At 45.2% G+C, this 208,000-nt stretch overlaps 3 protein-coding genes and 1 non-coding gene across 14 annotated transcripts; 3 read left to right on the top strand and 1 right to left on the bottom strand.

Annotated features, from left to right (window-relative positions):
• Nucleotides 1–9,375: 9,375 nt before the first annotated feature.
• On the top strand, nt 9,376–14,798 carry LDHD (lactate dehydrogenase D). 3 transcript variants are annotated; one of them, XM_045890732.3, is made up of 11 exons: nt 9,383–9,513; nt 10,253–10,365; nt 10,595–10,736; nt 10,953–11,094; nt 11,220–11,379; nt 11,646–11,845; nt 11,938–12,066; nt 12,152–12,279; nt 12,837–12,927; nt 13,015–13,126; nt 13,201–14,798. In XM_045890732.3, the coding sequence occupies exons 1-11, from the start codon at nt 9,391–9,393 to the stop codon at nt 13,364–13,366; spliced, it is 1,506 nt and encodes a 501-aa protein (XP_045746688.1). In that variant the 5' UTR covers nt 9,383–9,390; the 3' UTR covers nt 13,367–14,798. The 3 variants fall into 3 exon arrangements, with proteins under 3 accessions (XP_054367233.1, XP_045746688.1, XP_045746689.1); XM_045890733.3 differs by having other exon boundaries at nt 9,387–9,513; nt 9,863–10,365; XM_054511258.2 differs by lacking the exon at nt 13,201–14,798 and having other exon boundaries at nt 9,376–9,513; nt 12,138–12,279; nt 13,015–13,127.
• A 1,357-nt stretch (nt 14,799–16,155) lies between these two features.
• ZNRF1 (zinc and ring finger 1) lies at nt 16,156–114,258 on the bottom strand. Of its 4 annotated transcripts, none has more exons than XM_045890739.3 (5): nt 113,218–114,258; nt 30,272–30,367; nt 20,119–20,224; nt 18,841–18,932; nt 16,156–16,592 (listed from the first exon to the last, which is right to left on the bottom strand). In XM_045890739.3, the coding sequence occupies exons 1-4, from the start codon at nt 113,639–113,641 to the stop codon at nt 18,875–18,877; spliced, it is 684 nt and encodes a 227-aa protein (XP_045746695.1). In that variant the 5' UTR covers nt 113,642–114,258; the 3' UTR covers nt 16,156–16,592; nt 18,841–18,874. The 4 variants fall into 4 exon arrangements, with proteins under 4 accessions (XP_045746695.1, XP_045746693.1, XP_045746694.1 ...); XM_045890737.3 differs by lacking the exon at nt 16,156–16,592 and adding an exon at nt 16,665–17,967; XM_045890738.3 differs by lacking the exon at nt 16,156–16,592 and adding an exon at nt 16,666–17,946.
• An 8,136-nt stretch (nt 114,259–122,394) lies between these two features.
• WDR59 (WD repeat domain 59) lies at nt 122,395–207,093 on the top strand. 6 transcript variants are annotated; one of them, XM_054511259.2, is made up of 27 exons: nt 122,395–122,555; nt 138,716–138,765; nt 143,621–143,756; nt 147,398–147,483; nt 148,586–148,666; nt 151,203–151,240; nt 154,752–154,840; nt 157,761–157,877; nt 162,252–162,329; nt 164,099–164,255; nt 168,156–168,235; nt 169,458–169,590; nt 169,727–169,851; nt 172,496–172,660; nt 175,681–175,776; nt 175,909–176,065; nt 176,543–176,612; nt 181,958–182,111; nt 185,761–185,817; nt 191,264–191,397; nt 192,774–192,855; nt 195,746–195,858; nt 197,390–197,540; nt 197,622–197,694; nt 199,423–199,549; nt 199,704–199,846; nt 206,191–207,093. In XM_054511259.2, exons 1-27 carry the CDS (start codon nt 122,502–122,504, stop codon nt 206,484–206,486), a joined length of 3,042 nt encoding a protein of 1,013 aa, XP_054367234.1. In that variant the 5' UTR covers nt 122,395–122,501; the 3' UTR covers nt 206,487–207,093. The 6 variants fall into 6 exon arrangements, with proteins under 6 accessions (XP_054367234.1, XP_045746699.1, XP_045746696.1 ...); XM_045890743.3 differs by having other exon boundaries at nt 122,396–122,555; nt 206,251–207,093; XM_064581305.1 differs by having other exon boundaries at nt 122,423–122,555; nt 143,665–143,756.
• TRNAK-UUU (transfer RNA lysine (anticodon UUU)) lies at nt 151,611–151,701 on the top strand. Its single transcript is given in 2 exon segments — nt 151,611–151,647; nt 151,655–151,701. It is a non-coding gene; the product is annotated as a tRNA-Lys (tRNA).
• Nucleotides 207,094–208,000: the final 907 nt, after the last annotated feature.

Consider the following 208,000-nt stretch of genomic DNA (forward strand, 5'->3'; position numbering starts at 1 on the left):
TCGACCTCCTGGATTTCCTGCGAGTATCCTGGGGACCCCAGGAGTCTGCAGACTACATTTGCAGCACAAACTTTGTGTGCCATTATCACACCTAAAAAAAAATTAACATCGTTTCCTTAGTGGTATTCAAATATCCAGTTGGTGTTCATATTTCCAAATTCTTTTTTTTTTAAAGATTTTATTTATTCATTTGAGAGAGAGTGAGAAAGAGAGAGAGCGAGCACATAAGTAGGGGGTGAGGATCAGAGGGAGAAGGAGGCTCCCCGCTGAGTGGGGAGCCCTATTCGGGACTTGATCCCAGGACCCCAGGATCATGTTCTGAGCCAAAGGCAGACACTTAACCAACTGAGCCACCCAGGCGCCCTCGTATTTCCAACTTCTTTTCAGAAACATCATATATTTCTTCAAGTTTTTATAACTCAAGATCCAAATGAGTCCACACCCTGTGGTCGATGTCTTTTAATACGGAGGTTCTCCATCCATATCTTTTTTTCTTTGCCATTTACATGTTGAAAACACAGTGTTGGGGCGCCTGGGTGGCTCAGTTGGTTAAGCGACTGCCTTCGGCTCAGGTCATGATCCTGGAGTCCCTGGATAGAGTCCCACATCAGGCTCCCTGCTCGGCAGGGAGCCTGCTTCTCCCTCTGACCCTCCCCCCTTTCATGTGTTCTCTCTCTCTCATTCTCTCTGTCTCAAATAAATAAATAAAATCTTAAAAAAAAAAAAAGAAAACAGAAAACACAGTGTTGTTTCTCCTGAAGAATTTCCACATTTGGATTTTCCTGATCATGTTAAATTTTAATTATCAACTTTCTGTTCCCTCATCTGGACTCCGAACCTGAGAAGGTCAATATTTAGGAAGAATTTTTGGCTATATATTAATAGCGATTCCCTACTCCTTGCCAGGTCTAAAAATGATTCTTTTTCTAAAGTACTGAGCAACAGGGTCGGTGACGGGTGTCTTTATTTTCTACCCCTTGATTCAGCATTCCCGCCATCAAGGTTTATCAAGCGCCTGTGAAGACACAGCTGTGTGCCACGCACAAAGCTCCCTCCCCCGTGAGCTGACATTCCTGTTGGGGGACAGGCAATACAGAAAAAGTACAATATGCGGCGTGGGGCGCCTGGGTGGCTCAGTCGGTTAAGCGACTGCCTTCGGCTCAGGTCATGATCCCGGAGTCCTGGGATCGAGTCCCACATCGGGCTCCCGGCTCAGCAGGGAGCCTGCTTCTCCCTCTGACCCTCTCCCCTCTCATGCTGTTTCTCTGTCTCTCTCTCTTTCTCTCAAATAAATAAATAAAATAAAAAAAAATATGCGGCGTGTCAGGTGGAGTTCACCACGGAGGAGCACCTGTCAGGAGTGCTGTGGTGGGGTGCATTTGGGCACAGGGTGGCCGGAAAAGGCTTTACTGAGAAAGTGCAGTTTGAGCCAAGACTCTGCAATCAGGTACGAGGCTCCATAATCATAATTCCAAGACTCTACCATCAGACCCCTACTGGCAGATGCCCTTGGTTATTCCCAGTGTTTGACAACACCACTCCATTGGGTTTCCCTTCCTCCCAGCAAGTCGACCTGCCTCCCTCTTTCATACTTGAGATGATGGGAGGGAGTGAGACCTGATCACAGCTTTTCCTTCCTTGTCTGGGGGCTCTGAGAAGTGGCCTTCCATCTCTTTTTCTCCCGGTAAAATTACAAAGTAGGAAGCTCGCAAAAAAATTCTCCCAAATCCGAGGAAAGTGAATACCTCATGCTTTTGTTCCTTCGTTTTAAACATAAATTAAACATAAACGGAACAGCTTGAACCTTGCAAAATGCAGTTATCTTCCTGAGCGTCGGACAAGTCTTTCTCCCTGATGAGTGAAGGATTCTCACATGGCCAATGACTTAGAAAGATTATATCTAAGGATCCCCTGGGTATACAGGGGACTGTTTCATTTCTCTCTGCCTTTCCAGGACTGTGCTTGTGATAGATGAGGAATGAAAGAATGACAGGAGCAGGATCTTACGATGCTTAAAATGCAGCCATGACCGGGATCATCCAATTTTGTAGTCCTGGCCACCTGAGGGTACCAGGTCCTTCCTATGCAGCCCGCATCTTGCTACCAGCACCACCCAGCTTTTCAGAGGCAACCACCTGGGGAATGAGTGGTACCCATGCCAGAGGAGGGAGCTGCCCCTTCAGTCTGTTTCTCCTGCTGGCCAGATCTTGGCTCGGCAAAAAGGTCATAGTCATTCTGTGTTATGCGCAACTAATGAATTATTGAACTCGACATGGGAAACTAATGATGTACTATACATTGGCTAATTGAATTTAAAACAGTAAAAATAGGGCGCCTGGGTGGCTCAGTTGGTTAAGTGACTGCCTTTAGCTCAGGTCATGATCCCGGAGTCCCGGGATCGAGTCCCACATTGGGCTCCCTGCTCGGCGGGGAGTCTGCTTCTCCCTCTAACCCTACCCCCTCTTGCGCTCTCTCTCTCACTCTTTCTCTTAAATAAATAAATAAATAAAATCTTTAAAAAAATGTTTAAAACAGTAAAAATAAAAAATAAAATGAAGAATAGTTTGTAAAGTGAAAAAACAAAGTCATAGTCATTCTGAATAAGTTTTAGTACTGGATGCATTATTTTTATAGAGGATTTAGAGATAATTTCTTTTTTTTTTTAAGATTTTTATGTATTTATTTGACAGAGAGAGAGACAGCGAGAGAGGGAACACAAGCAGGGGGAGTGGGAGAGGGAGAAGCAGGCTTCCCGCGGAGCAGGGAGCCCGATGCGGGGCTCGATTCCAGGACTCTGGGATCATGACCTGAGCCGAAGGCAGATGCCTAATGACTGAGCCACCCAGGCGCCTCTCTCCCAAATAAATCTTAAAAAATAAAAAATAAAAAAGACATGGGTATGAGTACTATTGGACCAAGTATTATTACAAAATTAAGCAGTTGAATCAAAGATTCCCATTTTTCATGAGTAGATCCAGAAACAGAATGGATCAGGGTGTCTATTGGTCCAAATACCTCTGTTTACAAATGGAAAGAGTAAAGCTCGGACTTCCTGGCCTCCAGAACTATGAGAAGCACATGTTGTTGTTAATGGTCTCAGCAGCTCTAGTGGATTAAGGGATAGGCCCTTCTTGGCTGTGACGGTTTCTCTGACTTTCCTTGTTTTTGATGACGTTGACAGTTCTGAGGAGTTCTAGTCCGTATTTTGTAGGATGCTCCTCTATTGGCATTTGTTTGGTGTTTTCCTCCTGACTAGACAGGAGTTATGGGTTCTGGGGAGGAAAGCTAAAGGACCATTTTCATCATATCATGTTAAGGGTACTATATCAGTTTCCTAGGGCTGTCCTAACAAAGTACCAGAGACTGGCTTAAAGCTATAAAATAAATTTGTTCTTTCCTGGTTCTGCAGCCTGGAAGTCTGAAATCAAGACGTTGGCAAGGCCATGCCACATCTGAATCCTACGGGAAAATCCTTCTTTGCTTCTCTCTAGCTTCCAGTGCTTTCCCTAGCTTCCTTGGCTCCTGCGGCAGCATGTCAGTCCCTGCCTCCTTTGTCACACGACATTTTCAGCTCATCCCTATGTCTCTTCTCCTCTTCTTACAAGGACACCAATCATATTGGATTAAGGGCCAACCCTACTCCAGAATCACCCCATCTTAACTAATTACATCTGCAATGACCCAATTTCCAAATAGAGTCAAATTCTGAGGTCTTGGGAAGGACATGAATTTTGGGAGGATACTCTCGAACCCAGTACCAGTACATGCTATCAACACGACTTATGACTGTTGGTGTTGACCTTGGCCAACTAGTGTTTGTCAGATCTCTCCACTGCAAAGTGACTCTTTTCCTTTCCCTTTTCCATACTGTACCCTTTGGAAGGAAGTCACTATGAACAGCCCACATTTTGGGAGTGGGAAATTATGCTCCCTATCTTTAGGGTTGAGTATCTATGTAACTTATTTGGAATTCTCCTGCATGGGGAACTTGTCTCTTCTCCCCATTTATTAATTTATTCAATCAATCCAGTATATATGTATGGTTGTATCTGAACTGTTAATTCATGCCCCTGTGGTACTGCCTAGAGCATAGTACTTATGGGCATTTTCTTTTGCCTTTAGTCTTACACACGCCATTCCTAAAGTTACTTAGGTCAGCTCTTCTTTCCCCCGCCCTCTTCAGTGAGGTTGCTTCATACATTTAGAAAGCTACAGTTAGATTCTCTTGTCATAGCCTGTATTATTTCCTGGGATCTTCCAACCCCCTAAATGATTTTTTAAAAATTTGCCGTAAGGTTCACTCTTGGTGTTGTAAAGTCCTATAGGTTTTGAACACTGCATAAGGTCATATGTCCACCATTACCGTATCATACAGAATAGTTTTACCACCCTAAAAATCCCTTGTAGTTCATGTATTCATCCCCTGCAGCTCAAATCCCTGGCAACAACTGGTCTTTTTATTGCCTCCCTAGTTTTATCTTTTCCAGAATGTCACATGGTCGGAATCATATAGCATGTGGCTTTTTCAGACTGATTTCTTTTACTTGGCACTCTGCATTTTTGATTCCATGTCTTTTTGTGATTTTTTGGAGCTGACAAGTATTCCCTTGTTTTAATGGACTATGGTTGGCTTACCCATTCACCTTTGGATGGACATCTTGGTTGTTTCTGGTTTTTGGAGATTATGAATAAAGCTGCTGTAAACATTCATGTGCAGACTTCTGTAGAGACATACGTTTTCAACTCAATTGGGTAAGTACTTAGGAACATGACTGCTAGATCATATGGTAAGACTATGTTTAGCTTTGTAAGAAACTGTCAAACTGTCTTCCAAAGTGACTGTGCCATTTTGCATTCCTTCTAAAAGTGAATGAGAATTCTTGTTGCTCTGTGTCCTTGTCAGCGTTTGATGTCAGTTTTTAAAAATTTTTCATCATTCTAATAGGTGCATAGTGGCATCTTGTTTTAACTTGTAATTTTGTGATGACAGGTGATATTGAGCATCTTTTCATATGCTTATTTTCCATCTGTAAGTTTTCTTTGGTGAAGTGTCTGTTCAGATCTTTTGCGCATTTTTTAAATATATATATATATATTTTTTAATTTTATTTATTTATTTGAGACAGAGAGAATGAGAGACAGAGAGCATGAGAGGGAGGAGGGTCAGAGGGAGAAGCAGACTCCCTGCTGAGCAGGGAGCCCGATGCGGGACTCGATCCCGGGACTCCAGGATCATGACCTGAGCCGAAGGCAGTCGCTTAACCAACTGAGCCACCCAGGCGCCCCAGATCTTTTGCGCATTTTTTAATCACGCTTTTTGTTTTCTTATTGTTGAGTTTAGGAGCACATCTAACACGCAAATCTTGAGTTCTAAATACTATTCTCCACTAAAAGGAGCCAGAAGTCCTTGGAAAAGTGGTTGGTTACTGGGTCTGAGCAGGGGAAAGACAAGATGAGCCTGGAGCATCTTATAGTACTAGAAAGTAAGACAGTGCTCAAAAAAAGCTGTGGGCTTGTCTAAAGGGTAGAGAAACCCATATGACAGAGGCCTCCAAGTGGCCAAAGCGAGAACTGACTGAGCCACAAAATAATAACAGTATTAGATTATAACCTATGGAATAAAATAAATATCCACGAATTCATATTGGTAATAAATAAATAATTGAATAAGTAAATAAATAAATAAGGCAGAAGGGATGGCTCTTCCTTAGAGAATGATTCTAATTAAATAATATAGAAGGAAAAAATAATATAGAAGGAATAAGAGAAGTAGAAAATCACCATTAGAACAATACCACAAAAACAGCTAGTGTAGGCAAGATCCACCAGTAGATGCTAAAAATAGCGGGTGAAAGTGAGAGGAAACAGGATATTGGCACAGTCTTCAAGTATCTACCCCAATATATTTGTTAATTAAAAAGAGAAAAATAGTAACTTCACAGTGCAGAAACCCCACAGACATAACCTCAACCAAGTGATCAAAGTAAACGTCACTGCTAATAAGACATATTGACATCTTAAACCACAGATACGATATATTGAGAAGGGTACATCGCTTCTGTGGTATTCTTGCCCCAAACGGATGACCTCAATCTACTCATGAGAAAACATCAGACAATCCAAACTGAAGAACATTCAGTAAAGTAACTGACCAGTACTCCTCAAAATGTCAAGGTCAGAAAGACAAGGAAAGACTAAGGAATTGTCACAGACTGTAGGAGACAAAGGAGCCAAGACAACTAAATGCAGAATGAGATGATGGATTAGATCCTGGACCAAACAGCTCCCCCACCGCCCCCCAAAAACAAGAGGACATTAGTGGGAGAGCTGGCGAAATCAAATTTGCACCAATTCTCTAACTATATCAATGAATATTTTACTAGTTCTTAGTTCTGACAACTGTACTGTGGTTATATATAATGTAAACACTAGTGAAAAGCAAGTTAAGGGTATCTAAGAAATCCCTGTTCTATTTTTGCAATCATTTTGGAAGTCTAACATTATTTCAAAATAAAAAGTTGGAAGTCATTTTGATACTCACCTTTTATCTGTTAGTTATATAAAAATATCTTCCTCTTCTTGCACTACAGTTGAGTAGATGCATGTCCAAACTAGCACCTCCGTTTTACCTCCCAAAGGCCATTCCACCATTGCCCTGTAAGGTCAGTGGCCTCTGACCTGACCAAAAAAAAAAAAAAAAAAAAGAGTGGGTTGTTCGGTCTTAGGTGATGTTATGTGGTATACCATGTTGGTGGATCAGATACTCTGGGAACCTGCAGACAGTAGGGCTGGCTGAGGCTATGGAGGCAGGAGAGGCAAACCCAGACGCACAATATGTGTTATGTTGATTTCAGCCCGCATAAATTGCTCCCCTTTCAGAAAGGAGGAAGTCCAAGACAACTGACTTGTGACCAAGAGGCTGGCTGGTCTCCTTGAGGAATGGTACTAGGTGGGAGATTCAGTGTTGCAGCAGGGTGAACACCCAGCAGGGGCAGTAGCCAGATCAGCCGTGGTGAGTGGGTTCCATGCTAGTGGATTCATTTTTTGCCTCTATCCCTACTACCACGTGCCAGCGTTAGAGTGGTCACTGACCACTGATATCATTGGCCAGTGATAACCGGCAGAAGCATGCTATCTGCTTCGTTTGGTCTTCCGTGGCAGAGGCTCGCTGGTGGGCGTTAACAATGCAATGCCCGTGCTCCAGAGATCCCACTTTGTGCTTACTCCTAGAGATCCATCTACATGCCTCTTCTCCAAACCTCTTGGACCCTGATTTTCCAATCTTTCTCCTTCAAGCCATTCACTGTTGCCCACGAGCCTATACTTATTGTTCTATCGGGCCATTTTTCTTTTTACGAGAGGGGATGATCAGGTGCGTGACCTGGAGCTCTGCCGACTGGAGGGACTTCAGTTACCCCTAAGTGGAGCTACCGTGCAGTGATAGTCCATTGTTAGCTTACACCCTCATACTGAGCCAACCCATTCATGAATCGGGCTTGAACTCTTCCTTCTTCTATCAGCTGGTAATAAGAGCTCCCTGTTATGGCCATATAGGTGTGAACTGAGGGAAAGGTGCTGGTCAGGCAATGGTGGGTGACCTGGGGATCTAAGCCACCTACCTGTGCAGCTTACTTTGCCCTCTGGCCCTGCTTGTGCCCAATTTTGTCTATTTCTCTTTTGTCTAGTGCTGGGTTGTTTTGGACCCATCTGCCTTTATGACTCGGTGAGTCTGATAGAACGTTCACAGCTCATGATGGCCACCTCCGGCCATGTGGGCACTTGATGTCTTGTGGTCACATTCACCATCATAACCAGGACCTAGTAGTGGGCCAGGGGTACTTTTTTGAATGGTGTATAGTCTCTGTTGCAAATGTCATGACCCTGCTCCCAAACCTTAGAGATCTATATTGGGGTTCTTCTTTTAGGGTTTGCCACAAACTCTCCCTGGCGTCTCTCCTCCGATCATAGGTACCTCCAGGACCATTAGCTACGTGTGGCTAATGGAAGCACAGATACAGAACACTTCCGTAAGTAACAGAAAGTTGTACTGGACAGTGCCACATCTTGATCTAACAATTTACGTGAAATACAGAGACTAGAGGAAGATATTAAACAATACCACATGGATGCAATCATCCACAGAATGTGGAAAATTCTGCAAAACAAGCTATCCAGTTTCTTTTATTTATTTATTTTTAAAGATTTTCTTTATTTATCTGACATAGAGAGAACACAAGCAGGGGGAGCTGCAGGCAGAGGGAGAAGCAGGCTCCCTGCCGACAGGCTCCCTGCCGAGCAAGGAGCCCGATGTGGGGCTCGATTCCAGGATCCTGGGATCATGACCTGAACTGAAGGCAGAAACTTAACCGACTGAGCCACCCACGAGTCCCATGCGACCCAGTTTAACAAATAAATGGCATGGGAAAAAAGTGAGGGGAGAGGGAAACCACTAGAGATGAAAAGAGATTTATGAGACATGTTAACCAAATGCATTGTGTGGACTTTCACGGGATCTTGATTTGAACTAACCAACTGTAAAAGAGATGTTTTTTGAGACAAGCCAGTTAAGCAACACACAGAGAGTGGAAATGTGAATTCATTCATAGGTGGCTGGGGAGAAGGACCCAAGTAGGAGTTTGTATTCGTGATTCAATTGAGAAGAAAAACAAAGCTGGGAACAGCTTTATCTTGGTAATGTTAGCAGCATGCTTCTCCAAATTTGCTGTGGAAGGAAAACGGAGCTTGGAAGAGCTTCAAGAGCGGCAGCCCCATCACTGCAGGATGGTTCTGAAATTCACCCAGCGGGAGGGTGGAGATGAAAGAACAGCCGGCTTTTCCTTTACTTAGCTGGTGAACTATAACGCACACTTAGCTCTCCTCTTCCAGGGAGCCTTCCGGGCTTGCCTCACTGCCCTACTCCATCCCATCCCCGAAGTTGGCTCCATGCACTTCCCTCCTCACAGTCCTGCTCTCGGTCTCCTCTAACTGTGACACAAGCTGAGAGTGGCAGGGTAAGAGAGACAAAGGGTGTGCGCCAAGGCCCCGAGATGAGCTGGAGCTAAGGCGATACAGGAACCCAAAGAGAAACTGGAACTCAGATGCCAAAGAGGAGATTGGAAAGAAGTGGGGTTGATGGAGAGGGGAGCAGGGACCGGCAGGACGTTTAAGTCCATGGCAAGGAGCCTGTCTTTGTTTGAAAGACCAAGGGAAGCCACCGCAGAGCGTTAAGCCCCAAAGAAGCTGCTCTCCTGTTTCCCTTTGTGTTAGGTAAGCCTCACCTCTCCGTTGGGAGAACTGACACAAGCCTGCTGCCGTGCCTGACTCAGCAGGGTCTGGCAGGGCCACCTTAAGGCCGCGCCACCTTAAGCAGCCCCACCCCCTGCACAGCCGATGGGCTGGTGCGGCCACCTGGCCACCCGCCTCAGTGCGCACCCCGCTATGGCCGGTCTGCTCCGCGCTGCCGCGACCTGGGGGCTGTTCCCCTGGAGGGGCTACTGCTCCAGGGGGACGCAGGTAGGTGGGGGGAGGGGAAGCCCGCTGGAGGGTGGGCGGCCAGATGCCAAGTTTCCGCCAGGCTCTGCGCTGCACCAGCACCCTGTGACCTTGAGCAGAGGATCGCTGGGCTCACTCTGCCAAGCGTGGGTGTTGAGTGAGATGGGCCGAGGCCCCCCCAGCTGCCACAAATGGGACTATAAATGGGGTGTAAAATCAAAAGTGTACGGGCTCCAGGGCGCCCTCTTTGGGGCTCCCAAATATGCAGACACATTTTAAGAAACAATGCCTGGGAGGTAAGAATGTGGGAGGCGGCGCCCCTATGTGGACTGGCCGTGAGGCTTTCCATTCCCATTCTTTCTTTATCAAGCTCGGCGTTTCTCGGTGTGCCTGGGGCCGTGTTGGAGGACGGGCAGAGATAAGTAACCCTTCTGAGCCACTTAGGCAGGGCTGGCTACGTTATGGAACCCTGCGATGTTCCTTTCTGTAGAGTGAATCTGGCTCCTATCTTTACCCAGGTGGTGTTTTTTCCCACGTGAAACATTGACCTCGATGGTTCTGTTTGGAAAGGGGCATCTTTGTAGAGTGGGTTTGCTTCCAGTGGGCCCGCTGGCAAGGCCTAGCGGTGCTGGCCCTCGGGGTGGTGTCAGTGGGGCGTGGGGAGGCCAGAAGTGCCGGCAGCCCCTCCCCCACCCCAGGACCTGCCACCGGAGCCCCAGGTGCCTCTGGGCGACTCTGGCAGTGTGTTTCTTCTCTGCAGGGTGAGCTCAGCAAAGGCTTTGTGGAGGCTCTGAAGGCAGTTGTGGGGAGCCCGCACATGTCGACTGCTGCCGCCGACTGTGAGCAGCATGGGCACGATGAGTCCATGCACAGGTGTGGGGGCCCCTCCCCTACCAGAGCCCTGGGCTGGGAGTAAGAGCCCTGGGCTGTCTTCTCCCCCACCCATCCGTTTTAGGGGGGCTCTGGCCTTCTCTGCCTCTCCTCCACACCCATCCCTCTCCCACCGTGTAGCCTCAGGCCCTGTGATACCTTGGGGCTCCTTGGGAATGAACAGGACCAGTGGGTACCATGCTCCCAGAAACTGCTAAGGGTCTGGTTCTAGGTGCCAACCCCCAGGCGCCGTGGTGTGGCCCCAGAATGTGGAACAGGTCAGCCGGCTGGCAGCCCTGTGCTACAGCCAAGGAGTGCCCATCATCCCGTTTGGCACTGGCACTGGGCTTGAGGGTGGAGTCTGTGCCGTGCAGGTAGGCGGCCTCCCCCTGCCCCCGCCCTGCCTGGGCTCTGGCCCCCTCCCGCTTGTCACACTAGTGGCTGCCTCCACCCCGCCTTACCTGCCATGGGGGGCGGGGGGCGGGCTCCGGACTGGCTGCCAGGTCAGCCTGGAGAGGAGATCCTATGGAAGGTGGCCTGGCTCTGGGAAGACGCGGGTCCCTCAGCTCCTTGGCACCCCTTCCTGCCAGGGTGGTGTCTGTATCAACCTGACCCACATGGACCGAATCCTGAAGCTGAATCCGGAGGACTTCTCTGTGGTGGTGGAGCCAGGCGTCACCCGCAAAACTCTCAACACCTACCTGCGGGACAGTGGCCTCTGGTTTCCTGTGGGTAGGCTGGAACTTGAGGCCCTTCCCTGGGGCCCTGCAGGCTCCCAGGTGGCAGGGCTGTTTCTGGGGCGCGAGGGGACCCCTCCATCCCCGGGTACTTGCCCCAGGCCGCACTCTGCCCTGCAGACCCAGGCGCAGACGCCTCGCTCTGCGGCATGGTGGCCACGGCGGCCTCCGGCACCAATGCTTTGCGCTATGGCACGATGCGGGACAACGTGCTCAACCTGGAGGTGGTGCTGCCTGGCGGCCGGCTGCTTCATACCGCAGGCCCCGGCCGGCACTTCCGGTGAGCACCCTCTCCCCACGGAAATGGGGGCCTCCTGGATTGGTGGACCAGGCTAATGAGTCTGCTCTGGTCTGAGACTCAGTTCTTCCTGCGCCAGGCCAGTTGGGGCTGTGCAAGGAACAGCTGTCGTGATGGCAGGCTGGGCCGACGCCCCCACCTGGCAGGGGCCTGGGGGACGGAGCTGGGCTTCCGGCTCAGGCTTGCGGCCAGAAACCCATCATCTCATGGCTGGGCACTCACCTACCTTATGTGTCCCCGGCATCCAGGAAGAGTGCAGCTGGCTACAACCTCACAGGGCTCTTTGTGGGCTCTGAGGGGACACTAGGACTCATCACAGCTGCCACCCTGCGCCTGCACCCTGCCCCTGAGGCCACGGTGGCCGCCACCTGTGCATTTCCCAGTGTCCAGGCAGCCATGGACACCACTGTTCACATCCTCCAGGCTGCAGTGCCCCTGGCCCGCATCGGTGAGCTGGGGACTGGGCAGTCCAGGTGGGCTCCCCGGAAGAGGCCCCCTTTGAAGTCGGCCTCCCCTCACCTGCCCTCTCCTTGGCCCCAGAGTTTCTGGATGAAGTCATGATGGATGCCTGCAACAGGCACAGCCGGCTGACCTGCTCTGTGGCGCCCACACTCTTCCTCGAGTTCCACGGATCTGAGCGGGCACTGGCCGAGCAGATAGAGCGGGCAGGTGTGCTGGGGTGCTGTGGGGTGGGGGGGCACAGGCTGGCCCTGAGTAAGGTCCCGTGTGACACCCCCCAGCCCCCCCCTTGCAGAGGAGATCAGCCAGCACAACGGAGCCTCCCACTTCTTCTGGGCCAAGGAGGCCGAGGAGCGCAGCCGGCTCTGGGCAGCGCGGCACAACGCCTGGTACGCCACTCTGGCCCTGCGGCCGGGCTGCAAGGTGAGTTGGGCTGGGGTGGTGGCGGCACCCCCAGCCCGCCACCCTGTTGTCCTGAGCAGTACGCTGAGACCCACCATGGGCAGCACTGCCCCTACCCAGCTATTTCTCAGACACTGTCTAGCGGGGAAAGTAGTTGTCTGCCAAACCCTCGGGAGGGAGCCCCCGCCTGGGCACAGGGACAGCGCAGGTGCTCTTAGGGTTTGTGAGGCTGGCTGGAGAGAGATGATGAAGCGGAAGGGGTCAGCCAACAGGAAGGGGACACTGGGCTCCAGGCAGCACGTGCGAAGGCTTGGCCTCGTGGGCCGCTCGGGGCCCTGCACGGAGCCGGGCGGGGAGCAAGGTGAGAGCTGGGGAAGCCTCCGCAGGCAGGGCAGGGCACTCACTCTGGCCATTTGTCCAGCTGTCCAGGGGAAACAGGCCTAGAGAAAAGCAGCTAGTTTTTGTGGGTGAGGCCCAGCCTCCTCTGACCTGTTCTTAACCTTGACCACAAGGACCTCTTAACATCCGGGGCGGCGGGGGGTAAGGGGGGAGAACCTCACAAACCTGCCCCCAACTAGGGCTATTCCACCGACGTGTGTGTGCCCATCTCCCGGCTGCCGGAGATCCTGGTGCAGACCAAGGAGGACCTGAAGGCCTCGGGACTCACAGGTCGGCATGCCCGCTGCTGGAGCTCCATGCGGGAGGGAAGGGGGATGGGCTGGGCTGGGGCAGCATCTCTGTCTTCTGGGCCCCCAGGCACCATTGTTGGACACGTGGGCGATGGCAATTTCCACTGCATCCTGCTGGTGGACCCAGAGGACGCCGAGGAGTTGCGCAGGGTCAAGGCCTTTGGAGAACATCTGGGCAGGTAAGAGCAAAACCCTTGGCTGGTGGGGAGGGGCGGAGGAGCACCCTGCTGAGGATCTCTTCACTGCCTCCCAGGCGGGCACTGGCGCTCCACGGGACGTGTACTGGGGAACACGGCATTGGGCTGGGCAAGCGGCAGCTGCTACAGGAGGAGGTGGGCGCCGTGGGCATAGAGATCATGCGGCAGCTGAAGGCCATGCTGGATCCCCGAGGCCTCATGAACCCAGGCAAGGTGCTGTGAGGGGCTCCAAGCCCTTGGCCCACAAGCCCCCAGACAGTGGAACCTCCTGTTCTGGAACCTTCCTTCTTGTCACAGAACAGTTCTGTCTTGGCCCAGACCTGCAGGGGTCCTTGCCTGCCTTCCCCTTGGTCAGGGCCTCCCTGCTGCCGGGGACCAGGGGCAAGGCCTCAGGGACTGAGCTCTCTTAGCCCTACTCCACTTGTCTGGTGACAGGAACACGCTTTCCTGGTGTAGGTGTCCTTGGACTCCTGAAATAAACCAGAACCCCATTTGCAGCAGTCTGGAGATGAGCAGACAGTGCCTGTGAATGGCCTCCTGTGCCTGCCCTCCCTACCTCCTTCAGGTTCTCTGACCTTTGTCCTTGTCCCTCGTCCCTTCTCCCCTGCCTGTCCTCTGACTTCCTGCAGCCTGGGAGGGGATAGTGCTTAGGCTACTGAAAGTCACTTCCAGGGACCCAGGTCCCTGTCCCATCTGCTGGTGAGAAGACCAGTGCCTGAGGACGACATCCATGGCCCATGGCCGATATCCCTCATGACAGACCACATGTTCTCCAAGTGGCTGTTGCCAATCAGTGGAAATGGAAGTGAAATTTTTCTCCTTGTATTATATTGCTCCATGCTGTGATGTATCAGATTACTAGCTTTTCCCCTCCAAGTCAGGATCTGCCCTCCCCTGGGCCTCCCCGGGCCTTAGGATCCCTGGCCAGACCGCTTGGTCCGTGAACTTGTCAGTTATTCCCAAGCCCACGAGAGGGCGCCCAACACCAGAGCATCCGCGCTGGGCAGTGGCACCCAGGACTCACCTCTGTCCAGGGCCTACAGCTCCCTGCCCTGGGTCCCCCCCCCACTTCCCCAAGGTTGGGGTGGGGGAGGCTTGGTGTCCTGGAAGCCAGTCTCTAAACTCCGCCCCAGGAGCCCATCATGTGGGCCCATCTCCCTTGGCCCCTGAGCAAAGGTGCTGGGTGAGCAAAGCAGGGAGGCCAGTTGGACCCTCCCATCTCCCCTTACCCCCACAAGCCACCTCTCCCCATCAGCTGTCCAAGCCCTGGGCAGAGGCTGCCCTTCTGGGACTCCTCAGCCCAACTTGGTTCTTGGAAGCCACTCTTAACGCTGGACTCAGCCCAGTTTGCTTCTCTGCGACGTTTCTACCCTGGGGCCACGAGCAGTCGCTGGGCCAAGGGGTCACCGGCTCTCCCCAAGCAACCCTGCTCCACGAACAATCTAAGCATCAGCCGCGCGTGTCTGGACATACGGCTCCCTGGCCGCACCCCCCACCTCCACCCGACTGCCTCGCCCCTGAGCTCAGGGGAGAAGTCTGCAATGGAGGTTTCTCCCCTTACTGGGGACGGCTCTTCTTTGATGAGCTGAAAGAACAAGCACACTGTTCACTGAAATACCAGCCCCTGAAGACTCAAGTGACTATTTTTGCCTTATTTGCTTTGTGTGTGTACTTTCTGGGGAACCATCTGGAATTGAGTTACACATTTCTTGACACCATTTACCTACAGAATTCAGCATCTATCTCCTAAGCATAAGGACCTTCTAAAAACCTCAACACTGTTAAATGGCTGCTAGATGAACGGTCTTAGTGAGGTGCTTCTGCCCGCAAAGCCCCCCAAAGCGTGCTGGGCCCTTAGTGGAGGGAAGCCACAAAGCGTGCAGAAGCCCCCTCGCAGTTCCTGCTGATTCCCTCCCCTCCTGGAAAGACAGAGCTTGGGAGAGCTGCCTGGATGGAGCATGAATGACAGACCAGTCCCACCTGGGGAGCCTGCACCAGCTCATTCCACCCCGACCAGAGGACTAGTGGCAACCCGGGGGGATTCAGAGAACACCACAGCCAGCAGAGGGCTGCCATGCGCTGGGTGCGAGTGCAAGTCGCTGGGGGTGGGGACAGGGACCAGCCTGGCATGGGCTCCAGCCTGCCCCACCGGGTCATGACCACTTGGCTCACCCAGGGTGCTGCCAAGGCCGCAGGGCCTAAGCCACCAAGGTGGTCACAGAAGCCTTCGCCTGCAGGCCCAGGGGTCAGGCAAGGAGATCTCCAGGGCCAGCTTTGCTAGAGGAATTAAATTTAGAACAGGGAGACACAGTTGCCAGGCAGAAGCAGGAGGTGCTGTGAATAGAACAGTGCTCTTTGCGGTGACAGAACTACCAGGGAGCCTGCTATGCATGTGCCAGAGGCTTCCGGGCAGATTCTCTGACCCTCATGGTGACCTCTGAGCTGTGCGACTCTGTCCCCCGACTCACATGCAATTGAATCTGAAGTTCAGAAGAGCAAAGTCGTCTCCCCAGGATCATTCTGCCCAACAGAGGAGCTCACATGCAGACAGTTTAGAGCTCATGCTCTTGCCACCCTGGGGATGATTGGTCCCCGGGGGGGGGTGCTCCCTCATCCCGGGGCAGGGGTCTGACGCTAAGGCCCAGGCTCAGACCCAAATTCTTCGTTAGCATTTCTCTGAACATGCTGAGCGTGCCTGTGCCTTGGTTCACACCTGCCCACTGGCCTGCACTGCCCTTGCAGAGAGTGGGTGCTTCGGGAGGCGCATGACACTAGAGGACTGCAGAGACAGGGCCTGGGGAGGCAGAGCCCACAGAGGCAAGGGCACTCGAGGGCCTGGGGAGGGGTGTGGGCACAGAAGCCTGGAGGCATCTCCCTCCAGAGCCTTCCTCCGCAGCTTCTGCGGAGGGAGGCTCTGGAATGCCGCTCCAGGAGCCCCTCTGGCACGGGGACAGGCCGGGCATGCGTCCCTACCCCCTGCTCTGAGCTTCCCGCCCAGCTTGAGGTGTGCCAACTCTTGTGAGCCCGGAGTGGCTGCTTCTAGTTCAAGGGCTCTGAGCTGGCTCAGCCCCAAAGCAGGGCCTCTTTCTGGGCCTCAATGAAGCATGCCCATGAGTCAGCACTGAGACGCAGACTGAGCAACAGGCAGGGCAGGATGGGATGTGGGATGGGGAGCTGAGGATGAAGGCGGGGACTGGGCCGATACCTGGAAGAATCCACATCCTTGCAGCCTCCACTGGCCGCAAGATCTTTTGCCCCCGCAGATCTTTCCTGAAGAGTTCTGTCACAACCACTCCACAGGTGATGGCAGATGGACTCCATGATGCTTGGGAGGGCCAGGAACCCTGAAGGACTCGGGTCTGACCTGCCAGGTTCACTCTGCCCAGGCATGACTGCTCTGAGGACCACTTCACACTCCCGTAGTGCCAAGTAGCAGCCTGGAGGAAGGCTAAGGAGGTAGGTGAGGGAGTGGGGGATAGGCCTTCAAGCCCCACTTCTTGATTGTTTAATAATACCTCATTAAATTAGTCACACAGTGCACCTTTTATTAGACATTTTAATACCATATCAAAACACCTTGACTAATGAAGAAAGCTTTTCCCCCAAGCTTTGAACATTTTTTTAAACATTTTATAAGGTTTTTTTTTTTTGTATTTTAATATATAAATACAGAAACCTATCTTGCATGGGCTGATGCCACGTGTGAACATCAATGGCTAAAATGTTCTCAAACAGAGTGCCTGAAAACAGGGATAACTGTACATATTCCTTTAATAAGTCTTTTGTCTAAGTTTTCTGGAAAAAAAAAATCCACAAGGGTCTAAGAAAAATGTTCAGGCATTTTTGCAGGACACTTGTGATTGTTAATTCCTCTGAACTGACCAGAACCAGGAGCGAAGGAGGGAGAGGAAAAGGGAATGGAGAGGAGAAGATCCTGGATGGGTTGTTTTTTTGGCAATGAAGTTACATATCAGGGTCCCAAGGGGAGAAAAGTGCAAAACCAAGCCAGAATAATGGAGGAAACAAACAAACAACCACAACCCCCCAAAAAACAAAAACAAAAACAAAAGCCACCACCCAAGGCAGAGTGGTTGGTGATAGAGGGCCGACAGGGGGGCGCTGGGCACAGGAGACCGTGCGCGGCCCCATTCGTCTCTGTCACTGAGGGGGTTCTAGCCGGGCGGCAGACAGCAATCTGTAAACATCACGAGGGAAAACACCAGTCGACACTAGACTTTTTTTTTTATAATTTTTTTTTTTTTTTTTTGTAAACACTTTAGACAGACCCACAACGCCTTTCAAAGGTGTAAAAGAAAATGCCCTTTCCCTCCTGGGATGAGGGGTGAGGGGAAGGATAGCAGTTGATTCTTCTCTCAAACTCGCTCTCATCCAATTTGGTGTCCTCAGGGAGAAAGGGAGAACCATTCTCTGGAAGTCAGTGCAGAAGGGGTGCCCTGTTCCCACTGGTGTCCCCAGCTCAGCTCTGCCCGTGTCCGATGCCTCCTCTCAGGAACGGGGGCTGGCTGTCCCTGTGTGGACCGGAACACGTAAGTCGCGCTCTGGCGGCCAAGGCCGGCCACGTGCATCCCGCCGAGGCTGGCCGGGCGTCTGTGGTTCCGCTCTGGGGCCCGAAGCCAAACGTCCCGCCGGGGTTGGGACTCCTGCTCCGGCGTTGGCCCAGTCCCTCTGCCTCACTCTCACCCTTGCTTTTTCTTCTCCCCGTGTCCTCAGTTTTTGAGGGGAAGGTAAAAAGAGCAAATGTCCCTGATTTGTCTGACATCATCAGCTGTTCTGAGAGTTTACTTGGAATAAATAAAATAAACCTAATGAAGAACAAAGGAAAACAAAACAAACAAAAACAAGAGAGCGAGAGCAAGAGAGAAAAGAGGCCCCAAAACCTTTGGATGTGAGATGAGGTGGAGTCAGGGTTTTGGTTTCTCTGGCGGGTTTTGTTGGTTTGCCAGAAAAAAGAAAGTGCCGGACCAGAACTCGCAGGGACAGGTAGGACGGGGGACAGGATAGGATGGTCAGCAGAGGTCTGTTGGGGAAGGCTGTGCCGGCCTGCTGCAGAGATTCATCTGGAAGTGGGCTGTGTGTGTGTGTGTGTGTCAGCGTGAGAGGCAGGTGGCCTGCAGGCGGGAAGAACCAGCAGTGACATGATCACGGGTGAGCACCACAGAGGACAGTGTACCGTCCCCCAGGCTGTCGTGTTTAATAAGTGGGATGTCCATATGGGGACAGGGAGTGAGGTTGTCCCCCTGGCCCCAAAGAAGCAGAGACCCAGAGAGACAGGACTCGCCCTCGCCACCCCTCAAGCACGAGGCGGAGCGGGGCGCAAACCCAGGGTCTGGTCCTAGAGCTCACACTGCTGCTTCTCCCAGCCGGCACATTCCACAGGATCTTTCTGAACCTTCTTCAGGGAGACTCACTTTAGATGTCTGGAATACCCTGGTCTTTTCCCAATGAATCTAATTCTACTGAGCAGGTTCTCCTTCATTACCTTGTGAGTTCATATTTCCTATCCTTCCCGGAGAATCATACCAGCCCCTGCCCCCCCGCCCCCCATAGAATCACTAACTATAAGATGCTCCCCTCTTCATGGGGTGTGCAAGGGCAACCGAATTCCCTACCCTCCAGGCCCCAGAGTGACTTGACCCCAGGCCTTGAGCCTGGAGCATCCCCAACCACGGGCTCACCTTTGAGAGGAGTCAGCAAGCGAGCCCAGCAGGGTCAGTCTGCGGGATGTTCTGGACAAGATCTGTTCACTTCAAACCACGAATCTATGCAGCTGAGGCAGGGAGGTGGCAAGGGGAGACAGGTTACCGCTGACCAGGCTGTTCCTTAGGGGGCATTCTCCAAGGGTCAGGCTTCTGAGCAGAGGTTTGCTAAATCTCGCTCATGAGGACCTCAGGGGAAAACACCAGACACCCACTTTTTGAAGCAGGAAGAAGGGAGAACACCAAGACTGATCTCAGCTCAGCCTGAGGCATCAGCCCAGCATGGTGGGTATAGGATTGGGTGGATCTGGGAGCTGCAGGAAGTGGGGAGTATGGCCCTCTATGTGGCTTGGTGGGTTGTGGTCGGCATGGAGCCTTTCCTGGAGAAGGTGGAAAGGGAGGGCCGGACAGGAGGCTGACAGTGAAACCCTGGTCTCCAGTGTTTGTAGAAAGGACCATCTGAACCAGACAGGGAACAGAGATTGCCCCAAGACAGCTTTCTGATTTGGAAGCCAACATCTGGGTATCTTCAAACACAGGAAGCAGGTAGATAATTTGCATAATTTCCCCCCAGAGCCAAACATTTCCATCTTCTGGTTCTGAGTGGTGCCTCCCTGGGACCCTGGAGCACTGTGTGCTGGGCCCAGGCCAAGGCCCCCTCCCCTGGGGCCGACCTCGAGCCTCTCGGGCACCAGCCACATCTGCGTGCCAGGCACTACAACCACCTCGTGGCCAGTAGCCCTGTGCGGCGGGCTGTGAAAAAGCCTGTGTGTCAGAAGCAGCTCTGGGACTCAAGGAGCCAAGAGCAGATGGCGCACAGAGTGTCCTCCCATCTTGGGTAAGGAGGTGTCTTCTTTCTAGCTGGAAACAAGAGCGAGGCTCGTACTGGAGCCCGAGGACGACTCTCAGCCCTGTTAATTCCAGCAGCTTTTAGCGCCGTGGCCACACAGAGGGGCCCGTGGAGGAAGAAAAGGCTCAAGGAGATGCATGCAGAACCAACCTTCAGGTGGGATCCTAAGTGCGTCCAACCTGTGGGGCTCCACAGGTCTGTCAGCCCTCGCCATCCAGGCTGCCAAACCAGAGACCTGCTCTGCCTCCACCTCACTTAGAGCCCTCGGTGGGAGGGCAGGTCATCCCACAACCAGTGGGGACCGAATGGCTAGTGATGAGGGTCCCCCCTTCTCTCCCCCAGCTGCAGGGAAGGAACCCTCTGGGATCTCAGATGGGGATGCCCTGGCCCTGGTGGCCCTTCCGTACCTTTTGTGATAAATGCACAGGCAGGGCAGCCTGGCTATCGTGTCCCCCTGAAGCAACTCCTCCAGGCAGATCACACACTCACCCGCGTCTTTCGTCAGCACGTCATCTGCAAAGGGGGCACGGAGGAGAGTGGGAGAGGGTCAGTCACCAGCAGACAGGTGGCACAAAGCCGGCACAGGTCTAGGAACTTGGTTGGGACTGCTTGGGTCACCTGAAGTGGGCAAGGCTGTGTGGGCGACACAGGAGACCAAGGGTACCCTGACCTGAGACAAGACATGCACAGCGCACATCAATTATCTGAAGACAGAGTGGGATGAATTACCAAAGAAGCGGCCAGGGGATGGAGGGTGAAATGGGCTCGGGAGGGGATAGGCCTGTAGCAGAGGCCAGCTGCCTCCCTGAGCAGACCGTCCCCAAATCATACACGGCCCAGGTGCACGGAGTTCTGGTTTGGCAAAGCACGGTGAAGGGGAGCGAGGCCGGAACTCCAGTGGCTGCTCGGGCGAGCATGTGCGCAACAGCCAACAGGTGGCAACAACCCCAGTGCCCGCAGCCGAGAACTGGATTAACAAACGGGTTCTCGGGTGCCTGGGTGGCTCAGTTGGTTAAGCGACTGCCTTCGGCTCAGGTCATGATCCTGGAGTCCCAGGATCGAGTCCCACGTCGGGCTCCCTGCTCAGCAGGGGGTCTGCCTCTCTCTCTGACCCTCCCCCCTCTCATGCTCTCTATCTCATTCTCTCTCTCAAATAAATAAATAAAATCTTAAAAAAAAAAAAAACCAAAAACAAACGGGATCTCTCCCTACAACGGAGTGTCACTCAGCTGTGGGAAAGGGGCGGAGCGCCGATGTGGGCCTGCAGTGTGGATGGACCTGGAGAACATCAGGCGAAGTGAAGGAAGCCAGACACAAAAAGTCACCTATCCAACGACTCCTTTCTGTGAAATGCACAGCATAGGCCAATCTGGACAAGAAGTAGGCCCCGGGGCTGGGGGCAGGAGGGATGGGCGGGGGGGAGTGTTTTATGGGTAAGGGGTTTTCTTCTTCCCCTTTTCCGGTGGTAAGAACACTTAGGAGGAGATCCACCCTTTTGACAGATTTTTAAGTGTGCAGAACAGTATTATCAGTTGCAGGCAGAATGCTGGGCGCCAGGTCTCCAGAACTTACTCTTCTGGCATGACTGAAACTCTACACCCCTCGAATGGCAACTCCCCATTTCCCCATCCCCTCGGCCCCTGGTGACTACCATTCTACCCTCTGGCTCTTTGAGATGGACTCTATTTTAGATAAAAGTACAGTCATGGGGGGGTTTTCTTTTGAAAACTGTAACTAGACGGAGATGGTGGTAGCACAGCATTGGGAAGATCCTAAATGCTACTATGACTCAATTTAAAAAAGAAGAAAAAAAGGTCCCCCACAAAAAAAGGAATGGAAGGAAGCTACTGCACACCACAGGCTCCTTGCACAGCCACAGCCGGAAAAGCCTGAGAAAAATAGGCAGAGCACCGTGGCTGGGGAAGCAGCCCCTTATTAAGTTTCTATGACATTCTGGTGCTGGCAACTCCGTAAAGAAGCCACGGTCTCAGGATTGAAGTCATAGTCTCCCAGGGGAGGCGGACAAGAAAACGGAAATGAACAGCAAACCACTTTCTAGGAAGCCTTATGATGCATACAAGTCCAGGTATGAGGGTATGGCTGATGCCCTGTCAGGGTGGGGACTGTTCAGGGAAGGACATTTCAGGCAACGGGAACAGTATCTGTGCACTGGGAACAGCAGGAAGTTTGCTATGGCGTGTGCAGAGAGCCGTGGGGCCACAATGGGGTAGGGGGGGTGAGACAGACACCCCCAGGACGAACTCGTGTTCTGCTGTGCCCGGGCTTCATCTGGTTCACTGCGAGGCTCTGGAGGTGCAACCCGATCGCAGCTGGTCTCTGCTGACTACTGGAGAATGGGCTGGCAGAGCTCAGAGACGGGAAGCTCGCTCTGGACGCTGATGCAGCAGCGCTGGAGGGAAGGACTCAGGGCCTGCACTAGCCATGAGGGCAAGGAGGGAGGGATGGCACGCACTGACCAGGGCAGCTGGGCAAGCGGCAGGTACTCGTCACTAGGACAGGGGACCCGGGAAGAGGAGGACAGGCAGAAGTGAGTTCAGAGTTGGGTGGGAGATGCTGACCAGGCGTCTCCACTGGGACACGCTAATGGAAACCTCCAGGAGTCCACTGGAGTCTGGATCTGGGGTTGAGAAGAGAGACGTGGGTGATGGGTGTAGATGTGGGATAGAGATTCACTGAAATCCAAGAGGGCAGAAGACAGAACACAAGGTTAACTCTAACATCTGAAAGGCAAGTGCAAGGGGTGAAGGAAGCCAAGGTTACTCAGAAGTTCCCAAACCACAGGAGAAATACCAAGAGGGTGGGGTTATGGATGTGAAGAAAGGCGAGCTGGAAGCAGGATCAGTTCCTCACTTGTCCTCGAGCACTGCCAGTGATGCCTACTGGATTGTGTGTGTGTGTGTGCGCATGCGTGCGCGTGTGTGTGTTCAACCGAGCCTCACAACTTCATGAGCGACGGGGCATATGTGCTGGTCCCATTTTGCCAAGGAGGATACTGAAGCCCGAGAAGTCAAGCACCTTGCCTAAGTTGGGGCTTTGCGAGTGGTAGTGCAGGGCCTGGAACCCTTCACATGGTGCCCCCTCCCTTGCTGTTTCTGGGTGCTCTCTGATTACTCTGGTGGGAAGGGAAACATCTGGGGCCCAGAAAAACAAGGATTCTTCATGGCCTAGAGGGCCAAAGTGCCTCAAAGCTCCCTACCATGAACCCTGAGGAAAAAGCCTAAGATAGGACCAGTTCAGGACTGACGTCCCTGTGCACAGAAGTCACTCTCAGCTGCCTGACCGCAACCACCTGGGGTCATTTCCTGCCAACATCAGGCTAATCCACAGGCCCACCCGAAAGGTGACAAGAACAGAAAAACCAGATGGCACACCATCAGTCTGCCCTTGGAGTGTCACCTCAGACTCCAAATGTGGCACGTGGTGGATCAGTAAAAGGGCGCGATCCCATTTCCTGAAGCACTGGATGCCCTCCATATTGAAATATATGTGTGCATCTGTATGTTCGTGTAAGCACAGAAAACATCTGGGAGGATCTACACCTCAATGGTGGAGGAAAGGAGGACTAGAAGCAAAATGTTTTTATGTATTTTTACATTTATTTGCCCGTGCATTACCTTTAGAATTAAAAACCCCAAGAAGGAAGTGTACTGGTGTTTTCATGTGGCTCTGAAATGCATCGACAGGTGGATTTGGTGGACAGAGCTGTGTGAGCAGGTGCAGGAAAACGTAGACTCTGGATGGTGGGGATTTGGGTGCTCACGGTGAAACACTCAAACTTTGCTATATGTCTGACACTTTCATAATAAAACACTGGAGGAAAAATCTCCAAAAAAGATGGGAGGAGAAAACCGGTCTGGCTTTGAGAAGGCAGAGCCATCCTGTAGACATTCCTGGGCAATGACTTCTGCCCTCTCTGCCTCAGGCATCTCATTGGTAAAGTGAGTTTGGGCCCTGGCTCCTGTTCATGGAGCCCTCCCCACACTTATGGATGAGTTCCTATCCTTGCGGTGCAGTAAGGTTACAGATCCAAGTCAGTATCCCCTGCATTCCCCCCTCCCCCACTGACTGGCACCCCAGCAGGGAGGCTGAGGGGCAGGTTAGAATTCCCTGGGTCCCAAACAGCTTCCTGTTCCTTTTTCTAACCAAGGACTCGGGCTTGAGCACAAGAAGGTCAGATGCATTTTCTTCTGAACAATCAATTACCAGCACACAACACTTCGCGAAGCATGTGCCTCACCAGCCAGCCTGGGGCTGCAGCCTGGGCGGCAAGAAACTGTGGGCTGCCCCACCCGGCTGGGGAGCACATTTCCCTGGGGCCTGGAGTGGCGAGGATAGGGAGGAGTGAGGGGCTGGGAACCTGACAGTGTGGGGAGGCCAGCGGTATTCACACCCAGCACGGTGCCCAGGGAGCGGCATTCTTCTCAGAGGGGAAAGTGGGAGCTACACAGATCCGGCCCCAGGCCTGAGTGGGCTGAGTAAAACTTCCTGTCCCAATCCCTGGAGTTCTGCAATCAGCAGCCCCCAGATGTCCCTGGGAGCTCAGCAGGCGGGTGGAAATGGCTGAAACTGATGCCCGGCTACCAACTGGTTCCTGTGGGATTTCCAAGGCATTTCCATACTCGTCCTGCAGGAGGCTGCTGCCCGCTGTCGGGGACCCTGGGCCTGGCACAAATTGAGGCCACCTGGTAGACGGACACAAATGTCCCTTGGTATCCCCAGGTACCCATGGGAGGGGGCCTTAACCGATGCCGGTTGAGGAGAACACAGAAACGAAGCTGTGCTTTCTGCCTTTTTCTTACTGGCTCCTAACCACCACCACCACCCGGCCCGGCCCTGCCAAGCTTCCTGATGCCCTGTGCAAAGCCAAGGTCACTGCCCAAGGGGGAGTTCAGAAGTGTTTGGTCTGGCTGGGGGTGGTGCTAAATGATGCCAATGCCTATCCCTCAACTAGACTAGGGAGCCAAACCAGAGGCAAAACTCTCCGGCGCCACAGCGGGAGGGGTGATGCTGGGGTGGGGCGGGGGTGGGGCAGGGGTGGGAGGTGACTGCATACTTCTGCTCCCTCCCTGAGATATAGGGGGAGCACTCTAACAGCTGCTTTTGTCAAAGAAAGATCTAGGAGGAGGAGAGAAAGGAGGCTTCACTTCTTTGGGGCGAGCTATATACAAGGATGCCACAGAAACATCTCAGTGAATGTGAAAGATCTTTCAGGGGAGGTCTCTGGATCAGCTCATGTAGCTGGTAAGTGGCCATGGCTCCCAAGACGAGGTCCTTCCACTTGGCCACCTTACCTCCTTTCCTTAAAGGACCAGGCGACAGGGTCTCTTCCCTGGAAGAGGAAAGCTGGAAAACACCACCCATCCCAGTCTCAGATCTTTCTCTTCTTTTTTTTTTTTTTTAAAGATTTTATTTATTTATTCATGAGAGAGAGAGAGAGAGAAGCAGAGGCAGAGGGAGAAGCAGGCTCCCCGCGGAGCAGGGAGCCCGATGCGGGACTCGATCCCAGGACCCTGGGATCATGACCTGAGCTGAAGGCAGACGCCTAACCGACTGAGCCACCCAGGCGTCCCAGATCTTTCTCTTCTTGTGGAACTACTGTGCATGTGCGGCCCAAGAAGGGTGCAGGAGCCTAGACTGAGGGAGCCGCATTCTGCCCTCCTAGTGCCGCCGTGAGGCTGAGCTGCCCCATGGGGAGCCCCGGCTCCCACATTCCCCAGGGGACCCCCAGAGCTGCTGGTGTCATGGAGCGGGCAGGGAGGCCCAGACAGCTACAGATCCATTTCTGCCAGCACCGGCACCCTGGGGGGAAGGCTGAAGTTGGTGCAGCTCGGAGCCGGCAGCTGAGAGCAGGACCAGACATAATGCATTGCCCCCGGTGCCCAACGACAGTCGAGGCCCTGGTGGGAAGGAAGGTAGGAGCCGGAGGGAGAACCCCAAGTCTGACACAGACCCCGGCTCCACCTCCTGGCCTCAGTGCCGGCCCCGGGGCAGTAGAACCTGGTCCTGCAGCCTCCTTGGCAGATGCAGAGCTGCCAGGCCGTCTCCTGGGGGTTCAGGGGGGGCTGTGCCATCAACGCCAGGTCTCACCAGCTCCCCTCTTGGGAAATCTCCAGGAGCAGGGGTAACGGAGCGCAGAGACTTCCTGTACCAGTGGTGGCATCCCCAGCCCAACACCCCAGATTGTGGGGCGTGTTCCAATTGTTTTGGCGGGTTGGCTGCAATGATGGAAGCCCAGAGGGGTCAGCCAATAAAGTTCAGGCCTGGAGGGCTTCATCTTTACTGAGGCTCCCCATGGTGACACCACTCAGTCCCTTCTCTTGTAGCCACCTGATTCTGGTGTCCCCGCTGTGGCGAGCCTCTGTGGGTCTCCTGCCTGCTGACTCCTCACTCACCCTGCAGCCCTCCGGTCAGCAGCCGCCGGAGCTCCCTCCAGCCCTCCCTCCTGGAGGAGGGGTCCCAGGGCAGACACCTCTGAGTCTGGCACCGCTATAGCACCTAACAATAGCCCCTGGCAGGGCCCCACTGGGTTGGGCACAGTCCTCCGCCAGGACGTGGTTCCTCCAGGCTTAAGAAAAGGCAGGTCCATCGCAACCACAGGGTCTCAGCAGGAATGCAGGCCAAACAGGCACCATTTACACAAGTCTGCTGGCTCGGGGTAAACTAGCGGAGGTATTCCTGCTTTTCGGGGGGGGGTCAGATTCCCTTTCCTTTAAAGAAACTTTGTGTGACATGCAGCATTTTCAGAGCCCTGAAGTTGGGGGCAATGACTTTAGGCAGAGAGGAGGAGAGAAGGTAGTTAGGACCTAAGAAGCAGGGCATGGGTGAGCACTCCAGAAGAGAGCTGAGCATCTCCTGAAGCCGTTTCGATAGCCACCAAGTTCTCCTCAGTACTGCTGGCAAAGGAACCCGAAACACTCCAGAATCCACCGGGACCACGGACCCCTGGCTGCTCTTGGAATCAAGGCCCCCTAAACTTTCCATGGACAGCTGGCCATCAATCATGCCCCCCCAGGGTATTAGGACTCTCTTCTGTTCACAGCAAAATCAGGTCCTCCAGCCCATCTCAAGGCTCATTCTGCAGGCTGAGCAATGTGAAGGTCAAAATTGGACTGCATATTGTTGAGGGCGAGCTCTCTGGTCTCAGAACTACAAACAGATGTTGGGAAGGGAGAGAACTAAAGGCCCATTCAAGCTCACTGCATTTACCCACAAAAGTGGGACCCACCAACTCCTCCCTCATCTCCTAGGGGTCCTGAGTTCAGAGCCGCTGTGGAGGAGAAGGAAGGATGGAACATTCAGTGCTCTGGGGTCAGGCACCCTCCCTGCACCCTCAGCCTGGGGTGGCTACTCACAAGCCTTGCGAGCCAGGTGCTTGCCTTGGGAGTTCCAGTTCCTGCTCTTCACATTTCTCTTGAGCACTGGGTGGACCAGTTAAACTAGTCTTGCCTTTTCTAAGTTGGTTTTTTTTTTTTTTTAAATCTGGCAGGCCGCTACTGGAGGCTTTCCAACCCACAGCTCAGGCCAACCCTCATAATAAGAAAAATACTACTTTCTATCTGCCTCATTTAGGAGGTTTCTACTTTTTTTCCTTTGGCGGTTAACTAAATTTCATCTTATATAACCACTGTAAATTTTCTAGAAATTTCCCCAATTAGCACCAGCAATTACAGAAAATGTGTGTATATGTGTGTGTAGATGAGAAATCTCCAGGGGAGTGACCACGAGTTCTGGTGAATCTTCATAAGAAAATAGCACTTTGCTCTCTATCCACTAAGAAAGACCCATCTTGCCCACTTTCCAGAAGATTCTGGGAGCTCCACACTCTACAGATTCTTTAAGTCTCCTCACATTTCTTTTACATAGAAAAGATAAAGTGAAGGTGGGGAGGATGGGATGATGAGGAATCATGGGTAAAGTATGTTATTGGCAAAACCAAAATAAACACCCAGAGGTCCTGACTTGGGAGGCCTATGGCCCCTGAAAGCCCTGTCCTTTACGTGAATTAGAACAGGCCCTAGACCAGCTCTGGAGACTTCCACTCCACATATACACCCCAGGTGGCAAACGCCTTCTCTTATCTGGAAGGTTCAGACGTCTTCAGTGAACACAGAGCCTGGCTCCCGGGAGCCCAGCCATGAAGGCGTAAGTGTCCAGAGAGAGAGGCCAGCCATCATTTCTGAAGCATCTACATGGCCTTAAGTCAAATCCCACCAACAAGACCGGCTGCAACATGCCTCTCCCTTGCCTCTGCCGGGAAGGACTGGCTTTTGCAAAAGAGGACCTTGAGTTTAAAGCCTCTAGTTTACAAACACACACACACACACACACACACCCTGAAGAAGTGGCTTTCAATGAGAGGAGGAGGGGAAAATGGGGCCAGAATGGGAAAAGCTGCAGTTCTGTCTCAGGCTGGTTGGCCAACTTTCTCTTCCTCTAAGGGGACTCTGACTCTGAGGGTGACTTCTGTGGGCGGCCACGCCGGCTCTCCCGTGGAAGTGAAGGGGACGGGCAGAGGAGGCCCTGCCCTGTGGCTGTGGGCACGGAGGAGAGCTCCGGGCAGCACCTGGCACGTACAGGCCCTCACCTTCCCTGTTCTCTGAATGGGGCGTGCGGGTACCTCTCACCCAGGTGGCCCAAGAGCACTCTGTCCTCCACAGCTGCCCTTGCAGAGTTCTCCCTGATGATGTCAAGAGCCCAGTCCTCTCGGGTGGAGCCCACTCTGAGGCTGCTTTGTGTTCTTATGACAGCGAGGCAGTGTCTACACAGAGCTCTCCCCAGCCACCCACAGGACAAAAAGCGGTCTTCATGAGGGCTGTGCACATGTGGAGAATAAGTGAACACAGTTTCTGAGGCCACGGTTGGGGAGGGCTGTGGGCCACGGGAGAAGACTCGTGTCCCTCCATGGTCCCAGGCAGAGACGAGGAGCAGCAAGAACAAAGTGGAGCTGGCGCATCCTTTAAGGAACGTACACTGACAAGTCTGACAGGAAGCCCAGAGCTCACATGACAATGTTTCAGAAAAGCGGGAGCAGCGGTGTCCAGGGACAGGGAGTGGCTGTCCACAGGGTAGAAGAGGGGCTTCCTGGGCACCAGGTGGGAAATAAAGGGGAAGGAACGCTGGGGGCGGGGACAGGGCCATAACTTGCCCTGCAGCTGGTGCTCCGACCCAAGCAAACAGCACCAGACTGAGTGTAGCCCTGCCCCACGCACACATACAGAATCGGCTGAGCAAGTAAGTAAGAGAAAAAGGAATAGCAGGGTGTGTTTTTAGGAGAAGGAGTAGATCAGATTTGTCAGATGTACTTTGCAGGAACAATCTGGAATCATCAGGCCTCCCTAGGCTAATGCTGTGTGGAGGCAGGCGTGCATCTGGGTCTGAGGAGGCAGGAGGCCAAGGACAGCTCTGGAAGGAGAGTCTACCCGGGGAAACTTTCATCGTCAGGATGGGGCTCAAGTGATCCCAGGCTCACCTCCTAGCCAGTCCACAGACTGAGAAACCACAGAATTCGTCCCGAGCACTGCTATGACTTCAACCCCAGAAGGCAGCCTAGTGATGGGGTTGGGACATGCCCCCTCAGACCCAGTGCCTGTTCTTGTAGAAGATGCATTCCTCCAGTGAACATGGTCTGAAGACCAGATTAAGCACGTTAACAGTGGAAGACCAGAGAGCTGCGGGCAGCCCAAGGCGCCCAGCACTGAAGAGACCTCAGTCCACTCTGGAAAATGACGAGAGGAGACCCACGGATGGGCTCACATCTTTGAGGGTGACTGTCTCGATCAAAGCCAGCTCTAACTTCCTGAGCACTGACCATGTGCCAGGCTCTGTATTGAAGGGTTTGAGGTGTAAGTGTCTTACATTATTCTGACAGAAATCCTAAGAGCCAGGTTACTGACAGTCCCGTTTCACGGACCAGAACACCAAGGCTCTGCTAAGCTGAGCAGCTTGTCTAAGACTGTATGGTCAGTAAGTGATGGAGGCGGACTTTGAATTCAGATCTTTCCCCACAGCATACCAGGCAGATGTCGACACTTCCTTCATCCACAGAGGTGCCGTGTTTCACGGGATGGCCTGGCCTGGTAATTCTACCCCCGGTGCACTCCCTGCTCAGCTCTGAGGCAGCCTCCAAGGTAGGAAGCAGTGTGGCCTTGGTGGACTGACTAGGCGGCAGGTCAGCATTTTTAGTCCCTGAAGGGCGTCCAGTTACCGAACTTATTCTGCTATGCACACCAGCGGCACCGATGCCCCCTCCCCGAGGAGGTGGCATTCCCCCCAGGCCCTCCACTGGCAGCTGTGTAAATGTGCAAAGGCCTAACTGAGCAACCGGAGAAACTGGCCAGTGCCGTCGGCCTGACCGCTGGCCGGGCCTTCCTTCCTGTTCTACTCTGCTTCCTCCCCAGCTTCTGCACCAAGACCCCCGGAACAGTTGATTCCTCGACACTGTGCAGGCATTCCTGCTGGAACGCGGGGCGCCAATGCTGCCCAGAGCCACGTGAACTTGGGAAGACCCTCACTCGGAGGTTCCCCCGGCCAAACCCTTACCGTTGTAGGAGAGGCGAGGTTTGCTCAGACACATTATAAAGTGCATTTCCATCTCATCAGAAGCCACAGACTTGGAACAAATGGGGCACTTGAAACCTGAAAGAGAGGAAAACAGTATGAAATGCTTCCTCCAAACCAAGCACACCCACAACCAACACAGAGGCCCTTAGATAGCTATGGCCATGTGGGGTCAGAGTCAACGTGGAGAATTCCAATCTAGATACACCCTAGACCTGATCTTTCCTTCATTAATTCTGTTATTTTATCACAGCCTCCCAACTCCCACTGGCCCGCCAGGGCTGTCCCTGCCACAGGCATCTCGGCGAAGCTTATCAGAAGGCACGGGCAGCTGGTTTGATTTTATTTTCCTTTAGACCCTTTCCCAGGGGGGTCTAGTGGGCAGCAGGGATAAGCAGGAATGCAATCAAGGCAAACACATCATCAGTCTTTGAGTAACAAAGCATTTAATACCCTTCCTCCTCACAGCCCTCAAACCACTTGGCTGGGCCACCTGTGGCAGGAAGCCTGACAGCGGTCAGGTCAGCACCTCCATCCCTCCCCCGGCCTCCGGGAACCAGGTAGCACCTCCATCCCTCACCCAGGGCACCTGGCCTCCCTGGGGCTCAGGCAGCTGTCCTCTGAGAGTGTGGAGCAGCAGGGTGGCCCTCCGGGAGCACTCCCAGATGCCACGCGCGCCTTGGCCGTATGCCACGGAGAGTAACAGCTGTTGCACAACGCCTGGCGAACACAGGGTGGGGTGACCCTGCTGTTCCACCACCAGGGGAGTCTGGACTGTTTGTACATCTGAGCAGTTTCATCAGAACTGTACCCCTACTGGAGATTTCCACTGAGAATCTTCTGAGCTGAACTCCATTAAGCAAACCCAGTCCCCTGACTTATTTATAAACAACTTTTTAAAGATAAACGATTTCCAATTTCCCCCATTTTATTTTTATTGAAATTATTTTCAAATGATCGACTCTGTTCCATTCTACCAAAAGGATCTAATACCACTGGAAAGTTATTACTTATTTGTCCACATCTAATTTCACACGTTGCAGCTTCTCCCTTTTGTGACTGTAATTCTTACCCACCCAGCCTGGACTTCCTAGGTCCAGTACAGCACATCTAAATCTTGTTGTGAAAATCTGACTCTCCCGGTAACTTTTCAGTCTAAGTGTTCCACGCGCAGTTTCACTGGATGCTGGTAATATCTGTCGGCAACACTTCCTATTACACAGACAAAAGCCGGAGGGCTCGTATTGACTGTTCGCTGCTCCCGGACGGAGGAGGACGTCAGACCTTTCTTCCCAAGGCCTTGCTCATTCTGTATGGAAAGCCCTGGACTTTGACAGCTGTGGGTGCAGACAGGAAGCAAGCCAGCTCCTGTGTTCCCATGTAGGGCACAAGGACTTTGCTTAAAGTCTTCTCCAAACCCTCCTCTTTTCAGTGACAATGAACTATAGGACCAGACAGAAAATCCAGGGTCCAGTTAACTAAGGACAAAGTGGACCTCGGACTCCGTGGCACAGTCCCCATTTCCCCGACCCCTTTCCTCAAAAATCAAGAGCATCCTGTGTCTCAGCTAAAAAGTCTTGCAAGTGCTATCAATCCAAGGATTCTGGCCAAGCTTAGAGCAAGGGCTGTACTTTCTGATCTCTGGGTGGTTATGAATCCATTAATAACAAAACCAGAAGACTGAAAAGAAACATTGGTAGGGGGAGGGTCCATCCCCAGTTTTCTGGCAAAACCCGATCTCAGATGTGCCAGGCTGATCTTTTCTAACCCAGTTTAGAAATCTACAGACACAGTGTGACACACGTGGTGGACAGGTGAGTAATGAACTTGAGTCTTGTACAACGAGGATGTCTCCACATCCACCCTAGGTCCCTCTGAAGCCTTGGTTCTGCCCTCATGCCCAGGCCCTGCAGATAAACCAATATTAAGGAATATTTTCTTTAGAGATTCCTTTACCGTTTTTTTCTGACTCAAAAGGCCAAGGTTTTATGTTACCTTAAATGACTACAGGACATTTCTAGTTTAAAAACTTGTTACGTTAGCACCCTGTCTGCAGGCTGAGGGCTCAGAGCTGAGGGTGTGCCAGGGTGGACACACTCTGGACTAGCTCCTCTGACACCGGGCCCCAATACAGTCGCTGGGAGGTGCTGAAGTGAACTGTTACTACTGATAAAAGGCCTTACGCTTCACGTTACTCACTTTCCTGATAACTTAGAACAGATTCGTGGTTATCACTATAATAGCATCAATCACCCCTGCATCCCAACATGACTCCTTGAATGCAGGACAGGGAGTCAAGTTATAGCTAAGGTACTGGGAAGTAGGCCACCCAATGAGAAGGTCTACAAGGAAATGTCACTGGACATTTATGTCCTACAAAAAACAAACCAAGGTGAGATTCCCAGGTTTAGGCCAGTGCCCTCATTGTAAAGAGAAAGAGGCCTTGAAGAAGACTCGGGCTCAAACTCTTGAGGGGGTGGGGCTGAGACCGGTCGGATTTCTTAGCTGGCCATCTCAAGTCCTTTCTAACGGGAAGAAGGAGCCGACTACCCTTGTGATATTGTGATTTACAATAAGAACTATGTATTTGGTCTTCGTTCTGTTCCTGGCACAGAGTTCCTAACACCCTGGGAATTTCCTAACATAATAAGACCAGTAGTATTTGGTCTTTTGTCACTGGCTCCTGAAATAGCTCCAGAGCCATAGGGTGAAAGGAATGTCTTGTTACTCATAACGAGTCCCTTTCAACCACACCAAAATTTATGTTAATGAGGTCACTTTGGGAAAGTTCCTTGGTAAACTAAGGATGGGGGCTAGTTGCAAGGGGAACCAACCAGCTGATTAGAGGGTCCGAACTTTTGGTCCTACCCCTCAACCTCTGGGGAGGGGTGGGGGCTAGAGATGGAGTTCAATCACCAATGGCCACTGATTTCATCAATAATGCCTATGTAATAAAGTCTCCATAAAAACCCCAGAGGATGGGGCTCAGAGAGCTTCCAGGGCAGTGAACACATGAAAATTCAGGGAGGGTGGCGCCCCACGACAGGGCACAGGGGCTCCATGCCCTGTCCCCATACCTTGCCCTCTGCATCTCTTCCATCTGGCTGTTCCTGAGCTATATCCTTATATAATAAATTGGTAATCAAGTAAGTAAAATGTTTTCCTGAGTCCTGTGAGGTGCTCCAGCAAATTAAACGAACCCGAGAAGGGGGTCATGGGAACGTCTGATTAAGAGCCAGTCAGGCAGAAGTGAAGGTGACAACCTGTACTTGTGACTGCGGTCTGAAGTGGGGGGCAGTCGTGGGGGACGGAGCCCTTAACCTGTGCGGTCTGATGCTATCTCCAAGTAGACAGTGTTGAAATTGGGTTAACTGCTTGGTGGTGCTGGGAAAACATTTCAGAACAGGGTTTTAAGAAGAGGTGGGCTGGGAAACATTACACCGGGAGAGGAAGCACCATTGTGGTAGGAAGAGACCTACATTTTAGCGAAAGCAGGGTTAGTGCCACTTGCATGACCTTCCTCTGGAATGGGGGGCGGGGTTAAGGATCAAAAAATAATTCAGGGTCTATTACGTGAGTGGGAAATGACAAGATGACCTGGGTTTTCCAGCTTCGAGATGTGGTTAAGTACTCTACACTCCCCGGACCTCCGTTTTCTCATCGGGAAAAAGACGACTTTGCCTCTCTCTTGCAAGGATCAGATGAGGTAAGAAACCTGAAAGCGCCCAAGAAGCTAATCAAATGTATCATCAAGCCCGGCAGCCCTGAAAGAGGAGGAAGGAAGAGGAGGGCTGGGGAAGGATTTGGGGGGGCCGGGAGGTGGGGGCTGGTGGAGCAGCAGGGCAGAGAGGCCGCAGGTCATGCAAAGTGTGCCGGGTGGGGGAGGGGTGGCCATCTCTGCTTGTCCCATCTGTTTCCTCTGAAATTCTGGAGCACCGTGCATGGCACTTTCCATACTGCCCGTGTGGAATGAGGCTCCCTGTTCAGCCTCTTGCATGTGATGACAGACAACAGCTTGCGTGCATTGAGTTGTTACTGTAAGTGAGCAGCCAATGGGCCGTATGTGTCTGCATTTACGAGATTACGGAGTGGGTACTACTGTTAACTGTGTGTGTGCCCTGCTTGCCAAGCTGGGTGACAGGTGGGCTGGTCTAAGGAGGAGGTGACGTATGACAAAAGGAACATAAACACTACACAGACGCTGGGTATTAGTAAATAATAACTTCAAATCCTCCACACTGTCCCAGCAATTTCTTCTGAAGCACTGTGGGCCTGGATAATCTCATAAAGAGAAACAATCGGGGAATTTTTTTTTTTCCTGGGCACTGTGTTAACATGGAAGGACTGAGCTGTGCTTTCTACTTGGCACCAAGCCTGTAGCTCTGGTTGTTAAGGTGCCGAGTTTGCAAATTACCTTTTAAATGGAAAATAAAGGACATGAGGTAAGAGGGCTGGAAAGACAAGGAGAGCTAAGGGGAAAAAACTAATGTCCCCACCTTCTTTCCTGAAAGGTCATCCGACATCAAGATGGATGCCAGCACTCTACTACCCCAATCTTTTCTTGCAAATGTCCAGTCACACGATTCAGCATCAACAGCCCTACGGAATGATAAATACTGTGATCTTTATGAGCTATCTGAAGGTGAAAACAGCTAGGAAATTTTGATACCATTTGGGAAAAAAGTTTAGGCCAAATTAAAATCAGCCCTGTGGACAAAGACAAAGGTTCACAAAGTCACCCAGTGGACGAGACTGAGTCAAATTTCAGAAGAGCCCTTCATCAGCACTCAGGAAGTGTGTGGAAGACATGCTTTGCCTTCCTTCATGAGAGAGCTACAGGTGGAGCCTTTGGGACAGACTCTCCCTGCCTGCACCTGAGACCCACCGCACCCTGGGAGCTGGGAGGCGGACAGCACGTGTTGGGGCTTTAATAGGGGCCACTGACAGAGTGAAGGGCCGGCTAGCTCTGGATTGCTGGCCAAGTCTGACAGTGGTTCCTCTCCCACCGGGCTGTGACAGAAGCAAGGAAGTTACAGGGTTCCTGGTCCTTTGCTGCCAACCTCTCAAAATGAGGAAGGGATGAATGACAGGGCACCAAGGGGAATCTGTCTGTAATGCCCTGATTCTGCCCCGGATGGGCTCTCCCAAGCAAACGCTGCTACAGGATTCCTCTACCCCAATCTAGAGGCGCCCTTCTAATGGGGACCTTACTTCTGCTCTTTCTCGTCATCAAAGCAGCTCAAAATTATACAGCCAGAACAGCCCACGGGAGTGTGATCAGCCAGAGCCCAGCTGCTGCTTCCTGTCTTTCAACAGCGGATTGCATAAATGGGGGAATCCTCAGCTGGGCTACAAACCAGAGCTCCTGGGAGAAGACAAACCCACACTCGCCACCCAGAGCAGGGCCTTGACCCCTGTAACCGCAAGGTCAGGGTAAGCCCACCGGTAGGTGAACCAACAGAGACCCGGGAATGCACACAGTCATGTACGGTAAGCATCTTCCTGCACCCGGGTCCTTCCAGGACAGGGCAACTGCCTCAAGTTATGATCCTCCAGGCCTCCACAACATTTATCTTGTGATGTAAATCAGTTTTTCTCATTTGCCAGAACTGCAACCTTCTCCTTTAAGACCTGATTTCTTGGGGCGGGACGTGTGCTCTGCATGTTGCCCCAGTTCCCTCCCTGACCCTCCCTCCTATGCTGATGCGCTATTTTAACGCTGCCCCAGTTCTGCCTGTCTCTGGGATCACCTAAAGGGAGAAGAATCTAAAGAAGCAACCAAGGAAAAGGAAGCCAGGCCACCCAGGCAGGACCTCCTGTCCCAGGGAAGAGGGGCTGATGTAGATTCCCCTCACCCAGGGGGGCTCAGAGAGCACCACCCTCAACACCATGTCTCTACTGTTCAGTTCCTAGTTTCCAGCCTGGATCTTTCCCTCTCACATCCTGTGGTGCATGTCTGTGAAATGAGATTTGATTAAATGAATTTGGTAAAATGGGATTTTTTATAAAGATTTTACTTATTTGAGAGAGAGAGAGAGAAAGAACACGCATAAGTAAGGGGAGCAGCAGAGGGTGAAGGAGAAGCAGACTTAATAATGCAGGGCTCAATCCCAGGACCCTGGGATCACGACCTGAGCTGAAGACAGAGGCTTAACCTACTAAGCCACCCGAGCACCCCTGTAAAATGGGATTTATTACAAAAGAAAGATCAAGGGGGACGCCTGGGTGGCTCAGTCGGTTAAGCGTCTGCCTTCGGCGCAGGTCATGATCCCAGGGTCCTGGGATCGAGTCCCGCATCGGGCTCCCTGCTCCGCGGGGAGCCTGCTTCTCCCTCTGCCTCTGTCTCTCTCTCTGCCTCTGTCTCTCTCTCTCTGTCTCTCATGAATAAATAAAGAAAATCTTAAAAAAAAAAAAAAAGATCAAGGGGTAACAAGGGACTTTCTTTGACATTTCTATACTGCTGGAGATGAGTCCCAAGCGCAGAGGCTGTGGATATCCCATTCTTCACACACACTTTCCCGCCCAACCCCTGAGAAATAACTGGAAACCAAAGCACAATTTATGAGTTGTTAAGGCACCCTTGCCTAGAGAACTTTCTGGACTAGGAAAAGGCCCAGCAGTTCTGACTTGCTTCTTTCAACACCTCTCTTCTGGACTCAGCTTCAGCAGTTCCATTCCAGGGACTGAGGCTCACCTGTTGCCTCAGGAGCCAAGAAAATTCTCGTAAGTGGGTATTAGGAGACAGCCACACTGACACCTAAAATCAGTTTAAAGTGTGTGTGTGTGTTTATTTTAACATGTCTGTTGTGATGGTTAACTCTATGTGTCAACTTGCTGGGTCATGGGGTACCCAAATATTTCGTTAAACGTTATTTCTAGGTGTGTTTGTGAGGGTGTTCCTCAATGAAATTTAACATTTGAACTGGTAGAAAAAATAAAGCAGATTGCCTTCCCCAATGTTGGTGGGCATTGTCCAATCCACTGGAAATGCTGGACAGAATAAAAGATGGAGAAAAGGAGGTTTTGAGCTGTCTGCCTCGCTGATCTGGGGCACTGGTCTTCTGTCGTCAGACCAGGACGTACAGTATTGGTTCTCCTGGTTCTCAGGCCTTCAGACTCAAACTGGAACCAACTCCAGAAGGCGTTCCTGGATCTTGAGCTTGCAGATGACAGATCATGGAATTTCTTAGTTTCCATAACTGCATGAGCCAATTCCTTACAATAAATCACTTTCTCTTTCCCTCTCTCCTTCCCCCCCTGCACTGGCTCTGTTTCTCTGGAGAACCCCAATACATCTATTTATTAAATTGCCAAACAATAAAGTTTAAAAGACTGGCAACATCAAATGTTGGTGAGGATGTAGGGCAACTGGAACTCTCAGGCATTGCTGGCAGGAGCCATTTTGAGAAACGGTCTGGTAGTTCTTTATAAAACAAAACATATACCTGGCCTGACCTAAGCAACTCCTCATTTACATAATTACCCAAAAGAAATGAAGACCTATGTCTACAAATAGATGTTTGTAAGAATTTTCATCACAGCTTTAGTCATAACAAGCAAAAACTGGAAATAACTCAACTGTCCATCAAAGGAACGGGTACATTAACTGCAGCATGATGGAATACAATGCAACACTACTCAGCAATAAAAATCAATGACTACAGATACATGCAACCACATGGATGGATATTAAAAACATGCTGAGGAAGGACAAAAAGGAGCACACATTATGATTCTAAATGTATGAAGCTTTACAACAGGGAAAACTCTGTAGTGGAAAAAATCAGAACAGTGCCCGTCTCTAACAGTTAAGAGTTGGGGCAGAAATGAACTGAAAAGGGGATGAGAGACCTTTTGGGGGTGATGAAATGCCTATATCATGAAGAGGGTTTGGGTTACACATATGTGTGTACATGTCAAAATTCAGTGAATATACACTTAAGATTTGAGATTTCAGTGTTTATAAATTTTACCTTAACCGGAAAAAAAACTAAGCAAATATTGAACTGTAGTTAATGATATACATGCTGAAGCATGTGGAGCAACGTGTACTGACGTGTGCATTGAAAAGAGACGCATCAAAAAATGATGCATAAGTCAAATTTCTTTCCACTTTCCTGTACGTTTGAAATTTTCATCATAAATCACCAAAAAAAGTATCAAGCAGTGAGGGGGCTGTGTGTGTGTGTGTGTGTGCATACACTAATTTAGCTACAGTGGTCAGGGAAGGCCCCTCCGATGGGGATAGAGGTGCCAGAGAATTTGGTGTTAGGACAGTGAGGGTCAAGCTCACAAGCACAGTAAGTACCAGTGGTGACAGGTGACAGTGGGGACATGCTCTCTTACAAATTTCAATTATAAATTGCAAGATTGTATAGTTTCAGGTCTTGTACTAAAGTCTTTAATCCACTTTGAGTTGATTTTTGTGTATGGTGTAAGATAGGGACCCAGTTTCATTCTTTTGCATGTGGCTAACCAATTTTCCTAACGCTACTGAACAGACTATCCTTTCTCCATTGTGTAGTCTCAGTGCCTTTGTAAAAAATTAATTGACCATATATGCATGGGTTTATTTTTGGCTTCTATTCTGTTCCACTGGTCTATGCATCTGTTTTTATGCCAATACCATACTGTTTTGATTACAATAGCTTACTAACATAGCTTGAAATCAGGTAGCGTGATACCTCCAGCTTTATCCTTCTTTCTCAAGATTGCTTTGGCTATTCAGGATCTTTTGTGATTCCATACACATTTTAGGATTGTTTTTCCTATTTTTGTGAAAAATCCTACTAGAATTTTGATATGGATTGTACTGAATGTGTAGATCACATTTTAACAGTATAAATTCTTCCAATCCATGAATATGGAATATTTTTATTTATTTGTGTCTTCTTCAATTTCTTTCATCAATGTCTTATAGCTTTCAGTGTACAAATCTTTCACCTCCTTGGTTAAATTTATTCCTAAGTATTTGTTTTTGTTGCTACTATAAATGGAATAGTTTTCTTTGTTTCTTTTTTTTTTTTAAGAGTTTATTTATTTATTTGACAGAGGGAGAGAGACAGCAAGAGAGGGAACACAAGCAGGGGGAGTGTGAAAGGGAGGAGAAGCAGGCTTCCCGCTGAGCAGGGAGCTCAGGACCCTGGGATCATGACCTGAGCCGAAGGCAGACGCTTAATGACTGAGCCACCCAGGTGCCCCTGGAATAGTTTTCTTAATTTCTTTTTCAGATACGTCATTGACTACTGAATTTATTTATTAGGTAAAACAATTTTTTGGTGGAGGCTTTAGGGTTTTCTATACAATATTATGTCATCTGATACTTTGCTTTTTCATTTCCAATTTGGATGACTTTTCTTTTTCTTGCCTAATTCCCCTGGCTAAGACTTCTAATACCATGTTGAATAAAAGTCTGAGTATAGGATCGTTGTTTTCCTTTTTTTCCTCAATGGTCTACAGATAAAATTCTACCATATTCTAGCTTTTTGGTGTTGCAAATAGAAAATTTGATTCTAGTGTGGTTCTTTTTCCTTTGTAAATAATATATTCCTTCAGACTGAAAACTTGAAAGATTTTTCCTTTCATCCTTAGAGTTCAGATATTTTACCAGGATATGCTTAGATGTTTCTTAGTTATTCCCCTAGTGGTAAGTCATGAGTGCCCTTGACCAAGTATTTCTAGTGTTCCTCCTTCTAGCTATACATTATAGTAGGATTGCACTTGCTTACTCCCTTTGTGATTTGCAATGGCTAGTGAAATGTGAGTAGAAGTAATGTATGCACTGCCAAGCAGACTTTAAGCATTAGCTCATGATTCACCACAGACCTGCACTGCTGCCTACCACCTCAGGTTCCTAAGTAACAATGAGCAGACCACCACTCCACACCGCCCAACCATGACCTGTATGGGATACTGCAGTGTGGGGGAAAAATGAATTTGTTGAGTTTAAACTACTGAGCTTGTGGGAGTATTTGTTATTTCATTCTCAATCTAGTTCTAGCCTGTCCTGACCAATACACTCTTCCTCTGCCTTCTTCTCCTTCTATTATTCCTATTACTTGTATGTCAAATGTCTTATATATTTTCCAGGTCTCTTATCTTCAATCTCCACCTTCATAACTTCTATGTCTTAGCATTTTCTCGGGAGCTCAGCCTTTCTAACTCCTGGGCCATGGCTTCCTGCCCCACTGCTTGGCTCAAAGAGGTAAATAGCTGGCATTGTAAGTCAAAAAGATGAGACATGCATTCCAGCCACTATTTTCCCAGAATCCTTTCTGTCTGGATATTCATATTCTGCTTTTTCAATATATATATTTCCTTGCATCAGCAACAATCCACATACTTATCATTCTCAATGTCTATGTATTCTATAGTGATAATATATTGTGCTTGGCTTTTTTCTTCTGTGGGTGTTGGGACCATAAAGATTCTCTCAGTAGTGATCTCCATTCTCTACTCCAAGCGCAGTGTATTACAGCCCCAACGTATTTTTGCTGTTTCTGGATTCTAGGCTGACTGGTTTGGAGGAAAGAAAATCTTATCAGGAGTCTGAAGAACCAGGCTCTCCCTAGCACTAGCCAGGTGTCCTTCTGTAAGCAACTTAGAAATATTTCTACAGTGCCCAGTATTGTTCTAAAGCCCAACCAAAGATAGATGCGCAAGTGTTCTGTGCAGAGAAAGAGACATGTGGAATGTGGGGTGGCCATTTTACGAGGCTGCACTCAGTATAGCTCAAATATACTGAGGCAAACTGTTAGATCTCCCTATTTCATTTCTTCGCCTGTTCTTCAGGCAAAGCAAAAAAAATGAGCTGATCCTACATATTTTGTGGACCCTAAGATGCCATCAATTTAAAGAGACACCATTAAAAACCTTCAAGAGTGGAAAAAAAAACCCCTGCCAATTATAACTTTAAGATGTGATTCTATGATACATCCTGATTTTTGAGTGGTTAAATTGTGAAATATATGTGCCTTAGAATCAGTGAATATATGAGAAATACATATACGGATATTCAAAGAAATACATAGACCAAATCCCACCATATACCCAATGCATTTATTTATTCCTGTTCATTTACTGCAAATGAGAACAGGCTCAATGAAGACATCTACAGAGGGAACAAAGATCTGCAGGGTGTGCACATGGATAGGTGCCTGATGACATCAAACCCACCCTGCTGCTACAGCAACTCTAGGCAGGCGGAGCCCTATGGCAGCATTCCAGCCAAGTGAAGAAGAGGAAAGGCATTTGCCAGAACAGGAGCTATGACTACTAATCAGTTCTGTTTCCTTTGACATTGTAACTCATTTCTTCCAGAGAGAGGCCCTAGAAGGACTGTTGAGGAGGGGGTGATGGGGAGAGGGGGAGGTGGGGACATGATGGTCTGATTACTGAAGACTGAGCAAGTATGAATATGGAAAAGATAAAAGCCTCAGAGTGAGGGTGCCTGGGTGGCTCAGTTGGTTAAGCCACTGCCTTTGGCTCAGGTCATGATCCTGGAATCCCGGGATCGAGTCCCACATCGGGCTCCCTGCTCAGCGGGGAGTCTGCTTCTCCCTCTGACCCTCCCCCTTCTCATGCTCTCTATCTCATTCTCTCTCTCAAATAAATAAATAAAATCTTAAAAAAAACACAATACCTTTAAAAAAAAAAAGCCTCAGAGTGAGTGTGATCAAGTCCCCAACTAGTGGCCAGGGAAGATGAATGTCAAATATAATCCCTTGTCACCTGGCTAGCATGCTTAGGCAAGTTTAGGGCCATCCAATCATGATTCAAAAAGTGTATATATGGGGCGCCTGGGTGGCTCAGTTGGTTAAGCGACTGCCTTCGGCTCAGGTCATGATCCTGGAGTCCTTGGATCGAGTCCCGCATCGGGCTCCCTGCTCCTTGGGAGCCTGCTTCTCCCTCTGCCTCTCTCTCTCTCTCTGTCTCTCATGAATAAATAAATAAAATTAAAAAAAAACAAAAAAGAAAAGAAAAAAGTGTATATATGGACTCCAGATGAACATTTGGCTTTTATTTTAGAGATGTCTTATTTGAAGGATAGACCATCTATTACAAAAATAATAGTATCTAAGGAGTCAAGCTAGAATTTCTTTAAATTCTTAGATATTAGTGATCACCAAAAGCTAGGCAACGGGACAGACTGGTCTGGCCAGGAAATGCCAGTTATTTAGCTGAATACCATGCTTTCCTCTCAATGGCTGCCCCACCTTCATTCCAATCCTTAACACACCACACGCCTATGGCCCTTGGACCCAATACCCATAGCCACTGCTGAATGGGCTTTCCGGTGTTTGGGCAATGCCAGACAACACTCTTAGGAGTGGGCAGAAATCCTCAGCCTTTTCTTCATAGATTCAACAGCAAACAATGGGGCCCCGGAACACGTGACCTCAAAAAAGACAAAGGGAACAATAAAATCTGGTCTCTAGGCAAAAAAGGGCAGTTATCACCTGCAGAGGATTTGTGGACTGATTAGCACTAGAAGGGAGCCTCACTTTTTCCAATTCCAGAGGGGGACACTGTCTGAGTAGGACACCAGCCATGCAGGTCTAGCTTTATTCACGGCAGGTGCCAGCAGCCAGGACTGTGCTTAGAACCACCCTGTTGCTGGCCTGTTTCTCCACTGCATATACTCTTTTTCAAATCCTGGAGTCTTGATTGATTTATTTAAAAAAAAAAAAAATCAACCTTTAACGAACTTTGCTTTTTTTAATGAAGTTTTTGGAGGTGGAATTAGAGGCAAAAAGGAGAGTTACAGAAAGGAAAGGACAAAGAAAGAAAGTTTCACACAAAATCTATATAGGATCAATAGTTTATTTCTGAGTTCCTGAAGGCATTGTCTACCCCAGTGTCCATATGGCTGATAGGAATTTCACTGACAAGAAGGAAAATACTTGAACATACTACTATATCATGTTCAACCAGAATCTGACTCACCAGGCAAATGGACATGACACTCACATCTAAGTGACGGCTCATACTAAGAAACACCATTTGCCTGGCACTATTGATGTGGACAGCCCTGGCCTTCATGTCACTGGAGGTCTGCTGGAAAGCTCCTTGAGGCTCTCAATGTAATCTCAGGATGCAGCCCATGTGCTGCTGTGTATTCACTTCCTAACAACTATCAGCTCCAGCTTGGGCCCTGGCACGCAGCAATACTGCAGGCTGAGCTTGGCTACTTGGCAGAATGAATGCCGGCTGGCTTCTTGCCTGGGTCTAGACCTGGCCCCTTCCCAGGAGGGCATCCTCTGCTCAGCTGTACCTCCAACACAGAAGTAGATGGAAGCAGGAACTCAGAGGACACAGTCCTGTAGGCCACAACTGTGCTTTGAAATGGAATCTAAAGAGGAAGAAGCCAGAAGAATAGAATGGGGTTGTTTTTGAAAGCCTAACAGCAGTAGAACAATCAATCTTATCAAAGGGAGCTCTAAGGGTAAGAGAAGGCCTTCAAGCCTCAGTCCTTGCTTTTTTTGTCATCCACAGCCGTGAGTACCACAGAGGAGATGGAAAGACCCTAGAGAGTTAGGAGGTACTGACCAACGGATGAGTTAAAAGGATTCCCCAGAGACCCTCCAGACACAAAGCATGAGCTAGAAGGATCGTCAATTCTAAGCTCCCTAAAATAGTGTATGACCACTATCAAGACACATAAAGTGTGCTAATGTACTGGGTTTCTTCATCTCTGGTTCAGATTGCTTTCAGGCTGGTAGACAAAAATGGGATACGGAGAGAGCCTAGCAAGAGGAAAGACACGCCAACGTGGCAGCAGGAACAAGGCAATAACTCACAAATCCTTATTCACAGTACTAGTTCCATGGTGAAGAAAGTCAGGGGTCTCCTAATGATAAGTAACCTGGCTGGCTGGCAAGCAAAAAACCTGTGATATGATGTAACATGTAAAATCAACTGTATGTCAGTGGATAAAATATTAAGCCAGTAAGCTGACCCTGTATTGCACCCCATACACGTTTATGAAATGGGAAGACCACATAAAATGGGACTTCCTTCTCCATGTTGACATTTTTGCCTTGATGACTACTTTTGCATAGATTTTGACATCTCCTCATTTCGAGTCAGCACATCAACTTCCCAAAATATTGGCATCAGGTACCTAAATATTGATAAATATCACTTAATGAAATCTGTGGAAGATAACAGAATCAAAAACACAAGCAACCAAACAAAATAGAACAACATGGGTCTGGACTCAGAATTCCGGCATTTGAGTCACCAGTTATGTGGCCAAGGCCAAGGCACCTAGCCTCCTTGAACTCCCATTTTTTTTGGTTTGTAAAATAGGAATAATTTTGCCAGCCTAGCCATTCAATGAAAACATATGTGTAAAAAGCTATACAAACGTGTGACAGGCAGAATAAAGGTTCCTCAAAGTTGTCCACATCCTAATCCCAAACACCGTGAATGTCACCTTACATGACAAAAAGGGATAAATTAAGGATTTTAGAATGGGAGATCATCCCAGACTATCCAGGGGGGCCCAATATAATCACAAGGCTCCTTACAAGGGAACAAGAGAGACAGGAGAGTCAGGAGAGCAGATGTCAGAGACAGATGTGAAGATGCTACACTGTGGGCTTTGAGGAATGGAAGAGGCCATGAGTCAAGAAAAGCAGGAGCCTCTAGAAGCTGGAAAAGGCGAGGGAATGGGTTCTCCTCTAGAACCTCCCGAAGAAACGCAATTCTGCCAATGCCTTGATTTTAGCCCAGTCAGACCATTTCAGACTTTAACCTCCAAAAATGTAAGAGAGTAAATTTATGTTGTCAAATTTGTGGTAAGTTTTTATAGCAGTAATAGGAAACGAATGCAGATTGTTATGGGAGACATGATTATTCTTCTAAAGGATCAAATCTTAAAGGGGGGAGGTAGGGGGGTTCCCTGACTCTACTAAAAATTAATGGACCATGATATCCTCTCTTGGGGCACCACTGACAATTGCACAACTATTTGCCACACTCAAGTAGGATGAGCAACCAAATGAGTCAGCCTGTCTGTCCATTCATTTTTATTCTAGTTATTAAGTGGTAAGGAAACATGGCAAAGCATTGAATATAATTTCTACCCTCAAGGAACTGATGATCTATTAGGGAAGAAGAGAGGTGACAGGGCCACAGAGCTCTTACTCTTTTCATGATTTTTCTAGCCTTCAGTGGGACCGTCTACTGAGCATACCTGACATGTGGCTTCTTGACCAGAACACTTCTAGGATGGACATCACATGATCCATCAACCTCCTGAAATAATATGGCGGGTTCTGTGGCACGGATGTTTTTTTCTGGGGAATGGATCCACACACTTAGATTGTCAAAAGGGTTTGGGTTTATAACCCAGAAGTTAATAACCATTTGGATAATAAAAGATTACAGACAGAAGGTTATGTGGTATTTTGGGATATTTTGAAAACAGTGCAAACACTTGTGACTTACCTTTAAGTGTAGAGAATAGGGACCATCAAGAGAAAAAAGAAAATGGAACCAGGCCCTCCAGGGCTCCGTACTTCATGATCAGGGTCCTTTAACATTGACTAAAGCATACCAGAGGGCCATTTACAAGTTCCAACAAACACAATTTCCCTCTCTACTGAGTCCACATACATGTGCTCATCCCCAGCCTATATGACACTCTCTCAGTGCCACCCACACCTCCAGCAACTGCCCCATTTACAACGAGGAGCACCTGCGAAGAGTTATGTACAATGTCTTTCTTCACACTGCCTCTTCTTCCGTTCACTCTTGAACTACTCCAATCCCCAAAATTGCCATTACCAAGGACCTCCACATGATGGTATCCTAAAGTCAATTCCCCAACCATCAGCAGCATTTGAATAGGGTGGCCCTCCTCTACCTGCCCCCACCACGTTGTTATACTTGATTTTTGGTCCCCTATCGTGCCCTTTCCTCTGACATCTGCTAGTTCCTTCTCACTTCCTTGGACAACCCCTCTAACAGCCACCAATCTCAATCCACCCTCCCTAGCCCAGTGTGCTTTATATTCTTCTTAGCATTCACCACCGCTGCACCTGCTATCTGTCACACCCATTTCAATATAAGCTCCTTGAAGGCAGAGTCTTTTACTGCTGTGTTCCCAGATCATGGCATATGATAGGCTCTTGAAACTATCTGTTGAATGAATGAGTATCACACTTCATGGAACTGTGTGAAAAAGACCCAGCTGTACAACTAGAAAGAGATAACAAATTAAGGGTACGTCAGACTGTGTTTGCGTCCATTCCCAGCAGGGGCTACCTTCTACCATTCAAGGCTCCACCAACTGCCAGACCACAGTGAGAGTTAAGTAGGATGGTGCAGTGTGTACGAGACAGAATGTTAGTTAAAAACCCACTGCGGGGCGCCTGGGTGGCTCAGTTGGTTGAGCGACTGCCTTCGGCTCAGGTCATGATCCTGGAGTCTCGGGATCGAGTCCCGCATCGGGCTCCCTGCTCAGCGGGGAGTCTGCTTCTCCCTCTCCCGCTCCCCCCTCTTGTGCTCTTTCTCTCTCTCAAATAAATAAATAAAATCTTAAAAAAAACCCCACTGCGGTCACGCTGCTTCCTGCCCAGCTCATGGTTCTGACCTAGGGTGTAGATCGTAATCACATGTACGAGTACAGAGTTGCAGGCACCCTGCTACAGCAGCACTATCGTGCGGAGCGGATGTGAAGGGCTCTGCGTGGGTTGCCACCTGGGCAGGCCTTGAAGGTCCTGGGGGCAGGAAAGAGGTCAGCCCTGCCCCCATGCTAAACCCAGTCATGTTGAGTTAGAATCCTCTCTGGTGTCTCATTCCTCCTAGCAGCAAGAATAGGCAGGACCTCTTTGCCTACTTGTCCCCCCATGGAAGTGCCTAGAGGTGGTGGAAGAACAGCACCAGGGACCTTTCTGCCCCAGGCAGAAACTGCCTGGGGACCCAATGGCCGGTTCCCGAATGGTGGGGACTTCTGAACACTTCAGCAGTCTAATAGATATATTTCCTTAAAAAACAACAACAACAACAACAAACTTTCTATTATGGAAATTTTCAGACAAACAAAAAAGAGAATAGAATGAGCTCCCAGGTACTCATCATCCAGCTTCAACAATGATCAACTCAGGGTCAATTCTGTCTCATTTTCTCTTGGGATGTCCATGTCTTGGTTTGCCTGGACAATCTCGGTTTAAGGTTGTCCTGGTGTAATTTTTTAAAAAGATTTATTTATTTATTTATTTGAGAGAGAGAGAGCGAGCACGTGTGTGCACATGAGTGGTGGGGAGGGGCAGAGGGAGAATGACCCATGAGATCACGATCGGAGCAGAAATCAAGAGTTGAATGCTTAACTGACTGAGCCACCCAGGTGTCCCTGTCCTGATGCATTTAAGAGCCCCCTCTTTCAGTCTCAAACATGCCTGGAACTGGACAAGGAATTATATGGTCACCTGACCTCTACCCCAACCCACTCCCCTCTGTGCCCAGGTAGTTTGAAACAAATTCCAGATGTAAGTCCATCTATAAATAATTCACAATGTGGTAACAAATATTTTAATACAGATCAACACCCGTTAGACACTGTTTGTTCTCTTTCAACACTCCTCTTGGGGGCTTTCATGTCTCATAACAGGAGAGCCAAGGGAGAGTCGGAATTGCCCCTGGGCAGGCTCTGTGCTAGGTGCTTGCATGAGGGGCCCCACACCCACCCTGTGGGCTGATGGCGTGACCCCAGCTCATGGATGGGGCTACCAAGCACATGGAGAAGCCAGCTACGTCCTCTGCTTGCCTGACTCTCTCTCTCCGCTTGTAGTACACCAAGCTGCCTCCATATAGGAGGTCTAGAAACAGGCATGGACAACAGGATAACAGAACAGACCTCGGCAGTTGTGGCCTATTTTACACATGGACACAAAAGGAGCAGTGTGATTTTGAACAACTCAAAGTGAAGAAGCTCAAACTTCAAACTGACCCACAGGAGAATAAAACCCCAACCTTTGTCTCTGGATGGTATCACTGCAAGATTCCAGAGCCAGGCTAAATGCTGGGCAGTCTAAGCAGCCTACCTTCCTAGTACCTAGGAGAGACTAGGGAGAGAAACCAGACACAATCGATTATCTCTTTTGAGTCCTCAGAAGATAGGATCCTAGGAACGTAGTTCACAGGTTTACCCCACGTCTGGGTAGGTTTCCCAGAGGTCAAAGAGAAGACAGCACAGGATATTCACTCCAGCACCGAGGCGAGTGGCGGTGAGCTCCAGGCAGCCCAGATGATATATGCATGAGTACCGTGTCGAGCATGTACACTATGAAGCATTATGCAACAGGCATCAGCGATGGACTGAATTTTCACACAGGATAGATATGAACACAGTGCTGAGTAAAAAAAAAAAAAGGAAAGAAAAGAAACAAAGGATCTATAGTACCAAGCCATTTACTTAAGTGAAAAAACATATGCACACGATTAGCTAAACTCCAAATGCAAAAACATAAATAAACACTATACATATGCACACAGAGCAACAATTCATAATACATTCCGGTAAGAGAATACACATCAAACACATCTGCATGGGTGGCTGTGGAGTGGAATGGAGAATAGGAATAAAAGGGAGTAAATCAACGTACAAATGAGTAAAACCAAGTGAACGGCCTTGCCCAGACCCATGATAAAATGCCACAAACCGAGAAACAATATTAACTCAACCCTCTGCACCAGAGGGAGCCAGGGGAAAAAAAAAAAGAAAAAAAAAAAAGCACGCTATTAACAGAAGCCAGAAAACAATCAATACTTGTGAAAACCTGCCTGGCCTCCATTTTTCTAACACTTTCTTTCACCCGAGTAGCTAACTAGTTGACAAATGGCCCAGGATGGGGGGACGGGAGAGCAGGGGGACTGACAGAGGATGCCTCGTTCGTTCTTGCTGCTTGCATGTGGGAAGGGTATGACAAATAGCAGCACCTGGTTTTCATCCCTGTAGCCCCTGCATTTCAGAGGTGAAGGTAGGTGGGGGGGTTCAAACAGAGTCCCATCCACTGCAATGCCTCCACTCACAGTGTGGACCTGGATTTAACTGATGGTCCCAGAGGCACCTGTTTCCGGCTGGGTGACTCATGTCACAGCTCTGGTTACATTTCTTACCAGCAAAAGGAGGGGTTTGATGGGACGATCTTAAACCCACAACTGCACCTTGCTCTAATACTTAGTGCTTGTGCGAACATGTGTGTGTCCCACAACATAATTAATCCAATGTATTAAAGTGTTAATGCTCCATTTTGTGTATACACAATGGGTGGACACTGAAGGCTGAATCCATTTTCTCCATTTTACTGAGGGTTGCTAAGTGCCAGGCACTGATTGGCAGACAAGGCAGAAAGAGCACCTTCATGGAGCTTCAACTCTGAAGGGGCATACATACAGGTACACAGCTTCAACTCTGAAGGGGCATACATACAGGTACACAGCAAGTGGACTACCTCATGATCACTACGATGATGGGGACAGGACAAGGTGCCAAGTGGAACTGGGAGTGGAGCGCTCACAGAGATCTGGGGCTGGGGGCTGATGGCAGTGATGTGAGAAAAGCTTCCAGTAATTAGGAATGGCTAAGCTGAGACTGAAGGATAAGCGGATGGCAGCCAGGCAGGGAGGGTGGGAGAGCAGAAGGGAGCAAGGAAGGAAAGGGAGAAGAGGGTTCTCCTTCTAAGTAGATGGAACAGCATGTGCAAAGACACAGGAGTGCAGGGGCGCCTGGGTGGTTCAGTTGGTTAAGCGACTGCCTTCGGCTCAGGTCATGATCCTGGAGTCCCAGGATCAAGTCCCGCATCGGGCTCCCTGCTCGGCGGGGAGTCTGCTTCTCCCTCTGACCCTCCTCCCTCTCATGCTCTCTGTCTCTCATTCTCTCTCAAATAAATAAATAAAATCTTAAAAAAAAAAAAAAAAAAGACACAGGAGTGCAAAGTTTATGATTCTATCTACTTCAAGTACAATCATAAGACAAATACAGGCTGTTACCAGTCAGGAGAGCTGCATGGGGCAGTGACTAGAAGGGCCATGAGAGGGGTCTCCTGGGATGCTGCTTACAGAGAGTTGTTCAGTTTGTGAAAATTCATCAAGATGCACACTTAATAGAAGCACTTTTCTGTATGTACATGAAACTGTAATTTTAAAAAAGTTTCCTTTTTTAAAATGTTGACAGGTAGAATGGCAAAAAAAAAGGAAGCTAAAGAGGGAAGAACGGATCAGATCTGATAGGGCCTTGTAAGGCACACTGAGGACTTAGGTGCATCATTCCAGAAATATTACAAACCATCCAGCAATTCTGACATGGACTACATTTTAGAAACACCACTCTGGTCACAGTGCAGTAAACAGATTGGGTTGGTCTGAAAGCCTGCAGAGCAATTAGGGGGTTGCTGCAGTCATTCAGGCCAAAAGTGGGGTGAATGGAGAAAAACAGGTGTGGGCCAGGCTACTCCACTGCCCTGCCAACCCCTGGTAAACACTAAGGCCCCCTACGCCACTAGGGCCTCTGGATTGGTTGCCCAATGAGCCATCTGGCAGACTCAGAATCCAGGAAGGACATCTGGCTGATGCAACCCTGAACAATTATTTATCTTGATTACTAAAATTTTTTTGGCATCCTCTTATACATTGTGCCCAACATTGACAGAGAAGTATTTGGATTAAAAAGATCCTGAAGGGGTTCATATTCTGGGTTTTTTTAATCGTAGAAGTCAGAGGAGTGGGTGCAGAAGTAGTTAACAATAATGTTCAGGTTTCTGGCTTCAGAAAGTGGGTAAACAGTGGTTTTTATGGACATATGAATCCTAGGAGGAGGATGGGTGATGGGAAGGAGGTGGGGATGAAGATGATGGGCAGTTCTGAACAGGGGTCTGAGGAATCTGAGAGACATTCGAGTGGAGATAGCTGGCGTACGTGGGGTGGGGAGCTGAGGCCCAGAGGGAAGATCTGGATGGGGGATGTGCATGAGGGTAGAAACAGTTTAAAATAGGGGAGGAAAAAAAAAAAAAGGCCATGGGAACAGAAAAGCCCACTCCAGGAGAACATATAAGGATCCCAGCCTGGGCCCTGAGGGAAAATAACATTAAAAGGATCACACTTAAACATGAGGGCAAATATCGTGGATACTGGACACAGAAGGACACAGCTAGGAATAATATTTACAGTGCATACCCTGAGATCCAAACAAAACCAAACAAAACAAAAAACCAGATGAAGTTCCCAAACTGTAGATATCTATCTGCAAAGCAACTCTTCTTACTTTCCTTTTGTTCTTGTGTTTGTTAGCTGGAAAGCAGTGTTACTACAAGACTACCGCTCAATTTTGGCTAACTTAGATCCTGAAAATGATCTGTGCCCCTCTCTGGCCAACAAGTAGCAGAAAGTACCCTTTCTCTCACTTTCTTCAGTCCCACTCATTTGGCTTGATTCCATCCGTTTGCTGAATGAAACTGGGGAGGCCGGAGCAGACCCTCTCATTTTTGAGTACATCCCCAATGACCTGGTGAGGTGGCTTCAGGCCCATTTTGCAGAAGAGGAGAACGGCTCACACAAGTAAGGAAATGGACACGGGCTGGGGGGGGCTTTGGGGGGGGGGGGAACGATGAGGGAAGTGTGTTCTCCAGCCCTGGCCACCAGGGCCAGATTTTACACTTGGATTAGGGAGATGATATTCCGTGCCCCAGAGGGAGGCAGGAAGGCTGGCTGGAGACGCGGAAGCTTGCTGTACAGACTCCAGACCCCAGAAGCAGCCTTGGGCTTGCTCACGGTCCCAGCTGGTATCGGAGGTCTTTGCACATGCCGGGGGCACTCTGTCTCCAGAGGCCACACTCCAAAACCAGATCACTGGGTCTTTAACTTTTTGGACTGCCTGATGTTTGAGCTTGGCTTTAAAAGGCACAACCAACCAACTGGACAATCCGTGAAAAAGGAACAGTGGGTACAGATGAGCGCTCAGCTCTGCCTCCCGAGAAAGGGGTTTGCCGCACCCACACAGCTGTCCCACGGCCTGCTCCCCACGCAGATGGAGACTTCCGGCCTGGCAAGGGACCTTCCCAGGGGATGGTGTGATGCTTGGGGACTCCCCCCGCAATCACTTGAGCATATTCTAAAGTGTTCACTAATTGTAACTGCTATCTTATTCCAGTTCAAGGCTTTCCCAGGGCACTGCACTCTTGAGGAACGCCAACATTTGGCTGTGAACTTTTTTTTTTTTAAAGATTTTATTTATTTATTTGAGAGAGAGCACATGAGAGGGGGGAGGGTCAGGAGGGTCAGAGGGAGAAGCAGACTCCCCGCCGAACAGGGAGCCCAATGCGGGACTCGATCCAGAGACTCCAGGACCATGACCTGAGCCGAAGGCAGTCGCCCAACCAACTGAGCCACCCAGGCGCCCCATTTGGCTGTGAACTTTGAGGCCTGTCTGTTGTGACACCCTTCTTCCCCAGTGTAAATCAATAGATTCTTATTTGTAAAATATATTTCTGGACTAAAATATTTATATGTTGATTTTTTTTCTTCTTCTTCTATCATGCCATCTATAGTATTTTGAAATCTGTTGTGGGTTTTTTTTTTTTTTCCCCATTTTAAAATACATTTTTTGGGACGCCTGGGTGGCTCAGTTGGTTGGGCGTCTGCCTTCAGCTCAGGTCATGATCCCAGGATCCTGGAATCGAGCCCCATGTCAGGCGCCTTGCTCTCTCTCTGATAAATAAATAAAATCTTTAAAAAGAAATGATTATATTGCACCCTATTGTACAGAGATACAATTTCTTTAGCTGATTTCCTACAGACAGACATTAGGTTGTCTCCAGTTCTTCAGTATCAGAAACAACACTGCATCTTGACAGCACCTGAGTATCTTGGGCACTTGTCCAGTTTCATCCTTTGGGTAAATTTCACAAAGTAAAACTGCTTAGTTAAGATGCAAATGCTTTACAACAACTTCTACCAACTACGAAAGGGTACGAGGTTAAAAGTAAGAGCAGAGGGCGCCTGGGTGGCTCAGTTGGTTAAGCGACTGCCTTCGGCTCAGGTCGTGATCCTGGAGTCCCAGGATCGAGTCCCACCATCGGGCTCCCTGCTCGGCAGGGAGCCTGCTTCTCCCTCTGACCCTCCCCCCTCTCATGTACTCGCTCTGTCTCATTCTCTCTCTCTCAAATAAATAAAATCTTTAAAAAAAAAAAAAAAGTAAGAGCAGAAAGTCCCCAGTTCAATTCCCCAGAGGTAATTATTATAATTTTTTTTAAAGATTTTATTTATTTATTTGACAGAGAGAGACACAGCGAGAGAGGGAACACAAGCAGGGGGAGTGGAAGAGGGAGAAGCAGGCTTCCCACTGAGCAGGAAGCCCAATATGCTGGGCTTGATCCCAGGACCCTGGGATCATGACCTGAGCTGAAGGCAGACGCTTAACCTGAGCCACCCAGGTGCCCCCCCAGAGGTAATTTTTTTTTTTAATTTTTAAATTTTTTTTAATAATGTTCTTTTTAAAAATTTATTTATTTGAGAGAGAGAGAATGAGAGAGAGAGAGCACAAGAGGGGGGAGGGTCAGAGGGAGAAGCAGACTCCCCGCCGAGCAGGGAGCCCAATGTGGGACTCGATCCCGGGACTCCAGGACCATGACCTGAGCTGAAGGCAGTCGCTTAACCAACTGAGCCACCCAGGCGCCCAAGAGGTAATTATTGATAACAGTATCTTTCTTGTCCTATAAGGACACAGCCCTCTTACTATCTCCTCCTTTGCTAGTGCCCCTTCCTAGGATTCTAGGTTTCCCTCTTTCTTGGTTTGCTCCCTCATTAGGATGGAACACATCCGTCAGCAGTTTCCCGGGAAAGGGCAAGGTTTGAGACTTCACAAATGACTTAATTCTAACCTCACACGTCTACGGGTGGGGGGCTGGCTGGCTGACGGCTTCACTGCGAGATGTCGGAGACGTCAGACTCTTCGCCGATTTTTGTTTTTGCCCTCTGGCTGCAAGGGCTAATTTAACACACTCCACAGTTCATGGCACTGTGGCCTGAGAGTGAGGCCTTTCTTGTGTGTCCTTTCATTCCCAAGAGTCATTCCATTCTCCTCCCTGCACAACTTCCTCTTCCGGAAGCAACCATGTAAGTGTACTTCACGTGCATCCTCTGGTTTACAGTGGATGCTTGCAAAATGCGGATTGTCATTTTGGGAACGTGGCTGTTTTACTTTTTTGCTCTTTATTGAATCATTCCTATCGGCAAATAAATATGCTGGTATTTCTCCAATTTTGGAAAAATGCCTTCTCTTGACTCAGCTCCCCCCAACAGCTATCTCCCCATCTCTCTGCATCACTTTGCATCAAAACTCCCCCAAAAGTTGTCCATACCAGTTAATGCCTCTCTTCCCTTTCACCCTAAGCCCACTTCCATGAGACTTTTGCCTTCACCACTCTACCAAAAGGACACATCGAAGGTACCGCTGGCCCCATGCTGCCAAACCTGAGTCCACTCTCAGTCCTTGTCTACTTCGGGCTCTCCTAGGAGCACAGATCAGGTCATCAGTCCTCCTCTTTTTTTTTTTAAAGATTTTATTTATTTGTTTGACAGAGAGACAGAGAGAGAGGGAACACAAGCAGGGGGAGCGGCAGGCAGAGGGAGTGTGAGAGGGAGAAGCAGGCTCCCCGCCAAGCAGGGAGCCCGATGTGGGGCTCGATCCCAGGACCCTAGGATCATGACCTGAGCCGAAGGCAGCTGCTTAACCAACTGAGCCACCCAGGCGCCACAGTCCTCCTCTTTGACCCACTTTCTTCACCTGGCTTCCACACGGCACTCTTCGGTTTTCCTCACCCCACCACTTGCTCCTTCTGTCTCCTTTTTTGTTTTCTTTCTCCTCTTCCTCCCAACCACTTAATAATGGTCGATGTCCCAAGCCTCAGTCCTGACCCTCTACTATTCTCTTTCTACATCCTCTCCCTTCTGAGTATTGAGGCTTAAATACTATCTGTGTTTCTGCCTTATTTGTGCTTGAAAAAGTTCTTCCTTGCTCCTGTGACACAAAGACATTCTACACTTTTTCCTACTTTTTTTTTTTAAAATAATCCCCTATCTGCAAACCTCGGGGCTTGGGAGTTTTGGAATTCAGGCTGTTCCAGACTTAAGAAAGGTGACAATACCTTTGTTAACATCTAGGAAAGCACCACATAATCATACACATGAATGGTTTTGAAGTGACCCACTCTAGAAGTAATTGATCCAGGCAAGAATCATCAATAGGTATTAAAACCGTTAAATTTTATCATGAGAATGATAAAGTCATTTGGTTGCCAGAGAACAGGGTATGTGCAAGTCACAACAAATCACCCTGTTAGTAGCTTGCTCACTGCCTAGGGAAAAAGCGCACCTTTACAAGGGGCGGAGCTGACAGTTACCATCTTACCAAATGATCAAACTTAACAGAACTATAATGGTGGAAAAACCTGACATTCGCTACGTATCTCCTTACATGATACAATAGGAAGTATGTAGCTGAAACACGTACACTCTTCCCCAAAATGTCTAAACTGAAACTAATCAAGCCTTTAAACCCAGCTTCCAGTTGTAGACATTCCAGGGATAGTATAGAGAACGGGTTAAATGACAGCGTAAGTTAACAATTAGACAAACCCAGAATGAGGGACGTTCTGTGAGTCCGTTGGTTCTGGTCTTTACAAGATGTCAGTATTACACATCCCCACATGCACACACGGAGTTCTGGATCAAGAGAAATTCAAGAAACAGACCAATCGGGCGCCTGCGTGGCTCAGTTGGTTAAGCGACTGCCTTCGGCTCAGGTCATGATCCTGGAGTCCCGGGATCGAGTCCCGCATCGGGCTCTCTGCTCGGCAGGGAGTCTGCTTCTCCCTCTGATCCTCCCCCCTCTCATGTTCTCTATCTCATTCTCTCTCTCGCAAATAAATAAAATCTTAAAAAAAAAAAAAAAAAAGAAACAGACCAATCACCAAACGCAATGTACAACCCTTGACTAAATCTTAGTTCAATAAAGACATCTAAAAAATACATTTTTGGTCTGAGACCAAATATCCCTCAATTAGAATCCAAGGACTGAGCAGAGAGGGAGCTCGGTTAGGACCAGGGATGTGGCAGTTCCCCCACATGCTGTAGCAGGAGGAAGCCCCCTCCAGAAGGAATCGATGGCCCCATGTCTCAGAGTCTGTTTCTGCAGTCTATCTTGCATCATACTTCTTGTGTATGTTTGCATCTCTCACACTAGATTATTCATGAGGACAGGGAGGTCTTATTGATTGACTGATTGATTGAAGGGGGTGGGGGAGAGGAAGAGGGAGAGAGAGAATCTGAAGCAGGCTCCATGCCCAGTGTGGAGCCCAACGCAGAGCTCAGTCTCATGACCCTGAGCCGAAATCAAGAGCTGGACTGAGCCAGCTATTTCTATTTTCCATCGTGACTTCTAATGTTCACTACACATTGTTCAACGAACAAAAAACAAATAATATTCCAATGCTCAATAAACACTTATTGAGTGGGGAAAACATTTTGGGGATAAATGGGAAAAGTCTGTATATGGGTTGGATACTGATATAATGGAATTGCTGTTAATTTTTTCAAGATTTTATTTATCTATTCGACAGAGAGAGAGTGCGCGCGTGCATGCACAAGCAGGGGGAGCAGCAGGCAGAGGGAGAGGGAGAAGCAGGCTCTCTGCTGAGCAAGGAGCCTGATGCGGGGCTCGATCCCTGGACCCTGGGATCATGACCTGAGCCAAAGGCAGATGCTTAACCAACTGAGCCACCCAGGCGCCCCAACTGCTGTTAATTTTTTAAAGTGTGACAATTATACTGGGATTCTGCAGGAAAATGTCCTTCCTCTTGGGAAATACCTATATGTAGCAGTATATACAGATAAAGTGTCACAATGTTTGCAACTTATTTAAAATGGTTTAGGGGCGCCTGGGTGGCTCAGTCGTTAAGCGTCTGCCTTCGGCTCAGGTCATGATCTCAGAGTCCTGGGATCGAGCCCCGCATCAGGCTCCCTACTCGGCAGGAAGCCTGCTTATCTCTCTCCCACTCCCCCTGCTTGTGTTCCCTCTCTCACTGTGCCTCTCTCCCTGTTAAATAAATAAAATCTTTAAAAAAAATAAAAAAATAAAATGGTTTAGAAAAAAACATATACATATGTTATATAGATAAAGGAAATACAGCAAAAATGGTAAGTGCTGAGTTCAGGTAGTGGATATGTGGGTGCCCACTGGGGTATCATTTTAACTTTTCTGAATGTTTGGAAATTTTTATAATAACAGTTTCTTTAAAAACTGCAGTGAGGGGCGCGACTGGGTGGCTCCGTCAGTTAAGCATCTGACTTCGGCTCAAGTTATGATCTCAGGGTCCTGGGATCAAGCCCTGTGTTGGACTCCCCACTCAGCAGGGCGAATGCTTGTCCCTTTGCCCCTCGCCCAGCTCGTGCTCCCCATAAGGGAGCTGCTTAACACGACCAGCCCTGCAATGGGCAAGGCTGCCCCAGAGGCTCCAGCTGCTGGAGCATCCGGCACCTCTTAGCTGGACGACCGTGCTGGAAAGAGCAGTGAAGGGCCTCCCCCTGGCTTTCTTCTCATTTCTGCTTCCCGCTCCTCCCTTTCCAGCTCTGACTGCCTGCATTTATCTCGTGTAATACTATAATTACCAAAGCAATGGGATTGGTATAGTTTCTCACTCCCTGAAAGCACATTCCCCTTTTCCTTATTTGAAGGCACAAGAGCTCCTGAGGAAGGAACGCAGGAACGTGGCCCATCTCTCACATAAGGTAAGGGGAGAACCACCCTCGAAGCCCCCGGGGGATAAGCAGCTTTGTCAGTCCGATTTAACTGAACACTGCATTCCCACACCACCGGGTGTGAATCGAGCGTCCCAGCTGCTGGTGTTCATGGTGTCCTTTGCTGGGCCCTTTGAGGGACACAGGATGGCACATGTGAGGTCAGGGAGGACACACAGTGAGCCAAGGGCAGGGCTGGGCAGTAAGTCCTTCTGAAAAGCCCCTTCGGCTCTCATCAACGCAAGACACGCCGGTGCCACGTATTGCAAGGACAGCCAAGAGTAGCCAGAAAAAAAAAATCTCCATTCTCTTGCCACAGCAACTCTGAATCCGCTGCTCATTTAGCTTCTCCATCCACCCAGCACAGTGGCAAGAGAAGGAAGAGGAGGCAAAAGTGAGACCAGCAGCCCACGTTTTCAGAGCCACTTGGATGGGCCCGGCCCAGGTTCTGGGTGGCTCGTTTGCATCGCTGTATGTAATCTCTCGAACTTCCGTGCTCGCCACTGTTATCATTCCTACTTTACAGGTGAGGGGGAGGCGGCACAGGGACTGAAGGTCAGACAGCTGTGAGTGATCAGAGGGGCGAGCACAGCCCAGGCAGACAGACCTCAGGACAATATGAAGAACCAGATGGGGGAATGTGGTGGGGAGGGAAGGAGGGAGGGATAGAACCAACCAACCCAAACTGACTTGTTATGCCTTTTTGATCAAGCACAGAGCAACAGATTTTTGGGTTAAAATCTGGCCCTTATCTCAAAGATTAGCTAATGCAAGACTCAAGGTAGGGGAGATGTTTTCAGGAGTAATATCTCTATCCTCCTCTGGGTGATCTAGAAATATACAGGAAGAGTGGTAAGAATAATGGGGCATGGACCCCTGTGTTGTAACAAAAATCGTAAGCTGGGAGACAACCCCCACTCCTTCTCTAGTCCCACCTGGCTCATGAGGGAGGCAGACACATGCAGGGAGGTCACAGCCAACTCAAAAGGCCACTTATCCCCCACATTTATTCCTGAGGACATAGTGGTGATGGCTTTGTGCCTGGAGTTTTCTCCCTTCTCATGTTGATTCTGGTAAGAACAGTCTCTCCCTTACACATGAGCTGAGTGGCAGGGGGACCACGTGCTCGAGGGCACTCCCCGCCCTGACAGCTGCAGGACCGCAGAGCTCACAAAGTCACTTCACAAACTCCATCATCCATTCCCAAAACCAGCACTGCATTTATCTTCACTCGTTTATTAATTCACACGCTTTCAAAAAGAAATAAAAATCTTTGGGCTAAAATTTGAAACATACAAATGAATGCCACCATGTATTTTTTCAAAGCTACATAACGTGAACACCAATCCAAGGCAAATGCTGAAGCCAGTGGGGGGCAGGGGGAGGGTCAGAGATGAAGGGGATAAGGCAAAATCAAACCAGATGGAGCCTGGCTATCCACACCCACCCCAATCTGCTGGGGAGATCTAGGCTGCAATCTAGCCCTGGCCTCCAGGAATGCACAGGCTGAAGGCATTCTTCCCTACCTCCCGGAAGGCGCTCTAAGTGTCCAGCTTGCTACTGGGTGTCGGGTGGGAAGGTGTGGGGCAGTAGAAAAAAGACTAAACGGGAGCTAAAAGTATGAGTGTTCTTATCAAGGGTCTGTCTCTAACCTGGACAGATCTTAGCATTTCTAAGTCTCCGTTTTTTCACCTGTAAAGAGGAGACTGGCTTAGGTCTCTGAGATTCCTAATTCGAAGGCTTATGGATTTAAAGTTAGGGATCACGGGGCGCCTGGGTGGCTCAGTTGGTTAAGCGACTGCCTTCGGCTCAGGTCATGATCCTGGAGTCCCGGGATCGAGTCCCGCATCGGGCTCCCTGCTCGGCAGGGAGTCTGCTTCTCCCTCTGACCCTCCCCCCTCTCATGTGCTCTCTCTCATTCTCTCTCTCTCAAATAAATAAACAAAATCTTTAAAATAAATAAATAAATAAATAAATAAACTTAGGGATCACTGTGGTTTTTTTCCTCCCCTACCGAGGGTCCCCTTCAGTTCAGGGTGAACAAAAGGACTTGGGAAGCCTCACACATGATAAATATTCTAAAATATTTTCTTTCTTTTTCTTTTTTTTTTTAAAGATTGTATTTATTTGAGAGAGCGAGCACGAGCGAGCACACAAGTGGAGAGGGGAAGGGCAGAGAGAGGGAGGTGCAGACTCCCCGCTGAGCAGGGAACCTGATATGGGGCTCCATCCCAAGGCCCCCGGGATCATGACCTGAGCTGAGCCACCGAGGCACCCCCTATGTATTTTCAGAATTAATAGCTCTGGTTTTGTTTTGTTTTTTTCCTTAAAGCCTCTATGAGAGAAGGCAAGGGGATACCTGTTATTCCCACACTGACTGGGAAGCTCAAGACTTCAGCCGAAGCCTCTCCTGGACCGCCCCCGGGCGGCACCCCAGCCCACCGCCACTAAGCTTCCGTCACGTACAGTGGCCTGAAGGAGAGACACTCTCACAAGGCGATTAAAGACAGAGGGGAGCAGCAGTGCCCCTCACCCTGCCACAGGTGCCACGAGGCGGCTGAACGGGTGGCCCCAGTTCCCGGGTGGCCCTGCTCCACACCGTGCCAGGCACGTGGCCGGCCAAGCGAGCTCAGGAGCACGTGGCCACAGCTGCCGTGGAAAGGTAAGGCAGTCCATACCTGCCTGTACTCTCTCTTCCGCAACCCGTTCTGGCAAATCATCCGTCTCACCTCAGCAGCTCTGAGCCTCGGCAGAAGGTCCAAGCATTGACCTTGAGCCACTGCGGGTAGAAACCCCTCCAGCTCTTCAGAGAGGCCTCGAGAGGTTTTATGGAGGGAGTAGTATTTCCCGCGTGACTAAGAAATACGGATTCTGGAGAGACGTGTGGCGTCTGCCTCTGATACCCTAACCGCCCAGGGTGGCGCTTCCCGGGGCTTCCGAGGGAACAACCGCACCGCACTACCTTCCTCCGAGGCGTTCCGGAACAAGTACGGTTCTAAGCATGTTATTAGAAATGAGATAACAGGTGTGTCAAAGCAAGTTCTTTCAACTGTCTCCATTCTTTTGAAGTCATTGAACAGCCATTTGCTTAGATCCTTCGAAGCAGCGTAACAGCGAGAACACTGATACTTTGTCAAGTCAAAAGTATAACCTGATTTTAAGTTTCTTTCACAGATTAACTGGAGGGAAATACAATATAAACCAGCGTCCTCCACTTTGTCAGTAGCCAGGCTCTTGGGCACAGGAACCTCTCACAGAACTAGTGGGTTTAGGCCAATTTTCATTAAAAGGCCTCAGCCAGGTCAGAAGCTGTAACAAGGCTGGTTCCTCTAATTAACGCTTTAAACCAAGAGGGTGGCAAAATGATGAATTCTGCTAGGAAAATTGGCGGAGCCAAAGTTATACTGGGGCACAGGGACCAGCTGAGAAGTGCCATACTTCTCATGTCTTCTTCCCTTGGTCACTTCTGACTAAGCCATCATTAAACCTGCCAGTCAGAATACCAGAGCTCCATTACAGGGTCTGGATTTATCGTGTCCCCTGAAGGGAAGGCACCGCTAGGCATTACTGAGATCCTCTTGCCTCATTTTCTTAGCTTCCTCCTCCTGCAGTGAAGAGATGTCAGGACCCTCATAGCATAGAGGAGAGATGAAGAGATGACCTCAGAAGTCTTCCCCCAAAGCGAGGGTGCAGCCAAGGTTAAAATCCAGGTTTCTGGACTCCTAAACTCTCCTTTGAGGCTGGTGTGCTGGGGTGGGCTTCGTGGCTCTGGGATTTATCTCCCCAGTCCTGCCACAGGCCAGGTAGGACCACCCAAGTTAGAAAACTGCCCATCACCTTGGTTTAGCAATGGCAAGCCCATGGGTTTTCCACGATTCAAAGGGGATCCTCACATCCTGGACTGCACCAAATAATCACACCAGGATGTCTGGTTATATAACTTTTCCCCAACTCTCTATCTGCTCCTCTAGACTTGGAAAGTGTAAAGGAGTGGAGGGAGAAATGGGGGGGCAGAAAAGATACAGGAACATAAACAATACGACTTCCAAGGGTCAAATAAAACAAAAAGCTGGCCTGAAAGAGGAGAGCAGTCAAATCTATCAGCCTAACACCTTTAGTCCACTTTTTTTTTTTTTTTTGAGAGAGAGAGACAGACAGAGACATTGTGAGTGCACAGGTGCGAGTGGGGAAGGGGCAGACGGAGAGGGAAAAAATCCTAAGCAGGCTCCACGCCCAGCACGGAGCCGAGGCGGGCTGTATTTGAGGACCCCGAGATCATGACCTGAGCCGAAATCAAGAGCTGGACACTCAACGGACTGAGACCCCCGGGCCCCCGGTCCACTTTTAAATTGATTTATACAACTTCCAATCCTTACAGGTAGAGTAAAACACTCAAACTGCTGGCTCTAAATCCTTCTCTACTCACATCTAAAAGCAGAAGGATCAGATAAGACCTAAGAACAAACTTGAAGAGACTGGAGAGTCTTTTGATGGCAGAGACCGGTTCCTAGGCCAGCTAAATCGTTTCACCACAAACCCTCACAGTATCAGAGATTTATCATGTTTGATCTTATTACGCTGTTCTTTTTTTTTTAATTCCACAGATATTTGCTGCCAAGCCTGAAACGGGAAGGGTACCTGCAAGGTGTTTATGATGAGTCCTGTAATCTAATCTGGAAACAGTTCTGATAGCAGGCTCTTCCTGTAGCAGGCAGGTCTGCGACATTTTGAGGGCCTCCTTCACAGCTCCCAAATGCTCATGCAGCTGGACATCAAGGCCACTATCTAGTCATTTATATTCAAATATGAAAAGCCTAGCAAGCAGCAGTCCCTGGGACAGCAGCAGCTGAGAACCAGAACAAGAAAAAACCAAAGTGGTCAAAAACTCTTAACTAAGGTGTGCAGAAAGCCTAGTGCATCTTCTGGCTGGTGAGATTCAATTTATTGAAAGGAGAAGAGGAAAGGGACCGTGTGGAATAATTCTACTGCACCCAAAGCTGCAGCAGAGCCCAGGATAAGTGCTGGCTTCTTTTAAGCTCTTATCAAGTTACCAAACTCAATCCAAACCCGTCTTTTCAAAGCAGTGTGATGGGATTTGCCGCATACTTTCTGCCCAAGTACGCCATGAAGGGTTGGGATCCCTACCGTCCAGGAGAGCTCCAATTCCCCGCCAAGCTGCCCCCATCTGTAACTACTTCTCCCACTCTTTCGTGAGGCCTTGGGCACTTTTCTTCCCTTTAGTTCCTGCTGCCTGCAGGGGCGCTGAGCCAGCAGGTATGGGGAAATCGTCCTTGGACTGAGAGCCAAAAAGGAAAAAGCTGCACACCCCTGATGAACACAGCCCACCTAATGGAACAGCCCCCAGCTCTCGTCGTATCTGTCCACTCCTGCGGAGAGGGAAAAGCAAAGGAGGAAGGCCAGATATCAGAGTACTGATAGGACCAGAGGAGCAGAGTAGAGGTTCTTTCCTCTCAGACCTCAAATTTGTTCAGGGGATTTACAGCGTACTGGTCCCTACCCTTCCTAGGCACACCTCACTGGGAAAACAGCAGTTCCTGAGGCAGACCTCCAGAACGCCCAACACCGACTTCCTGGCAAAGCAGATGCTGATGACCATCCTGAGGCCAGGGATGATGAATTCCCTGTTGCTTTATGAAGTCTGCATTCTCTCCCGTAAAGTTGTTTCCACTCCTATGTCCTAAGACCTCTGACTTCGGAACTAGAACTAGAAGGTTCAAAAGTGACAGAGACACAGAGAAAGCCCAAGAAAGAACAGCAGGAATCTGGTCAGCCTGCTGCCCTGACCTGGCCCACCTCATGGCTAAGGGAAGGCTCTTTAGTCTCAGGGCTGAAGGAGCTCGTCTTTCAATCCAGGACCAAATTAATTCATTTAAAAAATTCTCCAGGTGTTGATTGAACCTGGTGATTCCTGCTGAGCAAACAAGAAAGCAAAGCTCTGTCGCCATCTATATTTGTACTGGAATAACCTCACTAAATCCGTTTTGATCAGAAATCTGCTTGGCATGAATAAGCACAAAACAAGCATTTGAGTTACACAGGAGTCAAAGGAGCAGGGAAATGGAGGAGGACGCTGGCAGGGTGGAGGCTTTCAAAGAAGCCCTGTAGCCATCAGATTCTGAATAAGGGAAAACCCCAGGAGAGCTTGAACAAACATGAAAGAAAATACAACAGCACGACTCTGTAAGGAGAAATGCCATCAGAATAAAAAATCCTAAATCTTAAATTCCACCAATCCAAAAAACTGAACGGGAAGATGCCATAGGACCGAAGGCATCGGGGTTTGAGGAAAAGTCTCCTGAGAAAATGGACAAATTAACACAGAATCAGGGTCTCGCAGCCAAGCGTCACCTTCACCACCTTGCTTGAGCAAGCTCAGTCCACGGATGCTCACCTCCCCTTCAAAGATTAAACACTTCACACACTCACTGGAGTGTCATTCTAAAAACATGCCCGCTGGGAAATTTTACCTCTGAACAAATGGAAGGACATCAAACGATTCTCAAAACATAAGCCAGATAACACTCTGACTCATTTTCACTTTGGTTATCTATAAGAAATGAAGGATGTCCATACACTGCAATCCTGTTGGCCTTTCTTTTTCTTTTTTAAGATTTTATTTATTTTATTTATTTGAGAGAGAGAGTGCACAAGTTGGGGGGAGGTGCAGAGGGAGAAGGAGACTCCCTGCTGAGCAGGGAGCCTGATGGGGGGCTCGATCCCAGGACCCTGAGATCATGACCTGAGCCGAAGGCAGCTGCTTAACCAACTGAGCCACCCAAGTGCCCTTGGGTCTTACCTTTCTGGCAATAAAATGGCCAGAGGCACAGAACTGCTGAGTTTTCTAGTTGCTTCTCAAGGGGATTCCCACAGTGAGTGGCTGAACCTGCTGGTATTAAAAGTCTCTTCTATGAGTTAAGTCCATGGTGGTTTGTTCTCCTGCACACGACATGTGAACTTCAAGATCTTCAAGTCTTGGTACAAGTACACAGTTCCCATTCTTGTTAGGGCACCAGTGTCAGATTTACTATTTAACCAAAAAAGGTAAACACCAACATGACACAGAACTATATACACCTGACTCTCTGTTCTGGCCATGACCACTAGAACTTAGAGGAGCATGACTGTCTTTGAAAAAAGATGGACTTCTCAGCCCAATACCTTATTTTATGGGGCCTCTGGCCAGAGCTGCCTGATGGGAATGTGAACCAAAATGGCCACTGGGATCTGTGGAAAGAGATGATCCTTTCAGTCAAGTTCCTTAAGCTCTGACCTCTGAAGAGGAAGATTCCAATTCATCTTATGGATCCTTATATTTCAAACAGACATAAAATAGAGGCTTCTAAAGTGATAATAAGCAAGGGGACCTATAGAAATAATCATCAGCTTTAAGAGCTAAAATGATTGCAGTCCTCAGAATTTTCCCTACTAGCAAAGAGTCCCGATTACATATAAATATAACCTGCCGGCTCAGCAAAGGAATGGATCTAAATTCTGAGCAGCTCAGGGACAGCTCTGGGTCATTGACTAGCTAATGTCTGTATTGAGGAAACACCGGAGCAGGAACATTAGTTGCTTTCTTTAGAGCTTTTGGTGCAAGAGACACCCTCTTGGTCCTTCAAGGTCACGTCCAGTTAGAGACAAGGCTGACCTTCCCAGGAAAGCTCATTTCAATTGGAAAGGCAGTAATTACCCCCCATAAGACTGCATGTTTACGCTGCTTTTCCTTTTGTAAAATCAATCTTTGGTCTCCAAGTTCACTCAACGAGGTCAATCGGCATTCTGCATTTGTATGCGTTTCCAGCAGAAGTGACATTCCACAGGCTGGCAAGAAGGGGTTTCTTGCTCTAGAGGGCAGTTGGCATGTCCACAGAATCTCTGGCTTTGTGCGCAGAGGAAAAGACCTCTCTCCCAGAGGGACAAGTGGTGCCCATCACCAAGCCCGCAGCCTTTCCAAGAAGACCCCAGTGTCTGAGGATAGAACACGACCTATTCCTGGGCCAGCAGCACAGAAACTGTGGGGGACCAAGTTCTTCCCAACAAGACACACCAGGACCTGACATCAGGACCCTGGATCTGCACAAGAAGGGTGAAATGCTAAATCATAAGCAGGGGACTGGAAAAGTAGGAGCGTGAACAAAGGAGGTGTGCTTCTCAATCCTAGTTAGCTAGCTGCTGCCACTTTATTTAAACCAGAGAAATAGTTCCTTTAGAAAACAATAACATGGGAGCAAGGGGAAAAGTCCAAACGATGTTCCCACACTTCTCGGTTCTCTCCTGCATCGATGCAGCACAGGACGATGCCTGGCCCTGCTTGTCGAGAGAGGAAAGCCATCCCTCTATAAAGGAAAGAGAATGTTGGCCCACCCACTCTGCCTGTGACAAAGGCCTTCTTTCTGCATTTGCTCTGGGAAACTGATAAGATCACAGGAACAGGTTCATCCAGACACCCTGCTCCTTTAATTACTGCTTTAAAACAAGAGAGCTACACAGGAGAACAGACCAGGAAGAGAGTCAGATCCTCTTGTTTGGACCTGACCAGTATGAAAGGCCAGGTGTGAGAGACAAGGAGAGGCTGAGATCGTCCAACTGATGGGGCCAGTGAAAGCCAAGGCACCATCACCAGGGAGCAGGCCTCACGCTCTAGGAGAGGGGATGCTCCACATGAACAGGTAAGGCCAATGCCCCGGGTGGAACTGGTCTCAGGAGAGAAATCACGAAGTGATACGGTAATGCCATCAAAGCACTTAGAAGGATGAGGTGGTCAGGGACACGCAGAGCACTGGTATCACTGATTGTTAAGTTATTAAATCACTTCTTAAAGTAAAAAGCAATGATTCTAGGCCCTTAATTAGACATGGCCTGACTCAAGAGACCAAAGTCAAGACTGAAAAACCAGAATGTGGCCCAAGAAGCCCACAGTGATCTCCTTCATGGCTGTTCCCATCCCCGGTCCCCACCTCCCCCCACTCTTCCCTTTCACCTGGGCCTGATGGGGAATTCTGCCCAGGATCTGAGACCATGAGTCTGTGCCTAGCTTGTCCTTGGACTGTAAGAGCTCAGCAAGGTAGGCAGAACAGCTAGGGGCTCTAGAACACAAAAAGCGTAAAGATGTCATGCCGTTCAAACACAAACAACGGGTGGATTATTTTCCACGTGGGCTTCTGCCACTTCCAGGGGAACCACAAAACCAGAGGAAATTAAGGGGGCCTTGCCGGGGAGGCGGGGGGAATACAAAGTGAACTGTCAACAAGGAGGGAAGAAATAATTTAAAATGGAAGCAAACCTATAAACCTAAGGAAGAGACACACAGTTCATTCAACGAGAAGCCAAGTTTTGACCTGAGCTTGGGAATATGCTGACCACCAAAGGGAATATAACAGAAGAATCTGAGCCACCAGCATGAGCCAAACAGGCCAACAGCCCCTACAGCAAAGGGAGCCTAAATAGGGAGCCCAGGAGCCCCAGACCGACCAGAAATACCCTACAGGTTCTTTCCTGAAGTCTAGATTTTCTTGATAAAGTGACGTGCCATACCAAAGCACAAACTGCAAAGACATAATCTGAGTTTATGAGGAAAACTATTTAGATGAGTCAAATTTGGCTATTTAATACGCGAATCGTGTTTTGCAGCAGGAGACACACCCATGACGGGGATTACAGATGCAAAGAGAAGAAAATCTCTGGGCTCACAAGTAGCCTTTGATAGCTACAGACACTGGGCGCTGTAGTTTTGATCTTGTCGGCTGGAGCCTGCAAGTTGGAGAATATAAGTCTTTTCTGACCCTCTGTTCCCACTTTACGTGTATATTTAGATAATTGGTGTTTAACATTAGTATTCTAACCACCCACCTGAACTAATTTTATAAGGTAGGGTGGGAAGTGAGATAAAATCCCCTAGATTTCCTCTGGGATCTATAAATAGGCTTCAGGAAGGCAGGCGGCCTACCTAGCCAGGACTTTAAGAAAGAGTCCATTTCCTCGGGAGGTTCCTCCTTTGCTTCCAGTTACCGACGCCTTATGGAGCCAAGTCACAGGATGTCTAGCTAGCCTCGGGAATACACACGTCATATCCCCAATGGCAGCAAGCGAAAATGCTTCTCACATCTGCAGGCTCAGATTCTCCTTATTTTCACATGGGTTACCAGCTCTGTTTTAATTCTCTAAGCTCATGCTGCAAAGGAGCGGAATCACAGAGATCATGCAGAGATTCGGTGAAACACATCAAAACAATTAAGATGGCTTGGTGAAAGACTGAACTGATGAACAATTTCTGATAAAGCAAACATAGGGAAATGTTGATTGTAGAGTTTAGGTGGTGGTCTCATGGGTGTCTGTTGCATAATTCTCTCATTTTCCTGTCTCTGGCACACCTGTTTGCTTGAGGATGGAGGCAGCTTTGTCCGAGTAAGGATGTCACTCACCCCTGAGATCAGAAGACTTACCCTCACTTTAAGCCAGTCTTCTGGCCTGAAGGAGGTCTATCAAATCACCAGAGGCTCTTTAGATGGGATGTGTTAGAATCAGTCTTACCAAAATTAGAGACCTTTTACAAATAACTCATGTTTGGGATGTAAGTCTACTGACCCACAGTCTGAGGTTGGTAGGATGATGTACTTTTTCTATCTTGACAGGCGTCCGAGCTGTGCTTGTATATGCACTTGTCAAAACTCAACGAACATATACTTAAAACGTATGCCTTTCATTGGATATAAACTTTATATCAAGAGAAACTATAGGGCGCCTGGGTGGCTCAGTTGGTTGAGCGACTGCCTTCGGCTCAGGTCATGATCCTGGAGTCCCAGGATCGAGTCCCGCATCGGGCTTCCTGCTCAGCAGGGAGTCTGCTTCTCCCTCTGACCCTCCCCCCCCCATGTGCTCTCTCTCTCTCTCTCTCAAATGGATAGAATCTTAAAAAAAAAAAAAGAGAAACTATAAACAAGTATTGAATACCAATTAATGGTATGCATGTCAAAATATTCAGAAGGAAGTACATGGATATCTGCAATTAACTCCGGAATGCGTCAAAACCATCAGACTGATGGATGGACAGAAGAGTGGACAGATGAGTAGGCATGCGATGACAAAACAAGCAGAGTAAAAGATATATTTGAGGGGGACAGTGGTAGTATGGCTAAAGTAAAGTTCCTCAGGTGGCTTAAATAAACTATGGTCTGTCCATACCATGGAATACACTTAACCCCCAAACAAAAACCAACAAGCCACTGATATGCACAACGACACAGAAAGGGAATTACACTAAGTGAAAAAAGCTAATTCTGAAGGTTACATAGTATGATACCATTTACACAGCATAAACAAAACAATGAAATTATGGAGGTGGAGGACAGATCCGGGCTGCCAGGGGGTAGGAATTGGGGGGGGGGGGTGACTATGAAGGACAGATCCGGGCTGCCAGGGGGTAGGAATGGGGGGGGCGGCGTGTGACTATGAAGGACAGATCCGGGCTGCCAGGGGGTAGGAATGGGGGGGGCGGCGTGTGACTATGAAGGACAGATCCGGGCTGCCAGGGGGTAGGAATGGGGGGCGGGGGGGGCGTGTGACTATGAAGGAAAGCACTAGGGCTCTCTGCTGCCATGGGCCACTCTGTCTCTTCACTGTGCTGGTGGACACTCGAGCCCACACACGTGATAAAACTGCACAAACTACACAGCACACAAACTGGGTGCCTGTCCCATCGGCGACATCTGAGTGAGGTCTGTGGACTGTACCATGGGTGCCTACGTCGATTTCCTCATTTTGGTATTATTCCATCAGTTATGGAAGCTGTACCACCGGGGAAAAGTGCATAAAGGTACAAGGGACCACTCTGTATTATTTTAACAACTTCCTGAGAATCTGTAATTATTTCAAAGTAGAAAGTTAAACAAAAGTTCTTCAGACAATTCTGAAACATTTCCCTAGTTAAGAGCTACCTACTGTCCTCTAACCACTTACTGTAGAGAAGGAAAACCAAAGTCCAAAGAGGTTTCTCAATCACAGGAAACTTTATCTTCTAATTCCAAAACCAAAGGACAGTTAATCAATTACCAAAAAGGTTAATTAATATTTCTGAGCCATTTGTGACCTAAGACCTCCTCCCTTCCTCCTTGGGATAGGAATCTTGGCATCACATGAAATATTAGATCAATAGATAATTTAGGTCAAGTGGGCCGCAAGGAGGAAAAAAAAACAGATGTTTTCTATAGTTACATGGAGGTAGCTGTGAATTTGCAAACTGAATATTATAGAGAAAGTTTTTGTTGTTGTTTTTTTTTTAAACTGAATGCTTCACACCCACCTTACCCAAGCCTAGGTTTGTCAAAATGGGGTTCTCTCAGCTTTGAGAGCTCCTAAACCATCATTTGCTGGTAAATTTCACGAGACACAGGAGGGAACATGCTTTAGACACAGCTGTTTCCATCTGTTGTTGAAAATAAGATCCTGTCTAAAAAAAGAAAATGTTAAAAAGTCTTAAATCCTTCAAACTACAACCTCAGCAGGGGAGTGAACCACGATTCTTTTCATCTTATAAAATGTAGTAACTTTGCTGGGGCTTGATCACGCTGAAAAGCAAACCGTTGTCAGAACATTCAAATGCTGATTTACTGACACCCTTAAGGACTGAAAGATTAAGCAGAAACAAGGCCCTTGCGGTTTGCACAACCCGTCAGCTCCACAACTTCACCACCCTCCCTACCACATTCCCGTGCCCCATCCCTTCTCCAACCCCCCCAGTCATTTAAAAAATAAGAATTTGCAAGATCTTCGTAATCGGGGTTAATAATTTGGGAGCTAAGATTCCTGGACTTGTTAGACGGGGAGAAAGACGACCACTTTGGACACTTGCTGAAAGTCTGCAGAAGAGTAAACCTGAGCCTTAAAAAATCTTTGAAGTGCCAAGTCTCAATTCTGAAAATGAAAGTCAGGGGAACTTCTAGTTACAGTAATAGGACGGCCTACATAACCAGAAAACCCTACTGCTGCAAGTACCTTAGACAACTAGAGAACAAAAGAAAAGGACTGGAAATCCCCAAGGCCCAGAAACTGAGAGAGAACCGAAAAGAAAGTGAGACTGGAGAAAGGCTGGTCTATCCAGACTGAGAGGACAGAAAAGTCTTCCCTGAGACCTGTGACCACGGGCCTGCACCTCTTGCACCCTGCTTATGATGAGCTGGATGTTAAAAATTACAAAACAAAGGAGTGGGCAGGAATCTGAAAATAGTCCAGTCTGACAGGCCCTGTAAAATAACTATATTTGAAAATTAAAGACATAAAGACGGATTTAAAATTCCAAAGAGTAAGATACTATGGAAGGAAGGAAGGGAGGGAAGAAGGGAAGGAGGAAAGAAAAGGCAGACAAGAAAAAGGACCTTTTGGGGACAAATGGAAACTTGAGTAAGGACGTTAATATTAGATATAATTAGCTTATATTTAGGAGTAAATGTCATGGTGTCTACGACTTACTTTTAAATGGTACAGAAAAAAATATATATATGAGAGACATAGAGGGAAGAGAACTTCAAATATGGCAAAACGTTAAGTGGTCGAATCTAGGTGAGGGGGATATAAGTGTTCATTGTCCTAATCCTTCAAGTTTTCTGTAGGATTGAAATTTTTCAAAGTAAGATGAAGAAAAGAAAAAACATATCTTGTACAACTATAAACAGAAAAACCTGTGTTTGTATCAAGGCAATTAAATATGGTAATGAGAGTGGGGATTAAAAAAGAAGGATGAAAACACTGGAAGCACTTAATGATATATTAGGATTCCAATCCGAGTAACTTAGAGAAATAAGAAAGTCCCCGGGAGTTCATTCGAGGCAGAATTAGTTCATTTATTTCAGGGAATCTAGATTTCATACTACTTAAAACAGAGCGGATAATAGTAAGCATTTGTATTGGATCATCTAAGGAAATGTAATTGCTTCACCAAAAGACCTTCACCAAAAGATCTAAGAGTAATAGTTTCATTCTATATTCAGTAGTCATGAATCCTGACTATTAACTTAACAAGCATAAAGCCTTTTAAGTTAATATCAAAGTGATCTTTAGAAAGAAACAATAAAAGGGGATAAAAAATAATTCCTCTATGATTAAAAATAGTTTGTGGGACACAACAAAGCAGAACCTAAGGGCGATTTAAAATGCATTCACTTGAGAGGCAAATCTATACAAAGAGGAAGTACACTGCCCAGCACCAGGAGACTTGGGGAAAAATGGGAGATATCTAGAGAGCGTGGAGTTTCTTTTTGGGGTAATGAGAATGTTCTAAAATTGATGCTGGTGATGGTTACGCAACTCTGAATACACTAACAACCACTGAACAGTGCACCTTGAAAGGGTGAATTGTATGTAAATATATCTCAATAAAGATGTGAAAAAGGCACATACTAGAAAATAAACACAATGGGAAATCATAAGGTAGAGTGTCCAACTCAAAAACCTAGGAAAGGACTAGAGAGCATACTCACAGGGAGCGGAAGGGAGGACAACTGGGCCATAAGAGGTTCCTCATAGCAACCAGCAGAAAATGACCATGGTGATCAGGAGGAAAAAAAGTTAATTAAAAGGATGGTAGCAGAGTACCAGGCCTGGAACCTAAGCTGCTAGTGACAAAGCCAAACATCACACCACAGAACTGGACTGATGAGGAGCCTTCCTCCTAAGAGGGGGCCACTTGAGGAAACCACCACCTTCACGTCCACCCCCCACCATGCCATTTATCTGCTAGAACCGGACTCTGTCAGCATGCTGCTTCCACCGCCTCAAGTTGTTCTTTCCATATTAGCCTTTGGATGGATCCTAGGTCACGTCTCCAAACCCTGCTGTAAGGAAGGCCAGGTATTTATGTTTTCTGACTCTAACTTGCAAAGGGAGCCCTCATGGGATTGGAAAGTCTCCAACATCCATTCCTGAGAGCAAACAAGATACAGAAAGGAATTTCTTTAACCTAGTGAAAGGTATCCACAAACCCACAGCGACAATCCCTTTCAGCAATGAAACTTTAAGAACATTCTCTTTAAAGTCCCTCTGTAGTCAGAAACAAATCAAGGATGCCCACCATCACTACTTGAATTCAGGGGTGTATCAGGCAGCTGAGCCAGCATGGTGTTATGGGCTGAACTCTGTCCCCTCAAAATTCCTACCTTGAAATCTTTATCCCCAGTAACCCAGAATGTGACTGTATTTGGAGACGGGGCTGTTAAAGAAATAATTAGGGTTAAATGAGGTCACTACAGCAGGCCCTAATCCACTATGACCATATCCTAATGAAGCAGTGGAGATTAGGACACACACAGAGGATGATCACGTGAAAACATGGGAGATGGCCATCTACAAGCCACAGAGGGAGGTTCAGAAGAAATCAACCCTGCTGACATTATGATCTTGGACTTCTAGCCTCTAGAACTGTGAGTAAATAAATTCCTGTTGTTTAAGTCACTCAGTCTGTGGTACCTTGTTACGGCAGCTCTAGCAAACTAGCACAATAAGAAAAAGAGAGGAGAGATATAAGGACTAGAAAGGAAGAAACACAAGTGTGATATGTATTAGGAAAGGCAGGAGGATCTGCCAGGACAAATGGCCAGAACGAATATAAGTTCAGTAAAGCTGCTAGACAGAGATCCACACAAACAAAAAAATCAATGGCACCCCTCCCTATATACCAACAACAATTAGAAAACAATTAGAAAATTAAGTGCATTAATTAACTGTCCCTCACTGTGCATATAGATAAATAAGTTGAAATATATTTATCCAGATATCAAGGGAACACTAAACAGCAGTTAAGATAAATGCGCTTGGGGCGCCTGGGTGGCTCGGTCGTTGGGCGTCTCTGCCTTCGGCTCGGGTCATGATCCCAGGGTCCTGGGATCGAGCCCCACATTGGGCTCCCTGCTCAGCAGGAAGCCTGCTTCTCCCTCTCCCACTCCCCCTGCTTGTGTTCCCTCTCTCGCTGTGTCTCTCTCTGTCAAATAAATAAATAAAATCTTAAAAAAAAAAAAGATAAATGGGCTGGATCTATATGGATACATCACAAAACCTTACTCTGAATTAAAAAGGACAAAAAAGCAAGTTACAAAGATACAATAGTCTATTCATTTTTAAAACACACAAAATCATGGGGATTCATATAAGCGGTACAAGTACAGATAAATTCACAGAAATGATTAAAAAAATACAAACATTTCATCTTGGCGATAGGCACACGGATGTCTGCCACTTTTTCTCTACTCTCCTATATACTTGAAATGTTGAATTTTTGTGGTAAAAATAAAAAACTCTGAGATCTAGATAAATGCAAACATTAAATTCTAAAGGGCTCATGATGTTTTAAAAAGTCCCACAACATTGCATGCCTTTTCAGAAGACAATAAACTCACTCCTATAACTACCAGTACCCCAGCAGGAAGGTAAAACTAGCAAAGAAACTGTTTTGATATCCAAGATGCTTATTTTTAAGTCAGGGTAAAAACCAAGCCCTTTTCAAGGCTTGTATGATCTCCTATAATCTGAAAGACGTCAGGGGTCAATATACCACACTCTACACCTGGGCTCATCAAGGAGAAGACTCGGCTGAGGGTAAAAGAGCAAAGCAGGCTTACAGGCACCAGGTGCAATATGGTTCACGTTCAAAGTCAAGGCCATAATAGGGCTCTCTCTCAGACAAAACCAGTGACTGATAATGTCATGGAATCTTTATTGCTAGGTTAAAAAGAAAATCTTAGATCCGGTAAAATTTGCACTGACCCCACCTTTGCTTATTAGTAGTAACCTTCCTTCCCTAATCATCCATCCCTTCTCTACGCTTAGGATAATGACTCAAACTTCTACTCCCCAGACTTTTACGAGGGGCAAAAAAGTCAAAAATACCTAACGACAACAACAACAACAACAAGTGTAATGCAAAGGGCAGGAAGAGTTCATCCATTTAATTTTAGGTCACTTACCAGGTTTTTCTTGAGTCCTGGCCAGGGTTATTTTGATACTGGCATGGGGAAAGTGGTCTGCATGGGTGTGGGTTAGATTAAAAACAAACAAACTCTCACACCAAGGGCTCAACGGATCCATAAGACCACCAGACAAGCACCACCCATAGATCCAACCAGGACACCTGCCTGGAGATTCTGCTAAACACGGCTTCCCACAGTACAGAAAGGGACAGGGGAGGCGGCTAACAGCATCACTATTTCAAATCCTCTGCCACCTCCTTTTTCTGGTGGAAGTATTAAGCAATGTTAGAGAAAAGAATCCCACTTTTAATAATATATTAAGTAACAGATGAGGTGCTTAAAATATTATGTTACTCCCTTTATAAGCATGTCACTCATGGTTCATTTGTTAAATATACAGCCCTTTTTCCAAGGGAAAACAGAATGCCCATCAAGCAACAATAATTAAAAATATATCCTAGAGCCTTGTAAAATCAGAGATAGCAAAGTGAGTCAGCGGACAAGGAGGTCTGGAAGTCAAGCACGCTATCTGTTCTATAGTTAGCGAGACTAAACCACCACAAGAGAATTCCTTTAAAAAAAAAAAAAAAGATTTTATTTATTTATTTGACAGAGAGAGCAGGAACACAAGCAGGGGGAGGGGAAGAGGGAGAAGCAGGCTTCCCGATGAGCAGGGAGCCCGAGGTGGGGCTCGATCTAAGGACTCGAGGATCATGACCTGAGCAGAAGGCAGACGCTTAACCGACTGAGCCACCCAGGCACCCCCACGAGAGATTTCCAAGAATTAAATTCTGAAAGACAAGATCATGGTTTTAAAACATGAAGCAAAGGTAGCTAGCTCCTAGTTCACAGAGGTTCCTTGGAAAACCCTGAGATCTTCCCAATCTCTGATATTGCTGCTTCCTTACACTACACACTGTCTCTTTGACCAGACTATAAGCTCCATGAGGGCAAAAACCAGGGTTTATCCATTTCTTTTTATCTATTAGGACCTAAAATGATAGCCTGAATATATCAAACACTCAATAAATATTAGGTGGGTTTCAGTGATTCTGACACAAAAGGCCTGGTGAAGGAGAAGGAAGAATATATAGTTTTTGGAAGGCAGCCTGTTCAAAAGAAATGCCCATTTAAAATGTTAAAAGATGAACAGCCAACCTTTTCAAGAAAGAGACAAAATGTTCCTCTAAGTACAATTGAGGAAGGAAAGCACCAGAGCTTCCTCTTGCAAGCTTCTGAAAAGATAAAAGCATGTCTGGTTTGAGTGATAATGTGTTACAGGCTTAGGCAAGAACAGGGGAAAAAAATCTGATAAAAGCAATCAGCCAAGACTCTGCCTGTAACTCAATGGAAAGGGAGCCATGCTTGGCCAGGCTGCTTTAAGACTTACTGGTATCAAGATGGCTTTTAAATAAGGAAGGCTCAAGCAGAAGAGAGAAGATAAATGCTTCATCCTCAACTTGTTTTTTTACTGCAGATGCTCTCTCGCTCCTATTATGTATTTATGGAGTGCCAACTATTGGTGAGACTCCGAGGGGAAGGGTGCCCCCGTCACCCCCCGTCACCCTATCACTGCTGCTCTGGAGTTGGCCTTGGCCTGTGTTCTCACTGTTAAACGTAACCTGCCTAGCCTGGAGAAATGCCATGACAGCAAGTGTCTCTCAGGAACCGTTTATTATAACCTCTCAAAGAGCAGTGAGTCAGCTTCAGCTACTCTCTGAGAAGTCTCAGACGCCTGAATGAAAACTATCAAGGTTTAAAAAGGGATAACCATTTTGTAGAGATTGACAAGCTGATCCTAAAATTCAGATGGAAATACAAACAGCCTGCTATGGCCGAAACGATTTTGAAAAATAACAAAGTTGGGAAAACATACCAGATTTCAAAACTTACTGTAAAACTAAGTAACGAAGATAGTGATAGACATATAAGTCAATGGAACAGAACCAAGTCCAGAAATAATCCTTTAAGGCCAGTTGGTTTTGCCAAGGAAATTCAGTGGGGAAAGGATGGTCTTTTCAACAAATGGTATCAAGACAACTTCTTGTACTGATGTTAAAATAAAAAAGAAAAGAAAAAAAAAAAAGAACTTACACCCCTACCTCACACCATACCCCAAAATTAACTCAAAATGGAACACAGACATATATAAGGGCTAAAATTATAAAACTTGTAGATATAAACATAGGAGAAAATCTTTGTGACCTTGGACAAGGCACAGATTTTTAAATATATGAAAAGCATGATTAAGAAAAGAAAAACCAAACTTAATCAAAATTAAAAGTGTTTTCTCTTCAAAAGACAACCATTTAAGAAAATGAAAAGACAAGCCACACATTGGGAGAGAATATTTGCAAGTCACATATCTGAGAAAAGACTTGAATCCAGGAGTGCCTGGGTGGCTCAGTCGTTAAGTGTCTGCCTTTGGCTCAGGTCATGATCCCAGCATCCTGAGATTGAGCCCCGCATCGGGCTCCCTGCTCAGCAGGGAGCCTGCTTCTCCCTCTCCCACTCCCCCTGCTTGTGTTCCCTCTCTTGCTGTGTCTCTCTCTGTCAAATAAATAAATAAAATCTTAAAAAAAAAAAAAAGACTTGAATCCAGAATACATAAGGAACTCTTATAACTCAATAAGACAACAAACAATCCAACAAAAAACAATCAAGCAAAGATTTGAAGACATTTCACCAAAGAAGATAGATGAATTGCTAACGAACACATGAAAAGCAGCTCAACATCATCATTTATTAGGGAAATACAAATTAAAACCACAAATGGATACCACTACATACCTGCTAGATTGCCTATAATTCATAAGACTGACAGTACCAGGTGTTAGGAGGATGTGACAAAACTGGAACCCTCACTAACTGCTGAAATATACAGCCACTATGAAAACATTTGTCAGTTTCTTAAAAGGTTAAACACAGGCCTACCAGATGGAAATACATGACCACACAAAAACCTGTATGTGAATATTCACAGCAGCATCATTCATAACTGCCTCAAACTAAAACAATCCAAATGTCTTATCGCCTGGTGAATGGATAGACAAAACGTGGTAAATTCGTACAACAGAATACCAGTTAGCAATAAAAAGGAACAACATGTTCAACGTGGATGAAAGTAGTGAAGGAAGGCAAATGCAAAAGACTACATATTATTTATTTATAAGAAATCTCCAGAAAACATAAATCTAGAGATGGCAGAATAAGTGGCTATTTGGGACTGGAGGTGGGAGCAGGGACTGACCACAAACAGATATAATGGAACTTTTGGGGGGAGATGGAAGTGTTACAAAATTGGATTTCAGTGATAGTTATACAACTCTGTATGTTTACTAAAAAATCACTGAATTGTACACTTACAAGAGATGAATTTTATGGTATGTAAACTACAAGTCAATTTAAAAAATCACCACCAACCAACCACCTGTATTATCTTGAGGGTCCCTAACTGCAGGTTCCTACACTGGGAAAATCTTTTGGGATACCTTCTAGTAGAAATGGAACTTTCAGGCAGAGGGCGGAGAAATCGATTTCTCTGCAAGAGTGGTTCTCCAACTTTAGCACATGTAAGAATCACTTGGAAACACAGACCCCTCAGATATCCCTCCACCCCAGATAGGTCTGGGGTGGGGCTCATTAATCTGCATTTCTAAAAAGCTCCAGAACACACAGGAAAAATACAGCTTCCAAAGTCCCCCCAGAGATTACATCAGACCTGGGAATCTATACCTCTTATAGGACAGAATCTTATGACTGATCAATCTCATGGTTTAGTACTCCATGAGCTACAACACTTTTAAGATTTTATTTATTTGAAATAGAGGGAACACAAGGGGGGCGCGGGGGGGGGCACGGAGAGGGAGAAGCAGGCTCCCCGCCGAGCAGGAAGCCAGATGTGGGGCTCGAGGCCAGGACCCTGGGACTATATGACCTGAGCCGAAGGGAGATGCTTAACAACTGAGTCACCCAGGCGCCCCGAGCTACAACACTCTTGTGTAAAATCTGTGTGTTCCTGTGTTGAAAGTGACAAAGAAAATGTCCTGTAGTTTATATATTTGTGTGTTTGTTTATTTATTTATTGGGAGGGTCATGTGGGCAAGGTGGGGCGGGGTATGGCTGAGGTGGAGAGAGAATCCCAAGCAGGCTTCACGCTGAGCACGGAGCCTAACACCACAGGGCCTGATGGGTGGCGCTTGATCTCACAACCCTGAGATCATGACCTGAGCTGAAATCAAGAGTCGGAGGCCCAACTGACTGAGCCACCCAGGCGCCCCAAAAATGTCCTATATTTTAAATGGTTCAAAGTCAGAAGGGTTCTGCCTTAGGCCTTTCTAAATGAAGTCGTTTGCACAGAAGTAAATTACATTTATTCAAGGTATTCTAAATATGCTTCCATATTTAAAAAAATGTTTTCTCCTTTAAAACTGTTTAGGTCATTTTTCAAGTTGAATCTAATTTTAAATCTGTGCAAGTGCAAGATCACATGTTCTTCTGAATTCTTAACAGGGATGTGTAGCTGTTTGATCTGTAAGAGCACAGTTCTGACAGGCACTAATAGCACTCGGTAGCAGCAGTGCCAATGGTTCAGTCCCAGTTTCCTACAAACCTCCTGGCGTCTAATGCTGTGCTCTCACAGAAGTCACGGACACAGAAGACCTCGCTCTTACCAGGAATTCACCATACTTTCCAACTATTATAAAAACAATAGTACTCGACATCAGTGTATGCGGGAACAGACGGGGGAAATTTTTATAGAAGTAGGACTGTGTCCTAGAAAAAAATGTAACAGCACCTAAATTATTTTCAATTTCTCTTATCAGTATGGCTCAAAGGAGTAGGAGTAATCTCACACACTGCAATGCCATGTTGCATGAGCCAGAAAGAGCCAGACGGAGGACCTCAATGTGAAATGTGCTTGGAGGAGTACACACGCAGGACTTCCCTAATAGCACCTCACTGTTTCATCAGATTCTGACTGAATTGGCCTGGGGTGGGGCTCAAGCACTCCAGGGACAGGATTCTCTCCTAGATTGTGTTCCTAAAGATAGTCCGACAATACTGTCCGGCCAACCCGCAGGCTCCTCCTCAGTCACCCCTCCCCACCCCTCTCATTATCACAGGGCTAGCCCAGATTCTTGTTTGGGCCCACAGGATGAGGAGAAGGCGACGTCTGAGGCCGGCCCTGATCGAACTGCATCTCTGCCTTCACCGCTTGGAGTGCTCCCTCTTGGAACCCAGCTGCCATGTACGAAAATCCCAGTTAGCCAAGGGGAGGAGATGTCCTTGCCTCCTAGCCATGCCCACCAAGGTGCCAGCCATGTGTGAGTGAAACCATCTTAGATGTTCTACCTCCTGTCGTTCTCTCGACTCCTACAACCTCACGAGAGGCCCCTGCTGTGCCATGCAGAGAAGAACCGCCCGGCTGAGCCCTGCCTGAATTCCCAAGTCACAGAATTGTGAGCAAATATAAAATGGCTGTGGTCTTAAGCCTTAAGTTTGGGAGTTGGTTTTGCTACCTAACAACAGACGACAAAAAGGTTTCAAGCCTGCTCTAGAACATTCTTCTAGGTAAATGATATGCAAATTGTAGTTTACAGGTATGGACTTCATCTCTATACCTCAGGGGTAGGAGGAGCCTGAATCTAGCTGGGGGTGGGGGTGGGGAAGAATATAAATATTCACAAGCCAGACCTGATCTGCTTCCTTATCACAGAAGTTTTCCATGTCTGCCAGCAAAAGATTTTATTGCTTTCCAAATTTTATATTAAAAAAGCAAGTTACATGAATATTTTATATCCTTTCTAAAGGCCAAATGAAACATGGCTCTACCATTACACACCAACCTATCAATGTGGTTCCATTCTTACGAGTTTGCTGAACAGGAGGAAGGAGAGATCCTGAAGATGTGGATTTCAACAGGATCATCCATTCTGCCCTTCTCTCTACAGACCAGAACCTTGTGTCAATTTTATAATAGGAAAGAAGTTTAAACATAACCACATTTAAAATACCACCCGTGACAAAGGCTGCAAAAGATGATGCTGGAGTCAGGCAGATTCAAATTCTGGCTCTGTCATTTTCCATCTGTAAGATGGGAGGCCTGGCCCTGAACAAGCACTCAAGAAATGTCAAGTTTATGTCTCCCTTTTCTCTTCTCTCCCAAATCAATGCAACTGAACCTATAAAGTGTTACATGGCCCTAGGATTTTCTTGAATGTACTCTAAGTAAATACAATAAAGAAACTAAATCACATTGGCTCAGTTAATAGTGCCCAAGGGAATTAAAAATATGTCCGTACACATAAACATATACCATCCAGGTACACAAACCTTATACCTCCCAAGTACCATCCAGGTATTACTATAGCTTTTAAGTGTTTAAAACCTCAACATCTGAGAAAGAAAATGAATGAAGCTGCTTCTACATTTCCGGACAGGTTGTCCGAAGTTCTTTGGATGAGAGTGCAGATAACTTAGCTGCCAAAGAACAAGCCGTGCTTGTCTAGAGATGGATCCTTAAAAGGAGAACTGCGGAGATGAGCTCTAAGCCCAAAGCAGCTATGCGAGTCTTAATGATCTCAACTCACAACTGAGAGCTGGCTAGTGAACTACAGCGTTGGGAATTAACAAGTCCTTGAGTCTATTTCTTGAGAGAGAGGAAGGCCTTGGTTGAAACAGGGCAAACAGTCTTAGCATTCAGAAGGATGTTGGCAGGTAGAGGAGCTTAGCTCTGCTAGGATTTAGGAGACTGATGGTTCTCAATGGAACCCTTCTTGATTCTTACATAAGGTAGTAAGCAGAATCTCCGTCTTTAGCTGGCATTGAACTGATAAGGGCAGCCATCCAATCACAGAACCAAAAAAAAAAAAAAGAGAGAGACTACATTTGCTTTTCAGGTCTCAACTTTACATGATTTGCTCAATATCTTATGTATGCTAAATGAACTGTGAAATCTGAATTTCCTAAATGTAGGGCCTACTCATTCACTCTCCTCTCAGGTACAGGCACTGAACTTGCAGCACTAGTAAAGGGCTTAGAGATTTTCTGGGGCAGGCAAAAAACAGAACACTGCTGCAAAGTTCTCACCCTGTACATGAAGTGATAAAACACTAATCAAAGGTATGCTGTGATAAGTTAAAGATGTATATTATAAAACCTAGAGCAACCACTAATAAAACAAGCCAAGGAGGTAAAAAGCTAATAAGCCCATAGTGGAAATAAAATGGAATAATACAAAATTCTCTTAGTCCAAATGAAGTCAGGAAAAAAAGAAAGAAAGAGCAAAGAGAAAGATAGAAAACAATAAGCAAGCTGGTAAACTTAAACCCAATCATACTGATAACTGCATTAAATGCAAACATTTCAGTTAAAAGGCAAAGATAGTCTGGATAAACAAAAGCAACACAAAATTATATGCTTTCTCTAAGAAATCCATTTCAAAAAGGAAGATACAGATAGGTTAAAAGTAAAAAGATTGAAAAGATAATCATGCAAACACTAATCAAAAGAAAGCTGGACTAGCTACAATTATTGCTGAAAATTTTAACACTTTTCTCTGTGACTGATAAAACAAGTAGACAGAAAATCAGTATGGGGCGCCTGGGTGGCGGTTAGGCAGTAGACTTTTGGTTTCAGCTCAGGGTTCTGGGATGGAGCCCTACGACGAGCCACACAACAGGACTCTCCACTCAGAGGGAAATCGGCTTGAGATTCTCTCTCTCCCTCTCCCTCTGCTCCTTCTCCAGCTCACATGCAAGCACACACACCCTCTCAAATAAAAATAAATCTTTTTTAAAAAAGAAAGAAAATCAGGGCGCCTGGGTGGCTCAGTTGGTTAAGCGACTGCCTTCGGCTGAGGTCATGATCCTGGAGTCCCTGGATCGAGTCCCGCATCGGGCTCCCTGCTCGGCAGGGAGTCTGCTTCTCCCTCTGACCCTCCTCCCTCTCATGTGCTCTCTCTCATTCTCTCTCTCTCTCAAATAAATAAATAAATAAATAAATAAAAAGAAAGAAAATCAGCATAATTCCAGACGACTTGAAAAACACTATCAACCAAATTGACCTGACATTGATAGAAAATCCACCCCAAAGCAGCAGAAAATACTTTCTTCTCAAATTCATGTGGAACATCAACAAACAAGTCACCCAGGCGCCCAGAGTCATTATAATCAATGGCGTTGAATTTTGTCAAATGCTTGTTATATATCTAGTGAGATGATCATAGAATTTGCCTTCTTTATCTGTTAATATGATGAAAAACAATTTACTTCAGTTCAAATTTATTTCAATTTGTTAAAATTTTAAGGATTTCTGCTTTTATGTTTATGCATATTTTTTCCATACACTATTTTTGTCTTGTTTTGGTATCAATAATGTTGGCCTCATGCAACAAGTTGGGAAGTGCTTCTTTTCTATTTTCTAGAACATGTTGTAGAGTATTTTTCTTTCTTAAATGTTTAATAGAGTTCACCAGTAAAGCCTTCTGAGCCTGGAGTTTTCTTAGTAGGTACAGAGCTATTCGGGTTATTTATTTCTTATCAAGTAAGCTTTAGTAATTTGTCTTTTTAATGTAATTTGTCCATTTCATCTAAGTTGTTGAATTTAGCAATAATTTATTATTATCTTTATGCTTATTATTATTAGCAAAAAGTTGTTTGCTGTGTTGTTGTTGTTTTCATTTTAACAACCATAAGGATGTTTAGGGATAACTCATCTTTCACTCCCGACACTGGTAATTTGTGTCTTCTCTTTTTTCTGATTAGTCTGGCTAGAGATTTATCAATTTTATTAATTGTTTCAGTGAACCAGGTTTTGGTTTCATTGATTCCATTAACCTATTTTTTTCTGTCTTCCATTTTGTTGATTTCTGCTTTTGATTTCATCTTTCAGTTTAATTTGCTCTTCTTTTTTTAGCTCCTAAAGATTGAAGTTTAGATAATTGATTTTAGAACTTTCTTCTTTTCTCACATAAGCATGTAAATCTGTAGATTTCCCTGCAAACACTGTTTTATCTACCTTTTTTTTCTATTATGTATTCCATAAATTTTGATACATTGTGGTTTTATTTTCACTCATTTCAATGTATTTTCTAATTTTTTCTGATTTTTTTTCTATGACTCATAGATTATTAGAAGTGTCTCATTTAGGGGCGCCTGGGTGGCTCAGTCGTTAAGTGTCTTCCTTTGGCTCAGGTCATGATCCCAGGGTCCTGGGATCAAGCCCTGCATCGGGCTCCCTGCTCGGCTGGAAGCCTGCTTCTCCCTCTCCCACTTCCTGCTTGTGTTCCCTCTCTTGCTGTGTCTCTCTGTGAAATAAATAAATAAAATCTTTAAAAAAAAAGTGTCTTATTTAATTGCAAATATTTGAGGGTTTTCCAGGTATCTTTCTGTTGTGATTAGAAAACATATTTTGTATGACTTGAATCCTCTTTAAGTTTCTAGTAAGTTTTTATTTTAATTCCAGTATTGTTAACATACAGTGTTAGATTAGTTTCAGGTGTACAATACAGTGATTTAACAATTCTATACATTACTCAGTGCTCTTCACAGTAAGTGTACTCTTAGTCTCCATCCCTTATTTCCCCCATCTCCCCACCACCTCCTCTTTGATAACCATGAGTCTGTTGTCTATAGTTAAGAGTCTGTTTCTTAGTTTCTCTCTCTTTTTTTCCCTTTGCTTGTTTCTTTTGTTTCTCAAATTCCACATATGAGTAAAATCATGTGGTATTTGTCTTTCTCTGACTTATTTTGCATAGCATTATATTCTCTAACTCCATCCATGTCGTTGCAAATGAATCCTCTTAAATGATCCCAGGGTCCTGGGATCGAGCCCCGCATCAGGCTCCCTGCTCGGCGGGAAGCCCGCTTCTCCCTCTCCCACTCCCCGCTTGTGTTCCCTCTCTCGCTGTGTCTCTGTCAAATAAATAAAATATTAAAAAAAAAAAAGAAAGAAAGTTCTATGGACTACAAAAGCTGCTAAAACAAGTAAGTTAATTTAGCAAGGTCACAGGATACAAGATCAATATACAAAAATCAATTGTATTTATATAGACTAGCAACAAGCTATAGGAAAATAAAGTTTTAAAAAATACCATCAACAAATATAACCAAAAGCATAGGTAACAAAAGTAAAAACAGATAAGTTGGACCACATGAAGATTAAAAACTTCTGTGCATCAAAGGCTACAACAGAGTGAAAAAGCAACCTAGAGAATGGGAATAAATATTTGCAAGGCATATATCTGATAAGGTTTTTTTTTTTAGATTTTATTTATTTATTTATTTGAGAGAGTGAATGAGCGAGAGAGAGAGAGATAGCACAAGCAGGGGGAGCTGCAGAGGCAGAGGGAGAAGCAGACTCCCCGCTGAGCAGGGAGCCTGATGAGGGACTCAATCCCAGGACCCCGAGATCATGACCTGAGCTGAAGGCAGACGCTTAACTGACTGAGCCACCCAGGCACCTCCTGATAAGGGGTTAATAACCAGAACATATAAAGAACTTCTATAACTCAACAACAACAAAAACCCAACTAACCCAACTTAAAAATAGACAAAGGACGGGGCGCCTGGGTGGCTCAGTTGGTTAAGCGACTGCCTTCGGCTCAGGTCATGATCCTGGAGTCCCGGGATCGAGTCCCGCATCAGGCTCCCTGCTCGGCAGGGCGTCTGCTTCTCCCTCTGACCCTCCTCCCTCTCATGCTCTCTGTCTCTCATTCTCTCTCTCTCAAATAAATAAATAAAATCTTTAAAAAAAAATAAAAATAGACAAAGGACTTGAATAGACATTTCTCCAAAGAAAAAGTACAAAGAGCCAACAAGCACATGAAAAAGATGCTCAACATCACTAATCATTAGGGAAGTACAAATCAAAACCATAATGAGATATCCCCTCACACCTGTTAGGATGTCTATTGTCCAAAAGACAAGAGATAACCAAAGCTGGTGGGGATGTGGGGAGAAGGGAACCCGAGTGCCCTGCGGGCAGGCATGTAAACTGGCGCAGCCACTGTGGACAACAGGATGGCAGTTCCTCAAAAAATTAAAAACAGAATGACCATATGATCCAGCAATACCACTTCTGGGTATATAAACAAAAGAACTGAAAGAAAGGCCTTGAAGAGATATTTGCCACACTCATGTTCACAGCAGCATTACTCACAGTAGCCAAAAGCTCCCCAAATGTCCATCCATGGATGAGTGGGTAAACAAAATGTGATATATACATGCAATGGGATATTAATCGCCTTAAAAAGGAAAAACAATCTGGCACCTACTACAAAATGGATGAGCCTTGAGGATATAATGCTAAGTGAAGTAAGCCAGTTGCAAAACGACAAATACCATATGATTTTACTTATATGAGGTAAGTAAAGTAAGAGTAGTCAAACTCATAGAAACAGGAAGTAGAATAGTGGTTGCCAAGGGTTGGGTGAGGGAGAAGAGGGGAGTTGTTTAATGAATGGGTAAAGAGTTTCAATTTTGCCAGATTGAAAAGTTCTGGAGATTCTAGAGGTCACACAACAATATGAATATTCTGTACTTACCACCACTGAATGGTACACTTAAAAGTGGTTAAGATGGTAAATTTTGTTATGTGTAGTTTATCACAAATAATTAAAAGAAATTTTAAATGAACATGAAATACTTAAAGATAAATGTTTAAAAAATGTATGCAAGACCTTTATTCTAACACTACAAAACATTGCTGAGATCCCTTAAATAAATGTAGAGATATACTGCTTTTATGGATTGGAATTTGTAATGTTAAAACATTAATTCTCCTCAAATTTATTCATAAATTTCATTTAATCCAAATCAAAATTCCTGCAGGCTTTTTTTCCTAGAAATTCATAAGCTCATTCTAAAATGTATATGGATGGGGCACCTGGGTAGCTCAGTCATTAAGCGTCTGTCTTCGGCTCAGGTCATGATCCCAGGGTCCTGGGATCGAGCCCCGCATCAGCCGGCTTATCCCTCTCCCTCTGTCTGGCGCTCCCCCTACTTGTGCTCACTGCCTCTCTCTCTGTCAAATAAATAAATAAAGTCTTAAAAAAAATAAAATGTGTATGGAAACTCAAAGGATTGAGAATACCCTAAACAATTAAAAAGAGTAAGGTAGAGGATTTACAATACTTGATTTTAAGACTTATTTTAATACCACAATAAACAAGAATATGATTCTGGCTTAAGGACAGACATAGAGCAGGACAGAATAGAGTCCAAATATAGACCCACACATACATGGTCAATAGTTTCTATAAAGGTTCCATGGTAATTCAGTAGGGGAAAGGATAATCTTTTCAACATTTGGTGCTAGAACAACTAGGGAGGGAAAATGAACTTTGAAAGGAAGTGCAAGACTTGTACACTGAAAACTACAAAACATGCCTGAAAGAAATTAAGGAATATCTAAATGAATGGAAAGACATTCCATATTCATGCACTGGAGGACCTAATATTGGTAAGATGGCACTACTCCTCAAATTGATCTAGAGGTTCAGTGCAATCCCCTTCAAAATCCCAATTGCCTTTTTCACAAAAATGAGTAAGATAATCCTAAAATTCAAATGAAATTGTAAGCAACATCAAATAGCCAAAACAATCTTAAAAAAGAACAAAGTTGAAGGGCTCATATTTCCTGATTTTAAAATTTACTGCAAAGCCACAATAATCCAGAAGTAATACTGGCATAAGGATAAACACACAGACCAAGGGAACAGAATATAGTACAGAAATAACCCCAAATATCTGTGGGTCAACTGATTGTCAACAAGGCTGACAAGACCATTCAATTGAGAAAGAATAGTGTTTGTAATAAATGGTGCTGAGACAAGGGTAGATATCCCCATGCAAAAGAATAAAGTTGGACCCTTACCTCACATTATAATACCAAAATTAATGCAAAATGGATCAAAGACCCAAGCATAAGAACTATAAAATTCGTATAAGTAAACACAGGGGTAAATCTTTGTGACCTTGAATTAGGCAATAATTTCTTAACTATGCCACCAGGAGCACAAGTAACAAAAGAAATAAACAAATGGGCCTTCATCAAAATTAAAAACTTCTGTCCCTCAAAGCAATTTCAAGAAAACGAAAAGACAACAGAATGTTGCAAATCATATATCTGATAAAGGATTAGTATCCAAAATATATAAAGAAATTTTACAATTCAACAGCGAAAAGACAATCCAGTTAGAACACTGGCAAAGGATTTGAATAGTTATTTCTCCAAAGATATATGAAGGGCCAACAAACACATCAAAAGATGCCCAACATCCTTAGGGAAATGCAAATTAGAACCATAATGAGATACTGCTTCACAACCACTAGGATGACTATTATCAAAGACAATAGCAAATATTGGTGAGGATGTGGAGAAATCCAAACCCACTCATGTGGGTGGAAATGCGAAATGCTGCAGTTTCTTTGAAAAATAGCCTGGAGTTTCTAAAAAAATATCAAACATAGTTACCATATGACCCAGCAATTCCAGTATGTGTTCAGGTGAAGTGAAAACATATGTTCACACGAAAATTTGTACATGAATGTCCATAGCAGTGTTGTTCTTAATGGACAAAAAGTGGAAACAACCCAAATGTCTATCAACTGATGACCACATAGCCAAAATGGGGTACACCCATACAATGGAATGCTATTCAGCCATAAAAAGGAATGGGGTACTGATACATGTTCTAATATGGATGAATCTTGGAAATATTATGCCAAGTGAAAGAAATCAGATGGAAAAAGCCACATTTTGTATGATTCCACTTCTACGAAATGTCTAGAACAAATAGAAAGAAAGTAGATAGGCAGTTGCCTGGGCTGGGGTAGACTGAGGGAAACAGAGTTATCTATAATGGTGACGGGGTTTCTTTTTGGGGTAATGAAAATATTCTAAAATTGATTGTGGTGATGGTTGCACAATCCTCTTAATACACTAACAAATCACTGAACTGTACATTTTAAATGGGTGAATTGTGTAGCATGTGAATTATATCTCAATAAAACAGTTAAATTAAAAAAGGCCTAGGGAGCTGCTGAGCAGGAGAGTAAATTTGGAGACATCGGCATACACATGGTACTTAAAACCACCGCCTCGAAGACTTCACCAAGGTTGTGGTATACAAAAGAATGAGAAGTAGCCCAAGGACTAAGCTTCCATTGCCTTCCAACATTAGAGGCAGAGGGATGAGAGCAAAGGAGATAAGAGCAATGAGAGGTGGGAAGAAAACTAGGGCAAGGTAGTATCCTGGAAGCAAGTGAATAAAGTGTTTAAAGAAGACCAAATGCAGCTGGCTTTCCCAAATTGAGAAGTGAGAAGCAATTACTGGATTTAGCAACACGAAGGTCCTCAGTGACCTTGATAAGAGGAGTTCCGCTTTAGTAGTGTGGGAAAATACCTGATTGGAGTGGATTCGAAGAGACTGGAAGGAGAAAAGTCAGAAAATCAAGAAAAGAGAATTCTTATGGAATTTTCTATAACAGTAAAGAAATGGGGTAGTATCTGGAGAAGTAGAGAACGAAGAGAATGTGTTACTGTTCTCAAGATGGAAGAAACATGAGCAGTTTGTGGGCTGACAGAACGTGCCACTCCAGAGAAGCAACATTTAGGAGACAGAGACAAGGAAGGCTAGAACTACGCTCCTGACTCAGCAAGTAGGAATGAAATCTAGCACACAAGTGGACGCCCTGGCCCTTCCCAGGGGCATGGACAGCTCAGACGTACAAGTTAGAGGAAAGGGGAAAACAGCAGAGATACAAATAGGTGGACAGATGTGGTGGTGTCAGTAACATGTTTCCTTAATGAAGTAAGAAGTAAGGTCATCAGCAAAGGCTGAGAAACGAGTTTTGAGAAGAGAGGGGAAGGTATAGACTAGTCCTCTAGGACGGTGGGAGAATGAATGAACTGTGGAAATACAGCAGGATTCCCTGGCAGCTTTAAAGGCCTGCTTGAAGTGAATGATAGTGAATTAAGAGTGAGGTCAGCGAACATGCTCGGTGTTTCCTCGGGAGTACACCCACAGAGTAGGCAGAGACTTGGATTTAACTAGAGTTGTGGTTTAGCCAAGTTAAGTGTGGCAAAGCAAAAGAGGGGAAGGGGACTGACAGTGGGTTACACGAGGCAGTGTTGATAATGACTGACCTTGGAATACAAGTTATTTAAGAAAGAAAGAGCATGAGGGGATGAGGGACAGGGAGAAAGGAGGACCACAGGTCCTGCTGGAGTCAGGCTGTTGAGAGGGTTGATGTTATGATAAGGAGCAGAAAAACGCACTCATGAGTGGCAACTCTTACAGTTGACGGGATAAGGCAATGCATTTTATTTATTTCCCCACCATTTTACAAAACTACAAAGAACCTGTAGGCTCCTAAGTGGTAGGAAGGACCACAGGGCTGAGAAAGACTCCCACCATTTAATTTGTGAGAGCCAAATTGATGGCATCTAGTAACAATAGGAGGTGCTATTAATTACAGCCACATCACTCCCTAGTTGTGTGACACTGGGCAAACTCCCTAATCACTGGGGCTCAGTTATCTGTAAATGGGGATAATAGTAACCACTCACAGGATGAGGATTGAAAGCATATATGAGAAGCACTTACAACTGTGCCTGGCACTTTGTAAGCAATAAATAAACATCTATTAGTAACAGCATTACTATTTGCTGAGATTGTACATGTTTCTTATTTTTAAAAGATGCAATAACCAACAAAAACAGACTGTTATAAAAGCAACAGTCTCTGAAGGGAAGAGTTCAGAGACTCAAGTATTAAGGCTGGCTGAGGCACAAGTCATTCCAGAATTTTTCCAAGTACTTTTCCCACTCTGCTCCAGTTTCTCCACTTTCCGGGGGCATGGGAGAAATGGCATGTGCCCTCCAAAAGGGCCATAAGCTCATAGGATAGGAACTCTATAAACATCAAACCTTGCTGTTGAGGGGTTTCACTTCATCCTAAACTCAATTTCCAGGTTCTGTGCCAGCACCTTTACTTCCTGCCCACACAACTGGACGGTCACATGGAATAGCAACATCTTTAATAAGACACCTTGGGAAAGGGTATTTTTTTTTGCTCCACAGGTCACTGGACGAGGGAGGAGAAACAGAACCTTGCCTGTCACCTGACAGCTACTCAGACCGTGGGGCTGTGGGAATCGGGCCCACGTGAGACTCCTCTGTGGGATATAATCCCAGACAGCGCTAGGTCCCAGTAGATGGCTGCAGACCCCACCAGCACTCTGCCTGTTGGACAGTTTCTGTTTGCAACACCACAAGGAAGCAAAAACACCGGCTAAGTGCAGAGCCCTGACTAGCTGCCTCTTACAAGCCTGGCTTGAAATGTCTCCACCCCCATTCCCCACCCAGTGTTTTCTTCTAGAGTAGCTGAGACTGTAGATCCAAGAGACAAATTTCTCATGCTCTAAGTCTAGCTACTGGCAGGAGCAATCATCTCATCAGAAAGAAAAATGGAAAGAAGCAGCGAACTCTGGAACAAGTGAGACATATTCAGATCGCTTCAGAATTGAAGACTGGAGGAGACCAAGGGCTCCTATGAATCCTATGGCCTGGTGTGATTTATTTACCAAACATCCTCTGCAGTTGGGGCCGTGCTCTGAGCTCTTTCTAGTTTATAATTTTTTTAAAAAAGATTTTATTTATTTATTTGAGAGAGAATAAGATAGAGAGAGAGCATGAGAGGGGGGAGGGTCAGAGGGAGAAGCAGACTCCCTGCTGAGCAGGGAGCCCGATGCGGGACTCGATCCCAGGACCCTGGGATCATGACCTGAGGCGAAAGCAGTCGTTTAACCAACTGAGCCACCCAGGCGCCCTCTAGTTTATAATTTAATTGCTCTATGAGAACGAATTAAATTTATAGGAGGGGCTTTGTGATCTCTCCTTGTGGTATTCTTATAACAGCTTACAGAGACATTTTGACCAAACAGAAGATATGGTCTCTTTAGCAAAGAAGTAAAGGGGCAAAAGCCATTTCTTGGCAAACTTCTCAGACAACAACCGGTTACATTGTCATTTCACCCAAACAGGCACAATGATGACAGAATAAGGGGAGGGGTTTGCTGTGAATAGGTTCCACTGCCATGTACAAGTTTCCGGAACATACAACAGAAACAAAAACAAAACAAAAGAAAATCCACATATGCACATGGGATGGCGTGGAACAGTGAAGAAGACATTAAACAGAAAAGACAAGTTGTGAAATGGTAACACGGTTTCTACTGTCTTATACAGAGCCATTCATCCACAAGAGCAGAAGTCTGGGATACAACCAGAGGAATCATGTGAAGCTTTTGCTTTCTGCATTAATGCTTGAAATCTTTACAATGAATATTCTGATTATTTTTGTGATCAGGGGGAAAAAGAAAAAACAGGAGGAACCCATGCTTCCAGATTTGCTTAAAAAACAAAAACAAAAAACCCTCCACTGATTTAGAAATCACAAACGTCTGCTAACCTTTGTGTTTCTGCAGAGCACCTATTACCTACCCTGCTAACGTTTATGTTTCTGCAGGCGAGCACCTATTACCTATTCGTTAATCTGTTCCTACTCCTTCACCTGCTGTAGTACCTTTTTTTCTTTTAGAACTTCCTTCTCCTTTTACAAATGCTGTCTCTGAATTCCTCCTAAAATCCCTCGCAGTCATCTTACAAGCCATATTTTTCTTTCAGATCAGTTTCTTCCAGAAAGTCAACTCCAACTTACTTTTGCCAACCCTACAAAAATCACAGATTTTTGTATTGAACCCCTTTCCATTATGAATTCCCTTTACCTTCACCCCTAAAATTACCATCCATTCTCACTAACAACTTTTATTTTGGTATCCATTCTTAGATTGGGCCATAAATACTCAAGCCAGACCTTTTTTTTTTTTTTTTTAAAGTAGGCTCCAGGCCCAACATGGGGCTTGAACTCACGACTGCATGATCAAGAGTTGCATGCTCTACCCACTAAGCCAGCCAGGCAGCCCAACTACTTTATTTGGCTTATAATTGGTACTCTACTCTGAAATCAACAAGAACAATTTGCTGATCTCTGAACAGCAGATTCCAAGCCTCAATCCCTAGTAAAGGGCAGTAAACAGGTTTAGTCTCACCTGTCAACTCCAACTAGTTAATATGGTTTGGGAACCTAGAGCACTGTGTTGAGAAGGATTCTGAGTCCACACAGAGTTCCATAATAAAGAGTGAAGTTTTAGCACTGTCTGCCATGGGCAATGAGCAAAGTTGGGGTCGGTGGTTCTTCATTGTATAGCCTGCTGAGGCCAGGGCTGGTGTGACTTACATTGCTCTTATTCTTGGTCTATCTGGAGTCCAATCACTGTGAAACGTGGTTATATTTGAAGAAAGTGTGGGTGTTTGTGTGTATGTGGTTGGGGGGAGAACAAAAGTATCTCTTTTCTTTTCCTGAGAATCTTTAACTGTTCTATAGCAACTCAAAGGAGAATGAGATGCCAGTATAAGGGGGTGGAAAAAGATGACTTCATTACAAGGAATTTCCAACCTGCGTCAATTTTCAAGTAATAAGAACTTGGGGTGGTTTTCTCTAGTTACCTCATAAGGCCATCCTCCCTATTCTCAGCTTAATCACAATTGCATAACATCAGTATACCCATGCAGTAATTTTTCTCCATGTTCCCAAAGTTGATTAAACATCAGAGGGGTTCGTTCACCTTTCTACTTCCCTGGCTTCCCCTCTTCCCATGGCATCAAGTTACAGGTAAGACAACTAGGCTTCGGATCAAAAAGAAAGAAAGAAAGAAATCTTGCCATGTGCAACGACGTGGATGGAACTAGAGGGTATTATGCTAAGCGAAATAAGTCAATCAGAGAAAAACAATTATCATATGATCTCAGTGATATGTGGAATTTAAGAAACAAGGCAGAGGATCATAGGGGAAGAGAGGAAAAAATGAAACAAGATGAAACCAGAGAGGGAGACAAACCACAAGAGACTCTTAATTTCAGGAAAACTGAGGGCTGCTGGAGTGGAGGGGGGTGGGAGGGATGGGGTGGCTGGGTGATGGACACTGGGGAGGGTATGTGCTATGGTGAGTGCTGTGAATTGTGTAAGACTGATGAATCACAGACCTGTACCCCTGAAACAAATAATACTTTACATGTTAATTAAAAAAATAAAATAAAGGTACTAAGTGAAAAAAAAAAAAAGACAAGTAGGCTTCAGTATACCATTTCATCCCATAAATCATTCTTAGAATGTAATGCCCTCTCTGGATTCTTCCTCCATGTAGATGGTACAGAATAGTGGTAACTCTAAAGAGAGCCTTCTAGATTCTGGGTATCAACAAGTTCATTTGATCTCTTTTCTGAAACTTCATGTTTACCAATTCTCTATCTACTGTTAAGAATACTGTGGAAGAGTTTGGAAGAGTCCTGCCCGATAGAGCTTTCTCAATGACGGAAATGTTCTATATCTGTGCTGTCCAATTATAGAAGTCACTAGCAATTTGTGGCTAGTGAGAACTTGAAATGTGGCTAGTGTGAGTCAGAAACTAAATTTTAAATTTTAATTAATTATAATTTAAATAGCCACATGTGGCTAGTGGCTACTGTAATTGGATAGTGCTGTCTAGAAGAAGAAAGAGAATAAATTCAGCCTCCTGAGAAAATGGAAAGCTCTAAAAGTTTATCCTGAGTACAGGGGAAGAGTTAAGCTTCCTATTGCCATAGACATGGATCCTTGTCACAGCTGTGAGCCAGCCCCCTCCACCCCAAAGAGGTACAGTGCTAAAAGGTTTCCCTATAGGACTCCGGAGTTGCTCTTCCTTTGGGAGTAGGAACCAAAATTAAGAAGGGCTTCCAGCTTCCCACCTCCCTGCTCCTAGTGCTTGTTTGCTCAAGGGTATAAAACCAGTGATATGGCTTCATGGAATTTTTGAGGACAGGAACAAAAAGCAACTAGCCAACCCCACTTACTTTCCAAAGGAGGAAAACCAGAACCATGGAAATAAAGTGATTTATTCATTTTTTGTTTGTTTTTATGCAGTGGAAGGCAATAAGTAAACAACCTACCAACTTATTCCAAGGAATTTAAAATGCAGTTCAATGAAATAGAAAAATCAGTGGGTGGGTTAAAAAGCAGGTGAAGAAAGAACTAGTGTACTGAAAGATGTAGGTAAGAAATTACCCAGAGTGCTAAAGAGGTGGGAAGTATGAAACAGTTTCAGAAACAGGAAGGATAGAATAAGAAAGTCCAATATATAACATCTAGGATTTCCAAAAGGAAAGATGGAAGAAAATAAAAGCAAAGCAAAATTTGAAGGGATAAATGGCTGAAAATTTCTCAGGTGCTTTGAAAGACATGAAATCTCAGATTCAAAGACAAATAGCAAGCAGGATAAATAAACCAACATGACAGTAAATTTGCATAACACTATGAACAAAGAGAAGGTAAAAAAGCAGCTAAGAGGGAAAAAAAACAGATTCAGAGTGGAGAAGCAGACTTCTCAATTACAATATTAGAAGCTGGAAGATAATGAAACAGAATAACATCATTCAATTGCTAAAAAATAATAACTGCCAACACAGATTTTTTTATCAAGCCATATTATCATTCAATGGTTATAACAAATAAAAACACTTAAAGGCAAGCAAAAGAAGAGTTTACCATTAAGAGACTCACTGAAAAAAATTTTAAAGCCTACCTTTGGAAGACAGAAATTTAACTCGGCGTATGATGATAATTCAAGAAGTTAGAAAAACACAGTGTAAACCCAAGGGAAGTAGAAAGAAAGATAAAATACAGTTAAAAGCAGAAAGCAGGGCACCTGGGTGGCTCAGTCAGTTAAGTCTGTGACTCTTGATTTTGGCTCAGGTCATGATCTCGGGGTCATGAGATCCAGCATCAGGCTCCACGCTCAATGGGGAGTCTACTTGAGATTCTCTCTTCCTCTCCTTCTGCCCTTACCTCTGCTTGCACATGCTCTCTCTCTCTCTTTTTCTCTAATAAAGAGCAGAAAGCAATAAAATAGAGGGGGGTAAAGGGTAATCAATAAAATCAAAAGCTGGTCTTTTGAAAATAAATTAATAAAACAGAGCTCTGGCAAGACTAATCAAGAATAAAGAAAAAACATACAAATAATAATAAGGAATGGAAAAGGTATCATAATGCAGGGATAGACAGAGATTGTAAGACATATATGCCTTATCAAAACTGACACAAGAATAGAAAACCTGAATATACCAGTAATATTGAAAAACTTGAATCATATTAAATAAAAACTTACTCATGGGGGAAAAAAAGGCACTAGGCCCAGACTGTTTTACAGGAGAATTTTACATGCAACAACTTTCCCAGGACCAGAGTTCTCACCAGGCTTGATAACAACTCCCAACCCCTTGCGCTTCAGATCCAGGAGTGCTAAGATTGCCACTGTGGCCAATCTCCAGATGCTTCACCCATCCACTGTTAGTGCCTTTAATCCTGCCCATACCTTTGTAAACTGTCTCTTCAATTAAATTTGATTCCATTACCTGAGTGTGCCATCTGTTTGCAGCCAGAACTCTAATGGGCCTTTATACAAATTCTTCTAGAAAAGAATGAACATATACATATTCCTAAACTCCTTTTAAAAGTCTACATTAACCAGATGCCTGGGTGGCTCAGATGGTTAAGTGTCTGCCTTCGGCTCAGGTCATGATCTCAGGGTCCTGGGATCGAGTCCTGCATCGGGCTCCCTGCTTCTTGGGAGCCTGCTTCTCCCTCTGCCTCTCTCTCTCTCTCTCATGAATAAATAAATAAAATCTTAAAAAAAAAAAAAAAAGTCTACATTAACCTTTGGGACACCTGGGTGGCTCAGCCGGTTAAGCTTCTGCCATCGGCTCAGGTCACAATCCCTGGATTCTGGGATTGAGTCCCAGGTCAGGTTCCCTGCTCAGTGGGGAGTTTGCTTCTCCCTCTGCTTGCTGCTCCCCCTGCTTGTGCGCTCACTCTCTCTCTCTGACAAAATCTTTAAAAAAAAAAGTCTACATTAACCATAGCAGCAAGAAAATAAAAATTATGAGTGAAATTTCATAACATATGCAGAAATCCCAAGTAGAATATTCACATAATAAATCTAGCAATGTATAAAAAATATATGTAACACAACCAAGTAGGGTTTACTTCAAGAATATAAGGATAAACATTATAAAATCTATTAATGTAATCATTAACAAATGAAGGGAGAAAGACCATCTGAATAAATGCAAGGGAAAAATCTGATAAAATAGCCACTTTTGATACTTAACAAATTAAGAATAGAAGGGAATAAAGGAAATTGACCAAAAACCAACAATGGTTCCAATGCAAGAAGCACTCCCTTTAATAGGAGGAAAACAAAGATGCCCATGATTACCGATTCAAATAAACTTTTTACTGGAGGAACTAGCCCACAATCTTAAAAGAAAGAGAAGTGACACAGAAGAGGATAGAAAAGAAGGAACTAAAGAGTCGTTATTTGCAGATGTGATTCTCTTGGATTTTCTCTGTAGACATTTCCCATTATAACTATTATTCTCATTCTCTCTCTTTCTCGCTAAGTTCTGCAAATTTGCTGAATATACAAGAAATGTGAAATGATTATAAGAAAACTTTAAAACTATTTACAGTAATAACCCAAAAACAAGGTACCTAGTGAGGAATCTAACAAAAGGGATTCAAGATCTTTAAAAAATTATAAAGCTTTATAATATGAGGTTACATTTGCAGATCACTTATTATCTGCTGGGCACTGTTTTGAATGGTGTGGTTGTGCCTATAAATTAGTTTAATTTACAAAATAGTCTCACATGATAGATATAATTATTATTAGCCTTACTTTAGAATTAAAGAAATTACGGTGCAAGGGTAAATCACTTGCTCAAGATTCCAAAACTAAAAATCAGCCACAATGGGATTCAAATCTACGGCAGTCTGGCTCCAAGCCTGCAAAATTAACCAGTACCCTACACTGCCTCACCCAAGAGGGGGTGTCCCACTCCTCCCATGAAGACACCTCTGGCTGAGCTGAGTCAAGCCTCCAGGAGAGAGTCTCAGGTCATACTGAGGCAGACTTGACCTGAACTCTGGGCAACAAGCCCCTATTTCAACAGATGGGATCAGAGCACAAACCTTGGGAGCAAAGGTTCGTGGTAAGGATACAGACCACCTCTGATGAAAACAGATCTCAGCATTAGATCTAGCCACCCCTTCAGACACCGTGTCACTTTTAAGATCATGTGGTTTTCCCATTCCCAGGAGCAGGTCGATGTAGATTCCTCAGACTTGAGAAGTTTCATTTATTAACATCTTAAGCTACTTTACAGAATCAAGAACTATATGGACATTCAATTATTTATGTCTTCCTAGTAACATCTGAGGATTCTGGGTGATGCAAATGCAATATTTATTTGTGCAAATTTTGCAACTTTTCTGTAAGTCTGAAATTATTTCAAGGCTTTAAAAAATATTTAGAAATCCTATTATATCTGTAAAACCATTCCCATCAGGTTCATAGGTAGACTCAAGTTTATAAAGATGGCAATTGATAAACTCAATGTAATCCCAATAAATATCGTAACAGTTTTTCCCCATAGAAGATGACAAAGCTGATTCTGGGAGCAGAAAGTGCCAAAAATAGCTAACCGGTTTTTGTTTTTATTGTTGTTGTCTGTAACATACAGAAAGAACTGTTCATTCTGCTGTTTGCAATACAAAGACATAGGGAAACGTTATTGTTTGTACAACATAATAAGGGAAAAAATTTGAAACTGCCCATTAGGGTCAGTTTGCCAGATGTCCTGTCATTAAGAATACCAGCTATAAACAGAGCAGTTCCTAGTACTTTGTACTTCATTTTGTTTATTCTATCCTGATTCCCTTATTTGTCCCCTAGAAAGCTTCGCTTAGACAACACAGCTTTGAAAAAGAATAACAAGATGAAAGGATTTGCCCTTCCACACAGCAAGACAAAACTATAGTAATTAAGAAAGTGTTAGCACAAGGATAGACAAATTGACCAATGGAACAGAACAAAAAGCCCAGGAACAAACACAGACCTGGAAGGAAATTTGATATATGACAGAGGTGGCCTTGCAAATCAGTAGGAAAGGACTTCACCATTCTTCACTTGCTGCTGGGAGAGCTAGTATTCATACAGAAAAGGAAAATATATCCTTATCCTACCCCACTGAAACAATTTAATTCTCCAGGGATTAAGGACTTAAATATGAAAAGCAAAAGTTAAAAAACTTTTAGAAGAAAATATAAGATAATATCTTTATGACCTCAGGGAAAGAAAATCTTTCTTAAGATACAAAATGCATATGGTATAAGGAAAAACACTGGAATATTCAATTACACAATTAAGTTAACTATAACAAATCACAAAAAGAATAAAGAGATAAGCCACACACTGGGAGAAATACATCTGCATTACATATGATAACAAATAATTATTGTCTGGAAAAAAACACAAAAATACAAATTCATACAAACTAGTGAGAAAAGGATAAACTACCCAACATACACATGGATAAAAGACATGAACAAGCATTTCATAGAAGAGAAACATTTAGTTTAAATATATGATATTAACATATTAATTATATGTAAACACGTATTATCAAATACATAAATAACAAAATCACCGTGGTATACCATTTCATACCCACCAGAGCTTGCCAAAAATTAAAGTATGATGGTATCAAGTTTTGGCAGGGGCACGGAGGAAGTGAAAATATGCTATTTTGGGAATGTAAATTGGCACATGCATATTGAAGAGCCACTGGGCAATATCTCATTAAAAGCTGAAGATACATATACCTATGACCCAGCTATTTCACGACTAAGGATGTACCCTAAAAAACTCTCACTCAAGTATGTAAAGAAACATAGAAAAAATTCTCAAAGCAACTGAAAATAACTTTAATACCCACTGTAAGAGAATGGATCAAGAAATGGTGGTATTTGTGGTACAGTCAGTCATGCAACAGAGTACAACAGTGAAAATGAATGTGTCAACATGAGCAACAAGTACTACGATGGATTTACAGATCTCAAATCCATTTGGGGATACACACACACACACACACACACAGAGATATATAAAAGAATAGAGTTATTATGATAAAGTTTATATGAATCAAATTAATATTGTTTTAGATAGAAACATGCAATAAAAGTATGAATATAGAGGATGATCAACAGGAGAGTCAGGCAGTGGTTACCTTTGGGGAGGGAAGAAAAAATATGGGAACTGGGTGGGATTTATGCAATTACATCTGTAATGGTTTATTTATTAATCTGTTTGGTAGGTAAATACATTATGTCTTTTGAATGCCTAAAATGTTAGAAAAGATTCCAAGAGACCAGAGCTCCTATTCAGTCACACCAGTATCTGATCTCCTAAAATGTGCAAGTGAAACCAAAATTGAGATAGTATAAACTCCTGTGACTTTTCCATTTTGCAATCACAGGACTGAAACTTTAGAGTTCATCTAAGATAAGTAAACAGACAGGAGAAGGAAGGGTCAGGCTCCAGCCTGGGTCTTATGACAAGATGTACCCCGAGGACCCTCAAGGAAAAGAGGGGTACGGGAATAATTCTTGCTATTTTATGAAAGTGATCATTGCCTTGCAGAAAAGGGATTTGACAAAGTACAACATCCATTTGTAATAAAAACCATCAACAAAGTAGGTCTCATATACCTCAACATAATAAAGGCCTTATATATGAAAAAACCCACAGTTAACATCATACTGAATGGGGAAAATCTGAGAGCTTTTCCCCTAAGGTCAGGAACAAGACAAGGATGTCCACTCTCACCACTTTTATCCAACATAATCCTGGAAGTCCTAGGCACAGCAATCAGACAATCAAAGGAAATAAAAGGCATTCAAACTGGTAAGGAAGAAGTAGAACTTCAACTATTTGCAGATGACATGATACGATATACAGAAAACCTAAAAGGCTCCACCGACAAACTACGAGAACTGATAACTGAATTTAGTAAAGTCGCAGGATACAAAAATCAGTGTACAGAAATCTGTTGCATTCCTATACATTAATAATGAAGCAGCAGAAAGCGAAATTAAGAAAACAATTCCATTAATAATTGCACCAAAAACAATAAAATATATATTAATAAACTTAAGCAAAGAGGTGAAAGACCTGTCTCTGAAAACTATAAAACACTGATGAAAGAAATTCAAGATGACGATAAGAAATGGAAAGACATTCCATGCTCACAGGTTGGAAGAACAAATATTGTTAAAATGTCTATAGTACCCAAAGTGATCTACACATTTAATGCAGTGCCCATCAAAATACCAACAGCGTTTTTCACAGAGCTAGTACAAACAATCCTAAAATCTGTATGGAACCAGCAAAAGAGCCCAAATAGCTAAAGCAATCTTGAAAAAGAAAAAAACAGAGGCATCACAATTCCAAACTTCAAGTTATGGTACAAAGCTGTAGTAATCAAAACATTATGGTACTGGCATAAAAATAAGCACACAGAGGGGCACCTGGCTGGCTCAGTTGGAAGAGCATGCAACACTTGATTCTCAGGGTCGTGAGTTGGAGCCCTACTTGGGGTGTATAGAGCACTTAAATAAGCAGAACTTAAAAAGAAAAGTTAAAAATAGAACTACCCTACAAGCCAGTAATTGCACTAGTGGGTATTTACCCAAAACGTACAAAAACACTAATTCGTAAAGGGATACATGCACCTCTATTTTTACTGCAGCATTATCTACAATAGCCAAACTATGGAAGCAGTCCAAGTGTCCATCAATAGATGAATGGATAAAGGAGATGTGGTACATACATACAATGGAATATTACTCAGCCATACGAAAAGAATGAAATCTTGCCATTTGAAACGTCATGGATGGCACTAGAGAGTATAATGCTAAGCAAAATAAGTCAGAGAAAGACAAATACCACATGATTCCATTCATATGTGCAATTTAAGAAACAAAACAAATGAGCAAAGGAAAAAAAAAAAAAGGAGAAACAAACCAAGGAACAGACTCTTAACTATAGAGAACAAACTGATGGTTGCCAGAGGGGAGGTGGTGGGGGGATGGGGAAATAGGTGCTGGGAATTCAGAGTACACTTATCCTGATGAGCACTGGATGATATAAAGAATTGTTCAATCACTATGTTGTACATCTGAAACTAATGTAACACTGTATGTTAACTATACTGGAATTAAAATTAAAAACTTAATAAAAAGGGACACCTGGATGGCTCAGTCGGTTAAGCATCTGCCTTCGGCTCAGGTCATGATCCCAGGGTTCTGGGATCGAGTCCTGTGTCGGGCTCTTTTCTCCGCGGACAGCCTGCATCTCCCTCTGCCCGCCACTCCCCCTGCTTGTGCTCTCTCTCTCCCTCTGACAAATAAAAAAATCTTTTTTTTTTTTTAAAGATTTTATTTATTTATTTGAGAGAGAGAGAGAATGAGAGACAGAGAGCATGAGAGGGAGGAGGGTCAGAGGGAGAAGCAGACTCCCCGCCGAGCAGGGAGCCCGATGCGGGACTCGATCCCGGGACTCCAGGATCATGACCTGAGCCGAAGGCAGTCGCTTAACCAACTGAGCCACCCAGGCGCCGAATAAAAAAATCTTAATAAAAAAAGTGACCATCACTTTTTTCCTTCAGTGTCTTGAATTCCTTAGGCAAAAGATCCTTTGTAATTATGCCATCAATTAAAAATGTTGAGCTTCCACTATATAACCCAACAAAAAGTCCTCTAGAGTAGAGGTTCCTCTTGCTCTCTCCTTGTTTGAAGGCCTGGTCAAAGTCACCCCTAAAGGATGGATCTATAATCCTACAGGCCTGAGAGCTTTCAGGCCCAGAAATCCCCCTCTGAGTCCCTTGTTTGTGCCTTTTTCTCTATTAGTTATTGCTGGCTCTTAGGCATTAACTGCTGACTTCCTGTTCCTCTTTATTGAGCTCTGGGGCCTTGGAACTGGTAAGAGGCTTTGAAGAAAAGTACAAAGCCAGGAAAACACAGAGTGGAGACAGCTACCACTTTCCAAAGGAAAGCAAATCTTAACATGGTTGTAATAATCTTTCAGACTTTCCTCTGTCTGTAGCTTACGTAAGACAGTGGTTCAGACACAAGGACTGAAGAGTTGTAGGTCACTGAAATTGGGAACAATTAAAACTCAGGTTTGGGTGGGCAGAGAGGTTGAGGACAGCACTTTGGATGCTGATAGCATAATCCTGGCCTGTTCTAAACTCTTACTATCTCTAGTATTTCCTTTTCACCATCCTAGAGAGGCTGACTGGGTAATGTGTTCTCTTTGGGTGTCACTGTAAAGTCTTTATTTATTTATTTATTTATTTATTTATTTATTAAGATTTTTATTTATTTATTTGACAGAGAGAGACACAGCGAGAGAGGGAACACAAGCAGGGGGAGTGGGCGGGGGAGAAGCAGGCCTCCCGCTGAGCAGGGAGCCCGATGCGGGGCCAGATCCCAGGACCCTGGGGTCATGACCTAAGCCGAAGGCAGACGCTTAACGACTGAGCCATCCAGGCGCCCCTGTAAAGGCTTTATTAAGACCCAAAGTCTTCAGAGTACAGATGACCTTGTATGAATTGTCTCCTTGTAAAGTAGTCCTACAGTCAGTGCCAAGCACCAGGCCACCATTTCACAATACGGAAAAAGGAGGCACACTCCTGACTCTTACATTGTCATCGTTAGGTCTACAGCCATCCCTTAATCCAGAAATGGGACGCTCTTCGCGTAAAAGGCCTCAGGCCCTCTGACCCAAGGCCTCAGTTTCATGAATCTTTTACACTACAATGGTGTTTTAATGAACTGAGTTTGAATGTTCAACTCCAATCTCATTGGTCATGCTACTGTGACAATTCACTGAGCACAGGCCTCCCCCATTCTATTCTGCTGTCCTGCACTTTGAATTCAGGGCTCACTGTCAGCATGGAAAGCACCAGAGTTCTGATATGGCAGCCTCTGGTTATGTTCCACCCAGGGATTTATCATCCACAACCTACTCAAATCCCTCCCCCAACAGCTACCAAAAATTCCCCTGGTGAGAAATGCTATTATGAGAAGGAGTGGCTGCTTTGTGACTCACTGTTTCATTAAAAAGATTTTTTTTTTTTTTCAAACAAATTTTCAGTAGAAGAATCCAAAGGTTTTCCAAAGCCATAGCAAAAACAGAACAGCTCATAATACTATTTCTCAAAGGTCTGCCACTTCATAGGCGATTCCTATACCTCAAAATACTGGAGATGCTTAGATTCACTATCCTTTTCTGTTGCACTTGGCCTCTGGGCTGAGGGAATAGATGAATTAAATACAGCCAACAAGACTGGGCTCGTCAAGTGCGTGTAAGCCAGCCCTCTGCAGAGGTATTAGACTCGCCATAGTTCTCCAGGGCAACTGGCTGCAATGGTATGACTATTTCAGCCACATCTGACCAGGACTGAGGAAATCTAATAATATATGGTGTACATGGGGTATCTGGTGATGCTTGTTACAGTAGTGAGCAGTGTTACAACAGTTTCTCTGAAAAGCTGACTTAGATAGCATTATACTTTACAGGGCATTAAAAGTGTAAATGATCTAAGTAGAATAGAACAGTATCACAGACAGCTAATTTGTATTTATCGTAGGCAAGTACTTCATTGGTTTGGGCTGGAATCCCAAGGACTCCCTCAAATCCTTGTAGGATTCCCAGAGTACTTAGGCAGGCATCAGGATAAAAGAATTCTAATGGCTCTCCCTAAGGAAAAGAACCCTCCTAGCAGGAAAAAAAAAAAAAAAAGTTACTAGAGAGGAGTCAAATGAAAACATCTCCAAGGAGTTGAGAAATATGGGCAAAATGACCAAAATGGCTGGGGTCTGGGGTCTAGGGCCTTGGGTTCTCCCTGCTCTGTCCCAGATCATCTGGGTGACTCCAGATTTAAGTTTCTCCCACATGCTAACAAATCAGTTTTGACCTTAAGAGATACTGTATGAAAGCTGACCAATTTCAGAACAACTCCTTGTGAAGCATGGCTTATTTAATTATACTTTTTAGAGGGCTAAAGGGTACTACCAACGAGAAAGCTAGAGCCAAGCTATGACAAATCTAATTCACTAAGATCAAGATGACTACATACTCCTAAATATAAGGTGAGGTTTCTCCAAAAATTAAGGTATCATCTTATAGCCAAGGCCCACATTAAGTTCTCTGAGCTTGGAGCATTCTTTTAAACCCATTACTTTTAGCGAAAAAAAAAAAAAAAAAAAATACTCGAATATAACACACATTTAATAATTTTGGGGGGAAGGTGAGGAGGACATTTCAGTAACCAATGTTGGCTATCATAAACAAAGCTTTAAAAATCACTTAAAATAGCACTAAGTGTCAACATTGTGGAGCTCAGAGACATACAAGGCCAAGGGGAAAAATTGTTCCTCATATTTCCTTATGGATATTTGTGGCTTGGGATAAATTTTACAGAGACAAGATAACTAAAGTGGTGGGCGCCTGGGTGGCTCAGTTGGTTAAGCGACTGCCTTCGGCTCAGGTCATGATCCTGGAGTCCCGGGATCGAGTCCCACATCGGGCTCCCTGCTCGGCAGGGAGTCTGCTTCTCCCTCTGACCCTCCCGCCTCTCATGTGCTCTCTGTCTCTCTCATTCTCTCTGTCTCAAATAAATAAATAAAATCTTTAAAAAAAAAAAAAAGATAACTAAAGTGGTGGATCATGCTTCTAGAAAACAGTGTTCAATGACCAGAAAGAAAAGTGGCTCTAGGGATGACAAAGATAACAAAGCCAAAGATACACACAAAGAGTTTGCAAAGCAGTTTTTCCTCTTGATAGTCTCACTGAGAAGATACAGGACCACTTGTATTAGGATATACGAGGAATTTCCTAAAAGGCACTTGGCTGGAGCCACAAAAAAAAGATCACCTGCTCCAGCCCAGAGAGACAGGGTTTAGGAAAGAACGAAGAGTGTCAGTGAAGAGTAGGGAGCAAATACCATCCTTGTTAACAGCCTCATGCACAAAACCCTGAATTTGTTTATTCAACAGAAGAACTGATGAAGAAGGTAAAAATCTCCCCTTAAGCTGCAATATTCAGACTCTCTCTTAAGGAGTAAGGAAGCAAAGATTCTTAGAAAGTACAAAGTAATGTTAACCACCCTTATAATAAATATATATTCCCAGCACCTAACACAGGTCCTAGTATACTGGAAGCACTCAATAAATACCAGTTGAATAAATGAATGTCTTAGCTCAACAAACCTCCATACACACACTTAAAAAGTCTCCCACTTTTGGGTCTGTAGGAGAAAAGAAAAAATAGGTATTTTGTTCATTTAAAGTCTGGATTCATTCTAGGATCTTGTCTAGCTGCTGGCTGGGGATACATAAAAGAGGCTCTAGCTCAGTAAGCCCTTCTGTAGCACAAGCAGCCAAAGGTGGTTGTGCCTTAGAAGAAAAATCAGGGGGAAGGCAAGCACAGAGGGGAAGGGGACACTGCCACAATTACCTTCTGTTCTGAGCAACTTCAATTCTCAGGACCAAGGCAGATGGGCTCAGGCCTATCTCTGGGAGAAAAATGCTTAGTTCCATGTAAAAGAAAAACATCAAACCATGACCAATGCTCTTGCTAGGTGAATCTACCCTCTGGAGCAGCTGAAAGGAAGATTTGTATGGATCCTGCTTAGGAGATCCTTGATTCATTTAGTAATATTGAAAATAATGCTAATGAGTGTACCAAAAAAGCATTCAGAGTTCTTTCTTTCTTTGGGATGAGAATTTTCAGAATCATTTGTTACAAGTCCAGATTCTTAGGTGTCTCCTTAGCTCTACTGAATTCTGGGAGTGAGGTCCAGTCATCTGCATTGTTAACAAGCCCCCCCAGAGAATACTGGGCAGTCAAGTTTGAAAACCCCTTGAACCATTCACAGAAATCAAGAGAGCTCTGTTTGTTTCTGCCTCCTTCTTGTTACAGATCCAAAGAGTGCACTATAAATTCTTACCATGACTCCTTTAACTTGGTGTTTATAGGGACCCAGTGAATTCCCCCTTCCTCTTTACTTCCAGCAGAGGAAGGTTGTACTCTCAATTCTAACAACTCCAGGGAGATTTCGGGGTAAACAGTCTCATCGGTCTAGAAGCTACCCCTAGCTGCTGCTTTAAGATAAAACTTGGCTCTTCATTTGCTCCACACTTGAGGGTTGTTGGTTTTCAGGTTATTCATTCACACCCACAACTCACCCCTCAAGTATCAAAACCAGGAACCCAAGTGTTGCATTCCAGGATAAACCTCTGTCCTTATGAGGAAATAAGGTTCAGAAGTGAAAACTGCTGGGTCTATATGTAGTGCCTTCTCATACTCAAACTTATACCCACAATAATCACTAAGGACTATCTGATACAGACTATGCCATGACAAAGCTTAGAAAAGAAACAGATGGTAATTTATACTCATCCAGTATTCTAAAAGACTGGGATTAGGATTTAGGTTTTGAGCTAACTTCAAGATTCTAGTACTACAGCCTTAGTGACCCATTGTCACTAGAAGTACCCCTGTTTAAGGGTTAGCAGAAGCAAGACTAGTCCGTTTATGTTACGACCACTTCTCTGAAGTTTTCTCAATTTTGAAACTGTCAAAATTGGTGTTTAGTTTTATAATTGGATTTACTAAAATATTAGTGTCCAAGAAGCTTGTGTTAAATATCACATTTGTAAAATACAAAGCATGTTCCTTATCCCAAAAGGAACCAGGGTTGCATTTCTTCGGTGCAGAGTGGCCTGGCTCAAGAGTATTTCTTATGACATATTTGGGGTGTGTCTTTACTTAATAGCAAAATGCACACATCCCATAAAACAAACACTTTAAGAGCCAAACGACTGTTTCTTCCAACACCTTCCAAACCCCAATGAGGAAGAGTGAACTGTGACCTTCAAGGAATTATCAGCTTCTCACAGGAACTTTTCAAAATTTTATTTTGTAGAAAATAAGCCCTCACGGTAAAAGAGAACTATAAACTCTGCTTTACAGAAAAATTTTCATTAAGAATAGAACTTTTGCAGGGCAGGAGACCCATGATGCTCTCTGAAGACCACAGAATGCTTTTCCTTCCCCAGAAACCAGGTAAAGGACCATCACCTCTAGCACACCTATGGTGAGGAACAAAGAGGCTTTCTGATCCACTCCAATGGAGTTGGCAACTGTTTGATTATTTAAGAAGAGACAATTAAATCACTTCAGAACCCTAGAATGGCAGCAAATAGAATCCAGGAGATATCCTGCTAGTTTGTTCAAAGACTTATCAAAAGTTACCTTTTATCAGTCCCAGCTGATGACTTGGTGACAACAAAAAACAGTTTAGATTTTTCTGAATATGGACATGTATACATACATGTGACTAAGAAGCTGGAGTGAAACCCTCAGTGACCAGACATTTTATAGCAGCACCCAGAAAACAGGCAAACTCTTCCTTCCAACATGGTGAATGCTCTATGTTTTCACTCCCACATCTAGAAGTTCATGGGTTTTTTTTTTAAGATTTTATTTATTTGACAGAGAGAGAGAGCGCAAACATGAGGAGGGGGAGGGACAGAGGGAGAGGGAGAAGCAGACTCCCTGCAGAGCAGGGAGCCCAATGCAGGACTCGATCCCAGGACCCTGGGATCATGACCTGAGCCGAAGGCAGATGTTTAACCATCTGAGCCACCTAGGTGGCCTAGAAATCCATGTTCTGAGATAAACAGGGCTACTACACAAGAATGACCAGACCTCCAGAACACCACCCAGAAGACCATTTGGAGGTTAAACACCTTATAGCAAAATTGACATTTTAATGTGTAAAGGGGCACTAACTCTCATCCTATAAAGGAGATCTTCTTGGTGACATTCATTATTATCAACGGCCTGTCAATGTAGGTCAGGTTTCTGTAGAGAGCACTAGCTTCCATTTTGGGGAAACAGTTCACACAGTTCTCAATCTCCCTGCCTAGCAAATTTTGCAGAGAGCAAAGAAAGCAGAGAACTGTAGAAGTGCCCCTACAGGAACACCCCTTTCCTCATGTATGCCATTTGGCTTTTGTAAACACTAGCTTGGTCTCAGTCTCACGATTACTCTGAAAGGTAAGCAGGACAGGCATTATCTCCATCTTACAGGTGAGAAAAACAGTGCCTGGGAGGCTAAATGACTCATGTGCCCAAGGTCACGAGTCAGGCAGTGATTTGGTAGCCCAACCAGTAGATGAGCCTAGCCCTCTGGCTCACCAGCCAGCATGATTTCCAGGACACTAGCCAGCTTCCTTGTGTTTTGGGATGAGAGGCAGTGCAGTATAATGCTTAGGGGCCGGGTTTTGACCCCGGCAGACCTACATTCCAAACCCAGCTCTGCCACCTCTTCTCTATCTGACCTTGTGTCGGCTCCTTACCTTGCCCTACATCTCCGCTTCCTCATCTCTAAAATGGGGATGAAACCGGGCGCCTGGGTGGCTCAGTTGGTTAAGCGACTGCCTTCGGCTCAGGTCATGATCCTGGAGTCCCTGGATCGAGTCCCGCATCGGGCTCCCTGCTCGGCAGGGAGTCTGCTTTGCCCTCTGACCCTATCCCCTCTCATGTGTTCTCTCTCATTCTCTCTCTCTCAAAATAAATAAATAAAATCTTTAAAAAAATAAAAAATAAAAAATAAAAATAAAATGGGGATGAAACCATCTACTTCACAGAGATATAGTGACAGTTAAGTGAGAGGATGGACATGGGGCACTCAGATTCATTCCCTCGACAAATATCTGTGCCAGGCACGCACAGTGCAAGGGATACAATAGTGAGCAAGAGGCACAGTCCTACTCTCGTGGACCTTAAAATTCAGTCAAACTAAATAGCGAAGGCGAACGGATAAATAAGATACTGATCAAGTGTGTGAAGTGCTGTTAGGGTAACAGGTGAGCGGCTGGAAAGAATAACAGGAGGGAGGCAAGTTTTAAGAGTGGTCTCTAAGGAGAAATTTAAGTTTGAGTCATGAGGGATCAGAAAGAGCTATCCATATGCAGAATGGAAGGAAAAACATTCCAATTATAGGGACCAGGGCGTGCAAGGGTCACAACCTGGGGAAGCATAGGAACTGCGAGAAGACAAATGTGACGGCTATGTAGCCTCATGGGATTTGGGGAACAACCTTTCCAGGCCGGCTGCCAAAAACTACCACATCTATTTTAAAAATAACAAAGACGAGGCTCAAGAGAGGTGATGTGTCTTCCCCAAGGTCACAGCTACTCTGAGGAGGGCCTGAGACCCCAGTATTCTACCTCCAGACACAACATCAGCTCCCTCCCTCTGAGGAAGCTTCGTGCACACTGAACTCCCCCGCTTCCTTCACTGACAACTGTCATGGGTGCCCATGAAGAGTTCCAAAAGCACCTTAAAAACACAAGCAACAGCATCACATCAACTTCTAGGCATCTAGTCAATTGTGCACCAAAGTCCTCATCCTTCACTCTTACGACACAGGAGCTAAAACTGCTTGGACCTTACTCAAAGGCTCCAAAATAGAAACAGGTTTCTCTTCTTACAGCAGTAAACAAGAGAGGAAAGGGACGTCCTGGAAGGAAGATCCTGTGGCCTGTTCCGGAAAGTGAGACAGAACCACCAGTGCAGAAGGGTGGAAATATGAAGATTCATCTTAAATGAACTGCAAAGGAAAAACTAATTACTTCATCTGAATAAAAGAATGAATCCCTAAAGCAGTGGTTGTCAGTCAGGATGGTGTCCCACTCTTGCACCAAGAGCATTTTGGAAATTCTGTGGAGCCATGTAGTGGGCAGGGCCAGGTATGCTCAAAGTCTTAGAAAAGGACAGGATGGTCCTATAAAGAATGTATTACCCGGGGGGGCCTGGCTGGCTCAGTCAGTACAGCATGAGACTCTTGATGTTGGGATCGTGAGTTGAAGCCCATGTTGGGTATAAAGATTACTTTTAAATATATATATACAGGGCGCCTGGGTGGCTCAGTCGGTTGGGCGGCTGCCTTCGGCTCGGGTCATGATCCCGGGGTCCTGGGATTGAGTCCCGCGTCGGGCTCCCCGCTCTGCGGGGAGCCTGCTTCTCCCTCTCCCACTCCCCCTGCTTGTGTTCCCTCTCTTGCTGTGTCTCTCTGTCAAATAAATAATAAAAATAAAAATAAAAAAATATATATATACATATATATAATTTGGAAAAAGAATGTATTACCCAAAATATTAGGAGCAGCTTCACACACACTTTCATATTAATCCCGGAGGGATTATTATGCCCCCACTTTTCCTGTATTCTCATGGTTCCATGGCTCTTCCTACCCTCACCACAGCTGGATGAAAAAAAAATTAAACTGAAGTTTCACAGCTGAGGAGTCTGAAATTTTGGAATCCAACTGTAAGCTCATAACTCCAACATGGAACCTGGTACCAGGTGGAATAAAGAAAAAGAAGTTTCTAGTAAGAGACAGATAAATTTTAGCAAAACAGGAACTCCTTCCCCGGACAAGTGTCCATAAGATTACATGTGTTTTGTAACACACAAAATTCTATGATTTTAGAAGAACCTTCTTATACTGCTTTTCAGTTTAAAATCAGATACTAATGACAGTTCTTTGAAAAAGTTAATCACAGTCATCTCACAAATACAGCTTATTCTTTCTGGACCAAATTTGTTAAGAAAAATTATTCATTTCAAGATGTCTAAAAATGATCAAATGTCTAAAAGTGCCCAAAGCATCCACACCTTGCATCTTATTCAGGGCAGAGACTGATGCAGTTCAAGGAAGCTCCGATGATATCCAGAGCTCTGTTCAGGAATTAAAATACCATTTCAGCAATTCAAAAGCCACTTTCAAGTGTTACCCTAAATTAGTCACTATTTCCCCCTCAAAAAATATTTCACAAATTAAAGTTTATAGAATTGAAACAAAAACCAGACTATTTCCAGAAATTAAAAAAAAAAAGATTCAAAAAGTCTACCCTATTTCACAATAGCTAGAACCGTGATCCAATAGATAACACCCTCCATAAGGCAATCTTTCTTCTTTCTACACAATATCTAGATTTTCTTAACTCTCCCAAAGCAGTCTGAATACATTAACTTCTTCACTCCGACCTGCCAATTAGCAAATAGCGGCCCGACACCCCTTTTGACCAATTTTCTAGAAGCCTAACCTGGCTTCTCAGGTTAGCTGAGCAGACAGACCTGTTTTCCTCCAGAAGCTCCTGCCAGTGCCTTTTCTGCCCTGCCAGTCAGGGCCTGGGAAATCCTTTTTGCTGGCCTGTCACCAGAAGTTCACAAAATGAATTCATCCAGATTTTTTGAATCTTCCTCTTCCCAGGTAATGCACAAACAACAGCCAGGCAATAAAGTCCCACCTCCCATTACAAAAAGAGAGAGATTACCAGGCAGACCTAGCACTCGGCATGGAGGAAGAAAAAAGATGGAGGGATGTGACAGTCATGCAGCCAAGCCTACTGAATGCAGCACCCGCCACCAGAGCCCTGGTCCTGCAAAGCCTCAGAGAGGGAGGCTCCCTGCTAGGCCCTCCATTCGGCAGGCCATACCTGTCTATGGCAGCAGCAGGCTGCCGGCTGCTCCATTTTAAACAATTCAAACACAGCTCCAGCAGGGTGGCAAAATTGGGCATCCCCTTCTTCCAGCAAGAGTGAGAGCCCTAATCCAAACAACACTTGCCTCCAATTTTCTTTCTTTTCACACTCTTTGTTTGGGAGACACCGCTCGGTCAAAGTGGATCCCTCTCTCTCTCTTAACGGTGAGGTAGGCACAGTACTGCAGTGACAGAAAGGAAGCACCGAGGCCGACTTGCTATAAGCCAGACAAGACCTCCTCTCTGAGGACGGTGATACCGATAAATGGGACTTCAATGGGCAGGTTTCACTCTGCTCATCCACAAGTGAACCGACGCCTGAGGTCCTAAAACGCCCGGCTCCGCAGCCTCGCAGGAAGCCTCTTTTCTAAAGGGGAGATAGCCCATTCATCCCCAGGAACCAAAGGGAAGGCTGACAGATCCAGGTCGCGCGCTCCACATCCAAATCTTCGCAAGCGCGCGAAGGTTTGGGGCGCCCCGGCGCGCCCTCCCTTGCACTCCACCCTCTGAGGCCTCCACCGCCCGCGGACTCACCGCTGTGCGAGCTGAACCACCTGGGTGCGATGTGCAGAGGTAGAGCATCCGCCAGCGAGGCTCGGGAGCCCAGGTACAGCATCCCGTCTCTATGGTGACCGCCGCCGGTCTCCTGGTAACCATTGCCATGGGCATAGGTGGAGTCGGACGCAGACCCTCCGCCGCCGGGCGCCCTCTCCGAGTCGCCGGTCCCCCGGGAGGCGGGGGTGTAGAGGCCAAAGGGCACCCCCCCGGCCGTGCTGGGGTCCATGCCCATGCCCGCCACCGAGCTGACCGAGCGGCTGCGAAGCCCCATGGCCCCGCCGCCCGCCCGGTAGTGCCCGAAGTGGGGCGCCCCTCCCGGCGGGGGCACGGCGCTGTCATCGGTGGAGACCCCCGGAAAGGGGCCCCGGGAGCGGGCCGCCGTGCTCTGCTTGCCCCCCATGCTCGCCCGGGCCCCGGTGGGGCGGGAACCTGGAGGCCGAGACCCTCCCCCACTTCTCAGCAGCGGGGGGAGGGTTGGGCGAGCATAAATGGGGAGGGAGTCAAAAAGGAGACCCGGAGGAAAAAAAGGGAAAAAAAAGAGAAAAGAAAAGAAAACCCGCGGGGCGGAAGAGGCAGGCGGGCGGGGATCCCAAACTAAGAATTTAAAACGATCCAAGCCAAACGCATGTTTCCCCTCAAGGTCCAAAGAGGCGCAGTCCGGCGCGGGCTCGGCGCGCCACAGGCCGCCCCCGGGCTCCCGAAAGCCGGGGGAGCCGCAGGGAAGGAGGGAGGGAGGCGGCGGGCGGGCGCAGGGAGGCGCCGGAGGAGGCCGCCCGCCGGACAGGAGGAGGCTGAGGAGGGCTGGGGGCACCGGGCGCGTCCCCCGCCTCAGGACCCCGCGACCACGGACGCCGGCCCGGACCCTCCAGGCCTCGGGCGGGCTGCGGCGCTGGGCGGCCAGGCGGAGCTCGGGAAGCCGCGGTCGCGTCGCGCTCTCGCTCCAGCAGCCGCCGGCCCCGCCAGCCGCTCCGCCCCGCTCGGTCCCGGGCTGCGCTCGCCGGCGCTCCTCGCCGCCGTGGAGACAATGGAGGGCGGCAGAGCGCAGGCGCGGCCCGCGCCCCCTCCCCTCCCCCCCGCCGGGTTAACCCCTTCGCGGCCCCTGCGGCGCCGGGCCGCTGACGCCCGGGAGGTCCCCACCCACCCACCCAGCGCGACCGGCCTGTGACCTGAGTGGCCCGAGCCACGGGGCGTCAGGGACAGAAGCCAGGCGTCTTTTCAAAGCAAGCACTCTTTAAAGGCCCCGAAAATGGCTAATTATTGAGGGGGAACCCCCTGTGGGAGGAGGGGCGGCGACGGTTCAAGGGGCTGGGAAGGAAACGCAAAGAAGAATGAAAACTTCTCGAGACGCCTACCTGGCTCTGAGGGTCACTGGTCAAGCCTCCCTCCCTGCGCAAATTTGCCCCCACAGCACCCTCTGGTGGACGTGCTGTCCATTCTTGCGGAGGTTTCCCGACGAGGAACCCCTAAGATCAGGAAGCCTAGCATTTTGGGGATTTTTTAGCTGTTTGGGGGTACACAGGGCACTGGGGCACTTGTGACTCGGGATTTTGCCGAGAGTAGATCGGAACTTCCTATCTGAGGCTTAAGCCGTGGGTGGGTTCCTTAGCTAAAACGCGATCCTGAAAATCATTAGGTGTAGGATAGAAAGAGAGAAGACATAAGACACAGCCAGAACCGGTGATTTTAGAAACTCCCTAGTCCAAGGCGAGTCCCCGGTTTTGTTTACCTTTTATTCCAACATGCACCATAGTGGGACACAGTGGGTACTCAGTAAGTATTTGTCCGCCGAGTCTGCATTTTGCAATATGTCTCTCTCACATATTCACATCCATTCATTCATTCAACAACGATTTTTCAAGTGCTGGGTGCTGGCTATGAGCATCACTCAGTCCCTGGTCCGACTTCCTTGCTCTAAATGTCCCCATATACTTCCACATCAAGGAGTCAAAACAGGGTGTAGAGAGATATTAAAAGAACCCCCCCCAAAAGAAGAGCTGGTCTGTCACAGGTATTGACTGTCCCAGTGTGAGCAGCTTGGAAAGAAACAGGAGGAAGGCTATTTATTTGCAAGCATGGAGTGCTGAGGGGTGAGTAGAAAGCCCTGCAGAAGGAAGTAGATAATTCTCCTTGAGAAATGAACATAGGAAAAAACAAAATGTTCCAATACCCAAGAAATTATCTGTCAGTGCCTAAATAAGGAATCTGTGCACACCTAAGATCCAAATGAGTGGTCTGAAGGAAAATAAGAAAGCTTAAATTTAGCCCACTTTTCTCCCTGAAGAAAGAGTATGGTAATAGAAGAGGGGTGGTACGGTGCTGCGCAGGAAAAAGGGTACTAGATCCCTTGACAGATCTGTACCGGGGAGAAAATACACAATCAGTAAGGATTATTGTAACCATCTAAGTAGCTTTTGATTTACCTATCCATTCAACACTTTTTTAGCACATCGAACAAAATATGAATATCTAGTAAGTGCCAGGCACTACACTGGGTTCTGGGACTCAGTGGTGAGCAAAACAGATGGAGTCTGGGTTCTCACAAAGCTTCAGAAGAACCACTTCATGCCCACTAGGATGGCTATAATCAGAGGGGACAAATGCAAGTGTTGGTGATATGTGCGGACATTGGAACCCTCATACCTTGCTGGTGGGAATGGAAAATGGCACAGCTGCTTTGGAAAATAGTCTGGTGATTCCTCAAAAAGATTAAACAAAGAGTTATCATATGACCCAGCAATTGCATTCCTAAGTCTATTTCCAAAAGACATGAAAACATATATGTACAGAAAAACGTCTATGTGAATGTTCATAGCGGCATTATTCAAAATAGCTAAAAAGTGGAAGCAACCCAACTCTCTATTGTCTGATGAATGGATAAAGCAAATGTGGTGTACCTATACAGTGGACTATTATTCAGCCACAAAAAGAAATAAAGTGCTGAAATGTGTTACAACATGGATGAACCTTGAAAACATCACACTAAGTAAAAGAAACTAATCACAAAAGACCATATACTGTGTGATTCCACTTATATGAAATTTCCGGAGTAGTCAAATCCACCAAGACAGAAAGGGTAATGTTTGCTGGAGCCGAGGGAGAGGCGAGAATGGAGAATGACTGCTAACGGGTTAGTTTCCTTTTAGAATGATGAAAATGTTCTGTATTAAATAGTGGTGATGTTTGGGGCACCTGGGTGGTTCAGTCAGTTAAACGTCTGACTCTTGATCTCAGCTCAGGTCTTGATTTCAGGGCTGTGAGTTCAAGCCCCAAGTTGGGCTCCATGCTGGGGGTGGAGCCTACTTAAAAAAAAAAAGGAGGGGCGCCTGGGTGTCTCAGTCAGTTGAGCAGTTGAGTGTCTGCCTTTGGCTGGGGTCTTGGTCCCAGGGTCTTGGGATTGAGCCCCACATTGCCCGGCTCCCTGCTCAGTGGGGAGTCTGTCTCTCCCTCTGCCCCTCCCCATGCTCGTGCTCTCTCTCAAATAAATAAAATCTTTTTTTTTAAAAGAAGAATGGTGATGTTTGCACAACCTCATGACTATACTAAATACTGCTAGATTACACACTTAAAAGGGTGAATTTGATGGTATGTGAATGATAGGGCAGTGCCATACAAAGTACTGAAGTAAGCAGTGACAATACCATGTGACAGATAGGCCTAGAACAGTGCCTGATGTGTAGTTAGCCCTCCATATGAATGAATGAGTGAATGATGAAGTGCCATGAGAGGGAAAGATTATGGTGCTGATGGAAGGAGACAGGTACCAACAGTGATCCTAAGCCAAGGCCTAAAAGATGAGCTGGTGACGAGGCTGGGAATGGGGTTGCAGGGGGAGAAATGTGCTTCAGGAAGACAAGCATGTTCCAAACATGTTCCTAGCATGTTTGAAGGCCTAGAGAACATGGCATCTTCAGGGAACTGAAAGCTGCAGTGGAGCTGATAGGATGTGGGAATTGAAGATGAGGCTAGTCCTCAGGGGCAAACCTGAGGGTCCTAGGAGCCACGGTAGGGAGCAAGGACCATATCCTGACGGGATTCGGAGCTCTGGGAAGATTTATCAACATCATTATCAGTACAAATAAGAATGCCCAGTGACTAATGAGCACTGAAGATGTCAAGACTTGAAAAATTAAGAAACTTGCTCCCTCCCCAAATAAAGATCTGTATTTTTCTTAGCTTCTAGATTCATAAAGATACTGGATAGAAACATGAAACAATATGATGTAGTTCCCCTGGGGGGTGGGCAGTGGGAACTGAACGGTGGAGTGACAGGATGCATGACAAAGATTTTGTTTCATCATGTACTTTTTTGTATTTTAGTGTTGGAACCATGTAAATTGAGAGAGACAGAGAGATAAAGTCTACACATGGGCATTAAAGTCACCTGGCTAGTAGGGACAGAGCTGGATTTCTAAGCTTTCCAGTGAACACGCTCATCAAGGAACCTTTGGGTGACAAGTTCATTTTCTCTGAATGCTCGTCAATGGGTGAAAAAGAGTAGATCCACTTAACAGCTCTATTTGTTTTCGTAACTTAAGAATTTGCCTTTAAGGTTTATATTCCCGTCTACTGATTATGAGAGGCCAGCCTCTCTCCCACCTGGCACCACGGAACACCTGAGAGCCTGAACTGTGGGTGAAGCCTCGACTCTCCTCAGTGTGATGACACTAGGTTTAGGTGTCCTGTGGGACTCTGGTGGGCAGCCCTTCTCAGGCAGTGCCATTTTTATCTCCTTGTGCACTTATTAAAGAACAAATTTCCTTTGAAATTACAATATTAAAATACAGAGCAGGGTAAGTTCTTCATTCAGTAGCTTGACTCTACCCTTTACATCTTAGGGACAGTGACTCATGGCAGAGCAACAGGCATCCACGGAGACCTGCAGCCTCCGATTAGTTTCATTTTGTCATTTGTTGCGTTGAGAGTCCAGTATGGGCTTTGCTGCAAGTTTCTCCTGTGGATTTTGGTTCAAAGTTAATGGGTCTGGGGAGGTGTCAAGTCATTTTGGATGCTCTCGATGCAAGACGATCAGATGCAGAAAGGGCCCCCGATAGATTTAGGACTCTGTTTTATTATTTTTTATCTTCCTGCTCTCACTGACCCTGGGTAGAGTTGCTTCCTGGCTGTTCTTCAGCTGTGAAACAGGGTTAATAAACCACTGATCCAACCTACTAGAACTGACAGGAGAAAGGGCTGATAAATTGGGTGTTGCCAAAGCATACAAATGCCAGTGCATAATAATGCTACATCTCTGGGAGAATGTAGCATCTGGGAGGTTCCTGAAAGGTTCAGAAAATGAGGGAAACAGCTAGCTGGGGCCCGCTCCTGAGGAGCCTTGGGAAACCTGTGGCCTCCTTCTTAAGCCACGGCTTTGGAGGGAGGCCCCAGCACCGCCTCTGGGGGTGGATAAATGTCTCCCAGTAAGAAAATTCCCCCCAGATTTCTCAGAGCTCTTTACATTTGTGTTATTTTGCTGGAAAAGAGAAAACTTAGAGAAACCAGGGCAATGGGCAACCAAATGCACAAAGCGAGGAGCACGAGCATGTGTGCACGTCCACAAATATTTGTTGATTGATGGAGAGGAAAATTACTAGTGGGGCTCAGGGCAGGATTCCAAGATTCCCAGATGTAAAGAGACTGAGGGGTCGGCTAACTACACATTCTGCAGAAGAGGAAGCGAAGGCCTAGAAAGATAAAGGATCTGAGTTTAAACTTGCAAGGGTAGCTGCTGATAACAGCCAGCCGAAGCCCTGGATTTCTGGGTTGACCATGCACGTCCCCTGCCTTCCTGTGGCATGGCTGGCAAATGACCTTCTGGAAAGAGCTTGCTTTGGTGATCAGAGCCCTGTAACCTGGTCAGCAAGTTGAGATCTACTTGACAGGGGACCCCCAACAGTCCCCAGTCTCTGATTGAGACAGGACATTCATTCATCTGTGGGTCTCGGAGGCACACAGCAATTGAGGAGCCAGAGAGCTCTAGATTTAGCTCCAGAGTCCCCACTCTTTTGTGGTGACAGTGTGGGTGGGAGATAGAAAAGGAAGGGACGCCGGGGGCAGTATGAAAGGTGCTCATGCTCCTTCTCTCAAAAATTCTACCGGGGCCCTTTTCACATCTAAGAGGGAAAACACTGAAAGAACAGAGAGCACCAAGGACTTGAAACCCGAAGTACTTTCTGTGCCTACGAACCATGACAAGCAGATTTTGAGAACTAGACAAATACGAAGTAAAGAGGTGGGAGTGGGGGAGGGTTGCAGAAATGCTCAGGCGAGGGCAATCCTACCGGTTCCAGTGGGAAACAGATTACCAAGCTATATATAGACAGAGAGCTTTGAAATACCTGTTTCTCTATCTCCAAAATAAAACTCAAATGCCTAAGCAGGGGCCTTCCTCACTAGCCCTTTCCAGCTTTTTTAGCGTACTTCTTGCTACATCCTGTCATATACCCTTAAGTTATAGCCATACCTGATTATTTGCTGGTCACTTAGCAGGTATTTATCGAGCACCTACTACATCCAAGGCTGTAGGCAAATAAACAAATAAGAATATGGCATGTTAAACAAATGGATTCATTTATTCCCATGTGACAGCGTGAACGTGCATAGAAAGTATTCTTTATCGGGCGCCTGGGTGGCTCAGTTGGTTAAGCAACTGCCTTCGGTTCAGGTCATGATCCTGGAGTCCCTGGATCGAGTCCCGCATGGGGCTCCCTGCTCGGCAGGGAGTCTGCTTCTTCCTCTGACCCTCCCCCCTCTCATGTGCTCTCTCTCATTCTCTCTCTCTCAAATAAATAAATAAACTCTTTAAAAAAAAAAAAAAGAAAGTATTCTTTATCTTTCCTTCTCTCTGGTCTTGAACCTGGTTTGCAGTTTTTCCCCTTCCTGGGGAAGAGCTGAAGCCCTTCTTTCCAGAACAGCCTTTGGCCTTTTGTGATAGAGAACTGGGAGGAAACTGGGAGGCAAGAAGAAAGGCCACTACAGGAGGGTGAAGGCCAGGGCTAGAGGAGTTTTTTTTTTTTTTTAAGATTTTTTTTATTTTTATTTATTTATTCATGAGAGAGAGAGGCAGAGGCAGAGGGAGAAGCAGGCTCCCCGCAGAGCAGGGAGCCCGATGCGGGACTCGATCCCAGGACCCTGGGATCATGACCTGAGCCGAAGGCAGACACTTAACCGACTGAGCCACCCAGGTGTCCCTAGAGGAGTTTTTAAAGGGCTGCAGTGTGTGAGAATAACTAATAGGTGAAGGGTTTTGAGGAGAACATGTTGTGGTTCTGTATCCCCTTGTGGGTGTAAAGAGGTTACAAGTGAAGACCTTGCATGGTTTTAGAAATTACTTTTGGTTTCACAGAAGGCATCCTTTTTCTCTAGACCGTACTCTGTGGGCCTGAATCTATATGCCTTTCCCGTTCATTAATTGGACAAATAGGGAGTGCCTTGATGTGTAGTCAGCATGCAAGGCTGAACAAAACAGATCTGGTCTCTCTCCTCCCGAAGCTTGAAAATATTTAAACAAACAGATATTGAATTACAAATTGTGATGTGTATTCTGAAGGAAAAGAAAGCAGCACAGGTTTGTGACTGTTTTTGGGGGAACTGCTTTATCTTTGGAACTTATCCCCCCTCTTCACCCTTAAGGGTCTTTTTCACTTTCAGTGCTGAAATGCTTTTTCTGATAGTGTATTCTATGAAAATGCTAATGTTATACTGAAAATCTTAAATGTCACCTTGTTCAGGATGCCACATCGGGTTTCTTATTTAGGCTGTCCTTTCCCCGCACATTGCTTGCCAGTCTTTTATAAAACCCAATTCATTCTCCCTTGTTGTGTACACTTGTTGTACTGTGACCAACTGTCCCACTTTGTCTGGACGGAAGGGTTTCCTGGGCAAGTTGGTCACCCTAATTTGTTGATATGTCTTTCTTTCCCCATTCCATGCAAGACTCCGGGAGGGAAGGTAATCTTTCTCATCTCTATTCACTCAGGGACTTGCACATAGAAATAGTGGTAATATTAACAAGAGCAAGAGTATTGACTACATTAATGGCCCTGTGCTTAACTCCTTATAAGAACCAAACTAACAAAGTAGGTCATTTCTCCTTTTCATAAAGAAATTGAAGCTAAGCTAGGTAAGCTAAGATTTGAAAGGGTGGGACAGAAGAAGAGAACTCAGCACTCACCACATTGTTAGCACAGTGGTTCTCAAACTTCTTGATCTCAGGATCTCTTTACGCTCTTAAATATTGTTAAGGACCCTCCCCACCAAACTTTTATGTGGGCTGTATCTACTGATAGTAAGTAACTATTAGGGATTATTATTTATTATTATTATTTTTTATTATCTTTTAAATATTTTATTTATTTGACAGAGAGAGAGAGAGCACAAGCAGGGGGAGCAGGAGAGGGAGAAGCAGGCTCCCCACTGAGCAGGCAGTCCCATTCCGGGCTCCATCCCAGGACCCTGGGATCATGACCTGAGCCTAAGGCAGACACTTAACTGAGTGAGCCACCTAGGCGCCCCTATTTTTTTTTTTTTAAGTAGGCTCCATGCTGTGCATGGAGCCCAGCTCGAGGCTTGAACTAAGGACCCTGAGATCAAGACCTGAGCTGAGATCAAGAGCCCCATGCTTAACCCACTGAGCCACCCAGGCACCACATAACTATTAGAAATTAAAACTGAGAATTTAAAAAATATTTTTTCATGATTTCACTTGAATATTAATGCGCATTAATATTAATAATACATTTTGTAAGTAAAAAAATCCGTTTCCTAAAATGAAAAAATTTTAGTGGGAAGAGTGGCAAATCTCTTCAATGTCTGGCTTCATAGAAAACCGCTGGATTCTCACATCTGCTTCTGACGTTCAGCTTGTTACTATACACTACTGCCTCCCTTCGCCAAACCCGCACTCGCGAGCTCTCCGCGAGTTACCCACGCGCTGCTCACCCTCGGACTACGACTCCCGGTAGAGCTTGCGGCACGGGGCGTGTGCCTGCAAAGCTGCGGGGAGCGTGGGTCACTCAGACCGAGTGACGGAAGTGGAGGGGGCGCGCCTGTTTTTTGGGTAGGTGCGGTGCGGCAATTGGAGGAGCCGGGAGAGGGGGCGGAGCCTGTGTTTGGGTCAGCCAATGGTTTGAGGTCTGGCGGAAGAGGGGACGGGGCGTGGCAGGGCTTACTCGCGGGCTGCGTGGGGCTCACCGAGCCCGGGAGTGCGGGTTTAGGGAAGTGGAAACGCGCAGTCTTAGGGCGGGGGCGGTCGGGTGCAGGAGATGGCGGCGCGATGGAGCAGCGAGAACGTGGTGGTGGAGTTCCGCGACTCCCAGGTGAGCCGGAGGCCAAATGGAGCCCTCTGGGCATGCGCCCTCATCCGTTCCCCTCCCCCACGCTGCCGGGTCCGTCTCGGGGGTGGCGGAGCGACCCTCCAGCCGGGGCTGGGGAAGAGGGATAAGGGGGTGACCCGGAGCTGTCAGACCCGAGCGGGCGAGGGGAGCCTTGATGACCTTTGGAGGCGGTTGGGGCGGGCACGGACGGGATATGGGGGTTCCCCGCGGGGGTCCGGGGAGTAGGGTCTGCCTTGGGACACCAGAGCGCAGAGACTGCGCGCGAGTTAGTGTTGAGGAGAGGCTTCCCAACACCTGGCTGGTGAGCGAGAGGGTTTGCTCTGCGAGGCTGGGTGCTCGAGGCTTAGTGACTTTGGATAAGTCGCAGAACTTCTCTGAGCCTCAGCTGCGTGGAGGTGACCTTCCCTCACAGGACTTTGGAGTGGATTCGATTAAAAGAAACACAAAACTATAAAGTGCCTGTTTCGCAGCTTTAGGTGGCTGCTGATGCTAGAATAGTGGAAAATACCAGATAGGGAGTAGGAGTGTGCGGGGCACGTATTGCCCAGGTTCGAATCCCTGGTGCGAAATCCGGGCTCAGCCCTAGCCTGCCATCTCCTCTGAGCGCATCAGCTTTCTCACCTGTCTGAAGGTGAGGGTCGTGCCTGCCTCATAGGGCTGCCGTGAGAATTTTATGATATATATATATATATATTTTTTTTTAAGACTTTATTTATTTGACGGAGACACAGCGAGAGAGGGAACACAAGCAGGGGGAGTAGGAGAGGGAGAAACAGGCTTCCTGTGGAGCAGGGAGGGATAATGACCCGAGCGGAAGGCAGACGCTTAACAACTGTGCCATCCAGGCACCCCGAATTTTATGATTTATTGAGGATATGTGGCACAGTGACAGGCACGTGGTTAGCCTCAAGTTACTTTAGCATTTACTAGGGGTTTTTTTTTTTAACCATTTTTGTATTTCGTGCCTTCCTAATGCTAGGCCTTATGCTAAGTGATTTATCTACATTTACCTTTTCTAATTCATGAAAGAACCAAGATAAGTCGATGTTATCCCTTTTTTCCAAACGGGGGAGATGATCCCTGTTTGGCTGATCTCAAGTGACTTGGCCAAGGCCTCCCATTATGTGGCCGAATCGGGATTTGAATGCAGGCATCTGGCCCCAGGGCTCTTGTTAGTTCTTTGCAGTACTTTGCTTCATATTATAGCAATCTGTCATACAGTAGTTTCATAATAAATACCCCATTTCCCCTTCCCCATCACCTGGACAGTGTCTTGGGTGATTCTCTCCATTTATTCAACAAATATTTATTGACTACCTTCTGTGTACCAGGCTTCCATCCACGGATTTATGCAACAAGAATTTACTGAGCCCTTGCTGGAAGAACACTGCACACTGTATCAGTACTCGGGTGATTTGTACTGAAGGCAAATCTGGATTACAACAAGGGGTGATGTGGTTTCTTCTTTCTAAAACTCCATCCCTTTTTTTGCCATAAAGATTAATGAGTGGAGGAGCCACCCACCGGTTTGCTCTGTGGTTCCCTCTGATACATAGCCCCCATGGAGAATTTGAGCGGCAACATTCGGATTAAAGGATTCTAGGGCACTTTGCACTGTCAGCATGGTGTCTCTGGGAGGCCTGCTGTCCCATGGGAGGCGCCAGACTCCTAGGGAAAAAGCACCACATTCCTGTTACCCTTCTTGTTAATTGCTTTCACTGGGGACTGGTAACAGAGTCATGTATAGTTACCTCTGAGCCTATTAATTTGGAAGCTACTAATCTGCAAATGCTTTAATTCTCAGAGAAACCCAGGTAGTCTCTGTATAGAGCTGTAATTGAAGAGAGCTGCAGAGAGGGTGCTGACACATGTATTAGGATGTATGAAGCAATATCAAATAATTAAGCCTCAACAGCAGTGGTCATAGTAAGAGAACAAAGTAAATTGGGTAATTTAACTGCCTTGCAGGGGCCTCTATTTTTCTTTCTGATTTTTCTGTTCAGTTGGAAGGGTACGACTTAGTTTGAATTAGCATGGTTTTGTGGTTGTTTCTGGTGGCCGCTGGAAGGGATCTAGACCCCCTTTATTAACTTTATTCATGTAGAAAGAAAAAATCAAAACTCTTCATATTGTCTTTCTGAAAAGGGAGGACAGAACAATATACTTTTCAAAATCCCCTGCCTCTTCTAAAAATCATTTTTTAAAAAATTAAAGCATTTTGGTTTTTCAGAGAAAAAGCCCAGCCTGAAAGGTGAAATTTTTTTCTACATTTCTACAAGTGTCATTCACTTTTATAAAACCATGCCTTGAGATTTTACTGTCACTCATTAATAGCAAAGAACCTGTGGTGATCCCTGGAATCGATGAATGTTAAGAAAACTTAGAGATAACTTTCTTTTTTTTTTTTTTTTTTAAAGATTTTATCCATTTATTTGACAGAGAAACACAGCTAGAGACGGAACACAAGCAGGGGGAGTGGGAGAGGGAGAAGCAGGCTCCCGATGCTGGGCTTGATCCCAGGAACCCAGGACCATGACCCCAGCCAAAGTCAGACGCTTAACGACTGAGCCACCCAGGCGCCCCTAGAGATAACTTTCTAGAGCAACAGTCTCCAATAGAATTTTCTGTGATGGTGGAAATGTGGCCATTGGACACTTGAAATGGGGCTAGGGCAACTGAGAAATTGCATTTTTAACTTAATTAAAATTGAATTAATTGCCATTTACATAGCCACTTTATCAAGTGGCTGTGCTATTAGAAAGGGCATTGGAGTTGAAATCGTTTCCCCTGGCAAAGAGGTAAGATGGCAGAATGTGCAGTTCACAAATCTCTAAACCAATGGGAAGAGCAGAAACAGTTCAGAAAGAGATTGTGATGAAGACAGGAATTTGAACTCATAGCAACAGTTTGCTTAATGTCTCCGCTTTGGCATCTGTGGGATGTCTCAAACTCAGTATTCCAAAGTAGCTGGCCCTACTCAGGGACCACTCTCCCTGCACCCTAGCTTTATGCTGCCTTCCAATTCATCCTCCACAGAGCCAGAGCAGTTTTTTTTTTAAACCAGGTTTATTGAAGTATAATTAATGTACAATAAAATTCCCCCTTTTATGTGGACAATTTGTTGAGTTTTGCCAATGTATATAGTTCTGTAACCAGCACCACAGTTAACATATAGCACTTCCTTTGACAGCTGCTGAGGTGATTTCTGTAAGACAAGGAATGTATGGTATAGAACCCTTTAAGCCTGGCCTCTCACACTTAACCCAGTGCCTTTGAGATTCACCCATGTTGTTGAGCATCAGTTAGTCTGGTCTTTTTTATTGCCCATCAGTAGTATTCCAGTGTATGGAGAGACCACAGCCTGTATCCATTCACCTGTTTGTGGATATTCAGGTTGCTACCACTTTTTGGCGATTATGATTAAAGCTGTGATAAAATATCAAGTTGATTTTTTTAAAACCTAACTTTAAGACCTAGGGGTGTCTGGGTGGCTCAGTCAGTTAAGCATCTGACTTCAGTTTGGGTCATGATCCCAGGATCCTGGGATCTTAAAATCTTTTTTAAAAAAATGATGAAAGCCTTAGTGGAGTCTGTAACACTAAAGGGGAAAAGAACTGTACATAAGCACTGTGCTCAGGTTAACAATTCTGAAACCACTGTACGTGTCTTTTGGAATGAACAAGTAAGTAAATGGATGGAGGATGGCAGGGGGACCCAGTTTCTCACAGAGTGGGAGGTTACCGATAAGCAAAGGGTGGAGCCAATGTCACTTGTGATAATGGATCAGAGTAGAAGATGTTAAGTATGAACTCATATTCAGCTTAGTATAGATGCCGATGATTACATATGGAAATATTTACAGATATATGTATACACATGGATTAGTACACACATACATTCCCTGTTTTGTCAGATGAGAGTACCTAGAGGCAATAACACCCCAAGAGCAGTGAGCACATCTAACACCAGATCTTGGTTTCTAATGTCATTCTCCAATAAAAGAAACCAGGGATCCTTAGAGAAATGGCTAATTTGGGGACTACAGCAGGAAATATACATGATAAGAGCTAAGCATCTTGTAGTGCCAGAAAATAAGGAAGTACTGTATATTTAAAACACACAAAACGTCAAATTGACTTTTTGTGTGTGTGTGTTTTTTTTTTTTTTAAGATTTTATTTATTTGACAGAGAGACACAGTGAGAGAAGGAACACAAGCAGGGGGAGTGGGAGAGGGAGAAGCAGGCTTCCCTCCGAGCAGGGAGCCCCAAGCAGGGCTCGATCCCAGGACCCTGGGATCATGACCCGAGCCGAAGGCAGACGCCCAACGACTGAACCACCCAGGCGCCCCGGAAGTACTGTATATTTAAAAGATATATAGGGGTGCCTCAGTGGTTCAGTCGGTTAAGCGGCTGCCTTCTGCTCAGGTCATGATCTCAGGGTCCTGGGATCGAGCCTCACATAGGACTTCCTGCTCAACAGGGAGCCTGCTTCTCCTTCTCCTCCCTGCTTGTGCTCTCTCTTGTTATCTCGCTCTCTCTCAAATAAGTAAAATCTTTTTTAAAATAATAAAAAATAATTAAAAAATAAAAGACATACAAACAAATGAAAACAGTGATGGGAGTATGTCACAAGAACACATGAACCCCCTGAAGAGCCCCCAATGGTGAAGACTGGGACAATTTGAGAAACAAAGTGAAATAATAAAATAAAGTACTACTGGATTATAATCCAATATATAAAATAAATATCTAAGAATTCACACTGATATAAGCAACTAATTGAAGAAAAAGAAAGAAAGAAGTGAAGGAAGGAAGCAGTCTCCACTCTTTAAGTCTGGGCTGCATATACTGACTAGTTTCCAAAGAGTACAGTATAGACAGAAGGCAAAAAGAGTGAAGCTTACAGTAGAGAAACCTGACGAGCACTACCTCAGCCGGGTCAACATCAACAGTGATATGTCATGTTCACTGTAAGCAGCCTTGATATGATGGGATGAGAATGACACCTTATCTCTGGGATCTTCTTCCCCAAAACCCATAATCCCAGTCTATTCATGAGAAAGACATCAGACAAATCCCAACTGAGGGACATTCTACAAAATACTTGACTAGTACTCCTTGAGGTTGTCAAAGTCATCAAAGACAGTCTGAGAAACTGTCATAGCCAAGGAGCCTGAGGAGACATGATGACTACATGTAACGTGGTATCTTGAATGGAATCCCAGAACAGAACAAGGACATTAGGTAAAAACAAAGGAGATCTGAATAAAGTACGGATTTGGGTTAATAATATCAATTTTGTTTAGTTAATTGTAGAAAATGTACCATACTAGTGTAAGATGTTTTTAATAGGGGCGATTGGGTGCAGGATATATGGTAACCCTCTGTACTGTCTTCCCAGTGTTTCTGTAGGTCTAAAATTATTCTAAAATTTTGTTTGAAAACCTAAACACTTCTTCCTAATTCCTGTTAATACTGTTAATCAACATAATTGATTTTTTAGATATTTTTTCATTCAACAAATATTTGTTGAGTACTACCACATACCAAGCACTATTCTAGGCACCAGGGAGACAGCAGGAGTCAACAAGGCAAAATGTCTACCCTCAGGGAGCTCAAAGTGGAGCAGCTGGAGAAAGATGAAAATAAACAGTCACGGAGGGAACAGTAGGTGTAAGATGTGATCTGAGAAGTAGGCCGAGACCAGCATATAAAACAGTCCAAAATAAGGAATTTATATTCTACAGGCAACAGGAAATCACTGAAGCATTTTCATCAAAGGAGGGATAAGTTAGGGTTTTTTTTTTTAAGATTTTATTTATTTATTTGAGAGAGGGAGAGAGCACAAGCAGGGGGAGCGGCAGAGGGAGAGGGAGAAGCAGGCTTCCCGCTGAGCAGGGAGCCCGATGCAGGGCTCGATCCCAGGTTATGACCGGAGCCGAGGGCAGACGCTCCACCGACTGAGCCATCCAGGAGCCCCTGGCGTTTTTTTTTTTTCCTCCTAAGATTTTATTTATTTATTTATTAAAGATTTTATTTATTTAGAGAGTGTGCACGTGTGTGTCCTCAAGTGGGGAGCGGGGAGAGGCAGAGAGAGAATCTTAAGCAGACTTTGCACTGAGCACAGAGCCTGACACTGGTTTTGATCTCACAACCCCAAGATCGTGACTTGAGTGGAAATCGAGAGTTGGAAGCTCAACTGACTGAGCCACCCAGGCGCCCCTTAAGATTTTATTTTTAAGTAATCTCTACACCAAATGTGGGGCTTGAAGTCACAACCCCGAGATCAAGAGTCCCATGCTCCACCAGCTGAGCCAGCCAGGTACCTCTGTGGTATAGTCTTTATCAGGCATTCTTTTTTTTTTTTTTAATATTTATTTATTTTAGAGAGAGAGTCAGGGGGGAGGGGCAGAGGGGAAGGGAGAGAGAGTCTTAAGCCGATTCTGCACTGAGCAGGGAGCCCAAAGTGGGGATCAATTTTAGGACCCTGAGATCATGACCTGAGCTGAAACCAAGAGTCAGGCACTTTTCTTTTTTTTTAAGTAGGCTCCATGCCCAGCGTGGAACCCAACTCGGGGCTTGAACTCATGACCCTGAGATCAAGACCTGAGCTGAGATTAAGAGTCTGATGCTTAACTGACTGAGCCACCCAGCCGCACCTATGAGACATTTTTCTAATGACATTTTAAAATTTTTTGTCTTAAAAATTATTTTATTAGGAATTTATCACACATGTGAGTGCTATGGGTACCATGTGAAGAACATTAATAAATTGTACCCTCCACAGCTTACGTAATAGACCATTTTAGTTAAATTTACCCTCTGGATACCTTTTCCAGAACATATCCCTCTCTTCAGACCCTTTAGAGGCAGGGATTAATCATTTCTGGATTAATCATTTATTTGCTTTTCCCTGTAGTTTTAGCACACATATATGTAGTTGTAAACAATATTTTGTTCTATTTTGATTGTTTTTGACTATTCTATAGATGAAATCATATGGTATGAATTTTGTGAATCTTGCTTTTTTTTTTTTGGTCCTACTATATTGTTTTTGAAGCTCATCCATGTTGACTACCATGCTTGTGGTTTACTAATTTTGCTGTGAAGTAGTATTCCATTGTATGAATGTACCACAGTCGATTTATCCCTCTGTCATTAAACATTTGGGTTTCCAGTTTTTACTGTAGATGATCATATATAAATACGGTATTTATTTGGAATGAATTGCTGGGCCACGGATTGTGCATGTACTTCAGCCTCATCAGCAAATATCAGATTGTTTTCCAAAGTGGTTCAGATTTTATATTCCTAGCAGTGAGCTTAAAAAATTCCTTTGGAGTCATATCCTCGTCAACACTTGGGGTTATCAGACATTTAAATTTCCCATCCTTTCAGCAATTACTTATTGAGAGTCTACTGTATGCCAGGCACTAGGGATGGCAGGATGATGGTCTGAATATTTGTGGCCCCGCCCACAATTCATATGTTGAAGTCTAACCCCAGGTTATGGTAGTAGGAGGTGGGGCCTTTAGGAAATGATTGGGCCAGAAGTGTGGAGCACTCCTGAGTGGGATTAGTGCCCTTTCCTGGGCTCCTCTCCCTTCCCCCTCTGCCACATGAGGTTACACCTGGGTGGTCTAGGAAATGAATCCAAACCAGACAAACAGGATGCCAGCATCTTGATCTCGGACTTCCCAACCTCTACAACAGTGAGAAATAGATTTCTGCAGTTTATAAGCCACCCAGTCTATGGTAATTTGTTAGAACAACCTGAATGGACCAAGATAAGCAGTGCACAAAATTGACAAAATTCCCTGCCCACGTCAAGCTCTTGTCCTTCTGATTTCTACCTACCGGGTGCCTATGAAATGGTCTACCCTTTTTTTTTTTTTTTTTTTAAGATTTTATTTATTTATTTGACAGAGACACAGTGAGAGAGGGAACACAAGCAGGGGGAGTGGGAGAGGGAGAAGCAGGCTTTCCCGACCCTGGGACCATGACCTGTGCTGAAGGCAGATACTTAACGACTGAGCCACCCAGGCGCCCCTGGTCTACCTTTGTTGGGTTTAATTTGTATTTCCCTGATTACTGATTAAGATAAATATCTTTTCATATATTTAATTGGCTTTGTATTTCTTCCATGAAATGCCTGTGTATGTCCATGTCCTTTTTTATTGAATTGTCTCTTTTTTATTGATTTGGAAGAATTAAACCTTTTTTTCTGGTTTCTAATCTTCTGTTGGTTACCTGTGTTACAAATATAGTCTCCCTTTTCATTGTCTTTGTATTATCTTCTGATGAACAGAAGTGTATTTTTGATGCAGTTGAATTTATGGATTGTGCTTTTTCAGTCTTCTTAAGAAAAATCTATATCCTGGGTTCATAGAGACATTCTCTAGTAATTTTTTTCTTGCTACTCAATTTCTTGCTTCTTGAAATGAAAAATGAGGCATCTCAGCAGAAAGTGTGTTCCCTGTTACCCTAATGGTGGGTGACTTACTAGTCTCAGCATTATTGCGACTTTTCCAGATAGATAAAAATTGAGGCCCTTTTTTTTTTCTGCTCTAAGTAAACAAAATAACAAACAAAACACAACTTGGTGAATTTTTTAGCTAAGTGGAATGTTATGAATAATTAATAGTCCAGACGTTTTCCTGGAGCCATCCAGCTTTGGTCCCTGCTTTTCTAGTTTCACTTAAAGTTCATTTTGGAAACTGTGGGAATGGAAGGGCACAGTAGGGCTATTTTTGGTGGAAGTGACTGTTATGTTGTGAATCCTGCAAATTATTTGGTTTCTAGAAATTTTGATATGAAAATGCAGTGAAGAATGGGGGAGGAGTAGGGTACAGCCAAGTGTTCAGGGGTATGGTACTGGAGTGCCAGTGTTAGGATCCAGGTTATGTCATCTCTGCCATGTGATCTTGGGCAAGTTAGTTCCTTTTAAGCCTCAGTTTCTTTATCCATAAAACAAGAATAATAGTATCTACCTGTGTCCAGGATTCCCCACACTATGTCTAGTTTCACTAGGAGGACTCACAGTTGTATTTGCAGTTATGATTTATTGCAGTGAAAGGACACAAAGCAAATTCAGAGTGCGAAAGCACATGGAGTAAAGTCTGGAGGAAACTAGGTGCAAGAGACCTTTTACCATGGAGTCACTCAGGACATGCTTAATTCCTCCAGCATCGAATTATAGCAATACGTAGGAAATGTGACCAGGGAAGCTCATTAGTCTCAGTGCCCAAGGTTTTTATTTGGGGTTGGTCACGTAAGCACCCTGTGGCTAGCGTGAACCACAACTCCACACCCCAGAAGGGCAGCAGGAGCTCAGCATAAACCACGTCGTACACACAGTGTAGGTACAGTGAGCCATTCTTACCAGTTAGGGAATGGTGGGAACACTCCAAATCCCGAGTTCCCAGACACCAGCCAAGAACCAGCCTTGCAAGCAGGCCTTTCTGAGGTGAGCAGTCTCATGCCTGCTCTACTCTTTTCTGCACACCACCTGACAGTTACTGTGACAATTATATGAGGTAGTCAACACAGAGCACTTAGCACAGTGACCAGCATATGTTAAGTACTTGATACGTGTTAATGATTATGATTATATTAGACAACTTGTGTAAGGAAGCAACGCATAGCCTGACAAAATAGTCTTATGGAGCCGAAAGGACCTTTGGAAGATAGCTCATCCACTTTCTTATTTTACAGATGAGGAACCTGGGACTCAGAAAGGTTAGGTGATTTTCCTAGTCATACCCAGTGTGTGCCATTTCAGCTTGCGAGAACGCGAGGATGTTCTCATTTTAAAGAGGGAGACTTCCCGGGGCGCATGGATGGCTCAGTTGGTTAAGCATCTGCCTTTGGCTCAGGTCATGATCCCAGGGTCCTCAGCAGGGAACCTGCTTTTCCTTCTCCCTCTGCCACTCCCCCTATTGTGCTTTCTCTCTCTCTGTCAAATAAATAAATAAAATCTTTAAAAAAAAATAAAGAGTGAGACTTCCCAGAAAGCACCCATTGTGCTGAGTGTGTGAACACAACCTCGGATACAAACCTAGAAGGTATTGTATGAGGATGGTTTTAAAAACAGCCTCGGCAGCAGTGTCTGTCTCTGATTTAAAGAGACTGGATCTTGTCATTTGAAATGCTCTGATCCTTTTTATGTCCATTGGTTTTAATTTGTGATTTTATTCTATGAAATCTGATAGTTACATTACAGTCGTTGCTCAGGCATGTGACAAACTGATTTTGGGGACCTGACCTAGCTCTGACTTGTGTTGATTGGATGTTTCCCATTTTGCATCATGTGGAAGGATGAACAGGCAAAGTGTTTTCATATTTTTGAACAGCTCTTTCTAATTCAGCTGGGGTTGAAAGAGGAAGAGTTGATTTCTTTCCTAGTCCCTTCAAATCGAGATTTTGTTCTGCAGATAGCAGTGGTCTCTATAGAGGGGCTTTCTTCTGCATTGAATCAGGGTAGAAAGATAGTCTTATGAAGCTGTATATTACAGATTTTTCCCAGAGAGATAAACTTTCTGAGAGAATCATTGTGTTTGTACGAAAATTGAACTATAAATCCGAAATGGATTGGTAATGCAATCCATCTCCAAATTCATTGTCACCTGACCATTGTAAAGTACCATACCTGTCGTTGTCTAAAAGATGAAAATGTTATAGCATAAGCCTTTTACCGGTAGCAGTTTTATTGAGATATAGTTGACACATCGTATAATTAACTTGCTTGAAGTGTAGACGATTCAGTGGGTTTCAGTGTACTCAACAGAGTGAAACCAGTACCACCATCATTTTTAGAGCATTTTCCTCACCCCAAGAAGAAACCTTGTACCCTTTAACCGTCAGCATCCAGTCTTCCAGCTACCCCAGCCTTAAGCAATCACTGTTCCGCTTTCTTCTCTATAGATGTGCCTATTAGGACGTTTCATAGAAATGGAATCACATAGTATGTGGTCTTCGTGATTAACTTATTTTACTTATTTATTTATTTTTTTTAGAGAGAGCACGTGCGCGAGGGAGTTGGGGGAGGGCCAAAGGGAGAGGGAGAGAGAATCTCAAGCAGACTCCCTGCTGAGCGTGGAGCCCGAGGAAGGGCTCCATCTCATGACCCTGAGATCACACCCTGAGCCGAAATCAAGAGTCTGGCACTCAACCGACTGAGCCACCGAGGTGCCCCTCACTTAGTTCTTCTTAAGGTTCATCCATATTGTAGTATGTAGCAGAAGTTCAGTCTTTGTTGTAGTCGACTAATATTTTCATTGTAGGGATATATCCATTCATCAACTGTTGGACATTTGGGTGGTTTCTGCTTTTTGGCTGTTAGGACTCATGCTGCCATGAACGTTTCTGTACAAGTTTTTGTGCAGCATAAACTTTTAAGACCTATATTGTGTCTGGTAGCTCGCATTTATTCGGTACATACCATGGGCTGTGCCAGGCATTGTACTAGTGAGTTGATTTTTTTTTTTTTTAAGATTTTATTTATTTATTTGACAGAGAGATAGAGAGAGAGAACAAGCAGGCAGAGAGGCAGGCAGTGGGAGAGGGAGAAGCAGGCTCCCCGCCGAGCAGGGAGCCCGATGCGGGGCTCGATCCCAGGACCCTGGGCTCATGACCCGAGCCGAAGGCAGACGCTTAACCGACTGAGCCACCCAGGCGCCCCTAGTGAGTTGATTTTTACTTGTAAGCAATTGAGGTCAAGTGGAGGAGATGTATCAGTAAATAGAGGATTATTATAAAGTATCCCAAGTACTGTGTAAAGATAAGCTTTGAGTACTATGGAAGCACAAGGGAAGCACAGGTGACCCACTGGGTGTGTACAAGAGGGATGGGTCAGAATAACTTTCTGGGATGAGCCTGCACTGAATCCTGAGGGACAAGAGGGAATTGGCTAGGTGAAGAAGGGAGAGAAGTGTTACCCAGGCAGAGGAAGCAGCGGGTGTGGGGGTCCAGAGGTGAGAGGGTGGTGCTTGCTTGATTTTGGAGGTCTAGAGGGAATTCATAATAAAGAATTTATCATGGCGGGGGTGTTGGGATGGAGTTGGAAGGTGAGAGATGTGAGTCGGGCTGTGGAAGTGAGACGAAGAGAGGTCTAAGTGATCTTTACGCTCATGCTAAGGGTGTTGTCCTTCCCCTGTGGACTGTGGGAGCCACTGAAGTAGCATGAGCAAGCAAGCAAGGGAATTCTCTCTCTCAGCCATCACTGGGGCTCTGCTCCCTCTCCTGCAGTGGGATCATGTGGCTCCCGTGGTTCTTAACCCCCTGACTCCCAGACTTAGCATCTCTCAGCTGCTCCCTGCCTGGTGCCCTAAGGTGGGGAAGCCTCCAGGGGGGACTCCTGTCCCTCCGCCGTGGAGCACCAGCTTTACTCTGGTTAGGTGCCCTTCTCTTCCTCTCCATTCTCCCTTTGGGACAGCCGAGCATGACCCTCCTTAATGTGCTATGAACATGATGTTGGCCCTTTTTTCTGGGATAGGAGTAGGGACACATCTGTTAGGTGGGCTTTTGTGTCTTACTTTTTAAAAAGAACTTCCTCTGATAAGGTGATATGGTGAGTTATGATACTCTATTTGCAGTTTTGGCTCCTGGGTTTTTTCTGTGTGGTTTTTAAACACTGAGAATATTGTTATGTAAATACACATCATTTACTTGTAGATAAAATGAAATAAGCAACTCTCTGTATAAAAGTTTTTCTGTGTTTTGGATGGATTCTGGAGGTGCAATTTTTGAGTCAAAGCCTTGACTTTTATTATCATCATTGTTATTACCAGGCCACTCTCTGTTAACACTGTACCACAAACTTAGCAGCTTTAAACAATACCCATTTATTAGCTCACAGTTCTCTGGGTCAGAAGTCCAGGCATTGCTTGGCTCATTTCTGTGTTTAGAGTCTTCTAAGCTGAAATCCGGGTGTCAGTTGTCTGGGTTGTCATCTGGAGGCTCAGTTGCCTAAGGAAGAATCTACTGAGGCTCATTCAGGTTGTTGGCAGAATTCAGTTCCTGGGGGTTATAGGACTGAGGCCCGTCCCTGTTTTCTTTTTCTTTCTTCCTTCCTTTCCCTCCCTCCCTCCCCTCCTTTCTTTCTTTTTTTTTTTTTTTTAAAGATTTTATTTATTTATTTGACAGAGAGAGACACAGCGAGAGAGGGAATACAAGCAGGGGGAGAGGGAGAGGGAGAAGCAGGCTTCCCACGGAGCAGGGAGCCCGATGCGGGACTCGATTCCAGGACCCTGGGATCATGACCTGAGCCGAAGGCAGACGCTTAATGACTGAGCCACCCAGGCGCCCCTCTTTCATTTTTTTAAGTAAGCTGTACTCCCAACATGGGGCTTGAACTCATGACTCCCAAGATCAAGAGTCACATGCTCTACCAACTAACTGAGTCAGAGCCAGGCGCCCCTTTTTAAAAAAATTGTTTATTTATTTAAAATAGGATTGATGTCTTTTATTTTATTATTTTTGAATTTATTTATTTTTTTAGTAATCTCTACACTCAACATGGGGCTCAAACTCATGACCCCGAGATCAAGAGTTGCATGCTCTTTCCACTGAGCCAGATGAGTGCCCCATCCCTTTTTCTTTCTTTCTTTTCTTTTCTTTTCTTTTCTTTTCTTTTCTTTTCTTTTCTTTCTTTCTTTCTTTCTTTCTTTCTTTCTTTCTTTCTTTCTTTCTTTCTTTCTCTTTCTTTCTTTCTCTTTCTTTCTTTCTTTCTTTCTTTCTTTCTTTCTTTCTTTCTTTCTTTCTTCTTTCTTTTTTAATTTATTTGACAGAGATAGCAAGAGAAGGAACACAAGCAGAGGAGTGGGAGAGGGAGAAGCAGGCTTCCCTCTGAGCAGGGAGCCTGATGCGGGGCTGGATCCCAGGACCCTGGGATCATGACCTGAGCTGAAGGCAGACACTTAATGACTGAGCCACCCAGGCGCCCCTCCTTTTTTTTTTTTTTTTTTAAGATTTATTTTATTTGTTTATTTGAGGGAGGGAAAGAGAGCACCGAAGAGCGGGGTTGGGGGGTTGGGGGGAGGGCAGAGGCACCCTCAGCATGGATCCCACAACTGCGAGATCTTGACTTGAGCTGAAATCAAGAGTCAGTCACCTGACTGACTGAGCCACTCAGGTGCCCCTAGGTCCCTGTTTTCTTGCTGGTTGTAATTTAGGGGTCATTTTCAGGGTCTTGCTGTGCGGTCCCACCTTCTCCACAGCTAGCAAATCTTCCTCATGTTAAATGCCTCAGCTAGCAAATCTTCCTCATGTTAAATGCCTCACCCTTAGAATCTCTGACTGCCTCTGTCTCTGACCTCTAGACCTAGATTTAAAGGGCTGATGGGATTGGGTTTCTCTGTCTCCCCACAACCCTCAAGAACTTTTCATCATCTCAAACAGAAACTCTGGGGGTGCCTAGGTGGCTCAGTCGTTAAGCGTCTGCCTTTGGCTCAGGTCATGATCCTGGGGTCCTGGGATTGAGTCCTGCATCTGGCTCCCTGCTGCTTCTCCCTCTCCCCCCTGCTGCCCTCCCTGCTTGTGCTCTCTCTCTTTCTGTCAAATAAATAAAATCTTAAAAAAAAAAATTCAAGGGCGCCTGGGTGGCTCAGTTGGTTAAGTGACTGCCTTCGGCTCAGGTCATGATCCTGGAGTCCCGGGATCGAGTCCCGCATCGGGCTCCCTGCTCGGCAGGGAGTCTGCTTCTCCCTCTCCCACTCCCCGTTTGTGTTCCCTCTCTCGCTGTGTCTTTCTCTGTCAAATAAATAAATAAAATCTTTAAAAAAAAAAAAATTCAAACAGAAACTCTGTACTCATTAAACGGTAACTCCCCATTCCCCACTCCCTGCCTCCTCTATTCTTTCTGGTTTTATGAATTTACCTACCTGAGATACCTCATGTAAGTGGAATCATGCAATATTTGTTCTTTTGTGCCTGGCTTGTTTCACTTAGCATAATATTTTCAAGGTTCATCCATACCATAGTATGTAGGCCATTGTATGTGTATACCATATTTTGTTTAGCCATTCACCTGCTCACGGCCGTTTGGGTTGTTTCAGGACTCTATATCTTAAGGTCAACTGATTTGGGTCCTTAATCACGTCTGCTAAATCCCAGAATATTGGAGCGGTCTTCTGTTGCTGTCTACCACACACACTCTAGAAAGATTGTACTACCTCTAGTTGGAGGAACCATCTTGCCTTCTTTCATACCTTTGTCTCTAAATTGTTCAGAAGAGTGTGGAAATTGCATCTCATTCACTGCCTGCCTTTCCAGCTGGGTTTTTCTCTGCTCACGACTCTAGTGGGATGAAGGATGCATAACAATCACTTTTTAGCCTCCAGTGAGAGCGCTCTGGCTTCTCGTCCCCGATATTACCTGTGACATATTTCTGAGGATGTATGAGAATGTGCAGTAATGTCCTGAGAATGCAGCAGGATTTGGACTTGTCCAAATAAGAGAATTTAGGGCTATAACTGCCATGATTAAAGTCAGCCTCATGCTTCAGCTGAATGCAAATTCTTTTGATTCAGTCTGGTCTTTTGGGAATTGGACATTGGATCCTGAAAAGATGGTGCTCCCTAGGAACTGGGAGACCTGGGAAATGGAAATCATTAGAATGTGCTAGAAATCTCAGATTAAATGGGAGCTGAGCATCTCAATAACAAGACTATGACCATAGATTCAGCACGGGTGGTGTTTGAATATTACCACTTGCCATTTGGCTTGGAGGAGGAGCCATGGCCTTTGGAAGGGCATGGGGGTGGGGTGGGGTGGGGTGGTATGTGTGTGCATGAGTGATGTCCTAGGTTAAGTTTTGCTTGGAAGGGGCTCTGTTAGCTCTGAGGTAGTTAGATTCCCTAAGGGTCTTAGATTATGTCTTCTCAATTTAGAATATGCCAGCTTGCTTGTGGGTAATCCTGGTATCGGGGAACAGATAGCAACCACCCTATTGTGGCAGGTGAGTGTGAGGTTGGGTGAGGATTAGAAGGGGGTAAAAGCGTCCCCTGTAAGCAACGGATCCTACCTGCCAGTTGGGGACTTAGCTGGGCCATAGGAAGAGGAAGACCCTGAGGTGACTACCTGCGTGTCTTCTCCAACCTAAGCTGGCTTCGCGGGCAAAACTGACCGTGTGTTCTCTCTCTCAGGCAACTGCAATGTCTGTGGACCGTCTTGGGCAGCATGCTGTGCTTTCCGGGTAAGTGAGCTTGCAGCATTCCCCTGCTGCGATTTCTGGGAAGAAACTGCAAATAAGGAGGTTTCTGGGAAGTTGGAAAATACTCTTTCTCTTTAAGGATTGTGGTCATAGGGCTTTGTTCTGCTCTCCTAGTGACCTCGGGGGGGGGGGTACTTAGAGGGATTGTTTGCCATTTATTTTTGTCTCTGCCCTAACATGTAAGCAGTAAAATTCCTTTTAAATTTTAGTGACTGGTACTTTGGTCTTAGAATTGCAGTTTTCTGTGTATTGCCCGGACTCTGTAGGTCTGCTGTGGTCTCACAGGTAGTTACCAGGATTGAGGGCATCTGGGTCCTAGTTTGGCATTGCCATTTACTGTGAGTCCCGGGACACTTATCCACTCGGCCTCCCTGGACTTCGGTTTTCTTGTGAAGGAATTTGATTTCGTTATGAAGAAATCAAGCTACATAATTTCTGTGGTGTCTTCTGGCCCAGCGTTTTTAAGATTCTGGCAACTAAGCGCCATCCCAACATTTGCTCATCACTCCGCCATGGTACCAGTGTGCTGGCACTTAATGGCCAGAGTCTCCCCTCGCCTTTCATATTCACGGCCTCTCTGAGTTTGCTGTATTTTCATTAACTTAGTTGTTTATGAACCCATTTATCAGTTTTTTTTTAACTAATCTCTCCACCCAACATGGGGCTCGAACTCACAACCGGGAGATCAAGAGTCACATGCTCTACTAACTGAGCCAGCCAGGTGCCCCCGAACCTACATATAGATTAATGAATTATCTTCTATTTCATTGTTTTATTTTGAAATGATATTTTAATTTACCTTAAATGTAGCAGACATTTAAATAATTAAAAAGGCTATGCAGGGGCGCCTGGGTGGCTCAGTCGTTAAGCGACTGCCTTCGGCTCAGGTCATGAACCCAGGGTCCTGGGATCGAGCCCCGCATCAGGCTCCCTGCTCAGCGGGAAGCCTGCTTCTCCCTCTCCCACTCCCGCTGCTTGTGTTCCCTCTCTCACTGTGCCTCTCTCTGTCAAATAAATAAAAAATCTTAAAAAAAAAAAAAAAAGGCTATGCAGTGAGAAGTAAGTTTTCCTTCTTCCTTTTGACCCCCTCCCCAGAGACCGTTACCATTACCATTTTCTTACGTCATACTGGATGCACAGATAAGGAGCAATTGGTATGTCTCTTTACTGCCGCCTCTGCACTCAGGGAAAAAAAAACAGCTTTATTGAGATAAAATTCACAGATCATGTAGTTTATCCATTTAAAGTGTGCAAGTCAGTGGTTTTGGGGATATATTATTCATTAACTACTCAGTTTTTAAACCTGGTTTTTTAAAATCAAGGAAATACATATATATAATTGAAAAAGTCAGTATAGCATTACAAGGATTATATTGTCAGACAGCAGAATCCTACCTCACCTCTTCCTTACCTCTGATCCCACTCATTAGAAACAACTAATTGAGACTCTTTTAGCTTTTTCTTTGGGGTTGCCTCCATTGTTCCAAATAGTACACATATACTCGGTATCTTGATTTATCCATCATAGATATAACAAATTGACTTCTTTTTTTTTTTAAGATTTTATTTCTTTATTTGACAGAGAGAGACACAGCGAGAGAGGGAACATAAGCAGTGGGAGTGGGAAAGGGAGAAGCAGGCTTCCCGCTGAGCAGGGAGCCTGATGTGGGCCTCGATCCCAGGACCCTGGGATCATGACCTGAGCCGAAGGCAGACGCTTAACAACTGAGCCACCCAGGTGCCCCAAAACAAATTGACTTCTTAAAATAGATGAGGATTTAGCACTTTTATTTTCCTCTGTGTGTCCCTTACATGACCTCCCCCTCCTTCTAATTTAGTTATATAACCGTTTTGGGGCTGAATCAGTATTTGGGGTTCTTTTCTCAGAGTAATTTTGAAAGGTCCTATACCATTCTGATTCTGGACTTTGTATGTGACCTATTTTTTGTCTTTGGAAACTTTCCAATGCTATCTTTGTCTCTAGTGTTACTTGTACCTCCAGGTATGTGAAATTTTTACTGTGATTGCCTTGGTGTATGTCTTTTTTTCATTCATTGTGCTGGGCACTTGGAAAGCCCCTCTTTTTTATGCATCATTCCTTGTTTTATCTAAACAGAAACGTAATATATACTTGGCATCATGTGGTCATATTAACAACCATAAAATACAGAGGTGCTAAGGGATAACTGTGTCTCAAATGTTAGACTTTTCTGCATTCACTGATGTGGTTATTGTTATTTGTAGCATCCTAGGAGGGAATGGGATCACTTCACTGGAAGTCAGGCAAGCTTTCCTGTTTTGGTGTGCTCTTAGATACATATATATCCATCTTATTTTTCAACATAATCTTAAAGGTTCACCATTTCGTATTCTTACATTGAACTTGAAAATATATAAAGTATGTACTTAAGTGAACTGCTCAAGTGAATTTACAAATATATACGCCCATGTGATCCCCATTCAGATTAAGATCCAGAGTAATTTTTAGCACTGTTGGAAGGTCCTTTCATTCTGGAAGTCTGTGTCTTCCAGTTTGGAGAAGTTTTCCTGCACTGCGTCTTTGTTAATTTCCACCCCTCTACTTCCTGCTCTCATTCTTTCTGGAGCTGCTCCTAGTCCTATTTGGATATCCTATGTGAATTTTCCTTTGGTCCTTTTTGTTTCGCATTCTGGGAGTTTCCTTCAGCTTTAACTTCCCACTCTTCGATCAGATTTCTTTATTTCGGTTATGCTTTTCATTTCCAGGAGCTCTCTCTTGTTCTCTGTTCTTTACCTTGTCTTCTTTTACCTCTCTGACAATGTTCATTCTAGGTTTCTTCTTTCCTCTGCACTACTTATTTCCTTTTTTTCTTTCGATCATGTTGGTGCCTGTCTTTCATGTTTCCTCTGGTGACTGATACTCACTGGCTCTCTGTTACTGTCCAAGAGTGATCAGTTTACATGTGTGACGGTGGGGTTCATTGGAGGGAGATCAGGTGGGAACCAGACCCCTTTTTTTGGCGGGCACCCAGATGTTGTTATTTCCTGGGTTCTGTGTTGTTAACTTGTTTGCTTTTGTTTTTTTCTTGGGCTGGTCATTTTCCCCTGAGAAGAATCCTCTTGTCACTTGTCGTTGTCTTAAGACGAAAGCTCAGTGTTGTGAGTACTGAGTAGAGCAGAGGCAGGGAGGCCTCACACCCCACCTCAGTGCCCTGTTTTAAGTACAGCTCCTCATCCTCACACGCTGCTGTGCCTTTTGTCCCAGGCCTGGGGCTCCCATCAAGTAGTTTCTCTAAAGCATGTCCCCCCCTCCAGCCGGGTGAAGGAGAGGTGGTCACCTGGCTCTCTGGGGGTGTGCATAAACCACTCTCCTTAGTGCTCTTTCAAACCATGCTTGTTCTGTTCTGCGTTTGGTTCTGCAGCCTCTCTGTTCCCCTTGCCCGTAGGCCGAAGCCTCCAGCTCCTGGGCTCGGTTGAGTTCTGCAGCGTGAATCAGCTTCCCTCTCATTCACGTCCCCTTTGCAGGCACGTGGGTGTTTGCTTTCTTTCCATCAGTTACCATTTGTCCGTGTGCTCTTCACTTCCTCTCTCTTTGTCTTTGTCTTTGTGGGTTTCTGTGTTTTACGTTTTTACTCTTACTTTCGTGGGTCTTCATGGAGGAATGAAGATACACATGTATGTTCGATCAGATGTGTTTATCCTGAAGTGCTTGCTTTCTGTGGGTCTCCCTTTGCTCTGTCATGCCTCTGACCTTCCCTCTTGACTCGCGCCCCACATGGATAGCTCTCGGCCTTTTTTCCTGTTGTTGGTGCTAATGGAAAGATGCCATCCTCCCTGCTACAGGATCAGGTGATTCCTTCAGAGGGGGTCAGAGATTCTAGATCTTTGTTCTGCACCAGAAGTTCCGGAAGTTCTGTGAATTTGGGTCTTGCCTGTGTTTTCCTGCTTCCCCCCTAAGCCTCTCTTGTCGGGTTTCTGCTAGAGTTTGACGTGCCATTTTAACTTGCATTTCCTATCTCCTCTGAGCAGGGATGATTAATCTTTTTCTTCGTCGAGCCCACCTATCCTCAGTGATACCCAGGAGCTTGGCGTGTTCTCTAACGACAGCTAATGGCTGCTGAGATGTCGATTCACACACCAAGGATTTTTCACTTAAAGCAAAGGGAAGATAGGTGAACACAGGACACTCCTGTTTTCAGAGCCTTTATATTGATTGGCACCTTGAACATTATCAGTGCTTAATATGTTATATTCACTATTACTTTATTGGTTACTATTTCCTTCCCAACAGACTTAATTTAGTTGCTTTCACCAGGTCGGCAACTTGCAAGGGAATTTGAGATTTTCTCCTGGATAGTTGACCAAGAGATGAGTGATGTGTGTAGCGCACGTTTACTGAATGCAGAGCACTGTGCCTGGTGAGGAGAGACCTGCAGAGATTGGAGACACGGTCCCTACTCCAGCCAGTTGGCTCGGGACCGAAGCCTTACCATCAGTAGTTGTACTACAGAGATAAATGCTACCCTCACAAAGCAAACTGCATAGTGGGAGTAGTGTGGACGCAGGGACCAACCCTAGTGGGGAGATTGGGAAACACCAGAGAGGCTTGGTGCTGAGTCCGGTGGGCAGATGTCAGACTTCCAAGGATCCAGGGGGAAGGCCATGTCTGAAGACAGGCTCGCACAGGGATGTGGCTCCCTCTTGTCTGTCGTATGCCTTTCCGAGTAGATGAACGTCATACACATCTGGGGTTTTTTTGAGCGCTGTTTGCAAACCATATGTAATTCCAAATGTACTTTTCCAAATGTCTTAATGCTAATGCTGTTACATCGTTATAATGTTGATGTTGTTTTCCTAGCCGCCGATTCTTATACATCGTTAATCTAGATGCCCCTTTCGAAGGTCACCGAAAGATCTCTCGCCAGAGCAAATGGGACATTGGAGCTGTGCAGTGGAACCCTCATGACAGCCTCGCACACTATTTTGCAGCTTCGGTGAGCTCATTTAAGCAGTGCAGGAAAAGTCTTTTAAAAGTGTGAGCTGGGGCCAGTAGGTCTATGTTCTATGTAGAAAAGAGAATGTAACCATCACTTCTCAGGCAGAGAAGAAGTATGGATGGTTCTAGAAGGAAGATTGAGGCAAATTACTGACATATATATACACATGCGTGCATGTGTGTGTTTCTAGATGTGATGAGCAGATTTGCTGGCATTTGTGGTGTCGGATCTTGTGTTTCTGTGGCTCCAGATTTTGAAAGGGAAATGAGTAGATGCCTCCATTTCTGTGTGTGATAAGAACCTGTTTTCACTGGCAGGAAGGTAACTGGCCAGTGACTATGATGTTCATTGCTTTCAGAGGGATCAGAGGACTCCACACACCCTTCCACTCAAAGGAAGGGATTCTGTCTTGATTGGGATTCATTAGATCAGCTAACCCCCTGAGACTTTATGTTCCTGTTTATATGTGAATTTTTCCAGGGAAAAGATGCATACGTTTTATTAGGTTTTCGGAGGGATTCATGACTGAAAAAGGATCTGGGCTAGATCATCTCTGGGATCTTTCATCACATTCTCTATTAGCATCCTATTCTCCTAGAACAATTAGAAATCTACGCCTTTGGCTCCTTTTGCACTGGGCCGGGAGGACGGTATTTAAAAGAACCCGTCTTACCATCCAGGAGATGCTACCATTCACGGCGCTGTCTGGGTCTGTTCTTACCAGAAATGACAGTCTGAGAGAGGAAAGCGTCTGAGGAAAAAGAAAGAAGAGCAACGCTGTCAGCTTCAGAAGGAACAAAAAGCTGCTCTTCCCTGTCATTTCCAAAATAGAATCTGACTGTCTGACTCTCACCATAGACGTCTGAGGTGGAGCTGGTTTAGGGGACTGTTCTGAAGGAGAAGGGAGGGCCAGTCTCCTGCTTTTCCATTCCCAACCCTTTTCCTGTATGTTAGGAACAATGCTCTTTTTGTTGGCTTATACCTCTAGGACTTTCTCTCCCTCTCACCCTCAGCCCCTGATCATCTGACATTTGGTCCCGGGGTCCTCAGCCTTGGCACTATGACATCTCAGGCCAGATAATTCTTTGTGGCAGGGGCTGCCCTGTGCCTTGTGAGAGATCATGCAGCATCCCTGGCCTCTGTCTCCAAGTCCCCGTCTCCTCCTTGCCCTCCCCGTATTCATGACAACCAAAGATGCCTCCAGACATTGTTAAATGTCCCTGGGAAGCAAAATCGCCCCTGATTAGAAACCACTGCTTTAGGCTGACCAGCCAGTACTTGGCCCGAGTGGATTAACACTACATTTGTTTATAAGTGGTGAGATAACCCTTTTTTTGGGGGGGGGGCAATTGTTTTCTTTTCTTTTCTTTTTTCTTTTTATTTTTTTGACATTCATTTTAAAATGGACAATTTAATGTCACTTACTACATTCACGATGTTATACAACCATGCCCCTCTCTAGTTCCCAAACATTTCCATCACTCCAAATTAAAACCCCTTATCATTCAGCAGTTTTTCCGAATTCTCCCTCCCCACAGCCCCTGGCAACCACCAGTCTGTGCTCTGTCTCTGTGGATTTATCTGTTCTGGATTTTTCCTATAATTGGAACCATACAATACATGCCTTTTGTCTCTGCCTTCTTTATCTCCGTTGTAGCATGAATCAGTGCTTTACTCCTTTTTATGGCCGAATACTCTTCCATTGTACGGCCGTAACACATTTTGTTTAACGGTTCATTCACTGGTGGACATTTTGGGCTGGCTGTTGTGAATAAGGCATAAATGAACATGTGTGTACATGTACTTCTTTGAGTACTTGTTTTCACTTCTTTTGGGTATATACTTAGGAGTGAAATTGCAGGGTCATATGCTAAGTCTGTGTTTCTCTTTTTGAGGAATGACCAGACTGTTTTCTACAGTAGCTGAACAGTTTTATAGTCCTTCCAGCAATGGACGAAGGTTCCGGTTTCTCTACATCCTCATCAGAATTGTTGTTTTCTGTTTTTTTTTTTTAAATTTTTATTTTAAAAAATATTTTACTTATTTATTTGAGAGAGAGAGGATGTGCAAGAGAGCACAAGCAAGGGGGAGGAGCAGAGGGAGAGGGAGAAACAGACTCCCTGCTGAGCAGGGAGCCCGACACAGGGGCCGATCCCGACACAGGGGCCGATCCCAGGACTCCGAGATCACAGCCTGAACCCAAGGCAGACGCTCAACTGAGCCACCCAGGCACCCCTTTTTTCTTTAATTTTTAAATTACAGCCATCCTAGTGAGTAGAAAATGGTATCTCACTATGGTTTTGATTCACATTTCCCTAGTGACTAATGATGTAGAGCATCTTTTCATGTGCCCATTGGCCACTTGTAGACCTTTTTTAGAGAAATGTCTATTCAAGTCCGTTGCTCATTTTGGAATTAGGTTGTATGTCTTTTTGCTGCCGAGTTGTCAGAGTTCTTTATATATTCTTGATACTAGACTTTTGTCAGAGATACGATTTTTTTTAAATGTTTTATTTATTTATTTTAGACAGGGAGAGGAGCAGAGGGAGAGGGACAAGCAAACTCCCTGCTGAGCACAGAGCCCAACGCAGGTTTAGAATTGGAAACTGGCATTTCTGGTAATATATAGATATTAATGTACTTGCATCTTATGTATCAGTTCAGAAATTATTCAATACCTTTTAGTAATTAGACGGTTATCGTTTTTATTCACTTTTGGTGTTTTTCATAAGCTCATGATACTTAAATATTTTGCTGGCTTGTTGTTTCTTTTAGTGAAATGCAGCTTTTTCCTTTCCTTCTTTCCCTATTGTAGTGTGGTTTCTTCTGGCCGGTTTTTCCTGTGTCTTTTTACTTAAGCCTTTAAGAAATTTAGTATAGGCATATTTCAAGGAATCTTGTATAATTTTGCCTCCTAGGACACCCCTTTGGTGTTAGTTCTGTTTTCTTTCTTGTGCATATGTGTTTTTAAAGTGTGGTAGAAGGACTCCAGGCATTTGATAGGTGGGAAATTTGCGCTAAAAACATCTAGTGTGACAGCAGCTGGAGAGATGGGTGTGTGACCTTCCGCATTAGGATGTGGTCCTTCTGTCGGCCAGGGGACATCTCTATAACCCATCACTCACGTGCTCAGTAGTGGGTCTGTAGCTTCAGTGTAGCTGTCTGTACCTGTTCAGGGTGGGTACACTTTGTTTTTTTGTGTTTTTTTTTTAAAGATTTTATTTATTTATTTGACAGAGAGAGACACAGGGAGAGAGGGAACACAAGCAGGGGGAGTGGGAGAGGGAGAAGCAGGCCTCCCACGGAGCAGGGAGCCCGATGCGGGGCTCGATCCCAGGACCCTGGGATCATGACCTGAGCCAAAGGCAGATGCTTAACGACTGAGCCCCGCAGGCACCCCAGGGTGGGTTCACTTTGAAGACAGCACTAACCTTTAAGGACCTGGGTACTGAGCTGAGGTTGGCTCAGATGCTAAGCGTACTCACGTCTGATGGCTTGGTAAGGAAGTCAGTGTGTAGGATCTCTGCCATGCACGTTGGTTTCTCCATGGCTTCCTCTTCTCAGCCCTAGGCAGATTGCAGTGAGAGCATGTGTTCTCATGTGCTCCTGGCTGCCTTCTTTCCCTTGTTTCTTTTCAGAGTAACCAGCGGGTCGACCTTTATAAGTGGAAAGATGGCAGCGGGGAAGTTGGCACAACCTTACAAGGCCACACTCGGGTCATCAGGTAGGCACCAGCCCTCCCCAGCTCCTGGCCTGTCTCACTTTGTCAGCGTCCCGTGGGAAATGAAATGAAGACACCATCCTCCTTCCATGGCTTGACCCTCTGTGTTGCGTTGGCCGCGGGTGGCTGCGGGTCCTTCGCGTTCATGGTAGTGATGGCCCTCACAGTGAAGAGCAACCAGGATTTAGGAACCAGCATTCGTGTAACCGCTAAGCCTGATCCCAGGAGACACTCAGACAGGTACAGCCCAGTCTGGAGTGAAGGATTAGAGCCGATCTTTGCTGTAGGAGGGAGACACAGTTCTGCCAGCAGAATCGCTTCGCTCACAGTCGGCAGTGCCCAGGAGTACCGACGGTGGGATGCAGCCCTTTGCTCTTTCTCCAGCAGCTGTGGGGCACCACACAGAGCTCCTGCAGCAGAGTCCGTTATCCAGCTGCACGGTCGCCTCCTGCCTGTGGCCTTGGCCTCTGGAGTGTCCCTTGATCCATCCTGTCCTTAGGTCACTATTTCTGGCTGGGGAATACTCCTCCTGGGAAGTAGCAAGCAGGGAATGCAGGAGTGGGGACGCTGACCCAGGAAGTGCTGGGAAAGGCTAGACCCCCTGCCTGTGTTAATTGCGTAGGAACTGCCTTTCTAGGACGGAGGACCTGGGTAGGGAGGACTTGCCTGTCTTGAAAGCTACATGGCAATGTGGCAGGTTGCCACTGCTTTAAGAGATGTTGGTTTTACTCAAGGTACCTGTGGTTGAATCTGATTTAGAGAATGATAAGTCAAAAATTACTTCGTGTTTTTGCTGTGTGTGTGTGTGTGTGTGTGTGTGTGTGTGTGTTTGAAGTTAAATCTTCCATTTCTTTTTTGGGAGCAGGTGACAGTATAGCTGGTGATGACAGGGGGAAGGACCTGAAAGTTTCCTTTGAGGCTCAGTTAAGTCTTGTTCATTCCCAAAGAAGTTTGGAGATTGCTGCCCTAAGTCATGTTAAGGAGTCCCATGAATGGTGACTTCTGTGAAGCCACAAGAAACTAAATCTGCTGGTGCTTTGGAACGGACTCTGAACTCTGAATTTTTTCTCTTCGTTGTTGTTCTGTTTATTTCTCCTGTTCCCAGCGACTTGGACTGGGCCGTGTTTGAGCCAGATCTCCTGGTTACCAGCTCCGTGGACACCTACATCTACATTTGGGATATCAAGTAAGAACAATGAAAAGGCCAAACCACCAGGTTGTGGGATGATCTAGGACCTTTGTTTTAGAGATCAGGGGTCTTAGTGTGGTTTCCCCTTGATGCAGACTCTGAGTTGAGGATACATGGCAAGCACATTGTTTAGGAGGTCATAGAAATGCTGGTGGGGGATGGAGAAGAGAGACAGGACTGGGAAGGCTGCAGGTAGGGGGCGTGTTATCCACTGTAGGTACCACTGTGAACAAGTGGCGCTTATTCTTACTGGGGACTGCTAGGTGCTAGTGCAGAACTCCCTCCTCAGGTGTCCCACCCTCGAGGGCTAAGGAAGTGGGGGTGCCATCCTCTGTCAGTCATTGGTTGAAGCCTGCCCCCTGGGACCTCCCTTCCCTGGCACCTTAGGCCCGTCACAGAGGTGTGCAAAGCAGGCCTCAGCAAGCAGGGGAATCCCTCTGGCAGAGAAACAGAGGTGCTGGCGTTTGGAAGTCAGGCGGAAGTTTAACTGAAGTGACAGGTGACAGTGGGGGGGGTTGATGGGTACAGACACACATTGCTACAGCAGGCAGTGAGTGCTCTAAGGCCCATCTGCTTTGCTCTTGGTGAGGCTTCCATCCCCCGCCTGTAAGCGCCACTGAGAGCCACCTCTCAGGGTTACTCCTCCTGGAAGTGACGAGCGAAGGAGCACCCGGCCCAGGGCCTGGCCTGTCGTAAGTTCTTAATGAACATCTGTTCCCTTCTCCCTTCGTAGAGCAAAGTTCCCTTTGCCGTAACAATTTGAGGGGACTAACCAGGGGGTATAGTCCGTAGAGTCCCCCAGATGGGACCCCCTCCCCTCAGCAGACTGCTCTGCTCCCAAATGGCAGTGGCTCTGGGATGATTTACTCAGAGGTGGGCAGACCAGGGAAAGGGAGACCGCGAGTCAGGGTGTGCGCAGCTGACTTCACCTGCATCCCGCTCGCGTTAATGCTTCGTTGGTGATTCGTCTCATGGCAGCGCCGAGCGGGGAAGGGGCACAAAATCCGGGGGAAATGGAACGGGTCTGCTCTTAAATAAGCAAAACCCCAGGGGGACGACTGGGTGGCTCAGTTGGTTAAGAGTCTGCCGCTTCTCCCTCTGCCTGCCGCTCCCCCTGCTTGTGTTCTCTCTCTCTCTCTGACAAATAAATAAATAAAATCTTTAAAACAAACAAACAACAACAACAAAAAACCCCCACAAAACTTCAGGGAGCTACGAGGCTAGGTTAGAGTATTCCTCATTGATGTGAAATAATTGTTTTCATAATTTAAGGATTAAGGGACACTGAACGGATGATTCCTTTTCAGGTTTTCTGGATAGTAAGCGTGAGCCGCAGATTGGCCATCCGGTCCTCCTAGCTCTGCGTGGATCCCCAGTTCTGTCACGTTACCATTTCGTGGAGAAGTTGCCCTCCGGCCTTATAGTGAACCCAGGAGTCTCTCTCTCTGAGAGTCTTCCGTTCTATCCAGCAGTAGGGTTTTGTTTTTGTTTTTAATTGTGGTCAAAAAAACCCAAAACATAAAATTTACCATCTTTGCCATTTTTTAAAAAAGATTTTATTTATTTACTTATTTAGAGAGCAGGGGGAGAGGGAAAAGGGAGAGAGAGAGAAAATCTCAAGCAGGCTCCACACCCAGCTCAGAGCCCAACGCAGGGTTCTGTATCATGACCCTGAGATCGTGACCTGAGCCGAAATCAAGAGTCGGTCGCTCAACCGATGGAGCCCCTCAGTGCCCCCATCTTCACCATCTTTAAGTGTACAGTTCAGTAAAATATATTCACCTTGTTGCTCGACAGATCCCCAGAACTTTCTCATCTTACAAAGCTAAAACTACTCATTATGCACCTTCCCACTTTCTGTTTCTGTGGATTTGACTACTTGAGATACTTCATACAAGTGGAAGGGAAATCATGCAATATTTGTCTTTTTGTGACCGACTTATCTCACTTAACGTAATGTCCTCAAGGTCCATCCATGTTGTACCATATGCGACAGGATTTCCTTCCATCTCCAGGCTGAATAATATTCCCTTGTATGTATAGACCACATTCTGTTTATCCATTCATCTGTCGATGGACCCTTGGGCTGTTTCCACCTCCTAGCGACTGCGAATGTGAGGGTAGCTTTTTACTTCAGCTCTGAAGTGCTGCTGGGAAGGTCCTTGCAGAGTTAAGCCTCCATGACGGTCACTTCGTTGCCACCAGGAGAAATGGCACCAGGAAGGGATTCTTTGGGCTTCCTCCACCCCTGCATCAGGGTCATGCAGGCCATGCCGAATCATGTAGTTTGCTTTCTCTGGCTCCAACTGTGTGATTTGAAATTCAGCCTCAGTCTCATTTGAAGGAGCTGAGGAGGTTTGTCCCTGAAGGGAGATGGGCCTCTCTTTACCCTTGTTTTTAAGGCCCTCACGTTCCCTCTGAACCCTAAGCACCCACTGAAAGGGGAGTGGAGAACTGTGTGCAGAGGGTAGAAAGTCCCAGGTGGATGGTGGCCTACGGATCGGGCATTTGATCTCTGACTTTTCTATTCCAGAGACACAAGGAAGCCCACAGTTGCGCTGTCCGCTGTAGGTGAGTATTTGTTTCCCGCCTCGGCTCAGTTCCTTCCTTCCATCCCTTCTCTCACGGGGACTGCCCCTGCCCCAGTCCCCGGCTCAGCTGGGTGGGATTTTAGGTCTCAGAAGTTAGAGTCAGGAGTGCTAAGTATGGTCAGGAACTTATTTTAGGATTCAAGGCCAGGAGCCAAAATGGTTAGTTTTTAAACTTTTTATTGTGGAAAATTTCAAACGTGTATGAAAGTAGAAGAAGATGAAATTGCTTTATGTTCACGATCGAGCCTCAACAACTGTCACCGTCCAGCCAGTTTTATTTATTTCATCTTTACCTCTTCCCACTTTCCCACCCCCAACTCCCATCTCTTTTGGAATGATTTTGAAGGGGTGCCTGGGTGGCTCAGTCGGTTAAGCATCTGACTTTTGATCTCAGCTCAGGTCTTGATCTCAGGGTCGTGAGTTCAAGCCTCACGTTGGGCATGAAGCCTACTTAAAAAAACAAAAAGGAATTATTTTGAAGCATGTCCTGGGTGTCATATCATTTCCTCAACAAATATTTCAGTAAGTGATACTTACACAAGAGAAGAATCCTGTAAGAAAATATGATCACGATACCATAAACGGACCTAAAAATGTTAACAGTGGCTCTTTAATATCAAATATTTAAGCGATATTCAGATTTCCCTAATCTCAGTTGTTGTTGTTTTACAAATTATTTAAGTCAAAATCCAAATAAAAAACATACTTATAAGTGGTTGATATATTTCTCATCTTTTACAATTGGTAGGTTTCTTCTCCCTCTCCTTTTTTGGTTTATTTTTCTTTTCCTGAGGTTTATTTATTGAAGAAACCAGGTTGTTTGTCCTGTGGTTTCTCCATAATCTAGATTATGCCGATTGTGTCCCCATGTTGTCATTTAATGTGGATGTACTGAAACTTTGAAATTACTTTCTGGTCCCCCTGTTTTCATTGCTCAGTTGGAATTGACTGTTTTTAGAATTCTGCTTTGGGGCTGTTATGGGATATTTATGGAGAGTAAAATTTGGACATAGAACTGGTATATCTTACAGTGATGAAGCCCAGTCATCAGTATTGTGTTTTGAAGATTTATTTATTTATTTTTGGAAAGAGAGAGAGAGAGAGAAAGAGTGGGGGGAAGCAGGGGAAGAGGGAGAGAATCCAAGCAGACTGCACTGAGCACACCCAACTCTGGGTTCGATCTCACGATCCCGAGATCATGACCTGAGCCGAAACCAAGAGTTGGTGGCTTAACCGACTGAGCCACACAGGTGCCCATCTGTATTGTATTTTGGCATCCTTGTTAAAAATGTACATTGTCTGTCTCTTAAATCCTGCTCCTTTGTATGTTTTTGGTACATTTGAATTCACATTTGGTGTTTGCTCCAAAGTGATTACATGATTCTTCTTTTTTCTCTCACATCTCCATGCCTCATCATTTAAAGACATTGAGCATCACGACTGTATTAAGCAGGTGGATTATCTGTTCTGGGCAGTTAGGGACCATGTCTGTTTTGTTCAGTGCTGTAGACCAAGGTCAGACCACCTGTCTGACCCGGGGAGATGCTCTGTAAATGTTTGTTAAATGGCGGTGGGGATCAAGCATCTGTGCCTCTGGGCTAAGTGTTTAAATAAATCTGTTGCTCTGCCCCTCACCTCCTGCCTTACTCCCGCCACCTTGGCTTTTAGGCACTTATGACCTGAGACACATGATGGCCCACAGACATGGTTGCAGAGGACATCCAACTGAATGAAATACAAATGGTCTGTAAATGCCTCAGTTACCTCCCTGGGATTCTGTTGCTTCTACTTAGAGGTTTCTAAGTTAGGCTGGTCGTAGAGGAGCTATAAAAAGAAAGACAGTTCTTTTTTTCAGCCCACTTGCTCTGATTACTTTCTTTTCTGTTGTAAGTCCTCTAAAGAAGAGAGGTGGGAGACTTCTTTTTTGCACCTCAGTGAGATTTCTCAGTGGTAGCACAGCTGCCCTGGGAGAAAAGAGGCAAGTGAGAGGCTGTGGATTTGGTAAGCTGCTTGGTCTACCATTCCCTGAAGGTGCAACCTTGGCCAGTTGTTTATGGTGTTGTTTCTGCCTTTGGGGTAGGAAGAAGTAAGAGCCTGTGTGTACTTCAGAGTATTCGCTGTCTGAGAGCACCAAAGGTCTGGGAACTCTGTTTGACTCTGTTGTCACGATCCTAGTAGATTGAATTAGGGGGTTTCCTTCCCTTTGGAAGGCTTCATGGTCTGATGGACCCCACACTGGGGAAAGTATGTTTCTTTTGGAAGTCTTTGAGTAATCTGTCTTGAGGAACCGGGGCAGGCTCTTCCTACTCACTTTCTCCTCTAGCTGATACCCTTTCTTGCAAACAAACTGGGTCTCCTACACTAGCTTCCTCCTTTAGGGGTCTCCACCATTCATTCCTAGGTGACTTAAGATGCCCTGTGTCTCAAGCAAAAAAACACAACAAACAAACAAATACCCTCACCAAAACCAAGCAACGGTAACTTCTGGGTCTTAACTCCATTTCCTGTTAGATTCTGAGTCCTTGCTGTGTCAGTCCCACTCTACACTTCTTGGATCAGGTTGCCTTCCATAGCCCTGGGTCCACGACGATGTCCCCAGTAATAAACACCCACCCAAAGGGAGAAATACGTGTGGCCTGAGCAAGGACAAGAAGAGATGGGAAGGAAAGCCATTGTGTTGTTCTGGTTTAACTTAATTAACTTGGTTATTTTTAAGAGCTAGAAGTGCTGATATGTCCTAGATTTCCACAGGTCTCAGCCCCTCTGGCATCTTGTGCTATGTCTCCTCTCACATAGCTCCCTCGTTACTGTTGTTACCTCTTTGTGTTGGCAGAGTCGGGAAAGGACTCAGTTCACAGTGCGGGGCACGTTCCTGTTTCCTGACTTAATACAGGGCCGGTGGCCACATGCAGCCACTGTTGGAAGGAGAGAGTGCAGGAGGGAAATGGTGCACAGATCCTTCTGAGGGCAGAATTGGGCAACACGGGGGCTTATTCTTCAGCTGAGGTTCAGGAACCTTTCTTTCTCCAAGGTTGCCCTCCTAAATAGGTAAGAAAGTGAGTGAGTCAGTGGGAAGGAGCAGGCATTGAGCGGAGGCTCTTCTGAGTGGGAGCGCCAGGCTGATCGCTGGGGATGATGAAGAGCCAGGCTGTGTGATGGGCAGTCAGTTACCAACTACAGAGCCATGTTGAGCTGCTGCTTGTGAGAAACCATGTTTCCCTGCTGATTCTGTGTGGAGGTAATCTGTAGAGTTTTTTCCTAAGTGAGACTGTTTCCTCAATTAGCTGACTCTGATCCTGTTCCGGTGTGTTAATTCATTTATTTTTTGGCCTCATTTTCTCTTTAACGGTGGAGCTGGTGTAGTCGTAGAAACCTGAAGGGTTCTGTTTGCCTTCAGCTGGAACTCATTATCCAGCCGCCCTGGATGTTCTCTACTCTGGTGCCAGGGGGGTTGAGGGCAGTCACTTTCTTCCCCTGATTTTTCTTTGCAGCCGGTGCCTCACAGGTCAAATGGAATAAAAAGAATGCTAATTGCCTTGCCACCAGTCATGATGGGGATGTGCGGATATGGGACAAACGGGTGAGTAATCTCTTCCCTCCCACCCCAGTGGGTCTTTAGTTGCTCCCAGGGGGTGTGAGGAGGATGCTGTGAGTAGCAGGACTCATCTTGAGAGGCCAGGGTGCCCTGTGCACTGCGGCAAATTGCCATCTTAAGATCACAGTACCAGAAGACATTTGCTTCCTGATCAAATTGATGTTGAAGGAAGATAGAGAATATTATGATCAGTGGTTAAGAAAATGAACTGGGCCTGACCTAAGTTAGAGCCCCACTTCGCTATCTCCTAATTATGATATCAGCTGAGCCACTACACTTCTCCGAGCCTCAGTTACCTTATCTTCAAAACGAAGATAATGATAGTGAGTATGTCATTGAGGAGGTCAAGCCCGGGGACCAGACACTATTCTAGAATGGTCAGCAGGCTTCTTATCCCTGCCTCAGATTGCAGAGCGCAAACTGGTTGTTCTAGGACATATTCTGTCCTGGATATTTCTGGTATAAATCACCGAGGCAAGGTACTTAGGGTCCTCAAATCCTCCCTTAGACATCCAGCTGTCCCGTCAGCCTCACAAGAGCCTGCAGAGCATATATTCTTCCTTCACAGCCCGTGTAACTGATGGGCACAGAAGCGGTGCAGGGTCCTGGGCTGCCACCGCCACGGAGAGTCTTTTGAGAGTTTGGTTTGTTGGCATCAGTGAGAACAGTGATGCAGGCAAAGGCTCCCCCATACCCCCATGCCGCATACCCGACTGGCAGTCGACTTTGTAAGATCTGGGGTGTCTACTGCTTCCTGCTTTCTGAAACTGGAGGCTAGAGCTCCTCAGCTTCTGTGGGACGTACGCACTTTCAGTCTTCCTGAAACTATCAGCCCGGGTGCTGTCACCTCTTAGCACGGCTTCTGGCAGCCCCGTCCCTTCCCTGTGGCAGGGAGTTGGTCAGACATTTGGGCAGAGGAGAAGGAAATGAAGCAGGGATGGGGAGTCTGCTGGATTGGGTGCCACATTCTGCTAGGGAAGCATGTGCTGGCTGAAGTCCTCTGCCTTATGTGGCTCTTGGGTGAGAAGGTGATTTTGTAAGTAGGGGTTAGACAGGTACGTCTTCTATGTGTTAGTATTTGTCTCTTTCGCTTAGTCCTGTCTCGTAATAGCCATTCTCCCCTCTCTTGATTTCTTAAAGTGGCGATTGGTTTTGTTCCTTTCATCACTAGCATAGCATTTAAATATAGTAAATGGTTTAAATAAAATACTTGGTTAGTTTGTCATGCATACAGACTTGCTTTAGACTGTTTTCAGGCCATAGGCAAAAATAAACCATTTGGTATCTAGCCATAAATCCTATCAGGACTTGTCTTCCAAACTAGTATTGGAAAACCAGTAGGGTTCCTTATCTTGCAGAAACAGACGTCAAACTATTCCTCCCTAGTCTTCCAGTTGGTCCACTGAGAATCCTGACTTCCCTCAGCAATTCTATCTGTTTTGTTTAAAGGGTTTTAACTTTTTTTTTTTTTTTGCTCTTAATACTTACAGCTTTTGCTCAGATGGATTATAAAACTTGTAGGTCATATTTTTACTTCTCTGGCACTTTCCAGTGTCAAGTAACACCGATGACACCAAGCATCAGAGGCTTAAAAAAGTACAGTATTGGTGGCGAGGTTGGATTTCATTCAAACACCCCAGTGACAAATCGTAGTAACATTTACTACACGTTTATTATGCACAGACATTGTTCGAAGAACTCTCTTTATAACTAGTCTTTAAAGTAAGTGCTATCTTTATCCCCATTCTACAGATGAGTAAACTGAGGCTTTGTTTGTTGTTGGGATTTGAACTCAGGGAGGCTGGTTCTGAAGACTGATCTTAACCTCATAGACCAACGCTGATTATAGAAGTAATAGATGCTCTTTGTAGAAAATGTAGAAGGGAAAATAAAAAACGTTTATAGGCCCATTACCCAGAGACAAATGCTAACATTTTGGTGTTTTCTTTTCTTGTGCTTTTTAAAAACATGGTTTATCCTATCACATACATGGTCTTGCATACTTTTTCCATTTAATAGCATTTTCCCTGTGCTATAATCCCTAAGTCCAACATTTAGTGGCTATATCATATTATGTCAGATAGCCGCACAATAATTGACTCTAAAATTTAATTATTCCCCATTTACTGTTGTTTCTAGTTTTCTGGTGTTCCAAATAACATCAAGATGAACCTCTTTTGTTATCTAAAGCTTTTTGTGAAATTTCAGTATTCTCTTAAGAAGGGAAAATTTTAAGTTGCTTGATAAAAATTGTCTAAGTTTTTTGCCAAAAGGTTGTACTATTTTGTATAAACACCAGCAGTGACAAATGTAGCCTTGCCAGCATTGAGTATTATTTACAAGTATCTTCTAATTTGATAGCTTAGTAAAATCTGACTTTAATGTATATTTCTGCGGTTTCCTCCCGAGTTTGCTTGTTTTATATAAGCTTATTAGTCATGTCTAGTTATCTTCTGTGATCTGTGATGTGTGTTCATCCTCTTTGGGGGTCTTGGTGCTCAATTACTTTAAGATTGGTGGTTTTACATCCAGTCTCGAGGTGAGGTCTGTTCGAACGTCACAGCCCCTCTTCTTGGGTGATAGGGAGGAAGGGGAGCAGGGATTGCAGACTGCGCTGCTCAGGGAAGGAGCACCCACTACCCTGTATCCTTCATTAAAGCCATGCCTGGGGCTGGAGCAGGACATCATATTCACAGGCCCGAATACAGAGCATGCGTGAAGGAGGGTTGGCGAAGTCTTTCTCTGTTTTGTTTTTTTAAACAAAACAAAGTGGAGTTTCTTAAGGATAGAGACAGGATCTGGTAGTGTGTTTGTGTCCCCATCCAGTCCCCAGCAGACTGTTCCGTGGTAGACACTCAGGGAGTTCTTTCTAACTTAACAACACTCAGTGCCCATCCTGTTGTAGAAACCCAGCACGGCAGTGGAGTATCTCGCAGCCCACCTCTCCAAAATCCACGGCCTGGACTGGCACCCAGACATTGAGCACGTTCTTGCTACCTCCAGTCAGGACAACTCTGTCAAGGTGAGTGACCCCCGGGGACCGTTGGGGGAGCTGCGTGTGGGAGGCATCAGATTTTGTAGCAGCACTTTGCTGGGAAGGAAAGCTGCACTAAGCACAGTGTGTGTGTGCGGTAGGGGTGCGGGGCAAGGAAGCGGGGTTGCCTGGGCCAGTAGGAACAGTGGAGTAGCATATCTCTGATGGGGCTCCTGGGATTTGCTCAGAGTGTTTTCTTCTTTCCCTTCGTGAAGGGAAGTCAGAGACTAAACCATTTAGAAAGGAGAAGTTCATTTGCCAAGAAGTTGCCAGGAAGTGAGATTTCAGGAAAAAAAACAACGCCAAACCAAACCAGATATATCAGTAAAGGAAAAAAGCCCACAAAATTGTTAAGGTTACCAAGTTTATGATTAGTCTCCCTGGGGTGGAAAACTAGCAATTTTCTCACATCATTATCATATCTACAAAAGTTAGGACATCGTCAGTCAGCATTGCTAAAGTCAGGGATAGAGTTGTTTTACTAGAGATTCTCTCTAACTTCCAGGAAATGCTCCAGGGTTTCTGTTGTTTCCGTGACCCTATTGTTTTTGGTTTATCTCAGAGCACAGCATTTCTTGTTGTTTGTTTTTCCTGTCCTGATTCTGGGATGTGGTGCCTTTAGAAGGATGCAGGGCACAGGGCCAGCCTCATTCCACAGGCCCTCCTTGTGGTCGGGTCCCTGTCTGAAAGGACAGAGATTTGACCACAGAAGTTTGCTTAGCAATTTTGTGATTCAGCATCATTAACGTAATGCTTTGTTTACATGGGCACATGGACAATGTCATTTTTTGGTATGGTGAGCAAAACTAGAATCATAACACTAAGGCCTGAAAAGTTAACTTCTGTCTTGAGCTTTGTAAATCCCTTAGGGTTGTCATTTACTTTTATGTGCCAGAGTGGGTTTTTTTGGTCTGTTTTGGGTTTGGGTTTTTGTCACCTTGTCATCCAAGTTCAGAACCCAGAAACCATCCAGTTCCCCTCCTCCTCTTTCCTCAAGTTTGTCACTGTTCAGTGACATCTTTACCACCTGTGAGGCTGGATTCCATGGGTATTCAAGCAATAGACCAGTTTCCACATGTGAGACTCAGTTCTTGTTCCTTACTTGTAGGCTGAGCTTATGAATTAAATGAGACTTTAAAAAAAATTTTTTTTTAAAGATTTTTTTGATTTATTTGATAGAAACAGCGAGAGAGGGAGCACAAGCAGGAGGAGTGGGAGAGAGAGAAGCAGGCTTCCTGCTGAGCAGGGAGCCCGATGTAGGGCTTGATCCTGGGACCCTGGGATCATGACCTGAGCCGAAGGCAGACGCTTAATGACTGAGCCACCCAGGCGCCCCGAGACTTTTGACATGGTTATTTAATTTATTTCACTGTATCCTGGTGGAAGGAAGACAGTTTTTATTGAATGTATATAAATAGCATAATTGTAAAAAGTGAAGCAGTTTTAGAGGCACTTTGCATAATATTCACCCATCATTTTTAGTTATTTGTAGATCAGGATCAGTATGTCATTTTTTCCTGCATAATCATTTTCTTAAGTTTACCTGATGATAGATTAGCTTATAATTTGTAGTAATACATTTTTGTTATATTTTTATTTTCTGAATTGAAGGGGTACGCTGGAACAAGATACCATTGAATGAATGTTTCACCTGAGTTTATAAATTATTAAACTGTGAAACTGTTGAATTGAGGGTTAGAGCTAGATCGAGAAGAAAGAAAAGGATTTTTCTTATATGGCTATTAAAAATAGACCATTAACCACAATGAGATGAATTCATACCAGTTTAATGATTTTTTTTTCCCCCTGATCTTGGGTTAAGCAGTCAATTTTACAACACTGCCTTCTTCTAGACGAAGAGTCCTGGAAATCCAGACACAGTTCCTTGGTCCATCCCGACATCTGTGTCTGCCCGTGGGTCAAGGTCAGCCTTCCCGAGTCCTGTACCCACGAGGCTGTTCAAGAACCTGGTTCTTTCTTGCCTGAGGCTCCTCTGGTATTTCTTCAGAAGCCTTCCTTTCTGGTCTGTAGCTTGTAGCAAAGGCCTTTTGGCAGGGAAGAGAAAAGCAGAAATTACCTGTGGACGAGAGGACGGCATGGCTGTTCTGGTTCTTACGGTGACCAGTGTGTCAGGTTGAAACAGACTGAAGTCATTCACATGCAGCATATAATCATTTCATAAGACTGGCAGTTGTTGCCTTGAGCATAAGACCATGTTATGAAGTGAGTGAGGCCTTGCTCAAATCCCCAGGGGCCTCTAACTTGTCCCATAATTATATGTTATAATTATATGGTATAATGCTCACCAATCGAGCATATTTAAATCTGGAAACAAATCTTTTTTTTTTTAAAGGATCGATTTTGTTAACAGTTATCGTGACAGTCTGTAAATAAGCATGAAAAGGACCCAATTGCCTTAATATATTCATAGTACTAATAGTTTACCTGTATGTAATTAACTTAGGGAGGTTGAACTTTTTATTTGCTAGTTTTTCACATTGGTAGACTTGATAATAGGAAGACATTCACAAAGTGTTGATCTAATTAAGAGTCTGGAGAGTGCCAAGCTGACCTCGTGATTTCTAGTTTCCCTTCTTTTGTAAGTTGAGGGAGCAAGTTATAGTTTTCCCTGTAGCCATCGAGGGAAACCCAGAAGAAGTTTAGTTGGAAAACACATCTTAGGGGCGCCTGGGTGGCTCAGTCGTTAGGCATCTGCCTTCGGCTCAGGTCATGATCCCAGGGTCCTGGGATTGAGCCCCGCATCAGGCTCCTTGCTCAGTGGGGAGCCTGCTTCTCCCTCTCCCACTCCTTCTGCTTGTGTTCCCTCTCTTGCTGTCTCTCTGTCTGTCAAATAAATAAAATCTTAAAAAAAAAAGAAAACACATCTTAACAATTTTATTATTTTGAATATAGAGCCTGAATTTGGCAAAAAGAGAGTTGTCAGAAGAAACAAGAATTACCTCATGTGATCCCTTTATAGTCACATCCTCCTTCAACCCCTAACTTTTAGCAGCCACTAATATGTTCTCCATCACTGTAGTTTGAGGTCATTTATTTTTTTTTTTGAGATTAAAAAATTTTTTTTATTAGAGAGTACAAGCAGGGGGAACGGCAGGCAGAGGCAGAGGGAGAGGGAGAAGCAGGCTCCCCGCCAAGCAAGGAGCCCAATGTGGGGCTCAATCCCAGGACCCCGGGATCATGACCTGAGCCGAAGGCAGACGCTTAACCGTCTGAGCCACCCAGGTGCCCCGAGAAGGTTATTTAAATGGAATGATTCAGGATGTAACTTTCTGAGTTGGCTTCTTTCACTCAGGATAGCACCTTCAAGATTCATCCAAGGTGTTTTAAGAATCGATAGATGATATACTTTTAGTTGGCGAATAGTAATCCACTGTATGAATATGCTACAGTTTATTATCTGTTGACCTGTTGAAGAACATTGATTGGGCCGTCAGCACTTTTTGATGATTGTGAATAGAGCTGCTATAAACATTCACGTATAGATTTTCCTGTGAATGGAACTTTCCAGTTTTCCAGGACAAATAGGAGTTGGGATCACTGGGTCAATGGTATATGCATGTTTAACTTCTTAAGAAACTGCCAAACTGTCATCTATTTTTGAAAATAATTTCTTAATACTGGAATAGTTCAGAGTTTCAGTCTTGGGCCTCCTGCCTTTGGTGTTCTACCATTTTCTGCTTCATGACAAATGCTCAGGCTCTAAGTATAGTTGTGTCTCTTCCTTGAAAGCACAGGCGTCTCTAAGGCAGAGTGTGTTGGGCTCACTCTGCATTCTGGAGCCTTACATTCCGCACGGTCAGTGGCGGAGCGGGTGAGTGTGTACGTGAGTGCATTGGTGGCCAAACAGCCACCTCTTTCCTGTGTGACCTTGGGCAAGTTAGATTGTTTAGTAATTTAGCTTCTACTTTTGAGAAAGAACTGAATGACACCCATTATTTGGTTGTCGCAAAGATTAAATGGGATAAAAAAACCTAAAGCTCTCAACTCTGTCTCGAATGCAGTAAGTAGTCAGCACATCGGCTGTCTTTAGTCGTTACTTTGCCCTGCATGATGTAAGTGACACAGGGTGAAAGCTTGTCACTCTGACCTTTCACCTGCAGGCCCGTTTAATGGGCTGACCCTGATCTGCCCTGAGGGCTGGTCCTGGTGAGGTTGGGAAATTCTCCTATAATGTTGATATATGGGAAAGGTTTTGTGTGTCTGCCCCTCTCCCCTGGCTAGGAGGGCTGCCGGGAACACACTGAGGACAGAGAGTGAAGGGACCGCAGGCTGCGCTTATTTCAATTGCAGAGTTTTTTAATGGCATTTATTTCACATATTATCCTGTTTTCTTTCTTCCAGTTCTGGGATTACCGCCAGCCTCGGAAATACCTCAGTATTCTCCCTTGCCAGGTGCCTGTCTGGAAGGCCAGATACACTGTGAGTGGGACACCCCACCTCCTGCTGGGGAGCTTCACCTTAGTGTTCCAGACGTGGGGGCCAAGGGCCCTCTTCTCTTATTTTCTTTGTGAGGCAGTTTTCTTTTTCTGTCTTGGCTGAGGGGTGGGGCAAAGGCGGTCATGACGGCATAAAAGCTGGTATGTATTTAAAAACTTGCTCTTGGAATGTTGGGGAAGAATCTGTGGGAGAGTTGCTGACCATAGACTGGGAGGCCGGGGCGCATGCAGGTGGTCACTAATGGCAGGGGAAGGGGGAGAGGTGGCGCCAGAGGGTTGTGGGGCTTGCGGTCAGTAGATCGTGGTGGAAAGAAATCTGGCTTTAGATTCAGAAGACCTGGGTTTTGGGTCCGTCCGTGCCTTTGAATTTTTTCCCAAGATTTACTGAGAAGTAATTGACGTGTAACATTGTATAAGTTCAAGATGTACACTTATTTCACTTAGCATAATGCCTTCAACCCCACCCATGTTGTGGCACATGATGGGATTTCCTTCTTTCTTGTGGCTGAATAATATTCCATTGTGTGTGTGTGTGTGTGTGTGTGTGGTGTAAGATACATCTTCTTTATCTGTTCATCCATTGATGCGCACTTGATTGTTTCCATATTTGCAGTGAGCCATTTAATATTTGTGTGGCCTTGGGCAAGCTGCTGGATGCTCTTGAACAATACTTTCCTCCTCTGTAGCATATGAATATAATTTTTACCAGGCCTTCCTTTTTATTATTGTGATAAAATTTACCGTTTTAAAGTATGCTGTTCGGTGGCATTTAGCACACGCACAATATGTCTTTCCTTTTGAAAAATGGTATGTGAAAGTGCTTTAGAAACCATAAAATGCTACAGATAGAGGGGATAGGCTATTAGTCTTTCAGCAATTTTCCCATTGTCACATTGATAGCTTCTGATCAGAGATAATATACTTTCTTCAGTGTCAGCTTGAAAGGGAGTACAGGGATGAATAAAGCTGCCTTTATGCATTAGGCTGTCACCCTGAGGCGCTGTGGAACATAGAAGATAATTTAGGTATTAAATGCCTTTTGCATCTGGGAGCGCTTGTCAAGAAATCAGACATTGTTCTTATGAATTAGAATACTTCTCTGGATTAATATGTTTACTTTAAAAAATAAACAGCGAAGTCCAGGAGTGCTGCCAGGAGGGAAAGTGAAGATAAATGTGCTTTTAGGTGACTGTGGTTTATTCCTTCCAGAACAGAGTCTGATTATCTACCAAATGGGCCCCCTTAGCTACCTAGCAGATTAGGTGTTGATAAGTAAAACGTGTCAGTCCTGAAACTGGAGGGTTTCCCTCTGAATAGCTGTAGTTTGGGGGGCCGTGGGAAGGCGATGTTTCGTGTAGATGCTGTGCTTCTGGTGCATTTCCACATGGCAAGAACTCTGCTCGCTGCTCTGGGGTTTTCCCCAGTGTGTCTTGCATACTCGTTCTGGATGTGAAACAGTGTGTTCTGTTCAGAGCCATTTGCTTATTTTAGAATTTAAAGTTCTCCAAGTATTTGGCTTAGCTTTATTTTTTACTCGCTTTGGTCCCTTCCATGCACAGAAAAAGGGAATAAATGCAAAAGAAAAGTAGATGTGATGGTTAACTTATGGTATTTGGAAAACATTTCCCCAGATGGGTTGGGGCCTTCCATCATCTCGTTTATGTTAGTTAGGAAAGCATTCCAACTTTGGTAATTCAAGATTCAGCTGACTCTCCCTGGAATAACCACCTGCTTTTCCCTTTCCTGCCGTAGCCTTTCAGCAATGGACTGGTGACTGTGATGGTCCCCCAGCTGCGGAGGGAAAATAGTCTCCTCTTGTGGAACGTCTTTGACTTGAACACCCCAGTCCACACGTTTGTGGGCCACGATGATGTGGTGCTGGAGTTCCAGTGGAGGAAACAGAAGGAGGGTGAGTGAGTGGGAGCCTGATTTCCTTCTGAGCCATGTTCCACAGAAGCTCCAGTAAGGTTGGCCATGTGGTCCAGTGCAGAGGACGCAGACCCCTCAGCTCTGGGCTTGAGGAATGGGAGAGTCAGGGAGACCGCCACCTACCCACTGTAGACGGGTAAAGGGGTGTGTGTCTGTGGCTTGTCTCCCAAGCTCCCGCCTCTTCTCAGGTTCAGTATCATCTCTCACCTGCATGGAAGAGATCTGTAAGAGATGGAGACTTGCTGTTGGATCATCTCTAGGGCTGAAAAACTCTGGGGTCACAGTCCTCAGAAGCCTGGCGTTTGCTCCTTGCCACTCTGGGGAGGAAGGAGACCTGAGGTCATCATTAGCACCGCCCCCCACCACGTATGCCTAGTTCCCTTCACAATGCACAGTGGTCTTTTACCTCCCACTTCCTTGAAGATGGGTTTGACCGCATGTCTTGCTTTGGTCATGAGACATGAACAGAGTGATACGATCTCTTCTGGGTTGAAGCATTAGCGGCCATTGTACAATTACACGCTGTCTTTGCTTCTGCCACCGCAACTGGCAAAACTCCAGCTGGAGCTGTGCCCGTGAGCAAGATGTCCTTGCTTAATCCTCTGAGATTTGGGGATTGTTTGTTGCTGCAGCTTCAGCTAGCCAGCCCTCACTAATGCAGGGTCAAGTGTAATGGAGTCAGAAGCCCTCAGCCTCGGCTGCTCCACCAGCTCACCATGCAAACTTAGTTGCAGCCTCTCTTTTCCTGAGATCTTATTGTCACGATCTCTAAAGGTTTTACAGAACAGAAATATATTTCTTGGTCTTTCCATATTATGGAAGGAAAGCCAGGCAGTGGAGTCGTGTGACCTGTCCAGGGTCCCAGGAAAGGTCTCGGGTAGACCTGGGATTATAGCACTCCTCTTATTCCGGCTTATTTGTGACCTTCGCAAGCCTTTCTTCCAGGATAGTTTTTGAAGGGACTCTTTTGATCATCCTCTTAATTTTCTCATCTTTATTTCCCGAATATCCCTGCTTCTAGGAACGTGAGGCTGCTTGGTCTTTATCCCATCAGTTTGCATGCATGACTTTGACTTTCAACTTCCTTTCTTGCATTTTGCCATAGTAAACAGATGAAGTTGTTTCCTCATAGTCTAGCAGGGAAAGGTTGGCCTGTAGTTCTGGCTTGAAACAAAGTTTTTGGCAACCCATTTTCAGGGGTTTGGCACCCCTTTATCTGTGTCATCCGTGAGCTGGCAGGCTGAATGGTGTACATGGGGGCCATCTAGTCAGTAGTGAGATTTTGAGTGCAAGTTACAGGTGTTTCTTCAAATTCTTTTTATTGTAAAGTGTATCATCTGTCTAGAAAATTGCATAAAACCTGTACAATCTTACAAATTTTGAAGTGAATATCTATGTAACTACCACCACGGGCTAGAAAGGGAACATTGCTTGAGCCCCAGATCCAGTCCTTTTCCTTCCCTAGAAGGAAACGCTGTCCTAATAATTATGAGAGTGATTTCTGTTGTTACTTTTATAGTTTTGCCACCGTTCATGCATCCCTCGAAATAGTTTCAGCTCGCTTGTTGGACCTTTTGTAAATGTAATCCTCCTGCACGTATTCTTGTATTTTACTTCTTTTTCAACCACTGCTGCTCCATTTTATTTTACTTCCATGGCTTCTTAGTCAGTTTTTACTGGATCACCTCAAGCTTTGACTAGGGTTCTCACTGCGGTGCCGGAGCTCTTAGAGTGCTAGCAAGAGAATTGGGATATCATGGCCAAGGGAAGGGGATGCTTCATGAAGGAAGCTCCAGTCACTGGTTTCAGATGTTGCTGAAGGATCAAGGTGCAGAGTAAGAGGAAAGCACTTAGTGGTACAAATAGGAAGCTATGTGATCATTAAGAGACCAGTTCCAGAAGCAGATTGCGGATAGAAGCCGGATCGTAAGGCAACATGAACAGAGGCAGCAGGAACTGGTTTTGTGGATGAAGTCGCTTTCACAGGCAAGGAGCAGACTAAGTAGATCTTAGAACTGCTCCCCTCTCTGTCTGAGGGCAAGGAGAGGGTGCAAGAGAGGCAGTATGTGGGAAAGCAAGGGCCCTTGGAATGGGGGTGAAGGCACTGGTGGAGGGGTTGGGATTTGAGTGGAATTAGGGGTAACTTTTCTCCACAGTCAGGAACGTGAAAAGAAGCCAGATGTGAATGCAGACGATTGCTGATGTGAACATGAGTCTGTACAGGGTCCAGGGGACTGCTGGCAGGCAGCCGTTCAGAAGACTTGTGTCCTGCCGGGCATGCGCAAGGATACAGCAGCACCCTGAGGAGCGAAGGCCCAAATGGGGGCAGGGACACAGAGAAGGAACTTCTGCCCCTCACCCACCCTTTTAGCTTGGACACATCATGTGTTCTGCTGCCTCCATTTTCCCATCTGTAAAATGAAGGAATTGGATGAAATTCAATTCTAAACTCTTTTAAATTCTTTGCTCTCTAAGGATGGCCATAAAGGAGATTCTTTTTTTTTTTCAGAATTTTTTTTTTTTTAATTTATTTATTTGAGACAGAGAGATACAGAGAGAGAGAGAGAGTAGGAGCAGTGGGGAGAGGCAGAGGGAGAGGGAGAAGCAGACTCCCCACTGAGCAGGGAGCCTGATGCGGGGCTCGATCCCAGGACCTGGAGATCATGACCTGAGCCGAAGGCAGACGCTTAACGACTGAGCCAGCCAGGCGCCCCCATAAAGGAGATTCTTGATATGACCTAATTACTCAGAAATGCCCTGATCCTTTCATAAAGCTCCCTCAATGATTTTAGAATAGTTTCCCTCTGACCAGACCTGATATATGGAAATATAACTCAGTCAATTAAGAACACTCAATCAAGATTGATTATCCTTTTTTTTTTAAAAGCTTTTATTTATTTATTCGACAGAAAGAGAGATAGCAAGAGCAGGAACACAAGCAGGGGGAGTGGGAGAGGGAGAAGCAGACCCCCCGCTGAGCAGGGAGCCCTATGCGGGGCTCGATCCCAGGACCCTGGGATCATGACCTGAGCCAAAGGCAGACGCTTAATGACTGAGCCACCCAGGTGCCCCGATTGATTATCCATTTTATAAAGAGATGCATCTCTTTACCAAAAAATTCTTTTAAATGGCAAGGTGCCGTTATGCATTTAAAGCAATTCGTTTCACAAAAATCATATTCATGCTCAGCTCCTCTGGAGCATATAAAAGGAGGAACATTTGTGCAGGCGAAAGTTCAATGTGACGTTAAATCCCAGCATCCCTCTTCACCAGCTGAGCTGCCAGATATTCTTTCATTTCATTTAAGTTTCTGCTCAAATCTGACTTCCTCAGGGAGGCCTGTCTAAAGATAGCTCCACCATCAGTTCTCTAATCCTGGGTGTTGTTGTTGTGTTTTTTTTGTTTGTTTAATAACACTGTCACTACCAGACATTTTATTATGTATTTATCTATTTGTCTGTTGCCACCACTGGATTGTGAGATCTATAAAGACAGAGACTGTAGTATTCATGTTTGTCCTAGTACCTAGAGCAGTGCCTGACGTCTAGGAGATGGTCAACAAGTTTTTGTTGAATGGATGGATGAAGGAATCTCACCCCATTGCAACCTGTAGCAAAACTGATGTTGAATTAAAAAAAAAAAAAAAAAAAATTCCAGGGGCGCCTGGGTGGCTCAGTCGTTAAGCGTCTGCCTTCGGCTCAGGTCAGGATCCCAGAGTCCTGGGATCAAGCCCCGCGTTGGGCTCCCTGCTCAGTGGGGAGCCTGCTTCTCCCTCTCCAACTCCCCCTGCTTGTGTTCCCTCTCTCGCTGGGTCTCTCTCTGTCAAATAAATAAAATCTTAAAAAAAAAAATTCCAGGATTATTATTTGGTGATTTCTAGGGTCCAAGGACTACCAACTGGTTACGTGGTCACGGGATCAGACCTTGAGAATGTGGCGAGTGGATTCCCAGATGCAGAGGGTATGTATTCAGTGCTGTTGTGGAGGAGTGTAACTGGGTACGCTAGAAACTTAAAAAAAAATACAAAGTTTAGTACCTGTGGGAGTTAGAGGATACGTAGAGACATTTACTAATACTTGCTGGTTGGCCGAGTGGCTTGTGTAGGACACACGGAGGCTTTGAGATCTTCAAGAGCCAATTCCCGTGTTGGGTACTTTTAAGCGTGAAAAGCCTCTGACTGCCTTTTCTCATGTCCCAGTATGAGAGTGTGGGTAGCCGACTGAGCAAATGGCCTGTGGGCTTCATTTCTTCTCTTCTTCTAAATGAACTAGGACGTCTAACCTTAGGGTCTGCAGTGTTCAGAACCCTTTACATCCATCAGCAGCACCTGTCCTATGAAGCTCTTTTCAATTTTTGCCCCATAATGATACCTGTTTCTTATGTGAACCACAGTGGTTGGTACCTGGTATGAACTGCTGTGGCCTGTGCTCTGTAGAGGGTAGATAGAAAATGCTGCGTAAAATTTTCAACCCTGCAGGGTGCCTGGATGGCTCAGTTGGTAGAGCATGCAGCTCCTTTTTTTTTTTTTTTTTTTGTGCCAAAACCTGGGAACAAGAGCATGCAACTCTCTCTCTTTTTAAGATTTTTTAAGTTAATTAATTAATTAATTAGAGAGATCGGTGGGGTGGGGAAGAGCAGAGGGCGAAGGAGAGGGACAAGCAAACTCATGGCTGAGTAGCGGGCCCAGTGTGAGCCTCAGTCCCATGATCCTGAGATTCATGAGCCCCACGTTGGGTGTAGAGATAACTTAAAGATCAATCAATCAATCAGTCAGTCTTAAAAAAAATTTTGCAACACTGCTCAGTACGAAGTCACGCTTAGCATTTTGGTTAAGTATCATCACCTTACTGCCTTTCAAATATATTTTTTCCAGAAAGTACCATTTGTTCATTTTTGGTCTTGGGTTAGCTGAGCAACTCCATAAAGGCTTGGAATTTAATGTTTTCTGAGGCTTGCACAAACTATGAACAGGATGAAAAATTTCCAGGGTAGCTAAAAGTCTGTTCTCCTGTGTATTTAATCAGAGAGATTTGGTGGAGGGTAAAACCTATTCTGATTGTATCGGTTTTTGGCCGACATCTTTAGCCTTTGTGATTCCCATTTTTAAGTCAGAACCCTAACCAGACATGATGATCATTTCCACTGACATCTGTAGACCTAGATCTTCTACCCTTTGTTGCAGCTTTGTGCAAACGACATATTAGATGGTGTCGATGAGTTCATTGAGAGCATTTCTCTTCTGCCGGAACCAGAGAAGACCCTTCACACTCAAGATACAGATCACCAGCACAACTTGAGCCACGGGGAGGAAGAAGGTAATCGGTCAAACGGGTGTTTCAGGGGAAGTGCCCCTCTGTGCATCTCAGAGTTACGGCAGATACCCTAGAACGGCTCTCGGACCCATTTTCAAAAGGGTTTTCCAACAACTGAAGAACCTCTCTCTCCTGCTAGTCTTAAAGGAAGACCCCCCGAGCAGTATCCTGGAAGAGAATAAATCGGAGCAGCCAGGGCTGCCTCAGACTCTGCAGCAAGAGTTCTCGCTGATCAACGTGCAGATCCGGAACGTCAACGTGGAGGTGCTCGCTAGTTTACGGCCTCGTTCCCCTGCTTGCGGATGGCAGTCGGTGGGCGAGGGGACTCTTTCAGCTCTGATCTCGGCTCGCAAAGAGCTTTGCTGCACCAACAAGTGAATCTGTCTGCTTGCTTTTTTATTTTCTAGGTTTTCTAGAGAAATAGATGTTTTATAAATGCACATTATAGTCTCACCATAGTATTTTCTCGTAAGATGAATCAAGGAATAAACTGATGCTCGTGTGTCTTGAAATCCTCTTAGCTGCTCCAACACCTCATTTTACCATGTGTGAAGTTACTTAGAGCCAGGGAGGCTTAGTGATTTGGCAGAGGTTACTGGTGTGGTTAGTGGCAGAGCTGAATTTAGAAGCCAAACCTCCTGACCACCGCCCCCCCTCCCCACACACATACCAGGTTCTTTGGACTCTGCTGTACTGTCTCCCTTTAAAGCTGGTCATTTCCTTAATGACTTAGATTCATAGTAAGAAGGTCACCAAACCTCTTTGTTCATTTAACACATGGAAAGGTTTACTCTCTTCCTTTTGGGGAGGTATTGAAATGCTTTCCTTCAGAGAATTGAGTCTGTGAAGGAGTTTTGAAGCTTGATTTCTTTTTTGCCCAGATTCAACTAACAGTAGGTATGGATATGTGCATAATTATCTCCTTTGGCCTTTTTGGGAGGAGGGGGGCAGAGGGACAGAGAGAATCCCAAGCAGGGTCCATGCCCAGCATGTAACCCAACGCAGGGCTCCCATCTCACAACCCGGAGCTCATGACCTGAGCTGAAATCAAGAATCAGATGCTTAAACCAATTGAGCCATCCAGGTGCCCCTCCTTTGGCGTTTGTTTTATTTTTATTTTTTTTAAGATTTTATTTATTTATTTGACAGAGAGCGAGAGAGGGAACACAAGCAGGGGAGCAGGAGAGGGAGAAGCAGGCCTCCCACGGAGCAGGGAGCCCGATGAGGGGCTCGATCCCAGGACCCTGGGACCACGACCTGAGCCGAAGGCAGACGCTTAACGACTGAGCCACCCAGGCGCCCTTCCTTTGGCATTTAAAACAACTCTGCAATACATGCTTTTCTCCCTACTTTACAAGAGGAAACTGACACTAAGAGATGTAATGACTTGTCTGAAGTCAGCGGCTATTTGGTAGAAGAGATACTATTTGAATCTGTCTCCAGATTTCCCACGTGTGTGCCTTTTTTCGCTCTACTCCAGCTGCCTTCTCTGGTTGGCAGCGCGAGAAATCGAGAGAGAAAGGATTCTTTGATTAATTGGTTACCTGTATCAATTCAGATCATAATCCTTTGTTGAGAACAGTTGAGAAAAGTGTGGACAGCCAAGTGATTCTAGTTTCAGAAGGAGATCTTGATTCCTTTTCCAGGAGTGCTTTTTTAGAAGTATTGAGATAAAATTCATTTACCATAAAATTTACCCTTCTAAAGTGTACAATTTGGTGGTTCATAGTATAGTCACGGAGCTGTGCTACCATCACCCCTAATTCCAGAACATGTTCATCATTTCATCATTCCTAAAAAATCCTATTAGCAGTCACGTCCCATTGCCCGAGCCCCCGCCCCTGGCACCCACTAATCCGCTTTCTGTCTCCATGGATTTTCCCAGGAGTGCTTTTTAACTCGAGTCCGGTATTTCAATTTCTTCCTGCTTTATTTTCTCATCTCAAAATAAATATAGCAAGTTTCAGTTCTACCTCACAGCTTCAGGCTGAAGCTTTTTTAAGTCAAAATACTTTGAACTTATTAAATCAGTGCTAAAATTAAAAATCTGTCTTGAACACGAGTTGTCTAAATCTTCCAAATTCATTTGTCTCTGGAGAGTCTCCCTTTGCCCAGGTCCCGGGAGCCTAGAGCTTGCAGTTAGCTTGTTTAAATTCATTTGCGTCCGGGGGCACCTGGGTGGCTCAGTTGGTTAAGCGACTGCCTTCGGCTCAGGTCATGATCCTGGAGTCCCGGGATCGAGTCCCGCATCGGGCTCCCTGCTCAGCAGGGAGTCTGCTTCTCCCTCTGACCCTCCCCCTTCTCATGCTCTATCTCATTCTCTCTCTCAAATAAATAAATAAAATCTTAAAAAAAAACAACACCTTAAAAAAAAAAAAAAGGGCGCCTGGGTGGCTCAGTTGGTTAAGCGACTGCCTTCGGCTCAGGTCATGATCCTGGAGTCCCAGGATCGAGTCCTGCATCGGGCTCCCTGCTTGGCAGGGCGTCTCCTTCTCTCTCTGACCCTCCTCCCTCTCATGCTCTCTGTCTCTCATTCTCTCTCTCTCATATAAATAAATAAAATCTTTAATAAATAATAATTATTTTTTTTATTTAAAATAATATTATTTTAATATTTATTATTTATTTAATAATATTTATTTATAATATTATATAATATATATTATATAATTATATATATTTATAATTATATATATTATTATATATTTATATATATAATATAATAAAATATATATATAATAAAATAAAATATATTATTTATAATAATATAATAATAATAATATAATATAAATAAATATTATTATTTAAAATAATAAATAAATAAATATTAATAAATAAATAAATTCATTTGCGTCTGGAGATGCCCGATGGCTCATCTCGCGAGCAGTTGTCCCTCTGTCGTCTGCAGATGGACGCGGCGGACAGGAGCTGCACAGTATCCGTGCATTGCAGTGGTCACCGTGTCAAGATGCTGGTGAAGTTCCCTGCGCAGTACCCCAACAACGCTGCCCCTTCCTTCCAGTTTGTCAACCCCACAACCATCACATCCACGATGAAAGCGAAGCTGCTAAAGGTAGGGGTCTGTGTCCACACATTCCCCTTAGTGTTGTAAGAGGAGACGTGTGTTCACAGGCATCAGCAGCTAAGTTGAGTGGTAAAGTTGAATGAAAACTCCAGTAGATAAGATTTGAAAGTCTTTTGTATGTGCTTCGGTGATAACTTCATTGTGTATAGAAAATATCAGAGCAGTGGTTCTTAACCTTTTTGGATCATGGACCCCCTTTGAACAACCAACGAAAACAATGGACCCTTCCCCAGAGAAATTTGCACAAATGTTGTATATAATTTAGAAATATAGTTGTAGTTCTATAATTGTATATAATCTGCTTATAGATGTCATTAAAGCTATGCATTAATCCCTGGTTAAGAACCCTGCAGTACATTTTCATTTATCTGGAAACAGTAGGCAAGGTGTATTCTTTTTTTTTTTAAAGATTTTATTTATTTATTTGACAGAGACAGAGATAGCAAGAGCAGGAACACAAGCAGGGGGAATGGGTAAGGGAGAAGCAGGCTTCCTGCTGAGCAGGGAGCCCAAAGTGGGACTTGATCCCAGGACGCTGGGATCATGACCTGAGCCGAAGGCAGACGCTTAACGACTGAGCGACCCAGGCGCCCCATTCTTTTTTTTTTTTAAAGATTTTATTTATTTGAGAGAGAGAATGAGAGAGAGAGCACATGAGAGGGGGGAGGGTCAGAGGGAGAAGCAGACTCCCTGCCGAGCAGGGAGCCCGATGTGGGACTCGATCCCGGGACTCCAGGATCATGACCTGAGCCGAAGGCAGTCGCTTAACCAACTGAGCCACCCAGGCGCCCGGCAAGATGTATTCTGAAGCTAAAAGATACTTTATCATCGGAAAACAAGGGGCGCCTGAGTGGCTCAGTTAAGCATCCGACTCTTGATCTCAGCTCAGGTCTTGATCTCAGGGTTGTGAGTTCAAGCCCTGCATTGGGCCCCATGCTGGGCATGGAGCCTACTTAAAAACAAAAACAAAATGTAAGGCAATAAAAAAAAAAAATCCATTCCAAGAAAAGAGGTGGTGTCATCCTCAGGTGAGGCTGGCTGGCTGCCCAGGTGAGGTATCTGAAGGGATGGTGGTGCCTGAATGGAGGTGGGATAGCCTGGCATCTAGTCTTTGCTCCTGCAGCCTCAGAAACTTGCTTTGGCAGTTCTAATCAGAGCTAATCAGGCAGAATCTCCATTAAAGAAGCCCCACGAGCTGGGTATGATACACCTTTTTCAGTTTGAGCAGCGTCATGAGTGAAGTAACTGAAATGTCCTGACAAACCAAGATGACCCAAATACTACACACCCTTTGCCTAGTTTGTATCATATACACTTGACCCATCTTCCTGGGGGAAGATACGTAACCAAGAAAATTTTCAAGTGGTGTAAGGATCTCTCAAATGCTACTCTGATTTTGTAGTATAAGTGCATTTTGTGCTTGGAAATTTTTATTTTTCATCCAAGTATAATATGTAGTGTTAAATTAGTTTCAGGTGTACAATATAGTGATTCAGCAATTCTATACATTACTCAGTGCTCATCACGACAAGCGCACTCCTTAATCCCCATCACCTGTTTCACCCATCCTCCCACCCACCTGCCCTCTGGTAACCATCTGTTCTCTATAGTTGGGAGTCTGTTTTTTTGTTTGTCTGTACTTGGAATTTGAATATTTCATTGTCTTATTTGCACATGCAGAAAAGATAGATGTTCCTATTGTTATTAAAATGATAGGATTAAAAGTGATAGGATTAGGAAGTATATTTATTTATTTATTTATTTTTTAAAGAGAGAGGTTTTTTTTTTTTTTTTTAGATTTTATTTATTTATTCATGAGAGACAGAGAGAGAGAGAGGCAGAGGGAGAAGCAGGCTCCCAAGGAGCAGGGAGCCTGATGCGGGACTTGATCCCAGGACCCTGGGACCATGACCTGAGCCGAAGGCAGACGCTTAACCATCTGAGCCACCCAGGCGCCCAGGAAGTATCTTTAAAGGTCTAATTCGGTGCTGCCTGATAAAAATATAATGCAGGCTACACGTAATTTAAAATTTTCTAGTAGCCACACTAAAAAAAAAAAATTGAAAGTAGCAGGTAAATTAATTTCAGTAATATTTTTACGTACCCCAGTATATGCAAAGCATTCTCATCTCAGCATGTAGTCCATATAAAAATTATTGCAAGAGTTTGCATTCTCTTTTTTGTACTAAGTCTTCAACACTCAGTATGAATTTTACACTTACAGCACATTTCAATTCAGCACGCCTAACAACTGAGGCTGGCCCTTTCCTTTTTTTATTTTTTTTTTTAAGATTTTATTTATTTGAGAGAGAGAGAACAAACGGGGGTGGGGCAGAGGGAGAGGAAGAAGCAGACTCCCTGTTGAGCAGGTAGCCTGAAGCTGGGCTTAGTCCCAGGACCCCCGAGATCATGACTCCAGCCGAAGGCAGACGCTTAACCCACTGAGCCACCCAGGCGCCCCAGCACATCTCTATTCAGACTACCTCATTTTACATGCTGTGTAGCCGCATGTGGGTAATGACTTCCATGTTGGACACGCAGGCCCAGTTACACACCTGTCTTCAGTATGTGTATGTCAGTTTATGTCTATAGCATGTGCCTTAAAATGTTAGGATTTATATTTTTAAAGAAGCAAAAAAAAAAAAAAAAGATACATTGTAATTTCCACCGAAGTGACATCTGTTCCCCCTGGCCTGTATTGGGTATTACTTCTAGGATACTGAAATTTTCATGAGGGGTTTGGGGTTCAGCTAGAAGGCGAGGAAAGGAGTAGAATTCACCAGAAAGAAGTGTGTTCTCTTAAGCTTTGTGTGCCTGCCCTGGCTAAGGAGAGGGCTTCTCGAATATGCTCTGTGAGCCTCTAGAGTCAGGTGGAAAGTAGGATGCCGAAGCCTCAGACACAGCTCCGGCCTCCCTGCATCTTCACGACTTCCCACTGCTTTGAAGAAGAAAAGTGAATCAGGAGAAGGAATGTTGCTATTCTTGACTGTGTTTCGTGCCTTTTCTAGATCCTGAAAGACACTTCCCTGCAAAAAGTGAAACGAAACCAGAGTTGTTTGGAGCCCTGCCTGCGCCAGCTCGTCTCCTGCCTTGAGTCTTTCGTGGTGGGATTCTTGTACCAACCTACGCTTTGATGTTTTGTTTCGTTTCTTCCTCCCCAAACTAATGTGTCCTTATTTTGTAAGTCAGCTTTAAGACAGCTTGTGGTTTTTCGTCTGTTAACTTTTAAATTTCAGAACCAAGAAGACAGCACTTCCAGCAACCCCTTTGCACTCCCGAACTCTGTCACTCCGCCCTTACCAACGTTTGCCCGAGTGACCACTGCCTATGGGTCATACCAGGATGCCAATATTCCCTTCCCTAGAACCTCGGGGGCCAGGTTCTGCGGAGCAGGTTGGTCTCTTTTTTGGTTCTCTGATTCTAGATTTTGAGAGCAAGAAGCCCAGAATGTCCTGTAGTCTGTAAAGAAATCTCAGAAAAATCAGGAAATTTTCATTTGTTTTTGTTTCCTGGGAACTCAAAAGACTGCTGTAGTGTTAAGTGGTCTGATGCTGAATTGGCTTCTGTGGACATATCCTGGGAATGTTCAACAAAATTACAGTTTTAATTCTTTTCATTCTGGTGAGCATGAATTTGAGTCTAATTCAGATCCCTGATTCTCAACACAGGACGGGTCCCCTAGCAAAGAAATATAAAGTACCTGAAAAGATTTTTTCCACACCACACACATCCCATCTCTCCTGGATCCTAGAGATTCTGACCTTTGTCCTTGTTACATATGGCCACAGCCAGGACTGACCAGGGCTTCCATAGGATTTTCCACGTGTAGCTCATTGACGCTGATGTGCACATGTGTGTCTCCTTTGTCAGGGTATCTGGTGTATTTCACAAGGCCGATGACGATGCATCGAGCAGTGTCTCCGACAGAACCTACTCCAAGGTGAGCCTGGGAGATGCAGATGTTAGCTGCATTCATGGGGCCATAAGTGGGCAGACATCTGGGAATGAGCACTGAGTTTGTCTTTGGACAAGTGGTTTTAGGTCTTCAGTAAATACCCACTCTAAGATTTTTTTTTTTTAAGGTTTTATTTATTTGACAGAGAGAGAGATAGCAAGAGCAGGAACACAAGCAGGGGGAGTGGGAGAGGGAGAAGCAGGCTTCCTTCTGAGCAGGGAGCCCAACGTTGGGCTCGATCCCAGGACCCTGGGATCATGACCTGAGCCGAAGGCAGACGCTTAACAACTCAGCCACCCAGGCGCCCCCCACTCTTAAGATTTATTCATGAAAGATTAGGTTCACGAAATTGCCACTAAGCTGAGATTTGGGAGATCTGGTTACTACCAAACCACCAGAAGAAGTACTTTGATAAAAGCTGTTGTCAAAACAAGGCAAATTCTTTTTTAGTGTGCTTTTCCCCTATTGCTAAAGTATTATTTGAACATTAAATAAAAATAAAAAAGTAATGGGGCGCCTGGGTGGCTCAGTCATTAAGCGTTTGCCTTCGGCTCAGGTCATGATCCCAGGGTCCTGGGATAGAGCCCCGCATCGGGCTCCCTGCTCGGCGGGAAGCCTGCTTCTCCCTCTCCCACTCCCCCTGCTTGTGTTCCCTCTCTCGCTGTGTCTCTCTCTGTTAAATAAATAAATAAAATCTTAAAAAAATAAAATAAAAATAAAATAAAAAAGTAACAAGATCATCTGCAGGTCCACAACACTAATACACCACTTCTAACATTACCGAAACATGTTAAATTTTTAAAAACGACAAGTGGTTGGAAAAACTCACAATATGGAAGTTTTAAATTAAAATTTGAAAGCTTTCCTTTTCCTTGGCGAGTCACTGTTAGCAATTTAATACGCTTTCTGTCTGGTCTCCATTATTTTTCTGTGTGTGGGTTTTTTGGTTTATTTGTTTTGTTCTGTTTTTAAGAGGCAATCTAAAGTAACAAATGGGAATGTGGACTTTGGAGCCAAGCCATGGGGTCCCCATCTTGGCCCTGCTGTTCTGTGACCTTAGGCAAGTTACTAAACTGTGCTTGAGTTTCCTCAGCAATAACTTGGGGATGATAGCGGCACCTACCTCCTTCAGTTGCCGGGAAGATTAAATGTGTTAATCCCTAAGAAGCATTTAGAACCATGCCCGGCACATTGCTCTGTGTTTCCTATTATTACTCCTGGTTGTATTTTTTGTTCTTGTTTTTGTTTTTTATGTTTTTACTGCTTTATTATTTTTTTAATTTATTTTTTATTTTTTATTTTTTTGAAGACTTTATTTATTTATTTGACAGAGACACAGCGAGCGAGGGAACACAAGCAGGTGGAGTGGGAGAGGGAGAGGCAGGCTTCCCGCGGAGCAGGGAGCCCGATGAGGGGCTCCATCCCACGACCCATGAGATCATGACCTGAGCCAAAACTAAGTAGGACGGACGTTCAGCTGACTGAGCCACCCAGGCACCCCTTAACTGTGCATGTATCTTTTTTTTTTTAAAGATTTTATTTATTTATTTGACAGAGATATAGGGAGAGAGGGAACACAAGCAGAGGAGTGGGAGAGGGAGAAGTAGGCTTCCCGTGGAGCAGGGAGCCCGATGCGGGGCTCGATCCCAGGGCCCTGGGATCATGACCTGAGCCGAAGGCAGACGCTTAACGACTGAGCCACCCAGGCGCCCCTGTTTTTACTGTTTTATTGAGATATAAGTCACATAGTATATAGTTGACCCATTTAAAAGAATTCAATGGCTTGTTGTATATTCACAGATACAGACAGAAAGTAGATAGTGTTTACCCAGCCCTGGAGGAATGGGGGACTTGGGAGTGTTGACAGCTGGGGGATGCAGTTTCTTTGGGGGGGGTCATTAAAAATGTTCTAGAATTGACGATAGTGATGACTGCACATAAATTCGCCTATTCTGGGCATTTTATATAAATAGAATCATATAGTTATGTGGTCCTTTGTGATTGGCTTCTTTCGCTTAGTGTAATGTTTTCAATGCTCATACACGTAGCATGTGTCAGAACTTCCTTTCTTTTAATTGCCAGATAATATTCTATCATATGTATATGCCACATTTTCTTTATTTATTCATCAGTCAGTAGATGTTTGGGTTATTTCCACTTTTTGGCTATTATGAATGATGCTGCTATGAGCATTTGTAAGTTTTTGTGAGGGCCTAGATTTTCATTTTTCTCAGGTATATACATGTAGGAGAGGAATTGCTGGGTCATATAGTAAAGGTTTTTTTCTTCATTAATCAACTTTATGTTTTACAACAGTTTTAAGTGTATAGCAAAATTGAGTGGGAAGTCCAGAGAATTCTAGCATACATCCCTGAGCCCACACATGCACAACCTCCCCCATACCACTGGTTTTTTAAGCTTAAATGTTATCAGTTATATAGGATAGACTTCTGGTTCTGCTATGGGGCAACCAGGATAACACAGAAGCCCTCCCGCTGCAAACACCTGGGTGTGCTGGATGTAATATAATCAGCATATTTACAGGAAAGAAAGGAGATCGAAGCTACTGCTGTCCTGAGAGTCTGCCAATCTCTGCAGTAACCTAGGCAGATGAGACCTTGGCCAACAGGACTGGGGAGTTAAGTGTCAGAGACCCCATATGCTACTTTGGGTTCTTTATTTGAAAGATTGTACTAAAAAACAATCACCTACTCTCAAAGGGAAACAAGAATATGTGTATCTGGGCTTTGGATCAGAACAGCATTCTATTGAGGTATAATTTACAGTACACAAATATGAAGTGTATACCTTGATGACCAGCACCCAGACCAAGATACAGAGCAAAGGTTCCCTGTCCTTTCACCCAGAGGAAACCAGTCTTGTGACTTCCATCATTGTAGTTTTAGTTTTGCCTGTGCTTGAGCTTCATCTAAATAGAACATCATGCAGCATGTGCTATTTTATGTCTTACTTATTTTGTTCAACTTTATGTTTTGGTTTTTGGATTTTATTTGAGAAAGAGAGAATGAGTGGGGGGCAGGGCAGATGGAGAGGGAGAGGGAGAAGCAGGCTTCCCGCAGAACAAGGAGCCTGGCATGGGGCTGGATCCCAGGACCCTGAGATCATGATCTGAGCCAAAGGCAGATGCTTAACCGACTGAGCCATCCAGGCGCCCCCAACTTAATGTTTTTGAAATGGATCCATATAGTTGTATATGTCAGTGGTTCCACTATATGAAATAATACAGTTTGTTTATCATTCTCCTCTTCAGGCATATTTGGGCAGTTTGGGGCTATTATGAGTAGATCTACACATTCAGGTCTTTTTTTTTTTTTCATGCATATTAATTTCTCTACCCAAGGACTAGAATCCTTGGCTCCTAGGATAGGTGTATGTGTGATTTTTGTTTTTAGTATTGCCAAAAAGTCTGTCCCCAGTGGTTGTGCCATCTTATCAGCAATGTTTCAGAGTTCTGGTTGCTCCACATTCTCTCCAAAATTTGGTGTTTTCAGTCTTTTCAACTTTAGCCATTGTGGTGGGTATGTGGTATCTCATCCTGGTGATGACTAGTGAGTTGGGCAGCTTTTGTGTGCTCATTGACCATTTGGGTATCTTCTTTTGTGATATGCCTGTTCAAGTATTTTGCCCATTTCTTTAGGACTGTGTTCCTTATTATTTATTTGTGGTTGTTTTTTGTTCTGGCTGTAAATCCTTTGCTTGAAGTATGTATCGATTTTCTCTTAACCTGTTGCTTGTCTTTCTCCTTCCCTAATGATTTTTGATAAACAGAAGTTTTTAATTTTGATAAAGTCCAACCTGTCACTCTAAAAATTTAATGGTTAGTGTCTTTGTGTTCTAGGAAAAAAATCTTAGCCTACCTAAGGTCACAAAAATATTCTTCCGTTTTCTTTTAAAAATTTATAGTTTTAGATTCCTTATTTAAGGCCTGTAGTCAATCTCAAATTAATTTTTGTGTATGATGTGAGATAGGGGCCAAAGTTCACTTTTTTCAGTAGAGATACATAATTGTTCCAGCACCATTTTTGGAAAAAATTTGACTTTTCTCATTGAATCTGCATTGATTTAAAAAAATTGCATTGGACGCCGGTGGCTCAGTCTGTTAAGCATCTGCCTTCGGCTCAGGTCATGATCCCGGGGTCCTCGGCTCAAGCCCTGCGTTGGGCTCCCTGCTTAGTGGGGAGTCTGCTTCTCCCTCTCCCTCTGTCCCTCCCCTCACTTACGCTCTCTTTCTCTCAAGTAAATAAAATCTTTAAAAAAAATTGCATTGATACATTGTTGAAAATCAATTGACCCTATGTTTGTGGGTCTATTTCTGGAGTCTGGTTTTTTTTGTTTTGTTTTTTTTCCCTTTCATCTATTGGTTTCTCTGTATGCCAACACTATACTCTTTTTTTTTTTTTTTTTAAAGATTTTATTTATTTATTTGAGACAGAATGAGAGAGAGAGAGAGCACATGAGAGGGGGGAGGGTCAGAGGGAGAAGCAGACTCCCTGCAGAGCAGGGAGCCCGATGCGGGACTCGATCCAGGGACTCCAGGATCATGACCTGAGCCGAAAGCAGTCGCTTAACCAACTGAGCCACCCAGGCGCCCTGCCAACACTATACTCTTAATGTAGCTTTTATACAGTAGGTCTTCAAATCTGCTAGGGTGTGTCCTCCAACTTTATTATTCTTCAGGATTATGTTGGCTACTCTAGGTCTTTTGCATTCTTGTAAAAATATGAAATGGCCTATTGGTTTCTACAAAGAAAAAAAAGCCTATTCATATTTTGATTGGAAATGTGTTGACTCTGTAGATCAGTTTGGAGAAAATAGACACCTTGACAATAATCTTCCAATGGAATCTTCCAATACACTAACATGGTATATATCTATTGTTTTGAGTCTTCTTTAATTTCTCAGCAATATTTTGTATTTTCAATGCACATTTTAAAATTAAATTTGTTTCTAGGTATTTGATGCTATTGTAAATGAAATTTTTTAAATGTTTATTTCCAAATGTTTGTTTCTAATATATAGAAATAAGTAGATTTTTATAGATTGGCCTCCTATTTAAATTCACTTATTAGCTCTACTAGTTTGCAGATTCCTTTGAGTTTTCTATGTATACAGTCAGAAGTATTCTCTGCTTTTGCAGACAAAGCGTTTTTCTGTTTCATAAGTTCATTTTGTTCTTTTTTTGTTTCCTTTTTTTCCCATTTTACCTATCTTTTTTTTCTCTTGGTTTCATCACGTGCTTAAGAGTAACACTACTTGGAAATATGGAAGGACTCTAGCCAGTATGGATAATTCTGCGTTTTCAACCACAGGTCTCTGTCAGCTTTGTCTGCTTATCATACTGGCTTGATTGCTCCCATGAAGATCCGCACGGAGGCCCCTGGGAACCTTCGTTTGTACAGCGGGAGCCCCACTCGCAGTGAGAAGGAGCAAGTCTCCATCAGCTCCTTCTACTATAAGGAGCGGGTAAGCAGCAGAGCCATGGCCTTCGATTCTTATTCCTTCTGGGTTCTTGTCCTTTGTCTCCCTGCCTGCTGTGCAAAGCAGCCAGGTTAGTAATCCCCCTGTAGTCTTTAGCTTTCAAAATTAGTTTGTTCAAGAAGGACCTTTGCTTTGTTCCTTCCAGTTGGTTTTAACTACTGTGAATTGTGTGTGTGGAGGGATGGGGTGGTTCTTATAATCCATATTCGTCACTCTCCATTTAACCCGATCCTTGTTACCTCCACTTGTTAAGGTAATTCCCACTGTTTCAGGTAGGATAATTTAGCTGCAGATCTTCCTTGGTGTTCTGATGTTTGTCAACAAATTAAGGGATGCTTCTGAAGGCTTGGGATCTCAATATATTTAGAACGTCATAGCGGTGAGAAGTTTTCAAGTTGACCTCTGAGGGGTCTTATGCTTTTACTAAGTCTACACCGAAGTGCCCATCTGAATGGGAAAGTTTATGTGAAAATCACCTGAGCCTGTCCTTGTGTTCCTGGGTTCTCCAGGAACTCCTCGTCCCTAACGTAGCTATATTAAGCTGTCAGAAGCCTTTGGTGACGACACTGTAGAGAATGTTGGCAGAGCGTAGGAGTGCTTCTAAGAACTCTTTCTGTGTTGTCAGATTGAGAGGCTGGTTTAAACTGCCTTTTAACTGACATGATGTTTTAAACACAGCTACCACCAAGCTATTAACCAGCTCAGTCCTTAAGAATTCTTTGTTGCTGTCCCGAACTAATTGAGAAATGATGGATTGACTATCACTGAAATGTGTTTTTTAAAAAATTGAATTATTTTAAATAAAAACCCAGTTTCCAGCAGGTGTTAGAGGTGTCTGCACTTCGATTGCAGTGTGGTGTCTAGCCTTGGTTCACGCTGGTGGTTGGACACCTCTGCCTTTGTCTAGTCTTAGGGTTGGTGTGTGACTGAAATGAGCAGCAGGGACTGACGCTTGAGACAGGACCAGCCTTGGACAAGACCACTCTGCTGGATGGGGACAGTGATTGTTGCCTTTCTGTAGTCCTCTTCTTCACCTCTCTGACAGAACTGTGCCCCTCTGGCCCCTGTTATCTTCCCAAGTCCTTTACATTCAAAATTTTTAGGTTTTCTTCCCCTCTAAGCAAGCTAGTAGGCATTTTATTGACGTAACAGTCAAACAAACTCATGGTTGGGTAGATGGGGGAATTTTCTTTAGCATCAGGGCCAGGCTGAGGAGATCTTTTAGTCAAAGAGACAGTTCTGAATCCCCCTCTGAGTCATGTCATGTGTTACTCCTGCTTGGGTTTGGATTGGGAAAATAGGTGGACTAGCATTTTGACTCTGACAGTGCAGAAAATCCGTGCCTAGTCACAGTAACTCCAGTTCCACGATGGGACCTCTCCTAATGCAAAAGCATTTGTAAAGCCTTACTTACGTACATGTTTTTCACAGTCTGGCTTCTTTTACCATAAATGCCATAATCATAAAGAGGGACCAAAGGCACATAGATAATGACCTTTTATCAGACAGGATCTGCTGGGAGGAGGGGAAGGATGTGATACTTCACTTTTGGATGGCTCCCAATATACTGCTTCTCCACAGAAAACAGACTATTATAGTCCCTAAGATGACCTCATATAGTAAGTGATCTTTAAGTTTTATTTCAGAGACTGGCCATATAAAATGGGGGCAGACACTTGTAATTTTATATGAAATGTTTGTATTTCTGTGTAATATACGTACAGAAAAGTTCACAAATCATAAGTATATAATTCAGTCAATTAACAGTCACACAGGCCGAGAAATAGAACATTCTAAGAACCGTAGAAGCTCTTGGGAGGAAAGCACATCTCAGTGGGTGACATATAGTAGTTATTAGGTGAAATCCTATGAAATTACTGATACCTTATTTATTTATTTATTTAAGATTTTATTTATTTATTTGACAGATACCACAGGCAGGGGGAACAGTAGAGGGAGAGGGAGAGGCAGGCTCCCCACCAAGCAGGGAGTCCGATATGGGGCTCGATCCCAGGACCCTGGGATCATGACCTGACCCAAAGGCAGTTGCCTAACTATCTGAGCTACCCAGGTGCCCCGATACTTGACCATTTTTAATCTCAAAATGTTTCATGTGGTTCAACCTCATAAGAGGTTAAACAAGTGAGTCATTTTGTGACGAATCTGAAATAAATTCATCTCTCCTTGAACCTGTTCATGTCCATCCCATTACTTGAGGCACAGGGCAATGAAACAGCCATGACCTTATAGAGGCCATCTTCCTTCCTCTTAGAGGTCGATACAGTTTTATCCCTCAAGGAGTATTTTCTTATCCTTAGGTATCTAGTTTGACATGTCAAATAATACCACTTTTATTACTTTTGTTCTCAAAATGATTCCAGATTGCCACATTTCTCTGTGCTTAAGTCTTTATTTTCAGCCCCAGTTTTTCCCCTACATATTTTTATTCTCTTTCAGATCTCTACCCTTGAGATCGTTAAATGAGTAAGAGTCAAGGAAGAGAATATAACTGCATTAAAGTATAGCAGTGAAGGAATTATAGAGTGTTTTGGAGATTATAAGATGCTTTATGGAACCATTGGGGATTTTACCGTTTGTTTGTCTTGTTTTTATGTATTTTTAACCTGCCCTATTTAGGTCATATTATTATATTCACCCAAATGTTCTCCAGATGGGATTCCAGGGTTCGTTGCTAAATACTTAAAAATGTGAGAGACCTAAAAAAACAACAACAATAAAAACCAACTATCAAATTTTATAGGAAGTTAGAAAGCTGGAGAGATGCTAGCATTCATTTGGTAACTGGACCAACTATTAATAGTTGATGAAATATTGTTTATTCCTAGGACAAATCAGAAGACCCAGAACTTGTGATAAACATTAGGCCTTGGCCTATAAACATTTCTAAAATTTTGCACCCGTGCTTCAGTTTATGTCACTAAAATAGCTCTAATGTAAATAACTGAGGCGGTCTTGAAGTTAATAGAATAATTTCTAATTTCCATAAACAGTGCTTTTCAGCCCCAGTTTCACACTGATGCTCATGTTGTTAGCCAGTGCCCTCAGGAGGGCAGCTCTTCAGCCTTGCTCCCTCTTTCCCTCCATTTCTCATGCACACTTGCTTACTCATCACTCTGAAAATAGCCCTGCAGCCCTGAGGTCAAGGCTTCCACTTTCCCCAATGCCCACCAAACCACACACCAGAAACAGTTGGGTGTCAAGTCTACCAAAGAACTTCTTCCTTTTTAGGAATGAGAATCTTCTCGCACATACATGTGCTCTTGATGGGGAGGGGAGACCCTCCACCCATTTCTTGACTTGCCCTGCAATCCTCCCTAGAGTACACCAACATTGACCTCAGCCTCCTTATATCTTGAGATGTGTTTCGAACTGAAGAACGATGACACTGAAGCTGGGTTGGGAGAGCAATGGGTCGGGAGGGAGGTGAGGGAATCCAAATATTGCTCTGCTGAGGTTTAGATTTTTAGTCGTTCAAACCCGATTTTGCAGTAAATTGTGGTACCTTTTAATCCATCAGATGTGTGGGAAGCTTTCATTTTATTCTATATTTTTCCCTTTTAATTTTCTTGGTGTTTTTCTTCCCTCCTCCTGGGTGTAACGTTTTCACGCACAGATGTCTCCTCGCTCTGCCCGGCGACGTTGGTCCATACAAGCAATTAACGACTTCCCGGTACTGTGCGCTGTGCAAATACTCTCCTTGACTAATCCTGTCTGCCCGAAGGCCCAAGAATAAAATGCCACCTGCCTGGCTTTGAGGAACCTGAGTGACAGGCTGGCTGGTTTTCAGGACCAGCACAATAAATTTTTCACTCTTGGGAGTCAGGCACCGAGGACTTCCTCCTTGTCTCATCCACTTTCAAAGGGGTGAATACGGAGACTGTTAAGGATCGTGAATGGGCTTCTTTAAAAATGAAGCCAAACACTGGGTTTCTTGGAAAGAACCCCAACTGTAAGCCTTTAGCTCACCTGATTTCATTTGGAGTATTTGTATAATTTCCTGGAGCTTTCAAAAGCCTACCTTTGGCATGGGGTGAAGCAGAGGAAGATATAAGAGGCTTCCACCATTTTGTCTCTCTGTTTTTATCGTCTTGGTCTAGTTCAAAGAGGGAAGTGCTCACCTGCTTCATTGGCATGATGCATAAGCTAGTTTTTAATCGTTCAGGAACTTTCTGGAACAATTTTTTCCTTGCCATCAGTGTTTTGCATTGCAATGAAACCTCTGCTGTGGACATCCTCTCTCTTTTCTTTCTCTCTTCCTCGTTCCTGTTGGCCACCCCCCCTCTTCTGTCTTCCTCTCCCACCCCCTTCATGTTTCAGTAGTGCCAAGGTGGCCTCGGGCTGTGCAAGGCAGCCTCGTGGCTTTTTTGTAAATTTTATTCGGTGTAAAAAATTTTTCGGGGAATCGTCCTATAGCCTTTTCATATCGAACCCAGTTGAAATCAGGAGCCCTGATTAGCACATACTGCTGCTGCTGACAACTTGCGGGCAGAGCCGACGTGGCCGCCTTTCCTCAAAAAGCCTGTCCCAGCCAACCCGACTGCTGGATTTCCACTGATTTCCAGAAGTCTCTGCTCCTGCTGCTATTGAACTAGGAACTCATGTTGACTCACCGCCCGCTCTGCTGATTTTGCATTGTTGGTGGGGTTGCTGCGAAGCAGTTGGTGGCTTATTCTTGGGCTGTTTTTACATTTAACCCATTTATTGGCATTGATGTCGCCTCCGATTGTAGCAGTAATACTGGTGGTGCGGTCGCAAGCTGGCTATCTTGGTTGTCATTCAGTGCTCTTCGCACCAGTGCCTCCCCTACCCGCAGTCCTTTCCTCCCTGTCCTCCTTCCTCTGATTCCATGAACGCCTTCTTGGTATGTTCAGAGGAGCATCCCGGTGCTCCTCATGTGATAATTGTCTGTCTCGTTTTGTCTCTCTTCCCTCAATCCCTGCTTATGAAATCTGTGGGGAAGGGGCATTTCCTGTGATGGGGCATTGAGAAGACCCAAGAGAAACGCAGGGCCCTTTGCCTCCCAGAGGGACTGATCCTACTGCACAGAAAGGCACCCACATTGAAGCCCGTCAGAGTGGGACTGGAGCAATGCGGGAGGTTTCGGGGGCTTTTAGGCCAGAGTGCCCTCCCTCATCTGGGACGTTCAGCCACACCTCAGCCTGGTGTGTTGCTATCTGCCTGTTGTCACCTGACAGTTGCACAGATGAGAGATTCCTGAAATCACCAGCAAGCTGTAAGGGAAAAAGAAGTCTTGGGGAAGTGTGGTTGGAATATGAACCCTTTTTGCTGCAGAAAAGTTATCTGTGCTCATTCGGGAGCAGCGAGGACCTAAGGCCCTGACATCTGATTGGAGATTGAGCATGTGCTTATTTAGGTGGCCTTGTTATATTTGCATCCCCAGAATAATTAGTCACTAGACTGGAGTACTGGGAGACCCCTCTAGCCTGAAGGGGAGGTACTTCGTATTTAAAAACCACCAACCACTAAAGAGAAAAAACAAAACTCTTTTATAAAAAGACCCCTTACAGATTTTTGATAATGTTTTGCAGTTATTCCTTGCTGGATTATATGAATGCACAGCGCTGTCCCAGAATTGCTTTTATAGTTTGAGGCTTGGTGGCAGCTGTGGTTAGGGTGACCCCGTGGTGGCGAACCTCCTGTTACAAGCTCAGAGGCAGCTTAGTGAGTTTCTACCACACATCGCCTGTACTTCAGAACGGATCGGCGAAACCACCTGGAAGCCTGCTGTCTCAAGAAGTTGCCCAGCAAGTCCCAGGAAATCCAGACTGTGATTTGCATAATTCAGTGAAGGATGATTACAGAGAGTTGTCCAAGACCACTGTCTTTACATTTTCATTAAGTACCTATTGATGACTCACACGGGTTTGTTTCTCCCCATCTCTGTAACCGAGGACCACAGATGGGCAGAGGGAAGAGCCCTAAGGCATCTCTTTGGACTCCGTTCTCTTCCCTCTGAACGTGCCTACCCCTCCCACACCCAGAAAGGGGATGAAACAGAGTGTGAGGGTCAGGCTCTTGAGCCTGGCTTGAAATACAGCATCTGGGTCTGAGCCCGGTGAGCCCCACATGAAGCCTGTAGCCACGGCCGCCTCTTGTCTCTGCTGGTATTCAGCGTGCTGCTCTGGATGTGCTCGGGATACTTGGCAGAGAAGTGAAATGAGAGCAGTTGTAGAGACGGGTGTCAGGACTCGATACCATCAGATGTTGATCTCCTTATATGCAGAAATGGATCCATTTAAAAATGGACCAAACTGTTTACATAGTAACAGATAGCTTAGTCTTAGGGCTTTTTTTTTTTTTTTCTTTTTAATCCAAAATCATGCACTCGAAAGCAGGTTAATAAGGATGGGCTTAGCAGCCTGACAGCCTGTGTTCAGATCTCAGCTCTTAGGAGTGTGGCCTTAAGTAAGACTCACATTCTCGTTTGTGAAATGGAAGGAGCAGCCCCTCTTTCAGAGAGCCGAGGTAATGCCCACGCTCGCAGAGAGGAAACAGCCCCGAGCGGGAGCTCCTGTTGTTCATAATAACAGACAAATCTGTAAATCCTAAGTCATACATTTATACGCTTGGACTTGTGTCCAGGACATCTTTCATTTCCCACATATAAGACCATCTGTGCCATTTGAAGGTGAGGCTGTGGGAAATAGGACAGTTGCTCATGATCTTCCATGTCCATTACCCAGGTCCTTCTGCTCAAGTATTTTTGGCATTCTAAAATGATCACTTTTCAGAAATAATTCACGTCTGCTAGGAAAAACATTTTTAAATGAACTAGTCTGTATGCAAAGGGACCACTTTGGCACACGGGCCTTAATATTTTGCTTTCATTGAGTTTGCTTAAAAAGATGGACATTGTGGTGGTTTTCAGTGTGGTCTGAAAGCTAATAGACCCCATCCCTCATGAGGCCTCCATTTATTTCCACCTTTTAGTCACATGGAGCTCTAGTGAAGTGCCCAGTTGTTCAAACACTCCTCATTTTCTCTCGTAACAACGAGCCAGAGTGTCTGCCTGGAACAGTGTTTTAGAAGCCTTCCACCCAACACAGAAAACCAATGAGATGGATCATATTCCATTCCAGGTGGAATTTTTTTAGTGTCGGATCTTTTCCTTTTGTTTCTTTCTTACTTTTTAAATCCAGTACCCCAAATTTCACTTGAGATATTCAATTATGTAGGACCTATGGGTGTTGTTTCCTGGAATTTTTAAACTCCTGGAAACCTGGATGAAAAAGTTTATGTACTTAACACCCTCCCTGTTCCAGTTCACCACACTGTGCTGTTCCAGTCACTGCCTGGTAGATGCCCACAGAATTACCCTACCCACAACCAGTCACGTCAAATTATTTCATGCACATGGACAACATCTGTCCTGTGTTGGTTAATACTGCCTGGCTCCAGTCCATTCTGACAGGCTGTTTGCTCTTTAGCCCATTCTCCCCTTAGTTGCATCCTCATCAGGCTATTTGTGGCTAAAAGGCTAGTATTTTTGTGAGTGTGTACGTAACTCTTTAGAAACTGGGCAGCACAAATCGAGAATTGAAGGGCTGCCGGACAATAGTAAGGGCTTCTCTTGTATTGATAGTAATGATGTGTATGAATAAAGAGCACAAAGTAACTCAATTGCTGCTTAAGATCAACTGGGTCAAAGTTCCAAATTGATAATGTAGCACATGTATTTACAAATTATGATAAAAAGTTCAGAGACCTCAGCTAAACTTCATCTGCCACGAACCGAGTCCAGGTGTCCTGGATCTAGTAGGTTCCATAACCCTTACTGAGCCCATAGGAAGTTCCATGCTGTGGGCACCTTTGGGGATTAGATGGGACATCACTGGTCAGAAGCAACTAACTATAGACCATGACTAATGAATGGAAGAGTGTAGAAAAATCACTAGCGGAAAATGAATTATTTGTGAGTAATATAAGTAATGATCTAAATTCCTGAGGGCTTGTAATACATTTATAATCATTACAGATTTGATTTAATTGTATGTTCTCAGTCTGCACTCTTACCTTTTCATTGTGGCCTTATTAGACTTGCAAGATCGGAAAGGAGCTCATCCTGAGGCATAGTTATCAGTGAGCAAAGAGGATGACATGAGATTAAGTTCATAGCAAATAAGGAGCTCACCCAGGGTCATACTGAACCAGCACAGATGTTAATAAGACCAGCACACCTTGGTTTTCTGACTCCAGATTGCAGGCCCCTTCCCTAGCAACTTTGTTAATAAGTATGTCACCTCCCCCCTGAGTTGAATCACTTTGGTGGCCCCCTTTTTAACTTCCAGCAATAAAATAAAATAGAATATTGTTCCCTCGGCTGGTTGTCATTTTGAAGATACCAGATCGGGCTACGCTGATAATTCTCCCTTTCCAGGACATCTCTCATTTCCTACACACAGGCTCCTTTGTAGGGGAGGCTCTGGGGAAATAGGACAGTTGCTCATGATCTTCCGTGTCCATTACCCAGGTCCCTCTGCTCAAGTATTTTTGGCATTCTAAAATGATCACTTTTAGAAGTAATTCAAGTCTGCTAGGAAAAACCAGGTAATTCTCCTTGAGCTGCTAAGTTTCTCGGTCTGCCTGCCACAGATTAAGGTTTGCAGAGCCCACACTGCTGTGTCTGAATTAAATTTTCAACAAATCCTATTAAAGCTGTCTGAGAAGAAAAAAACCTTTGATTAGCTTCAGGCAAGAACTTTGAACCTAAGGCTGATCCCAACCTTAAAAGTTGCTCTTCTCCCACATTTTTGGGGTCTTTACTAACTTATTTACCTGCTGTTCTTTCTTTCTTTTCTTTTCTTTCTTTTTTTTTTTTTTTTTAATTCTAGATTCAAGGTATCTATTTTTGGGCATCTGTACCATGTATGTAGCACTGCAGTAGGTGCATATGTTCCTGTTAGGATTTTGGAACCAAGAGCTCAATGCCCTTTGCCATCCTTTTATTTTCTACAGATGCTGATTCATATAATTGTGGGCATGATGTAATGCAGAGTCTCTGCAAATAACCAATGACCCAACTCTGACGTGCTCTGCGACTGTAGGTTTCCATTCATCAAAGTCCCCATTAGTTATATCTCGTCATCTCCCCCCAGAAATCCAGGAGATGGAAAAGCAAGCGTGAGGGATCGGACTCCGGCAATCGACCGATCAAGGCTGCTGGGAAAGTTATCATCCAGGACACTGCATGCCTTCTTCCTGTTCACAAATCACTGGGAGAACTGTACATGTAAGTCTGCCATGCTCATCACACAGTCATCATAATCCACGTGGTTTTGTGTCTTTTTTTAAAAGTATTTTAAAAATATTAAAGTATTGGAACCCTTTCGGGGAGCCCGGGTGGCTCCGTCGTTAAGCGATTGGCTCTCGATTATGGCTCAGGTCATGATCTCGGCTCAGGTCATGATCTCAAGGTTGTGAGTTCAAAGCCCTGTTTCGGGCTCCATGCTGGGTGTGGAGCCTCCTTGAGATTTTGTCTTCCTCTCCCTGCACCCCCGTCCCCCACCCTCCCATGCACACTCACTCTCTGTGTGTCTCTTTCTCTCTCTCCCTAAAAAAAATAAATAAGTATTGGAATCCTTTATTCAGAAGAAGTTTTAGGAGGAGACCAGTATGTGAGCTTTCTGTTGCTGCATAACAAGGTACCACAAACTTAGCAGCTTAAAATAACATACATTTATTATCTCGGTTTCCATGGGTCAGGGGCCGGGCATGGCTTAGCTGGGTCCTTGCTCAGGGCTCACCAGGCTGAAATCGTAGAGGTGGCCAGGTAGTGGTCTTATCCAATGTTCAGAGTCCTCTTCCAAGCTCATTCAGGTTGTTAGCAGAATTTAATTCCTTGAAGACATAGAACTCGGTGATTTTCATCTTCAAGACCAGCAGGAGTTTCTCTCTGATGCTTCACTTTCTTTCTAAGGTCTCACCTGATTAGGTCAGGCCCACCTAAGATAATCTCCCTTTGACACATTCACAGTGGACTGATTAATAACCTAATCTTGGATGTGATAGCCCATCAGTATTCACTGGTATCACCCATAATTAAAGGGAGGAGATTATAATAGATGTGTGGTGGGAGGGGGCCTCAGAATTCTGCTTTCGATACCTATTTGTAGAACAGTTAAAAGCAGAGCCACTTTGGTTGTAGGGAGTTGGGAGGCTAGTGACAGGCATACAGAGGCTGGCCTTCTTCTTGAACTGGAACACATAACAAAAAGTGTTTATTGTGTAATACATACACAGCACACCGCTCTGTGTTAGAAACCACAGTGTTGCATGCACATATTTGAATTTCTTTTTATTCAACCGTTAAGCCTGGGGAAATCCCCAGAAAAGCTGGTTGCCAAATTGACATTTGGGGTTGGCCTCCTGTCCTGACTTCAGAGAGGTGAACAATTTCACCTTCCCCAGGCACGAACCCCAGCCTGAGCTGCGGGTAAGCTTTTTCTCCATATTATGTAGCAAGAGTAAAGCTTAAGGCCAACATGGATAAAACATTTTGGATGACAACTAAAGAGGCAGTTTTTAGTTTGTCTGTTAAACCAGGGGTCACTGATTTAGGAGGTTAGACTAGAAAGAAACTTCTTATTAATTCTTTTTACATTTCAGATTGAACGTGAATGATATTCAAGAAACATGCCAGAAGAATGCCACTTCTGCCTTGCTTGTTGGAAGGAAGGACCTTGTCCAGGTATCATGCATCCCTCCTGATGGCCATCTGGAGTTTTCTTTTTGAGCCACTTGTTTTCACTTCATAATTTTGGTTTAGTGACCTTTCAAGGCGTGCTTCCTATTTTGCAATTCCTATCCCATTTTCTTTGCCAAACTGCAGGGCTAGAGCAGCTTTCTAAATCCTTTGGGTTCTCTCTCTCTTTTTTAAAAAATATTTATTTATTTAAGTAATCTCTACCCCCAATGTGGGGCTTGAACTCATGACCCCGATATCAAGAGTTGTATGCTCTTCCAACTGAGCCAGCCAGGCACCCCCCCCCCTTTGGGTCTTTTTCTTATTAGAGCTTAGTTGAGAAGATCCTAAAGCATGTAGTGAGAATTTTTTATTACATTTCTACTCTGGTATCATGGTGATTGTTACACACATAAATGTGGGAATCTGTGCCTTTGCCATTTGCACTCTCAATTCTGTTTTGCTGGGGTTTTTATACTTTTAAAAATGCTTTGTTTTGGGGCGCCTGGGTGGCTCAGTCGTTAAGCGTCTGCCTTCAGCTCAGGTCATGATCCCAGGGTCCTGGGATCGAGCCCCGCATCGGGCTCCCTGCTCAGCGGGAAGCCTACTTCTCCCTCTCCCACTCCTTCTGCTTGTGTTCCCTCTCTCGCTGTGTCTCTCTCTGTCAAATAAAGAAATAAAATCTTTAAAAAAAAAAAAAATGCTTTGTTTCAGGGGCCTGGGTGGCGCAGTCAGTTGGGCGTCCGACTCTTGGTTTCAGCTCAGGTTGTGATCCCAGGGTCATGAGATCAAGCCCTGTGTTAGGCTCCAAGTTCAACACGGAGTCTGCTTTGGATTCTCTTCTCCCTCTCCCTCTGCCTCTCCTGCCGGTGCTCTCTCTCTACTTCTCAAATAAATAAATCTTAAAAAAAATTCTTTGTCTCAAGAGCCTAGCTCAGTGAGTAGAGCATGTGACTCTCGATCTCAGGGTTGTGAGTTCAGGTCCCATGTGTGGTGTAGAGTTTACTTAAAATTAAAAAAAAAAAAAAAAATTGCGGGCGAGTTGCCTGGCTGGCTCAGTCAGTAGAACATGCAACTCTTGATCTTGGGGTTGTAAGTTCAAGCCTCATGTTGGGTATAAAGATTATTTAAAAATAAAATCTTTAAGGGGTGCCTGGCTGGCTCAGTTGGTTAAGCATCCAACTTTTGATCGCAGCTCAGGTCTTGATCTCAGGGTCATGATTTTTAAGCCCCACGTTGGGCTCCATGCTACTTAAAAAAAAAAAATATTGTGTGATCCTGGCCAGCACTTCATCTTTCTGAACCTCAATTTCCTCAACTATGAAATAGTCCTGATTCTAGTACCGATGAGAAAGAATAAGGTCATATATGTAAAACTCCCATACCCATATCTGCTAGATGGCAAATATCCAATATATGGGACAGTTGCCACTCTGTTCCTGTAATTATTGTCATCATTTGTGGCATGGTACTTGTAAAGGGACGGAAATGGCATCGGTGCAAATGCTTGAAGAATGTTTTTTTTGTTCTTTTTTATGCATATGTTGATGATGATGTGTCTGTTGTTTTGCAAAGAGTTGCAGAAATAAACCCAAGTGTCAACTATTCCTGTCAAAGCCGTTTAGGAAGTGTATATTAAAAGTGAGGAAGTAACAGGGTGCTTGGTGGCTCAATCATTTAAGCTTTGGACTCTTGGTTTTGGCTCAGGTCATGATCTGAGGGTCGTGAGATTGAGCCCCACACCAGGCTCCACACTCAACAGAGGAGTCTGCTTGAGATTCTCTCCCCTTCTCCTTTTGCCTCTCCCACGTTCTCTCCCTCTCTCTCTCTAAAATGAATAAATATTTTTTTAAAAAGTGAGGAAGGAACATACCTAAATTGTGAGCCAGAATAATAAACATCCTGTCCTATCCCAGAGGAGAGACATAACTTCTCTCATCAACTGTTCAGGTAGGTCCTTGGTTATAGAGATAAAAGTAAACCTCATGTATCTTGTCTTAATCAATACTTGGGTGCCTGAGTATAGTGGTGCCACCTAATTTAATTGATTTTTTTACATATCTGATGTGTTTCTCTACCCATTTTTCAGTATTTTTGTTTATTCTTTTTTTTCTTAGATTATAGACTCCTCGATTAAAGTCTGTATTTTCTTCTTTTCAAGTTTCTCACAGAGTCTAGGATAGTGTTTTCCAGTTAGTGGGCATACAATGATATATTGCTACTAAGAAAGATTTCCCAATAGTATTCCATTTTTAAAAAAAGTGTGGAGGGAAGGAGGCTCTGTTGACGGCATGATATATTTAATATTAGCATGTGCTGAATCTTGGAGTTAATAGACACCTAATGGATATTAGTTTCTGCTTGATGACCCCAAGCCCTGTATGATTTCAAGTTTGGAGATATGCCTCAGACTTGATGTCAACAAAAAGAAAGTCAAGTCTGTTTTGTCCTGGCCTATTTTTCTTTAGCTTTGAGAGTATACTGAAAATTTTGTAATGAAAGCAACAAAGTTTCCCTTTACTTGGGCAAAGGACAGATCTGAAATATGATACGGGATGCTTTTTTTCCCCTCTCCCTGCCTGTTCACTAATGAAGCAACAGAAGAAGTCACTTGAGACAACCCATTGGGGTTAATGCGGGGTGTCATTTCTTTGAAATTTGCTTAATAAAAGTTTTTAAGACTAGTGTTTCTTGAGCATTACAGTCCCCAGAGAATCTTGTTAAAATGCAAATTTTGATTCAATATGTCTGGAAGGGGACCTAATGTTCCCAGTTTTTGTTGTCCTCAGAGCAGCAAGGCTTTAGGCTGTGTGTGGAGGAAGGTGGGGTTCTTTCATGCTTCCTGGTCCTTTCCTCACCAGTCTGACTTCAAGTGTTTCTCTTCGATCTGTTCCAGGTTTGGTCGCTGGCTACAGTCGCTACAGATCTTTGCCTTGGTCCCAAGTCTGACCCGGATTTGGAAACACCCTGGGCTCGACATCCATTTGGGCGACAGCTGCTGGAGTCCCTGTAGGTTTTGAGAGCTAAAAGTGAGGAAAATGAGTGATGTGAATTTTAGGTCTGTAAACACTTGCAGTATTTTCATTGAAGGGATATGAGGAACGGGAAAAAGTGAGATCTTTCCCGTTAGTGCTACGATAATTTCTGTGCAGAACTAACTTCTTTTTTTTTTTTTTTTAAGATTTTATTTATTTATTTGAGAGAGAATGAGAGAGAGCAAGCACATGAGAGGGGGGAGGGTCAGAGGGAGAAGCAGACTCCCTGCCGAGCAGGGAGCCCGATGCGGGACTCGATCCAGGGACTCCAGGATCATGACCTGAGCCGAAGGCAGTCGCCCAACCAACTGAGCCACCCAGGCGCCCCAGAACTAACTTCTTGTAGCAGAAGGAAGTAGACAATATTAGTCATTTACAACAAGGATTCGAGACTCATGTGTCCTTTAGAGATTTATGCTTTAGCCCATGTTACACCAGTCTGAACACAGAAGTTTGAACTCTTGAAATGCTAAATTTCTTGGGTACTGTAGAGTTTTGCTCCCAAGAGCAGATTCTCTAATTCCGTGTTGACTTACATGCTTTCCAAGGGCAATGATGTTTTTACCCTGTTTGGCAGTTTATGGAAACATTGAATTTGTGTTGGATTTATTGCACTTTAATGTGGCAAGCTGGAAATACAATGTGAAAATGGCTTACCACTTGAATCTTCATAATCATGAGGCTCAGAGCCTGACAGAGAGACAGAAAAGCTCTAATTCCTTCAGGTCGAGGATTGCTTGACTTACTTGTTGAGCTGGATGTGGGACCTGTGCTGAAGCTTCAGTCGCCTCATGGTGACGCAGGGATGATAATGGTGGTTCTACCCACATCACATAAGGCTCAAGTATGATGGTATGAAAACACTTTAAGAAATACCATACATGGCTTGGTAGGAAATTATCAGTATCATTCCATCACAAAGACCAAATTGTTCTGATCCCTACCTCACATCCTAGCATAGTGGTCCTAAAAGGAGCAAGAGGATGTGAGTACCTAAAAGCTAAAAATATTCCTTGTTATTCTTATTTAATAGCTCATATTCATAATTCCACCTTCGTGTCTTTTGCCAGTTCTCCATACCATGGTGGTGGTCCAGTGTTCTGAGCACCCTCACGTAGCGTTAGGTTACGAGTGAAGAGTGATCCTTCTTGGAGTTGGGGAGACCAAGAGCACATGCATGGCCTCATTCAGATGTTAGTTTAGTCCACTTAGTTCTTGGAGAAGCCACACTCAAGTCTGAGCCATGCCTGGCTGCCAACTAGAAGCTTTCAGATGGGTTATCCAGCTCATTTGTAATACTTGGATACATTCTTTTCCAAAACAAATTTAGCCATACTCAAAGTACAATCTGCTAGATATGTAGAAAGCCCTGGTTCCTGACAATTTTGTGAAGCAGAATTAAGAAACCTCCCTTCTATCCCTTTGTCAGCAACCCACCACAACTGTGACAGTTATCCTTCTTCTATCTCTTCTCTTGACTTTTTTTCTCTCATTTTCCCCTCCAGGTTGGCTCACTACTGCCGACTCCGGGACGTCCAGACACTGGCCATGCTCTGCAGCGTGTTTGAAGCCCAGTCTCGGCCTCAGGGAATACCAAACCCCTTCGGACCCTTTCCCGGCCGGTCCTCTAACCCTGTGGTGTCCCACAGCCGATATGTAAGCCTGCGGCCTTGTGTGTTGTGTTTGACTTCTCCTGAAGGGAAGCGTGTTCTGACTCTGCTCCTGTTTGTCCTGCAGCCCAGCTTTACTTCCTCGGGCTCCTGCTCAAGCATGTCAGACCCAGGGCTCAACACTGGTGGCTGGAACATAGGTTGGTATGGTGCTGACTTGGCCACGCTGGATTTCTGGTACTCTAAAAACTGTGAATTGTTACTGTGTCAGCTTCAGTTAATAGATGCACTCTATACTTACCTTGCTTCTCATTTCTCTCCAAATTTAATATGATGGGGATGCTGTAGTTAGCAAGGCCTGGACTTGAACAGGCCAGTTTCTGGTATGTCTTTGTGCCTGGCTGGGTTGCTTTTCAACTCGTAACCTTGAGAGACTGACAGTGGGACTTCAGTGTTTACCCGGTAAACCCAACCCTCATTCTTTCTCCCTCACATGCCCCCCGCCCCACCCCAGTCATCTGCTACTTCTTGTTAGCTGTTGCTTCCCACATACTTCTTTTCAATGTGGAGAAATAAAGATCAGCCTAATTCCAGCTGGCCATAAAGGTCTATTTAACGAATAAGTGTACTTGTGGTTTCCGGATTTTTGAAATTTCTTTTTAAAAATCATCTTAATTTTCTTTTTTTTTCTTAGAATTTATTCTTATTTTATATAGAACTTGAGTGAGCTTGGTGATTTAGTTTTCCAGTCTATAGAATAGAAGCTACACATGTAGAGACTTTGAGGTAGGAGGTGATGCCTGTTAGAGGGGCAGGCAAAGAAGTCGTAGTTACAGTAGTTTGATAGGAAGAGTTACAAAGTATTAAGAAAAAAAAGAAGATCCAAACAAAAAACAGAAGTTTGTGGCCAGTAAGTACAGTGTCAAATAATTTTCTGAGAGAATATCACTGTCTGGCCAACAATGATTCTGTGTCATGCAGAAAAACATTTTAACAGTACCATTTGCACAAGAAGTCAGGAAAATTCATTTTATTATATTCAAAATAATTTTAAAGCTATGAAAGTTTAAAATGTTTTGAAATTTTAAAATGTTTCAACAAAATGAAGTTTCTCTTTCCTGGAAAACCCATTTAGGGGAATGGGGTGGGAAAGACAGAAATCTTGTTCCTTTAATTTAAAGGTTATAAGAGTAATTACATGGGGGCACCTGGGTGGCCCCCGTTGGTTAAGTGTCCAACTCTTCATTTTAGCTCAGGTCGTGATCTCAGGGTTGTGAGATTGAGCCCTGCATCGGGTTCCACACTTAGCAGGGAGTCTGTTAGCGATTCTCTCCCTCTCTCTGCCTCTCTGCCCTGTACGTGTGTGTGTGTGTACATGTATATTCTCTCTCTCTCTCTCAAATAAATAAATCTTAAAAAAAAGTAATACATGCCCAGTATTACAAAAAGCATTATAGAAGAAAATAATCATCACTGAACCTCCATCTAGAAGTAATGTCTATTAACATTCCAAAACATTTTCCCCAATCTGTGTGTGTGTGTATGTGTGTGTGTGTGTGTGTGAAGGGTCATTCTATATATATGATTTTGTGTTCTGTTTTTAATTTTATCGTGAACATTTTCTCACATCATTTAAAAAGTCTTTATCAATACTGACTGCTTTATCTAATATTTTATATCACTGTACCATAATTTGCTGCTTAATCATTATGTGTGTACTTAGTTATCAGGTTACCTTAACAGTAAATATCTAAATAAAAAGGTAAGGCTAGGAAAGAGTTCTGCTTAGTTATATTTCTTAGCATCTTCAGCTTAGCTTATTTTTCTTCCAGTGACTAAATTGAGCACACTCTGCATTATGAGAGTTTTCAGACACTTTCCAAGCCTTCTCTAATTTCCCTCTTCCCTTCCCATTTGATTTGCTTCAGCGGGAAGAGAGGCAGAACATGTCTCCTCACCTTGGGGAGAGTCTTCTCCAGAAGAAATCCGCTTTGGGAGTCTTACCTACAGTGATCCCCGTGAGCGAGAACGTGATCAGCATGATAAAAATAAAAGGTAACAACCTTCCCCGGTGAGAGCTGCAATTTTCATAACGCTTAGATTCCCCAAAGTCAAGACTCTTGCTGTAAGAAAGCTATGTTAAGTTCATTTGGTATTGAGCTTGGTTTTTTTAAAGGAACTGACAGGAAATCTTTTGAGTTTTATCCAGGCTTCTGGACCCCGCCAATACCCAGCAATTTGATGACTTTAAGAAATGCTATGGAGAAATCCTCTATCGCTGGGGTCTGAGAGAGAAACGAGCTGAGGTGCTGAAGTTTGTCTCCTGTCCTCCTGATCCTCACAAAGGGATTGGTGAATACGAATTTCTTTCTTTTCCTGTCACTATCTGAAAGGTCCTATCATTTATTTTGTCCCTGAATGTAAGACTTGGAGTGAAGTCTTTTAGCTTCTCACTTAGAGGCAGAAATTTCTGAAGCATTTTGAGTCTGTTCTCACCTTCCAAAAATCCTTGTATTTCATGACAAGAGTACATTTCTCTTCTAAGTGGAAGTCGTTTTATATACGGTACTCAGATACTGATTTGAAGGAGGGGTACTCATTCATATATTCAGCTAAGATGTACCGAGCTCCTGTGAGGTAGAGTACTCGCACATTCCTTCCCCTCATGGAACTCACAGACTAGTGGGGGAGGAAAATTAAATAACCGTAGGTTGTGATCAACGATGTTGGCGCAGGGAGAGCAGGAAGGGAGCATTCCAGGTGATGTCTGGCCGTGTACGGGGAAGGCCTTTCTGAGGGGCTGAGGTGGAGGGATGAGAAGCCATCTACAGAGAGCAGCACCCATTAAACTAGTGAAGGAAGGCTAGTGGGTAGAACACAGTGAGCAAAAAGGGTACCAGATTAGATTGTAGGGTAATTAGGAACTTGCCAGTTATGGTTCAGAATTGGGATTGTATTCTGAGTCCAGTGGTAAGCTTCAAAGGGTATTAAGAGGTAAGTGACATGCTCTGGTTTCTATTTTAAGAGAATCACTGGCTGTTATATGAAAGAAGGTTTGGAGGAGGGTGAGGTAGAAGTTTGAAGACTGTTAGGGTAGTCAGAGGGAGATCGACGGCCTAGTCTCAGGTGATGTCAGTGGAGGTAGAGAGAGGGGGTAGATTCAAACTACTTTTTAGAGGTAGACTCCACATATAATGATAATAAATTGGATGTGGGATTGAGGGGAAGGGACAAAGCTTAGATGATTCCTGGGTTTCTAGCTTGGGCACCTGGGTAGGTGGTGGCACCATATTCTAAGATAGAAGAGGCTGAAAGAATATTAAGAGGTCTGTTTGGGATAGCTGGAGATGTGTATGAGCTGCCAGACTGTAAAGTCATGTAGGCGGCCAAATGGAATCTGGAGCTCAAAGGGTGGCCTGGGGCGAGAACTAGCAATTTTGAGAATCTTTATCATGTAGGTGGTGCTGGAGCTGTGAGAATGGGTACATTGACCTGGGACCTGGGGTGGGAAGGAAGAGTACAGGGAGAGCAAGAGCTCACCCATTCCGGGTCTTGAGAGAAGCTTGTATCTGCAGACTCAGAAGGAGACACCAGTGAGTTCTGAGGAAAAGCGAGAGTGTGATCTGAAAGGAGCTAAGAGAAGAGTTTTAAAGGGTGACGTGGAAGACCGCCAGAGAGGGTAGTCTGAACACACATTGATTTCCTCTCTCACCCAGAGCCCCCCCTCCCCAAAGCGTCTATCCAGAGCTTTCCTGAAAAGGCATAATCGTGCAAAGAGAATCATGTTGTTGATAGCATTTGGGACCAGGGAGGCAGATAGCTTAGTAGTAGCTGATTTTACGGGGCCTAAACTGACAGGCAGAAAAACAGTACCACACCAGTACCACATGTGACAGAACCCCCACCCTGCTCCAGGCCCCACCCCTCCCCTGGCCGCCCCTGATGGCTCAGGATTCAGTGATGCTTGGCACCTCTGGAAGTGGCACAAAGGTGAGACTAAACACAGGAGTATTGTTTGATGGCTTTTTTAGGGTCCCCAGGTCCCTGCTCCTAGTTTGCAGAGCAGGTTATGAGCCTGCCTATATCACAACAGAAAATCTGGAATTTTCGTTCTCCAGAGAAGGCAAACAGCTTTCTAGCTTGAAAGGGCCCATGAAGCACCTAGTGTAGTGAGTGAAGAAAGACCTGGGATAGAGAGAGTACCCTGGGAGCTTCCAGAGAGAGAGAGAACAGGTCTCATACAGAGGATAAGGAATATGGGCAGCACCACGCTTCTCAGGAACGGTGAACCAGATACTGGGAAGGAGAGGACAATGCAGCAGTGCCTTTGGAAGTCTCCAGAAGATGATTTCTAACCTAGAATCCTGCCCCAAATGATCAGTCACGTGTAAAAGTAAACCTTCAGCCTATCCAGGAAGGCAGGGAGTCGGGATGATGGTAAAGGGAGATCCACATGGCAGACTGAGAGACAGACCCATCCAGGTTGGAGCTTTAAGAGTGCTGTCTCCAGGAGAGAAAGTTAGAAAAATAGCTAGTGGATTTCAGTGTCCAGTGTATTTATAGAGATTCAGGTATTTGAGAGAGGGTTTGCAAGTGAATTATGATAAAGTAAGCAAACAAAAACAAGACGGTTACTAAGAAAATCTAAGCGTGCAAGAAGGAAAAGTGGTCATGGTACATGGCTTGGCTTGAATAATGTTCACCTGGATAGATGATGTGAAAACAGAACGCTGATCTAACCAAGTTAATAGTGGAACGGTGTGGGGGAGATGAGGGATGGGGTATGTGTGTGGCTAGGGGGATTGGGGAGTGAAAGAAGCTTCCAAAGAAAGTTGAGATAATGCTTAAATGGGGAAATTAAGAATTAGCTTTGTACAGGGGTGTTTGGAGATAGAAGGTAGAAACAAAAGGTTAAGTGAGTTGGAAGGATTTCCTCCTGGGAGTGGTGGGCGAAGGGAGTGGAAGGGAATGCTGATTTTGTTAATCAGACATAAAACATTATTTGACTCTTTTAAGTTGTATGTATGTTCAATTAAAAAACCCAAACAAGGCGCCTGGCTGGCTCAGTCGGTGGGGCATGTGACTTTGGATCTTAGGGTTGTGAGTTCGAGCCTCATGTTAGGTGTAGAGATTACTTAAAATCTTAAACAAACAAACCAGAGTAATACAGAGATTTAGATATCAAATAACAAGGATTGTTTTAATATGGATTATTTTGGTGTATGTACTTCAGGAAATGCAAAGGTGCAAAATGTTATTTGGGCAATGTATTTTTCAGAGCATGTAAGTGCATGAAAGTGTATGAAAGTGTAATGAAGGCCTGGAGCAACTTGTGATTTAGAATTAGTTTTCAGGAAAATATATGAATCACAGAGGTAGGTAACTGATACATTGCACTCTTACTGACATCTGTTATTATAAGCATCCTGCCAAGTTCTGTTGGCCATACAAGGAAACACAAGGAGTGGTTTGGGGGGGGGGTGTCAAAAAGTCTATAATCCAATCAGAGAAGTAAAACAGGAACTCATGGAGACTTAACTGGTCCTGAAGAATGAATAGTGAGTCCTAATATCGTCACAAACGGTATTGTAGGATTTTAAAGGGGAGGGATTATGAAAGATAGACTCAGACAAAAGCATTACGTATTTTCTTTTTTTTTTTTTTTTAAGATTTTATTTATTTATTTGAGACAGAGAGAATGAGAGACAGAGAGCATGAGAGGGAGGAGGGTCAGAGGGAGAAGCAGACTCCCTGCCAAGCAGGGAGCCCGATGCGGGACTCGATCCTGGGGACTCCAGGATCATGACCTGAGCTGAAGGCAGTCGCTTAACCACCTGAGCCACCCAGGCGCCCACATTACGTATTTTCATCTTCATTATTTATTACTTTGGAAGAAGTGGACTTCTCAAATCTAGCAAACAGCAGATATTGAGAGAAAACTACTCCAGGGTTACCACAGCTACAGTTAGTCTCCAAATTGCTGGAAAACCAGCAGTTTCCTCTCGGACTCATCACATGTGCAAGGGTCATCCCATATCAGCAGCAAATTTTAGGGATAAAATTGTGTTCATTTAAGGGGTTAGATTTATAGAAAGGGCTCGAGGCTTCATTTATTTTGAGGAGGTAGTCAAGCAATTTTCTGCTTCCGTTTATTTAATGTCTTATTTATTTGGCTGGTTTTATTTACATTTGTGTAACTGATGGTGATTCATACACACAGCTCTTTTGTACGCAGGACCATATGGCACTAAGCCTTTGGAGCTGGCTTCTGCGTGGGGGTTTCATAAAGCCTTAGGAGTCATAATCTGATCATTTATGTGCCAGACGTATTTTTTATTGTCCTTATTGGTTTGTCCATTGGGAGCCAGGAATGATTCATGTTGCCTCTGCCGGGTTTCACCTGCAAAGCCTATACCTGTGGGCATACGCTTCCTTCCCTGAGATTCCCCAAGTTTGTCAGTGTTCCTATAAAAGACACCTTGACAGCTTGTGATTTCACACAAACTCTACATCCTTTTGTATCTCCATGTGTGGCGAAAGTTATTCTGTACACCAGCGTGGCCCAAACGTGTGCCTGTCCTTCTCAACTAATGGCCATTCCATTATATAGAACAATAAGAGGCAAGAGAGAAATATTAAAATTACACTTAGGGACTTAGTGTTTTGTATTCCCTATCTTTGTGAATTTATATCCACCTAGAAATTGGCCACATCCCCTCAAATGATTCATTAATTAACTAAAGGAAATATTAGTTCAACATCTTAAAGTTAATAACGATTTTAGGGATTACATTTAAGCTGACATAGTATGGAGAAACACAGTTCCTAATGGCATATTGAGTTTTTCAGGGAGAGGACGTTTTAATAATTTTACCCAGATAGATCTGGAGAATAATTAGGTTTACATTTACAGTTATCTCAAATGTCAAAGAACAATTATGAAGACATAATTCAATTTATTGAATGTACAGTTTTTACAGTGTCATCATTTTAAAGGTTGAAGCTTGTCCAACCAATAAAACCAGTAAAGGAAATTTAAGAAATTTAAACTAACTAGGCTTTTCACGAGATTATAAACCATAAACATTACCTAACATAAAAAGTTGTGCATAAAGGGACAAGACATGGCTATTTTTCACCAAACTTATCAAACCAATTTAATTTGTCTCAGGATTTACCTAAACTAGGACTGTCATAAAATTTTTCCTTACTTACCATGTATTTTAAAAGTCTTTATTGGTACATTTTTGTGACTGCCATTTGTCCTGAGGCAGAGGAACTGGCTCAGGTACAGGAAAGTAGCCTTCCTCTGTTGTAGGAGGCGGAAGAAGAGGAGCAAGTAGGGAAATCTAAAGGTTTGGTGGCTGGAGATGGAGGCTTCTCTTGTCTCAGGGAAGAGGGGAGGCCAGCAGGTGAGAGAGGGGAGCAGGGGTGTGCAGGAGTGCGTGGGCTGTGGTGGAAGCAAGAAGCGCCATCGGGAAAATGGCGGAGCAGCCGCTCTGCAGCCCTGGGAGCTGGTTGTCGTGTATTTAGTGAGAAGCACCTCTCGCCGGGGCGCCTTCCCCCAGGAGTGCCGGGGGCAGATGTGGAGTAGGCACCTGATAGCGTTCATCCGGCCTGGAGGTTCTGCTCGTTAGTGCCATGGAGGGAGAGTTGGGGAGACTTGCACGAAAGTAATGATAATGTTGGTCCAGGTCACTCAGGCTGGCCTCGGGAGACTGTCGCCAGAAAGGGTGAAGGCAGTATGTGACGGGCGAGGCCCTGGGAGGCCAGGTGTGCAGAGGGTTGGGGGTGGGGTCTGAAGGCACCAGGGATGGTGCCAAGAACTGGGGTCAAGAGAAGAGTGAGAACCAAGAACAGAAGTCCTGAGGGGACGGGGGTTGGGGGATGTTTCCAGAGTGCCCCAGGTGAGGGCAGAGAAGAGGCAGGGATGGTGAAGCCAGGTGGCATTTCCTCAGGGGGAGAGGTGGCGGTCTTCAGGCAGTAATGGGGCGCGGTTCAGCCCCTCCTGCCCCACTGCTCGTCGGGGCTCCAGACCCAAGCCTTTGCCCCAGAGGCCAGCAGAGGCGGCAGGCTGCAGGCAGGGCCAGGTGCCGACGGCACCGTCGGAGGAGAGCGTGAGGCCATGGCAAGATGTGTTCCTGCGGCGGCATGCTGGAAGCTGGGCAGGGGACACGGGGGAGTGACACAGGCCGCCCGGACTCAGGGTCGTGCCTGAGGTGCGCCAGGATGTGCGTGCGGGTGTGGGGTTAGCCCTCGGCGTCTCTTCCGGGGAGCTGGGGACCAGGCGGTCCTGACCGCAGGGTCCTGACCTGGTGCATCTTGTGCCACTTGGTCACTGGTGTACAGGTAGGGAAGACACTGTGACACTGATCAGCTTTGCTAGGTGTCACTGAGTCCTTCAGTTCTGTCAACAAACAGCTGGTGGCCACCTCTGTGAGCCAGGCCCCTGCAGCCATTGGCCTAGGCGAGGATGAGGCGGAGCCGTCACCTGGGCTTTTCACCCCAGGCCTCCCAACAGCCGGGCACCGCCTGCCCTGTCCCCCTGCACACAGCCTGCAGTGACAGCGGTGTGTCTTTGTAAGACTTAGGGAGATTGTGGAAGAAGGGCCTCTGCTGTTTAAAAAGAGAGAATCATGTTGTAATAGAATCCTTGCAGACTCCTAAGATGAAGACCTCATTCTCACCGTGCCCAGGTTCCTTGTGCAGAACTAACGCTCCGTGTGTCTTGTTTGGCCCTCTCCAACCGCCTGCAGAGTTTGGCGTGTACTGTAGCCACTGTCGGAACGAGGTCCGTGGCGCGCAGTGTGCCGTCTGCAAAGGCTTCACGTTCCAGTGTGCCATCTGCCACGTGGCCGTACGCGGGTCGTCCAATTTCTGCCTGACCTGCGGGCATGGTGGGCACACCAGCCACATGATGGAGTGGTTTCGGACCCAGGAGGTGTGTCCCACCGGGTGTGGATGTCACTGCCTGCTTGAAAGCACATTCTGAACTCACAGACCATGGGAGTTGTCGCAGATCCCATAGGATTCCATACGTGTTGGATGACAAGGTCTCCCACCAGGAGGGAGGCTCCAGAAAGCCATTCTTGAATAAACTGGAACGTGTTCCCCTCAAAGACTGCCACCGCACCAGCTGTTGATGAGCTTTTGCTTCTCTTCTTTTTGGCTCTTGATGGCGTGGATGTCACCGGGAAGGAGGAGGGCAGACGTGCAGAGCCACGTAGCCAGGTGGAAATCTTCTTGAAGAAAAGCACCTGCCTCCAGAGCCGTATTTACCTTCAAGGTGTTAACCTTAAACCACTGAACAGCATCCTTTCTGATGCCATTTCAGACCAAGGTCGGATACAAAGGACAGTCTCCTGAGCCGAAGGACAATGGACGTTAACTTAGTTGATAAGTAGGTCTATGATATAAGTTGGTACATTTAAATGAACTGATGGATAGTGGCCTTTTAAAAATGATATTTAAAGTATAAATACATGATGTACTTAAGGACTCTAAAGATGTATCTTATGTTTTTTATTTCTCTTCAAGCTGCTGTCCCTTGGCTAATAAAAGTCAGGTAATTGTTTGGAAAAAAAAAAGAGAAGGTTGAACAGTGTTTTAGTGAAATTGTTTTTATTCTCTTTCTAACTGAAGTTAACTCTTTGGGATAGGACCAGAGTCACTGCTCAGATTTTCAAAGGAAATGCTGATTTACTCTTGTCATCTGATGGGAGAAAATAGAATTTGATATTTTAAGTTTCTTTCCAACTCCAGGAGTCTTTTTTTTTTTTTTAAGATTTATTTATCTTAGAGCGTGAGGCAGGGTGGGTGGGGAGGAGGAAGAGGGAGAGAGAATCTTTTTTTTTTTTTAAAGATTTTATTTATTCATAAGAGACAGAGAGAGAGAGAGGCAGAGGGAGAAGCAGGCTCCCTGCTGAGCAGGGAGCCCGATGCGGGACTCGATTCCAGGACCCTGGGATCATGACCTGAGCTGAAGGCAGACGCTTACCATCTGAGCCACCCAGGCACCCAGAGGGAGAGAGAATCTTAAGCAGACTCTGCGCTGAGTGCAGAGCCTGATGTGGGGCTCAATCCCATGACCCTGAGATCATGACCTGAGCCGAAACCAAGAGTTGGATGTTCAACTGGCTGCACCCCCCAGGCCCCCCAACACTAAGAGTCTTTTAATCATTTCATTTAGCAAAAGGAAAATGAGATGGCTTCACAGCATGATATTTGAGTCTCCCATGCTACTGCGCAGGTTGGTTGAGTTCTGGTAAGTTCCTTCCACTCTTCATTTGGGCTCCCTAACAGACTTTCCATTTTTTGTTTATCTGCATTCCAAGTGGCTGTGATTCAGATGCCCACCTGTTTTATTCTTCAGAATGATTTTCAACTCTTCAATATTATATGTGCCAGGAACGAGAAATCTTTTTGATATTTCTACTGGAATATGTTTTTGTTCCTTAGAATTTCATAATTCCAAATTGATTAACTTAAGAAATAGAAGTACATGTC

Source organism: Mirounga angustirostris, unplaced genomic scaffold, assembly GCF_029215605.1.
Source record: "Mirounga angustirostris isolate CCGP_5_RB_7025 unplaced genomic scaffold, mMirAng1.0.hap1 SCAF_16, whole genome shotgun sequence".
NCBI classification, from domain to species: domain Eukaryota; kingdom Metazoa; phylum Chordata; class Mammalia; order Carnivora; family Phocidae; genus Mirounga; species Mirounga angustirostris.

Bases quoted from the DNA above. Each gene is read 5' to 3' on its own strand.
- LDHD (XM_045890732.3), top strand. From the start codon at position 9,391: ATGGGCTGGTGCGGCCACCTGGCCACCCGCCTCAGTGCGCACCCCGCT. The intron at 10,737-10,952 runs GTAGGCGGCCTC...CCTTCCTGCCAG, and splicing joins GTGGAGTCTGTGCCGTGCAG to GGTGGTGTCTGTATCAACCT. The intron at 11,380-11,645 runs GTGAGCACCCTC...CCCGGCATCCAG, and splicing joins GGCCCCGGCCGGCACTTCCG to GAAGAGTGCAGCTGGCTACA.
- ZNRF1 (XM_045890739.3), bottom strand. From the start codon at position 113,641: ATGGGGGGCAAGCAGAGCACGGCGGCCCGCTCCCGGGGCCCCTTTCCG. The intron at 30,368-113,217 runs GTGAGTCCGCGG...CCTCTCTTTCAG, and splicing joins GTGGTTCAGCTCGCACAGCG to GTTTCAAGTGCCCCATTTGT. The intron at 20,225-30,271 runs GTAAGGGTTTGG...CCCCCTTTGCAG, and splicing joins ACCTCGCCTCTCCTACAACG to ATGACGTGCTGACGAAAGAC.
- WDR59 (XM_054511259.2), top strand. From the start codon at position 122,502: ATGGCGGCGCGATGGAGCAGCGAGAACGTGGTGGTGGAGTTCCGCGAC. The intron at 172,661-175,680 runs GTAGGGGTCTGT...TGCCTTTTCTAG, and splicing joins TGAAAGCGAAGCTGCTAAAG to ATCCTGAAAGACACTTCCCT. The intron at 192,856-195,745 runs GTATCATGCATC...GATCTGTTCCAG, and splicing joins GAAGGAAGGACCTTGTCCAG to GTTTGGTCGCTGGCTACAGT.